Below are 288,358 nucleotides of genomic sequence, written 5' to 3' on the forward strand. Positions count from 1 at the left end.
AGAAGAGAGAATATCACGGGCAGAAGATACCATAGAAAACACAGACACAACTGTCAAAGATAATGTAAAATGCAAAAAGCTCCTAGCCTAAAACATACAGGAAATCTCATTTAATTTTCTAACCTTACAAATAAAGCCAAATAATGCAGTAGGTGTAGACTGTGTGTGTGTGTGTGTGTGTGTGTGTGTGTGTGTGTGTGTGTTGCTGATGACTGAATATAGAATGTCACTCATACTACTCAAGTGTTCCCCCACTGAGCTAAAGTATGAACAGTTTCAAAATCCAAATAATTTGAATTTTCTGTTCAGATCATACTTCGTGTTTAAAATAAAAAACATCTTCTGGCTTTTCTTCTTTAAATAGGCATCTCTGTTCTAGAGCAATAATCCATTTGTCAGTGTTATAGAAGTATTATTTAGAGCATTATTATAAGATAATGTAATGTAATATAATATAGGCATACAATAGTGAAACCAGGTATGATCTGTTAGAAAAGTCTATTGTCATTTGAGACATTTAAGTTTATATCCAAAGACGTTGGAATAAATAGAAGTAAATAAATAAGATAAAAACAAAATTCCATCTCAAAATGTTCCTAGGTAAAGCAGAATATCAAGCTGAGTCCAGAGCATCGAAGTGTGTCACTTAGCAATTGACTTCATCTCCTATAAAATTCAGCTATCATTAGTCCCTGCAATACAGTCACTACCAATCCTGACTATATTTTTTTTAAAAAGTTTCTTAAAAGAAAAAGTTTTGAAAGTTTCTCTCAATTTGCATTCAAAGTGCAGAAAGAAATCCTTCATAAAACAATTACCTGTGAACGAGTACTGTTGCCATTTCATTTTCTAGTTAAAATACAGACGTGTTTCTTATGTTTCTAAAGAGGAATTAAAGAACCATTTGTGCAGCCACCTACAGAAGTGCTTTGCACTGAAATATACCCAAAGGAAAGAGAATTGTAGAAGTTATAAAGTGAGATATTTTTCTTTTCCATCATTTCTGCCATCAGCAATAGCTTAGGGAGAAAGCCTTTAACTCATATTAAAAATATCAAGTGTTCTATTAGGTGACTTTAAGTGTAATGAAATCTGAAGGCTGAATTATACCATTGCCTACTTTATCATTCCGATGATTACTTCCCCAATTCATGGCATTAATACTCAATGTAAGAAGATGTAAGTAATCAGTGACCAATTGCGACAGGTGGATAACCTTACCCTTTCCAATCCTTGAAACATAGATATCGTACTGAGAAAAAATAAATAGTGAAATACAGTGCTACCTTAAGTCTAACTTGCCTGTTTACAAGGGTAGCTAACACTGCATTACAAATTTCTATTCTACTATGTTAGTAAGAACAGTTTTCCTGGAATGGTCATTTAAGAATGTTTTATGTCACTGAGAAGTAATTGATTTAACTACTTGTCAAACAACCTCATAAAATTCTCAGAGATAAGACTTCATAAAACTTGGCCAGCAGTAAGGGATAACAAAAAGTCATCTTAATAAAATTCCAAGATGGGCATTATATTTCTAAATGAACTAGTTTCCCATCAATGTTATTTCATATTAAAGAATCATAATTAAGATGCATACATCTTGGAACAGAAGTTCACCATAGGGGAGTGTTCAACAAATTTTATTCTCAAGATCATCCTGTGTGAAAATAAAAATGTTTGTACATCTATTTGATCAGTGTCAGACAGAGTGGAGGCCATCTGGCCATTTGAATCAGTGTAAATTGCCCAACAACTCTTGTCTAAAGAGAAAGCTCATCAAATCCAATGCTTATTTTGTTTTGGAGCTAAACAATTGTTCCAAACTGTAATCATAAAATCCACATTTGTAGTCTCAAATAAACAAAAGCAAATCAGTGAGGAAAACTTATTTTGTGGAGTAATTGCCATGGGGATTAGCATTTCAGTGGATCAGATTTCCTAAACCTCCTTATCATGATAACAGTTTCAGCAGTGAGGTGACACACCAGAAGCATAAATTATCTAAAGCTGGAGATAAGCAGAGGCCATTTGGGGACTGTGAGAGCAATATAAATAGATACAATCCTTAGGAGAGACAGCCCCTTCCAAACCTCCCAAGGATTAGCTGTGTGAGTGCTGACTCCTTTGCTCTGCTTAGCTGTGATTTATTATCAGACAGTAAGGGAGACTGTCTGATAATTCAGTGGCTTAATGGCTATACCTTTATCTGGAGGTCATAATTAAGCTTGCTTGTTCAGGCTGAGAACAAGCACCTAGCTGTGCTTTAGCCCTGGCTATCACATTTGATGTCAGGCATATAACAGAGCGAGAACATGGCTAAATATGGTGGTTAGTCATGTTGTTTCAATGAGTGGAGGTTACTTCTCCATAACCAGGATCTGTCAAATTGTGAAGAAACACAACATTCTTAGATTAGAAGCTTTTCATGTGATACACAGTTTAAAATGCCAGCTGACCGAAGTCTTAGGTACTTGGGCTTCAAATTAATTTGAACATAAACCAAAAAAAAAAAGGAAGAAATTCTGTTATACTACTTCCAAATAAAATTTTAAAATATGCCTATTAAAAGTAAAAATGAACCTTTTTGTTCATCTCATAATTGAAACATCTTACCAAATACCACTATCTCTTCAGAAGTAATGGAACTTATATGCCTTGATAGAAGTGGACCTAATAAACCTCATTAGTATGGAATTACTGATGGAAGTATGATTTGCTTTGAGAAATATCTGAACTATTCAACATTTTAATAAGGTATATTTTTTCACTTTAAAGTACTCAACATAATTTGAACTACCTTCCAAATATTTCCAAAAGGAGGTCATGCAAGATCCAATTTTGTGAAGTGAAATTGGTCTTAGTAGTTCTAGTTTAGATTAAATGGTGCACATGATAAAACAGTGGGCAAGTTGGGATCTCCACTCTGTAAAGGATACACTAATAGGGATTCATACATTTCTTAATTACATAAAATTACATGAAACTTTCTAGCCAGAAGTGTCACTAATTAGAAGTATAGTAAAAATACCATGTAGTATTTGACTTCAACTTTGTTACTTCAGATTAACTTTTTAAAGTTAAATAAGAGAACTCATTATTTAGTAGTAACATAAATCAAAAAATTAAAACGTAAAAATAAAAACTTCTATTAGTTAATGATTTCTTATAAATCAGATGCATCTATAGGCTAAGTCAGGCGATCTGGGTTCAAATCACAGTTCTCTACTGAGCTAAATGACCACATGTACATCCTCTCGTTCTGATAAAAGCTCAGTCTCTTTTATTGAAGGAAAGGCAATAAAAATACCATTGTTGTATTATGATGCTTTGGAAGAAAGCCTCATATACTCATTACTGTACACTTCACAATGAATGCTACCTCAGACAATTCTTCAACATCTCTCTTTATCGTCTTACCCAACCAAGATTTTGAGGTTGATTTCTAAAATGAGGAATGCTAGATATTAAGAATGACCCTATAGACACTATATTGAAGACAAGAGTTTGTAGTAACAGATAACTCAACTACAGTATCTATGCAAACTGTAGAATGGGAGTTTGCAAACCTTCTTTTGGTTGTATACAGCCTTCAATATTTTGGCCAAACACTCTGCCTGCAATCTTCCAGAAAAATTACAACAATAAAACATGTGTATATGTTAATATGTATTTATGTATATTAATATGTATGGATATTCATCTATTTCCAAGTGTAACCTTTTGCACTCAATATTATACAGAATTACTCATGTCTTTGGCATGGATAACATTATATAACCATTCACATAATATGCTGTGCTTTAAATTAAACAATTGTAAATCATGCAATGGAATTATCTGCGTGGTGATATATTAACTATTACCTTCAAAACCCAAACTCAATTGAGAATTTCAATATAAGAAAAGGTTTGTGTCATCTTTGTGAATACTAAACAACTGAAAATAAAGAGCTAGAGTCTCCATAGGTATACACAACCTCCTCCAATGTCCATAAGACTAACCTGAACATTCCAGACCTCTTAAGAACCAAGACTATCCTACAAGAAGTGGTCTGGATCTTGATAAGGAGCCAAGTGTCCATGGACTGACTCTTTGGGTTTCTCTAAAATGTGCATGCTGGAGGCTAGAATCCAATGCAATAGGACAAAAACTTCAGGGGTTTGATTGGGTCAAGAGGGCTCCATAGTTTTGAAGAGATTATTTTCACAACTTCTTGAAAGAGTCATGGATGGGGGTGGGATGGCAACCTTTTAATTCTCCATACATAAAAGGGCACAAAAGTTGTTTACATCTCAAGTAGAACACCCTTGACAGATGGCTAACCTTCTCATCTTGAACATAATTTTAAAAGGAAATATTGATTTTATTCTTTCTAACTACATGTATATGTATGTAACTATATGTATTGGCATGCTAATGTCATGGAAGCCAGAGACAATGGAACTCCTGGAGCTGAAGTTACAGGTATTAGTGAGCTGTCAGCTGGGTATTGAACTAGAGTCCTCTCTAAGAGCAGTGTATGATCTTAACCACTGAGCCATCTTTTCACTCCCTGGAACTTATCTTTATCTTGAATTTCCCAGCTATAAATCATTTCTGTTGCTTAAAAACACAAGTCTATAGCATTTTATTAAATGAATCTCAATGAACTAACATAAGCATCATAAGCATGCTAAACCTCTACTTTATTTGAAGACTAAAAATATTTTGTCATGTGCCTCTGTGGGTAAGATATTTTGGTAATCAGAGTCCAATGAAATGCTATAACTGAAACAGTATTTTGGGACTACCTGATTTTCTTTTCTGGTTACTATTACTTTAAGAAAAAAGAAAGAGCAAAGAAAAGAAGAGAGGAGGAAGAGGGAAGGAAGGAAGGAAAGAAAAAAGAAAGAAAGAAAAAAGAAAGAAAGAAAGAAAGAGAACTACTCTATCATTCTTTCTCCAACTAATGAGAATGTAAACCATCAAGAAAACAAAGGACAAAAAGAATGAAAGAAAAAAGAAAGAAAGAAAGAAAGAAAGAAAGAAAGAAAGAAAGAAAGAAAGAAAGAAAGAGATTGAATCAGGAGTACTTAGAAGCAAAAGGAAAAGGTATGGGAAAGTCAAAAGAAAGCAGAAAGCCTAGGTTTGAACTAAAACAAACATCACAGTCATAAGGTCATTTTAAGGTTATCTATTCAACTAAGAAGGAAATAACCTCATTTTCCCCCTTTTTTTGTGAACCCTACCATAATGTAATTCACCTTCTACTTGAGCATTTCCAGGGAATATAGTTTTCAAATAAAGCCTTCCTGGACAGCACTGCTAAGTCTCGTTCTTTTCTTTTCGGTTCCAATTTCCTAGTAATGCTACTCTGGTCATATTCATAAGATAACATATCTAAAATGTCTTTGAATACTTGAGTTTGTATAAAACATCTCACATGCTATTTCTCTGCTTAAGATTAAATCACAGGACTAGGTCTACAAACCGGTTAGGTAAGAATGGTGGGATAGGGCACTACTATTAAAAATATAAGGCTCTATGAGTGATTCTGGAGCACAGCAATGTTTGAAAATCAATGCTCAGCTTATCAATAAACTGTTCAATATCATTACTTTTCTTGATTTGATTAGCAAAAGTGTCGCTGGCCCTTATAAATGAATACTTCAGTCTTACATAGATATTAATTAATTATTCTATGTTATAAGTATATGCATTTAATTTTTACATTTTAATTGTCATTTTATTGCTTTTCTATTGCCCTTCAAGGTGGCTTTTTTTAAGCATCCCACCATATTCCTATTGAGATGCTTCCTATTACATATATATTAGAAGTAAAAGTTTATTGATGTTTCCATATATCATTTACAAACATTTAATAGCTGTCATTTACTTTATAAATTTAATTTTAAATGAAGTGTTTCCTTACATTATAAAATAAATCCAGATGGGAAGTTGTGGGATTAGGTTGGGGACATTATGAAAATAAAGATCTATAGTTTCCATAAGTATACACAACCTCCTCCAATGTCCATAAGACTAACCTGAACATAAGACTGTTGGTTTGGTCTACAAAGAGTCAAAATTTGCAGATGCAAGCAGAAGGCAGAATTCACACATGGACTAGGAGTAAGAACAGAGATAGAGCCTCTGGTCTTAAGTGCCAGTTCCACACAGGAAATGGCATCTACTATGAATCCTCTTCTGAAAGTTTCAAGCAACACCACTAGTGTGGAGGGGCAGTTTGGGTTTTAAAATCCAAAAAAAAAAAAAAAAAAAAAAAAAGGAAAGCCAGCTGACTCCTCTAGACTCACAAGTGGGCAGTGCAGAAAAAACAACATGAAAACCCAATGATAACCTATTTTCCCTACTAATCCTGTATTTGTTGTTTCTAGGAGAACAATTTGGAAAGACTTCCAAAGAACTTTAGAAGAACTATGTCTAAATGACTTCAAGAAGGTGTGAGTGTACTACAGGAGAACAAAACAAAGAACTGAATCAAATAAGGATATCACTTCAGATGATAAAAACTGAGTTCAAGGAAGAGGTAGAACTCCTGCAGAAAGACCAAACTGATGTGACACTGCAGGTGAAACACTCAACATTCAGATTAAAAGCTAAGTGGGAAGTCTCAGCAATAGAATAAATTTGTGTCAAACAGATTATCTGGACTTGAAGACAAGGTAGGAAAATTGGATTATACAGTGAACAATTTTTAAAATTATGAATAAAACATGATAGAGCTCTGGGGGTATCATGAAAAGACTGAATTATGAGCAGGAGCAGATATTTTCAATAAAATTATAGAAGAAAATAGCCAAAATTTGCCAAGAGAGATGTCCAGCCAGGTACAAGAAACTTGCATAACACCAAATAAACAAAATGAGAAAAGAAAAACACATAATATATTATAGTTAAAAGAGTAAAAAAATAGAGACAAAATAAAGGACATTGCAAGGTGCAGAAAGAAGGGTCAAGTCACCTACAAAGATAGATCTGTCAGAACAGTGCCTTATTGATTTAATAGAAACATTTAAAGGCAGGAGAATCCAGGAAGTTGAATTTCAAGTTCTGAAAGACTACAATTGCCAACCAAGAATATTATTCTCAGCAAAACTGTCTGTTGACAATGAGCATAGATAAAACGTTTTATGAAAAAGTTGTAAACATCCAATTTTACCGAAGATATTGTAAGTACTCTTTCAAGTTTGAAGAGAAAGATACACCCAACAAAGATATTACTGTAATATTAAGATAATTAATTAAATACCAGGAAAATACCCGGGTTAAGAAAACACCACAAAACCAACAAATGACAGGAATCAACACACATATTTTAATTATATCTGACTATTAGGCTTCTCAATTCCTCATTAAAAAATATAGATTAGCAATTAGATTTGAAATAGTATCTGTTGTTTTACTGTCTCCAAGGAATACACTTAACCACTAAAACCGAAGATTTTAAGGTAAATTGATATAAAAAGGTATTCTAAACAAATGGAACCAAGAAGCATGAGTGTGTAAGTACTTTAATATGTGACAAAGTAGATTTCAAATAAAAAATCATCAAAGAAATAAATGTGCATTAGTAAGGTTTCTAGAAAGAAACAGAATACACGTTATTCTTGGATTTATTAGATTCTCTTTCAGCGTAGGGTCTTGGTAGTCAAGCAATGGATATCTAGTGTTGGAGAGGTCATGAATCTGGTAACTCATTTCACAAGAATGATCACTTGGCAGTACCAATTTGGCACAGAGGGCCTGGGAATTCATATAGTTGATGATCTTCAGTCATGGTAGAAGCACAAAGCAGTTAGTTCTAATATCAGGGGAAAAAAGGTTTCAATAACAGAATAAATGAACTTGTAAGTGAAAATGAAGAGAAGCCGGAAAGAAAACCAAGTTTCCTTCTTCCAGGTTCTTTTGTCTAGACTGCCATTAAAAGGTGCTGCCCCTCATTTAGGTAAGGCCTTCTGCTTCCAGATAATCAATCAAGAAATCTACTGAAGTGCTCTAGGAATCCCAGATTCATTTGATTCCAGGAGGTTGTGCTTCTAATTGGGCAAGGACGATTGGCCGCACAGACAGTTACTTATGTTCATATCAAAGGAATAATAAGCAAAGAGATATTACAATTCAAGTGAGATACAATTAAATATAGCATGCCCAATTTCACATGATGGATTAGCACTGGTTGTAAAACCACATAAAACTCAACACAATAAGAGACTAAAGCAGGACTACAGCAGCCTAGTCAAATACAAGGATCATCAAGAGTCCTTCCAGAGAGAGAGAGAGAGAGAGAGAGAGAGAGAGAGAGAGAATCAGAGGAGAGAGAACATCAAATACACATCTACACATCAACAGAGAATTCCACACAAACACTAAAGACTAAATATTTTTCTCACGCCCTCCCCGGAGTATACAGAGTAACTATAAAAAAAAAACCCACACTGTTTATTATCTGATAAGAGTGTAATAAGACTAGATATCAAGAGCACATATTAAGGATGCATGAACAATAGTATTGGATGACATATGTGTCACTGAAGAAATCAAAATGAAAATACAAAACCTTCTCGAAATACATGAAAAGAAAGATACATATCTAAAAATAAATGAGACACAATGAAAGTTATTCTAAGAGAACGTTTAAAAGTATTATATCTAAAAAATTAAGAAACCATAAATAAATTAATTTTGCATGTCAAGGCCATGGCAAAATAAGGACAAACTAAATATAATATAAGTAGATGAGGAAAAATCAGAACAAAAAAATCATAGCAATAGAAATAAAAACAATATAAAAATATTAAAAGGAAGACTAGGGTTTTTGAAATAACAAAAAAATTTATGACAAATTCTTTGATAAATTAGCTAAAAGAGCAGGAAGAAGATATACATTTTTAAAAATAGAATTGAAAATGAAAATATTTCTACAGGTACCAGTGAAATTTATAAAATCATGAAGACAAACCTTAAGTTGAAACACTTGGAAAAATAGTGAATTATAAATGCATATTAATACCATAATTGAACCAAGAAGAAATAAATAATCTGAAAAATATTCGACAAGTAGCATTGAGATTGAAATAGTAATTTATAAAATCTCTACTAAAAGAAGCCTAGGCCAAGATGAATTCAATCCAGAATTCCACCAGAACTTCAAGGTAGAACCAATCTTTATATAACAAATTATACAACAACAACAACAACAACAACAACAAAAAAAAAACCAATATGAAGGATGCTTTCTAACTCACTTTTAAAAGCAAATACTATTCTGTTGGTAAATTAAGATAAAATATCATGTAAAAATGCAGACAAATCCCTCCAATGAACATAGATACAAGCAAAAACCTTATGTAAATACTTAAAGACTAAATTCAACATAACATCAAAAATTTAATTTACCATAGCTAAGTTCATCATAGTATAATCATGTAAGAATAGCTCAACATTTCCATTTTCTTGGAACTCAGGCTCCTATTACAGTATAAAGATCTGCATAATTCTCCCCATCCACAGTTACTAACCCAACTCCATTCTTCTTATGAGTTCCCTTAGACACATAGATTTTCTCTTTAACAGTAACCCCAGAGCTGAAACACTTGGCTAGAAATCCAATGAAACAAAGGCAAAACCAGACATCTACATTAAGAAACACTGCAAATGTCATAAATACAGATGGTGGATCCCAGCATAAAAGTACAAACATGACCAACCAAGACAATATGCCTCCTTCAGAATACATCAGCCAACTGTCAAAACAAAAGTTTTGGAGAAAGACCCATGAGATGCTAGGAAAAGCAAGTTAACTAAAGCATAAGACAAGAACTACAAAATATCAAATATAAATATATTCAAGGATCATAAAAAAGATATGAACACATGCCTCAATGAAGATCATTAAAACACACACAGATGAGTGAATTAAGGAAAACAAATTTAAGCAATTTCTGTCTAATTCAGCTTCACTGTAGGCTCTATAAGAAAATCTTCAGTATATAGAGGTTAATTATACCCAACAGTATACAGGAATAAGGATTCTTAGAACAGCTAATCAGAAGCAAGGGGAAACATCATAACAACAAATTTATAGAACTTGATAAATGTAGAAGTTAATAAAGTTCAAAATAAGACCAGACATTAATAGAAATTGTAAAAAAATATGCTTGAATTCATTGGCACATGAAAGAACTTTCTAAACAAGACAATAGCATAAGAATTAAGACTGACAATTAATAGCTAGGGCCTTTGGAAGCTAAAATGCTTCTGTACACTAAAGGACACTTTCATGCAAGCAATAAAGTAGTCTACAGAATTGGTAAAAAAATCACTCACCAATTATACATCTGATAAAACATTAAAGAATTAGCATCCTGATTACACAAAAGACTAATGAACGCAAAGAAAAAAACAATTAAAAATATGTTGCCCTAATATAGGGGGATGCTAGAGGAGTGAGTCAGGAGGGGATAAGTGGATAAGGGAGCACACTCTTTGAGGCAAACGAGAGGGAAGTGGGGGTGAAGAGTTTGCAGAGGGGAAACTGGGAAGGGGGGGACAACATTTGAAATGTAAATAAATATAAATAATAAAAAAGTAGATTACAGAAATTAAACAGAGAGTTCTCAAAATATGAAGCACAAATGACTGGAAAATGTCTTAAAAATGTCCAACATTGCTAACCATTGGAGAAATGAAATTCAAAGTACTTTCATATTTCATCTTACAACAGTCAGAATAGTCAAGATCAATAAAACAAAGGACAGATTATGCTTGTTGGGAAACTCTGCTACTCAGGATCCCAGTTTTATGCTTGTTGGGAAACTCTGCTACTCAGGATCCCAGTTTATCATGTCTGGATAGCTCATCTGAGCTCTGTGAAAAATGAAGGACTCCCTTTTCCAACAGGGCTTCCTGTTCTCTGACATATCTGGGGAACCTGATTTCCATACCCTATACTTGAGGAATGTTATGTGGTCTTTGGTAAACCTACAAGTTCGACTTATCCTTTCCCCAATAAGAACCCACCTGGGATTTATGGAATGCCTCTCCATGTAAATGAGTTATTCTCAGTATTTTAAACTCTAGCCAATGGTTTAAATTCACCCTGAGATCTCCTCTCACTCTCCAGGGTTCATATATTGTCTTCGTTCATCCCAATAAAGTATATGTGCACTAGTTGTTTCATTGAAGATAGTCCAAGAGAGCTGTCTAAAAGAACCATAACACTAGAATTATCAGAGAAGGTCTCCTCCACCCTTCACTCTCAGATTCACAGATATCTGCAGGCCCCATCTGTTCTGGGGTCCACTTCATCTTTCCAACCTGATGTGTAGCAGTACCTGGACACCCTGAGGGTAGAAACAGAGCATGAACATCCACAGCTTGTGCCCAATGGCCTAAAAACTGTGCATAGACAAAAATACAATATTGGCAAGGATGCAGAAGGGCAAGAATTATTCATTGTTGGTAAGTGAAAACTGGTATATTCATTGGGAAAATGAATGTAGATTGCCTCAAAGAGCTGAAAATAGATTTATCACATGATCTTGCTATACCTCTGTTAAACATATACCAAAAGCTCTCTCCAGCTACCTATAGAAATAGTTGTGCATTCATGTTCATTGCTGTTCTAATCAGATCAGTCAGAAATTGAAGGCAGTTTAGATGCCCATCAACTGATAAGTGCATAATGAAAATGTGATACATTTATACAACTGAATATTATTCCTGTTAAGAAAAAAATGAAATTTGCAGGTAAATTAATGAGACTAGAAATAATCATCTAAATAGAGGTAGAGTCACACTCATAAATATGAACATAAGTTTTTTCTTTGTACAGATGTTAGTTTTTAAGTTTTAGATGCATATGTTTCAATCATAATATAAACAGAGATAACTGAGACTAGCGAGGCACCAAGGAGATCCTCCAAGGAAGGAAAAATAGACCAAAGTGTTATAAAGGACTTAAGGGAAAATAAGAATAGACAGACTAATTGGAGGGACAGATGGAAAAGCAGAGTAGAGGACAGAATATTGGAATGGAGATGACTAATAATAAAAGGCTTTTAAAAACCATATGGAAACTTACTACTATAGAAGCTTTCTAAAAATATATGTATAAATTTCTATACTACATGTCTATATCTATATTCATATCTGTGAAAGGAATGTAATGGAGTTACATAATAGAGGAGTCAATGCCAAAGCAAGAAAACATATATTACAAATCCAACACCCTGTTACCAAGAGTGGGTGATATCTTTTTGAGTCATTCATCAAGTGGTCTCAATACCACCCCCAAAATATTACAGGCTTTTTCCCAATGCTATTTGTTACTCTCCACAACACGTCAGGAACATCCTATTGCTGAAGACAGCATGCACTTATGTAATCAAACATGGAGAAACTGAGTTTGTGCTCAACGAGAAGCTTGACCTCCTATTCACTAGTTCATAGAAGATACTGCTGTTGGATAATCATTCAATCTTAGCCACAAACCTTTGTGGGCTGTAATAGTGACCTGCCTAAAAGATATACTTGCTGGTGCAATAATGGCATAAATGACAATAACCAACTAGTTTTTTAAATGGATTTAAGGCTTATTACATGAGATAGAACTCAGTCTTGACACTGTTGATAAGGTTAAGAATCAGAGAGTATACAGGTGATAGGACTTAGCGTAATACCTACTATTACTCTGCTAAATGGATATACCCCTTAGGGCATATTGTTATTTCCCTGAATCAGTATTTTACTCAGCCCCAATTAGAGAAGTTCCTTGCAATAGCTGATAATTAAAACAGAAACTCACAACTGGACAATATGCAGTGAGTCAGACTTGGGGATACTCAAGTCTAAACGGTATATATCTTTATCATACACTGACCACCAATGCTCAGAGATCGCTATACATCAGGAGGTGAAAGACTGTAAAAATCAGAGGTGGTCGACAGATACTGCAAACACAAATCCCCATTAACAGGTCAACTGCACATAAGACCTCAGAAGAGCCTATGATGTCAGCAAAAGACCTGTTCAAGTTTAAGTCAAACAGAATTCCAGCACAGACAAGGGAATGTGTGAAGGAACTATCACCTCTAACGGAGAAGATATTCATTTGCAATTGATAATTACTGAGAATGGGGAAATCAGTTTTGTTCAAGGAAGTAATACTGAGTATACCAATGACATTTCAGGGCATGTCGCATGCTCAGGATGATATGGTCAATACAAACTTTATTGTGATTTTTTTGTGTGTGTTATTTTCTTTGGTTTGTGGTGATTTTTAAATTGTTTTTAAAAATATATTCTTTCTATTTATCCTGATTATAGTTTCCCCTCCCTGTCTCTTCTCAGTTCTTCCCTACATCCCCTCCTCTCAAGATCCACTCACTTTTTGTCTCTTACAAAAAAATAGACCTCCCCCCAAAATCAAAGAAACAAAAAACAGGCTTCTAAGAAACAACAGCTAAACATGACAAAAAATATAATAAGATGAAGCAAATACTATCATATCGAATAGACATGGCGACACAACAAAAGAGTTCCAAGAGCAGACATGAGAGTCCCACTCATTCTCACATTCAGTAGTTGCATAACAATACTAAGCATATCCATATACATTACATATATACATATACACGTACTTATACATCTACCCACACACAGATTCACACATACACTTATACATATATCTGCCTGGTGCACTCCTCTAATGACCCTGTGCTTGCTGCTTAAATCTTTGAGAAGTTATATGTGCCCTTGCTTACTTGATTTAGAGGTTCTTGCTTGTATCATCTATCCACTCTAACTCTTACACTCTTTCTGTCTTTTCTTCTGTGAGGTCCCCTGATCTGTGTGTGTGTGTGTGTGTGTGTGTGTGTGTGTGTGTGTATGTGTGTGTGTGTGTGTGTGTGATTCAGTGAAGACTTCTTATTTAGAACTGCTCTTCTCATAATGTTTGGCTGGTGTTCCTTGTACCTGTTTCCATCAGAATTATCAGTGAAGAAACTTCTCTGATAATGACTGGATAGGGCACTGGTCTATGAATATAATAGAATATCATTAGAAGTCATAAAATGTGAGGTTCTGTCTGGGGGAGCATCAGGGAATAGTTGGAGGAAAAATCATGATCAAAATACATTGGACATAAAAAGTTCCCAATTTTGATGGTACATTAAAAATAAAACAAAAATAATAAAACTAGACATTGATAAATTGAACAACACAACTGAAAAATGAGCTATAGAACTTGTCTTAGTTAGAGTTTCTATTCCTGCACCAAACATTATAACCAAGAGGCAAGTTGTGGAGCAAAGGGTTTCTTCAGCTCACACTTTCACATTGCTGTTCATCACCAAAGGAAATCAGGTCTGGAACTCACACAGGGTAGAAACCCAAAGACAGGAACTGATGCAGAAGTCATGGAGGAATGCTGCTTACTGGATTGCATCCCTGGCTTGCTCAGCTTGCTTTCTTACAGAACCCAGGACTACCAGCCCAGGAATGGCACCGCCCACAATGGGCTGAACCCTCCCACCTTGATCACTAATTTGAGAAAATGCCTTACGGCTGCATCTCATGGAAGCATTTCTTCAAGGAAAGCTCCTTTCTCTGTGATAACTCTAGCTTGTGTCAAGTTGATACACAAAACCAGCCAGTGTAGAAACTAAATGGAGATACAAAGATTTAAAGTTAGGATTCATTTACAGAGAGGACATGTATCACAGCCTTTGTGGGCCTGAGTTATCTCCTTCACTGTCTTAGTTGCTGTTTCAATTGCTGTGAGAAACCACCATGAGCAAAAATAATGTAAGAGGAAAAGAGTTCATTTCCTCTTATAACTGTCAGGTAGGGATGCAGAAGTCTCCAAACTAACACAGGCTACTGCTGCTGCTGTGGGTTACCCACAAATAACTACAGGGAAAAGACACCACACTGACTGCAGCACATAGAGAAAGCAATTTAAAACTGACCAAAAATTGTCCTCAATGCTGCTGGAAGGTGCTATGCAGGGTGCTAAGGTTAAGAAAAAAGAAGCCAGTTCCTGGATGTTATAACAGTGTAACAGTGACCTAAGCAAGATATACCCACAGTGCAACATTGCATGACTCATATGGAGTAACTAGCCACTTTCTGTTGGGAGGGAGATTTATGTCTGGTAATGTAATTTCAGTCAAAGACCCATACCTGGGTAGGGCATATGCTCAAGGGTAAGATTTGCCACTGAAATTCGCTACATGGTCATATTGCCAGTATGTCTTCTAACTATCCATGATTGTGCCGAACAAAGCTCAGCTACTCCAAATCTTTGTCAAAAAAAAAAACAACAAACAAACAAACAAACAAAAACAAAAAAACAAAACAAAAACAAAAACAAAAACATCTTTTGCCATGGACAGAATCTTACAGTATTGAGTGCCGCTCAGTCATAAGGGGACATCTATATCAAGGTTCAGGGGCCATCACTGAAGAGGAAACGGAAAGAATGCAAGTCGCATGGGGATTGGAAAGAGTCCTGTAAAATGCTGTCTTATGGACATGGCATGCACATTACATTCATAAAATGACAGCATTTGGATTATTTACACAAAACCTGCACATGATAAAACCTGCCGAAATTCTAGATTACATGTGGCATTTGACTTCCAGTCTTCGCCCCTTACTCAAGAGCTATAAGCAGTTGATATTTTCTTGGGGAGAGAGGATCATATTTTTTTTTAAGAAATGGCTATTTATAGGATTCACATGCCCTAGTGGATGGCCCTACACACATACACACATGGATAGCCTGAACTATACCAAGTATGAAGCATATATATGTGCTTATATGCCCATATTTCATTGCATACATATATGACTTTCTCAAGAAAAAAAATTAAGTTAAAAATCCAGATGTTCATTCTCTATGTGCTAATGCCTTATTTTAAAATTCTTTATTTCACTGTTAGCATTCACTTATGACATTCACTACTTATGGATATCATTTTTTGATAATGTATCCTTCAATAGAATTTCCTTTTCCATTATATTGTCTTTGCTTTCTGCTTATTGATGATACTGCCCTTGGACTACTTTGTTCGATCAAACAATCTTGTTGAAGCCTACTTCATTTCAATAACTGTTATTGCTTATTTTCTTTGGTTTTTTAGATGTATTATCAAGATATCTAGAAGCAATAGCAGGCAGGGCTTTCTTTTTGTACTTGCATAGGTTTTCTGATGACTTTGATAGCAAATTTTTGAATATAGGCAAGAATACATGTCTCTATCAAACTATAAAGAGAAACTTTCTAAAATTCCTTTTCTCTATTTTTCATTTTATTATAAATTTATTTTTTCTTGTATGCTTTTTATTAATCATTTTACATCCTGGTCATAGTCCATCTTACTCCTCTGCTCACAGTTCCACCATCAGGTACTCCTCCCCACATTAGCCCCTCCTCTTCTCCTCAGAGAAATGGAAGCCACAACCCAGTTAGGGGAAGGAGATCCAAAAGCAGACAATAGAGGCAAAGACAGCCCCTACTCCAGTTGTTAGAGGACACACATGAAGACAAAGCTTTATATGTGCTACAAACAGGTAGGTGGCCTATGTCCAATCCAGGCATGTCCTCTGGTTGGTGGTTTCGTATCTGTGAGCTTCCAAGGCTCCAGGTTACTTGACTGTATGTTTCATGCAGTGTTTTAAACCCTCCCACTCCCTCAAGGTCCCTATGCCCACACGCACACTCTTCAACAAGTCTCCCTGAACTCTACTTAGTGTGAGTCTCTGCATCTGTTTTCATCAGCTGCTGGATGAAGACAGTTGTGTTAGGTTCCTGTCTGCAGGCATAGCAGAGTATCATTAATAATAGTGTCAGATGTTGGCTCTATCCCATGGAATGGGTCTCTTACATGAGATGGAGCTCAAGTTAGGTCATTTATTGGTTGGCCATTCCCTCAATCTCTACTCTATCTGTATTTCTGAATATCTTGGAGGCAGGATTTGGTGTCAAAGGTTTTGTGAGTAGGTTGGTTCCCCTCCTTCCACTGGAAGTCCCTCCTTCCATTTCAGTTTCTATATTTAGAGTTACTAAGAGTCTCAGGTAGGGTTACCCCATAGACTCCTGTGAGTCTCTGCATCCCATGTCTCTAGCTCATCCCAGAGATGCCCCCTACACCCAAAGGATTTCTATTCGCTCTCCCAGCCCTCTGCCACATCCTCCCCACACTTGATCTCCATCCCCTTTCCCCCTTGCCCACCCAGTTCTCTCCTTCTATCCACCACTGATATATACTTTATATTCACTTCTGAGTGAGATTCAAGCATTCTTCCTTAGGTCCTCTCTTTTAATTAGCTTCTTTTGGTCTGTGGATTGTAGCATGGTTACCCTGTACTTTAAGACTAATATCTAAATGAATGAGTACATACCATGAATGAAATGTCTTTCTGTATTATATCACGCAGAATGATATTTTCTAGTTCCATCCATTTGCCTTCAAATTTCATAGTGTCTTTGTTAGGATGGTAATGCGTTGTGTAATTGTACCACATTTTCTTTATCCATTCTTTGGTTGAGAGACATCTAAGTTGTTTCCAGTTTCTGGCTATTCTGAATAAATTTGCTATGAACATAGTTGAGCAAATATCCTTATGGTATGGTGGATCTTTTGGGTATTATTCCCAGGAGTGGTAAAACTGGGTCTTGAGGTAGACTTATTCTCAGTTTTTTGAGAAACCACCAGACTGATTTCCAAAGTGGTTGTATAAGTTTGTACACACACCAGCAATGGAGGAGTGTTCCCCTTGCTCTACAACCTTACCTGCATGTGCTGTCAGGCAAACTTTAGATCTTTCTTATTCTGATGGATATCAGATAAAAATCTCAGAGTTGTTTACATTTCCAAGATGACTAACAATGTTCAACATTTATTTAAGTGTTTCTCTTTTCAGACATTAGAAATTCCTATGTTGAGAGTTCTATTTAATTCTGTACTGTATTTTTTTTTAAATTGGCTTACTTGATTTATTGGTGTTTAATTTCTTGACTTCTTTATGTATTTTGGATATTACTCCTCTCTTTGATGTAGGGTTGGTGAAGATCTCTTCCCTATCTCTAGGTTGACATTTTGTCCTATTGATGGTACCTTTTACCTTGCTTTTCAGTTTCATGAAATCCCATTTACAAAATTGTTGATCTTAGTGCCTGAGCTATGGCTGTACTGTTCAGGAACTTGTTAACAATGTGTTCAAGGCAGGTCTTTACTTTTTCTTCTATTAAACTTGGTGTGTAGGGTTTTATGTTGATGTCTTTGGTCCACTTGGATTTGAGTTTTCTGCTGGGTGATAAATAATGATCTGTGTTCATTTTTCTAAAGGCAGATATCCAGTTGGACCAGCATCAATCCTTTGTACATCTTCTTAGGGAGGTGATTGCTGTCAAAGGTAAGAAATTTTCTCTAGTAAATAAATGTTGAAGTTTTTAAATGATTATCACACATTTAGATTTAAAAACTGTTTTTTCTAACATTCATCTTTGCAGTGGAAAAGCTTGAGAGATACTCTGCTTAACTGTACCTGTACTTCCTTAGCAAATGTCTAGTAATTAAAGTTAATTATTTTAACACCCTGGAGTTCTTGATTTACTGCTATTAATTTAAATTTTGACATCTATATTTGAAACTCTCATATGACTAGATTCTTAGCCACTTTACAGATCAGAGCAAAACATAATTTGTTGTAGTAAATACTAAAAAAAAAAAAAATCTGGACACATGTACCCACACTGGCAGCACAGTCAGTGTAGGGCCACATGGCATCTGCAAGGTATTTTCATCTCAATCAGCAAAGCATCTCAATCTAACTCTTAAGTTTCCAATTCCATTCCAAGCTGTCACCGGCTACTCTCTGGCCCCAGCAGCAGCCACCCTCTTGCGACTACTGTCTGCTGTGAACTCTGTTCACAGTCTCAGCACCTGTGGTTATAGTCACAGTTCTCAGTATCCTGGTAAAATCAAAACTCTAGAAGCTTGTAATTTATCAATCAGATTTATATCAGTAAATTTTCACCCCACAAAATATCCACACAATAAACTCTGAAACAATTAATCTTGATATAAACTGCCCACCTAGATAAGATAAATTGTCCTATGAAATTCCATCCTTTATGAAATATTCATAACTACCTGTAGCCCCACAGATCTCAGTCATCCTTCTCTGCCTCAATCTTGGTTCTTTTCCTTTCTCTCCCTCTCTCTCTCTCTCTCTCTCTCTCTCTCTCTCTCTCTCTCTCTCTCTCAAAAAACTCTGTGCCCAATCACAGGCATTGCCTTATGTTCTGCCTGCCCTCACCTGCACATAGACAACAATGTACAATAATAAATGATTAAACTTATTCTATGGCTTAATTTTCAGAAATAATGTTGGAAAATAAAAGTAAATGCTGTCACTGACTATCTGCGAGTATTTGCTTGTAATAATAATTTCCAGGTCTAGGCATAGTTGAAGAGAATGTCTTTAACTATATTAACATTTGGGTATTGGTTATTAACCTATACAATTTTATTGTGTCTTCTCGTACCATAATGTGCATTTTACCGTATCTCCTAAATTTATTAATGTTTACAAGCATATTGACATATTGTAGATGATATTGTTATTGTTTTATATCTATCTCACATGTGGTTGTTTCTCCTTTTTATTCAATATTTGGTCTATTAAGTCTGTTTTATGAGGTGCTTAGTGTACTAAATCTGCTTCATGGGGCAGTCCATGGAATTTTTAATGTCCTTTTCACGACACCTACCTTTTTTGGGTGATGCTGATGTTTCTCACTTATAACTAATGTTCTGCAGCAGTTTTCTTACCTTGGCCTTTGGCCAGCACAAAAATGGCATAATCCAAAGTATCTTCACATACTAGAAATTCTTTGTTTTAGGAACCAGTTCTCAGGAATCTATGAATATAATTTATCTGTTTTCCAAAACTTTAGGGAGTATTAAGTAAAATTTCATCTTGTATGAATAATAGCACTGATTCTGTCTGACATGGCTCAACTTGATATTTGTCAAATAGCTTTAGTGTGAACCCACTGGTATGCAGACATGAGTAATCCCATCTCCCTGCTCCTATTCCTTTGATGGTTAAAATGTAGGTATATAAGAATGGTTGTCTCAGTGGTTAAGAACAATATTTTTCTTCCAGAGTATAGAAGAATTTTAATAGAGCAAGATAAAGGATCACAAGACCTTCCAGGTCTGAGTGATCTGGCTGGAATGCAGATGTGCCTCACATCTTTAATCCCTCTGGCTAAAATACTGACACACCCTTCATACCCTTCATACACACCTTTAATCCCAAACAATGAAGATAAAGTTGGTTTGCAGAAGGAAGCAGCCATGTTTAAAAAGGGCAGACAAAAGTGACAAATCAGAGAGAATTGACAAAATGAGTCAGAGATAGGATATGCCCAAATCATGAGAACGGCACATAAAAGAGAAGTTACTTAAGAGTATAGTACTTAAGAGCACTGGATAATGAGAGAGAGAGAGAGAGAGAGAGAGAGAGAGAGAGAGAGAGAGAGAGAGAGAGAGAGAGAGAGAGAGAGAGAGAGGCAGTTTATGAGGAGGAGGACAATTTTAGAGACAGGTTGCAGATGAACTTGGAACAAGCTAGAACATAAGAAGGAACCAGAAGATTAGGACAGATTGCTAGAGTTAGAGTTAGAGCAATTCAATGAGAACCCAAAAGAAGCCAGATTGAATCGATCAGTCTAGAAGTTTATATTGAACAGAGGCTAGAAGCTTCAAGGCCTAGGCCTAATGATACTTAGTAAAGAAACACTCTGGGCTCAGCCCAAGCTATGTATTCATATTCACACACATTCACACACAAGCTCTCATCTCATCCCTTCATTTGAGGAAATAAAAGCAACATTTACTTCTACACAGAGGACCCAGGTTCAACCTCAGCGCTCACATAGTATCTCAGAACTCTCTATAACTTCAGTTACAGACAATCTTATGTCCTCTTTACACCTATAGTGTACCAACCATGGATGGTACATAGGCATACATGCACTCGAAATATTCATACACATTTGTGATGGTTTAAATGAGAATGTCCCCTATAGGGTCATATATTCTTATGCTTTGTCTCCAGTTGATGAGCTGTCAGGAGAGGATTAGTCTTGTTAAAATAGGTATGGCTTTTTTGGACTAGAAGCATCACTAGGGTTGAGGTTTAAGATTTCAAAAGCCCATTTCAGGTCTAGTGTGTGTTTTCTCTTCACCGGCTTCCTGAGGATCAGCATGTAAATCTCTTAGGTCCTTCTCCAGAACTATGCCTGCCAATATGTTGCCATGCTTCTTGCCATGATGATAATGGACTCGCCCCATGAAACTTTAAGCAAATTCCCAACCAAATGCTTTTTCTAAGAGTTTTCTTGGATAGTGTCTCTTCACAATAGAACAGTGTCTTAGATACCACAAAAAAAAATGCTTAAAATACAAGCAGATGTATGGGAAACCTTTGCAGTAAACCAGAACTCATTGACATAGACCCTCTTGAGATTTTTAGAAACTAGATAGTACCAGACTGTTACATCCTGATTCCTTCCTCCAGAACATGTTTTTCAATTCAGGAAAAAACTTAGTACTTTATTGTCTCTCTCTCTCTTTTTGTTTCTTTTAACATAAGCCTTCTGCTAAATGTTTAAGGTGATATTTCCTAGAAAAATATTTTTTCTCATCTACATATAAATTTCATTTAAACACACAAATTATTCTTTCATAATGCTACATTATAGGTTATTTTCTGAGCAATTCCACTGACTATGAAGGCCAGTAATCATTGTGGTACTTGCCTTAGTTCAGTATCCCCACAATGCTGTGAACCTTCAATACATTTTCTTTCTGACAGAATTTTTCCTTCTAGAATATGGGCTTTATTTCCAAATTATACATGCATTATGGAATACTATGTCCAAGTCTGCTGTCTTTTGCTATAATAAGACACTGACCAAACCATCTTGGTGAAGTAAAGGGTTTATTTATCTTATACTTATATATTACAATATACCCTTGAGGGATCTCAGTGTAGGATCCCCAGAAGAAACCTGGAGGCAGAAACTGATGCAGAGACCATGGAGGAATCCTGCTTTATGGCTGGCTCTCAGGTTAGGCCTGTCTAGGTGTGGTTCCACACACAATGGTGTGGGTCCATTTCTTTTAATTGGCAAGCCAGAAAATGTCCCACACACTGTTACACAGGCTGAAGTGATAAAAGCAATTCTTCCATTGATGTCCCCTCTTCCCAAACATTTCTAGTTTGTCTCAAGTTGACAAAATCTAACCAGCAACAATTATTATTGCATATAGCTAGTCAAAACGTCAGTCTAAGAGAAGAGCTCTGTTTAGACAGTAATTCGTCTTAAGGCATTTCATTCACTTGTATGTCTATATCTCTAATTCATATAAGTATTCTCTTTCCAACATACATAATTACTCTGTTAACTTAATAATCTCTGCAGTGTCAGGAATGATATTTGGACATTAGCATAGGGGTGCATCCAAGAAGGATTGCTTGAGAATACCATGTATCTGACATGCATCCGCTAGACTTTCAGTGCACTACAATCATGCTCTGTGGGTCTTACAGGCTTGCTTGGTTCCCTCTTTACCTCTTAACTAGAACCGGGCCTAGCACAGTGCCATCATTCTGCAAATGCTTAGTCAACAAATTATCTGTTGCTCTCTTTCTCTTGGGATAACAGACAGATTTCTATTCACCCCAGATTAAAAAGCCACCATGAGGGCAAGGAAATGCTCCTACTGATGTCTAAGTGAGTGAACTAATCAATCATTTTAAGGGAGAGTGCTTACAGAAACATCTGTGAGGGGTTGTGTATAGAAGCATGAGTACCTTACAGGCAGCCACACAACTGCAACAGTCTCCTCCAGCACTCGTTAATGGTTTAAGTGGAACTGGGTGGGATGGGTCTTATGTGCTATGTCGTGCTTATCCCTTTTGAGCCCACCACACTGCCCACAACCACACTCATGTGTAAATACTGTTGGACTGAATCCTGTGACGATCTCCAGCTTGCATTCCCAGGTGACAATGTCATGAGACAATCAGATGTCAGAGTACTACAGCAGCACCAGTTTGTTAGTGGCCCTTCTGAATTCGGATTTTTTAGATGCAATGTCTGAAGAACTGAAACTGGTCACATTTAACAATTTTCTGCCACTGGATTTGTGTCAGAGGTGGGATCTTTCAGAGACAAAGTACGATTTTGTTTTTCATATTCCTAAATTAATGGAAGAATAAAATCTAGGACAAGCACCTTGCCACAGTGGCACACCGCAATATGCACCCAACCCATCTTTGGAAGACTCTCTTTCTTATCACTTTTATTTTATATCATTGCTGTATATGTATGAGTATTTTGCCCGTGTGCATGTCTGTGTACCATGTGTCTGCAATTCTTACAAAGGATATAAGAATGGGATGGATTCCATGTAACTAGAGTTATAAGTGCTGTGACCTAAGACGTAGGCATAGGGAATCAAATCGTGCTCCTTCAGGGGAGCCACCTACCTCCTTAACTGATGGTATATCTCTCTCTGGTCCCATTGATCTCCACCTTTGAAGCCAGGAGAAGAGTGTGTAAAATTAAGTTTCTCGGATGGAATTCAAATAGAGAGACAGTGCTGGTTCACACTAACTAGAAGAGGGGGGGAAGCTTTTCTGTGTTAAGCACTGGGGTTGGTTTCAGCAAAGCTCCAAGCACCAGGCTTATTACAGTTAGCCCCTTAACAGTTTTGAATAAATTTCACTTTCATAAAAGACAAGGTGAAGAAATCCACTAATACCTGAAGTTGGAAAGACAGTGTTGATTTTGCAAATATTGGAAGAGTTTTTATGATTAATTTATGATTTTAATTTCATTGCAGGGGTTGGGGATTTAGCTCTGTGGTTAGAGCGCTTGCCCTAGGAGGCGCAAGGCCCTGGGTTCGGTCCCCGGCTCTGAAAAAAAGAACCAAAAAAAAAAAATTTTATTGCAGAATTTAGAAAAAAATAACAAAAAAAGGTGCTCAGATATCTACACGAGAATAAAACATACACAGTTTACAAAATAGTTGTGTTAAAATGTCATCTACTGCCAAATTTACAGGCTTTTGACAGGAAGATGTAACTCAAGAAGGTAGACAGAGAAAGACTTAGCTGTTTCAGGCGATTCAGGTCCTGTTAGTAGGGGAGGGGATGGCACTTTTGACACCAGCAACATCAAAGACATTGCTCTGAGAAAAGATCAGTTCCTTCCTAGGGACACGTCTAAATTCAAGGAGTGATTGACTGACATAAGAATTTTCATTTTATACCCAGCAGCATCTGATATTTTACGGGTCAAAGCAGAAGGGGCAAAGGTGAGAAACGTGGTGGAGGTATTGCTGGCGACACTGAACTTGAGGCTGCTCTTTCCAAACCTTCCCTGAAAAGAATGTTTTAAAGTGTTCTGTGAGTGTCCTTTGAGTTAATCCCAGTAACAGAAGAACCCAGTCTAAGGCATCTCGATTTGGTAATTCAGTGAATGAAAGGAAAGGAGAGAAGTCGAGAGAGAGACAGGCAGCAGGACGCCTGGACACTTCTAGCCACCAAGCCTGCACTGAGCCCCTGTTGCAAATATCAAGAGGTGAGTTATCTCTTCCCCAATACTAAGAATCAACCCACACAAAGTAAGCTTAGTGATAATATTAAACAAAATTAATCTTCCTCCTTTATAATGTTTGTTGAAACCTTTTCTTGTGCAATTGTTACAAAAAAAGAGAAATTATAGTAATTACACTTTCTCTTATTGTTTAAAGAATAATTGCAAGAGGTAAAATACTTCGTTGTATAACCAAATTAAATTTTAGCAGAAAAATTTAATCTTGAGATTATTATTTTTATACATTTTAAGCAAATAATTCTCGGGCTAGGTTGTGGTTTTTTATTTATTTCCTGGTAACTGAGTATTATGCAAGGAAGCCTTAGGAAGACTCCTGATCTTGACCAATCATTCTACATGTTTCCATTTTTTAATTTAAATTTCTGTTATTCTTAGCAATGTTATTTTTAAATGATAATATATTCATGTAAGGAAAGATACATGTATTTTTATGTAGAAGACTTGATTAATGAACAGAAGTAACAAGATCAAAACATTAATGTTCCATTTACTTCTCATATGCTGGTTCCATTCTCTATCATCTATACTAACACACAACATAATACAAAGAATGCCTTCCTATGTATTGATTAGTGGACATGGGTACACATATTATTCATAGTAACTTTAATTAATTGATTTGATGGCTCTCTACTGTCAACTTCTTTTTTACTGCATATAATTCCATTGTGTTTATGTATTGTAATCTACAAAGTCGACCCCATGAATTCACACTCACTTAAATCAAACAACTTCTGGGTAAAGCATCCATCAGTGATATTTGATTCTGGTAGTCAACTTGACAGAATTTGGAGTCAATAAAAAGACAAATACCTGTGAGGGATTTTTTTTTTATTAACTTGAGTATTTATTTACATTTCGATTGTTATTCCCCTTCCTGGTTTCCAGGCCAACACCTCCTAACCCTTCTCCCTCCCCTTCTATATGGGCTTCCCCTCCCCATCCTTCCCCCATTACCACCCTCCCTCCAACAATCACGTTCACTGGGGGTTCAGTCTTGGCAGGACCCAGGGCTTCCCCTTCCACTGGTGCTCTTACTAGGCTATTCTTTGCTACCTATGAGGTTGGAGCCCAGGGTCAGTCCATGTATAGTCTTTGGGTAGTGGCTTAGTCTGTGGAAGCTCTGGTTGGTTGACATTGTTGTTCATATGGGGTCTCGAGCCCCTTCAAGCTCTTCTAGTCCTTTCTCTGATTTCCTCAACGGGGATCCCGTTCTCAGTTCAGTGGATTGCTGCTGGCATTCGCCTATGTATTTGCTGTATTCTGGGTGTGCCTCTCAGGAGGGATTATTTTTATCAGGCTTAACTGCAGTGGAAAGACAAGTGGAAGCCCAGGTAAAATGAGGGTCAAAGACAAAAGCTTGTTTTTGCCTGTTGCCTTTGCTTCCATTGAAAGTTATCTATGCTGTTGCTGCTATTGCTGCACGACATCTTTTTCCTGACATCAGAACCCGTAATCTTAGGGATTCCAATGTGGAGTGAAGACCAGTGGCTCTCAGGAATCCTGCAGGCCTTCAGCTCGAAACTAGGACTGCAGAGATACTCTAACTAATGAACTGAGAGCAGCTATCATGTTGTCAGCTTTTCCAGTAAGACTGTAACTTATATATGATTCTAGTAACCACCCTTTGAGTGTGTATTCATTCTGTCAGTTCTGTTACAATTGAGAACCCTGACTGGATACACCATACTTGTTCATATGCATTTATCAGGGCACCAGTCAGTTTCAAACCCTGAAATAAATATAAGCCATGGAATACGTTATGAATACAAATTTCTCTTCTATTTCCAAAGAAAACGCAGCTATTTAAAAATGTATGTTTTGTCCCACAGCTCCCTGCTCCCAAACCCCGTGGGCGAGAAAGCTGAACACCCAGAAGTACGGACAACCCTGAGACTGCAGGACAGTCTGCCACTGCTGCCCACCTTTGCCTACATCCCTGGCCCAAGAGGAAACTGCATAGTGCCTCTGGACACAGGAATATAAGGAGCAGTCAGCTGCAGGAGCCCCACGGTGCAGATCTACACCCAGATCTGAACTGAATGATCAAACAACTCCCTGCACTCAAATCTCGTGTGCACCCCAAATTCCTCAGAAGCATGGACACTCCTGAGAAACCAGAGGAGCCTGCACTCTGCCCACATTCCCAACTTAAGAGGAAAACGCCTAGTGCCATCTGTGCCCACTCTGCACAGGGACCTAGGAGCAGAAGGGGCAGGACCCTTTCGGTTGCTGCCCTTGCCGAGAGCTGAAAGCCAGCTGCCAGGAGCGACTTCATACCTGAGAGCGGAACACTCTGTTTCTGTTCCCATAAATGGCTGAAAGAAAACAGGAAAACAGGTCTACAGGAGTGCTGACACACAGGCCCAAAGGAGGGTCAAGCCACCATCAGAAACAGCAAAAAAAAAAAAAAAAAAAAAATCTAACACCAGAGACAAACTAACGGGGAGAGGCAACTGCAGGAACCCAAGCAACAGAAATCAAAACTACTTGGCATCATCAGAGCCTAGTTCTCCCACCAAAGCAAACACTGGATATCCAAACACACCAGAAAAGCAAGATCTAGATCTAAAATCACATTTGATCATGAAGATGGAGGACTTTAAGAAGGTCATAAATAACTCCCCTAAGAAAATACAGGACAACACAAGTAAACAAGTAGAAGCCCTTAAAGAGGAAACACAAAAATCCCTTAAACAATTACAGGAAAGCACAAGTAAACAGGAGAAGGAATTGAACAAAACCATCCAGGAGTTCAAAATGGAAATAGAAACAATAAAGAAAGCACAAAGGAAGACAACCCTGGAGATAGAAAACCTAGGGAAGATATCAGGAGTCAAAGATGTGAGTATCACCAACAAAATACAAGAGATTGAAGAGAAAATCTCAGGAGCAGAAGATTCCATAGAAAACATCGACACAACTGTCAACGACAATGGAAAATGGATCCTCTGTTGATCTTCCTCCCCTTATTTTAAATGAGAGCCCTGCCTTTGCCTAGTAGCGATTATTCAGACAACCTCCCACCTTGCCATATTTTGCAGTTATTCCCTTTGACACCTGTAGTTTAGTCCTAAAAAATAGACATGAAGTAGAAGTCTTTAATTCAAATGCCTTACAGATCAGTAAGTCTGAAAGAGAGCTTAGTAACCATGACACCAGAAGTGGACATGTTTTTTTATGTGTGTGATTAGAATAGTAATTAATTACAATTATTACTCTTGTAGATTAAAATATATGATAACTATGAGAAAATAAAAGTGTCTGTGTTTTATTAAAATATAAAATATTATTGGGCACATTTTGATCATACAGCACTTTTTGAGTTCATACTTTTTGACCTTTGTTTGAAACAGCACTATTTATTATGCATCGATGCTGTGGAAGAGCAACTTGAGACACAAGATGGAAAAACTGTATAAAATTTTCATTTTGTAAGGCAGACATATCACACTATTAATTTCTGTTAGAAAGGTACCTGTCTCAAACTATGAATAAAGAGATATACAACAGACAGAAAAGAGAAGGCCCACATAGCTGTGTAGGGATAGTCCCAGGGCAGAGTGGGCACTGGATCCTTTAACCTGTCATAAAGGAAGAATTCCAGTGAAGAAATTCATGTGTTATGAATGGAATTCCTGCACACCACATTCCACGTTTTTTGTTAAGTGTATAAAATGATTTAGAATTCTTTTTTAAACACTGGAAAATTGATGGCTTTGCATTTTGTTTGTTTGTTATACATATTTGTTTCTCTATATCCACCAGCGTTTTGCTTAGTCCAACAATATTCAGGTATTATTTTTATACTTATAAGGATAATTTCATGATACTTATACAGTCCAAATGTTATCAAGAACAGAAGACATTTATCTTTCTACCAAAGCATACAAAACTGTAAAAGGGGGAAGAAGGAGAGGACAATGAGGAGGAATAAACAACAGTGGACATTGAGCAACATCAACGACAACCATAACACCACACACATACATACATATATGCAGAGAGACAGAGAGAGAGAGAGAGAGAGAGAGAGAGAGAGAGAGAGAGAGAGAGAGAGAGAGAATAGTTGAGTTTTTCAATTGCCTTGATGCACTGCTTGAGTGTTGGTTAGGCTGTTGTTGAAGAATGACAACTGTGAGGATAGAAGGCCCTCAGAGTTGAAGAAACACAGCTGACAAACAGGAAAGACCAAGTGGCTAGAGATTTAGAAAAGAGTTAGCCAAGAAAATGATGCATTGGGCACCTCAACTTGTCCCATCTTGGTTGCACAATGCTGATGATCACATCCACGTGAGGAAAATGCATGGAAATTTCTACCCTCCCAAAACTAGAAAAAAACAAAAGAACACTTACTAATGCTTATTCCTGCCTGGACAATTTAGGATCAATGCTTCATGGAGTTAGTTACAGTGATCAAAATGTTAATTTTATTTCAAGACGTTTATAAGCATACACACACACACATACACACACACACACACACACACACACACACACACACACACTTGCATGCATGGGCACATGTTGTTTATTTTTATTTGTTTTGTTTCTGAGTCAGATTTTTTTTCTGTTTAGTCCTGGCTGTTTTGGAATTCACTCTGTAGACCATGTTGGCCTTAAACTCAGAGATCTCTCTGGTTCTGCCTCTCGAGTGCTGGTGTTAAAGGCAGGCATGACCACTACTGACTGGCCACAATGAAGTTTTAATAAATTGTTTTAAATGCACCATAGCAGTAATAGTAAGGAGAGATTAGTGATATACTAGGATAAAAATTCTCATGCTATGGTTAGGCAGAAATAGATTAAACTGACATAACATGTCACTTAGAAATGTACCCCAGGCTAGCCTCAAAATTGCTACATGACTACGTATCTTAATCTCATATTTTGTTGGGGTTTTTTTTTTGTTTTGTTTTTTTGTTTGTTTGTTTTTTGTTTTTTTGAAACAACTGATTTTCTTCTCTCTTCAAAGCTTATACATGGTACTAGTTCAAATAGCACTTTCTTCAACATAAAAATCAGTGGAATTTGAGGTTATAATCTAGAAGGACTTTTGATGAATATAGTTAGCTGATCTTGAAGCCTGGTTTCACTTTGTAGTCTGGCTGGGAGTCCTCCTTCCCCTCTCCCTCACACTGCTAGGATTAATGCCACCATGACGGGTGACACTTTTCAAAATGGGCTTTTTTTTTTTTTATTTTTATGTCCACAAACATGTAGGTGGCAGGTTGGAGAGGGAAATAGTGTAAACAAAGCTCGGGTCTAGGGGGCCCTGACAGAGCAGACCTGAATAGAAGCAGCAGAAAGCTTGTCAGTCCCTATTTGGACAGTTCTCTTTACAGGTAGCACCAGAAGCTACACCAGAAACATTGCTACCTGGGAGTGGGTAGGAAGAAATGGAGGCTGGCACTTCATGGTATGCAGATGGAGGTCAGAAACGCAGTACATGCTTCTTGCCAAAGGGGAGGGGATGTTAAAGCCACTGGTTGCTCTTACGGGTAGAATATTGTTATTTTCTCTCTGGAGGATGCGGCTGAGTTACTTGAAGATGGGGAGTTGTAGGGGGTTTTTGGTTTTTTGAGTATTGCGATGCCAAGCTGTCAATAGCCACGTTGCTATTTGAACCTCCTTTCCCTTTTGTCTTAGAAAATACATGATTCTGAATATCGAATCCATAGATTATACTTTTGTTCAAAGCCTAATTCACAGTGGTGTGATTGTACTAAACACTAGGAGGATCCCATATGCCTACCTGTTGCCATGCCAATGAAGCATGAACTGGCAACATCTGAGCATGCCCTGTGGCTGTAGGGCATCCCAGCTGTGCAGACACTTTGTATATTGGGTGAGGGGAGTTTTCTAGATTATGAGAGAGGATAAATTGATTGGGTTTTTTTTCCCTGTTTTAGGACTTTTTTTTTTTTGGTTTGGTTTTTTTTTTTTTTTTGGTTGTTTTTGGTCTTGCTTTTTATGGAGGGTTGGGGAATATAGTACTCAATTATGCCTTAAAAATAACATGTATAAAACCCTGAAGTGTGATATGGGTATGTGTGAGTGCGTGTCTGTAAATGTCTGGCTATTAAAACTTAGTCTTCTGGAAGCTAGGGAATTTTTTCCCTTCTTCTCTGAAATATTTGTTAGAAGAATTGTAAATAAGAACTCTTCATAGTCCGTGTACCATGAACATATTGCAGCAAACCTTACATGCTTTATTCCTTCAAGGCTTAAAGTTTCTAAAGGTTGCTCAGCCGCCACGATCAGCTTGCCCTGATTCATCTTTTAGACTTAATTTCCCAGTTCTAAAGACTCCTAGTCTTCCTCGGTTTTAGTCTTTAATCTTTCATGTTCTGAGCAGAAAGCTAGCCTGTCTGAGGCCATGGGCTGAGAGCCTGGCATTGTTTTCTTCGCACTGCAGTGTGGCTTGATACTTGGTTAGACAACAGAGGGTGGGGCGTTCTTGCAAACCCTTAGCAGTGCTGAAATCTGCAGCCTGGTACTGAGGGAGCTAAAGTTGGAAGGTAACCACTTTAAGTTTTTCTTTTTTTAATTTAAATGAAACCAAGTTGGACATGATTTGGTTGACCATGTTCATGATTTATAGAGGCAGCATGCATTGGTAGACTCATGTGACGGTCTGATGTGATGCTTCATTTCATACATTTACCTATCCCGGTCTGTACACATTTGCATAAACAGCAGCAACAACAAACTCCTGCCTTGCTCTGATTGAAGGATTCCCAGGGCTGCTGTTGGCTCCTGAACTCTGTTTTAAGTATGCGTATCCTTTGCTTGTATTTTACTAAGAAATAAGGAAAAGAACCCCTTATTGTTGAGCATGTTGGTATTGTCCCTTTTATTTTTATATTTTCTCTTGGGGACATATGAAGCAAGTTATTCTTTTTCTGTACCCTTTCTTTTGTAAACGTTTTGGCTTAGTTTGTTTAAAAATGACTTTATAATGGCTTTTGTAACCCCCCAATAAAAGAAATGCAAATTATCTATAATATTCAAGCAAATTTAAAAGCAAAGAACAACGTTAGAATATCACACTACCTGATTTTCTTTAGATATCATCAAAATAAAATTTCAGAAGGAAATGGCCCTAAATTATAAAAATTACAAAAGTAGCCACTATAAAATACAGTAAATGGCATCTGCTGTTTGGTGTTGGGGCTCATAGGAATGAATCCTAATTAACTTAAAGACAAAATATTTAAGAAATTCCCTCATCTTTTGATTGCTATCAAATATGATAAACATATTCAAATGTTAATTTTTTATTTGTGTAAATTTTATTGTAACATACACTTTAAGCTCCAAGTTGTGTTTTGTTTCTATGACAGGTTTATAACACCACTTAAGGAAATTATTTTTAAACTCCTGAATCAAGGAAATGAAGAATAGACAGAAAACCTAGAGTAATCTCTGTAGACAACAGCTAAATACTATCATTTTTCACCTTCCATGGCAACTGGATTGTTACTTTTTCTTGAGGACTAGAGACATGGCTCAGCAGCTAAGTGCTTCCAAAGGATCCGGGTTCAACTCCCAGCTCATACAGAGCAGCTCACAATCATCTGTAACTTTAGTTTTAGTAAATCCAATGCCATTTTCTGGCCTCTGCAGGTACTAGGTACAAATGTGGTAAACAGATGGCAAAGCACACGTCAAAAAATAAAATTAAAATAAGCACATAAAGTTTCTTTAGAAGTGCATGCATATGACTACACTAAAATTAAAAATCCTTTGCACAGGATCCTCCTAATGGAGAGAGGCTCAAAGGAGCTGAAGGGGTTTGCAACACCATAGGAAAAAAAACAGTATCAACCAAACAGACTCCACCAGAGCTCCCAGACACTAAGCCACCAATCAAAGAGTACACATGGACTGACCCATGGCTCCAGCTGCATATGTGCAGAGGATGGTATTGTCTGGCATCAATAGGAGCAAAAGCCCTTGGTTCTAGGAAGTCTCATTTCCCCAGTGTAGAGGAATGCAAGGGTGTTGAGGTAGGAGTGGGTGGGTGGGAGTGGAAGCATCCTCATAAAAGCAGGGAAAAGGGGAGGTGGGATAGGAGAGGAGGGAATGGGGGTAACATTTGAAATGTAAATACATAAACTATCCCAAATAAATTAATAAATATTTTAAAAAAAAAAACCTCTGCGCTATTTTACCATAGGAGCTTTCAAGTATCACCTTAATCTAGAACATCATAGACCATATTAAGTCAAGGAAAGACTGAATTTGTCTCATTTAATTTAGAGATCTCTATGTAATCCTAACGTTTCATCAAATGTGAGAGAAATTAGGGATGACGTTGCTTCAGAAGGAGTAGAGTGTGCTGTTAACATAAAAGTCTTCTTCATAAAACTAAGATTGTCTGAAGGAATAGAGTGTTCTTCATATTGAAGTCTCCTTCACTAAAATAAGAATGAAAGGATTAACAGTGTCCGGTTGAGATTAAAAGTGGATTTTGACATCCTAGAATTGGATACCATCAGTTGGACACATAGTGTTGAATGGATGGAAAGATAGAATTGTAGGGTTCTATGAAGCGAAAGTTTTGTCAGGACTCTCAGAAACAGGATTTTAGGCTTTACCACTAATACGTGCTACCAGTTTTCCTCCTAAGCTACATTATTTAATGTGACCAGGGAATACAGTCATCGCAAAAGGAGATTTAATTCTGCACTCTACAGGCTATAGTAAACTATGTGACTTCTTCGACTGATATGCAGATGGCAGCTCTGAAGATTGTTTCCATCTGGCGTGGAAAGTCCTGCTTGCTTTCTCCTCGAAGCACTGTGCAGTGTCATAAAGAGTATTACTGGTCACACCATGCTATAAAGTGCCTTCGAGGTTGGAAAGGAACAACGGTCCAGAAGCACTGGGATACCCAGATATGTGACTGAAGAGGTCCTCTTGGCTTTGTAGAACAGGGGCTGCACAAAATACCATGTGGGTCAATACTGAGCTTGCCAGCCAAGCTCTTGCCAGTTACATGAAACATCAAGCTGTAAGCAAAGAAGTCATTAAGCTTTCCAGCAATAAATCACTAGAAGTAAAACTATGTCTTTAAATGAAATGCTGCTGTAGGAAAGCTGAAACAGCACTTGCTTGGAATTGGAAGGTAGATGGGAGATAGGAGGGGCCGTGAGAGGATTAGTAATGAAAGAACATTGCTAAGAGCCAGGGAAGAAACACCATCTGTTGTGTAATGGAAGGAAGTTTGGTAACACTGTCTTCCATGATATTATAGAACAAAAAGAAACTAACTACTGTGTTTGGCTACGACCACAACATATATTCATTTCTGGCTTGAATAAAGAAAGTGACTTTTTTCTTTTTAAATGACAAATGAGAAGCAGAATGAGAAAGGGTTTTAACATGGAACTACAGACGGACAGACAGCTTTTCCAGATAGGGGATTTTTTTTTTCAGCAAAAGAAACTGTCTTAAGAGAAAGACGGACTAAAGGTAGTCAGTTCTAAGAGCTTTATTGATAAGTGACTTGTAAGGGCAGGCTTATCATCTCTCATCTAAATAACCCACTTGTTTCTAAGCATCTTATAGATAATAAACCTCTTCAGTAACCTGCTAGACACAACATAATGACCCAAAGGGTGTCCGGATGAAACTTGACTGAGAGGGACTAACTTGCATGTGAATCTTCTAATACAGTGAGCTGTCTGAGATTTACATGAACTCAGTAAGTTAACAAAGGAGCTTAATATAATAAATCCGATATTTTTAAGGCAGTTCGAAACTAAAATGATCTAAAATTAAAAAAAAAATTCTAGGACAGGAAAAAGGCTGAGGAAACTACAAAAATACAACTATAAGAATGAATCAAGAAACCCAGAGGTCAGAGTCTGAATCACAATATGACTGGCAGAGAAAGTCGACACCAGAGTCAAGGAGAAGTTATTGAAGGTATAAGTGGCTGCCTTTCAAAATGCTTCTCACACCCCCACGGAAACATTCATTATCCTTCCTTTGGTATTAGCATGGATCGAAGTGTGACAGAGCAGAGATCACATCTTTTGCTTGTCAGCCTGAGAGGAACACACCTGAGGGTCGTGTACCAAGCCTGAATCTGATTTACATGAGCACCTCAACTTTGGACCAGCATCAGACACAGTTGAGAACATGTGGTTCTCAGCATAAGAATGAGAGGACATTGCATGTGGGGCCATTGTGCATCTCAGCAGTCAGCCCACCAGTAGGTCCAATGGCTTACCTGACTCCAGAGCAGAGTGGAAGTGGAACTCCCAGACTATACAGTCAGATCATAATGTCTTCAGTTTTATTGCAGCTTTTCGACCCTTTGCTCTTTGGACAATTCCCCTTGAAAGACCAAGAGCATACTATCTGTCTTACTTAGGTTTCTGTTGCTGGGATGAGCACTGTAACCAAAAGCAACTTGGTGAGGAAAGGGTTCATGTGGTTACCCATCCATATCACAGTTCATCACTGAAAGCAGTAGTGGGCAGGAACCCCAAAAGGGCAAGAGCCTGGAGGCAGGAACTGATGGAGAGGGTTAGAGCTAGTGGTGCTCACTGACTTGCTTTTGATGGCTTGTTTAGTCTGCTTCCTTATAGCACCTTGGACTATCATCCAGGCATGGCAGGACCTAATGCGCTGGATCCTCTTACATCAATCACTAATTAAGAAAATGCCTTTCAGGCTTGTCTACAGTCTCATATTATGATGTTATTTCCTCAGTCAATGTTCGTCCCTCTCAGGTTACTCTAGCTTGTGTCCAGATGAAATCAAACTAGCCAGCATGCTGTCATAAGCTCAAAGGACAAAGAGAGAGCTTTGTCTTAGGCTTCAGGATTCCTTAAAGGAGTTTCCACCAACAACTAGGCTAATTCAAGCTGTGAGAGTGGGCTTCATGAGTTGTTTGGCCTGACTGAGGCTGAGGCTATCCCTAACCTCAGCTAACACTTGCTCCCAAGGCGAAATCCACAGTCATCAGAGAAAGAAGCCACTGGAGGTTGGTGTTATTTGTTGTTCAGCAGTAGATAATTCATAAACAAAACTTTAATTTTGAAAGATGTAGATCATCATTATTATTGCAGAAATATGACAGCTGGCACATCTTCATCCTACTTTAGAATAGATACTGGACATTTCTATGAATTTTCCATCCATTGTCTTAAACACTATTTATAAAGAGCCTTATTCTTTGAAGTTTTAAAGACAGTACTCTCAAGTCACAAAGAATGGTTAGTTATTTCAGTAACTGTTGTGTTCCTTATGTGAAAAATTGTACATCCAATACTCCTAAAAAATAACAGAATGTATTTAAGCTCGCTCTGTTAGTCAGGGTCCTCTAAAAGAATGAAAGAGATAAATTAGATAAAATAAACATATATTACAAAAGGGGCTTAATAGATTGTTTCTTATACCATGGGCTAGGTAGTCACCAAGTAGTTTATCTGCACGTTGTAGAGACTAAGAACCTTGCAAGTGTTCAGTCTACAATGATTGATGCCTATGCAGTCCCAACCTGAAAATGAAGGCCCAGAGCATAGTGAATGCCATTTATCCATAGTCTTTATTGAAAGCTAGAGAAGCTGGGTCCTGATGGCGAGAGCAGAGACTGGACCCAAGTAGTAGATCCATTCACCAGCAAGAATTGAAGGTGTGAAGGCAAAGCACCTTGCACAGCCCTCTTTACAGTTGCAATGGCCCTAGAAAGTGCTGCCCACTGTTAGGGAAACCCACCTAGAGGTGGGCTTCTTAGTTGATCCCAGATCCAACTCAGTTGACAATGAAGATTACTGTTACAGCCCTCTTATCTACTTTTAGGTTAACAGGAGATTTTTGAGGAGTTGTAGAGTAAAATATTTGCATGCAGTCTAAGGAACACATTTAAATGAAAACACCTTCTCCAATCTCTTTCTAAAGCATGACAGATAAAATATTTCAGAAGCAGCACACAGAGTTTCTGGTGAGGAAAGCAGGGTTTCAGGCACAATTTCAATCCAGTCTGGGGCCTTTTATGTGGGATTTGGGGGATTCTTCCTGTGCTCCAGGTCTGAATGTGTTCGATGTTGCCAGTGCTCCTTTACATGTTGTCTTTCCCTGAGTTAGTCTTGTTTGCCCAGTGGCATTCACTTTTCTAGTATTTCGCTGAGTAATGGAAGCTGGCTTCTGCATTCACACAGATACTGGCCTACTGTGCACCCAGAACAGCCGCTGAGATGATTGCTGAACGACAACACCACTTTTGAGGATGGACAGGAGAAAGCTGCACCGCTTTGTGTTGGTGGTGGCCAGGGTTCTCTTTCAATCTGTGCTCTTCCCAGGGAAACAGATCACACCAGCAAGTGCCATTCCTCTCAGACAAATGCCCCAGCCTAAAGAGCACAGAAGGCTATTAAAGAATTGATAGTAATTTGAAGGTGATTGTCTCACAAAAAATCTTTTGTTTATTCAACTGAAAGTTAAAATTTATAGTAAAAAGAGCCTGACAGGGCCTGAGGACTGAATGTATCAGAAGGAAGGCCAAAGTGTTAGGCAAAGGAAGGAATGAGAGCTAGAAAGATCCAGAAAAGAAAAAGAGTCCGCAGGATCAGTCAGAACCACAGAAGACATAAATAGGGGCTGTGAAGAACCAGGAGGAATATAAGGCAGGTGGTAAAAAGGAAATCGCATTACAGGCTGCACAGACACTACTACATAGGAGATTCCACATGTGCATGTGATGATAGCGGTAATATAAATCAAATTCAAGGGAAATTCAAAAGACAAGAATCCAAATGGAAAAAAAATCCCCAGTCACTGGCAAGAATCCTTACATGGATCTGCAGGGATTCTCTGACAGGTTTTGATGCAATGTTTTCATGTGAGTGATTCAACCATGCAAAAACGCACACAAATCAATTCCTTCCCACGCACTGATTCCTGTAAATATATTTGTAAAGCCTTTTGTGAGCTTAGTCCCAGAGTGCTGAGGAAATGTCCAATGTGAACCCCTTCATTCTCAGGCTTATTCTGGATGAAGCAGATGAGGGACTTCATATCGTTTGCCACACATTCATACAGCTTGTAAAATGGACCAGAAAACCTATCTGAGGAAGTGATACATTTTTCTTTGCTATCTACTTTGTCCAGGCTAGGACCGATTGTTCAGTAGAGCCCCCTGTGGTTAAACTGTCCAGCTCATTGATTGAGAGATGAGAACACTTGAGTTCAAGGCCGTCAAAAGTGTTTCCTTGGTAACTCTCATTACCAAATATAGGAGATCACATGTGTCTCATACAAGGACATCTCTATTATCTGCTGGTATGTCTGCTGGCACAGGCTGAGCTAGGTGGTAAGTCTTCTAAGTGGATTAAGCAGAACTCTGTTCACATGTGTATCCTGAGCACGCCTATGCAGCAACTGGAAGCAATTGGGAAGGAAGAAAAAGGGCAGGGCTGTTGCTCTCTAGAAGTAGTTAATGATGTCTTCCAACCAAATTGGAGGCTCTATTTGTGAATCTAGTGTGCCTCTCAAATATCTTCCACACTATCTATTTTAGTACCACCCAACCTAGACATTACCATGATCCACAGCATATTAACATGCAGGCAGAGGATGCTTCTGGTGAAGCATTCTCTTTTAAGAAAAAAAAATAAACGAGAAGAAAGGAAAAGAGGAGAACATGGAGGAAGGAAGAAGTGATGGAGGGAGGCGGAGAAAGAGAGACAGGGAGAGAAAGCGTGTGTGCAGTCACCTCCTGATATTTGTCAGTCTCACTTTATCAGCTGGCTTTACCTCTAGCATGTGCCTTGCTTGGTAGCTTCTCCTTGCTGTCACTACAATGCTAATGAGAATCCACATTGCTTTCGACATCGCAACCACAGTGAAAGAGCTGTTGAAGTGCAGAAGGGCATAAGGACACGAGTTGTCCGGTGTAGGCAGGATGTAAACTCACGAAGCAAGAAAAAGTTCACACAAAACTTTCCCCATGTAACCCACATAGCCTATGTATAGACGAAAGTACTACTTCCATTCTTCTTACTCCTCCTCCTCCTCTTCTTTTCCTTCTTCTCCTTCTTCTGTAAAAATATCATTTTGTAAAATATGTAAATTTTCATTTTTAGACATAATTAATGATTGACATTTGAAATGCAGAATTGAATCACATACCTGATATGTGCCAGCTTTGTGATTCAGTCACTCTGTGTTTTACAATTTTACCATCCATAAAGGGAGAAAACAATACTACCATTCATAGAACAAAATAATGTAAGAAGAGAATTTGGCACATATTGGACCTGCAATAAATAATTCTTAAGTTGCTGTGCTAAGAATTCCCAGTTTTCATAGTTAGAAAGTTACAAGTGATCAGTAATAAGACGGGGACTCTCACATGGCATTTGCCTTGTGCGACTTTCACAGAAGATACACCATTACACACACTGTTGAAACTTGATTTTTTTCCCCAAAAACAAAGTAGGTGTCACTAACACAATCCAATATGTAAATGTGCCGCTGGAGTTAGGAGTGAAGGTACCACCAACTGGATTGCTGGCATCTGCTAACATGAGCTCTGGAAGACAGAGTGAGCAAAGCCTTCACACAGCTGCGTTCCTAAGTTCTGCAGAGGTTTATGCTCCCATGCATTTCCTCCTTGTATGTCACAATTAATTCGTTTTGATTAGACACCAGGAATAACTATTAGAATCCCCAGTTGTATACACACATGAATTTATAAACATGGCAAAAACAAAGGAATTAGCTTGGGCTGTTTTATTAGGGACTTCCAGAGAGTGCTATTGTGTTAAGTATGCCGTGAAGTTTTAGAGACATTGGAGGAGTAGACAAAAGAAACAGAACAATCCTCTTGCAGCATTTATTCTCAGCAATTTCCAGTCGTTGCTGCGGGTCACAGACAACTACATAGAAATTTGAATTATATCAAACTTTAAATAAAATCGACATTTGCACACTACCAAGGCTTTTAAGATATATTTTGAAAATAAGTGTGGTTGTTGATAAAAACCAGTAACACCATCACAGAGGCCCATGAAGATAAGGGATACAAGGAGTCCTCTGCAAGGTTAGGTAGATGATCTTTGACCTCGGAGGAGGAGAAAAATGCTGTCAGGAGCAGCTCACGATCCCTGCGGCCTCTGGGTGTCGGGGCCGCAAGCAGAACTGAGCAGGTCTAACTGCTTTTGTGCAGTGGATCTTGCCTAAGAACAGCCAAATATATAGCAGAGGATGGCATTGTCTGGCATCGATAGGAGGAGAAGCACTTGGTCCTGTGAAGGCTAATTTCTCCAGGGTAGGGGAATGCCAAAGTGTTGAGGTGGGACTGAGTGGGTGGAAATGGGAGCGAGCATCTTCATAGAAACAGGGGGAGGGGGAAGGAGGAAGGGAGAGGGCAGAAAATGGATAGCATTTGAAGTGTAAATACATGAAATATCCAATAAAAAATGAAAAGTTTGGGTTGCTGCCCTCATGGAGAGCTGAAACCTAGGCCCAAGCAGCAAATTCAGGCACGAGACCAGAGGTAAGACCAACTTTTCTGCTCCAAGTGACCTGCCTGGTGGACTCAGGACACACAAAGGCAAAATTCTTCGGGGACTGGACACTTCCGGTTTCTAGCTGGCACCAGAACCTTGCTGATCCTAGCCTACAGCTCCCTGCTCCCAAACCCCGTGGGAGAGAGAGCTCATCGCCCAGAAGTGTGAGCACTCCTGAGACTGCAGGGCAGGAGAGACCACCACTCCTGCCCACATTTGCCCACATTCCTGGCCCAAGAGGAAACTGTATAGGGCCTCTGGGAACCAGAAGATAGGGGCACTCAAGCTGTAGGAGCGCTGTAGTCCAGACCTCACCTGGATCCGAAGGGACCTGGTCAAAGAGCTGCTTGAACCCAAATCCCGTGGAAGGGAGAGGTAGCCTTTCAGAGGGGCAGACATTCTTGGGAAGCCAGAGAAGACTACTCTCTGCTCACATTTCTGTCTCTAGAGAAAAATGCATAGCACCATCTGGGCCCCCTGTGCACAGGGACGCAGAAGTGGGGGCAGGACCTTCTGATTGCTGTGCTCACGGATAGCTGAAACCCAGCCCTGAGGAGCAACTTCAGGCCTGAGACCAGAGGTGAGACCAAAATTTCTGCTCCAACTGAACTGCCTGGTGGACTCAGGACACACACCCACAGGAACAGCTGAAAGCGATGGACAGGAACAACCACACACCTGAAAGCAGAAAACTCTGATCCCATAACTAGCTGAAAGAAAACAGGAAAACAGGTCTACAGCACTCCTGACACACAGGTCTATAGGACAGTCAGGCCACTGTAAGAAATAGCAGAAAAAGGTAACACCAGAGACAACCTGATGGCAAGAGGCAAGCAGAGGAACCCAAGCAACAGAAACCAAGACTACATGGCATCATCGGAGCCCAATTGTCGAACCAAAACAAACACTGAATATCCAAACACACCAGAAAAGCAAGATCTAGATTTAAAATCACATTTGATCATGATGATGGAGGACTTCAAGAAAGAACTCCCTTGGAGAAATGCAGGAAAACATAAATAAACAAGTAGAAACCTATAGAGAGGAATCACAAAAATCCCTGAAAGAATTCCAGGAAAACACAATCAAACAGGTGAAGCAATATAGAAATAATAGCAATAAAGAAAGCACAAAGGGAGACAACCCTGGATATAGAAAACTAAAGGAAAAGACAAGGAGCCATAGATACAAGCATCAACAACAGAATACAAGAGATAGAAGAGAGAATCTCAGGAGCAGAAGATTCCAAAGAAATCATCAACACAACTGTCAAAGATAATGGAAAATGGAAAAAGCAACTGGTCCAAAATACAGGAAATCCAGGACTCGATGAGAAGATCAAATCTAAGGATAATAGATATAGAAGAGAGTAAAGACTCCCAACTCAAAGGACCAGTAAATATCTTCAACAAAATCATACAACAAAACTTCCCTAATCTAAGAAAGAGATGCCCGGAAGCCTACAGAACTCCAAATAGATTGGACCAGAAAAGAAACTCCTCCTGTCACATAATAGTTAAAACAGCAAATGCACAAAATAAAGAAAGAATATTAAAAGCAGTAAGGGAAAAAGGTCAAGTAACATAAAAAGGCAGACTTATCAGAATCACACCAGATTTCTCACCAGAGACTATGAAAGCCAGAACATCCTGGACAGATGTCATACAGACCCTAAGAGAACACAAATGCCAGCCCAGGTTATTGTATCCTGCAAAACTCTCAATTAACATAGATGGAGAAACCAAGATATTCCATGACAAAACCAAATTTACACAATTTCTTTCTACAAATCAAGCCCTACGAAGGATAATAAATGGTATAGCCCAACATAAGGAGGCAAGCTATACCCTAGAAGAAGCAAGAAACTAATGGTCTTGGCAACAACAGAAAGAGAAGAAAAGCACAAAAACATAATCTCCCATCCAAATACGAATATAACAGGAAGCAACAATCATTATTCCTTAATATCTCTCAACATCAATGGACTCGACTCTCCAATAAAAAGACATAGATTAACAAATTAGATACGCAATGAGGAGCCTGCATTCTGCTGCCTACAGGAAACACACCTCAGAGACAAAGACAGACACTACCTCAGAGTGAAAGGCTGGAAAACAGCTTTCCAAGCAAATGGTCTGAAGAAGCAAGCTGGAGTAGCCATTCTAAAATCGAATAAAATTGATTTTCAACTAAAAGTCTTCAAAAAGATAAGGAAGGACACTTCCTTACCATCACTTCCTTATTCATCAAAGGAAAAATCCACCAAGATGTACTCTCAATCCTAAATATCTATGCTACAAATACAAGGGCACCTACGCACATAAAATAAACCTTACCAAAGCTCAAAGCATACATTGCACCTCACAAAAGAATAGTAGGAGGTTTCAACACCCCACTCACATCAATGGGCAGATCATGGAAACAGAAATTAAATAGAGACATAGACAGACAAAGAGAACTCAAGAACCAAACGGACTTAACAGATATTTATAGAACATTCTATCCTAAAACAAAAGGATATACCTTCTTCTCACCACCTCATGGTACTTTCTCCAAAATTGACCATATAATAGGTCATAAAACAGGCCTCAACAGATACAGAAAGATAGAAATAATCCCATGCGTCCCATCAAACCACCACGGGCTAAAACTGGTCTTTAATAACAATAAGGGAAGAACGCCCACATATACATGGAAGTTGAAAAATGCTCTACTCAATGATAACCTTGTCAAGGAAGAAATAAAGAAATAAATTAATGAATTTAGAATTCTAATGAATTCTTAGGATTTAATGAAAATGAAGGTACAACACACCCAAACTAATGGGACACAATGAAAGCTGTGCTAAAAGGAAAACTCATAGCTCTGAGTGCCTGCAGAAAGAAACAGGAGAGAGCATATATCAGCAGCTTGACAGCAAACCTAAAAGCTCTAGAACAAAAAGAAGCAAATACATGCAGGAAGAGTAGAAGGCAGGAAATAGTCAAACTCAGAGCTGAAATCAACAAGTAGAAACAAAAAGGACCATACAAAGAATCAACAGAACCAAAAGCTGGTTCTTTGAGAAAATCAACAAGATAAATAAACACTTAGCCAGACTAACCAGAAGACAAAGAGAGTGTGTCCAAACTAACAAAATCAGAAATGAAGAGGGAGACATAACAACAGAATCAGAGGAACTTCAAAAAATCATCAGATCCTACTACAAAAGCCTATATTCAACAAAATTTGAAAGTCTGGAGGAAATGGACAATTTCCTAGATAGATACCAGGTACCAAAGTTAAATCAGGAACAGATAAACCATGTAAACAACCCTATAACTCCTAAAGAAATAGAAGCAGGCATTAAAAGCCTCCCAACCAAAAAGAGCCCAGGTCCAGATGGGTTCAGTTCAGAATTCTTTCAGACATTCATAGAAGACCTCATACCAATACTATCCAAACTATTGCACAAAATGAAACAGACAGATCACTACCAAATTCCTTCTATGAAGGCACAATTACTCTTATACCTAAACCACACAAAGACCCAACAAAGAAAGTGAACTTCAGACCAATTTCCCGTAAGTATATCGACACAAAAATACTCAATAAAATTCTGGCAAACCGAATCCAAGAACACATGAAAACAATCATCCATCATGATCAAGTAGGCTTCATCCCAGATATACATGGATGACTTAATATACGGAAAACCATTAACGTAATCCACTATATAAACAAACTGAAAGATAAAAACCACATGATCATTTCATTAGATGCTGAGAAAGCATTTGACAAAATTCAACACCCCTTCATGATAAAAGTCCTGGAAAGAATAGAAATTCAAGGCCCATACCTAAACATAGTAAAAGCCATATACAGCAAACCAATCACTAACATTAAGCTAAATGGAGAGAAACTTGAAGCAATCCAACTAAAATCAGGGACTAGACAAGGCTGCCCACTCTCTCCCTACTTATTCAATATAGTTCTTGAAGTTCTAGCCAGAGCAATCAGACAACAAAAGGAGATCAAGGGGATACAGATTGGAAAAGAAGAAGTCAAAATATCACTATTTGCAGATGATATGATAGTTTATTTAAGCGATCCCAAAAGTTCCACTAGAGAACTACTAAACCTGATAAACACTTTCAGCAAAGTGGCTGGGTATAAAATTAACTCAAATAAATCAGTAGTCTTCCTCTACACAAAAGAGAAACAAGCCGAGAAAGAAATTAGGGAAACGACACCCTTCATACTAGTCCCAAATAATATAAAATACCTCGGTGTGACTTTAACCAAGCAAGTAAAAGATCTGTATGATAAGAATTTCAAGCCTCAGAAGAAAGAAATTGAAGAAGACCTCAGAAGATGGGAAGATCTCCCATGCTCATAGATTGGCAAGATTAACATAGTAAAAATGGCCATTTTACTAAAAGCGATCTACAGATGCAATGCAATCACCATTAAAATACCAATCCAATTCTTCAGAGAGTTAGACAGAACAATTTGCAAATTCATCTGGAATAACAAAAAACCCAGGACAGTTAAAACTATCCTCAACAATAAAAGGACTTCTGGGGGAATCACTATCCCTGAACTCAAGCAGTATTACAGAGCAATGGTGATAAAAAAAACTGTACAGAGACAGACTCATAGACCAGTGGAATAGAACTGAAGACCCAGAAAGGAACCCACACACCTATGGTCACTTGATTTTTGACAAAGGAGCCAAAACCATCCAATAGAAAAAAAGATAGCATTTTCAGCAAATGGTGCTTGTTTGACTGGAGGTCAGCATGTAGAATGCAGATCGATCCATGCTTATCACCCTGTACAAAGTTTAAGTGGATCAAGAACCTCCACATCAAACCAGATACACTCAAACTAATAGAAGAATAAGGGGGGAAGAATCTCAAACACATGGGCACTGGAGAAAGTGTCCTGAACAAAACACCAATAGCTTATGCTAAGATCAAGAATCGACAAATGGGATCTCATAAAACTGCAAAGCTTCTGTAAGGCAAAGGACACTCTTGTTAGGGCAAAATGGCAACCAACAGATTGGGAAAAGATCTCTACCAATCGTACAACTGCTAGAGGGCTTATATCCAAAATATACAAAGAACTCAAGAAGTTAGACCACAGGGAGACAAATAACCCTATTAAAAAATGGGGTTCAGAGCTAAACAAAGAATTCACAGCTGAGGAATGCTGTATGGCTGAGAAACACCTAAAGAAATGTTCAACATCTTTAGTCATAAGGAAATGCAAATCAAAAACAACCCTGAGATTTCACCTCACACCAGTGAGAATGGCTAAGATCAAAACTCAGGTGACAGCAAATGCTGGCGAGGATGCGGAGAAAGAGGAACACTCCTCCATTGTTGGTGGGATTGCAGACTGGTACAACCATTCTGAAATCAGTCTGGAGGTTCCTCAGAAAATTGGACATTGAACTACCTGAGGACCTCTCTTGGGCATATACCCAAATATGCCCCAACATATAACAAGACACATGCTCCACCATATTCATAGCAGCCTTATTTATAATAGCCAGAAGCTGGAGAAAACCCAGATGCCCTTCAACAGAGGAATGGATACAGGAAATGTGGTACATCTACACAATGGAATATTACTCAGCTATCAAAAACAATGACTTTATGAAATTTGTAGGCAAATGGATGGAACTGCAAAATATCATCCTGAGTGAGGTAACCCAATCACAGAAAAGCACACATGGTATGCACTCATTGATAAGTGGATATTAGCCCAAATGCTTGAATTACCCTAGATGTAGAGAACACATGAAACTCAAGAAGGATGATCAAAATGTGAATGCTTCACTCCTTTAAAAGGGGACAAGAATACCCTTGGCAGGGAATAGCGAGGCAAAGTTTAGAACAGAGGCAGAAGGAACACCCATTCACAGCCTGCCCCACATGTGGCCCATACATATACAGCCACCAACCTAGATAAGATGGATGAAGCAAAGAAGTGCAGGGTGACAGGAACCGGATGTAGATCTCTCCTGAGAGACACAGCCAGAATACAGCAAATACAGAGGCGAATGCCAGCAGCAAACCACTGAACTGAGAATAGGAACCCGTTGAAGGAATCAGAGAAAGAACTGGAAGAGCTTGAAGGGGCTCGAGACCCCATATGTACAACAATGCCAACCAACCAGAGCTTCCAGGGACTAAGCCACTACCTACAGACTATACATGGACTGATCCTGGACTCTGACCTCATAGGTAGCAATGAATCACCTAGTAAGAGCACCAGTGGAAGGGGAAGTCCTTGGTCCAGCCAAGGCTGAACCCCCAGTGAACGTGATTGTTGGGGGGAGTACAGTAATGGGAGGAGGATGGGGAGGGGAGCACCCATATAGAAGGGGTGGGGAGTGGTTATGGGGATGTTGGCCTGGAAACCAGGAAGGAGAATAACAATTGAAATGTAAATAAGAAATAGCCACGTTAATAAAGATGGGAAAGAAAAGTATGTAGACTGTATGGTGGGCGGGGGGAAGGAGGGGCAGATAAAGTCTGGTTTAAAAAAAGGAAAGAAAAGAAAAAGAAAATGCAGAAAAAAGTCCACACCCAAACAAAGAAGGAACATCTTGCTGAGCTGACAAAAAAAAATCTCCATTCACCAGCCTTGCCAGCACCTTACTCTTCTCATCTCTCTAAGTGTGAGAACAAATTTATTTTTCTGTATAAATCACCTTGCTTGATATATTTATTGTGACAATAAAAAATATACAACTAATGCAGGAGTTGTTTTTTTTCTTTCTATAGTATTTAGTATTTTCTTTGTTTATACATTCCATTATTAAGATTACACTGCTATAATCAGATGAATAAATTCTTGTAATATAATAATTACATATCCATTTAAATTATATGTGAAAGCAATGAGGTTATTAAGTAGTTTGAAGTTATACATTTTAAAAATGTCTTAAATTATAACCTTATGTGATGCTAAATTTATCTACTAATTGCCATAAGTAAAACAACAAAAAGGTCAATGCATAGACTCTTTGTGGGATCTTTTATATTAATATCTTTAAAATGTACCTGTTCTAAAGTTAAAACCAAGTTAGTTGCTATAAATGCATTTCCTAGAATAAATAACTAACATTCATTTTTCTGTCTGGTGATATTCTAGGTTCAGGGTTATGAATGCATGACTCAAAAATTGATCTACAATGGCTCAGCATTAGCCAGCACCCAGAGTGGGACACCTTGGATACTAGTGAAACAGAATTATTGCCAAAAGAATCGGATTCCTGGAAACAAAGAAAAAAGATTGAATTTTGCCCAACCTTGTATGACGAAAAGTCAGGAGATGTGTAACACAGCAAAGATTCTGCACTGGTAGATTTTAGCCAGAATTTAACACACACACACACACACACACACACACACACACACACACACACACACACACACACACACACACACATGGTTAGAAATGGTGCAGCAAAATTATTGGCAAATTCCTACATGGAAAGCAATTTACTACAAATAGAGATGAGCCAAGCTATATTGAATTAAAGTAAACCAGCTAAGTCATGTTCTTTATAGACAACCAATCCAAAGTATTGGTTGACGTTTTGGCTCAGAGATTAAGAGGTTATTTAATATTGTGAATCAGAAATTAGACTAGACTTAAAGAGGATAGCATTATTAAAATTTTTACTATGTACCATACATCTCAATCATCACAACAGACTAAATGGCTCAGCTGTTTTATTAGATGTTAAGAAGGAACTTATTAAATTAATTATCATGTAAGTCATACATTTAGTAAATGTCTTATAGCAAGTAAATCTTTCCAAAAGATTAAGATATGAATATCTTTGGTGAAAGATTAACCTCCATACTTGGCATTTTCAATTTTTCTCTTTCTTTCTTTCTTTCTTTCTTTCTTTCTTTCTTTCTTTCTTTCTTTCTTTCTTTCTTTCTTCCTTCCTTCCTTCCTTCCTCCCTCCCTCCCCCTTCTCTTTCTCTCTTTCTTTCTTTCTTTCTTTCTTTCTTTCTTTCTTTCTTTCTTTCTTTCTTTCTTCCTCTCTTTCCTTCCTTCTTTCTTTGCAGTTACTCTTTCTTGAAACTACTCCAATAGTTACCTCTCCGTTCTCAAAAATAAAACAACAACAACAAAATGTTCCCTTTTAGGACTAGGTCTCTTCTCACTTGTCTCAAGAGTGGTATTTGACAGGATTTGCCTTTCCATATCAATCCATGAAGTGCCTTGGCTCTTGTATTCAGAGACAACATTTTGCTCTGATGTTCTTCTCACCTCAGTAATTGTTCCTCCATATCATGGAACCTTGGTGGCTTCTTTTCACTCTGAATTCTGGAGCATTTCCATTTTCTTGTTGGTCCATTTTATTTCTCCTCTCATATATATTGTTTCATCTCAAAGTTATTTTGCATCCACGTTTTTGGCTAGTGGCTCCATCAAGTAATCATGTATACATAGAAACACACTGCAGTTTAGGATACTTCATGAGTGTAGTCAGGGCAAAGAGGCAATAAGTACTACCAAGACTAGATCATCACTTTAGGTTTCTCGCCATCACACTCAAATCTCAAGTCACAACTGCTACAGTGGGCTAGAAATTTCTATTTCAATTGTACCCCATCCTAATTCTCTTAATTTTACTTACTTCTTACTATTTATCAACTTTTTAAATTTTTCCTTCTCAGAGATGTGATCTCAATCTGTGTAAGACATTTCTGCATCAATGCTCTTGTCCTTCACCTCAAAAGGAGGTTGCTAAAGTTCTACTTTTGTGCTGAGGTCTTCTCCAACCACCTATTTAAAATGGACACACATGCCTAGGTACCAGTAAAGCCTGTAAAACTCTACCCTTTTTATTGTATTATTCTAAAACTGTTTGTTAAACTCTAACATATAGTGCACTATTCTGAATCATTTTGATTGATTTTTACATCATCCCAACCATATATAAAATATTAAATCTAATTAAAGTTTTTATTTATTTTTGTATTGCATCCTAGAACTGTGTCCTCTTGTACAGTCATCTTCCAGTCATTAGTTGTTATACAAATGCAGACATTTATAAGAATATGTAGCTGTAACTGTTATTATACTCAGTTATACTATGTAGAAACATGAGTTATACTAGAAAACTTTTAGAACTACATTTAAAAGAAAGGCATTAGTAGTTAGATATACTGATTACCAAATACGTTCCAATTCTACTTTAACTTTATTGTATAAGTTAACATATTTTATGCTTAAAGTCATCATAACTGAATGAGCAAATTTTCAGCATTAGTAGATGACCTATACAAGACAATTGTATGGAGAAGGTAGCAGGTGAAATCTGAATGAGACAAAAAATGAGAAAGAGTCAGAAGATTAAAACAGATTGCCAGTGTTAGTTTGAGGCTATGTAGAGCAAAATCCAAGAGAAACTAGATTGAATCAATCATCTTGGAGAAGATTTTGAGTCAGTATCTACGAGTATGACAAGAACTAGGAATCTAAACAGTTTAACTATATGCAGAGCTTAAAATTCTAGACATTAGTACTCCTCTATAGAGGAATTTTAATCCAGAAACATGGCTGGTCTAGAAAGGGATCACATCCAAAGCCCTTGGTCCTGCCAAGGCTACCCCCCCCCCCAGTGTAGGAGAATGTCAGGGCAGGAAGGCTGGAAGGGGTGGGTGGATGGGTGGGGGAGCACACTCATAGAATAGGGAGGGGGATGGGATGGGGGTTTATAGATGGGAAACGAGGAAAGGGGTAATATTTGAAATATAAGCTAAAAATCCAATTAAAAATAAATTAAGATAAAAGAAAAAAAGAAATTGTGGTTCATTTACATAATGGAATATTAATAAGAACGATGACATTCTGAGTTTTGCAGGGAAATGGGTAGAACTAGAAAATATCATCCTAAGTGAGGTTACTCAGACCCAAAAAGATATTCATGATATATACTCGCTAATAAGTGGATATTAGCCAAAAAAAAAAATAAGGTACAAAATACCCTAGATACAGTCCATAGAACTCAGAAAGGTTAAGGAGCCCAAAGGCCCAAGTGAGGATGCCTCAGTACCTCTTGGGAGGGAACACAAAGCAAGGACAAGGGGGAAAGGAGAGAGGGACATGGATGGGAAAGGGGACAGGGAGGAAAAGAAGGGAACTGGATCAGGTATTGGGTGGGGAAAGTGGAGTGAAGCCTCAAGAGCTATCAGAAAGAATGGAAACAGGCAACCTTGGAAGTTAGGAGGTAGAGGGACCCTCCAGAATGTACCAGATACCTGGGAGGTGAGAGACTTTCAGGACTCAAAGGGAGAAATCTTATATTAAATGCCCTAATGGGGAGAGGGAACTTGGAGAGCCCACATCCAGCAGAAAGACAGGGCATCATGTGAGAGATAGGGTTGCCATCCCTCAGTCAGAAACTCTGACCCTAATTGTTCCTGTCTGAAGGAACTGCAGGGACCAAAAGGAAGAAGAGCCTGAAGAAAAGAAGGCCCAGTGGCAGGTCCAAAGTGGGATCCAGCTCAAGGGAATGTCCCAAGGCCTGAACTATTACTGAGGCTATGGAGTGCTCACAAAAATGGACTTACCATGACTGCTCTCCAAAAGGTCCAATAAGCAGTTCAAAGAGTCAGATGCAGTTACTTTCACCCAACCAATGTTCAGAAGCTGCTGACCCCTGTAGCTGAATTAGGGAAAAGGTTGAAGAAGCTGAGGAGGAGGATGACTCTGTAGGAGGACCAGCAGTCTCAACTAACCTGGACTCCTGAGAACTCTCAGTGAACCACCAACCAGTCAGCATATACCAGCTGATATGAGACCCCCAACTACAGAGGACTGCCATGTCTGGGTTCAGTCAGAGATGATGCACTAACCGTCAAGAGTCTGGAGTGCCCAGGCAGTGGAGAAGTCTGGTGGAGAGGGGGATGAGGGATTGGTACACCCTTGTGGAGACCAGAGGTGGGGGGTGGTATTGGGGGTGGTAGGAGGTATAGGATATGGAACAGTTTGAGGGTGTACCGTGAGGGGGATAAAATCTGGAGTGTAAAGATTAAAGTTTAAATCATATTTTTTTTAAAAAAGATAATGTGACACATTGTAGATAACCGAAAATTAGAATAAAGGGCTAATTCAGTCTCTAGCAGCCAGGGTAGAACACCAATTTGTCAATCAAGGACAATGTAAAAACTGTTGGTACAGGACTGGTTTGTCACACTCAGCCTTCCTTGGAGACTAGAACCTGCTCTGTTGGCATGGGCGTTGTGCTCAGTCTCTCCTCTCAAGGTAACCTCAGACTGTCAGAGAGGAATAATAGACTCCTTCCTCCCTACGAGCATGTCAGCATTGTTCTTGTGCTGCAGATACAAGAAAAAAAATATTCTAATTCACACCAAAATTTTGTGTTTATTGAGGAGGAAAGAGGGGAGAATATGCACAATTTTCCCATCAATCTACCCACGTCAGGAATCTAATTTCGGTCTGCCATCAGGAAGATGATCAGCCTGTCCTGAGTTCCATAGATGTTAGGAGAGAATCGCCCTTTTGTGCATGTATCTGCCCTTGCATTCCTCCTCTGACTCTGGCTGACAATTATTTGCTAAGTATTACAGAAAGAGCTTGGTGACAGGAGAGCAGCGGAGATATCTGGCTACTCTATAACCTTGTCCCAGCCTCATGACTGCTAAAGAGCTCTTGTTGAACTTGTCTCTTTGAAAGGGAAAAAAATGCATTATAAAACTGATAAGTACACCCAGAACTCATATCAAAGCTGACACATCAGATACACATTCAAACTGCTGTGTGAGACTGTGATCATAATTATTCTGACTGTTGGTGTCATTCCGTTCACACTATTACCCAGAAAAATTGCACCTTGAGATTGTTGTGATGATTCAGATTTGAATCTATTCATGTCCAGAGAAGACATAGATACTAAAATGATTCCAAAATACTTCTTTATAACATAGACTATCAGGCTCATTTCAAAGAAGAGATTGAACTAAAGGATAATTTTGTGGCCCGAGAAAAGGATTTGAGTTGTTTGAAATTTCTCTTCATCACTTAGCTCTGAGGAGAAGTTGTTTAACTTTGATGTTTCTGTTTTGGTTATTGTGAATAACAAAACAATAAAAAAGAAGCAATAATAAAATCAATAGACAGCGGGCAGTAGGCTAGGCACTGGCTTTATTCTTCTGAATGGATTCTGGAAAATGAAAGTGTCTTTGCCTGTCTCTGGATACTTTATTCTCTGATGATAGATGGGTATGTTTGTTCTGCTACTCATGCAGTGAAAAAGCATAAAAATGCTATTAAAAGTTATAGTATGAGAGGACATATTAGGAAGTTACTTTGAGATCTCTACATATAACATGTCAAAACGCTCGATACCTTTATGAATTTCTGTTTCATCCTAATCAGTGGTACTTAGGGCGTGCACTCACACCAGCCCAGAGAATCCCTTGTGAACTTGTCCACTGCAGAAATTCCTGCCTCAAGTGCAGTAAAGCAGAGCTCTGGGGGTGGTGCCAGCTTTAGCAAACACTTGGCTGCTTGAAAGCCACAGGCCCAGTTAGAATCGTCTGTAGATAAACAGAGAAATTCAGGGGCACTGAAGTCAATAGTTACATCTTTCAAACTGATTTCAAATTGATATTAGAACTCATGGGGTGGGGGCGGGGGATTTTTCTGTTTTTATCCCCCAGAGTCTTGCCTGAATTCTTTTTCTTAAAAACTCTATTGATTTTTTGTGAGTTTCCAGTGCCACTCATCTCCCATCCCTTCGCATGCACCCTATTCCTGTGCAAACTCCCCACCCAAAGAAAAGAAAAAACAAAGACTAAAAAACAAAGCAAAACATAGAAAACATCTCGTCGTGGAAGCTGTAGTATGTCACATTGTATCCCCTAGTATACTCTTTTGGGCAATTGGATGGAAGAATCAGAAATTAACCTCCACTCCTATGGATACTTGATTTTTTTTTGACAAGGAAGCCAAAGCCATACAATGATAAAAGGAGAGCATCTTCACTCAATAAGTGGGGCTGATGTAACTGGATGTCTGCAAGTAGAAGACAGATAGATCCAAATTTTTCACCCTGAACAAAGCTCAAGTCTAAGTGGATCAAAGATCTCAAGGTAAAACTAGATACACTAAATCTAATAGGACAGAAAGTGGAGAATATTCTTGAACTCATTGGCACAGGAGACAACTCCTGGGCAGAACACCAATGGCCCAGGCACTAAGAACAACAATTAATAAATGGCACCTCATGAAACGGTAAAGCCTGTAAGGCAAAGGACACTGTCACTAAGACAAAATGAAAGCCTACAGAAAAGATCTTTGCCAAGCCTACATCTGCCAGAGGGCTAATATCTAAAATAACCCCAGAAGTTAGACACTAACAACCCAGATAACTCAAATAGAAATGGGGTACAGAGCTAAACAGAGAATTTTCACTAGAGAAGTCTCTAAAGGATGAGAGACACTTAAAGAAATATTCAACATCATTAGTCACCGGGCAAATGCAAATCAAAATGACTCTAAGAGCTCTTCTTATACCTGTGAGAATGGCTAAGATAAAAACCTCAAAGGACAGCACATGCTACCTGATTGCTTAAACCGTGAATCTGGAAATCATTTTCTCTGAAGGCTAGAGAACACATTTGAAGTCTGTAGGATGAAGTAAGACAGAGTGGCCAGCCTCAGCGTTCAGCAGTTGTATTGTCCCAGCCTTTGAGATCGTTGTCAGTTGAAGTCTACAAGATGAAGCAAGGCAGGGTGGCCAGCATCAGCATTCTGTGGTTGTAGCAGTCCAGCCTTCGAGATCACTGTCAGATGCAGGTATGGACTCAGGGGTTAGGTCACAAATCAAAAGCAACAACAAAAATAACTGTAGATGTTAGTAATTCGGGAGTATAACCTTACTGTTGTTCCTCAAGGTTCATTGTAAGTAATTTTCAATTTCCTCTGATTAATGCCATTTGTGTTCTTTATTAAATGATGTTTATTAAGCACTGGCACTTGAAAACTAGCTTTTGGAAATTTTTACTATTTTCATTTATTTCTTATTTTTTGTGTGTGCAGAGGGATTACATGCTTATCAAGGTACAAGTAGAGGAAGTCATTTCTTTCCCTTGAACATGGGGATCCTGGGATCCAAATCAAGTTATCAGGCTTGGATTCAAGCATCTCCATTTACTGAGACGTCTTTCTGGTTTGGAAACATTATGATATGTATTAAGAAAATAGAGTTATTTTATTTTTTATTTTTAAAATCTTCCCATGTTTCTTACTATATTTTATTGAGGTGTTCCTTTTGAATTTCTATTTCCTTATCTATTTATTTTCTGTTTTGTTTGGTTGGTTTTAGATAGGTTCTCATGTAACTCGGTTTAGGGCCAGAGATTTCTATCTAACCAAGGAAAGGACTTCTGATCCTCTAAGGAGAGAGAGAATGAGAGAGAGAAAGAGAGAGAGAGAGAGAGAGAGAGAGAGAGAGAGAGAGAGAGAGAGAGAGATTCTACTTTTTTGTTATTGTTTGTAAATACAATTTGTATTCACCTGATGCAATTATCTGGAGGCTTACTGCCTCTGTCCACTAAACTAGACTTAGTCCTGGAAGCTTTTAGTCTCCTCAGTACAATCTAATCTAGGCCCAGAATGTTTTCAGCCTCTGAGACTTACTGCTTAATAAGCTCAGTCCTTCCTAGTTCTTTCTCATCTCCTTTTTCTAATATTTATTTTTATTAATTATTTTATATATTTATATCCCAAACATTGCCTCTGCTCTGGGTTTCCCCTCCCGGAGCTCATATACTCATTCTTCCTCCCCACTTTACCTCCGAGAGGGTGCGCACCCCTCCTTCATCCCTCTTCTCTGGGGGATCAAGTCTCTAAAGAGTTAGGCACATTTTCTCCCACTGAGGCCAGACAAGGCAGTCTTCTGTTACTTATGTGTCAGGGTCTTTGGACCAGTCCAACTTTGCATCCATCCCATTGGCGGACACCGAACCCTGACACTATTACTGATGCTATGTTGTTCTTGCAGTCAGGACTAGCATGGACGTCCTCTGAGAGGCTCTATTTGATTATTTGCTGCTGACTGAGACAGGTGCTGATACTTACTGGCAAGCATTGGACTGAAGTTGGGGACCCCCATGGGAGAGTTAGGGAAAGGATTGAAGGACGTGAACGGGATGACAACCCCATAGGAAGATTAACAGTGTCAACTAACCTGGACCCCTGGGAGCTCCCAAAGACTAAGCCACCAACCAAAGATAATACTTTCTGGTTGATTCAAGTCAGCTATTCTGGCTCAAAACTCCTGTGCACATGAACTGATTCAATCTGGCTTTTCTTAGCTTCCCCTTATTTGCTCTGCCTGGCCTCATACTAACTTTGGCAATATGTTCTAATACTCATCTCCTTCTCATTGTCTGGTTCATTCTGCCTTGGCCTGTGTCTAGCCTTCTCTCTCTGCAGCCTCTATCTGTAAAATTCTCCACGTAAAACTGCCTGCTTCTCTCTCTCTCTGCACTGCTCCCTCAGGTCGCCTCTCCTTCCTGTCTGTTCTTGTGTGAGTCGGGCATATTGTATCTCTGACTCATTCTGTCAAATCTCATTTGCTAATTTTTCTGCACCTCAATTAGAAGTCACTTTCAAACAAGGCTGCTTCCATCCACAAACTAACTGTACTGTCACTGTGGTAGACTAAGGGCGTGTCTGTATTCCAGCCAGAGGGATTAAAGGTGTGTGCTAAGCCTGAGTCACACCACAACTAGAAACAAGTTTTCCCAATAAACAGCACAATCTTATTATTCACAGAGTGATCAAATATCCTGCAACAGTTGTTGTTGAAATTTTTAAATATTCTTCTAATGCAGGAACTGAAATACACTAGTTTGGGGAAACTTTTTCTAATTAGAATTTTTTAAGAAATGAAATTGTCACTAACAATTTAGAAATAAAGATTTTGAGTGAGTTTTCCACGTAAGCTGTTGGTTTATTTTAATAGAAAAGCAAGACATTCACACTTTATGGTATGGAAACATTATGAAATTCAAGGTTATAATACTTGTATTTCTCTACTTCTCAGAGGGGAGAACATTTAGAATCAGGAAGGTGCAATCTTAGTGTGAAATGCCAGTGGCTACATGACAGGTTTAGAGCCAGCTGTAGCTTCAAGGCTGTATGACCTTCAAAATGCTACTTAACTTCTCTAGAACTTGATTTTGTTGTCGTGGGGCTGAGTATAATAATATCTCCCTCCAAGAATTATCATAATAAATAAAACGAAGACTTCTATTCAGCATAGCAATTAACCTCTGTTGCAAATGGCTGTGATTTAATGTCTCACTAGTTAACTGCTCACTAAAGTTTAGCTATAGCATGTACACGTTCTTTTACTTTATCATCAGAAGGCTACCCTTTCTGTGCTGTGTACTTATAACAAGTATACGTACTTTGTTTTCTACACCATTTCTTTGCCCAGCATCCTTTCTGAGTTTCCTTCATTTTTTTTTATCCTTGTAACTCATTTCTGCCTATCAATACTCATGATACATTTTTTCCAGGCTCTATTGAGAACAGAGTTTACATTTTGAAGGATAACTCTTGTTTGAAATTATAGACACTTGGCTTGTTAAAATTCCATGCAAGAGGAATGCTAATTTCTTTCTGCAGTTGTAGAATGACAATAAGTTATGAAAGAGCATGCTGATTTGTAGGCATTGTCTCAGAACATTAGAATGCGTACCAGTATGTGAATCAAACTACTAGATTAAGAGTAACCTTAGGATGTCTTGAAGAGTATGATGGTAGGTGCTGAGCTGGTCTATTTGAGCTAGTGTGATTTTCAGATAATAAAGAGGATTCGAGGCATGTGAGGGTGGGAATTCTAAACATGACCATAACTATCCCACATTTGGGAAACTGTAGTTTCACCTATTTTTTTTAAAAGTTTTCATTAAAGTATGTCCCAATGGTTAATGGGAAGGGACTCTTTACTTTTGAAATATTGATTGGCCCACATCTTTGACTCCAGAGGAAAACACCAAACGCCATCTGGGACCCTGGTGCACGGGGGCTCCCGAAAAAGGCGGCGCAGGTCTTCCTGGTTGCTGCCCTCACAGAGAGCTCAAAAGCAACACCCACAAGCAAACTTGAGCCTCGGGACCGCAGGTAAGACCAACTTTTCTGCTCCAAGCGACCTGACTGGTGGTCTCAGGACATACAGAGGCAAAATTCATCTTGGACCGGACACTTCCGGTTTTTAGCTGGATTCCCGACCTCACTGATCCCCACCTGCAGCTCACTGCTCCCAAACCCCCATGGGAGAGAGAACTCACCGCCCAGACAGGTGGGCACTCCTGAGACTGCAGAGGAGAAGAGACCACCAATACTGCACACCCCTGCCACATCCTGGCCCAAGAGGAAACTGTATAGGGCCCCTGGGAACCGGAAGATAGGGGCACTGGAGCTGCAAGTCCCCTGCACCCCAGACACCTCCTGAACTTGAAGGGACTAGATCAACAGTTCTCTGCACCAAAATCCCGAGGGAGGGAGAGCTAAACCTTCAGAGAGGCAGACACACGCCTGGGAAGCCAGAAGAGACTACACTCTGCCCACATTTCTGACTCCAGAAGAAAACACCAAACACCATCTGGGACCCTGGTGCACGGGGTCTCCTGGAAAAAGAGGGCACAGATCAACTTGGTTGCAGGAGAGCTCATAAGCAACACTCCACGAGCAAACCTGAGCATGGGACCAGAGGTAAGACCAACTTTTCTGCTCCAAGTGATCTGCCTAGTGAACTCAGGACACAGGCCCACAGGAACAGCTGAAGACCTGTAGACAGGAAAAACTACACGCCCGAAAACAGAACACTCTGTTCCCATAATTGGCTGAAAGAAAACAGGAAAACAGGTCTACAGCACTCCTGACACACAGGCCTATAGGACAGTGTAGCCACAGTCAGAAATAGCAGAACAAAGTAACACTAGAGATAATCTGATGGCAAGAGGCAAGCACAGGAACCAAGCAACAGAAACCAAGACTACATGGCATCATCATTCTCCCACCAAAGCAAATACTGAATATCCAAACACCAGAAAAGCAAGATCTAGATTTAAAATCATATTTGATCATGATGCTGGAGGACATCAAGAAAGACATGAAGAACTCCCTTAGAGAAATGCAGGAAAACATAAATAAACAAGTAGGAGCATATAGAGAGAAATCACAAAAATCCCTGAAAGAATTCCAGGAAAACACAATCAAGCAGTAGAAAGAATTAAAAATGTAAACAGAAGCAATGAAGAAAGAACACAGGGAAACAACCCTGGATATAGAAAACCAAAGGAAGAGACAAGGAACCGTAGATATAAGCATCACCAACAGAATACAAGAGATAGAAGAGAGAATCTCAGGAGCAGAAGACTCCATAGAAATCATCGAAAAAACTGTCAAAGATAATGTAACACAGAAAAAGCTACTGGTCCAAAACATACAGGAAATCCAGGACTCAATGAGAAGATCAAACCTAAGGATAATAGGTATAGAAGAGAGTGAAGACACCCAGCTCAAAGGACCAGTAAATATCTTCAACAAAATCATAGAAGAAAACTTCCCTAACCTAAAAAAGGAGATAACCATAAGCATACAAGAAGCCTACAGAACTCCACATAGATTGGACCAGAAAAGAAACTCCTCCCGTCACATAATAGTCAACACACCAAATGCACAAAATAAAGAGAGAATATTAAAAGCAGTAAGGGAAAAAAGTCAAGTAACATATAAAGGCAGACCTATCAGAATCACACCAGACTTCTCACCAGAGACTATGAAAGCCAGAAGATCCAGGACAGATGTCATACAGACCCTAAGAGAACACAAATGCCAGCCCAGGTTACTGTATCCTGCAAAACTCTCAATTGACATAGATGGAGAAACCAAGATATTCCATGACAAAACCAAATTTACACAATATCTTTCTACAAATCCAGCCCTACAAAGGATAATAAATGGTAAAGCCCAACATAAGGAGGCAAGCTACACCCTAGAAAAAGCAAGAAACTAATCATCTTGGCAACAAAAGAAAGAGAAGAAAAGCACACAAACATAACCTCACATCCAAATATAAATATAACAGGAAGCAATAATCACTATTCCTTTTTTTTTTTTTGGAGCTGGGGACCGAACCCAGGGCCTTGTGCTTCCTAGGCAAGCGCTCTACCACTGAGCTAAATCCCCAACCCTCACTATTCCTTAATATCTCTCAACATCAATGGCCTCAACTCCCCAATAAAAAGACATAGATTAACAAACTGGATACGCAATGAGGACCCTGCATTTTGCTGCCTACAGGAAACACACCTCAGACACAAAGACAGACACTACCTCACAGTGAAAGGCTGGAAAACAACTTTCCAAGCAAATGGTCAGAAGAAGCAAGCTGGAGTAGCCATTCTAATATCAAATAAAATCAATTTTCAACTAAAAGTCATCAAAAAAGATAAGGAAGGACACTTCATATTCATCAAAGGAAAAATCAACCAAGATGAACTCTCAATCCTAAATATCTATGCCACAAATACAAGGGCACCTACATACATAAAAGAAACCTCACTAAAGCTCAAAACACACATTGCACCTCACACAATAATAGTAGGAGATTTCAACACCCCACTCTCATCAATGGACAGGTCATGGAAACAGAAATTAAACAGAGACGTAGACAGACTAAGAGAAGTCATGAACCAAATGTATTTAACAGATATTTATAGAACATTCTATCCTAAAGCAAAAGGATATACATTCTTCTCAGCACCTCAGGGTACTTTCTCCAAAATTGACCATATAATTGGTCAAAAAAACAGGCCTCAACAGATACAGAAAGATAGAAATAATCCCATGCGTTCTATCAGACCACCACGGGTTAAAGCTGGTCTTCAATAAAAATAAGGGAAGAACGCCCACATATACATGGAAGTTGAACAATGCTCTACTCAACGATAACATGGTCAAGGAAGAAATAAAGAAATTAAAGACTTCTTAGAATTTAATGAAAATGAAGGTAAAACATACCCAAACTTATGGGACACAATGGAAGCTGTGCTAAGAGGAAAACCCATAGCTCTGCGTGCCTGCAGAAAGAAACAGGAGAGAGCATATGTCAGCAGCTTGACAGCACACCTAAAAGCTCTAGAACAAAAAGAAGCAAATACACCCAAGAGGAGTAGAAGGCAGGAAATAATCAAACTCAGAGCTGAAATCAACCAAGTAGAAACAATTAGGACCATAGAAAGAATCAACAGAACAAAAAGTTGGTTCTTAGAGAAAATCAACAAGATAGATAAACCCCTAGCCAGACTAACGAGAGGACACAGAGAGTGTGTCCAAATTAACAAAATCAGAAATGAAAAGGGAGACATAACTACAGATTCAGAGGAAATTCAAAAAATCATCAGATCTTACTATAAAAGCCTATATTCAACAAAACTTGAAAATCTGCAGGAAATGGACAATTTCTAGACAGATACCAGGTACCGGTTAAATCAGGAACAGATAAACCATTTAAACAACCCCATAACTCCTAGAGAAATAGAAGCAGTCATTAAAGGTCTCCCAACCAAAAAGAGCCCAGGTCCAGACGGGTTTAGTGCAGAATTCTATCAGACCTTCATAGAAGACCTCGTACAATATTATCCAAACTATTCCACAAAATTGAAACAGATGGAGCACTACCGAATTCCTTCTATGAAGCCACAATTACTCTTATACCTAAACCACACAAAAGACCCAACAAAGAAAGAGAACTTCAGACCAATTTCCCTTTATGAATATCGACGCAAAATACTCAATAAAATTCTGGCAAACCGAATCCAAGAGCACATCAAAACAATCATCCACCATGATCAAGTAGGCTTCATCCCAGGCATGCAGGGATGGTTTAATATATCGGAAAACCATCAACGGATCCATTAAATAAACAAACTAAAAGAACAAAACCACATGATCATTTCATTAGATGCTGAGAAAGCATTTGACAAAATTCAACACCTCTTCATGATAAAAGTCCTGGAAAGAATAGGAATTCAAGGCCCATACCTAAACATAGTAAAAGCCATATACAGCAAACCAGTGGCTAACATTAAACTAAATGGAAAGAAACTTGAAGCAATCCCACTAAAATCAGGGACTAGACAAGGCTGCCCACTCTCTCCCTCCTTATTCAATATAGTTCTTGAAGTTCTAGCCAGAGCAATCAGACAACAAAAGGAGATCAAGGGGATACAGATTGGAAAAGAAGAAGTCAAAATATCACTATTTGCAGATGATATGATAGTATATTTAAGTGATCCCAAAAGTTTCACCAGAGAACTACTAAAGCCGATAAACAACTTCAGCAAAGTGGCTCGGTATAAAATTAACTCAAACAAATCAGTAGCCTTCCTCTACACAAAAAAGAAACAAGCCAAGAAAGAAATTAGGGAAACGACACCCTTCATACTAGTCCCAAATAATATAAAGTACCTCGGTGTGACTTTAACCAAGCAAGTAAAAGATCTGTATGATAAGAACTTCAAGCCTCTGAAGAAAGAAATTGAAGACCTCAGAAGATGGAAAGATTTCCCAGGCTCATGGATTGGCAGGATAAATATAGTAAAAATGGCCATTTTACCAAAAGTGATCTACAGATTCAATGCAATCCCCATCAAAATACCAATGCAATTCTTAAAGAATTAGACAGAACAATTTGCAAATTCATCTGGAATAACAAAAAACCCAGGATAGCTAAAACTATCCTCAACAATAAAAGGACTTCAGGGGGAATCACTATCCCTGAACTCAAGCAGTATTATAGAGCAATAATGATAAAAAGTACATGGTATTGGTACAGAGACAGACAGCTAGACCAATGGAATAGAATTGAAGACCCAGAAATGAACCCACACACCTATGGTCACTTGATTCTTGACAAAGGAGCCAAAACCATCCAATGGAAAAAGATAGCATTTTCAGAAAATGGTGCTGGTCCAATTGGAGGTCAACATGTAGAAGAATGCAGATAGATCCATGCTTATCACTCTGTACAAAGCTTAAGTCCAAGTAGATCAAGGACCTCCACATCAAACCAGATACACTCAAACTAGTAGAAGAAAAAGTGGGGAAGCAACTCGAGCACATGGGCACTGCAGAAAATTTCCTGAACAAAACACCAATGGCTTATGCTCTAAGATCAAGAATCGACAAATGTGATCTCATAAAACTGCAAAGTTTCTGTAAGGCAAAGGACACTGTGGTTAGGACAAAATGGCAACCAACAGATTGGGAAAATATCTTTACCAATCCTACAACAGATAGAGGCCTTATATCCAAAATATACAAAGAACTCAAGAAGTTAGACCACAGGGAGACAAATAACCCTATTAAAAAATGGGGTTCAGAGTTAAACAAAGAATTCACAGCTGAGGAATGCTGTATGGCTGAGAAACTCCTAAAGAAATGTTCAACATCTTTAGTCATAAGGGAAATGCAAGTCAAAACAACCCTGAGATTTCACCTCACACCAGTGAGAATGGCGAAGATCAAAAACTCAGGTGACAGCAAATGCTGGCAAGGATGTGGAGAAAGAGGAACACTCCTCCATTGTTGGTGGGATTGCAGACTGGTACAACCATTCTGGAAATCAGTCTGGAGGTTCCTCAGAAAATTGGACATTGAACTACCTGAGGACCCACCTATACCTCTGTTGGGCATATACCCAAAAGATGCCCCAACATATAACAAAGACACATGCTCCACTATGTTCATAGCAGCCTTATTTATAATAGCCAGAAGCTGGAAAGAATCCAGATGCCCTTCAACAGAGGAATGGATATAGAAAATGTGGTACATCTACACAATGGAACATTACTCAGCTATCAAAAACAATGACTTCATGAAATTTGTAGGCAAATGGTTGGAACTGGAAAATATCATCCTGAGTGAGGTAACCTAATCACAGAAAAACACACATCGTATGCACTCATTGATAAGTGTCTATTAGCCCAAATGCTTGAATTACCCTAGATGTATATAGAACACATGAAACTCAAGAAGGATCACCAAAATGCGAATGCTTCACTCCTTCTTTAAAAGGGGAACAAGAATACCCTTGGCAGGGAATAGGGAGGCAAAGTTTAAAACAGAGGCAGAAGGAACACCCATTCAGAGCCTGCTCCACATGTGGCCCATGCATATACAGCAGAGCCTGCCCCACATGTGGCCCATACATACACAGCCACCAAACTAGATAAGATGAATGAAGCAAATAAGTGCAGGCCGACAGGAACCGGATGTAGATCTCTCCTGAGTGACACAGTCAGAATACAGCAAATACATAGGCGAATGCCAGCAACTGAACTGAGAATGGGACCCCGGTTGAAGGAATCAGAGAAAGGACTGGAAGAGCTTGAAGGGGCTACAGACCCCATATGAACAACAATGCCAAGCAACCAGAGCTTCCAGGGACTAAGCCACTACCTAAAGACTATACATGGACTGACCCTGGACTCTGACCTCATAGGTAGCAATGAATATCCTAGTAAGAGCACCAGTGGAAGGGGAAGCCCTTGGTCCTGCCAAGACTGAACCACCAGTGAACGTGATTGTTGTGGGGAGGTCGGTAATTGGGGGAGGATGGGGAGGGGAACACCCATATAGAAGGGCAGGGGGGTGGTTAGGGGGAAGTGGGTCCAGAAACCGGGAAAGGGAATAACATTCCAAATGTAAATAAGAAATACTCAATAAAGAAAAAAAGGAAAAAATAGAAATATTGATTTATTCTGTTTAAAAATGTATTCCGTTTATTTCTAAGCCAAACTTTTACACATGAGTGACAGGAATGAACACAAACCAATATGCATTAATATTCTGAAATATATTGATAAAATACCACATTGGATTTCTAACTTTCAGGTCAGGGAACTATGCATTGTATTATATCAAACATAGATTCTGGAAATAGTCTGCTGTGAGTCAAATTCTAGCTTTAGTTTCTATGTAAGCTAGGCATGCCATGCAAGTGTTCAATTTCTATTTTTCCATCTTCTAATGTGGATAATAAAAATGTTCATTTTATTGAGCTTTAGAAGACATAGTTATGATTCATAAGTTATGCTAGCATAATCTTTGCAAAATATTATGATTCTGTTTGTATTATCATTAAGAATATTATTAACAGTAACTTTTACATATTTAATTATATTTTTAAAAGTTGTTTAATATTCAGCAAGAAAAGGAAACAGATAATCATCCACAATCTCTTATACATTGTTTATTATCTATCTAGAAACACATTACAATATTAAAATTTTTGGAATGTAGATCCTGGTAATAATTAAATCCTTCAGCTTACTTTAGGTCATGGAAATGAATTTCATTCTATTTCATGACCTCAAAAATCTCTGGGAGAAAACAATAAAACTTTAAGGTCATTTTCTATATTTCTCCTGAAAGATGTTTCAAAGCATTTTACTACATGTCCACAGTGTTTATTTTAAAATCTAACTGAAGAAATGTAATCAAATATAATTTTTATGAAAATCCAATAACTAATAGAGTTAAAGTGTGCATTTATAGGAACTTCCTTGAAATTTTGAGAATAATAACATTTGGAATGTTTTCTTCTTTTAGTCATACTCTCTAGTATTCTATGAAGTATCGATTGACCCATGGGGAAATGCACTGATTTTTTTTTTTTTGCATGAATTTTTCCAAGCCCAAAGGATGTCTTCAGATTACCCTGAACAGTTTTGTGGCAGTGATAAACATATCTCTGTTGATCCAGAGGGATGATCTCAACTTCCCATTTCTGGCTGAGCAGGATTAGCATAATCACGATGAACAGCCTAGAACATTCTTCCACTGTAGATGTGTCTAAAGTTTTACAAAAAATCATGAGGTAGAGAAACTGTTTCCTTTTTTTTTTTCTTCTTCTGAGGTTATATGGCTGGAGATAGAAAGGAGATTTGCAAGAAATAATCATTTCTGAACTGATTGAAGAAAGCTCTGGAAGAGAATTTGCTGAATTTTCTGGAAGACTGTAAATCTGTAGTCAAAGTCAGTACTTCCGAGATTTGGCTGCCTTATAAAATTATCTGGATTAAAAAAGTAAAATCCCGGTGTGGTGCTTATGTCCCAGACCCAGAAAATCAAACTGCTTATGGAAGAAGAAAGGCATCTGCTTTTCTGTGTGTGATTTTTATTTCTTCTTTTAAAAGATTCAGGCGTGTGCCAAATCTTGGGATCATTGGCTTACGTATTAACTTGAGATCATAGCTACAGACGGGGTGGAAGGGGGAGGCTTTCAAAGGGGAATGGGGAGGAGGGAAAATACAGAAGTTACAGGAAAAGAGAACAATAGTACTAAGGATGTCAGAAGAAGATACAGGAAATAATATTATTTTCTATTTACCTACATATACTACATATATGAGAGCATGCACACACACACACACACACACACACACACACACACACACACACACTACCCACTTGGGATGATAATTCTCCAGACGGTAGTTGTAGACTAACACAAAACTTTAGTTTCAGTTATATAAAAAGAAAATTCATTTGAGTTGTTGTTCAGAGGAGTTCTAGAAATTCTCTTTAAGCATTATAAGCTAATGCTTTTGCCCTTACTTGCCTCCTAGCTGACGCAAGTGAGACTCTATTGCAGAAGATACCACATAATTTGCAACCTAGAGACTCCCTGAGGCCTGGCTTTCATAGAACTGAAAAGTTTTAGGCAACCTATCAAGGGAGGAAATAAATCAATAGGTACACCCAACTGAGGAACCCATGATTCACAACAATGACCAGAATACCAAGATGTTTCTAAAAGTTCATTAGTGGCACTTACTTTGTGTGGATAGCCAATGACTGTCTAATGGATTTAAGGCTTATTCAGTAGGAAGAAAGTGTGTGTACTCAACTACCCATGGGCAGCTTGGTTGTGAATGTTGCCCAGAGCATTCCTTGTACAGGCAGAAGCATTTCTCCCAGGGGGGTAAAGAAGTTTTATGGGAACAGGATTCAGACAGCAATACAGTAAGGGAAACCTACCATATGGAAAAGATATATGACAGTCTAATGTATCTCATACTAATTAAAAATATTATTGAAGGGATAGCAGAACACATGTTTTATGAAGAAAGAGCGGGCAGTGTATACTAGGCATTAAATGATCACTTGGGAAAGTGATTGAGAAGGAGAGAGAGATAACAGAGTGGTAGAGTAGGTTATCTAAAATTTAGGATGCATGAAAAGTCTCTAGGGAAATTTATTATTTCAAAATAGAACTTTAAAGCATAAAGTGTCTGCATATTATTACTCTATATTGATAAACAAGGCTCCTGGAATTATGCAATGAAAACCATCGTTCAAGTCATTAGAGTCATTGGACAGAGGTTGCCCCACAGTTGTCCCAATCAACACAGGCTACTGCCATTGCTCTTGGTTATCCACCATAACTACGTTGTAAGACCCTACTGCTGAAGACATCACATAAGACATGGAAGACAAACAAACAAAAAACAATCTCAATCCAAACAAGAAACTTCTTCACGCAGGGCTAGCGTTCATAGTAATAGAGGATGTATGGGAGAAAGACATTAATTGTTTTACTTGAAGTCAGTTCCTGTATTCCGTATGACTGACCTTCCAGGTAAGATACACTTCTTCACTGCTTGAATAGTGGTACAACCCTTATGAGATAACAGCTTTCTGTTTGTATTTGGGCCTCCTTCTCAGGAGGGAATTCCATACCTTATACTGTGATCCAGGTGAGAAGTCCATGGGTGGGGTGGTCATAGAGCCTCCAGTAGAACCTGATATTGTTCTTTTGCCCAATGATCATGCTATCAAATTACCTATCCATTTGTGCCTACAGACCTGGTCTTCTCTCAGTTTTGGTAATAGAAGCTTCTTTTCGTAATGGAAAACAGTCAGTGAGTGCTAAGATGCTTAACAGGTCAAAATGCTGAGAAGAGAAGCCTGAATGCTCAGTGAGAAGCAATATACCTTTCTAAACCCCTACCTGGGTTACCACTACTACTAAGGCTCAAGGAATATCTGGGAAAGAAGGGAGAAAGAATGTAATAGTCTGAAGATGGGGAAAATGCTGCAAGATGCTGACATCTGGACATGACCCGGCTGTTACAGTCATGAATTCACATGAGCTATGTTTACATGCAAAAGACTTGCCCACAATCACTGCAGCCAAAATTCTGTCATAGGTGGGGAAGTTTTACTCCAGACTCCATCTCTTTCCAAGAAGCTACACAAAATTGATTACTGTTGGGGTACAGAGATTTTATTTTTGTTTTTATCCTTTAATGAGGCCACCAGTACTTATAGGGAATTGTACTTAGTTATAAACAACAAACAAAATAAAACATGAAATTGGAAGGAGGCCATGTGTGCAGTGTTTGAAAGGGGGAAACGGGAGGTGGATGTAATCATGCTTTGGTGTGTAGATATTTCAAATTCCCAAGAACATTGTAAAATTAGCTTTAAAAACAAGATTTCAGATTTTATGAGCAGCAGGAAGTCTTGGTCTCTAGTGCTTAATTGCAAGATTATTAGAAGATTGGGTTTAGATTGTTTCTGAGAAAGTTAGGGTTTACATTGATAGTCATATAAAATGTTTAACATAACTTATTAAACAAAGTGACTATAGCAGAGTTCAAAGAATTTCAGATAGGCCTCAATAGGCAGAAATTAGGGAGCTGATAGAGATATCAAATAGCCTGTGATGAGGTGGAGACCCATTATGGACTGCGTTCCACAGCCAAGTTTCAGAATTAGAGCTAAGCCAATCCCAAGGGTCAAGTTGGGCTGCAGAAGCCAAGTGAAGGACCATGGAGGCAACACTGGTAAAGGACACTTCAAAGTCCTCCCAGAAAAATGAGTAGACTACAACATAATTCTGGTAGACTGTTAGCCACTGAACTGAGTGTAGCTCCTAGTGCACAAGGAGTTTAACTTGTTGGTGTCTTGATGCACACTCTGTGTGGCCAGATGACAAGTCTCTGGTCCTATCACAAGGATAGGGTCCTTCTTTTAGGGTCTAGGTGGCTGCTAAGACATTTCCTCTGTATGATGCATATAGTAAGTTCTCAGGCCCAGGTTTTCTGACATCATTTTAATACACTCATGTGCTTAAATCTACCATCTCGATTTTGATCCTTTCTTTCTCTCTCTCTCTCTTTCTTTCTTTCTTTCTTTCACCACCAATCCCCACCCCACCAGACCTCTCCACTCCCTGGAGCCTCAAGTCTCTCAAGGGTTAGGTGCATCATCTCTCAGAGGCCAGACCAGGTGGTCCTCTGCTGTATATGTGTCAGGGGCTTCATATGCCTGGTTGGTGGCTCAGTGTCTGAGAGATCTAAGTGGTCCAAGTTAGTCGAGACTGCTGGTCTTCCTATGGGGTCGCCCTCCTCCTCAGCTTCTTCCACCTTTTCCCTAATTCAATCACAGGGGTCCCCATCTTCTGTCCATTGGTTGGGTATAAGTATTTGCATCTGACTCTTTCAGCTGCTTGTTGGGTCTTTCAGAGAACAGTCATATTGGGCCTCTTTTTGAGAGCTCTCCACAGTATCAATAATAGTGTCAGGCCTTGGGGCCTCCCCTTGAGCTTGATGCCACTTTGGGCCTGTCGTTAGACTTCCTTTTCTTCAGGCTTTTCTCAATTTTTGTAGCTGCAGTTCTTTCAGACAGGAACAAATCTGGGTCAGAGTTTTTGACTGTGGATGGCAACCCCATCCTTCCACTTGATGCCTTGATTTCTTTCTACTGGAGGAGGACTTTACAGTGGGGAGTTCCTCTCCCCACTGTAGGGCATATTACCTTAGTGTCCCTCCCTTTGATTCCTGACAGTCTTTTATCTCCCATGTTTCTGATATACTGTAGAGGATCCCCCCACCTCCTACCTTCCGGGGTTGCCTGTTTCCATTCTTTCTGCTGGCCCTCAGGGCTTCAGGCCTGTTTCCCCCACCCCAATACATGATCATAGTCCCCTTTCCCATGCAGGCTCCTGCCTCTGTCTGCCCCACCCCACCCCCATGAGTCCTCCGTTGTGACATTATACAGGGGCAAACTTCACTTGCTTGTGCCTTCTGGGTAGTAGCCACTGGATGGTCTTTCACACATCCACCAACAAAGAGGGTCATCCTACTTCTGTACTTAACTCACAATGGAGTCAAATACTGGTTGTGACAAGTCACAGCTCAGGGAGCCACACTATAGAGAAAGAGAAAAGGGCACAGTCTGATTTCAACAACGACAATATTTCAAGTTTCTTGTTAAAAGAAAAGAAGCCCAACTTCTACGAACAAAGAATCAGTTTAAAACGATTTTAAATGATTTCACATGTGGATTTCCCCCAGCACAGTATCAACCTGACTGGGATTTCTTAGTCTGGTGGGTACATCTTTTCCTACCAAACTCTCCAGTTTCCCATTTAAAAAGCATTTATGTAAAGCTTATTTTCGATCTCTCTCTCTCTCTCTCTCTCTCTCTCTCTCTCTCTCTCTCTCTCTCTCTCTCTCTCTCTCCAAGAGGATCAAGGTTGCATAATATAATTTGCATGATTTTTGCCTGGAGCTATTAACAATATAGCTAGGCTTAATAAGTCAATTCAACTTTAGAAAGACTGGTTGCTGGTACATTTTCTTGAAAATTAGCTGTCAGTGAGTCCTGACCCCCCCAAAAGAAAAGATATTTGAGCAAAAAAAAAATTATTTAAAAAAAAAAGCAAGATTCTGGGCTTAAATTTTCACTACTAAATTACAAATTACATTGAGATTTGAGACAGGGTTAAAATACTGTCCTTTTTAATACTATCTGTTTGCTATTAGATTATGTATGATTATAGATATCAGGCTATTTTAATACTAATAACCCATTTAGGTACTTGACTGTGTACATGTGTGAGGTGTATGTATGTAACTGTGTATGGGGTATGTAAGTACATGCATATTGTACATATATTTGGGGTGCATATTTATGTTCCATGAACACATTGGCATGTATATATTTGGAGTTATCTACATATAAACAGAGGTATATGTATATGTGTATGTTTTTGTGTGTATGTGCTTGTAGGCATGTAAATGTCTGTAGTAAGTGTATATAAATTCATGTGTGTATTATGTATACATATTCATGTATACATGTACTATGTATATATGTTATAATATGAATATATACATATATATTAGTGTGTGTGCATGTCTGTGATATGTATATGCATATGCTTCATTAACTTAGCTCTACCCATTCTTCTATCATATAACTCTCTGTTCAATGAACCGAAAGTCTTTTTTATCTTTTTTCCTTTTTCTATTTTGATTCTGTACATTTGTGATGTTAGTTGGATTTTAGCATATGCTTACTCTTGATTTCAGGGACTCTAAAGTTTTTGTTATAACTTCAAACATTCTGACATCCTAATGATCACCTGTTCTTCGTTGGGAAGCAGTGGTGGAGAGTGTGTAGAATAGAAATGTCACTCCCAGCATCTTGAGAAAAGATTATCTGATGTCTTGTGTGCCTCATTGAAACGCTGTTATTATGGCCCCTGCATCCATGGCCAGGAGTTCTTTTTCAAACCACTCAGAAAAGACCTTGATAGAGGAAGAAAAGGACACAATGTGCACTCTGTACATCTTGTAAAGACTTTGTTTCAACTGAGGAAAGTATCTGTTTTGTTGTCCGTAGCAGAGAGTGTGCTGGGGAAGCTCTGTCTTTTGTGGTTTGCTTTATCCTACTCACCCCCACCTGCCCCTTAAAGCAGCAGTGGAAGGCAACATAATTTAGTTGTTTGCTTGCTAATGAAAGATTTCAAAAGTTTGAGGTCTTTCTTGAACTAGTAGTTTGTGAATGACAGAGGCTTTAACAGAGCAAAATGTGCCTTTGTTCCCTGTGTCTGTGGAGTTAATCTTATTTACTTTGGGGCCCAAAGGCAGAAACAAAGGAGTCAAATTCTTTTTCTGGAAGCCACTCCTTACTCTAGAATTCTTCATGTTCGTATAGCTGAGGTACCGTAAGCATAAAGAAATTATGTCATTTGAAGTCAGTCTCAGCTTCTTCTTCCAAAAGGTCTCTCAAACCTTTTTTAGACTCTGGACTTGGTTTTGCTCAAACGTTTGTATTCACTGAGCTTTGAGCCAGGAAATGCTTTACTCTTACCCACTGCCAGAGAATCACTTGAGTGTTTGAAATGAAACACACCATCTTCACCTCAGATTAATACTGCTTCAATCTGAACATATGTATATCACAGGATCTTATCAATAGAGCTTACCAATTGCAATAGCACTAGTCATACACTCTTTCATTCTTCCAAGAATGAATATTGTGTATGTATATTCATATATACAAGGTAGAAATAAATATGCATACATGTACATATACATATGCATTACATATATTTAAATAACACACACATGTATATGTTCCTACTGGTGACCTCATGAAATATGTTACATTCATTCGTTCATTCTCATTTGCAGTGGAGAAGCATGATTCCCAGGATACTTCTGCAACTACTCCATGATTACAGGGCTAGAATTCAGCAGTATCATAGTGCAAAACAAACCAAGGCTTTCCAATACTAACAAATATTGCCACCCCTTCCACAGTGTTCAAGTAATTATGAAGACCAATCTTGTTCTTCTCCCTGAAGATATAAGAGTAAAAGAGACTTAATTCTTCTGTCTTGGGCTCTCTCAATGGTAAAGCTTTACATATATACTTTTGAAACAAAATAAGTGATTTTCCTGATTTTTTTTTTGTCATTGGGTTTTGTGACGTATAACTGAGAAGGAAAACTGTTGTGATATGATAAGCCTAACTGAGCGGTTCCGGTACCATGAAGACAGCCTGTTTTATAAAGTCCCATGGTGTGAATCAAGTCATTAAGTTTTATATAGAAACTGACATGGGCTTGTGCATGGCAAAGGTTGTGAATCATAACGCTTGAGAGACTGTGAGCCAACGAGTTTGTCTCAATGATACTTTGAAGTATTCCTCTTTAATCTCAATAGCATTTATAAACCCAGTTACTTATCTACTAGTCGCTTTGAAGTGGTTGGTTTTAAGGTACTGCTATTTGGACATCTACGTGTATATTTAGTATTTAAAAACAAAGCCATGACAGTGCTGCGTACTTTGTGAATTCGGTGTGCCAGATGACTAGTCAACAAATAACCACGTACCCAGTAGAAAGTCCATAAAATGCCAAGCACCCTACACGATGATCTTCTAATAAATAACTAAAGACACAGTGAGCAGAGCAAGCTGCGGCCTGTCACGGCAGGGTAAGATGAGAATGTCTGTATTTAAGTTCTAAACCACAGAAGTTTTCCAAAGCTTCAAAGCAATCCTGTCAGCCTTAGCTTTTCTGTTTCCGTGTAAGCATTATGCTCTAGTCCTGACACTGAAATTTCATAATGGGCAAGGCATCAGTTATGGCTTCACCTGCCTCTCTCCACACAGAGCTAGAATAAACAAGATGAACAGACCTATGTTTAAACACATTGAAACAGAAAAAATACAAAGATACCCACACCGGAGACCCACAGAGCAAGAAAACACACACACACACACACACACACACACACACACACACACACACACACACACACATTTTCATGCAGAAGATCCTACCTGTCTGTCATAGGCTAGGGGTTCTGCACACAGAATATTGATGGCCAAAAACCTCCAGGATGGGCTCTGGAGCAGGAAAATGACATGCCAATTGGGAAGCAGGAAGCCTGATATAGAGTTTATGAGCTTAATAGTATCGAAAGTGGCCCGCTGCAACATCACAGCAAGCTTCAGTAGCTAAGAGAGAAAAACTTTGCATTTGAACCTGGGCTTAATTGGAAGCCATCAAAATAAAATCAAAGCAAAAGTTCTGCTGAGACCTTTGGACTATTCACATCCAAGTCATTATGCTTCAAAATTCACAATGGAGATGAAAATCCCCACAAAATGCCAAGAAAATATACCAGCGCCATTAACAGGTAATTTTTTTATTGCTTCCTAATACTTCCTAATTTAGGAGGCTGAACTGATGTGTATGAGAAGTCAATTAGAAAGCAGGTAACATCTTCTCAAAATGATACTCATCATGCTATTTTAAATTTGCTCTATAATATTTAAAGCTTATATTTATCCTTTTAATTCCATGTATTCTTAATTAGAAACAAGCAAAGCAGTTCTCTCCAGTCTGATGAATGGGGAAATTGTGTTTAATGGAGTTAAATTGTTTGGCCAGATGTCAAGGAATCAGTGGGTGTTAGAACCAGAGTGGCTGCTTCTGCTGTAGAAAGCCTAAACATTTCTCCTCACCTTTGGTTCTTTTTATCCTGTCAACATATAAAGTTTCCTTTTTGATATCAATTTATATAGGTCTACACATGATAATTTTAGCTGATTAATCAAAACTGAGGTCCCTCTAAACTAGTGATTCACTGTATTTGTTCCATGTGAGGTGCGTTGTTTTAGTACCAAACGCAGCTACAAAATTGTTCTTTCAGTTAAAATTATTGATATGGAATGTACAGACATTGTTTAGCTTCTGCAGTAATTATGAATATATGGAACTGAGCATTAATGGAAGTGAAGCCATGATCATAAAGAAATGCAGATAAGCAGATAATCTTTGCTTTACTACAATGGAAATGTCCTATATATACATACATATATATATATATACGTGTGTGTGCGTGTGTGTGTGTGTGTGTGTGTGTGTGTGTGTGTGTGTGTAGAAAGCATAATGTAGAGTTCATGACCTTAAGAGCATGGAAAGTTATAAACTGCAACATCACAGTAAGCATCAGTAGCTAAGCAAGAAAATCTTTGAATTTGCACGTGCACACAGACTCCTATTCTATGAGAGGCAGACCAACTCTTACAAAATGTTTCCGAGTTTAACTACTGTAATTTCCGCAACTACTGTAACTTCCGCATGAATAAGTTATGTTGTCTTGCTCTGAGGGGCTTCAGGGTAGTTAACTTTCAATTTTTCTGTTTTAAACATGTTTAAAGACATGTCTGATATCTTGTACAGAGGTAAGGCCATAAACAAGCATGTACAGGCACACACACACACACACACACACACACACACACACACACACACACACACACCAATTAACCCTGGAAGACAAAAGCATCACGAAATCCATGCTTCTAGAGGATTCTAGAGGATTTGAGGTTTATCATTGATACTAACTGTGTAAAGGCTCTGCTTAGGTCTCCCGTGCAGGAAGGTTGCTGCTCGTTGGAAGCCAGAGAATACAGATGTACAATTACAGCAGCATATTTTTATAACTTAATTTAATCTACATAAATAAAATGAAATAATTTAATCACACATGTAAGAGTGTTAAACAGAAAAATGGAACTTTAATAATGTGACATTGCCTTAGGTTCAGCTACATGTGTGTCTTGTCGAAGGAAAGAAGTGGTCACAAGATAAGAAAATCATGATTTGTATAACTATTGGAGGAAGAAAAAAGAAAAAAAGGATAAGTGTGAATTACTTGCATACAAATTTTAATTCATATATGTAATGTATCATTAACTCTATATGCATATGTTATATATGCATATATCATATAAAATATTTTATATGAATATTATTTAAATACATATGCATGCATGTTTAATATACACATATATAATATATATTACCAACCCAAAAGTTTATGCGCAGTTAAATGGATATGAATATAATGTTTTTACATAAACATCAACTAACATATAACTCTGGAATGCTGAGGTTATTGGTTAATTAGGACACATGTTGAGCATTGTGATATTGCAGTCTAGAGTTTTAAGTCAGCTAAAATGAAGAATCATTGAAATTGGACATGGTATAGCCATTGAGAAACTTCTGTGACATGGCGTGGACATTGGTGTCAAGAGGATGAGTGGCTAAATCAGTTGTAGAGACCAGCTTATATATACTTAGTTTAGATATACTATTGAAGTGTAAATTTCCTGTTTTGGAAATTACAACCCAGATGTTTCTCAAGAGAGGAACGGATAGAGAAAATGTGGTACATTTACACAATGGAGTACCGCTCAGCCAATAAAAACAATCACTTCATGAAATTCTCAGGCAAATGGATGTAACTAGAAAATATCATCTTGAATAAGGTAATACAGTCACACATGGTATGCACTCACTGGTAAGTGGATATTAGGAAAAAAGCTCGGAATACCCGTGATACAAATTACAGACCACAAGAAGGTTAAGAGAAGGACAATCAAAGTGTGAATGCCTTGGTCCTACTTAGAAAGGAGAACAAAATAATCACAGGAGGGTGAGAGGGATTTGGGAGGAAGAGGGAGAGGGAGAGGAAAAAGGGGAACAAGATCAGGTGTCTCGAGGAGAAAAGGGTCACGAAATTTAACAGAGGTGGCTAGTGGTAATGGGGGATGGGCACCTGGGGGTAATCAACAGAGATTTCCAGACTCCAGGAAAGCAAGAGGCTCCCAGGACCCAGTGGGGATGACAATAGCTGAAATACTCAACAAAGGGGAGGGAGAACCTGTAGAGACCATATCCAGAGGTTAGGCATGGCGCTGGTTGAGGGATGGGACCACTCACCCTTCTCAAAATTCTAACCCAGAATTGTTCCTGTCTAACGGAAATACAGGGACAAAGAATGGAACAGAGACGGAAGGAAAGGCCATCCAGAGTCTGCCCCACCTGGAGATCCATCCCATATGCAGCCACCAAACCCCAGCCACTATTGCTGATGCCAAGAAGTGTTCTCTGACAGGAGCCTGATACTGCTGTCTTCTGAGAGGCTCTACTAGAACCATACCCATACAGAAGCAGATGCTTGCAACCAACCATCAGATTGAGCAGTGGGACCCCAGTGGAAGAGACCCCTGGTGCCAGCTGCATATGTAGCAGAGGATGGCCTTATCTGACATCATGGTGAGGGGAGGCCCTTGGTCCTGTGAAGGCTCAATGTCCCCAGTCCCCTGGTAGGGGACTGCTAGAGAGTAGGGCAGGAGTGGATGGATGGGTGGTGGAGCACCCTCTTGGGTGAGCACCCTCTTGGGTGAGCACCCTCTTGGGTGAGCACCCTCTTGGGTGAGCACCCTCTTGGAGGCAGGAAGACGGGTATGGGATAGGGGATTTTGGAGGGGAAACTGAGAAGGGGGATAACATTTGAAATGTTAATAAATAAAATAACCAATAAAAATAAAATCAATTAAAAAAAATAGAACATCTACCGAGTGTAAGAAAACACTGGCATTGGATTCCATTTGGTTTCTACATGCCAAGAGCACTTAATCTATTTAGTGCAGGAGAGAAACATCCCAATCATCTGGAGAACAGGATTGAGTGACCTCAATACTTGCAAGGTGGCAAAGCACAAAGAAGAGAACTAATTCTGACTCATAGTTTTAGAAAAAGTCTAGAGAAAATATTGTGGGAGAGGAGGATCCTTAAAAGAGAAGGTTGAAGTAGGAGAATTGCTATGAATTCAAGGCCAGCTTCATCTATACAGTAAAACTAAATTAAAAACAAAAACAAAAACAAAAACCCTGAGAGGTTCTACATTATTGAAGAACTAATGTTTAGATGTGTACCTTGTACAGCTCTCTCATAGCAAACCTATCTTGTAGGCCTTGGAAACAGCAGTAGTAAGCATTTGCATGTGTTCACTTCAAGTCTGGCTGAGACTGTGTAGCATTCAACTCCTGCTATTTCTGTTATGCTGAGTTCTAGTTAATGGATGGAGCTTGGCATGAGGCTGCTGAGGAGCTAAGCAAAAACCTGGCCTCACAGCAATGCTGGGCCAGCACATCAACAACATCCTGTGAGTGTTCAAGCTCAAGGTATGCGTTTCTTTTACCCCAAAGAATCCATTGGAGCCATACATTTCTATGTATTTAATGGAAGCAGTTTCTGTCGTCAGCATATTGCCCAAGGAATTTGACTTTAGGCTTTCTTCATAATTTGTGCAGAAGCCTACGGTATCCATGCAATGTGTTTATAAATTCATGTCACCCAGAAAAAAATGTTTTTGAGCTGTTTGTCTCATTTCAGAAATTATTAACAGTGACATAGAAATGTCAGCTCTGCATAGCCACTTTAATTCTCTGTCCGTTCTTCTAGTTTGTTATCCAGGCATGCACTTCATGTACTTTGGGTTATGTCGTACAGTGGTGAGACTTGAACATGTTCTTTACTTAACCTAAACTAGGATGAACAGCACTTTAAGCAAATGGGCCCCATTCTTCTCAGCAGCATCATTAAGTAAGTTCTGTAGTCACATCTGTTTATACCCATGCACTAATGTTTGCTTATCCTGGCCATACACAAAATCTATAACATATCCTATTACAGGTGGCGGATTTTAAAAGGAAAGCAAAAATAATCTTCAGAAACCTGGGGCATTTGAAGTAATCCGATATAAGTGCAGATCATGCTCATTGGAATTCAGTTATCCATGGAAGCTCATAATAAATCACACCTTATTATTTTGCCAAAGTATCAAATTTAGGATTGCTATAACTATCGTAAATCTTAGGAATTCCTTTGATTGTTACCAATCTATGAAATACTAGACAACTGCTTCTTATTCTTACCCACAAAGCATCTGAGCAATAGGACCAATTAAACTGAGTCAATTAACTATATTTATTTTAACCTCAAGGTCAATCAAAAGGGATCCTTTATTGTTTAATTATAGATTTAATTACATTCAATCACTGAACTTGGAAAAAAAACCCCTACAGCACTTAACTCTAATGCAACTTAAAGAATTTATACTGCAATGTTACTCTCCTGCCCATATTCATCAAAATATATTGAGATACACACAGCAAAGTGACCAGAGAAAAGGGCCTGAGGACAGGACATGTAGTTTTAAAATGTCCTAGTCACCTCGTGCTGGCTTTTATCATTAATGTAATTATGATCTCTGTATTTAGAAACATGATTCTCCCCCTTTTGCTTTTTGCTTTTCATGTCTTTCCTCAGAACTGATAACGAGGTTTTTTTTTTTTTTTTTTTTTTTGAGCTGGGGACCCAACCTTGGGCCTTAAACGCTTTTGCTAGGCAAGCGCTCTACCACTGAGCTAAATCCCCAACTGATAACGAGTTTTTAATTGAAGCAAAAAATAAATGTTATACCAAAAAAATGATGAATATTATAAATACTAAAATATTTTTTTTTGCTTCATAGTGGTCACATGCTTATGAATTATACCTTAAAAACTCTGGTGAAAGACAGTGGTGATAAAAAAAAGATGCTTTTATAGCACGTATAGACAGAGAACTTTAATAAATGTCTGCTTGTTTTAGAAATTTGCCTCTGTGTTCTCAAGTGTGTAATCATTTATATAGACAACTAATGATGGGGCTTTTCTCCCTGTCTTACTGCCTTACATCTTTGTCTGTTATATGGTTAGTGTTTTCAGGAGGAATGGGCAGGGTAGCCCTGAGTTTCAAAATTCTCCTTGCATTTTGGTTCAGACCAGCATCAGCGTCATCCCAGATAAGAGCGCCTTGAGTCAGCACTAGTCAGCACAATGACCATGTTCTTTATGTGTTTTCTATCCATTCTGTACCCTTAGATGCTGCTGCTGTAAGAGTCCTTGGTTTTCTCAGTTTCCTTTGCAAGTTCATCACCAAGCCAGGATCTGCGCTACACAGCTGGATCAGAGAGCTAGTTGGGCTACACTTTCTGTTTTGCTGGTTCCTGTTTGCATTACCCAGTAGTAAAAATGCAAATGCTCCCAGTGTCACTCTCCTCTGTCAGATGTTTAGCACGTCTGTCAAGGGCTAGCAACAACCTACTTCCTTTCGTATGCAAATAGTCTTGGTATTCTCATGTAGTTGCTTCAGGAACAAACAAAACCAGATTCTAACTCAAATGTTCAACAATCTGGCCCTTTGTAAACAGTCTTGTTATTCCATAATAAAGGATTAGAGCGAAATTAGGTCAGTATCCGAGAGGGGGGAATAGGAATAATCAGTTTTATTCATATTCTGATCAGCCCACAGAACTATTTTCACAAACTCTTCTTAGGTAGGAAAGGAAAGCATAAGGAATGTGAAGGAGCCCACCAATGACTGGAGACAGGATTTTCTTTACATTGTCTAATAGACTTGTTTATTATTTTAAGCTGGTAAAAAGAGACTTATGATTCGTGTTGAAGAAAGAGTTATTTGTGCTTGATACATTGAAGACACTGTTCAAAAGCATATTTTTGTCCTTATAAAAGGATGACCCCTGTAGTAATTCTTAGGCAAGGAGGGACAAAATTCAACCAACAAAAAGCATATTTCGCCCCGAGTTCCCCATGATTTCTCCACAGATAGCAAAAAAAAGGAAAAAAAAAATACACATCAGTAATTCATTGGAACATGCACATAGGGGAGCAGTACAGTTTTGGGCTGCTCAGGAAACAAAAGGGGAGGGATCAGCATTACCTAAATAAAAGAGAGGTGACTTACACCCTTTCCATTGTCTTAAAAACACCAAGAAGAAGAGCAATTAAAATATAGTCCTAAAGAGTACTAGCTAATGTAGATTACATAAGTATACAATATGATTCAACCAATAGTGCTCTGAGAAGCATGAGCCACCCGTCTAGAAAACGAGGCCCTGATCCATTGCTGAGAAAAGACTCGTTCCCAATGCAACAAGTTACTTGTAAGTATTTCAGAACTGAACGCAAACCAGGTGGTGTGGGTGGGCGGTGTTCTATAAAAAAAGGTGGCTGCATTAAAGCAAGGAGGCAACTTCCTGTTGTGTGTTCTGTCCTTTTGGAATTCTCTGTTGGGCGTTTGCTTTCTCTGCTTCCCTCCCCCTGAGCACTAATTATCAAAAAAGATTTCAAGGTGCAAGTTGTACATTCTCACTGCAATAGCGTCTCATCTCTTACTGGAAGAGAGGATTACAATCAGGTTCACAATGCTAATTCCTCATCTCTCCATGTTTGCTTCACGTTCGCGTACTTCAAAAATCATAGTGTTGATTAGAAAAAGAAACCTACAAACGAGAGAGCACGATGCAATCATCCACTTCCTATTGTGCTGTGTCTTTCCCATCCCTTCTCCCCTTTCCCTGTAAAGAGCTGTAAAAAATTTAAGGCAGATGAGGTATATTGCTGAAGGAAAAAGTTATTTTTGAAAAGAAAACTAAAAACAAAACAAAACAAAACAAAACACTTTTATTCTGCCCTTCTACTCAAGAAAGACTACTCAACTATAAATCTATTACTAGAAAAAGCAGGAAAGACTCTGTCTGCATGTACCATACTGCGTCTTCTATTTCTAGAATGGCTTTTTTGTTAATTTAATTTTTAATAGAAAAAATAAGCACCTTAAGCTATGAACACGAAAAGAACTTCATTATTAGTGAGTCCAGAATCCAAACGGAATTAGAGAACACTCGCTCAAGCTCGCACTCATTCGCACAAAGGCCAACGCTACTGATTAGAATTGTAAAGTGCTGTACTGAGTATAAACACTTTTGTATACACTGCAGACACTGAAAAATAACCCTCAAGCACATTGTGTTATAGTTCCAAAAATATATTTACAGTCTATTACAAAGATTACAAATGGAAGTGTCTAGGGTGACTGGATTACGCTAATTAAAACTATTTTTACAGATTATTGTTTTCCTTAGGGACAAAAACATTTTTAGAGAAATTAAAATGAGTTTTCTACTCAATCAAAAAAAATAAATTAAAATATCAAATAACACTGTACAGTGGTAAAAGAAAAAGAAAACGGATAGGGAGGGGTTTGGGAAGCAATCCATTTGAGTTTTCTATAGCCATCTTTGGTCCTAAATGTGGGAAAAACACATTATGTAGCACTGAAAATACCTGTTTCTTTGAGAAGCTCTGCAAGTAAAATAGAAAAATATAGTGCATTTTCATGTACTTGGAGCCACTACTGAGAAATGTGTATACAAAACAAGACGGTATAAATAAAATTTACAAGTTTTACAAAGGAACATTTACAGATTTCGCGTTACCTGTTTTTGTTTGTTTGTTTGTGGAGGCCCACATTACCAAACAACACCAATTAGGACCGATCCCTGGGATCTTTCTCTAGTAAAATCGTTATAAACAGCCCAATTTTCTTTGGAAGTACAACAGTTCGGTTTTGGGGTAGTTCATGATTTTTGTAACTTTTGAAAAACATTACTCAAATATGTATACATTCCTGAAATACCTATAAAGACACATTTAATTATTGCTTATGAAATTCTAACACAGTAACCAAATAATATGGTCTGATAAATAAAGTGGAAACAGAAAAGCCAGACCCTTTACTTCTTCCTTCTGGGGTAAATGAGTTTTGACCTAAAAGGTGTGTGTGTGTGTGTGTGTGTGTGTGTGTGTGTGTGTGTATGTGTGTGTGTCACTGTTCATAGATAAAATACCTCTGTTTTGCTTTCTTCTCACTGCAGTGGTAGAAGTATTTGCTGCACGTTTGTCTGTGAGTGGTGAGAAGTGAACTGCCCCCTGTGATCTCACTTCAGAGTAACAATAGAAAACTGAATTCGTTACTTTTTGTATTTGGACTGCATTCAACAAGAAAGAATACAAAATATAGGTCAACTATGTTCCTAAATTTCTTACTGTCACAAGACTGAAACTCTTGATGTGCTCCGACGGGGTTAGCCAACGCTGGAGAGCTTCTGCCTCCAGAAATACTTTCACCGGCCTCTTCAGGTAAAGCCTCAGCCTTTTTATCATATACACGTAAACCTAAAATTTGACTTTTTTTTTATTAAATTCTGCCTAGTAAATCACTCTATAAACAATCTGTTAAAAGTGCCTTATAGTATTTATGGATCATTATTGCTTTGTCTTTTTCATTGAAAAGTTAGTATGTTGTCTGATTTTTACAAAGAAAAAAAAATTCCCGTTAAAAAATATCAGAGCTCTTGGCAACTTGCAATTCTGAACTACCTGCCAATTCGCAAACAATAACAAAACATCACTGGTTTAACAGAACAAAATGACACAGCCAGGATACCAAAGCCAGGAAGGACAAAGTCATATCCTCAACGATGTGCCGTAGTTTTGTAGTTTTCCTTTAAGTTTGAGATTCCCTCAAAGGTACCCAGTGTAGTTACGTGTCGTAAATTGAACGCTAAAAAGGTCCGAAGCTACAAATAACTTTCTAAAACAAAGTCCTTATGCAGAATCAACACAGATGGTTCTGGAAAAAGAATAGTCTGAAATCACATATTTTAAGGAAAATATTTCATTGATTTTTTTTTAACAATAAGATCATGATTTTATTTGACAAATATATTCTTTCTTAAATTCTTTATGTACATTTTAAAAAGTCTATAAGATAAAAAGGAGGTTCGAGAGCTCAAGGTGTTGGGATGGTTTTTTTTCAGGTAGTACTTTGTTTATTGTCTCTGCTGTGTTCCTGGCCACCAGTGGTGGATCCTAAATTCCCTTTTTGTATATTCTGGTGGCACTTAGGAGTTCAAGTCTGTAGGTGCTTCTAAAATCTTCTCTTTATTGTAGGAAGGACCCAGTATATCAAACTGTCTTCTAGCAGCATTCTATGTGTATACTGAAGGCCGGAACTGTTCTCCTGCAGTCTGAAGCCTCATCTGAGGGAGGCGGATGTGTCACACTTGGATGCCGGTTCCGTGTAAGTGCAGCATCTGTGCCCGCATAGTCTGGATGCTGCTCATAATCTTCTTTTGATGGCCAACCAGTGTGATCCCTAAACTCATCACATCGCTGCAAAAGACAAGGGCATGCTTATCAGATATGTTACAAAGAACGGATGACGTCCACGTGCTCATTGACAGTCACTCACATTTTTTGTTACCTTTAGGCTGACATATACTAAGTAACAGTACTCTCAGGGGCTACAGTCTTACTCCTAAGAAAGTCATACACTGACTTGTTTGGACAGTCTCATTTGAAAAAAAAAAAAAAAACTGGATGGACGAGTCTCTCTCTTACTTTACCATACTGTTGCTTTTTAGTTCACCTGAAAGTTTATATGAAAATTGTTTCAACCTTAAAATGTTACTCCCGATTGAAAAAGATGACAGAATGTTACTTGAAATATTGGGCGTTTTAAATTGTGTAACTGGGAAAATGGGATGCTGTAACAATGGAAATAGGTTTTAGAGCCCAGGAGAAAGCTCAGGAAGTCCATGTCACAGAAAAGTGTGCAGTGGGCTGGATTCTGTGAGTAACGTTGACCACGTATACCTAGCTAGACTATTGCGTTTCTTCACTTCCATAGCAAGAGTAGAACTGCTACATATACGCACAATGCTACAGTCACAGCTCACACATTCAGTAAGTTAACTATAACTATTCCTATGTGCCTTTTCTGATAGCCACAAGAGTTGAGCTTAGATATTTCCAAGTTCCAGAAACACTGCAATGATATAATGCTATTGTATTACATGGCAGGTTCTTTCAAAAGCACAGGGTCACAGGGATAAAGATTACTTTGGGGATCCAGGTATAAGCACGCCAACTTCATGTATTGGAAAACATGTATGTCATTTCTCGGTGTATGCAGAAAGACTATGTAGTTGCTAGGCTGAGAGGGCTTCAAGAGAGTTTTAAAGACCATTTAATCAATGAACTAGAAAGGAAAACTTGAGTCTTTTGAGTTTAAATTCATAGTCATTTTAAAGCTGAGTGCAGAACTATTCTCAGTGAATAGAAACCTGAATGAGACAGTCGTCAATAAGAAGGAAGTCCCAAAGTGCAGGCTCCAGAATGCTGGCTATGGAGACAAATTAGATGTCAAACTCCCGTTGAGTCTACCGTAAAGGATTTTTACATTTTCTGAGTTGTAGCTTTATCGTTTACAAAATTAACATGTGACTATTGATTTCATAAAACAGCAGTCTCTTTAAGAAAACTTATTTAAAAGCACTGTTGTCACATAAGCATTTTTTAAAGAAATGCTTTCTCCCCCTCGAACTTGTGATCTACAGACTTTTATTCTAAATAGGATAATGAATCATGAATTGTACCCGAACAATTATTAAATACAATTTAGTAAGTATAGACTTACTCGATGGTCATCCGGGCCACCGACTCGAGTGAGTTATAACCTGCCGCCGTGAAGTTGTCTTTATACCTCTCCATTTTAATAGCCTGCAACCATTCTCCCACTGAACAGAAGGCAGTGAAGTCGGGAGTGCTCTGGTCCAGAAGAGGGCTTATGGGTCTAGGTGAGAGTAAAACACAGCACTAAAAACATATTCTCAGCAGTTACCAGAAAAGGCTGTCTGGATACATACAAGGCAAATGTTATAGGAAATAGAGTAAGATGTCTTAACTAAAACCCAAACAGAGTAAATTAACCGGAAACTACAAATACCTAAATGTACGTTTTCATTGTAAGAGTGTTTGCTGGCTTGTGTCTTCTACAAGCTCACAAACCCCACAAAGGTGATGATGCTTGGGGGAGTTTTAGACTCTCGTTGGCTTTTTTACTAGTAGTTGAGAGTAAAAGTATCTGGCGGTATCCTAACTCATGCAGGCCGCCAAGGTGCTATTCAGAGCATTAAACATTCTCTGTTTTGATGACATACTGGGAGCCCCATGGAGATAATAGACCCCATTGAGTGCAGCCCCCAGGGGCAAGCTTTTCTGCAGCTGGAGCTGAAAAACTACTGCTGTGTCCCATGCTAGGAGGGAGGGGACTGTTCTTAACACGCATCTTGCACAGCCTATGCCGAGTTACTTTTGATAATTTCTAACTCCACCGAAGCATGTATCAGATAACAAAGAAAAGCAGTAAGTTACATTCTACAGCAAAGCCAGCGCCGTATAGTAAGAGCTAGATAGCAACAATGCAGGCCTGAAGGCAACTGAGTGACTGAGAAACTGAGTTGGTCACAAAGACCCAGGTGGCACTTTCTGAGAAAGACATCCGATGTCCTCAGAAGTCCTAAGGAAAGCTAAGTCCAACAACAATGAAAGGATTTTGTTAAATACTGAGTAAGGTAAACCATCTAAAAAAAAAAAAAAAACCAATAAAGCTTTGTGAGCTTTGTGAACATAGCAGTCTGGTATAGATTTATGGCTGAACACAGAAGTCAGCTTGCTATTGGGGAAAGAGTGATGACGTAAATGGTTTATGTGGATATTTTAATTTCATTCAGTTCTATCTCACTGGAGATTTCTTACCTGCTACAAGTTCCCAGGGGTGTTTTCAGACTGCTTGGGTTTCGAATCATTTTGTCTAGAATTCCGACAATCTGCTCAAACTTTGGCCTCTCTGCCCGTTCTTTCTGCCAACAATCCAGCATTAGCTGGTGAAGACCAGCTGGGCAGTCCATGGGTGCTGGTAAGCGATAACCTTCTTCTATCGCTTTAATGACCTGATAGCCAAAAGAACATTAAAAAAGATTACCAACTGAGCCTCAATTACAATGAAATGAACTGCTTGGAAGGCAAAATGATTTATCCAGATAAGAGTGAGACATATTGCTTACAAATACTTCTTTTTTTTTCCAAAACATTCATGAATATATAACGCATGTTATTATGGGGTCCAGGAGGTGCAGGATATGATGACATTTCCTAGTTAATTCAGCAATAGGGAACAGCAATTAAGCTCACACAGGGAGCAAGAGATGGAAATATTTTTAATGCCACCCCAGAGGTTTTCAAAAGGGGATGTGTTATGGAACTCTCTCGGCCAAATATAGTTGTAAGAATACACATGTGCATAGAAGTTAAAGATAATGAAAGTGGAAAAGGTAATTGAGTTACTGAAAGTAAGTCAAAGAGTTGCACTTTTCGATGAGAGCAGATGACACTCTTCAAACAAGAGAGCTCGCGCTATGAATGCCATGCCAGAACCTACTATGGGACACACTGTTCTTTTAACTCCCGAGAAGGCTACTGCTCTGGGAAATGTGACGCAAGTGCTTGCTGGATACAGTTTGCTCTAGTGAGTCTCCACATTCACCTATCTGACAAGCATCGAGAATGTTTTATGGCAGAAAACTGAGATGGGTTTCCAGTCAAGGCTTAATGATTCATAGCCCTGGTTTTTTAAAAAAAATTTTTTTTTACCATAGACAATTTATAGATAAATAACTGCCAGGGAAATTATTTGTATCAATTTTGAATATTAATTACAAACATAGAATAGCTTTGCATAGACATTTCTTTAAAGAGATATGGAGAGCTTATGTTTCTTATCTTCAATATTCTTAGTTATAGGAAAAGGAAAAAGGGATCTTAAAAATCTGAAACTATTATTAATCTGAGCAGCACAGGGAACACAATAGGAAGGTAAGCAATACTTAGATAAGGGCTTAAAAAGAAACTAAGAATATTACTGAAGGAGAAATACAAACCCTTGACATTTACTGTCATGCTAGTACTAAAATTTTAAGAAAAGCCAGTGGGTATAAGGGCAAATGTTTATAGATCGTTGTTAGGAATTATGACGATTTAATAAACTGTGGCTATAAAACCATAACTTATTTGTGCAACAGAGACCACTATACAAAACTACAACCAATCAGAATGCACAGTTGTGGAGCCTAATCACAAAGGATACGTCTACAAGTCACTCCTCCCCCTAAAGCTCAGAGCTCATTGTAGAAGAAGGGTAAGAAAGATTGTGTGAGAGAGGAACAGGGAGTTTGTTCTAGGATTGTATCTCTTAGCAATGGCAGTGGTCATCCACATAAGGTTTCACCAATGTGACCACTGAGACATGAACTGAACAAGGATGATGAGTAAGCCACGGTAGATGAGAAAAAGCCATGAGTCCTCAACCCTAAGAACTATAGTCAACCAAGGAAAGATAAGAACAGGTGAAGTGGGCTTCCCTAGGGAAGCGCATTCCCATTGGCTGTCTAGTGCTAAACTGTCAGCGTGGAAATCATACATACAAGTAAAATTATATAGAATCAACAGATTATATTTGGGAACACACACAGACACACACACACGCACACACACACACACATGCTTGTAATAACAACTCATTAAAGAGCAGGGCATGAAATTAAAGGAGAGCTTGGATATATATTTGAAGGAAGAAAATGGAAGGGAGAAGATCTTATAAATATATTACAATCTCAAAATACTTTTTGAAAAGAAACTACATAAAACTAAGCTTGAGTTTTTAAAGAAAAAAGGCAGATAAAGTCAAAGAACTGACATTAATAAATATTAATAACTTTGGTATTATTAGGGACACATATCAATAAGATATATGTTCGCTTACAGGAATATCACACGGAAACATGTGTTAGAAGGAGGGTGACATGAATCAGACAACTAGCACTCACTCATTTAGGAGGAAAATCGATTATACACACAGAAAATAAAGGTGAGCCCATTTTGTCCTTTAAGAGAAACATGTGTGCATACAGTATAATGTGAAAAGGTAAATAAACTTAACAAAGTGTTAACCATAAAATCTTAGTGCCAAATCTTTTCAGATTGTACAGTTGTTTTGTACTGCATTACATTAGTTCAAATCTCAGCCCATCGGCTTCATGGGTTTATGACAATCTATACGTTTAAAATTGAATGTATCTTATTGCCTTCGATCTTTTTCTGTTTCATCCAACGTAACTTAGAGTTAACCTGGCCAGAAATCTGAGAATGGTACTGAGTTCTGTTTTGTATGCATAAGGCAACTAGATACCATGTTTCCATGGTTCTAGGTCCTGAAAAATATAATCCTGAAACAACTGCTCTACATCTTGTAGAATACTGTTTTGGTCTCAGGGTAAGTTTCTAAAAGTACTGCTTATTTTTGAACAATAAAAGGGAAACATTTAGTGGCGATGATTATGAGCATTAATAGAAGTTATATGAGCGCTGATGGTCCCCCAAACTGCAAGCATATAAAACTGAAAACATTCACCCCAAATACATCTTTGTCATGCTATTTATCCCATGGATAAATAAACATAAATGGGAACTTTATAAAGATTGCATGTATGTGTATGTATTACAAATATTTGTACATATACATATGGAATCATATTTTTAAAAAGTTTTATTTATTTTTTTATTTTATGTGTATAGGTGCTTTGCCTACATGTTTATATCAGTAGCATTGTATGTGCCTAATACCTACAGAGATGAGGAGAGGGTGTTGGATCCCCTGGGACTGAATATATACACGGTTGTGAGACTGTTTCTTGGAATTGAACCCAGGTCCTCTGCAAAGGTATTAAGTGCAAGTAACCATTGAGTTATAACAAAAACTTATCTCACATTCACGCAACAATGCTGTTCTTAGATTGAAGTGCAGTTCGCAAAGCACTTCCGAGAGAAGTAGGTGTACTTTTGAGTTATCCAGGCTAAGGTGATTTAAATAGAGGCTTAACCTGTGGAACGAAAATAATAAATAGCTCCCAAAACTTTATGCATTAAAATGACCACACAATAAACAAGTGGGAAGTTATTCCCCCCATTGGGAAGAGGGACTGTCTTTATACCCAAGGTTGCTTACACTGAACACACATAATATTTTTCTAATTTGACAAAATTCCACTTCAATATTGACAGCATTTGCTCAGTTCCCAGGATCTCCTCCATGCCCTATCCTGTCTGCACTGTTTTAGGTTACCTTAGAAGAATAATATAGGAAGAATTATCTTCCTATTTTTCCTTTTGTTCAAAATCATCTCTTAAAATATATTGATTTTTATGATCGTCTGGCATCGCATCATACACTTGAAGAGGGCTCTGAGCTTTCAAGATACCTTTTAGGATTCTTGATCTTAGAATCCCATGACTGTTTAGAACTTTGGGCCAATGAAGCAAGTACTACTAGTATGTTACAGGAAGGAGTTAGTGCACTTTTGTAGGCATTCCCATTGCCTTCTAGAAATTTATGAAGCCTCCTGATAAAAATTACTGACCTCTGTGGGAAACAAAATTCTTCTGACTGCTGAAAGCTTAGTGGGCTAGATAGTCACAGCATTGATATCAGAGTACAAACCTTCAACACATCCTAACATGAGGCCTCAGGTTGGACCCAGAAGTTTCCACTGACAATGTTGGCCTCCATCAGAGCAGTGCCAGAGACTCTCTGGTAATGCTTTTCCAAGTCATGTTTTATTCTTTGGTGATAAACTGGTCAACAAACTTGCACCTTGTTGGAAACTGATGTTCCACATTCTGGAGTTTGTTCTCGTTGTTTGCTCACCAGAAAAACAACCAACAGTTGAAGACACAACCATTTCTACAGAATGAGGAATATGGCTTTGAAGTGAAATTATCTTGATTGTTACAGAAACAATATTAAGCAAATACTATTAGTATCATGATGTTAGATAAAGGGTTTTCACCACCTAAAAAGTGCTCAAATCTCATAGTTATTAGGTGTGATGGTTTGTGTATGCTTGGGCCGTGTAGATTGCTGTCTGTAAGCGGTTGAGGGCAGGTAAAAGACAAGCTAGAGCCTGTGATTGGGCAGTGGATAAAGAAGGTGGGCCAAGAGTTTTAGACATGGGTACAGAGTGACAGAGACGGAGACGGAGATGAGGAGACAGGATGGAACCTGTAGGAGAGGAAGACAAACCGGATCCACGTGGCTTGAAACAGCCACAGGTAGCTATGGGTATCATTGAAGAGCATTAAATAATATGGGGCAATTTGTCCAATCTAGGTGTGCAGCTTGTAATGGTATCAATTAAGTTTTGAGTTCTTTGTGTGGGCGTTCTGTGGGTTGAGAATTTACTGTTATAAATCTGACTGATAAATTACTAGCCTCTGGAGTTTTGATTTTACTGGGTTACAGGGATTTGTGACAGCTTGCCACAGGGGGTGGATGGCTGGGCAGGTATGAGTTCACAGGCAGGTGATCAGCAGGAAATAGGGAAGGCTGTGGCTTGCAGCTCCCAATGGGGAAGGGGAGACTGCATTACTGGAGCATATCCAGCATTAGCCTGGATTGTTTTTATAATAATTACATGCAACAGGGTCAGGGCGTGGCACTATTAGGAGTTGTGGCCCTGTTGTAGGTGTGTTACTATGGGCGTGGGCTTAAGACCCTCACTCTAGCAGCCTTCAGATGAAGATGTAGCTTCTCAGCTTCATCTGCACCATGCCAGCCTGGATGCTGCCATGCTCTTGCCTTGATGATAATGGACTGAACCTCTGAACCTGTAAGCCAGCCCCAATGAAATGTTGTCCTTATAAGAGTTGCCTTGGTCATGGTGTCTGTTCACAGCAGTAAGATCCCAAGACATTAGGGAATTGGATGTAGGTGATTTGACCAGAGACCATGCAGCTATAAACTAATTTATATTTCCTATCAGGAGACTAAGAAGTGTTATTTTTTTCCCAAGTGTTTACACATTCTTGGAAACAAACAAAGCATACGTATTAAGTGACCTATGTATTCTGCGAATTTACTCTGAACGTATTTTCTGAACTTACCAGAAACATGTTGGTTTTGCCTGCACTGATCTATTGTCACTCCTGTCACAGAGACAACCTCTTTGGTCTACACTGTTAATATGATTTAGATATAAAATTTGCCACTATAGTGTCCCCTTATTACTACAGTAGGGGCACCAGAGTTAACAGAAGAAATAGCACAGGTCTGTTGGTGACAGGCCTAGATCAATTCAACATAGGACAAAGCATGATTGGCTCTAGAGTTTCTCGATGCTAAGTTTTACTTCTGATGACCTGACCCAGCCAGACTGCTGCCTGCTACTAGACATGCTGGGCTCCACTTGCGGGATTTCGTTAAAAATTACAGAAAATAATTGCAATTTTTGTTTCTATATTAATATAAATAAAAATAAAGCCATAAGATACGACTCAACTTTTAAAAGGTAAAAGTTGATGGCTCACAACTTACCTGGAAATAAATTTAGGCATAGGCATATTATCTCTTCAAAGTCCTCCCTATCCCTTCCCTCTTCTCCCCTCCCCTCTTCTCCCCTCCTCTTTCTTTCTTTCTTTCTTTCTTTCTTTCTTTCTTTCTTTCTTTCTTTCTTTCTTTCTTTCTTTCTTTCTTTTCCTTCCTTCCTTCTTTTCTCCCTCCCTCCCTCCCCTTCCTTCTATGTGTAGGAGTATGTATCTATATGCATTATGTGCAGATTTATCCATGGAAATCAGAAGAGGGTGTCAGCAGCCTGGGACTTCAGTAAGAAGTGTTTGTGAGTAGTTTCCCTAACTGATTGCAGGGAACTGAACCTGAGTTCCCTGAAAGAGCAGCAAAGCTCTGGTCCTCTGAGGCATCGCTGCAAGTTCGTGATTGACCTCCTAACTGATGAAATTAAGAAATCATCTTTATGGAAGCTCATTCTTTTTTTTTTTAAATCACACTTCCAACTACCTACAAGTAAAAGGAATGATTTATCTACCTTGTGCTTTGATTACTGTAAAAACAAAACAAACAAAGCAAGAAAATACTTTCTCAAGTACTACTAACAGAAAATGACTATGTAGTAATATTAAAATTTCGCCACTTGAAAATAAATATTTCATTTTGACCAATCCAGGATAAATCCAATTAAAAGGCAGTTGTTATGAAGGTCAAGAGAATATTTGCAAACTTTGCAATTATCCTAATGCTTGATTGCTTGTAAACACATAAAGATTTTTTCTTTGAAAGGCCATTAAATAAAACAGGTAACTATCCACACTTCTTTCTCAAAAATGAAAGCTATAAATGTATTGGAAAAACTTACCTTCTTGATTTCATATTACAAATTATACTGTTTTGATTGCAGTTGAAACTAAAGAAAGTTATAGCTAACGGAAAATAAAAAATGCCTATTCAAATGCTTATGAGGTGACAAGTTATTTGAATATATTTGGCCATTCATATTACTAATTTCTTGTCCCACATTCCTCCTTTCTTCTCTGTCCAGAGTGAAGACAAAGCACCAGTCAACTCTCAGCACCAGTGACCCCTTTGTCACCTCCCTGTTCTATATCTCCTTATTATGAGTGTGGGCACTTCACCTCATGCCATATTTGGACTAGATTTTTGAAGATTTGTGTAGGAACATAGCCATCAATTTACATCGCGTTTTCATAGTATCTTACGAAAAGTCTTCTAGATTCCAATGCATTTGGAATTTGAGGCCTTTCTAAAATACTCCACAGAAGCTGGGCAGCTAACTTTAGATAATGCAAATGAATCAGTTCACTTAATAACCTATCGCGACAGACAGTTGTGAATGTAGCTCAATGGCAGGCCACTTGCACATATGAAAAGATCTGATTAGAGCAACCATCTCCAAAAACGCAATGTGTTTCTTTACACGGTGAAGCCTTTAACGTAGCAGGGAATCCCCAGATCTCCCACTGGCTATAAACTCTGGCCAGACTCCAAAAGAGAACCTTTTCTCTTGAAAAATAAAATCAATTTTATCTCCATCTCAACACTGAAAATGAAGCATAATTTCTTAAGTTATATATTAATGCTCAACTATAAAACAAAGAATGCTTCAATAGGAATATTAATATACATTTCTCTTTATAAACTCAGTAAGTAGGTAACCTTTTGTACTAGAAAAACCCCAGGCCCAAACTGACTTCAGACCATCAGGATGAAAAAGTTAAAAGGTTGGTGCTAAACACTGAAGTCAGAACTCTCCCCACTCCGGATATAATGCTATTTGATCAACAAAAATATTTCTATCCTAACAAGTCTTTGTGATGTTCCTTTTAAAGAAAAGCAAGCAAGCAAACAAACAAATAATAAGGTAATTTCCGAACTTAAAAGTGTTTTTTTTTTCCTCCTCAACCATTTCTACCATGTTTAGAAGTTAAGTAAACTTTGAGTTTAAGTCATTTCACATTGCTGTCAATCCTTTCAGGCTTGAGACTAGTACAAGAGGAAAGGTGTCAGCAGAGATGAAACTCCGTGGAGTATCTGGGGATGTAAATATTCCCTTTCTCTACCCCAAGGATTTGTTTACCGCATTCTGACAGTCCATGAAATCTTTGACATTGAAACCTGTCAAATATTAGCAAGCCTGCCTCAGCCAAAAGGAAGCGTCATTTAGGTTTTTGTCTTCGAAACACTAAAGACAAAGCAAAGCCAGGAAAAGGTGTATCGCTCAATTCAAAAAACTATATAAATGATTAAGCACCTCCCTTTTCTCAAGCGCGTGCCTTTCGGTTAATGCGGAGATCTGAAGCATCGCAAAGCATCCTGTGGACAGCACAGGCCTTTAAAAGCCACAGGGACTCTGAACTACAAACAAAGATAGCCATCTATAACCTGGGTTTTAGCTGTAGCTGATCTCTCCTTGCCTATGTCTCTCTCAACTTAAGAAGTACAAATCTACTTCACTTACTGCTAGCATCCTTCTAAATGCCAGCGAAGACCAATGCTCTGCTACATTGGTTTTACCCAATTTTTTAAAGAGGTTCCCTTTGTACCATTATCATCAATAAGGAAAAAAAAATATCACTTTCAGCATCCTATTGTACCAACAGAATTAAAATGAAAAAAGAAAGTAAAAAAAATTCATATTCATGACTAAAAAACCCTCATATTCATTCTAAGTAAAAGAAACCGTCTTATTCGTGATAACTATTAAAATCATTGGCACTGGTAATGATGGGAAGCCAGCAAACTATATTTTTATAAATCTAAAATAAATAGGTGCTTAATGAACCACTTGACACTGTTACGTGAGAAGTGGGTGTGAATGTGTCAGTCTTGTCTGTACCACGAGTCACCTACATCTTGATTCGACATGTCCCAATAAGGTCGTTCTCCATAAGACATTACTTCCCACATGACAATCCCATAGCTCCACACATCACTGGCTGAGGTGAATTTCCGGTATTGGATGGCTTCAGGGGCAGTCCACCTTACTGGAATTTTTCCACCCTGGTATAAAAAAAAAAAAGAAAAGAAAAGACATTGACATTTTAAGTATGCACGATGGCTTATACATCATTCATGGGCAGACCATCAGCTATGTTAAATGTTTCGCCATGGGTTGGCAGCCCAGCAGCATCAGGTCTGTGAACCTTGAACTTCTCGGTATTCAAAGTTACCAATCTTTCTATTAGGCGCTCATTATGCGTTCATTTCTAAGGCAACTGTTCTTAATGGACCTTGCGTGTGTCAGGGCGAGAGTCTAATGAATAGATAATGACAAATCTGACCGCACTGCCAGTAAACTGGAGTGAAAAATGTGGCATTTAAGTAAAATTTCACATGCTATCCTTTCTAACTAATATCGTAAAAGTCGCACGTTAGCTTTTGGTGTCTGTACTTAAACACCTTTATAGTTACTTCTGTGACAATATGCCAGTAAGTAGATATTGTATTTAACTAAATAATATTTACACAGTATAAGCCCAGATAGTGAAACACCAGGGTAAGATGTAACGTTATTATTCATCTCCCTTACTTTGTGGTTTTATGTGTAGACTATAATAATAACACCAGCTTCCTCAAATGAAAGAAAAAGCTGAGGTCAATCTGCACGTCCCCTGGTGCTCAACTTCATTAAGCCATTGTGGGTGGCATGCTTGGGCGAGCTTACGTATAAGAAGCATACTGATAGGTGTTTCCTTACAGTAGTCGTGTAGACAGCTTCGGGGTCATCCTCTATAACCCGGGACAGGCCAAAATCGGACACTTTACAAACAAGATTGCTGTTCACAAGAATGTTGCGAGCCGCAAGGTCCCTGTGAACGTATCCCATGTCAGCCAAGTAGCGCATGCCAGCAGCAATTCCTCTCAGCATTCCTACTAACTGAATGACCGTAAATTGCCCGTCATGTTTCTGTAGGAAGACGAAATAAGATCCAGTTAATGGGACTCTAAAGGGAACAAAAAGTCACCAGAAAAAAAATGTATGCGCACTTGCAATTTACCATTTTAAAATAGAAAGTGTTAATTAATTTTCTGTATCATGTCAATGGTTAGTGGGAAAAAATAGCACACGTTGGTTTAGTTGATAGTCAACATGAAAGGTCTGCGATAATACCTAGTTGTGTACAAGTATTTGCTATTTTCCTGATAACTGAACATAATTGGCTATTATAAAAATCTACTTGTTTATATGCTAAAATTCCAACGAAAGCCAGGAAATAGGATTTCCAAAGATAAACTTGGATGCATGTTTCCTATACGCTAAAACATTGTATGTCAATAAGAGCGAATCAGGCCAGGATGCACATGTATTGTTTATTGTCCAAATAGTAAAAAAGGAAACAGGTCAACTTGGATTTAGAATATTGAAAAATTAAAGACAGAAGATGATTAACAGTGGCTGATTTTACTTTGTTTTTGTCCCTTTGGTTGTATTGCCACAGGGCTTGCATCGACACAACACCCACAACTGTGTGGAGAGACCTTTAAAACCAAAAGGGGCACCACTCAGTTCTGAAAGGATACAGACATGCTCCTGGGAGGATGTTGGTATGAAAATGTCTATATTCCTGTGTGTTACTTCAGGAAAGTGTGTACCATTCACAGCACAGTGATCAACAAGTGAGATCTGTTAATGAATCTAAGTTAAATATGTCATTGTAGATCACAAACAAAAGACATTATAAGAAAGAAGGTCACCCTACCTACTTTGTCTTTCCATTCAGAAAAAATCTTAATATGTTCCTATCTTGAACAGACAAGTTTTCTATAGTAAAATTATGCTTGCTAATAATTAAAGATGTATGAAAACATCCATACCATTCATTGAAAACTGTTCGCTGCACTGCGATAGACATTTAAATCACACAGCTTTGGTATATCTCTCCTTAACACTTCAAGTAACAATATTAATAAGACATTTTCTTAAATATTCTCAGTAGCTCAATCTAAAATTTATGGTTGCTCTCAAAGATAATTTTCCGACTTCATACAGTTTCCATGTTTATATGTCACACTTTGAGACAGTTCACACACACACACACACACACACACACACACACACACACACACACACACACACTTGCGCCCCTCTTAGGCCCAGTCCACGTGCACGGCAGAATGCAGTGAGAGCTCACCCTGAGAAATGCATCCAGGGCGCCGTTCTCCATGAACTCTATCACGATCATGACGGGCTTCCCTAATGATAAGATAAACAAAAGGAGAAAATGCTATTTCACAAGCTAGGCCCTACGCTTGACAATTTCTCATTCTTTCACCCCGAAACCCCATGGTGCTCTTTGGAGGAGCCGAGGGGCTCAGAAGTGATAGTTTCTAATAGTAGGGCTAAGGTTTGGCAGACATGCAAGGCTGTGAAAGGTTTTTACCCATGGCCACTCCCTGCCCTTCGCCTTTGTAGTTTGTGAGCAACAACAATAAAACAACACAAGTGAAACTTTATATACAATGTGGAGGAGCTACAAAACTTTTAAGGCTTTTGAAGATAAATACAGACATTAATCAGTCATCCTAGCCATGAGACTCATTCTTCAAATCTAATCCTTTGTTTTCCTTGATTATATTCTGAAGTAGCAGCAAAAATAATTGTTTTTTTTTGTTAGTTACACACCAGTAAAAAATCAGTTAGAAATGTAATGTACTCGGAATTTGATTTTTAATCGTATAAGCAACGCTACTAATTTCCAGCATATTAGAAAGTGAAGGATATCACCGGTGTCTACCTCTTGTAACAACCCCTTCCAAATGGACGACATTTGGGTGGTCAAATTGCCCCATGATGCTTGCTTCGCATAAAAAGTCCCTCCTTTGTTTTTCTGTGTAACCAACTTTCAGGGTTTTTATAGCCACTGCAACATCTCTTTTCCCTGGAAGTTTCAAACGACCACTGCAAACTTCTCCAAATTCTCCTGAAGTAAAAGAACAAGCAGGCACGTTTTAATTGCTGAACTAGTGCAGGTTTTCAAAGAAAATGAAGCAAAAATATTTAAAATAAGTTTTAATAGATAGATTTTTTCTAAAATGAAAACAAATGCATTCAAATTGATGGCAGATTTTTATTTTTCATATGCAATGAAGGGCAAAAAAAATTGAAATTGAAGACACACTTTTGTTCATTCATAGAAGTTAAGCCTCACTAAACTATCTGTTACATAGGCTTTTCAGTTGGATTAACAAACATACTTTCTGAGTCAGCCTTTTGAATCAAAATATCTAATCACTAAAGCATTAGGGAACATTACCGAATTGTAACATTGCTGTTGTTTTTACAGTATAAGGAACGGTATGTATTAAAGATTTTTAAAGTATGAAATTTATATGCATTACATTACTAGGCATAAGCACCTTTGGCTGAAAAAAATTAAATTTACAATGTTCCATGTAATTAATTTATATACACATTTCTACATAAATGTATATGCTCAATGGTTAATTGTTACAGATAAGAGAGAAAAAAAGGCAGTTTTAAAGACAGAAATGTATCAAGATTCAATATATGAAGATTCAAGAAAACTCTGATGTTTAAAATTCTAGGCTATTCTTGAAAGACAGCAAAAGGTAACTACAAGTTAGCGAATAACACAGCATCTTAAGACCCCAGTTGAAATCACATATATTCAGACTACACATTCCCATTCCGGTTCTTTTTTTTTTTTTTTTTTTAAGATTTCATAAACAAGTACAGCCTCATTGCTTCCAATAGTTCAGGTAAATGCAAGAGTTCTATACTTGAAGTATAATTATTTGGCTGTCATTATGATATATGACTTTCGATCTTGGCTAAATAGAACAGCTGAATAAGGAAGCGACAACAGCCTTACCTGCACCAATCACACGCTCAATTTTAATACAGGAGGCATCTAGCTCCTTGGCGAATTGATGGACAGCTCTATTTGGGTCCTCATAGGTTTCAGGGTCAATGTAGGTTTTGGTGCCTGGAAATTTAACTGTAATGATGTAAGAAAGCATGACTGTGACGAAGCAAAGCACTTATTGTGCAGTCAGCCCAGGAATGTCATTATGCAGAGTGCTCCTTGGAACAGTGACCTTGCTTCCACATCACCTCATTCACAGCAGTTTTAACAGACTACTCCAGTCTGCTGGCGTCTAGGTATTATCTGCAAGCTTCTATAGGTAGCATAGGATCCAACTCATAGGTTACTAACTGAATTGCTTTTCCAGTAAATCAACAAAAGACATCCACCGAAATTTCTGACGTGCCTGTGCCTATCGGACCGGAGGGTTTGATTAAACTCAGAGCCATCACAGCTTACTTCAAGCCATACCGAGGGTGGGAATGGACTTGTAGACACATTGATAAATCTATCAGCCAGTCAATCCATCAAATTAATACACCAGGGAAATAAGACATTTCGTTTACAGGTAGACCACTACACTGACAGCAATATTAAAAACATTTAGACATCTTACTTATTCTTTGATTTATTTTTAAAGACCAACCACTGTTGACATATACATAAAATTAGTACAAGATATGAGGGGCTGCTATCACAAAATCAAAGAGAAATATTCAAAAGACATAGATTTATATTCACCTTGAGGGTAAGAGAGGCTGGATATACAAAGTGCAGAGTAAATTAGAAAATTTACAATATTCCTGGGATCCGTTACCAAGTATGACAGTGATTTGAAAGAGAAATGGTTTATATAAACTTTTCATTATAAGGCTTTGGAAGATCTCAGCTAATAGGAGGAGGTAGCCAGTATGCCTCACAAAAGGTAGTCAAAATTTCAACAACATAGTATCATCTTAAAAGTTAAAATCTTTCAATGCACCCAGAAGCATGCAGGTAACAGATAAATGCTAAGTAAACTTTATATCAAATTCAATTACAATAGAGTATTCCAAATCTACTCATTTGGTTCAAGACAAAGATAGGTAGGCATAGTTGGTTATATTAATGCAATGAAGAAAATTACACTATATCCTTAAAAATTCTTTATTATTTTTAACAAAGCCACCAAACAAACTTTCCATTAAATCGTACTACTCTCAGAACAATGTCTTTATATATTACACTGCAGCCTAACTGTGCTTATGGCATCACATTCAATCAAGATCAGATTTTAAAAAATAAACATATAACAACATAAGCAGAATGTATAAAGGAAAGTGGGACTTAAAAATCTTGATTTATTCTGCTGTAGTTGATTGTTTATCCAAAATTGATTGTCTTAAACAGTTATTGTTGCAGTTTATAAAACTGACAGATGCTCATTTGTTACTAAAGCTGAACACGGAAAAAAAAAACACAAGAAGGGAAGAGAAAGAGGGGATAGAAAGAGAAAAAAGAGGAGTACAGGGAGGAGGGGAAAGAGAAAGAAGGGAAGAAAACAATAGGTTAACCTCCTAGGTTGTCAGGCAGTTGGAGAAAGAGCCATCTTCTCCCTGTTTAGTCTCTCTCTCTCTTTCATTTTTTTTTTTTGTTTCCTTTTGTGTTTGATAAGGAAGCTAGATTGGGAGTAGCCTTCTGCATCTCAAACGGGTCTCTCATGGTTCTTTATTCAAGTTGTCATAAAACATTTTGACAGGACAAAGCTGTTTTGGCATAAAAACATGAAATACTACCCAGCTTGGATTCTAAGACATTGTTACAAGAAATGGTGGGAGGAAACGAAATGCAAATTGGGATTGCTTCCCTAAGCTCCTCCATTGCATTTATATCTTAAAACGTGATACTAGGGGCTCTCGGGAGCCCAGGGCACCTGGTACAAATGGGGTCTTCTGTTAAACTTGGGGCTTTCAAATTCCTGTAAAAATCAAATCTGGTTTCTCTGCATCTCCAATGTCCTGAGGGACTAACAGGACCCCAGCATGTAGAGTAAATCGCTAGGTCTTTTAGATAAAGCCATAACGTGGGCTACAGTGCGTGGTTCACACCGAGTGACAGGCTAGCTACGTAAAAAGAATGAGTCAAAAATGCACAGGATTCAATAGGACAGAGCAATCAAGCACACTTCACTTTTCCAGTATCCATTTAAAAGTCTATGTTTTAAATTAAAGGAAATATTGAAATAACTTCTGATTATTCCCATCTATTGCTTGGTCCAACATAAAAGTGTGTGTGTGTGTGTGTGTGTGTGTGTGTGTGTTCATATCTCATTTACATTTCTATTAAGTGTTAAATATTTCAAAACCACACAGATATTTTGCCAAGGAGTTGGAAACTACTTATATACAGCAACTTCACCCTGTCTAGATTAACAAATAAAAACATTCATTCTGAATGGCTCTGGTTAAAAGTTAGATGTAAAGCCTGAAAAAAGTGAATGACTTTGAAATATTAAAACTGAACGATGACTCTTAAACATAAACCTATACCATGAATTTTACTTAAATTGTGGTTCCGTTTAAATTCTGCATCATTTTACAAGCTAAAAGCAAATGACCTAGAGTATATTTGATGATTTGAGAATGTCTTATATAAATCCCTTAGATGACAGAAAAGTGACATATTGATGGCGGGATATTAAACAACTGTACCAATAAGTTATCCACCTGTGGCATGATGAATGATTCCAGCAATCCTATCCAGGTCTTAGATTTTTATTCTGAAGATGTTTTTCAATGCAAATACAAACTTAGGCACTCATATCCCACTGGTTTCTTCCTCGTTTTGGGAAGTGCTGATTTTTTGTTTGTTTTTCTGTCACAAAGGAGGCAAAAACAGCTGTACCATCCTTCTCTCTACCTATAAACTGGTTATGGGATTCTCATTAATGATGCTTTCTTAGGGAACTCACTGGCAAATTAGTCAATGGTCCTAAGTGAGGAACAGAATCACATGGAGGCAGGGAGACTCAGAGCATGTAAGGTTTGAACTGTATATGATCTGGGATGTCAACTTAAAGAGAATAAATATACAATTACATAGAGAGAGGCTTGGACCTCCCAGAGCGTAGTAAGTGCTCAATAAAAGAATACTTGAAGCCTAGGTTTTATGATAAAGTCATCTCTCCTTTGACTTGTGCAATTGTGACATGCCCTCCTGCTTATGTGTTAAGATTCTACAGAACTTCCCATTCAGTTTGGACCATTGTTACACAACACCATCTCTTTCAAAAAGCAGAAGTTGAAATGACTGCTGCTTCAACAGATGCAAAGGAGTAAAATTTTGTGACAAGTATTTTTAATTTGATTCACACCCTCAGTATGAGCGCCATTTTTAAGAATTATGAGGATACTCTTATGATTTGACATTCCTGAATGCCATTTAGACATTCACCACTTTAGAATAGGGGCATTATAATAAACTCTTAGGTACCATCAGAATAATGTGACCAATTGGATAATAATTACTCATTATATAATTTTAGGAATTTATGGAGAATAAATGTCATAAGGGGTATAGCAATTAAAAATAATAAATACACTCAGATTTTTATATTTTCATGGCTTAAAACTAGGAATAAGATGCTTGGTTTTGAATGTCATTGATTACAGAACTGAAATAATTTGATTCTGAGGCTTTTATTTCATCTATAAAAGTATCAATATTTATTCTCAAAGCCCTTATTTCAACTTGCCATTCACTCTGCAAGAAAAGTAACGCAGATGCACTGCTCTTTTCTTTGGATTGATAGAATTGGTTTCTAGCATGAGCTTTTAAGAACCAGCTAGCTCACACTCCCAGGGAAGCCTGAGAGGATTGGAGACTAACATTATACTATTTATGTCCCACAACACCTCTCTCCATAGTAATTCATACTAGTTTCCTGTGCTCCGTGATTCTTGAGAGCATCACTCACTGGGTGGGACATCGGGCTTATCGTAAGTTACAAGGACACCTCTTACTAGAAAAGAGGGATGTGCTGCATTTAATGGCTCACTACTGTAGCGATGAGAACGCTTGGGCAGGGTTTGCAAAAGGCAAGATCTGTGATGTGAAAGCAGTTGAATATTCTGAAGTAATGTGACTGTTACATTTTGAGCTTGTTGCAGAATTTCAAGTATGATGCATGAGGGATCCATTCATGCCAATAGGAACAATCATTATTCTGTTCAAATCTGGGTATACTGATAGAAAGAAAAGCCAAACACTTACAATGAAAGTAGAGTTCTTCATCCCCTTCTTGGTCAGCCTTGCTGTAACCACAGTGCCTGGAGGGACAAAAGTAAATTTGTGGAAAGTTTGCAGGATGATCTTGTCTCACAGAATAGACTGCCACATCATCAGGACCACTGCTAGTTAGAGTTACAAATAAACACAGATACATTATAGCCACAGTTATGAACTACTTGATAGAATGTGTCAATATACATGATTTCACAGAAAATGGAGACTATGTGTGAAACTAGACAACAGGAAAGTTTTGTGGTATTAGATTTATCGATTAGTATTCATTTTCATATTTTAACTGGAAAAGTTTATGAATCTTAAATGGTTTTCACAAAGGTTGATAAAACACAGCTAAAAGAGTAAATCATTTTCTAGGTTTCTTCTGTATTTATTATGAAAATAATGGAAGGTAACCGATATAAATTCGCCTAATATTAATTGTCACAATCATTCACTTTATACGGAAGGCAGTGATCAAATTCATAATGCATGTTGATTTGGGGGAAATAAAAGCAACGAACTGACCTTTAATATTTATGTCAGAAAAGAGTGCTACATCTGTTAATGGCATTCTAATAGGATGAATGGTTGGCAGTTTTGGGAATTCAACATATTTTATGTCAAAGACTAGAAGATCCTTTGCTTTACCTTCTTCCAATGATGAAGCCGAACACCATGAACACCAAGATTATGGTCCCTGCTACAGCCACCACAGCGATTATGATGACAGGATTCTGTTCACTGGACACTGCTGTTGCTACAAACAGAAGACAGAGGTTCAGACCCACTCACTGTTAGGAGGAACAGGAAAGGCTGTCTATGAAGCACTTCAGATCATTTGCTTCATCTTGAATTTCAAATTCATTTTAAGTAACAATATACATTTAAATACATGGTTATCTGTGGATTTTAAGGAAGTGGCAAGGTTAGACAGGCAAATAATATATTTATGATAAGCAAACTTTTCCAACTAGTTAAAAATATCTTACAATTATTGAATTGTAGTCTTTCCTATACACACTAATGATTCTCCTAGCCAAGATCATTAACGGAAGTTCAGTTGGTCTCTAAGGTCTCCATGAGGATAAGCCCATGAGTCATCCCCTCTAAAGCAGCTCGTGACTCAGGATGTTCCAAGAAACAGGAGCCTATCACTTCCAGCTCTGTAACAATTGTTATGTTTTATTTATAGCATTGCATTTTTGTTACCAAGTTAGGTGATAAGACAGATAGATACAATTATGACAGACAATATACAATGAAAATTTACATCCAAAAATTACCCAGTTACAAATGTGTAACATATAAACTCAAATCAATATAATTTACCTACTTCTAAAATAGTCAACAACTATAATCTTTCATACAAGGCATGATGGAAAACATTACTCTTTCTTGTTGGTGGCAAGGGACCGGGTCTCTAGAGCAGAAAATATTATGTATGCAGAAATGCCTTGCCTCAGCCAATAGCACCAACCCCTCAAAAGATTTTGTCTGTTTTATCCATGCTGTCTCCATTTGAGAATGTATCTTTTACTTCCCTAAAGAGATAGCTCATATATTATACAGGAAACCTATAGAGATATCTAGACATACAGTTTCTGAATGTGCGTATTAAACACTCTCCTTAATTTGTCACCTGGTGACCTGCCTCTAGAGAGAACTAAACAAAGGAAAGTTTATTTCTTTAGTAAATCACCTTTAAGTTCTAAATGCTGTTACAGTCTAATAGGCAAATGACTTAGAGAGCATAACTTTTCAGTTTAGTTGTTTTCCTTCTCATTTATGTTTGCTTCTTTGTTTATCTATCTGGCTTTTTTCTGCATATACAGAGTGAAACGATTCTCACTGGAAAGGAAACAATTATACACCCAAGTGTAGAAATGCTTTGTGTTCAGCGATCCCAAGGGGTCAATTCTCTGCTTGCCTAAGGCTCAGTTCTTCCCTTAGCTTTTCAGGCAGGACTCCAACGGAAACACTGAGCTCAGCTGAACAGTAAATCAACATTTATGAATGTTTATTCACACGTGCTTACTTAGTGTTGAACCTTAGCCTTTCAATAGTTGACTTGTATTATTAATATTTTCATCCATGTCAAGGGTAGACAATTTCAGATGGAATTAGTGAGGCCGTAATCAGAAGACCATCTTGTAGCAACTGCAAAAACAGTAAGTTGACTAAGGAGAAGGGAAACTAGGAATGCATGCGCAATGGGATAGTCTGGTAATTTCATTTTGAACAGTGTCTAAGTGACCTCTTCCAGGGAGAATCGTCCCTTCTGTCTTGCTTCTGAGTATAGCATATCACCATTTTTTTTTGAGCGGTAATAGTGCATTGTGACTTTTGCTTGAGTTAAACACATGGCCAGAATTCATAAATTTGGCACACCTTTTCACTATGCTTAGATTAGGGACACTAAAAGTTCCTCACATCTTAGTGGGAACTTAAGTCTTAGAGTAGCACATTCGCTGAGTCAGCGGGCCTCAAAGGGACTAGACTAGGCATCCCTGTGAGTCCTCGAGAGCTTTCCAGGAAATCTGAAAGACCAGCATTATTTTCCCAGAATATGAATATACTGCTGTTTCTCTACACTTTCATTTGCTTATAAATGCAGTATCAGGAGCTCCATGACCTAATGACATCACATTAATGGCTAAAGGAGGTGAGGTGAATATGGCATGTTTTATCATAAACACAACCTCTTTATTGAGGGCTCCTCAATAAAGAGTAAAAGTGCTCCTGAGAAAAAGAAATTGTTGAGAATAGTTTGGCTAACTAATGAGACCTTTAGATATTTCAAACTATGCACTATCCACACTATTTTATACGTATACATTTAATTTGGATACTACTAGCCCAGCACTCAGGGAAGGAGGCGTGCATCTGGAACAACACATGGATAAAGCAAGGAGAGATTTCTAACGCCTATGTCAGAGCACTGAACCTGATAACCTAGCCCATGTTGGTGTGATCTGAGCAGTTCTCACTCATTGAGTGATTTCTATGCAACAAATTACAGTGGGCACTGACAAGGCAAATTCTTCAATTTTACATTTTAATGGAAGAGGATATCTTGATAATAAAAATTACCATATGGTTCCAAATGCAACATATCACTTTTAACATTAATTTCACACGACTACTCTGTATCTGACATTTCACCTTAATTTTGAAGTCTTAGTTACTTCCTTTTAAGTAGTTAAAATGGTATTAATGAATGTCCAAATTCAATAAATAAAGACTTTGTCTAAATTTACAAAGTCAGGAAAGGATATAAATTCATTTTCAAGCTTTCATAGCTAAAGAAGAAATATCAAAACTTGAAGTATCTCATTAGACATTAGAAAGCATAAGGTGATATTAGGAAAATGTCAGTTAAAAATTATGGCAATACACTTCAATACTAAGCAACTTTTTTGTTTCAGGGCTAAAATATCTACTTCAATTGCTTCAATAGATGTTTGGGAGCTAGTAAATGTAGACAGTCTTAATTTTGCTATTATATATTCCATAAAAAATGATACTGATAAAACTTAATGGCATTTAATACATTGTACCACAGTATGGCAACTTTTTCACCTGATACTTTTGCATGTACGATTCGTTACACATGATTGATAGTACATATTCATTTAATACATACTTTTTGATATTTATTTTAAAAGATAATAATATTTAAAAGAAGATATTACGGCTAGTAAATTTACCAAGCCTCAATTTAGACAAAGCATATTTATCAGTTTTATTCTATCATTTAAAAATTATAATTTTTTTCTGAGTTCAAAATAATTCTGATCAAAGCTTTGACACTTTAAAAGCTTTTTTAAAACTAAAGAAAAAAAGAAATATCATGGTCTTCATTCACATTTGTGTAAAGTTTTAGAGGAATACTAGAAGGAGAAGGGGCAACAGGAAAGAACCATGGGTAAGCTTGGTGTCTAAGAAGTAACAGCAGCGGGCATCAAGAGCCTCCCAAATGTGGAAATACAGCAAGGTTTGAGGTTAGGTGAAGAATCACCAGGAGCTGTACTCACAGTTCTCTCAGAACAGTCTGAAATGAAATGTACACCTTAAGCTGTCACTGTTTCTATGTGACATGTAACATAGTCATTGTGAAACAGGAACAATTGATAAAGGGGCTTAAAACTCATTGACTATGTTCTACCTCCAGGATGAGTGCTGGGTTCCAGGATATTCATTTGTATTTCATATACACTTCATATTCTCTAGTAAAACTGAAATAATTCATAACAAAAGTAGAAAAAAAAAAGAGAGTCGAAATAAAAGAGCCACGCGTTTTTGAGATCTTTCTAAACCCTCAGTGTTGGAGACCATTGCTAGAAGCATAGAGCTTGAATAACAAAATCATGAGTAGGGTACTCTCATGACACCCTTTTGGGGTCTTTATGTAAAGGTGTCTATTTGATGCACATAATTCAAGTAACAACAAGGCCTTATGTCAACTCACAAATTGAATGACACTTAAATGTGTTTCCTATTTCATTTTTAATAAATAAATACAGTGTCCATTTAAAGGACTGATATAAATTTTGAACATTGTTGAAGAGATATTTAATAATTATTTTAAGGAGTGGTCTTTATAAGGTAAACAATTATGTTAAATATATTCATTTTTTTAGATATAAAAATGATTTTCGATGCCAAATCATCACCCTCAATCCAAATGGAAAAAGAAATCCTAACCCAAGAAGCAGTGAAACATTTACAATGTGAAGAATCTGAACCAAATATGGTAATTACCTTCAAACATTTTACCTGAAGCTTCCTCTAGTGTTGCAACATCCAGCCTAGGGCTGTAATTTCCATAACCGGCAGCAGTGAACGCCCGGATCTGAAAAACATACACTGTTCCCGGTTTCAGATTATTAATGGAGGCTGAGGTGGACTTGGTTTTCAGTGTTGAGTACGTCCTTTCTCTTTGATCCTGCAATGATGTTTATGGAGAAAATTTACTCAGCAGTTGATTCTGGTAATTGACTTTAACATACTGCTTTGCTTTTGTTTAGCTGAGGCTACATGGAACCTTCTGGAATACTCTAAGACTGAGTCTGAGGTAAAATAGAATGCAATGAGAATGTGCCTTTGTTGTGTACATTTCAAAAAGAAGTAATTTCATTAGAATGATCACAGTGTTTGGGCTTTTACTGTGTTGGGACAGGACATAATAGCCACAACTTTTTCGCCACATTTCTCTATTGACTAAAATGCAGGTACATCCAGGAAACCTCTGGTTTAGTACAGGACTTCATAGAGCAATCTGGTTCTTTGAACATTTTTCTGAGTGATATTTTCATGTACTAAAGAAATTAAGCAACCTATCAAATCAAGAAATTCAGCTAACCTCTGCAACCATAGTGACATACCAGTTGCTCTCAATAAAAAGGAAGAAAACTACATCCACAGAATAGTATTTAGTAAAAATTTTAAATCATAAATTTCGGTCTGAGAGTAAATGTGAATCATGGTTGTGGTTTGATATTATCTTAAATTTAACTTTATTTACTCACTTACCAAATGTAAACACCAAGACTTTTAAAGTTCATTAAAGATATATATATATATATGCTTTTGATAAATATCAAAATATATATAATATATTATTATAATATATAATGATATCATAATGATATAATATATAGTAGCTTTTGGAATCTCATAAGTATTAAGAACATTTTATATACATATATGAAATTTTCTACACATTTATGAGATAAGCTTAAGAATTAAATATGAAAATTCAAGCACATAAAAACTCTTGAAAACTATTTCAAAAGAGTTATAGTTGAATTTTCATTTGATGTGAATTTCTTAAGCTATTTATGAAGACAAGTTGAAAAAGTAATATGTTTTTAAATACATGTATTTTTTGTATAAGTTTTAAATGTATGTATGTAGTTTACGACTTCTTCTGTAAGTACCAGTGTTAAAATTATTTACTAAAATCTGAAAATATCACCCTGATTTATTTACCATTACACTGATACTTCCAAAAGTGGAAATAAAACTCGGACTAACTTTATCGAGATGATTCATGATAGCCATCCGCATAACCATTAATAGAGATGATCCTGGATATTATATATGTGTAATTACAGACAGTTGAGGCATATCTGAGCAGAGGTAGAGGGACTCACAGCCGGTGAGCAGTGATGCCCAGGTCCTGCGCCTTCACACGGCACCGTTTTGCCACTCCAATACTGCACTCCAATAACTGCCTATTTTACACATTACTGGCTGTAAATATATTCTGTTTCTTTCATGCAAATAAACCCCAGCAATTTGAATGTACTTATTTCAGAGTAAAGATTTGCAAAAGATCGCAGAGTCCCTGTGAGAAACTCTGCCACATTGTACTGTAAAATGTGCTTTATTGACTTTAAAATCTGCCAATTTCTGGAAGGACCATAACTATTAGGGATTACGGTGTAACCAATATAACAAAAGCAGCGTTAAAAACAATGATCCCCTTTATGCACATTTGATGGGACAAGAAGTGTACTTTTTCCTACAAAGCTGAGGCATAAAAATGCAGCTGGGGCCAAGAAGAAACCAAATCGGAATGAAAATAGTAAGCCAAAGTATTTTAATGTGAACATTGACACTTCCCATATTTAAAACTGTCATTGGTTTCCCTTTCCTGGTGTGGAGTGTCACTTCCTTCAGTTAGACACATTTCAATGAAGTGTATCATTCCACAAAATTTGCCAAAATGTTAGCATTTATTTTACAGTCACATCGAAATGGTGAAGTGGTTCGATGTATTGGGGCACTCGCCTAACTCCATTAAATGGGTATAGCATCGCTTATCACAATTAAAGTCACACTGTTCAACAGTGGTTGGTTCTGCATTTTAAATTTTGAGCGATGTGCTTCGGTGTGGTAAAACTCACGTAAATGTTTGTAAATAAAGTTGATGGTTTTATCCTTTCTAAACAAGCCATGGATGAATAGACAGGTCCTTCCATATTAATACCTGGCCATTGTATCTTCATAGAGAAAGGAGCAGCATGTGAGTTTTAGACTTTCTATAGAAGGAGAGGCATGTGACATCATAATTCAGTACGTATGTTAGAGAACGTAAAGGAACGGAATAATATCACAATCTCAGTGTTGGAGGACGCACAATATCATCAGCTATTACAACAGTACTTGAAAACATCGGTCCTATGAAAGCCCTAAAGTGACGTTAAGTGCACAAATCAACTGAAAGGGGACACTTTCCCAAACGTATCGGATTGATTACTTTCTGTGTCATTAAAGCATTCTTTATTGAATCATTAAAAAACATCTCAAGAAATCCACTACAAATATAATATCCTCACTTATGTGACACCAAAAGCTGACAGATAGAGATCTTGGACTCAGTCATAAACCAGAGACAGTAGAGATGGTTACTAATTGTAAGTCCGGATCCCAAAGTAGCTCCGAACGCAGGGCAATGACCAGCACTGGTGTGCAGTGCAGTTAGCTGGCATCGGGCATGGCACTGCCCACACCACGGCTCTCTCACACTTACTTTCTCATAATACTTGATTTCATATTCCGTGATGACTCCGTTGGGATGTTCTGGTTCCTGCCAGGAAAGCTCCACACTCCGCTGCAGCACTCTCTCCTTCATCACTCCGCTCACTTGCGAGGGAGCTGTTTGGACAAGATGTGTCAATAAACAATGAGAAAATTCACCGGGTGCCTCGAATCAAATGTCACAACTGATCAGTCCCATGCTGCGCCAGCTTCATTAAGGTAAAAGAAAGCACCTTTTCAGAGCTCACAATTCAAAAGCTAATGAATATTCAAACAGGACCTTATTACTGTTCATAAACCTTAATAGAAATTTAAATTAAAGTGCAAACAGCAGAAGATAGCATTGTTCAAGTTACTGAAAATCGAAAAACGATGGGGCTGAGGATGACAATTAAGCAAATGAATGCTAATTATGGCTAGAAAATATGATTTCAGATTAATCTCCAGTGATAAACTGAGTCCAAATATTTATTTCACACAAAACAAAAATACACTTTTCAAATGAAATAAAAATCGGAATATGGTAGAGGAAAAAAAAAGTTCACGAAGTAGAATCTTCACTTAAAGGGAACATACTTTAAAATGTTTTTATATTTATCTGTGTATGTGAATCTATCTATATATTTCTATATCTATCTATATCTATATCTATCTATCTATCTCTATCTATCTCTATCTATATGTATATCTATATGTATATCTATATCTATATCTATCTATATCTATCTATATCTATATCTATCTATGTTTATGTCTATCTATATCTATCTATCTATCTATCTATCTATCTATCTATCTATCTATCTATCTATCTATCTATTTATCTATATCTGTTCCTGTATATGTATTCTGAACAAATAGCAACTAACTTTGGGGAAAAGTTTTACACTTCATTAGGTGAACATGCTAGAAAGTGTGGAGCTTCTCCCATGTCAAGCAGGGCATGGTGTACCATCGGTTTTGTACCCTGACATATGTAATGCACCCCTGTAATCCAGACTCGCGAGCTTCCGTGGAGGCAGTTCAAAGCTAAAGTCTTGCTCTCTCTTTCTTTGCCGATAATAGTATGCACTGAGCGCCTTCGTTCTAATTAGTGGCGTATCCTCTTTCTGGTAGCTAAGGCTTTGGAATTCAGTAAGTTAATTTGCTCTGTCCAATTTGCTTGGTGATGATTTACTAGTCGTCTACTCTGCCTAAGTGAGTGGCTGCGCTGACTTGGCTGAGTTTCAGTGGGGTCATTATGTTTCATGGATCATGCTCTATCTCATTCTGTAAAATATTTTCAGGCTGTTAATTTAATTTTTCAGATGTCCGAAATTGTTAATAATCCTGCTGACAGAAAAGCAATTATACGGGACCAAAGCCGTTTAAGCAAATTTCTGATGTTTATCCCTGTGGCTTTTTGTTTCTTCTGCTTCGTAATACTTTCTTGCATCGATGTCTGGAAAACACATTTGGTGCATCTTCCATGTTTTGCGGTTTGGAAGGAAGGGCAGGGAAGATTCAAGACAGCTATTTCTGTCCACATTACTAATAAAAAATACCTAGGCAGATCAAGTGGAACGGCTTCCGCTTGAAGAGAACTCAGGTGAGGTTCTCCGAATACTGTATTTACAGGTAAATGCATATCTGATACATTTGCAATGAAGCAAATTTGCAACGAGAAACCCGTTTTTCTGCAACGTTTCTGCCTTTGCAGCAGCTGTGTAAGCCTATCTCTAAACTGACGAATACCATGCTTAGACCAGCTCACAGTGAGATGTGTGAGTGGTCTCCATAGCCTCGGGAAGCGCCAAGACCAACCAAGGATAAGACGATGTTGCACTTGACAGTTTCCTAAAGTCTCATTTGTTCTGAAGCCTACAACGCAGCCCAGGTGGAAATACTGGAAAGAGCTGCACAGGGAGTGATCACCAGGACTGCTGTTCTCTGATTACTGCATATAATTTAGGCGTGCCACGTTAAAGCAAGTTGGGAAGGAATGGGTGATGTGGTTGAACACATTTAAGACTTCGGGCTACTTTCACATACTGATAGCATACGCCATATACTGGAGTTTTCCATGACTGTTCAAGCTCTGCTCAGTTTCCTTCTCGAAACTGAAAGACACAGGAAGCCTTGGATTCTCAGTGTTACGGAGAAAATGCGGGCTATAAATACACCTTGCTTAGTTTCTGCCACGTAGAGCAAGCTCTACTGTAAAACAAGACTTGAGTTTTGAAAGTTACACTAAAATTACGCTCACTACGTGAAACCGTAAAAGAAATTTTGCAGATATAATTATGGTAATTGAGGATATGGGGGAAGAGGGTGCCAAAAGCCATTTGAAATGTGTAATATTTTGAAATCCATCCTATTGCTCTAATGGTGCACTACGCCACAACAGACTTCTCTCTTCCATAGGAAGCCATGCCTATATGGGACACGCTGATCTTTTTGAATACTTATTTGACTTTTAAACTCCTGCTGACAGTATATCCCGGCACATGCTTTCAGAGGGCACAGACAGAAGTGTTAGCAACTACGCTTGAGAATACTGGGCCATGTGACAGAAAGGTCCTTCAAATACAAGGTTTGGGTTCAGAAAAACTGACAATATTTTCCCAGAGTTTTAATGTTTTAGGCATGGAATATATGCGTCTCCAAAGTATGCCATCTATAAACACAGATCACTCTGAACTAGTCGGATTCCGAGAAGGGAGAAGTCATTGATGTAAGAGCGTGTCATAGGTGGGCTGATATTAAAACACAATACCCTGTGGTTACTTTCCCATATCTGATCTACTGTCTGCAACACAGTATAACAGTTCCACCAATAATCCACTCAGGCCGAGGGCTCAGTCAATTATAACCCATGGTTTGTTTCTGAAAATGAAATCTAATACTAAATCACATAACGTTTAACAACCAATTGCATGGTATGACACTAATTTATAATGTCCATACTTATTAAAATGGAATCAATATATAATTCGATGGGAACTAATGTGAGACTAATAAGCAGTAAGCGATAATATGAACTTGGAAATATTTGTTAAAAAAATATTACCACGGCAGAGCCACCCACAACCTTTGCTAGAGTTCCTGTTGAATGACTGACAGACACATTTCCCACCTATATGTACAGAAATAGTCAAAGAGGAGAACTTCAACTAGAGAAATAGATAAGATTTCCTCGGTTTTTGAAAATTCTTCTGAACCATGGGAGGGATATAAAATGCACCATGCAACACCAAGCCATGTAGTAGACTTGTTAATTGTATTTGGAATCTATACTACATGATAGCTAAAATACGATCTTACGAAATGAAGGCATGGATTCCACAGATGAAAATAGTAAATCTCAGTAGCATGATAACCAGGTTGGTAACTTTTTTTTTTCTTTTTTTCGGAGCTGGGGACTGAACTCAGGGCCTTGCGCTTGCTAGGCAAGCGCTCTACCACTGAGCTAAATCCCCAACCCCCAGGTTGGTAACTTTTATGAGGCCAGAAATTCAAAGTGAAATAAGAGGCAGAAAAGTTATGGTTTTGGTTTTGATCTGGTAAGATCGAGCTTTGGATTTATAATCCCTCACCAGGACGGATGATTGTGATGTAGAAAGGTATTTTATACAGTTTGAGCTTCTAGGCAGCCATATACAATGTTTTATCTTAATTCCTGTTTCAATGTCAAAGTTATATTTAGATCACAGATCAAGGCTTTCATTTTGTTTTGCTAAAATGTTAAGCATGCCTCTCTGTGTGTGTGTGTGTGTGTGTGTGTGTGTGTGTGTGTGTGTGTGTGTGTGTAAAGTTATTTGAAATGTCCTGGTGACACCACACAGGACACTGCAGATGAGAGACAATCTATAGACTTTAATATGGAAAGACGGTCCAGCGAGGGTCAGTGACTTGTGTTGAGAGAAGGCAGTGCAGCACTGGTGGGAGGTACTGTGCAAAACAGGAAAACAGATTTTCAGGACCCTGGGTGACAGCAGACAGATGCGTACTTCTTCAGTCCTTTATGAAGCTCCAAAGAACTGAATGATCATGGATGTGTTTTTCCCTAAAGCTTCCCGAATTGCAAAAAAAAAACCCCTAAGAACAGAAAATAAAAAGAAAGGGAAGAAGAAAAAGGAAAGGAAGGGTGGCACAGAGGCGGGCAGGAAGGCAGGCACGCGAGCAGGCGAGGCCAGACCAGCTCAGAGCCTGACGAAACGTTGCGAAAGGACTGACATGAAGATTCTTTAGAACCTGGTGCACTATAATATTCTAGAACAGCACAACAATTTTCTTTCACTAAACACTTGCCAGCATGCATTATAAATACAGGATTCAGTTTTCAGCATCGTTTGAAGTGAAAGGTACGTGCGTCATTAGTACCTTAGTATTTCATTGTATTATATTTAGCCTTCTTCTAGTCCCTAACGGCATTTGTTTTTACATCTTAAAATAAACAAAAATACATATAATTTATTTCACTTACAGAGGACTAGTTCTAATTGTTCCAGTGTTGTATTGTGTGTATAGCAAATTGATTTCTAGGACAAGTAGGAGTATGTGAACAATGCCAACACCAGATTTTACTAAGCACTGGCCTTTAAGTACCTCTGAAGGGTTAATAGCATATTATAGATAGTAACTGAAACATTCTAGCTCATAAAAAAGACTAAAGGGAGTTGAGTTCGCAGCCATCAAGAACACGCTGTGTAATACAGTTGGTCCACAAATCATCTGGGTTGAGGGAAGGGTGCTTTTAGGCTAAAATAAACCAATGTCATTCTATAACAAGCAGTTGAAGAAAATCAGTATGAAATGGGCAGATATTTTTCACAGGAGCTGTAATTACAATGTGAAGGTCTATGAGAAAGTGAGCACGATGTTTACTTGACAAAGCTGGGGAGAATTGTGCTCTGGTCAGACAGCTCCTCAGGCGCATGCAGGAGCTACGCCAGCGTATTTTCAGACCTGGCCAATGTCTGCCGCACGGTTTGATCAGAACACCATATCTTAAAACAACAGTTACAGAAAGGATCCGTCAATATATCAACGAGAATCAAATTTTCTTCTCTAGAATCACTAGGTAATCGCTAACTATTGTTTTGATGTGAAATTAGTCTAAGCGTTTGACCTTTGTAGCAAAATCTCTCAGAAAAGTGGCCAGGGCTAGTGTGAGAGAGAGTGGGGGGAGAGGAGCAAAAGAACAAGAGGAAACAAGAGAGAGCAAGCACTTCTTTTTTCTCAAGATTTATTTACTTTATGTATGAATGTACTGTAGCTGTCTTCAGACAGCACCAGAAGAGGGCATCAGATCCCACTACAGATGGTTATGAGTCACTATGTGTCTGTTGGGAGTTGAACTCAGGACCTCTGGAAGAGCAGTCAGAGTTCTTAACCACTGAGCCATCATCCCTCCCGCCTTAAACTTCCAAATATAGCAAGTACCAATCAGGCAACTTCCGTTAGTGAGATTTCCTCCTCCTGTAGTGTTATTCCCAGAGGAACTAGGGAACAGTCTCACAGGACAATGGGGGAAGGTTAAGGAACCCTATAAGCGGAGGTATCTAGCTTTTTAATCAGTATTCAGGAGCCATTTGTTTTTATTAGTCTAGTTGCTCTCAACCAACATTTGTTTGGCATTGACTAGTTTAGAAATTATTTTGATCCTTAGGAACTTGGAAAAAATCTTTGCTCATATGTCACCCACATCCATATAATTCTAGGGTTTTCATTTTGAATTATCTTTTCTATCTTATAACTCTACAAGGTGGATAGATATTGTGATTTCTATTTCACCGTGAAGCAGTGGAGTAATATAGACACCGGGAAGGTTATGAGAAAGAGCCAGGCTCCAGGTAAGCCTAGACTTTCACATCCTATTTCTCATTTTTGCCCCGACCTGACTAATAATTCCAGGTACTTCGTCTCCTGAAAGTAGGCAGCGGAAGCATAATTAGAGGCCCCGCGTGAGATTCTGCTCTGGGAGGGGCTGGAAACTGTATATACTGGGGAATCTCTGGAAGAACTAGGTCACTGGGACATGCATTTGAAGGAGCACATGGTCCTCATCCTCTCATGCTCCCTCCCTCCCTCTCTCTCTTCTTTCTTCCCTCCCTCTCTCTTCTTTCTTCCCTCCCCCCCTTCCATCCTCCCTCTCTTTCTCTCTTTGCTTCCTGTCTGCAATGGTGTCAAAAGCCTCAACCACATGTTCTAGCCTCCATAATTCTGTGCCTCTCCACTGGCCCGGAATCAACAGATATGATCATATTGGGGCTAGAACCCCCGAAACAATGAGCCAAAATACCCTTTTTCCTATTAACTCATTTATAACAGAGGCTCTGCCTTGGTGGTAGGAAGCTAAGAAGGGCACGTGGAAACACCGTGGGTGTCTGTTATACAAAAAGAAAAATAATACTTGTACCACCTGCTAGTACCTGAAGAGATTAGACCAAGTAGAGATTAAAAACAAAAAAAACAAACAAACAATCAAACGAAAACAAAACAAAACAAACAAAGCATCCCTTTAAAAATGGCAAAGAATATATATATATATATATTACATCACTTTAAAAGCACAAAAGTAAAAGTGAAACTCTCTCCCTCACATATTTTCTGTTTCAAAGACATTTTGGTTAAAGTAACCACGCTTAACAGTTTTCTGAAATAGTCAAAGTAGAGCCCAAATATATGGAGTTTTTCATCCGAAGGGCATCATTTCAACGACTGAGTTGTGTTTTTGAATCTTGATGTTTCTTTCTGCAGCACATCAGGAGCTGATCCATTTATCATGTGTAGACCTGCAGTATCTGTTATCAGCTGCTGTGGTTCATACAGAAAGATACCGTGTTTACTGGACCATGTCCTCACTAACGTGAACATGGGAATTTCTGACCACTTTCTGTAATAGATTAATATGAATAAAACTGCCCATGCACCAGTTAGTTAATACAAATATTCTAAGGAGAAAGAAATGTTTTAGACTCTTCTCTTTACGGATGGAAAGTGGAGGATAAGGCTCTATGATCGAGGGACAAGATGAGTCAAGTGTAAAGATTCACTTAGAATAACTGTTGTAAAAGGAAACAAAGACTGAAGTCATTGTTATTCAAAGCATTCTAGAGCAGGCGCCCTCTAAGGCACAGACTGACTACTCAAGGACAGTTTCCATACTTTGCTGAGAAGGCCTGTGTCAGATATACACTGACCGTACCATAAGGCCAGCTTTTGTGTGTTGCTTAACTGGTATTTTTTTCAAGCAAGGTTTCTTAGTGAAAGAAGCAGTTATTTTTCTATACAGCTTCCTTGAATGCTTTCCTTCTGAGAAAAGCTACTTATCTCTTCTATACTGACATTCTGAGTAGCAGCGTCTTTTCAGAGAACTACAGTATTAGTCAAGTACCCTTCACTGCTACACTAAAATGCCCCAAAGCAGATCGCCATTAACATTCCTATTGATTTTTGGATGTGAGCTCTGCTCATTCAGAACTTCAGCACATAGTTTTTCAACGAGCGATTATAGTATAATGGTATAGTATAGTATAAAGAATTCTATGGACTACAGAGATGATGGATAATGAAGTCTGACCTCCTGCCTTCTAAAAAATCAGTTGCCTTTCTGTGACAGGGTCCCAGGTAATTTAAGTTGGTCTAAACCTTCTACATAGCTGAGGATGACCTTGAACTCCTCATCCTTCAGTACCTGCTTCATGAATCCCGAGGGCACACATAGGCAATACCATGTCGAGGCTCTGTAGTGCTGAGCATTGAACCCAGAGCTAAATACATGATCGAAAAACACTCCATCAACTAAGCTACATAGTAAATAACCATTAAGGAATTCTTAACTCACGAAAAGGTCAAAGGAGGTGCGTACACATAGTTAGAAGGCAAAACACAGTGGACACAATGCAAGCCAGGGGCCAGCAAATCTTTTGGGGACAGTGTAGAGGCAAACAACAAAACATTTGATTTTAGTCTTATAAATTATAACTGCATGTTTAGGTAGTGGAATATGCATCCAAATTAGTTATCAAAGATCTGGTGACATTGTATGTATAATATATCTCTCTATCTTTCTATCTCTATCTATCTATCTATCTATCTATCTATCTATCTATCTATCTATCTGTCTATCTGTCTATCTGTCTATCTGTCTATCTGTCTATCTGTCTATCTGTCTATCTGTCTATCTGTCTATCTGTCTATCTGTCTATCTGACTGTCTGTCTGTCTGTCTGTCTATCTACCTGTCTGTCTGTCTATCTATCTATCTATCTATCTATCTATCTATCTATCTATCTATCTATCTATCTATCTATCTATCTATCTACCTATCTACATACCCATCTATCTATGCTAATGTGGAGGCAGTATCAAACCAGGTCAAGGATTGGGCTCATGATTTTCTGGTCAGCAGCCTTAAGTAACAACTGGTTAAAACTCCATTTCCCCCTATGCCAGCTAATCTATAATTTTTGTTGCTAGGATCACACATGAGTTCATATTTTATTTCCCCAGTTCATCTGATTTCCCTGAAATGTTGATATACAGTTGCAGAAGGGTTGAGACAGACTGCTGGCTTTGCAGTGGGATTCACTGCTTCTTTGCTGTGTGACCTTGAGCAATAAAATGATCTGCATGGTGCTGGGGAATTCTGAGATCCAAAGAGAAATATCCATAGTTTACAAATAGGTTATAGTAGAAATATATGTCTAAATTACTATTAAATATTGAAAATCAGTTCTGGCATGTAGCAAAAAAAATATCTATTTATATTTTCTGTATTAAGATAACTGTTGTGTGGGACCCATTCCAGAATAATTCTCTTCTAAAATCAGACACTCTAAATTCCAATCCTGGCACAGTTGTCTTTCTCGTGCATAGATGAATGCACGTGTACGGTGATAAGCAGCTGGGCTTAGGAATGATTCCTTTGAAGTTTGGTCAGGAACTTACACTGCCATTTTAAGGTGTGAGTCCACTGCCTTTCATAACAAATGCTGACTTTGTTAGATACGTAAATAATACATTTATAGCTTTATCAAATAAATGACCCAGTTTTATAATATGATCTATTTTATCACTAACAGCAAGATCGAAAACAAAAACCTAAGTTTTAAGTCATTTCAAAAGGATACTTTATAGTAAAAATGAAATAAAATTACTCTAGTGGGGAGAACGCTATCAAGACATGCCCCTTTAAAAAAAATGCCATACTCTATGTGGTATAGAAAATAAAGACCCAGCCATTTCACTGTTCAGTGCTGAGGAAACTTGAGACATATTCCGAACCACTTCTTTGCTTGGTCTGTCAGAAAACCTGGTTCCGTTTCTAACTTTCTGTGAGTTTAAATCCATCCGCTGCCTTATTTAAACTACCAACAACTATTAAAAGTTTGCCTTGCTTTAAAGACAGGATATTTACAGAATGGATTTTATCAGTCAGGATATAAAGCCTTGGCTCTCAACCTTCTAAAAATACAAATGGTCTTTATACTCTTGTAGAAGCACACTGACAATGACCTCTTACAGGCCAGAGTAACGTTTTCACTTGAGGATGTTGTCTTTTACTTGAACGAGGGATTTTTTTTTTATAAGGGATAGAAGATTCTATTATATTCCAACAATAAAATATAACATTTCAGTATTGTTCCCTTCTGCTTATTAGTTTTTTTTTTTTAATTTCAAAAGCATCACAGGATTCATCTGATTGAAATTTCACACCCCAGTCTATGTTGATCAGTCAGTCATGAGAATGAGAAGAAAGAAAGGCTGAGAATGGAAGAAGGAGGCAGAGGAAAAGCAAGGGGCTCAGAAGAGATACAGCATCACCATTTTAATGTCAATTAGAAAGACGAGTTGAAAAGTCACCATATCATCTGGTCTATCTGTCCATAGAAATATAAACATCTATGCCGCTCAATAGTTAGCTACCAGTTCAGATTTAAGACTTATCATGAAAACCGAGTACAAAAGAGGCAGTTTGCTACAGTCTGGCAGACATGCCATGCTCACTCTTGTAGCTTTATAACGATGGTGTCACAAGGCATAAGCTTCTACCAAGAAAGCCATAGCCAAAAACTGCATCAGATTTCCTCCCACACGCGATACCACCAGTGGGACATGGCATTAATTGTATATACAATATTTTAGTTTCAGATGACATTAATACATTTTTTTTCTCAAGTGGATGTTTATATACCCAGGAGTCACTGTTTTGTGTGCCTGGAAAATACAGCTTGCGACAAATACGTATAGGTAGGGAAAATTATCAATTTTGATTAAACTTTGCTTCAGATTTTAATCCATCACTTATTGTTTTTTTATCTTGGACATCTCTTTTCTAAAGAAAGAATCACTTAAGTAGCTGATTGCTTAACTGGCTGAGCAATTACTCATTTTAGAAAACTAACTATCATACATGTACAAAATAAGAATGTTGAAAACTAAAGTGTCTTAACACCAGCATCAGTTATGCCAAACAAACAAACAAACAAACAAACAGGAAGAGACAATGACTAAAAACTAATTATTACTGGTGCATACAGATGTTCCCAAACAGAAATTAGGGTCTCACAGGTTACTTCTCAGTGCACACTCCTCATTGGCTCCTCCTCGCCTCTCCCCCCTCTTCTTGCCCCTCTAATGCTCCTCCCCAGTGTATCCTCCTCTAGCTCCTTCTCTCAGGTTGCTCCTCACTAGATCCTCCCAACAGCCTGATGTCTCCAGCCCCAAACCTACAGAGATCGGCTTTTACTGTTGCTTGGCCTGCTCCACTATTTCTATTGTGCAAGGAATGTTTTCTTTATTCAAAACTAGTTTCGGCCAGCAAAGTACCATCATCTTAATAGCTAATAGTTTCTGGAGAGACTGGTGAGAAGACTAACGTGGAGGACTTGAGGACCTGAGTTCAAATTTCCAGAAGCTTGACTAAAAGCCAGTTGTGTCCACATAGGCTTGTAAGCCCAGGACTGTCAGAGTCAGAGACCGCAGGTCACTAGGACTTGCCAAAAATCAGCCTAGCTGCAGGTTCAGTGAACGACCCTCTGACAGAGGCACAAAGCAGGGAGTGAAAGAACAGTATACCAAAGATTCTCCTCTGGCCTCCTGCACGCACTGGTATACATACACGTGTATATACCATATATGCCATTCGAGCATGGTACAGACATTCACCCACAAAAGAAATGCCAGAAAAAAATCAATGAGAAGATAAGTACAGGGAAGATAATATCTCTAGTCTCACCTTCTATTAGATAATCGGTAGCTGGCCCATAGACCTACTGTCTATGTCTTTGTAACTCTTGTCTATGATGCAACAGTGTTAACACATGACACTGCAGAACTGTAACACAGAAATGTGGGCTGTGAAGTGGAACATATATATTACCTTGTGTTGTCTGTCTGTGTCTTTCTCTGTCTCTGACTCTGTCTCTGTCTGTCTCTGTCTCTGTCTATGTCTCTCTGTCTCTGTCTGTCTCTCTGTCTGTCTGTCTGTCTGTCTGTCTGTCTGTCTCTCTCTCACACACACACACACAATGTGATTTTCTATGATGTATATAATTTGACTCTAAGAAAACAAAAACAAATGGTAGTTTAAAGTTTGGGTCTTCTAATAAAAATGTATTCTGATGACAGTTGATTTATTTGAACAAGGACACAATGCAACTCTAATTACCTTTCTCTTGCAGTTGTAATATGGCAGCTCCTAGTAGCCATCACATACACGCCTGTGTAGGAAATGGTAAGGCAACGTGGAGTACTTTGGTCTTACGACAGAAAAGCCAATGTTTTCGGTAGACTTGGAAATCTGTTTACTGCTCATTTATACATTCACCAGGCTGGGTAATATATTTTTAACATAAAGCTGAGTGAGTGACTCTAAAAATTCAGGATAGGTGTAATTAAGAAAAGACTGTAGAGCAAGAAGGAAGCTAGCATTGTCTGTCACTGCTAGGAAAGAGGGAGGTGATGCACTTCACCTAACGACCTCCTCCTGTATTTCTAGAGTCAAATTCTGGTCCTATAGAACCAACATAGTTGTGTAAGACTCAGGTAGGTAAAGACCACGGGTTGTGGATGATTCACAAACTAGGACTTGGAGAAAGATTTAAACCACACTAGATTTTCCTATAGATAAAAAAACAACCCTTTCGCATTCTCTCATTTCAGTGTTAATTTTAGGTTAACCATTCTTTTTAGAGATCCTTTCCCTTAAACTGGCAGACTATTCACAAACTGTGACCAAGCTTTGGCAACGTCTGTTTCCTGAGATGTGAAGCTGATGTGTTCCTTACAAGCTCGCTTCTAAGATCTCGCTTGCTGCTGCAACAGCCCGCTGGGCTCCTCACGAAGACAAATGTCCTTGTATTTTAAGACTCAGGGGTTAGCAGAAAGAAACCTGAGTATTAGGCAATTCATATTATAGATCTGATCTTTATTTCCTTATTAGTAGAGAAATAAAAACACAAGTTCACAATGACACATTTTGACTCCGCTCCCGACACATCCCAATAACTGATGTTGCAAATATTACTCTGCAGATGCTCACCTAATCTGTTCAGTTTAGTGACCAACATGCTCAATTTCTTTTTCAAGTGAGTACATATTCCGTTTTGTCTAGTAATAAATATTTTCCAGTGGTACCCCTCTCTGAAAAATTCTGTAATACTTATGAAAACATCTCTCATTCCTGTTTTAATGTGTCACAGATGGCAAACAAAGCAATCGTGAAACATACTTTATTTAGAAACTGCTCATATCAATGAAAAATGAAAGTCATATTTTCTGTGGTTGGTACTTATTAAGAATTTATTTTGAATAGCCAGTTCTTTATACTATATTTTATAAGTAAGTTCTTCTGAATTTAAAGGACTTCTCATATATACTTATATATGTAATTCATTTGTGTATGCATTGCATGATTCATACATGCTTACATCATATATGTATGCATATTATATTACTTATATAACATGTATTATGTATACATGCATATGTGTATATATATGTATATGGTAAAAGACAGTTAATATTAGGCACATAATCATATAGCTAAAATAAATATTTAACAAATGTTGAGTAATATATTATAATTCCACCACTAAAAAGAAACATAAGGAATGCTAACTTTGGTGCCAGGTTACTACTGTTTTGAAAGAACTAATCACCTATGTGACTATTGATAACAGTACATAACTCAAAATGATAAAAGGATTATGAAACTTCAAAAATATAGGCAGTTTATGGACTGGAAACCAGGAAAGGGAATAACATTTGAAATGTAAATTAAAAAATATCCAATAAAAATAATAAAAAGATAATTGTTGAATATATAGAATGCATAAAACTGTACAACGTATAGATTTTTCAAAATATTGCATAAATATGTTTGTATTAATGCATCAAATATTTTTGGAAGCTACTAAGGATTCCTGTTACTCTGCATCATACTAGCCAGTTTGAAGAATTGTGTTATGCCTTATTCCTCACATAAAGACAACACGGAGTACGGAGTCACCAACATGCACATAAACATGTGGCTGCATACACATGAGCACCATACATAATGAACATCAAGTTGAATAATTGCATAGAATCCCAGAGTGGAAAGATCACATTTTTAAGTCAGTCTACTGTGGCTTGAAAGCCATGGGACTTGAAGCCATGAACAAAATGCTCAGTGACTGCGCTCTCACTTATTAGTGATGACATCTTACCACAACTGCTAAGCTGCCAGGAACCACATGTCTTAGTGCGAAATATAGAAATGACGACGATGATTTTTGAAAAATGAGCAATGTTTGGCAATAATGTGAATAATTAGGAAAGGAAGAAAGTAAAGTGTAACTCTGACTTCACAATACAGAACAGAAAATTAATCCATTCCCGTTATTGCATCTGAATGCTAGCTAAAACTTTATAATGATGCCAATTTCTACCTTATCTGTTAACAGAAAATATGACTACCGTTTCTATATTTATTTATGCACGTCATGCACATGTGTGCCATGAGGTGTGGACGTCAGAGGGTAACTCGAAGAATCAGTTTCCTTCATCTACTACGTGGGTTCCTTGGAAGTAAACCTTAGGATGTCAGACTCAGTTGCCGGGTTCCCTACTCGCTGGAACAACTCACTGCTTTTAGCACGTGATTTGGTAGAAGCTATCCAAACTTACACATCCCTCATAAACACACATTTTCATGTAAGAATAATATTGACTGCATAATGTATTGTATTGTAAATGCTGAATATTTATTACAGCCTGATATTTTCAGATTATAGTGAATCTTCCTTTCAAAGACTTCCTATGCTAAGTGATAAAAATTGTGACTCAAAAATCATTATTATAATTCTTACAATAACTTTTCTAAAGTGAAGCCAATTTTCTTTCTGTTACTTGGATGCTTTAAAGTGCTTTAATTCAACTCTTGTATTGCATTATTATATTATATATAGCTTATAATATATAAGATATATTATATACTTTATAGATGTTATAGATTTATAATACACACACACATATGTTAAGAACTAAGCATGACTATCACATATAGGATGTAGAGTGAGGATGATGAGAGTTTCAAGACAAGCTGACCTTGACTGCTGATCTCTACATTATTCTGTGAATACATGTTATTTTATCATTCTACAAGAATGTCTCTGGTGTCATTCCAGCATCTATACATCAGCTGTTACATAGCCACCGCATGGAGAAGTGGCTTACCTCTTAGACAATAACATATTGGTTCCTCTGACATATAAATATAACCACGCTTCACTTCTGCAAGCATTACCTAGTTCAACAGAAATCTCACTGAGCCAGCGCTGAAGGGGAGGAAGAACTGTGATGGGGTTGTGTCACATAAATAATCCTCCCCCCAATGCTTCATTTCTAATGCTCTGCTCTCATTTTGGAGAAGATGCAAATTTTATATTCACGCTGATTGTTGGAAGCAAAAGGGGTAAAGAAAATGTTACGCTTTCAAGTTATAAAAATGACAATGGTTTGGACGTGAAATGTTCACAGCAATTTAAAAACTGTTTTCATAAAAAATTAAACATTTTAAAATAAAAGGGGCACACTTAAAGAACCGAGTTGTTGATAAGCTGGGTATGTAGAGAAGAGAGTGTAAAATCATGTTGTATGGCTAATGATTTGAAACCGTAATTCAGCTTGCTAATTTAGTTTGCAAAGTGCTCAATCTGTTATCACTTACATTTATGCATTTATATTTTCATTATACTTTGGGTGATAGTTTAAAAATGATTTTTTATAATCAAAAGATTATTAATGCATTTTCAAAATAACTTTGCTCGTTTAAAATTGAGTGCTTCAAAATTTAAGATAAACGTGGGAAGAAGAAGATGTGGAGTTAAATAAGCCAGGTAGGCACTGCAACCTGAAGGCTTTTCTGTCATGTGTATGTGGTTAGTGTTTGCTCCCAAGATTGTCTTTATGAAACCCTGCTTCTTTGAGATTTGAAAGAAAATATCATCGTTTTTATGTCTTTTTTAAAACCAATCTGTCAACACTGGTATCAAACAACTTTGAACTGATGCTGAATTGTGTAATAAGTGACAATATCAACTCCCTAGACAGGCAAAATGCTTGCCTCATGAATGCATTCTGACAGGTCAGACACCAAACCCGGTACTTAGAAATGTGCAGCAGCGTTCGGCTTCAACACAGGAAGGGAGCCCTTGTTTTCCTGGATGTAATATTTATATCCTCTGGAAAAATGCTGAGTGAGTGTTAATTGCCATTACTGCGTTCTGTCTTCATTAGGATTCAGCCCTGGACTGCACTTCTGACGAAGAAAATGCTGGCCACCTGCTTGCGGACGCACACTCCGGTCCCTGGGTACTGCTGTTTGTAAATGACTCCCACGGGCAGCAAGACATCGTTTTCCCAGGTGGGCCACTCATTTACTTTCTGTTTTCTTTCTCCCACTATTCATCTATGTTGACAAGTGTCAATTATGGACAGCAGATTTATGGGATGGGAAAGATAAAGCCCAATTTACAAATCATTTTCCGTGCAAGCCGACAGGTGCAATGACAGAGCTGACTTGCCGTAATTGAATTTCTTGCTGCTATCTACTCAGTCACAGGACGATGTCAACTTCAAGGATGTCAGCTGAGGAGAGTCTTAATACGCTAAGATTTTGAAAGCAGAGATGAAAATATATAGCCTAGGTTTCAACGATGGACTCTGAGTCATAAGTGTATAGGGGGTGATATATCTGAGAAAACTAAAGTAGCTAAATTTGAATCTTCTCTTCCTTGTTAGGGAATAAATGTTCTAAAGGAATAAATATTAATTTAAATATAAGTTTTAACGTTCTAAAACTGAAGAATATGTTTCCATCATATATATTCTAAAACTTTATTTATCTATATATTATATATAAACATACATATTTAAAAAATAAACTGGGTTTTACTATGTATATCAGGCTGATGGTGGACTCATGTAATACTATTGTTATAGCATATATCACCATATCTAACTAACGATTTCTATTTTTTGAAGAAAAACTAATTGGATATTTATTAAAGGGAGTTTTCCAAAGTGCAGAGATTTTAACAAAAATGTCACATTGGTATGCATTTGTATTAGAGAGTTTCATTACAAATATATTATATATAATTATAAATATAAAATGCATTTCAGTGTAGTAAACTATATTATATTTTTTAATATTAATTCATTCCTACACATTTTCATTTTATTATATAGTTTTATATAATTAAAATTATAATTCATATGAGGAATTGGTGAAAATCAAATGTGAGGGCTACAGAACATGGAGTAAATAGAATATTAATCCATACATGGCTTTGTTTGGACACAACTTATTGAAGTCACATGGAACATGAGAACTCTTTCTCAAGCTAGATGAGATTGTCTGCTGGGTATTTTATTCTTAAAGGTTGTTATTTAAAGGTTATGATCTCCCTTTTATTCTGTGGAACCAAGAACAACGTTGCAAATCCTACAATCTTGATTACATTTTGAAATTGAGAAGAAAAGGAAGGGGACGGGGAAAGCTGTGAGAAGATGAGATGGCAGAGGGAGGGAGGGGGGAGAGGGAGGAGGGAAGAGGGAGGGAGGAGGCAGGAGGAGGGAGGAGGGAGGACAGGAATGAGGATGGGGAGAGGTTCTCGATGAACCTGACATTTGCTGACTTGGCTAACCTGGGAGGCTAGCAAGCTCTAGACCTCCCAGTGCTGAGATGACAAGCATAGGCTGTGCTACAGAGCCATCTCGCCACACCCTCAGTGTGGGCCATTGTTTCTCATTTATTAAATTATTACCCATTCTTCTTGGTTCGGTTTTTCACATTTGATAATATTTTCTTCATAATTTTGTTTTAAGATTTTTGTTACTTCTAAGAATATATAAATAATATGATTCCATATGTTTCACATATTTGATATTTTCTCCCAGTAAGTGGCTTATATTAATATTTTTATTTTATAGTCATCTGTATCAAAACTTTTATCATAGAGAGGGTTTCCTTGATAATTATTTATTGAATCAAGTGTCAGAAAGACACTTTGGTTTTAACAATGTTTTCCATGAAATTGATTTTTATTTACTATGTGTAAACTAGTGAGTTAACTGAATATGTTTCCTCTAATTGTAGGGAATTTCTATCCCTTTATGTTATTTAGCTTTCACTCTCATCAGAATAAATTTTCTGAATTGGATAACTCTCACATACATCTTCACATGATTTCCTCCAAAGCTGGTTTAGCTCTCCCTAGTCATTTTCCTTTTCCAATTAATTCAGAAAATCAACCAATTATGTCATAAACATACACATTAAAGCAGACATGAATACAATAATGTAAACATTATATTCACACACACATATATATATACATATGTATGTGTATTTGTATGTATGTGTATGTCTATGTATATTATAGGTGGGGTAGAAGTGACATGTAGATGAGTGACACAGATCCCAAGTGCAATGGATACATGACATAAAACGTAGATCCTGAGGATAGAAATTTGAAGCTGTAGTGTACTGGAGACGTCTCATAAAAAAGATTTTATCTTCCTCTGCCATAAAAAAATGAGAGGAAACAGTAAGGACTGGATAGGTCAAATTGCTTCACAATACTAATGGCCATATTTTTTATATCTCATAACGTTTTATAAATTTAGTACACAAAATCTATCTATTCTAAAATTTTAAATTTATTCCAAAATATGTTTTTGATGGATTTCTATTGATTTTCCAACTTCCCTATGCTACACACTGATAAAGTCCAAAAACATTCTCCTAATTGATTAATATAAGTCATCTTTAGGAAAGGCACTCTCGCCAGTTTGTCACTAAGAGATGGGTAAAAATAATTTCTAAGCTCACAAAACACATGGCTCTAACAGCTGACAGCTACACCACCACTTCTTCATGGGCTGGGCACACTTGATTTTTCACTGAGACAGATGAGCTAGCTTCTTTCCAGGTTATTGTAGAGTGGTCTTAAATAAAACATTTTGAAATATAACTTCTCTTTGTTCAATCTTAGGCACACAAACCTTAAGCCTCATTCACGAATGCGTTCTGGTTCCTGTCTCTGGAACTGAGACATACAGACCCCAAGGCTCATTTCAAGGATCCATTTTGCTCCCTGACTCTGGTATTACAAACTCCTATTCTTTGATGTCCCATTTGGTCCTTGGTTAATAACTGGTTTAGGTCTACTCTCCCAGAGGTGACTGCAATTCTCTTCAGTGGGTTTGAACCAAAGAAGTATTTTGAGAAATGAAAGGTTTTTTTTTATAAGTGCAAGTTGCCACTGGTTATTAAAATAAAAGCTTTTTCATATACAGCCTGTCAGCCATAGCACTTAGCAACCTACAGGGCAGCTATTTACTGAAAACAGGAACTCAGTAATTGAAGCTCAGATATACTGCATCTCCAAGCCTGCGTGAAGCCACACTACAAAAGCCTGAGCTAATTGCTTTGTAAGCTACTAAGTCTCTACCTCAGCATACATCTCTGTCAAGAACATTCAAGACATCCCTGTTGCTACACTAATATGCTGCACGCGATTCTGCACAGGTTTAGAAAGGAATCATCTCAGGATTCTGTGAGGATGAGCAACATTGCTCCTCGGCTGAGCAAAGGTTACCTTTAGATATTCACCACCCAACAGGGTACGTCTCAAAGAAACGTGTGGTATCCGATGACTCTGTTAGCCAGGGATTCCTTCTGTGACTTCCTTTCATCTCCTCTGTTTTCGGCCTATTGACAATTTTGAGTTAAGATAAGCACACTATATAATACACAGATGAAGAAAATTCAGGGTATAATGGACATGGACAAAACTGACAAGATTTGAAGAAAACAGTGATATAGTCAAGAGACTTTTTATGCAAGGGTGTTTGAAAGTCCACAAAGATAAGGTATTTACTTATGTCACACAGAAGTAGGTTGGGGTACAGTTTTACATGTGTAAGACATATATATATATATTTATATGCCTTTTTACATTATGTTTACCTCAGCTTCTTGGTTTATGAAATATCACAGGTTTGCCTGGGACTGAATTTCAGTGCTTATAATACTTGCCATGATTATAACTCACGGCTGAGTTCTTCTCAACTTTTACTAATGTCACAGAAAAACTTAAGATTCTGCTGACTCTTTATCCAGTAGAGTTTAGTTCAGTTTTCTTATTGAGGAAATCAGAAAATTACACACAGACCCCGAGTTTCAAGAAGTAAAATAACTGTGAGAATACGTCTCCTAGAAAGAACAGGGAATTTACAACAATACTCCTCCCCAAACATTATCCAAACAATAGCACTAGTAGATATACTAATATTGCGAGTGGGAAATCACATGGTGCTTCACCCCTAGACAAAGAACCACAGACAACTAAGGGTTGCTGAGAGAGGTAAGAATTCCACTTCCCCTGGGATTAGTCTCTAATTTGTGTCACCTAATTACAGTTACCTTAGTTTTATAAACTCTTATGAACAGTTCAGTTTTTACATCTGAATTTTAACTTGCATTGTGTTGAAGATTTTTTTAACCCGAGCCTTGAAATCACACACACACACACACACACACACACACACACACACACACACACCACTAAATATACTCAGCTGGTTTACTTATATATTTATGCATTCATATCTGTAGCTACATCTATACTTGTATCTATCTGACAACAATAATCGAAGACGAAAGACCATGGAGTTGAGAGAATAAAGGTGTGGGAGAAATTGAAAGGAGTGGGGTTGGAGAGAGCATTAGGGAAGGAGCAGTGATGTAATTAAACTTTAGTTAAAGTTAAAAATCATTAGGAAAAAGGAGGAAAGGGTGAAAGGAAGATAGAATTTTGGTACAAGTTCCCTAGAATTCAGATTTTCTTGTATTTTGGGCATTGATTTTTCTGTTTTGCCACACTGTGGTTCCTGGGTTGGAACCAGCGAGATTTCTTTTCCTTGTAGAGTTTGAAAGGCTACATACATCTCTAGGTATAGCATGAAACACTTGATGTGGTGTAGACACTGCTAGTGAAAAAATTCACTGGGCAAGACTGTATGAGTGATTATTTATTTTGTGATTTGTGAAATATTTCACCCCTAAACACTCCTATTTTATTTTTAAAATAAAGCAAATATTTATAATTTTTATCAATGGAAAATTTTAGCCTTTATATTATATACGTCAGCCTTTATTTGTCTTTAATCATTTAGGTCTTATATAAAGAATATGATATTTATGGGACTATAAAAAGATCTATCTAATTAAACATAGTGATGTCCTATGTTCTTTGATGGGAAATTTGGTGTTGGACTGATATCAATTGTAACCAAATTAATTCATAACTTCAATGAGATCATAACTAAACAATGTCCTCAGGGTAAGAAAAAAATAAATCAACACAAAAAAAGTTAAAATTCAGATGTAAAAAAAAACGAACGGTTCATGAAAGTTTATAAACCTGAGATAACTGTAATTAGGTGACACAAATTATAAAATATAAACATCTAAATCTTTGATAAGTAAAACAATGTCATTTGGCAAACGAGACAAATAATGAAGAATTAAATAAGATCAGAAAGTCTGGAAATTGGCCTCATCTCTATATAGCCTTGGGAAAAAATTAGCATTTCAAAAGGCTGTGGGGAGGAGGCACTTTACAGTAAATAGCATCAAAGAGCTTGGAGAGATTAGTGGGGAAGGAGTCAGGAACAGTTCCACATTAGACACATCTTGATAAGTTAAAATTTTAACATAAAACTTAAGCCATTTAAGAAATGAAGAACACAGGAGTCAGGATTTCCTAACTTATTTATGAATAAGGTTTTCCCAGCACATCACAGCCATCAACCAGTAAGTCTGAAACACACGCGCACAGATTTAAAATTGATCCCAACTGAACTTCCTATTTTAGTAGTATATTATGCAAACACGGCAAATTCATGTAAAGTACTTTAGTTAGAAAATATGAGAAAATTCTTAAATTGGTTAAATTATTCTCTCAGTTTCTCTGATTGTATGAAACGAACATATTCACAAGTTACTGACGCGAATCCCATAGTGTAGAGAGCGGGCCAGGAATTTTCAGAGGCTAAAACATATTTCCTAACATGAAAATCTATTCTACAAATGCATAACTATATGTGACATTCAAGGAGCAAAATTTTAGGAATAAATGTCTATTGTTAATAACTTTATAATCTTCATTAAATAAATCAGACATCTATAAAATGTATCAGTCTACAATTAGTATTATATTTTATTCTGTATTATTATTATTATTATTATTATTATTATTATTATTAGTTTTGGTTTGTTTTTTTGGGGGGATGAGGTTTTTCTGTGTAACACTGGCTGCCGCAGGGACTTGCTTTGTACACCACACTGGCCGAGAACTCAAGTGATCCCCTTGCCTCTGTCTCCTGAGTGCTGTGATTGAAGGTGTGCACTAGCAACGCTAAGCTTGGTCAGTACTTCTTAAACTCTCACCTCCATATAGAAAGCTTGCTTATTTTTCAGCTTGCAGTCTGTTTAGCAGAGCACCGAACTTGCCAGTTGGATAATTCTGTTCTTTGAGTATTTTATTCGCAAGGTCTGAATCAGGATTAATGTTTACGTAGCAGCTGATAGGCTGATAGGCATACTGAGGTCACACGCTTTCTATCCGAAGTTGACATCATCTACACACTCCAGGGCTCGTGCTCGTCCTGTTACAATGCACGCCGACATTAACTACCATGGAAGCGGTGCGTTAGTGGTTATGATCCCTTATTTTTTTCATCTCTGGTTCTCCACTGGCCACTTCTCTAAGTATCACATGGCTCAGCCTAGGCTTCAGCCTTCCTTACCAAACCACAATTTACATTCCCGCTCTGGCTTCCCTTCCTAAGATTCCATTACCCTCACTCGCGTATGCTGGTGGTGGCCACTGACATAGGACTCTCTGAGTTAGACTGATTTATGTATTAGCGTTTCCTGTAAATTGAATACAACTGGATCCAATATAGAAAATCCAGTATTTGAAACAAGTAGCTCTGATTCTTATTATGGGTGCTAAAAAAGCTTTATAAATGAAGTTATCCTTGCTTTTGTGACCTTCGTTGGGAAGAGCTGGAGAAAAACAGAGTTACTGGAAGAGAGTACTGCACTGAGGGACATGTAGTCATGAAGAGATGTAGCCCTATGGAGAGCGCATCTAAAATAGAAAGAAAGGGAGAAGATGCTCCCCGACTTTAGCCATATCTTACTGGTTAACATCATTACGTATACGCAGCCAGGTGCCAGCAGACTGTCTAGCCTCGAAGCCATTTCCTGGAGTGTGGCTACATATTTCACACAGAGCAAGGAAACCACATGTCGAATCAGAGATCACAAGGCCATAAACTCCATACATGTCACACCTTATTCTCAGAGTTAGGACTTTCCCAACACAACTGCCCTGCCTTGAAGCTCGATCTGATTTGCTTACAGCTCGGGCTGCTTCCGTCGGAACCCTGCTTGCAGCCACACTGATCAGAAACGAGGAGTTGTATTCCACACCATGCTTTTTATTTTATCTCAAGGAGTCTGTCCAGCTTTCCCACGCTCTCTTCCAACAAGTACACTGTTTTGTTTTGTAGTTCTTTATGTATTCTAAGACATAGATCCAGAAAAATATATGGAAAATATTATATATGTATTGACATATCCATATATATGTAATATATTAAAATATATTTTAAAATCATTTGAAAGAGAGCAAGTAGGGGTTATATGGGAGAGTTGGGGGAAAGAAAGGAATGGGAACAAAAACGAAAGAGGCAGACTCTCCTGAAACCATAGGCGACAGCACTATACTCTCTCATTGCTCTAGCTATGTCTTGCTGTTACCAAATCATCTCACTTAGTCTCTTCTAATGAAAGTACCCAGGCTTATATACTCATAAAATTCAGAGAGGATGCCAGGAATAAGTACAAGACATGCTATGTTAGTAGAGGGTCATGCTAATATGAAGGCTGAACAGAGAGGCAGGAATTATTAGCAATGTCTACCATTTTAGATCTAGCCCACTAAAGACTTGACGGCAGGGGTTCTCAACCTTCCTAATGCTGCATCCCTTTAACACAGTTCCTCATGTTGTGGTGACCCACAACCATTAAAATGCCTCATTGCAACTTCATATCTGAAATTTTGCTATGGTTATAAATAATAATATAAGTATCTGATATCCTGGATATTTGACATGGGAGCCCCAAAGGGGTCATGAACCAGAAATGGAAATCCACTGTGAAGATATATAAAACTAGGTATAGTATATTCCATTTTAAAGCAACAGGAAAAAAGAATACCTACATGACCAATACATTATTAAAAATAGACATTATTTGTACTAGATTTTAAAATAGAAATTAAGTAGGCTTTCCACGGCCTTTTAAATACTCCAAGCTCACCTGTATGTAGGTGATTTATGCAGCTGTTGAATTTTTATACTGTAACAAGCAAGGAAGGGGCTGCTCTTTATTCTGTAAATGTCCTCAGGAATGCCAACGGTAAGCCACCCTTTTCCATAAATCGTTCCCCTTGATTTTCTTTGATTGAATTGTCAAGCACTATCTGTGGAAACCTTACTTCTATTACCTGAAGGCCACTTAATATGCTCCTCACATGCTGCAAGACATAAATGTCTGAGAAGAGAACAGGAGAGAGATGGTTTGCATCTGTTGTTTAAGACAGCCCTTCACAGCATTCAAATGAAGGAGACAATGGAAACGTTCTGATAAAATCACAGAATCCGGAGAATGAGGGCATCGAGGAAGCATTTTAATTGATTTGAACAGGCATTTTGGGAGGGAGGCGTGGAGGTGCCTAAATCCGCCTACATTTTGCATACTTGCTTGATATTCATATTTTGAAAGACAATAGAGGGACTCTGAGACTTTGAAAATTTAAGGATTTTTTCTTAGTTCTAGACTGGAGACACAAACGGTGCAAACAGTTTTATTGGATTATTTGCATTTATTGGCAAACTAACACATCTGTGAAGATTTACCTCGAGATATGCCAGTGCCGAGACCAGGGCTTATTTTCACTTTCCCAAGGCAAATCAATCATTTTTTTTTTAAACCAATGTTGTTACCTTTTAGTCCTAGATTCTATGGTACGCTGTGGGGGATAGAGTAGGATTTTATATCTCCTTTCCTTGAATAAAAGGGACATCTAGCCATGATATGAAAGTAAGAGACTGGGCCAAGGAATACGATTACAGTTGTCACAGTGTCTTGGCTCTAGAGTCGGATTACATCACAGCTCTCCAAAACCAGCCCAAGGCTTTCCAGCAACCTAAGTGAAAAGGCACAAGTCCACTGAGTGTGACTTTCTCTGTTGCCTGCCTAGCAGTGGGTACAGTTTCTATTTACAAGAACTCACGAAGCAGCGTACAGTCTTTTGGATGCATACACAGGCCGCTTCTGTTGCTTAAAATTCTCATTGAATTTCTATGGTTCACTGCTCCGGTCCAACCCCTGTTCTTACTCATCATTCTCAAAATACAGTGCAACTTATTAATGTATTTAAATGGTCAGATAACTGACTAACTTCAATAGAATATCAGTTCTTGGAGGAAAGTTTCTCTGCCACAATTGCGTCTGTAATGTATACATTCGGTGCAGGACAGAGTTCATAGAAGAAAAGCGTGAAAAGATTGGATTGTAAAACAGAGAAGTGCAAGACAAGAAAAGAGAGGTGGTAGAATTGAGAAAAGGCAGTAGTTAAGGAAAGCTGGTGGCATGCAATGACACACAAGCAGCCGTGGGGTACAGAAATCGCAGAGATTTCCAAAACGCTAATAAAGGTCACTGGTAATCACATTTAAGACCTGACACCGTTACTGAAGCGATGGCGTTCACAAAAAGGGACCTATCATGACTGCTCTCTGAAAGACCCAACAGGCAGCTGAGTCAGACACAGATCTGTGCACCCAACCAATGACCGGAAGCTGCGGACCCTCTGGTTGAATTAGGGAAAAGCTCGAGGAATCTGAGGAGGAGGGCAACCCTGTAGAAGTCTCAATTAAGCTGGACCGCTGAGATCTCTCAGAAACTCGATTACCAACCAGGCAGCATATACCAGCTTATATGAGATTCCCAACACATATATAGTAGAGGACTTCCGGCTCTGGGTTCAGTCCGAGACGATGCACCCAACCCTAAAGAGACTAGAAGCCCCAGGGAGTTTAGAGGTCTGGTTGGGTGGGGACATCCTTGTGGAGACACCGGGGGCAGGAATGTGGGTGGCAAGGAAGAGGTATGGCATGTGGAACAATCAGGGGGTGGATCGGAAAGGGAATAAAATCTGTAGTGTAAAAATAAATTAAAAAAGTTAAAAAAGCAAAGCATCGTTATAACTCCATTTTTGTTTGTCTACAATAAACTTTAAGAGATACTTGAGCAACTTGAATCTAAAAGTGCCAATCTGAGAAAAAAATTCTGGAGTGTGTGCACGCGCGCGTGTACACACACACACACACACACACACACACACACACACTGAAAAATTAAGTTTTCACAAAGATAGTTTCTCTCTTGTTCTCTAATAAATTTTAATGCTACTTTAGAGTTACCTGACGAATTGAGGCATTGTGAAAGTTTATCTATCTATCTATCTATCTATCTATCTATCTATCTATCTATCTATCTATCTATCTATCTATCTATCTCATTTCCAAGAAGATGGAAATCTCAGACAATTAGTTTATTCTATTACCAATGAGAATAGAATTGGTTTGCCTTTGTCAATACCATTAAGTGACATATTTGTAAACAATTTCCACAGCAAGCAGAAAAATGAAAACAATATTTCCTCTTATGTAACCAGAACGCTTGCACATACGTTTCAATATTTGATAGAGTCATTATTCTAATGACTGACACACAGTTATGATCCAGAATTGTGTTGCTTAAAAATAGGTTGACCTGTGTGGTATCATATTAACATAGTGGAACATAATCTGTTTTTATCTAAGAAAATAGAATACATGTCACTATATCTATATTAATGATCAAAATTCATGTGGAAATTACTATATAAAAATGCATCTGTTTGAACTAAATGAGTCCACATATGTCTCTAAAAGAAGAAATATGGGGAAGAATACATAAAACTAAAGATCTTTTAAAAGGCATATGTAAACATATATTAAACAGAGCTACCCTATAATGGAAAAACATTGCTCTCAGGAGCCATTGGAGGCTAAACAATAAGAGGACCAGTACCAGGAATGTGTTACTTCTTTTGGAATTATTAGATAATGAAGCCCCACAGATGCCCAAAGACAGGCTATTGTGAGTGCATTTTTTTCACCCTCTAGAACTTGATGCTAACTTCAATTGCAGAAGACAGCAAATACTTGAGTCATTGTCCATGGGAAGTAAAGCTGCTACTGACCCTGAATCTCTATTTCTACTTAGAAAACTGGAAGGCGCTATGCAAGCTCTCCAAGAAGAAATGTAAACATCAGTCATGCCCACTCTGAAGCATGCATTACACATCAATAACCTGGGGAAGCCATGCCCATAGGCACAATAGTAGCATGAATATCATGGGAGCAGCAAGTCCAGGTCCACAAGAAGAAACTCATACATAGCATGATTATCAGGCCAAGAACCTATGCCTAGACATGTTGTAGGTCCCAGGGGAGAACATTACTACTATTATTGCTAAATGGGCATAGTATTAAACTGACTTCTAGTGATTTATTATTATCTCCATAAAGAAACTCATCTCTCAAGTTTCATCTGAGATGACTGTATTTGTAGTAGCCAGTGAGTTACAGCCCCACCACTGGCCAAGATGCAGTAAGAGACTATAAAATGTTTATCTGTAAAGGGAACAGATATTCTACATCTTCCTTTCCAAGGTTCAAAGCTCCTTGCCTATTATGGAAGAGGAGGTGGGGAGAGTATAAAAGCCAGAGAAGGTTGAGGATGACAAGAAAATAAGGAGACATCTCTGGTCACAACGAAGCGGCTGAATTCGTGAAATCAAAGGTTCTGACAGCATGTTCAAAACTGGTTCAAACTGAAATCAGGCTAAATTTCAGCATGGAGAGAATCTGGACATACAGTCTCATCCCTAAGACACGGAGTAAGTGGAAATTGTTAGCTGCTGGGAGAGAAGCCCCCAAGGGTGTATCCACATATCCAAGAGTATATGAGCAGAATAAACAGATTTTCAAGAATTTGTAAAAAAAAAAAAAAAAAAAAAAAAAAAAAAAGAAGAAACAAAATATTGAAAGGATAGGGAAAGAGGTGATTCTGGGAAATTCAGGGTAAATATGATAAAAACATGTTTTTATAAAACCCAAAACTCACAAAAAACTCATAGCAAGTATAAGAATAAAATAACTATAAAGTAATATAAATAGGTCTTAGATCTTGAATTCCATAACAAGCTTATACTTGTGTTTTCTAGAATAAATTTTCATGAGAATCTAATTTGAAGGTTTCATTTTATGGGTCAGAGATTCTATTGAAATGTCCACATCTTATTTAATTCATTAAGAGAGTTGCGACACTGAGTATGGGTTTTTTCCCATTAAAAACATATTCTTAGCTAAACTTCATGCGCAGTTCAAAACAATTTATGAATAAATATGCAAATACACGTCCTTTAAGCACACAGCAATTCTCATTTGCTCATCTACTACCTTTCCATTAGGATAAAAGTTGCATGGAATTCTGTCACTGACTATAGGAGCACTAAGTTCTTATGATTCTAGTGACCGAAATGAAATTTTCCTTGAATTATAACAAAAATAAGAAAAGACTTAAAAAATATCTTTCTATGAAGAAACGCTAAATATATATAACACATATAATATAAAAATACATATATATAAATATATAGAGATGTTTATATAATTAGTGTTAACAAATATATCATAATGGATAGGCATACTCACAGTTAGCCATAGCTTAATTTAATCTTGAGAGAACACTATTTTGTATGAAAACATTCTAGTAAAATAATATCATATCTGAAAATAGGATCTAAACATAATTAGCATATATTAAATTTATTTTTAATTAGCAAGTTTATATAAGGTGTACCTATTATGAACATAAATTTAAATCATGACAACATTGCAATGAAATTATAAGTATTTTTGGTAAGAAAATAATCTAGCAATGTGAAAATATGTGCTATCAGAAATAAAATATTCCCCCTTATGGTGAACATTATTACAAATTTCTCATTAATGATATGCTGTCCATTCTACTTAGCCTCAGTAAAAAATAGCATTTAAAACAATCTTGGACAATTCTTTGAGAGTTTTCTGACTCTGGTAAACACAAAAGTTTGGGGCTATGATAACATATTGCATAAAATTTTACAATAATATTCAGATATTTCTGGACTAAATTACCAAATATGTCTACAGAAGATTTATTGTTCTTTTAGGAAAACGTGTCATGAAAACAACGGTATACTCAGGCCCACACTTATTTTTCTTCTCAAAAGAGGTTTTTGAGAGCTCTCATCTTTCAATAAAAAAAATAAAACGTGAATCTAATGCTTATATTTTAAAGCATACGATTTTGAGCCATTTATTCATAGTCAGCACACACTGGCTAATAAAGTAAGTGTCATGGCTTCAAGATTAGGCAGTGTGCAAACAATGGACGGAGCAGTGAAAGAGAGCGGGGAGCAGTCATCATTGTAGGCCAGTTGGGTTCTGTGTCACCTGGTGACCCTTCGGACATGGTCTGTCCTTTTCATTTGGGGAAAGGTACTTGTCATATATGTTTGGAGCCTGCATGAAACAAGATTTTGCACTGGCTAAGTCTTGTCTTCACTTAACAACAGTGAAGATAGCGAATCACCATTATTCAGTTCTCCGATGGCAAGACATTTTCCCAGCGAATTTGAATCGGTTCATTTTGGTTGAGATGCCGTCATCCCAAGAATAAAGACAATATGGTCCTGAAGTGCCTCATTTAGTAGAGGCTGTGGGGTGGGAGAAATGGTTGTCAGAGGAATGAGTTAACCGTATCAAAATAGCAGCGTCAGTCAGCAGCCTGATGCATAGACCAAATGGAAGGCATAGACCTCTAACAAGAGATAGAACCTTTTTCTGCTTTTACATTTTTAAAAGAAAAATGCAGAAAGCGGTGATGGAAGCATGGACCATTACTTTTTTTTTTTTTTTTTGGACAATTACTTTTTAAGGAGTGGATTTTTACAGTTTACTTATTTTATAACGGAGCCACGTTCTTAAAATTCTCGATTGCCTTGTTGCTATATCAGTCGTCTCTCAAATACATTTAAAAAGACAGAGCCTAAAATAGGTTATGAATTTTATATTCTTCAATAAACATGAATTATTTAATTGAATTTAATTTACATGATGATGTCAAATTTGAGACGAAACTGCATGTGCTGTATCACAAGTGAATTTCACATAAATTCAGTTTATGGTCTCAATGGTAATAACTCTCAACTAAAACCAATTTTTCACCTTCCTTGTGACAGCTTACGAAAATAAGTGGCGAGAAAAAAAATCCTCGAAACGAATGGGACTTTCAAAAACAGTGTCTAACTTTATTGTCTCAACTTAAAAGAAAACACGAGAAGCCTTTTAGAAGGTTCTTCTACACACTCTTCACCAAGATATGCAGAGAGCCACTTTCATGGTTAAGTCAATTAGCACTATTCACCAAGTCTCAACCGAGCCCCTGGCTTCTTAAAGCGTCCTGAACGAAAAACTGCCTTATACAGATTTTAATTTTAAGACTGAAGCTGAAGGGGCTTGCAGCCCCATTAGAACAACAATACCAACCAACCAACCAATCAGAGCTCCCAGGGACTAAACCACCATCCAAAGTATACACATGGACAGACCCATGGCTCTAGCTGCATATGTAGCAGAGGATGGCCTTGTTGGGCACCAGTGGGAGGAAAAGCCCTTGGTTCTGCCAAGGTTGGACACCCCCAACCCCCATAGGGGAATGTCAGAGCAGGGAGGCGGGAAGGGGTGGGTGAATGGGTGGGGGAACACCCTCATAGAAGAAGGGGGAGTGGGATGGGGTAGGGAATTAAGGGGGGAAATGTAAATAAAAAAATATCCAATATCCATCAAAAAAAGGAAAAGAAAAAAGAGAGAGAGAGAGACTGAAGCAGTTATCTGCCGTAGTGGAATGTAGAAAACAGGTTAAAAATCCTACCCCTTGACTATTATGAAAACACTGCAAGTTATATTTTAAAGAACTATTTTAGTCCCATAAAAAAATAATACTATATAGTCCCGAAAAAAATAATGAGTTCAATCGAATACGTCAAATCTGATGCAAACTTCTGAGTACGTAGCAGCTGGCAATGCTCTTCCATGTTTTCAAACAGTACATATCTGAATGTGCTATATTCACTACCAAATTAATTTTATCTTCATCCTCTGAAACCAGATACTCTAACGTAAGAGAACTCCAGATAGTAAAACACCCTTATTTTGCATAATCTGACATGACATTCATCTGGCAAACAATTACCAAGTAAGACATGCTTTTACATTGCTATGCTAGGTTGAAGACACTTTCCATGGGATTTCTGATTTTAAGGACACAAACAAATTGAGAGTTGTAATCATCAAGGGTAAGGAGTCCTTAAAGAGACAGCGCCGGTGTGGAAGGATTCAAAGTCCTTGTTAGGAAGTCCGCGCCAGAAGGGAGGTCTCAATTCTCCAAGGAAGAAAGTGAGACAACAGGAAGATGTCTCGTCACCCACTCTCAGCCAGCTTCAAATGGCCTTAAATACAGTGGAAAGCACATTGACTGCCTTGAGTGAAGTCCAGCATGGGGTGATGGGCATTTCCTTTCACTGTATTTTGTTCACACCTTGCAATTTACTCCTTTTCCCCCATTACATACTCCCCGCCCTGTTCCTCACACATTTATTTCCAGCATCTTCCGTTTTATTTTTTTTAACACATGTATTGCTTAGACACTGAAACTAGAATAAAACTAGCTTAATTTCTTTGAATCTGATTATCAAATATCTCAAATTTATATACCTAACGTTAGAATAAAAGCTTATCAAGACTGTGTTCAGCACATTTTGGGATCTGTCCCTGTCTCAGGGGCCTATTTTATGCAAATTAAAAACATGTTTAAAGAAAAAAAATACTAAATATTTAACAATCCAAAATGGTGCACAAAATTTCCCGTCTTTCTTTCAAACAACGGCCTACTCTAGTATCATCTGATTTCTCTGGTAGCTATAACAAAGGGCAGTCTATCTCTTTGTTTCAAAATGTAACTTGGAAAGGGGAATACATTTGAAATGTAAGCAGATAAAATGATTAATAAATAAAAAGATTAGGAAATTGTAACTCTAATTTTCCTCCTATAATTGATGTGGCTCCTGTGTGTCCACCCTTGATTTCCAAATCAACACACTGACTCTTTTTCCTTATTCAAGTTCCTGCCCATGAAACGCCATGTTCTGTGATACAAATTTCAGAATATGAAGATGTTTAATTTTACTTGCAATTCAGAGACTATTTGTTCCATCTCAGTTTCCGATCACCTTTGGAGAACTTCACCTGTGGCCGGAAACATACCTGGTTAGGAAATGTTCTTGGTGTTGCTGTAGAGATGGAATTGCTTAAAGTGAAATGAACAATGTCCAGGTTTTGGAAGTAATAAGAGGTACAACGAGGATGCACGGCTTGAAAGGAAGCAATTGTTTCACTATGCTAACACAGAAAGGTCCAGCCTAAGTCCTGACACGTCAACAATAGCATGAAGAAGACAAGGCAAGCCAGTTTCCCCAAAACTGGTAAGGCCCCAAATCTGAGCACCACATGCAATGATTCCCTTTCCCATGTAAGGACCCTAGATTCAGGCTACTAACTCCACCATCCCAGAGGCCTGGCCTCTAACCTTTCCACTACAGCAGAGGTCTCTGTGGTTCATTGAAGACGTCCATCACCAACTCCAACAGTCTCTGTTTCCTAAGGAGAAGTCCTGAGTAACCACAAAGACTACAATTCTATCAAACATGTACTCTTGGTCTTATAAACCTCACTTAGCATGTGCTTAGCCTGGACTATTGCTGATACCCTCTTGTGTATTAAACATCTATACACGATTTGTCCCTAGCCCCAGGTCCTAGTCAGCTTGTCTCAATCATGACAAGTTTGGGTAGTAGAAAGCAGAGATTCAAACATCCACTCTTCCTATCCCAAGAGACACTCCAAACAATCCAACTCCATATGCTTAGGCCTCCTCATAACAACATAAACACAAATAAGAAAATAAAACATTTTGTTATAAAACGATATTCCCATAGTAACAGGCCCCAAAGAAACTTAAAAGACATATAAGACAAAGCTTTCAAAATAACAATAACAGTAATAGATACGATGAAGCAATTTAGAATGGATGAATGAATATCAGAATAAAAATCAGATCCAATTGGAAACAGACACAACCACGCGTGCATGAACACACACACACACACACACACACACACACACCAACTAATTAAATGAAAAGAAAAAAAACAATATTTGAAAAGATAATTTAATAAAGAGACTCTTGGAAGAAAAGTGCAAATGAAATAAAACTTACAGAAAAAATTAAAAAGAAACTGGAGGAAAGCTTCACTAATGGTTGTTATCAAATGTAAGATAGATTATTAGGTCTTGAAGCCAAAAGAGAGGAACTGGATTACTCCGTCAAATAAACTATTATCCCCACAAGCCAAAACAAATTAATAGAATATGCAAGAACTCTGAGATAGTACAAGAAGACCAAACATCTAAATAATAGGTATAAAAGAAAGAGATGAGATACCAGTCAAGGAAACAAAATATTTTCAATAAAATCATAGAAGATAGATTTCTTAGATCTCATCTAAGGGAAACGATGCTTATAATATCTGAAGAGGCAAACAAAATCAACCCATAAACGGGACCAGAGAAGACGCTCCCCATACCCTATCGCAGTCAAATCATTAGGCACACAAAACAACAACAGCGACAGAAAGGGTATTGAAAGCAGGAAGACAGAAAGATTTGGTCACTTAAAGCAACAGTCCCATAATACTAACGTGATTTCTCAATGAAGACCATAAAAGCCACAGAGGTTGGGGTCAGAGTCCTACAAGTTATTAAAGAGCACAGTTGCAAGCCCAAACGACTATACCTAGCAAAACAGTAAGTAGTCATTTGAGGAATCAGGAGAACCTCTCACGATTAAATAATATAACATTTTTGTATTTTGTTAGGTATAATTTTATACATTATGGAGGAGTGTCTATAGGACAATAGGACAATGTCTATAGCACATGCCTACACTGTAAAGGCTATTATTTTACATGTCTTCCTATCATATCCAAATTATGTCAATAATTATATATAATACATATGAATTAATATATTAATTATATATAATACATATGATTACATAAGTATAAATAATATGCATATAAAATACAAATGATGCAATTATATACTAGTATGTGAAACTAGATAAACCAAGGCATTAATTTATATCATGTATGATTATTTCCTTGGGGAATTATATATTTTCCTGATTATCTGATTGACAACTTTGTAAACTGAAAATATTTATTTAAAGCACTTACAATGCCCTCTCTATACATACAGCCTCTATACATACAGTACAAGAGATATAACTGCACAAACAAACATGAAATTCACTTAAAAACTCGAAGAGAAATAATGATTATTTTTGACCAGTAGAAGACCCAACCACAGAACAGTGTAATGCAGTGACTTTGTTCGGGGATCTCCCTTCTCTTTCCTCACCACCCCTAATCCTCTGTGTTCTAGAGTAAGAGCAGCAACTGCTTTAAAGTGGTTTTGCTTTTGGTTTATTTTTGGTTAGATAGAAAATAATTTGAGAGGACCTTCCCAATTTGCTGTCTTTGGGATTCAAAATGGTAAATGAAAGTACACTCATAGCTTAAGTATCTAGAATAAATAACTTAAGGGGCCAAATGTGTTCATAAAGTAAAGGCACTCATTTGGGGAGCACCTTTTATAGGGTCTACTATTATAGACCTTAGTCCCTTTGAATGCATGAATTAATTATCTGACACATATTTCAGGCTTTCCTTTTACTATTAGCCAAGTGATTAATTCAGCTACAAACTTTCGCTTAATGAGGCTTTGCCATAGATTTAATCTTAAGCTGCATTTAAACGTGGTCACAGGATTATACATAATCACACGATTAAGTATGAACTCCTTGAGTAGATCCATTTTAGCAGAATTAAAGCGCAGCTAAAGTGTATTCTCTTTCCAGTTCAACTCATCCACCTGCCCTCCTCCTCAGTCTCCTCAGCTGTTGTTGGGCAGAAATCTTTGACCTTGCCCACCACTTGCATGGTGTGAGCCTGGCTCCTGCTGCCATCACAGCTGCCCAAGGAATCCCTTGGTGAAACACAGGCTCTAAAAGGGAAAGCATCGGATCTTAGAAAGATACATAGCAGTTGCAGCTCTCAATCTTCCTGCAAACCGCTCTTCTAGTTTCAACGTCCATCCTTTCTCTGTCACCATATTGTATGTCTGAAATCCACCCTTTCGATAAGATTGAAAGATCATACAGCAGGACGTCGGAACAATAATGATGGTTATGCAGTTTTTAAAATTGGACTCACCAGACTCTCCGTACCCTTCCTGCGTGTTAACATATGGCCCTGGCTAATGCAAATATTTCTTGAAAAAAAATATGTGTATGAAAACAGCAACGTAGTGCCTGGTTTGTAATATGGCTCTCAAAAGTGTTAGTTCCCTTCTCTTGTTTTTATTTTGCCCACAAAATCTAGCACAGTTTCCAGTGTGTGGCAGAGTAAATTGGCCTGCGTGCCTGCGTAGCTTGCCATTCTGCCGCCATCTGCTTGGTGAGAAAGTGAAAGGTGTGTACAGACAGAGGCTCCTTGGAAACAAGCATTGAGCTCAGAAGTACACTAACTTAGAGCAGCTAAGTTCAGTTGCCTCTGAACCTCATCTAAGGACTGTGACTCCTTTCATGCTTCACCAGAAAGTGAAAAGAGGACAAGGTGAGTCAGTATGTTACAAAGGAGTGAAAGTATGTAACATGAAACATGTCTGTGACTTTACAGTCCTGCTTACACTTGTAAACATGATTGCTTTTGGGAAACTCTGGTAATGTAAGTTCTCTGTCACTTTTTTAAACTTTGTTTGTCTTTATTATTCACACCCGTAGAGTTGGTTCTCAAAGTTTCCTGTAATTTTCATGGAAACATTAAAAGGCTGGCCACTCATTACCTCGTCTGTTTTTTAAAATGTTTTTTCTTAGTTTTACAATTAGGTAAAAACAACAGAATAGGGAAAACATGACCAAAGGTGTGGGCTTTTGTCTTAAGCACAATTAGTTTTTCTAATCTTTCAGCCTCCCACTCTGCTGTTACATAAGTGAGATTGGAATTGCAGGTCTGTCTTGTATACACTTAATAATCTTTCTTCTCAGTGATGACACAATCTAAAATTAAGTTCAATACTTACTGTGAGCCTCATATGCTCATAGCGACCTTGCAGTGTTAAGAAAGTGAGATCGGGGAAAGAAACACCTTTGGAATGATGCTCATAAGGCTCCTTAAGGAAGGAGCGTGAGAGAGCTGACTAGCTTTGCCAACTCTCACTTACGACGTGCACATTAAGAAAGGTTGACAGGAGACAGCTTTGGAGAAGGGAGGATCTGAACAATTACTCGAAGAAAGGACATGAAATAGCCAAGCAGATAACCAGTGGAAGATGGCTGCACCACAGTGGAGAGAGAGAGAGAGCCAAGGTCCAAAAGTGCTGCATGTTTTTCACGTTTTTAAGATCAACAAAGAGACCGCCATTGTTAGAATGCTTGAGTGGACAGGCAGTGAGCCTAGATGGGTAGGACATAGGGCAACACATGTGGCTGACCCTGATGCTTACTCAGAGATGGGAATTCCGGCAGGTGCCCTCCACAGCTGCAGAGTGTCTATTCTTCATAAAATTATTCCGAATTGGAAGTAAGATACTAAGTTCTAGAATGGAGATCTACCATAATCTAAGTAAGAAATTCTAGCAGTAGATGGGTGGTCATGGAAGGAAAGAAAACATTTGGGTTATAGGTGTATCAATATCATCTATACCTGTCCACATCAATGTCACAAGTAGGTTGACAGTAGATGTCAGACTCTGACAGGAGTGGAGATTGGCAATGCAACAGTGTAGTAGGCGTTACTGACTGGGTAGTTGGCCTATTCCGTAAAACAGTGGCTATGCAAGCAGGAGGATCTTAAGCTGATCCCCAGAATGGAAGTAAAGAAGTTGGGAATGATGTGCAAACTGGCGCTGGTGACACAGTCACACCAGTACCTATGGCTTGCTGCTGAGTAGGCTGTGACGGCTTGGCAAGCATCAGGACAGTGAGAGACTATTCTACAAAATAAGAGTTAGCATGTAAGGAACAACACTTGAGTCTGTCCTTTGACTTCAACACACATGTATGGATATATACTTGCCTACCTATATACAAGGGAACATACACATATATGACTGTGTATGTATAACAAAATAGCAACCAATAAATGAGTATTGCAAATATACACGTGACTTTATAAACCACAGGAGTTTATGTCTTTCATTCTGGGGGCCCTAAAAAAATCAACTTTTAACACATCTAATAACTTTATTGAACATATATAATGAGCAATGGAGATATATGCAATTAGTAGACAGCTTATATAGCATGTGCAAAGCCCTGGGGTTGATCCATAGCAAAAAAGAAATCAGATTATGGTTACTTGCATATATTTAAATAAGGTGACATGTTGCAATAAGAAAAAACCCATAAGATAAAAATTGGCTTCATGGCAAAATCTCTAGAATGAATTTTGTAGTCTTAGTGAAAACTTCATTTAAAAGAGAAATCATGGACCCATTTCTCCGATTAGCTACTTTTCTTGCAAAACTATAGAAAGTGCACCTGATAGGATATGTTTGTGGCAGTTTCATTTCACTCAAACACGCTTTAATGAAGGTTGTGCTCTAACCACGAGAAGCTGTGCCGGGTTGGAATATTATCCAGACTTAATAAAAGCTTAGAAAAACATTTCTATACACTATTAAAATTCAAATAAAGACTTAATATATGGAGTGTGCAGCGGTGCATGCCTGAGGTCCCAGGGTTTGGGAAGCACAGAGAGAATGGTCAATCATGAGTTCTCTGTCATTGTGAGCCATGCAGAGTGCTTGTTTCACATTCAACAAAACTTTAGCAATGGACTCAGGACTGAATTCCTAAAAGAATTCTTTCATAGTAATATAACACGATGCATAGGCAATGTGCTCAGAACCAGACATGACTGCCTATTTTAAAAGAAGAGAGTCATCAGCCCAAAACAATTTGTGCCACAAGTGTACTTCGTTTGGAGAGCAAGCAAATCATTTTTATATTTAACAATTACGTAAGGGATGGAGCTAGCAAAACACAGCCCATAGAAGGACAATATTAATTATCATTTTTCATTAAAATACTACTAGATACATGTTAGATGCACAGTCAAAGAAGGAAAAATAGATTTTATACTAAATAAATTTGTCGTATTTTATAATAAGCTAAATTTCATGAGAATCCATTTAGAATATAACTTGGAAAAGCATACTTACAGCTCACATAGGTTTGCTATTATTCAGTGTCTTAGGGACCAAGGTTATCTAACCTAATTAGCTAAGTCCTGAGGCAGAATTAAAGTGTGAAATATGGGGTTTTAGGAGCTCATCCAATTGTCGGTTTTAAAACTGATTTAGATTAATTCAAAAAGAACCATCCTTAAAACGCTCTATGATTTAGAAAATAATCTGTGTACATTTTGTTCTCATGCAGGAACTGCTGCGTAACGCAGGCATCCAGTCTCAAAACGTCTTAAAATGGGCATTTTAATTCTTTGTAAAGTCTTCAAAACACACTGTGACATGAAGGGAATATGAATTTATATTTTGTGGGTCAGTAATTCCGTTTATCAAATTGCCACTAAATATCTGATATGCATACTGAATAATTCGAAAACTAGCAATACATGTAAACTTGACATAATTGGTTCTCGCCCATTGCACCAGCAAAATCAGAATTTCCATGTTTGTAACAAGTAACTAACACGAAATTTTGGGATAAAATTTTGATAGTAAAGTAATTAAATAATGGGGAAGACTAAAAGATTAATTGTTGTTCACAGCCACAGAACCAATATGGAAAGGCATTAATTCTACAACCAAAAAAATAAAATTTGCGTCTACTTCTCTGCCTGCTAGAGCTCTCAGGTTGTCATTATGCAAGGAATTCAGCCATCAATGTCTGCCTGTAGCTGATCTCACTAATGAAAATACTTTTTTAGATCAGTCGTTTGACACAATAAGGATGCTGTTTGTAGTAAAATTTATACATCAAAACTGGAAAACCTGGGATTTGAATGAAAAAAAAATCCACTTTGTCTTCTAGAATTTGTATATCTGGCTCCAATGGGCAAGAAAGCATCTTCAGAGAGAACACAGAGAAACCCAGTTCTTTCACAGCAGCACAATCTACACAGCTCTCCCTTCGCTCCAACATACTCAGTGAGCTGTTCACAAAGTCGTTAAACTAATCAGTCAGTTCCTCAGGTAAACATGTAGACATACCCTTTAGAAACCTGGGTTTTCAAATTCCCTATGTCTTTATGTTCCCATCTCTAAACTTAATCAAATGAACATTAATTAATGAGGATAAAAATATAACACAGACTCTAACACCAGGCTTGGCATGGTATAAATTAAGCACACAAGTTTGCATACCTTATAGATGCATGTATTCAAAAGTATATGCATATAGATAAATTTATACAAATATATAACTTAGATTGCATGTAATTCATATCACATATGTTTAACTTATATTATACAAAATTTGTACTGTAAGAAAGTATTATAAACTAAGTATAGTTTAAGATGATATTTGAGAAGGGGAAATATGGTATTAATATTCCTTTTAAGTATAAGAGAAGATATTCCAATAAAGACTTCCAGGAATTTTATTGCAAAAATAAGCATTTTATTTTTACCCTACTCTGTAAGATATGAGTCTTCCTAGGGACTCCTAAAATTTATTATTTCTAGAGGGATGCTTCTCTGATAAATATTTGTGGGTTCAGATATATACTTTTGATGATTAATAAGTCCTAATTCATTCAGGTATGCTAATAAGAATGTGTCTCAGTGCTCAAGAGTTTGATAAGGTGAGATTTTAGAGCTGTGCTCAGAGTTCTTGCTAATGTCAGTGACTGACTCAGAGACACCTTGTTTTTCTTTTATTTTTTATTACACCTTAAATATGTAGAACCTGTCTTCATGAGGTCATTAGATAATATAAGTATTAAAAATTCCGATGGACTCAGTAATTTAAATAGACTCCTGAGACAAGGCTCGTAAAAACACTCCACAGATACCTTTGATCACTGCTCTAAAGAGTCTCAAGATTCAGCGTGGTGCACAATATCATCACAGGAGTGTATAGGATTCAGACAGCAGCAGCCAGTAAGATTGTAGTAAAGATTCAATGGTGGAGCATCTGCTGGCCTTGAACACGAACCTGGGTGTGAACCCCCGTACTAAGTAAAAATTAAATCCAACAACAGTAAAACAAATTGGCAAATTGTCCCCCTGTGGTGAATATAATTTAAGGGTATGAATCACTGTTTTATTAATATAAAAAAATGGAAAACAAAACAAAAATATGAGGGAAATCTTTCATCAAGTGGAATTATTTCTTTTGTCCAAATGTTCTAAATTTAAACAATTTCAATGTTGTATGTCTGACACATTATGAACACACACACACACACACACACACACAGTTGTGTGTCTTAGTACTCAGTAATGAGCACATTATTTTCTAATTAGTCGGACCCTCCATTTCCTACAGTAATGGTTAAACACTAGCTTCCTGTTGGGTAGAATATTTGAAAACACATTTGGGCTGCTCACCTTGCTTTCCTCATTATCTTATTGATTATCTTCTCCTACTTCTTACAGTTAAGCCCAAGAAGCCAAAATGATGATTTTCAATGTGCCGAATGCAAAGTCCTGTGAAGTGCACATGTTTACTGTACGCTCAGAGAGGCAGACAATTCGTTAAACACTACATTTCAACACAGGGTAGCGTGCTTTTCCTCGCCTACAAAAATCAAGAGTTGGAAAAGGCAGCTGCTTGACAATTTTGTTTACATTTTCTCGGAGTTTATTTTTAAAGTTGAAAGTTCCACGCGTGTTAAAATGTATCCCTACAAGGTTAGGAATCGGAGACGAAGGAACTCTACCCCTGGCTGATCACATTGGCTTCCACACAGCGCTGCTCTTTAGCGTCTTTCAGTTTGATAGCATTTTTGGATGTAGCTAAATGCCAGATACCCTGACAAACATATATTCTACCAGCTGGATCTCCATCTGCTCCACTAAACATTTTCACACCAAATCCGTACAAAGAGCTATGTTTTCAAAGAGAGCTCCCTACAACTGAAATATTAAAATCTGAACTCCAGGAGTCCTTCCACTCACATCTTTCTCATGTGTTTCATCATGAAACAAAACTACCTCCAAGTATCCTCAGGTGGTCTGCTTTAAGTCGATGACTTTATCTGAGATCATGAATAAGGGGAAAGATGACCAGAGCATGAGAAACAGTTTTGAGAGATTTCACCCTAGCAAAACTAATACTGACAAATGTATCAACATGTATCAAATGGAAAATACAAAATTAATGTGATAGGTGGAGTAGTAGAAAGCATCTATGTTGTTTGTCCTGATGTAACTTCCTTTACAAAAGATGAAGGTGTCAACAGTCTCAGTGTGTTTTAATAAGTTCTTATCATCTTAATCAAGGTCTTTGTAATTAGGGTCCATCTATTCAGACAGAGCAAGGAAATCTCAAGAAATAAAATAATCTTCTAGTTCAAAATAAAATTAGTCTAGGTAGTTCCAAGGACTAGTCCCTAAATCAGTGGCTACTAGACTTTCTCATGTGGAGAAGAATCATTTAAAAAAAAACCTGTCATCAGAACAGATGAGGGTGAAGTATAATGATACGGGGGAAGTGACATGCACACAGACTCCAGAACTCATAACAGTCCTGTGGAAAAGTGAACTCATGCAAGAGACATAGGGAACTGGAGTCTATTAAAGTGGCACATTGTATCTCCAAAGAACATTGGTGACCAGATTTCTTTTTTAATGCACATAGATTTCATTCTTGTTCTAGTCAAAGCACATGCACAACACCTGGGCACCCGGAATTCATTCACCAGACTTGTTAAACAAACAAACAAACAAACAGAAAAAAAATCACATCATGTACATAGAGCAAGTCACTGTGCTGGTCATTCTTGTAGACTGGGCGTTAGTCAGAAAAGAAATAATCAATAATGATTCCAAGATACACACAAGGATGCATAGAGCCTTACTTCCTGACTGCCAAACAGTCAAGACATTCCAAACTATGTCAGATACCCTAAGCTATATGGTGATATAAGGAAAGCCGACCAGGGGAAAGGACATGAAAGAACTATTTCTAGGATCAATTATGTCAAATTTTGTTCAATTACAAAACTGTCCAAAGCAGTGGAAAGCAGAATAGTTCCTGACTATTTTTTTCTTTCCACTCTCCATACTTAGTCCTGCCCTTACCACACTACTTAAGAGTCCCCAGGTAAAAACAGATGGAGAGGAAAAGGAAGAGAATCTTTGGAAGATTCTAACAAAACAAGCTACCACTTATTCGAATATTGTGAAGTATGTATTTAGTCAATATTTAATTTGTTAGTAAAACTTTTTTAACTGCCGTATTTAATTTTACATTTTTATTTAAACATTGTTAAATCCAAACCTAAATCTATATCTATCCATCTCTCTTTCTCATATATATATAAATATATATATATATGTAAACAAAAAAGCTTAATCAAGAAAACATCAATGAGAAAAATTGCATTAAATATTTGCCAAGAAAAGTAGTTGTTATCAAATACATGAAATTAAATAATGTTTTCTTTTCTAGCTCAAGAGAGATATAGTTATAATGCCTATATTCACTGAGTCAATGATTCAATAACGTATTTTCCCATCGGTAAGTTCTACAAATGGCTCAGGAATAATATTTCTAGGTTTATAAAACAATTTAGATCATCACCCTCTGCAATCTTATAAAAGATTGTATTAATAAGCTTAGATTCATCCCAGAGAAATCTCATAGGACACTTAAAATATTATTAATAGACATGAAAAGAATAGAAAATGGTATCTCTATCCCCCATTAGTCAGAGCACCTCGGAATCCATGTTTGGTTCCCTCAGAGGTTCCCTGTACACCATGAGATGATAGTTAACATCATTCAAATGGGTCAAACCAAATTCCCCTCCTGTATATAACCCTGAAAGCAATTCAGTGGGATCTTAAACTTGTGCAGTGCCCATGGGGACCAGAAGAGAGCTTCACGGTCTTGCCGAGATACGTGTGAACAACCATGTGGTGCTGAGAACTCAATCCTATTCTTCTGGAGAAGCAGGCAGAGCCACTAAGCCATTTCTCCTGTCATCAATTACTACTTTAAATGAATTTTCTATTAATAGAAACTATATGGCTACAACTTCTTATGCTAACCTTAGACATAAAACTAAACACACAGCTAGAATTTACATAGAACAAAGTTTGAGTAGCGTGACATAAATCAGCCACAAATAATGATCAAGGAATTTACTGAAAATGTCAAGGGGACGGAATGTAAAGCAATATTTAAACTAAGAAATTATTTTCTTCTTCAAAATTTTAAGGCTGTATTCCTTCGTACCTGCCAGGAAACCCTCCAGAGAAACAAAAACAGATTCCGTGGAACCTACACTACGGAGAGATGCAAAAAACAATGTCTTTCCTTTTACTCCTTTTACAATCATTTTTCTGGAGTGGCCCGTGAATTGCGTGCTCAAGTTTATGAACAGACTCACGTTCCATGGCTGCTACTTGGTATATAAGGTGCAGAAGAAATTGTATATTTAATTCCAGAGATTAAAGAAAAGTTAGGGGACCCAGGAAATCATAACAGTACATCATTATTTAGTACATTACACGGAAACCTTGTTTTCCTTCATATGTTTTCATCACCACCGCTTAGGAGAGTGTGCGACTCATCCAAAGTACCCAAGAGCTATTAAATCGATGAGACAAACTGTCACTGCGTGTCAGAGTTTCTAAGACAGGAGGCTGCAGACTTTTTGGAAGATCACTATTACTCCTTCCTCTTTCTTCCAAGTTAGTCAAAACAATCTAAAGGGTCTTAAATTAGATAACTGTCAATTGCTTCGTATAGCGTATGACATTAGGATCTATTTGTCTGTAACAGTTAAATGTGCTGCGTCTATTAACTGTCCAGGTTTGCAGGGATGACTCTGACACGCAGGTGTCAGCTGCATTTACTAGCTGGATTTGTACAGACAAATGAGACACGAGACATTCTGATAACCTTCAGAATTCCACGCTCCTTCCCCTGTGCGATTCCCTCACTATCATTGGACGTATCTTCTCTTTGTAATACCAATGCTTTGCTTTGGGGCATCAAATTCCAAATTTCCTTCCTGTTTCACTGGTCATCACTGCTCTGGCTCTTTTCTGAGCGTTCTCCACCAGCCTGGGCATTCTCCCTTGATTTTTCTTATTTATGTATTTATTTATTTGTTTTTTGTTTATATTTATGTTTTTAATCTCTTCCCTTTATCTTTCTTTCTTTATGTATATTTATAATTTTAATCTCTTCTTATGTCCCTTAGTTTTATGATTTGAACTAAAGGCAATGTTACTCCTCTGACTAGATTATATATTTGCCTTTCAGACTGCTTTACCAATCAGGAGGCAACTACTGCCTTGTAGACTAAATATACTCCCATTGGAGTCTCTAAAATCCTTCAACCTCTGCCTCGGTCCAGCTTCAGTTCCTATCTCCAGGTTCTAGCCTTGAACTCCTGAATCAGTGTGAAGTGAGACCTGCGAGTTTTAAGTTGAGCAAACCCTTTCCACCCCAAGTTGCTCTGGACTATGTTGTTTGATCACAGCAAGAGAAACACTAGCTCTTCACCCACATAGCTGAAGGAACTACTCGAATACATGTTTTACTACATTAAACTTTTAGCTATGTTAAATTAAGTGAGGGTTTCTTTTTCTCTTCTGCAGATCTGCTGCGAGATCATAGAAGACATATAAGTAACATAAATAACTGAAGAGATTGCTCCACAAAGTCAGAGCACGTTGATCTCGCTTCTTTTTAAACAGCAGTAATGAGCCTTCTGATTGTCAGAGTCGTTCACAGTGTTTACGTCAAGCATGCTTGGAAGGCTTCGTCATTATTTTCTAAACCAGAGTACAAGTAACATCAATGAAAATATGGAAAGATGCACATTCTTTTTATACAAGCTAGCAGAGCAGCAACACATACTCTAAAAGCCTTCCAAAAATCATACTCCCCAACTAATAAATAGAGAGCTATAAGAAATATTGATATGCATACATTTGTCATTCAACTGACTTTTTAAAACTGGCTATTTGTTGTACAACTTTAAAAAAAAGTCTCTTAAATAATGCATTCTATCTACTGAACAGTATCAATGAATTTATATGAGCTTTTGAACACTTTTGGATTTTTCTCAAATAATAGACATAAACATAAAACATAAACATAAAACATAAACATAAAATATAAACATTTTGATAATATGTAAAATGTTTTTCTATGTATAGCATCCTTCATATAATAAAGATGTGACACAACTGGAAAATGAAACTTGGTGTGTTGTTAAATGTACCGTCTTCTTCCTAGTGCGGAACAGCTTAAATGTGATTTAGAAACAATGAAGAGATGCTTGGATCTGAAGATACTGAGCCACAACGCTAATGACTACTTTTAGCAACAAAAACTCACTCAAGTATGGGCAGATCCTCAGTTCCACTACGTTCAAGGGAAACTGAAGGGGTGTGAACGTTTGGAATGAAGGGACATGATTATGGGTAAAATGAATTAACAATTTACATTAAGTATGGCAAGTCTATTCTTTTTGAAATAAAAAACGACATTGAAAGTTTTAAATGGTACTAGAGATGCTACAATGTTAAGTTAGTATCATGGGAGTCCGGTGAGCCTGTAACACCTTGGATATAACTTTTCAAAGGATGTACAAATCAACCAGACAGAATGAATGTCACCACTATGTTTAGGAAAAGCAATGAGATGACATAGCCTAACAGATGTCCTCTTGTTTCACACATATACAAGAACACTCTATAAGTAAACTGTATATAACACTCAGGAGACCCAAGGGAGTTAGAGGTATGGCGGGGTGGCTGGGGTGGGGACATCCTTATGAAGACAGGGAGGTGGGGAGGAGGTATGGGGTGTGAAACAGTAGGAGAGTGGACTGGGAGGGGAATAAAATCTTCAGTGTAAAAAAAAAACCTAAATTAAAAAAAAGAAAACTGTACATTCAACGATCTTCACTGATAGATACTTTCTGTGAAATCCAAAGGATTTTCCTTTAGTCGGCTTCATCCTTAAGCCCTTTCAAAATTCTGCAACTTTTAACAACCTATCTTCCTAAAAATACACTTTATATAGTTAGAAGAAGATAAAGAAATCAAGGGCTGAAGTTCCTCGTATTAAATGCAATCATGAGCCTTTTAAGAAAGACGTAGAAAAAGATACCTTTTTACAGAAGAGATTACAAACATATTTCATATGCACAGATAATGTTTCCTTTGTTCTGAAAATGATTGTGGAGAGTTAACGAAATGATGAGAACAGCCAAGGGTAAGAACTACTTCAAATAAAATGTGCGAAGAAGCAACATTCCCTTCTAATCCAAGACATTCTGCACTGTAAGCTTTACCCGCATAGAAAACAATTCTATGCAGTACACCCTGTTAATCAATAATTATTTCTTCAAAGGTGCTGTTTTATTATTTGGTGGCTATCATAAACCATTCTGTCATTTTCAGCATCCTGAAGCTAGGACTGACTGAACAAGCTTTGATTATACAACTTTGCCTGAAGGGAAACAGACAACAGTGTGCTTCATTTCTTCACATAATTCAAGAGAAATAATTTATCAACCAAGGAATACATAACACACAACTGCTTCCCAGCTACTCTGTTAGGGCCCTGACTCGGAAGGCATTTTACTATGTGCACATGTTTAAGAATAACTCGTTTCAACCTAAGAAAACTGCCCTGACTCCCTTACTTCAGGTTAATATCAACGGACCAGAGAAGAAGGCCTTGGCCTCGTGGGAGCTGAGTAGAACTAAACTAAACAGGTCCAAATAACCAATATGTCTGAAGAAATAGTGAGTGAATAATATTAGTGGAATAAAATGTGCACATTAATGGAAAACTCTCTCTTTCTGTTATGGTGCTGGTGTTATACGTGCCGTGAGCCACGATCATTACACCTGAACTCCACAATCCAACTTCTATTAGCTATCACAGTGAAGAGAACACACCGTGAACAGTAAACCTGCAAAACCAGCGCTTTCTATCTTTGAGGCCTTTAATCAGGTATGAAGTTAAAGAACACCAGAGCATGCCATTTCCCTTGCTACGTCGCTTACTTTTTAATTCCTTTCAGTTGCTATACAGAGGCACAATTGTGCTTAAATAAAGCTTTATTGTAGGATATAGTATGACACATTTATCTACAGCAAAAATAAACTAGTTTATGTAAACATTACTACTTTGTGTCCATACTGCCAAGAGAGCTTAAATTATGAAGGCAAACGTAAAATATACTTTACAACATACTTGAATATTAGCAGATTCGAATACAACATTATGTGGGATATTTTTGAGATCCAAATTAAAAAAATTTGTATGATCATCACTGTGTTACAAAAAAGATTTAAGGCAATGAAATTAAATATAAAAATAGTAATCAAATTGCTGTTTTTATTTCATTCACAAAATGTAGTTTTCATTAACAGAACAATTAAAAACTCTGTACAATTAATAGCAGGTGGAGCTAATATGTATCACCCAAAACAGCACATTGAGATGTCATTCCTGTTACTCTGTACAGAGAGCTTTTGGCTTTTCTAGGCATTAGAACAAGGATGCTCTGAATCAAATCACAAATATCAAGGTTAAAAGTCTGACGCAAATTCATTTCCTTCCCTGATAACCATGAATACATTTGCATGTTTCACCTTTCGTCTTAATACTACACAAAACTAGTGTGAATTGTGATGTGTGCCCTCATTCAAATGCTTTCCACAATGACTAGCATTCGTATTTATCACAATGGTTTGCAGACTGAGGACGGTCATGAAATACAAGGACAGGAAAAGATAAATAACCAGGAACGTTGAACGGGGCCAGAGGCTCATGGCCCCTCCTGTTCAGTGTCCTCTTCGGGGTTCATGGCCCCTCTCATCTTGGACAAGTACTTCCCTTCCACCTGCATTTTGAACAATATATTTCCTACAAAAAAAATGCTGTAGGTTTGACTGTTAATTAGTCATTAAAGTGTTAACAACAGGAAGGACTGATCTCTCTTGAAACCTTTTTATGTAAGGCTTAATTTCTCTGCCTTCAAGAACATATGGGGATACTCAAGATATACTGAAAAAAAGGAAGAAAGAAAATACCTTCCTTCTGGTTTTACTATTAGAATAACATGAGGTTTGCAGCTAATGTGTGGCACAATCATCTACACATGTGCTGTATTATCTGTCTACAGCTGTAACATAATCTTTCTTTCTATGATCATTCCTGAGACACGAGGTCTATTTAAAATTTAACAGTTTCTTTGGTATTTACATTATAATTCCCAAGGATTTATTAAGGTTCTGGGCACCATGAAGAAGATAAAGAATTCCATCTTTTTGTTTTGTTTTTTAAAGAGAAAAAAACAATGATTTGTTACTACTACTATTACTACTACTACTACTATTACTACTTCTCCTACTCCTACTTCTACTACTACTAAAAAGCACCTGTGATTTGCAAGAGATACTAGCAGATTAGTTATAGAACGGTAAGAGAAAGAAAGTCACAGAAGGGAAAGAGTATTGACCCTGAAATGAACCAGGCAAAATGATAATGATAGCATACACAGTACCCAGAGTTGGAATTTCCTTTAAAAAATATTATTCATAGGCCCTTCTAAAATGGAGACTAGGAAACTATCATATTTTCTATATTTTTAATAAAACTATAAGACCCAATGTTTAATCAAGACCTAGAGAACTAAGGATTGACATATTTTCCTTGATGCTTTGTGAAATATAAAAAGAAATCGTACTTCTATTCTTCAATGAAATTGAGATTATTTACGCTCAAGTCATAGAGAGTAAAATCCCATGATTTCTCATTGATAGTCTACAGAGAAGGCTGGCTGACAGCTGTCCATAGGATGTGATTGAAACACAATGTATGTTTGTTACTACAATACATATAGAGACATAGATACTATCCTTGCTATTCAACACAAACTGCATGAGTTTCAATTGTAAAATGTGTCTTTTTAAAATTCTTAGAATGGTAGACCATGGGGTAAAATGTTTTCCTTATAGGCATTAGTACCTGAGTCAACCCTAAAACACACCTAAAAGTGGTATAGTCTCTCATTCCAGGATTAATATGGAGGAAATAGGTAGCTCCTCAGGGTTCACTGACCAGTCCCGCTAACCTACTAGGTGAGCTCCAGTTCAAAGAGACTATGCCCCGCCCCCCTCAAACAAAACAAAGTGAATGTTTTCCAAGGAGACCTCTGGCCTCCAAACACATGTGCACACACATGTATGCATATTCACATACACAGACACACAAAATATACTGAAAAAAAAATAAAGCCACCTAGTAAAACGAGAAAACCATCTCAAGTGTTGAATGAAACTATCAAGTTTTTCTCCTCCTACAACCTTTAAAATATACGAGAGAAAATAATGAACAACGGTTACACAATTTACGTACAACTCCACACTTGACAGCATATATGAACATTCTGGGTTCTACTCACAAGCTGTACGTTACAGTGGCCTGAACATTAGGTGTCATCATGCTGAAAGCCACAGGGGCAGCTAAATGTGCAGCTTTCAGAAAACACAGGCACCTCATAAGAACAGAATGGAAAGCTTCACCCTAACAACAGGTTCCCAGTATGCTCCAGCACACAATAGCAACTTCTTCCTTTGTATGATATTCTTCTCCCAATTCAGTACTGTTAGCCTATACCTGAAGGATGTTCAGAGCAATAGAGACAGCATAAAAAAGACAGAACGAAGAGACCAAAATCTGCTCATTTGTCCTTTGGTTTGCCATTTAGAGTAGTGTGGGTTTGGAGTATTTAGAGAAAAAAATGAGTGAAGTATAAATAATCACTTAAAGGAACCCATGCTATCATTCACTGTATTTGTATAGGACCCAATGATTATTGTCAAAATCATCATAGAAAGTCTCTTTAAATCACGAGTTTGTAATGCTACTGCTATCAAATGTACAATTCAAAGCCTCACTTTTCTCTTATGAGAAAGGCAGAACAATAGAGGATGATGTTCACAGATAAGGTCGCTCAGTGGTCAAAAGCGAGGTTCTAGGGACTGCACAGCATTTCCCACAGGTCAGAATCACAGGTCTTACAGCAAGTGAATGTATCTGCACACGGACTTAACTGGGAAGTAAGAAAAGAACATTTCTATTCTTTGGAATACAGATTAGAAGCTAGACCTATTTCTCCATACATTTTTGACCAATTCTAGCCATAAAAATAGTGCCTTTTCCAAATATAAAAGCGGTTTGGCCATTCTGTTGCATTGAATTTTTTTATAAGTGGGAAGATACGAAATCTGTTTCAAAGAGTCTCAAACAGCTATTTTAAAATTTTTTCTTGAGGTTTATATAATTGTGTTCAGTGGGTGAGAGATTTCTCTCATAGGGAACTGGTAAAAAAAAGAAAATACTCCATTTTTCTCCTATCAACTAATAGAGAGTAGCACAGACAGCCTTGCTGTTATTCTTAGCTCTGGTCTCAAAAACTGCAGCTCTGAGCTGGAAGCAGCTCAGAAGGAGAAGTAAACATCACAGGACAAGGCAGCGGTCACAAATCAATAAACTCTGGCCAGCAAGCAGGCTCAGAACATCAAAGTACTTGGGACCCAGGTCTAGTAGTCAGTTCAGTCTCTGGAACTCACAAGCTGCAAGAGGAAAGAAAAGACTCCACGAAGTTCTTCTCTTACTTGCACACATGTGCAGTGGCATGTAGCCCCTCTGTCTCTCTTGTCTCTGTATCTCTCCTCTTTCAACAATAGTCATCATCATCATCATCATCATCATCATCATAATGGATTTTAAAAATATAATTAGAGAAAAAATAAAACAGGTAATGCAGGCTCTGCATTCATCATCCACAGGACCTCTGTGGTTCTAAAAATACTGACTGTGTTATAAACTTATAAGTGTCTTTCCCTTTGCACTTAGTGACCCTCCATGAAATTACCCAGCAAGAAAGGAAAGGAGGAAGAGGGCAGGTGGGGCAGAAGAAAGAAGAGATTTGATTGATGAGGAGAGCTGGTAAAATAACAAAGAAGCAGAGACTGGGTAGCCTAAGAAATATGTGGAGAAATCCTACTAACAAGGCAGGCCATGCCATGGGATATAAATCTAAAGCCAGAGAGAGCAATTTTCTATGTAGAGGAAGGGCTGAATCCACTGCCTTTGTTATGCCCTGCAAATCCAAAGAGCATGTGGAATCCCATTATAAGGTTCCAGCTTCCCTAGTAAGTGTTGCACACTTTAGTATACTAATTCCCACTTAAGGCTCTGAAAGTGTAAGAACGTTGCATATGGGTAAGCAACCTGCAAACAGAAGGCTCATTTTGGTCAATGGGTAATGAGTAATTTGAGTAGAAACAAATCAAATACATTAAATGAAAGAAGAGTGTTTAGGTACCTTGTAAATTTAGTTGGAACTAGGAAAGTGAATACTTGGCTTCTGAGAACGTGACTCATGTCATTCAATATCCAGTTCTCTCCAGACTAGCACTGTACCAAATAAGAGCTCTGAGTCTCTGGACGAGTGGCATTTAAACTTAAATATAAAGGTTTACAAATATGGAAAACTCCACAAAGATGCTAACTGTCTGAATAGCAATAAAAACGAAACTAGGCTACTTTGGATGTTCATACTGCTTGAAGGAGAGAGATAAAGGATAGTTCTTTAAAAACATAAACAAGTTAAAATTACTAATCATCAGAAATTTTTAACTGTCAATTCTATAATATCATTATCATTAAATATTATTTATCTGTCTTTTAAAATATAATACAACTTGTTTAGAAAGGTAGACTATTTCTTGTATTCTGTTGACAAATTATATATATTATATTATACATATTAGTATTATAATATATTATTATATTATAATATATTATTATATTATAATATATAACTATATATTATAAATTTATATAAAAAGAGATTGATCATCTTTGTATTAAATTGCATAAATATTAAAATCTATACATATATATGATGTGCATTTTGATACAGTATTATAAAGACTATATCTGTCACACAATTTAACCATCAAGTACATTAAAATAAAATTCATGCATACTTAGAATCTTAAAAATATCATCAGAGAAACCACTTTATTGAGAAATAATGCCATCTTTCAAATGAACTATAATTAATAAACTTCTATTATTTCATGGCAGTATGGACTATGAAAGATTTATTTAGATACCAAACACATGGTAGTACTGTTTGCTCCAAGAAGGGTCAATAATTTATAATTCCTTTACAGTCCAGGTCTTCAAAAGTGTTATGTGTTAGAACAGTGGAGGCAACTTTAACAATAAATAAAATTATCCACATTGTTTTATTAATTTTAACAAGATTCTGCTGTGCTATAGGTGTATTATACTACAACTTTTCAAAAATTTACCTGGACTCATTATTGCCACCAATGCACAACTGCTTACATAACATGGTGATTAACTAAAGTTATAAATTAGAATATTTGCCCAAGCACCAAAAGCAAGTGATTACTTTGAAATGCAAACTTAAAACTCTAAATCCAGTGGTCACGCCGTCTTCATTGTCTCATGGTTGTAGTACTATTTAGAAACCGAGATTATTTTCCTATAGAAATATAATCTCAGCTCAAGATATTTATTGCCTCAATAACCAAAGTAATGCATGTTTTCAGATATATATATGTATTATATATATGTATATATATTTAAAAGCATGTCTAAAGGATATGTAGTGAGAAAGAAAAGAACTCAGAAAAAAATTCCTGCCTCTTAAATCATTCACAAATGCTAGTCAAGAGCCCGTGGACTCATTATATAAAGTCTCTGTTACTTAACATCAATTCCTTTATCTCTAACTATCAAAGAAATGTCCATATTCTCATTTAAATAGGGTTCTAGAGAATAAAACCAAAACTATTTAAGATACACACTTTCATGATTCAGATGTTCCAAAATGGATCAATATAACAACCCAAGTTTAAAAAAATATAAAATTATATATTTATATCTGATTATTAGGATAAGTATAGGGTAATGATACCTTTTATCAAAATGTATAACACGTGTGTGCGTGAGTGTGAATGTTTCTCGAGAAATATTTGGGGTGGCAAAAATGCAATTAAACTAAAATAAAAAAAGAGAAAAAGTGTTTGCAAATATAAAAAGACAAACAATGCTTGGATTAAAAAGAAATTGGACTTTTATAGAGAGATATCAAGTGTTTGCATAATACATAACTATATATTACAATGTATTCAATTATTGTAATCAAAATGCTCAAATTAAAGCTACACACAAGTTAAAAGATTAAAATAAAATCATATTTTAATGGTGTTGTATTTGATCTTATAAATTTAACCATAATCTGTGGACTTGTGGAGATACATAAGAGGGTGTCTTGAGGGGGCTTAGAACTGCAGATAGACACATGGAGTCATTAAACTCCAACAAGTTCTAATTGTACCCTACATATAAATTGCACGTAATAGGAGTCCAACCAACACAGTCAAGGCAGCAGCTTAATTTTCTGTTTTTAAATAAGTTCACACCTGATTAAAGATTCCAAATACACAAAGCCCACACTCTGTAGATAGCTCTGTATGTGATGAGAGAGCACTGATTTTTTTTCTCCACTATCATAATCCCTGTCTTCCAAGATATTTTCCTGAGTGACACATTAACCTCTCCAGTGCACTGATCACATGGCCTTCACTTCTGCACAGCAGCCAAATCCGCCCTTAAAATTGTGTCATGGATTTAGAGCACTTTCAAAGAGCCAATGTGATGTTTCCGTCCTGATTTATTCCCAAGAAGTTCTCCACATTTTTGAAGTGTACTCAATAGAGAAATAAAATACTGCATAATTCTCAGGTCTGGAAACCATCAGTGTCCAACCGTTTTTGGGGGGAGAAAAAAGGACAATTAAATATTTCAGAGTATTTGTGCATAACTGCACATGTAAACTAAAACAGCAAAAGCCATCTTTGGCATTAGTCAGTGGGGAAATTAAGCAATTAAAAGTTCAAAGTTAGGCTGTAGGTAAAATACCTAAACTCAGAAAGGGGAAAATTATAGAAAATGGAGTTTGGCAATATAAAATATAAAGGTAATTTTAAGTCCTTTTGATTTTGATTTATCTTCAACCCAGTTGTTTACATTAATTCAGAAAAAACAAACTCTGAAAATAAAACAACCCATTGAAGTTTAAGATGGTTATTATCTAACTTACATCAGCAGAGGGACACAAGTGTTCACTGAATTTACTAACTTAGCACACTTCTTCTCCTGGCAAATGACAAACATATGGGTACCCCAAGGTACCTACGACCTAGTTTTATATCATAATTAAATATAATACAAAATTTTAAGTTATGGAAGTATATGTGTGACACCAAATATAATTTGTTCACAGTATCTCTTAGGGAAAAAAATCTAAGACATAGTTTTGGGATTTGGAGAGTCTCAGATCTCTTTCAGGGGCGGCTTGGTGAAAAGACCCAAGATCCATTCAAGCACACATAATTCAGAAGGTCTGCCTGCCAGCAATAAAGGCCGAAATTGGATACTTGGTGAGATTAATTACCTAGATAGGGGTTGATAATGCAAGTCAAATGGGAGTGTAATTAAAGTGCACCTTCCATGAAAATTATTCATTGCTGATGGATCAAGTGACAGATAAATCAAAAGGCATTTAAAAAAAAAAAGCCTACAGGTTAACTTGAAGCAGGTCCTTCCTCTTTTTCAAGCTCTGTAATTGCAGGTGTGCAATTCACTCTTGCTGTTCTGTCCCCATCAAGATACCATAAGACAAAAGGGTAGATTGTAATGTAATCTATGAGAACCAGAAGCCAATAGGAAAACCATTAGGATCATGGTTACAAACAAAAGGTCAGCTAGACTGGAACCAGTTGGCTGGCAGCTTTCAGAAAAGAGTGTCACTCTGTGCTCATACTATAATAGGACTTCCAACCATAAAGAAAGACAAGTGATGAATTAATAAGTGGACTACTCCCTAGGGTGCAATTCTTACAGATGAAAGGCATGCTGTGGCAATCAAACAGAGTTATAAATTAGATAAATCGAATGGCATAAAAACTATTTGCATCATTATTATTAAGTAAAGTCTTCCTGGACGTGCTATTAATTCTTTACCGTCAATACATTTATTTACACCCTAAGAACAATAAAAAACAGAAAAACAATGTTTTGTAACAGTGGCAAGGGTAATTTCAGCTACCCAGAGGAACACTAAATCTAATTTCTGTGTTCAAGTCTCCTAGATATATTTATTATAGACCTAAGAGTAGACAGACAAAACAAAAGGTCCAATTAAATGATGGTTTTATACGTTACTCATTTGCCTGCTTCAAATAATAAACACACTTTTCTTTTACTGACTTCTGTTACGAATGCATATAACAGTTTCCTTCTCTCCAAAAACAAGCTTGATACTGTACACGCACCCTACCTATTTGATAGATAGCATAACTGTGCTTAGTAAAAAATACATATTTATCCTGGATATGGTAAAAAAAGAAAAAGCCAACAAACCCCCCCCAAATTACTATTGATTCCCTTTTAAAAACATATAATTGTCTGACTTTCTAAACGTTTATAATTTAAATCACATCTTGAAAAACTCTGAGTACAAATACATTAAAAACTCCATCTTCTCAAAAATACAAAATAAAACTATTTCAAGTTTCTAAAAGATAATGCAATCAAAATAGATTTTACACTGGTCCATAAGAGATTTAAAAGGTTATATATAAATATTTAATTTAGTCCTAATGAAGATATATTCTAAGCTGTTTTATAGAAAAATACATTTCATAGGGTTCTAGTTTCAGGAGTAGGAAAACTCAGAGGCAAACAACAAACAAAAGGAGATTTCAACATAGAAACTCAGGCAGAGTGCTTAGTTCTGTATAGTACTGAAGGAAGAAACATAAACACACCCTCGGAATCCCCTTCATTCATAAAGTTACAGATTAAAGTTTAAATGGGCTCAGCAAACACCCAATGTATTTTTTTTTAAAAGACGATGTTCTTCAAATCCACTGAGGTCCCTCATTAGTAACTTAATACCAAATAAAATATAACATCAACTCTTCTTGCTTCCGCAGATTAGCTGAGGTCTGTCCAGAAGACAGACTGAAGAGTTACCAGGTTACAATAATTACAATCCACTCACCCATTTCCACCTTAGGTCCAATAAAAAATGTAACTTCCAAACAGTTGGACAGCAGTTTAAAGGAAGGCAGTCAGTATCTTGTCTGACCTGACAGCATTTGGTGTAGCAGGTTTACTGGGAAAATGACATTAAAACCCAAGGGTTCTTGAAATGTCTTCCTGGCATTCTGTTTATAAAATTTTAAAACTTGAAATTAAATTAAAAGGATGACTAAATGAGAAAACGAAGTTTGTTCAGTGGTAACAGATGTTGAAAATAGCAAGAATCATTTCAAAACTTTAAGGCAATTTTCTGGTTTAGTGTATACGTGTCTGTGTATGCGTGTGCGTGTATGTGTATGTGTGTGTGTTGATGTGTTTGTATTTATTAGTGTGTTTGTGTGTGTATTTGTGTGTGTGTTGGTGTGTATGTTTGTATTTATTAGTATTTTGTGTGTGTTTGTATGTGTGTGTGTGTGTTGGTGTGTTTGTATTTACTACTGTGTTTGTGTGTGTATTGGTGTGTGTGTGTGTATGTGGTGTGTATGTTTGTATTTATTAGTGTTTTGTGTGTGTGTTTGTGTATCTTCCTAAAGAGTAAGATGAGAGAGTGTGTCAGGTAATCACTGCCACTCAGAGTTTTAACCAATCCTATCTTTGTCACCCCAGCATGCACCCATCAAACTCCGTCCATGTTTAAACCATGTGAACAGGCACTGCGGTGCACAGGTTAGGATGCATGGGAAAGAAAAGAAAACAAAGATACGGGAAACACAAACTATACAGTAAAACAGCATTATGTCACTATAAGCTATATTAATATCCATGGCAATATATGCACAGACACAAGGCTCTCCATGTGACGGGTACTGAATTTAGAGTGTTCAACACTAACAATGGTAACGTGTAACAGGAGAGATGGTTCTGAGTGTACAGGTTTTCTTGATAGACTTAACTGCTCTCCTCTTTCGACCTCTCTTTGTGCTGTTGTATGGTTCTCAACAGTAAAATTTATGTGAGGCCAAATGTGGGTTCTTAGTGATGTCAGGCATGTAAGAAAATAGAATGAAATGTCAAAACAAGGAGAAAACAAGGTTATGGTAATGCATTAGAGAAGAACGACGGCAGCCATTTCTTCCCGAACCAAACCCAGACTCATTTTCTGTCTCAGTCTTTAGCGGTTTGATAAATGCTGTATGAAATCAGCATAAAAAGCAATCTATTACAATTCAGCCCAGCCAACCCCGAGCAGGCCTGCTGCATATGCCACACTGTATTTGTTTCTGACCATGGAAATAGGATTATGATATTTTCTACCTCAAATTTCTCAGCCTAACTGTTTTTTCATAGCTCCAAATGTTTGACTGCAAAGGACTTACGTCCGTCTTCATTCGGGTGACCTCCTAAGACATTTGAATCTGGCAGTGCCTGGCTGGAAGAGAGAAAGCATCCCTTTCTGTCTGTGCAGTGCCCACCTTGCTATCTACCTCAGATGCTACTCCATTTGCATCCTGTAAGCTTGGTGCTCTACCAGCTTGAAACAGTGGGAGCTCTAGAAGCATTTTTTTTGGTCACATATATAGAGCCATTACCATTTATATTCATATCCGTGCAATAAAATACACACATCAGAGTTGATAGTCGTCATTAAAAGTATTAAAACTCTTGAATAAACCACTGGTGCTAATGACTAAACCAGTGTTTGTTTTCTATCATATATAATTGCCTTGCTGCATGCTATGCTCAATGTTCTTCCTCTCTCTATACATTGAATTTCATGACTAGATACTATCAAAGCTTGAGATGCTAATTAAAAGATGTCAAATGCAACGCGTAATTTAGAACCGCATGCGACTTAAACCTACGGCGACTGTTTGGACACACCCCTTCTAGGACACACCCCTAGTCTGCAGCAGGACAAGAATCTACAGGTTTGCACGTGCGTCTCCGTCACTTATTTTGTCACAGAGCATACATCATCTGCTCTGGGTGTCCCAGATTAATTTTGTTAGGATGGAGCAATTATCTCTTCCTTTCTGATTGACCTCTTTGTAAATGAAGTGCAGTAAAGTTGGATAATTTTTCATGGATCTTTCACCTCTTAATTGATTCTGCCTATTGCTTCTAAAAGAACAAAGTCATAAAAGAGATTTAAACAAGTAAAGATCGGCCCATTGCAGTTCCAATTGACAGGCCCCGAGAAGCAAGATCTTGATAGTGTTCTCCCCTTTACCCTATTACTTGGATCAGTTGGTTAGAACTGTTAATGATTCTCGTGAATCAATGTCGTTTCTAGGTACGTCTAATTTACTGCATTGGTAGATAAATACAGATGTTTTCTGGATAGCTCTGCCTTATTCCACCGGATTGCTTGTCTGAATCAAATTTGCTTCAATTCGTCACCAACAAAGCAAGAAATAAAATAATCAACATTTACTCTCTCTTTCAGTAGGAAAGAGAATGGTTCTTTCCGTTGCAGAAACGGAACAACCAAACGCTAATCAATGTAAAGACCATCTTCTCCTGCTGTCAAGGTGCTGCCAGGACGTACGTTCAAGAACTCAACGGGCATGCATGGGTGAGATGGAAAGTGCATAGAAACTGGAGCTGGCAAGAACTGTGCTCCACTAATACCCGGGTCAGTGTGCTTATTAGCATCCTGGTTACCCGTTTGTACAATTTGTTCACACACAAACAGGTTATGGGGGTCTCTACTCTTGGGCTTTTCATTGTCTGAAATCCGGTGCGTCTCCAGAAAGCTTTTATTTTAGTAACAGTAATGGTTTGGCCATTGGCTCCACAAGAACAGATTAATGACTCACACAGCAAAGCTGTCTGTACATCGGAAAGTAATCACAAAGATAACTGGTTTGGACAAAATAAAGATTAACAAAAGGCACCTTCTGAATTAATTCATATTAAAAACCCTTGGTGCATTTCAATTACTAGAATAGTAATGAACTTGTTATTTTAATTACTTTTAATTGTTTGGAAACTTCAGAAACAGATTACCAATTCAACAGATATCTACCAAAGATTATATCCTGAAATTTTGTTTTCTTGCACATTTCATTTAGGTCCTTAAGTGAACATGGTTTTTGTATCTTTTCTTCTTAGAAGAAAGAAGAGGTAGGCATATTTTAGTGAAGGCAACTTTCTATTTATCACTTAACTGATTTATTATTATTACTACCAAAAATGGAGTGATTATTTCTTTGTAAATATTCTTTTAGGGAATTTAGTTCAGTTGGTTAGTGCCTGGACTCAAGAAAATTTCAACAGCAAATTGAAAGAGCTTTCATGAAGGGCCATACGTAGCATAAGAATTCCTGTACATAATGCTGTCATTATAGTCTGTTTACGGGTATCGATCCAAGATTTATTTAAAGGAAGTGGTTCAAAGTTAAATAAGTCACAAATTTAATTCTCTAAAACATAGTTATAAAAATATTGCATGAGAATGTATGTACAGCACTTACTTCTTAATCGTGTGCAAATTACTAGATTAAAATCGCCAAGAATATGACAAACGTTTTAAGCTTAGAAACAGAAACAAAAATTCCTAACTATTCATATAGAGTTATATAGCAGCATCACAGAACAGCCTGCATAGCTCATTAGGCTTGTCTTGAGTATAGAACACACACAGCATGACTACAGGTCAGTTGGCCTTGTACCACAGCTCTCACTAAACAAGTTCAAAAATTTTAGAGAAGGAATATCACAAAAACATGCAAATATCTACAACTCTCACATTTTGCCTGGTACCCAAAGGACCAGATGCCTTATTTAACCTCATGTTCATAGAAAAAATATTTTCTTTCAAAATAATGTGAAATCCAATTATTTCACATACGAATAGTTATATTAATGAGCATGGTCTGCTAAAACATTCCATAGGCTTACTTAAAGAATCTATTTTCCTACAGTTGAAGGGACTAAAAAATTCCCCAGTAAAGCCCAATAGGGCTCAGTTTTGCCAAGATTTCACTTTTGGGCTTAGAGATCACGGTTTTTCATTTACGTATTCTTATAGCCTGTCCTCATGTGAGTGGAAGGAGGGGGGAGGGGTGAAAGGGCACTTACTAGGGTCACTTATTATGTCATGGATTGTGAGGAACCAGATTACTGGAAGACATCATTTCCTTTCTCCTCCACGTGCAGCCCATCACCTGATATGGACACATTGGGGGTCAAAGAGTCAACATACGCACATAGAAAGGGTAGAGATCCCAGCTCTTCTGCTGTAGATAACATAGGTTTGCTTATGCGTGTATGCTTTAAGAAATTAACATACTTTCTAAATGATTTTATTGGTCTTTTGTAGTTGTAAATTTTCATACTTAGTGGTGAACTAATTATATTTTATGAAGATTGCTGAATTTAATGTTACTCTGACCAGTTAAGGGTCTAGAAACAGAAGATGTATTTTCTTAATAGCATGTTTCCTTTAAATCTAAACCAAGGTTTAGATTTCCAGGAAATAATAAAATGTATCAACTTAAACGGAACAAATTCATTTTATGTATCAGCCATGTAAGTTGATTTGTGTCCGTTTTAAATCATAGAAAAGACGATTTGGGTTGATTTTTGAGAAAATTATTCCTAGTTGAATCATATTAATTCATGTGAATAAGGCTATTTCTGAAAGTTAAAAATAAAGGCTCGTGCTAGCATCTTTTTAGTATAGCTTTGCTTATGTATTATGCTGTATCATATGATGTTACCAATGTACTTAATTTGGAACATTACATTAAAAAAACCCGCAAATCAAACTAAAGGGATCCATGAAATAAATCTTAGACTAAGAATTCAGATCTGGGAATTGAGAAACATAAGATCAATTAAAATAAAATATGTAATTCTATTTTTCCTTAAAGAGAGAGAATGAAATGGCAACCCGAGATAATACTGTTTTTCATAATTAACTCTCAAAGGTATTTTGTCATTAATGTCCACCAGACATTAATAGATCCCCTTCTTGTGAATAGTTCATACTTTACTTAACCATGAGAATTCCCATGCAGTGGATTCTACAACTAAGAGACTTAAGAAACAAACTTTAATATAATCATATGCACCCTATTGAAAGTTCTCAGGTAGTCAGTATAATAAGTTGCAACAATATAGGTCAAACAATTTACTGGTCATCCTTTAAAGTCACATTCTTAAATTCAATGTTTTATCTGTAAAGGTTCACAAAATCATTCAAACTTTGAATGGTACGATATGAGTTCTAAGGAAGCCATTCACCAATATACAATCAAACTCATAATATATGAGAGAAAAGACACTTAAGATACCAATGGAAGTTATTATGTCTGCCAGACGCCGACTGATGCCCAGATATGTCCTCCTGCCCTCAGAAATAATCTGCTTCATAGTCTTTTGCTTTTTCAGAATTAATTTAGAGCGGTATTTATGGCACTCTATCTGGAGTTGCCAGATAATGACAAAAAGAGATAAAGCTCAAACTGGCCGTCTCTTGTTACCAAAGGAAGCATCCAGTCCTGGGTTTAGGTCACGCCTAATATACCCGTTAGCCAAAGGGGTTCCATGGGAACCCCCAAACAACCCAGGCAATTGCCAAGACTAAAAGGTAATCTCCACAGTCTTACGGCAAGGACCACAGCTGAACTCAATATCCAAAGAACTTGTTGAACATGGAGCTGTAGCGCTGGCGACCCCTGAGTGTTCACGGGGGCGGGGGGAGGGGTCTCTGCTCCCTGTGCCTTCTTGGGGCACTTTTACTTCCCATTGTTCCTTTTGTCCAGTTCCAGTGTGTTAGCTCTTATTTTATCTTATATTTTATTATTTTATTATAATCCCTTAGAAGCCTAAGGGATAATAATGAATGAGAGACAGAAATGAATGCTCGGGGAGGTGGAGAGAAAAATGGGTAGAGTACAGGGAAGAGAAACTGTGAGTAGGATATATTATGTGAGGGCGCGAGTCTATTTTCAATAAAAGGGGCAAATCAACTACAAATAATATGTAAACGTGTTATGAAAAATACACAAAAATTTACATTCCATCAACAAGAACATCAACATGTTTACTCCTAAGCCTAGCACTTCTTGCTACATGAGGTCTGATTTCCCAACACAAGGCTCCACGAAGCCCATCAGGGAAATCTTTACCGACCCAGCCCAGATCATCTTTTCTCTAAACACAGCCTGAACTTTGCTCCCTTATATATTTTTTTTACCATGATTTAATTTTATGTAATGGATGTTGTGATGTGGTGGTCACAGTCCCCTTGGTGAAGGACAAAAGAAATTATTTTACCAGATGCTGAGATAGCTGCCAAGAAGCAGAACTCACTTTCCTGCTTCCATCAGAATTTTTTTTTTTTTTGGTCTGAAAAATGATATTCCTTCCTAGTGAAACTTACAGTCACTATCTGGGAGAAACTGAAGTGTAAAATTCATTTCAATAAAGGATAACGTGGAAGCTCATTAAACGGGGACCATCCCCCGGAGACTGAAGAAGATTCCAACATGACTGCATCACAGTTCAATTTCCCAGCTGCCCACTTTTGTTTGCTCTCCTCTTCCGGGGCTGTCTAATCTGAAGGCCACCCCTAATCAAGCTCCTAACACTGAACACCACCAAGCTGCCTGCTTCTTAGTAAACCCGATTAGGGAAATAATCCATTACTTCTTCATAAAGTTTCAGTTTTTTATCTGAACTCCTTCCCATTGCTTTCCAGAACACTACAGCAGTCCGTGGACTATATTTTTTAAAAGTATGGTGTATATACACACATTCCACACCACAGGTCTCTAGGCAGTTGTCATTTAAACAGGTACTAGGGCATGAAAATTAGCAAAGAAAGGAGGGTTAGAGCAAGCTCTTAGCATGCTGATTGCTTTCAGATTCGGCTGAAGATCACAAAGAACTTCTTATAAGCCTACTGCAATGTTCGCCAAACTTCATCATCTGGTGCAGGGCCACTTTTAGGACTGTTGATAACCTAGTCCTTAGCGACATCTACTAAATATCGACTGCACAGCATCTTTCAACAGAGTCAGTTGAGAAAAGCTCCAATTTCTGAAACTCCTTCCAGTAATAAGATTTTTTTCTGGTGGTTTTAGAAATGCCTGGCGTCTCCAACTGACTTCCTGACACGCATTTTTCAGAACATATTAACTGTAACAAAAGCTGACTAAGGAAGGTATTTCAATTATCAGTTTAAAAAAAATTGAAAGCTTGTATTAGGCTAAGCTACAAGTTCATAATTATCATTTTTTCTGAAATACTCATTAAATTGGCCAAATATGTGTTACAAAATATGGACAGTTGCAGGATCCCACATCTACTGATCAACTTAAAATATAGCAGTGCAAAATTTAAAAAGCAAAATTAAGACATTTCAAACATCTTTGTGGTGGTTTGAATAAAAATGCCTCCCCAGTAAGCCCACAGGGAATGGTACTACTAAGGTGGTGTGGCCTTGTTGGAGTAGGTGTGGTTTCCTTGGAAGAGGTATATCACTAAGGGGTGGGTTTTGAGGTCTCAGAAGCTCAAACCAGTTCATTTCCTGAAGGTCTAGACGTAGAACTCGCAGCTTCTTCTCCACCACCATGCCTGCCTGTGTGCTGCCAGGCTTCCCAATATGACTGTAATGGACTAAAACTCTGCGATTGTAAGCCACCCCTAATCAGTTTCATTTATAGGACTTGCCACGGTCATGGTCTCAGAAATAAAAACCCTAACTAAGACAATCGAATTCTATGCAGTAAAAAAAAAAATTGCTTAAGCAACGTACAACGGTACAACAACCACATTCACTATCTTTAACATCATAAGAAAAAATATCCAGTATCTCGACAGTAGTTTCGCACTCCTCCTTCAGAGCTTTCGACAAAACGGTTCGAAGAACGGCGGTTTAAAACGGGCTTAGAATGCAGCCACTGCCAGAACTGTGGGGCTATTATATTAATAACTAGAAATGTCATTTAACAGGTAGCAATAGAAGTAAGCAAAAGTTAAATAATCAAAATGCTGGCAAAATAAAAACCTGTGTCGTGGCGTCAACTAAATGCTCAAGCAAAACCACTAACTAATACCGTCCAACATTCTGAAGTCAGTTAAGAACACAGGGCACATACCTGCTTGACCAGTGGTGATGCTAACGGCTGCAAAAAGCCTCTGGGATCTGCTTAAGTCTGAAACTCCATTTACAGCTTCAACTTCGAACGTGTAATTTGCATGGGCAAGCAGGTCCATGACAGTGACATAGTTATCCTCTAATCCCGTCTGCTGGGGCATGTATCCAATGTTACTTCCGCATGGCACACATTCTCCCTGCTCCCAGCTGCACCGCTTACACAATATTCTGTAGGTGACATCGTTTCTTCCTCCGTTGTCAGCCGGAGGACTCCACTCCAAACTTACAGTCGTTTGATTGATGTTGAAAATAAGGTTCTGTGGTGCAGAGGGAGGCCCTTTGGAAGCCAAAAATAAATAAACAAGTAGGCAAAAAGGAAGAAGAAAAATAAATGCAGACAAAATGAACACTAGCATCTATGCAGAATATGAAAGTAGAATATGGCTAACATGATTTCTTTCACATAAGCACTGAATTGTAGTTACTAGAGAAGTTACAGGAGCCCTCCCCCCCCCCGCCCCGATGACTTCACTTGAGAATAGGTTTTATTTATTTTCTGTTTAATGAGCAGGGTAAGGACAGCCTTGCTATTTTTGCCACAGTGATTCACAGCGTTTCTTCTAAGAAATTAAGAAAGTTAAAAAGGAAAAACGTTATATGATTGTTTAAATAGTTTTTCCTTTAGCCATATTACAGTAAACACACTGATTTCACTCATAATATGCTCAAGAGTTATTGACAGCAATGACTGGGTCTGTTTTCTATTTGAGCCTCTCAAATAATCAGTAATTTTGAGGCACCAACATGTAAGACTGGTCATTGTTTATCACCAAGATTTCAATTCAGAAAACACTACTCCGTTTGACTTACAGTATGACAAATAATTTACAATGATTTCTGAGAAATAGCCTCTGTAAAATGTTAGTGAATGCCTCTTAAATGTGGCGAGATAAAGTTATCCTAACATTATTACCTAACTGAATCTATTTATGGAAAAATTTACAAGTTTCAAACGTAAGGCCTGCTTGGATGATGCTCCCTTGAGTGCTACCAATGAACGGCAAGGAGATCTAGGCCGTTCTTCCTGTGGCTTGAACTTACTTGTGCATGCGACGTATGGTGGGTCAGAAGGAGCTCTGTAGTACCCGTCTTCACATTCACACCTCGATGATCCTTCTCGGTCAGAGAAACTGTGGGTTGGACAACGAGAACACTGAAGATCCTGAGAGGAAGATTTGTAGAACCTGCGGCCACAGGCTGGAGGAGAGAGAGGGAGCACAGAGTAAGAAGTGGGCCAGTACTGCTACGTCGGGGGATATTCAGGAAAAAGGAGAGATTGTATTTCTTTTGTAAAAAAAAAAATGCACAGGGGGAAAGCCATGATACATTTTACAACAGAATAATACAAACACGCAATAGAGAAAACTTGCGCTTGCAGCTGGGCTCAGCACAATGCTAATTAGAACACCGAAGAGTCGGTTGATGGACTCAAGTCAAAACGGAGCACCTTTACGCCAACATCTGAACTGCACATCAGAACTGAATAATGATACACAAACTTTCATCTGCATATGGCCGAAAAGCTTTGCTCCCAATTTCCAAGGACTCCAAGCTCCAAGGAGAACACATGACAGTTACACAGCAGGCTCCTCTCCATGATACAACCATTTTTATTAAAAGGAATACTTAAATACTAAGTGAAGGAGAGGGCCGATCATTACAGAGAAAGTCCGATATGACCCGGAGCGGAGGGTGTTCCAGGTCTGGGCTGAGGGAAGTTGAATGCTCTAGGCAGTGAGCAGAGAGTCAAAGATGCTTCAGTTACTTCCCAAGGTGGTTACTGCAACTCACTCAGAACCCACTGCGAGAGGATCCCACGCCTCAACTAATATTCTCAGATATTTTATATGCTCATATTTATCTTTAATTCAAATTTTGCAACTTGAATTTTTTTTATTATTTCAGCATTGTTACTATTATTTAAGAGTACTCTAAACATATTAAACACCATTACTTATATTTATTAAAATAAAACATAAGTACTTTACGTTCTATTGAAAAACAGCTCTCTCTCTAAAGAAGAGTTAATGATTATATTGTATTCAAACCTATTTTAAAATTTTAAATTTTTTTGTGGTATTTTAAAGGGGGGGGGTCTGTCATTCTGTGTAGTCCTGTATACCTCTGAACTCACGATGTAGACCAGAGTGGCCTTGAATTTATAGATATCATCCTGACTTCCAAGTGTTGGGACAAAAGGCATGTGCCACCACACCCAGCTCTAAAGTTTTAATCTCTTACTTGAAGGTTTAGTTCGCTCTCCTCGTGTACTATTCAGAAAAAAAAAAATTCAAATTTAACTCCATGGATAGTGGCAAGTGGGAAGTATAGTACTGGGTTGTCATATTTCCAAAAAGTTGGAGTCATTTTTTGCTTCTGTTTACATGCTCGGTATTTTATATATAGCTTTCAATTTTTGGAAGGCTCATTATTATTTAGCTTTCAAGAAATTAAGACAGTTTACAAACTAGGCGTATAACATAACACGCACTTAATTTGTACCTGCACTACCTTATGACAGACAATCAAGCACGCCATGATCTCATAAATGTAACACTGCTGACCTCAGAAGCTGACCCTTTAAACTTTGTTATCCATTTTACACAAGTGGAAAATGGGGACAATCATATGAGACAAAGACACACAATTGCAGCCTTACGTATTCTCGGCAGCAATTACGGCCCACGAGGTACAGGGAAAACAGGCAGCTCCAATACAATGTCACAGCAAAATTAGCGACACGTGCAGATTTGATCTTGCCCTAGCAAAGACATTCACCGGTATGATAGAGTCTAGTTTAAACTTCTCAGCCCCCCCTCACACAAAATCGCTACTTTATCCATATCCGCTGTATCTTGTTCCTTCTGTACACAAGGATAAAAGAATTCATGAGAGAGGGCAAAGAAGGGCTTGCTTCTTGAAACAGCAAGGCTTAGATTTGTCAGAGGGAGCCTCTTCATGTCACTGATATCATTTATTTTTAACAGACAGTAGTGGAGGGCGAAAGCAGGAGGGTAACCACAACAGCACTGCGATTTGATATTTAGCAGGTACAGAGTTCAGGTAGCAAGCTAAGGCTAACGACTGGAATCCCTCTGGGTTTTTCTCTCATGTTGCTAACCCCATCAGCCTCCAAATTAGAAAGCGAGCCTCCTAATGAACGCGCACGGTGCTGGGAATGCATCTATCATATGTAATGTCGAGAAATTTCAGCCTTTCTGCTCATCTCTCACATTGCATTAAATTGTGTTTCCCTTTTAACAGATGGGAAAACAGATTTGAAGCAAAAGTAACCTGAATTCTTCAAATAATTCCACTTGCCTAAGTTAAAACTGGATTTAGAATACAGGTCTGCACACATAAAACCGTATGCTGTTCACTCCAGGAGTCCCTTTTTCCGGGCTGGCTCTCAAGAATTTTACTTCCTCTAAGTAATTTTGCAATTTTCAGTAGATATTTATTATCTTCTTATGCACTGCTACTAAGTTACTACCTATTGTTTTGGTTTAGAACTCTGTGTAACAATACTCCAATACATTTTAATGAAAGATATTAAGTAGACCATCTCAATTTCACTAAGAATTCTGGCACACAATTATGGAATGCATTCATGGCTATAATTAAATAAGGGTGATACAAGAAAAATGTTCGTAATTTTTTTCCTTTGAAGTAATATTTGGTTGTAGCGCAGGTAACATTGAAAATTATAAGTTGTAACAAGCAAGTTTATTTAACCTCAAAGGAAACTAGCAATTTAGAGTTATTAAAAGTTAAGTACCAATTCTTTAGAAGATGGATATTAAAATAAAAGCAGGAGCATGTAAAAAGCAGAACCTTTATATCTTGAGATAACAGTGAGCAAGTGGGTGGTAAAATCCTTGGGAAGGAAGTAACAGATGTTCTTAAAATTAGAAACTGAGATAAGCTATCTATGCAAAATAGCTAAAGTCAAATACTCGATGAGATAAACTTATAAAGTGGCCTAATCTAGAATGAACATGAAACAGAATTTAGTCCCCCAACTACTACAAAATGTCTGCACAGGGACTCTGGCAACTTTTCGCTCTGAAAATACAGGTGGTTTTCTAAAATGCACTAGGAGAAGACTTGGGAGGTAAACACATGCAAATGCACAAAGGTACATTTTCTGTACATGGAAGTATGGATTCTGTAAGAAAAACTTCATAGGAACTGTGGAATAACCACTGCAAATTTTCTTCTTTTGTTTTATCTCTAAATTTGACCCATGAAGCTTGAACTCAAAGCAACCATTAATGGCATTCTATCCTATGGAAAAATAAATTGCAATAAGCAACATCAAAATTTTAAGTCCTTCCTGTTTAAGCGGTCACATTTTGTAGTTGAACATTGGTTTAAAAGGAGCATAGTGTTGCACTCATGGAGAATGGTTATGTATTTAATTGTCTATATAAAAATAAATTCTCACCTATGACTTTAACAATAGTTTTCTGTGTTATATCGCAAAGCCCTGAATTTGATTCTTTTGACTGGTCTTTCCATCCTCGAGACCTTAATGGAAAAATAAATTTACTATCCTAATTCAACTTTTTTTTGCTAAGTGAGTTTTGCTTATTTTGTCTGTTCCTTAAACAGAAAACCAGATGAAGAAAGAGTCTAGGAGTGTTCCCTATACTAGACTACAAGAATTTTCTGTAATATCGACAACATTTCATGATAGCATACAATAAGAGCTGTTGTTTGCTGCTGTGAAATAACTGGACTTTAACATTCAATTATTTTTAATGACAATGTATCCTTCTATATAGTAGGCTTATTCAAATTATATTTACAAATCAAATTCATTAACAAAGCACAAAAAGGCAGTCCGGTTTATCACTTATAAAATAATTATACAAGAAAAGCATTAATGGACCTAACCTTCAAACACAAAAATAGTCAGGACAGTTGATTCTGAAGCCCTGTATTTGGTTCTACTTCTGCATTCCTACAAATCACATTACCACAGTTGCCGTCCCTGGATTCCAGGTGTTAGAGCAATGAGGGCCCTGGCCTCTGAGTTGATTTCTGTCTAATGCAGACAGCAGACAATCGGAGCTCTGTTTGAAAGAGTGCATGCTCTAAATGAACATTCCTTAAGTCCGCATGAAACCACTAAGCATCGTTCACTCTGCTCCAGCTAAGCAAGAAGCTAAAATGGCTCCTCTCCCTTCTTCACCAGTGTCCAAACACCAAGGCTGGATTTGGTTCTTTAGTTTATAACCCATAGAGGTAAACCTGGGGAATGGCCTATCTAATTATTTAGTGCATAAGCCAGACTGGAACAATGGAAGTACAAATGGACATGTCAAAGTGGATAGGGGAAAATTCCTGGTATCCCACCCATAGACAAGGAACTACGAGAAGGTAAAAGACGGCTGCTAGGAGAAAGATCAGCCTTTCCCAGGGATGAGCATCCTTATTGATTATCCACGCCTAGTTATCAGCCTTGAACATACCACCAACAGAACTAGATTTGACAGGTTATATTTAGATAAAGCTCTCTCTCTCTCTCTCTCTCTCTCTCTCTCTCTCTCTCTCTCTCTCTCTGTGCGTGTGTGTGTGTGTGTGTGTGTGTGTGTGTGTGAATAAAAAATAAAATCAAAGAAAGTTACTAACTTGAGGGTTTAGTGGGAGGAACTGAGGTAGGGTACATGAGAGAAAGGGAAGGAAGAAATGGGAAGAAATGCAATTCTATTTTATAAGACATATTGAAATAAATAAATGAACAAACACACAAAGATCCTCTTTATACAATCCACCGAACTTAAGGATCCTCTGTAGACAGGAAAGACTTCCTGCTTGAGAGTGGGGACAGCCACCTATATCAGGCACACTTGACATTTTCCTTGACATTTTGAGTAGAAATCCATATCTTGTTTGGAGACTCATGCTGACTGTACATTAGGAGAGTTTTGAAAAGACTTGGTTGCCTTGAATAACAGTTATTAAATCATGATTGGGTCCTAGATATTTTTTTCTAAAAGTGGAGAGTAATTTAGCACGATGCTACCTATTGACTTCAGGCTTCTATGCACATATCTGCACACACACATGTATATACCACAAAGAAAATTGAAAATCATAATGGATTTCATGTATGGCAGTTTCACGTACATCACAATCTTTGCTCATACTGGACATTTATGCGTTTGAAAGTAAATCGCATACTCATGGCCAGTATTCTGAAGGTCCTAAGTTGTTCCTTAAATTATAGATGTCCATGTAAGATGAACAACAAAAAAGTAACCTTATCTCAAATTGTAAGATCATGTTTTGAAATAAGAAGATACACAAGCCATGAGGCTTTAAAAACTATTACAAAATTAAAACACACCTATTAGCCAATCAAAACCGGAAATAAATAACTACTGTAAAATTAAAACACATTTAAGGAAATCACAAAAAATATTTCTTTACAGAAGATAAACAAAGGTTCATAGGCTCACAAAAGGATGTAGAAAAGCATTAGCCATTATAGAAGACAATATCAAAGGCATACGAGACACATCGACATTGAAGAAGATGGCTACAGTTGAAAAAGCTATTTAAAAGAAGAGCTGGAAAAAGGCATGAGGGTGGGAAAATCACATGGGAGGGGCATCTGGAGGAGCTGAAGGGGGTCTGGGGTAGATATAATAGGGTATAACATTACCACAGGATAAATAAAAGCAAAACGAAGTATTTCAAAACCACCAGGAGCAAATTAGCAATAAAACAGAGAAAGGGGAACTAGAGTGAGTGGCTCTACTGTGGCCATGAGGATGTGACAGCTCTTCAAGTGGGTAAACATTGTTGCCTTGAAATGTAATGGGATATAACGTATTTATCAAAAAAAAAACAAAAACAAAAACAAAAAAACAAACAAACAAAAAAACCCCAAAAACCTAAATACTGACACAGGACAATACGAATAACAGGACATGTGTAGGAACAAAGTAACTGACTATAACATATGTGAATCCATTTATATGAAATATCCAAAGCAGAACGCATCTATTCACAGATGCAGATTTATGGTCACCAGGAGGAGCAATAGGCAGAAGCAAGTGCTGCTCGTGGGAAGGGCTTCCTGGTGATGGTGATGCAACCACCTAAAAGCAATGTGCAGTGACTATGACTATTCTGCAAACTGAAATCCTAACCTTCTACAGTTACTCTATACGACCTACGAACTGAATTGCATTATAGCTTTAACAATAAAATCCAACACTAATATAACTTCATATCTAAATGTTCCAGCAGGCAAACTTCAGGAAAAATACAAAGATTTAACTGGTCATATAAATTCTTTTTTCAACAAATAGACTCTGTATGCAAACATTTATAGAGAATTTATATGTAAGGAATTACTAGCAAACCACTAAAAACTTCCATTTTCGACATCTTTCCCCACATGCTCATTCATTGTGCAGTCTACAGTGGCATAGCATAGGTCTTATGTGTACAGAAACTGATGGTGTAAAAGAAATGATTAACAGTCCAAATTCAGAGTTATGATTTTATATTTTTAATTCAATTTTTGCTTATTTGTTCTGCTACGGTGTCTTATATAGGCCAAACTTGTCTCAAACACACGAAATAGCAGAGGCTGGCGCAGCGTCAAACTTCCAGTCGTCTGTGTCTACTTTTGCTGGCCTCAATCATGAGCTACAATGTCTGACTGCAGGAGCAACCTTAGATACGTCAGGTATCAGGTTCTGAGTGAGGAACTGACCTCATCATGCACAGTCTCCCTGTTTCCCTTGTTACTTTGTGAGGCAGAGGTCGTTTGCTTCCCCTGCACCATCCACACCCCAACTCCCTGTGTGCTAATTGAATAAAACTGGATTCTTCTTCCTCAGGTCCTACTCCATTTCTAGACCTGTGATTTTTAAGCACAATTGAACTTTTTCTAAAGGAATTGTGTGTGTCTGTGTGCTAAATGTGAGGCTTCGCAGATGTTTCCGGCCACAGTAACACAGCTGCAAAGAGTTTATTAATTATGAACTAAAGGATTGTTCTGTAATTGAAACTTTCTGGCCTTTAATATTATTTCAGAATCCATGTACATACATGGCCGGCCCTCTAATGAATGCCATCATTTTATTTATTGCAGATGGATATGCTTGCTTAATTCAGGACAGGGAGTTTGTTTCCATAGGAGCTTTCAAATATTTGTGTCACGTTAATATCTCTGCTTCCACAAGGCAGAGAGGGAGCACAGCTTGCAGAAATAGTACTCCCCCTGCTCAATGTGCTGACCTCATCTGGAAGAGACAGGTCCAGAATCTGTATTTTAATCCTATTGACAGGCCCGCGGTGGGAATAATTACAAAAGTCAGCCTTGAATCCAGACCTCCTGTCACTGATAGGCTACGGTTTTTCACATTGAGAATGAACAGCGGGCAGGGAGGATAAGAGCAACATGATGTAATGAGTGCATTACGGTCTGTGAAGCACCATCCACAGTACCCTATAACTAACTTGCAAAAATGTAGAAAAGAGACCATGAAGGATATTCTGTTCGAGGAGAGCAGGTACTTAAGTGCCTGGAAACAATTTCAGAGTTTTAAGACTGAAAAGAATTATTCATTGCGGGGAATTTAGTGAGTGCACGAATGTCTGTTATTTATTTTGGCTATTTAATTGAGTATTTAATGTATGTATGTTATAAGGTGGAAATGAAAACAATAAAGCTTTGGAAGCTTTATTTTTAAAATACATAATGTGAAATGAAACAGACCTGCATGCAAAGTAGTTTTAACTGAATTATCGATTTGGATGTGATTCGTTTGCTAAGTTGAGATGTTTAAGCGCTCTTTTTCACCAGAATCCCATTGTGATTAGCATGTCATTATCAAAATGGTAGAAAAATAGAATTAAAAAGTATGGTGGAAATGTTTTAGTCCCTTTTTGTCTTCTTTATTTTCCTCTCTAAATGCTAGACCATAACAGAGAGGTAATGTGATGCAGAGAAAGAGAATTCGATTTTAAACACCTGTGTTCAAGTCTTACTTGACCATGAAAGAATGTTCTTGAGGGGAAGCCATTTAGCAGTAGGTTTCAATTTCCTCTGTTGCTTCGTTATTAACTCTAAAACACTAAGTACAAAATATTTGTGGGTTCTGTTGTCCTGTTTAATTCATTTTTATGATGTCACATATCTCTTTGGAAAGGTATAAGGATAGACCAGCGCTAGTTTGTCTAGCTGCCAAGTGACCTAAAAACTGATTAATTGAAATGGTTTCTTCAAAGCCATGAATATTTCTATTACATCCTCCCCGAGCATCACAGAAAGTGGTATGCAAATGCAGGGCATTTGCTCAGTCTTTCAGCAAGAACATGGAAGAGAAAGGCTGTCTCGCATGTACACATCAATTTCCCTTACAGTCCCTGGCTGCCTATCACGTTTTCTAGTCTATCACGTCTAGCTCTCCGGAGCCACTATTTAAAATTCTTTTCCAAGATCTGAATGATCTTGGAACTCTTGTACATAAAAATGCAGAAATATCTCATTAAAAATCATAACAAACAACAACAACAGTCAGCTCCAATAAGGAGAAATATTGAAAGTAGCATAGCCTACCCTTTCGAGTCTCACTCAGTTCTATCCATATGTCAGTCTAGGACTGCAGCTCTCTCTCTCCCTCTCTCTCTCTGCGTGAACATGCATATATGTGTTTAAAATTAGTTACTATCAAGATTTGGTAACTGCACTAAAAAGTAATTCAAAATCCAGGAATGTTACCTTTACTCACAGTCTATAGTAAAGTGCACTATTATTATTGTTGTTGTTGTTGTTGTTGTTTTCTTATTGGCAAAACCCTTAAATTAGGGCAGCTAGGTTAGCACACTCAAATGTATTAATCTGTAGTAACTATGCAGTATGTCTTATTTGAGACACAACTTTTTTGTTATTCACTAAATGACCTTTTTCTAAGTATGGGTGAACAATAGGCTGGACCAGAGAGGTTCCGTACAGCAGGGAGGATTCTAGTCACCGACACAATTGACTGTGCTATAGCATTCCTGACACTGCCAAGGGTACTTTCAAGTATTTTTCTTACATTCATTACAATATCTACCATATAACTTATGAATTCAGTTATATTATTCACTCCTTTTATTACAAAATACTGAGAAAGGTCAGGCAACATAGACCATACACAAAAATATCTAACTTTTCTGAGTGAGAATTCCTCCTTTTAAAGAGCAGGGCACATTATGTAATAACTTTTATAGAAGTATTTCTCAAAGCCTTCTCTTTGTATTTTAGGGCCAGCAAAAGATCTCAGCAGGTAGAGGCACTTGCTGCTAAGCTTAAAGAGCTGAGTTCGAGCCCCCAGAGCCCACATGATGGGACAAAAATGAATCGTACGAGTTGACCTCTGATGTCTACGCATGTGGCACAAAACACACACAAACATACACACACACACACACACACACACACACACATATACACACACACAGTAAATAAATAAATAATAAAACTTTGAAAAAGTCTAAAGGACTAACATTTTAGATTTTACATTATCTGTTGTTTGCATGGCTAAAAGGCAGTATGCCTGTCAGTTTAAGCTAGGTGTTTGACACAGGGTCAAATACATGCTAGGCACATGCTAGGCTCTAGGGTGAGTATTCAGGATGCCCCATCCCTACAACATGATGTTTTCTGTTGCATTTATTCTTTACATGAGCTTTACAAACATGTTTAAGTTCATAGAGCCCATTCTTCTGGTCTACAGTATAGGAATTAAGCTTGAACAAGATTTCTGTGGTTCAGTAGAGACTAGTAAAATAAAAGACAAGCCACGGGGCTCGATGTGGCATTGTGGGATAAGCCCACAATAAATAGGTAACAAGTATTACTTTGCGGGGTCAGTTTCTGCACAAGTGTTCGATCCCACCCAATTTTCTATATTTGATGAGTATCATGTATGTCTGCTAACAGGATGCACTATGTACAGCAAGAAATCCAAATGGTTAGCCAAATGCAGCCAACTGTTTGGTTCCCTGACTGAATAATTACAGTGAGCCAATGTGTGTCCACCACTGTGCTAAGCAATGGACCCGAAGGCTATCTCAAAAAGCAGGTATGATAACCTCAAAAAATAACAACGCGTCACCATACCTGCTTTATATGATATTGACAATTCAGCAATAAGCCCATGTGCACTGAATTTCTAATAATTATAGGAAGTGACTTCTATAAATTATATATTTTGTGCCTTAGTACGTCTACTTTACAACTGCCTGACTATCTCTGACTTCCGGTTGAGAACAGAGAAAACAGAGTTGTCCTGGCTGCCAGAGTCATAGTGCTGCATCCGTGTGAGGTGAGAAAATTACGCCGTGCAGATAGTCAAGCAGAAGGCGCATGTAAAGACTATTATTGACCACTTATATTGAAACCGGAGTGCTATTTCTGACGGCTATTGGTTTGGTTTTCAAGGATGCTTTTGGTGACTCTGGGAATAACACAATAATCTACAGGGGCTGATGACCTCAAGTTTACACATATTTGCACTCAACAAGAAATACACACGAACACAAACATCTGTAATGGGCTTAACTTTAAGGAAACAAATATTTTTAACTCCATGGAAAAATCATCAACATAAACAGTGTATTCTCTCATGGTGTATTTAGATCATACATATTTACAGAACGTACTGGCAGAACACAAAACCAAAAGGAAAGAGACTCCTTAATTTCTCAATGAACACCAGAAAATGATGAAAAGCAGTCCGACATGGGATTTTCATAATAAGTTTGCTAGAATAATTTCAAAAACGAATGCAACAAAACATATTAGAAAGCAATCTTCACAGCTATTTTTTGGAGTCTGTGTTTGCCTTATTTAGTTGGTTATAAAATGTGAACCAACGCTAAGCCTCGTGAAGCAAATAACCCCAGAGCAGTCTAAGGCCGTTTGAACATGTGGAGAGATAAATAATCACTTCTGTTACGTCAGGGGAAAATTTTCCGGAGATCATAAAGAAATCCGTTTACCCTGAAGCAGGACATTTTAAAAAGATGCATCAGGATGGTGAAGAGGCTCACTCATCCTTAATTCCTGAAAATAGAAGCAGAATAAATCTTTACAAAAAAAAATGAATGGTATTTCTGGGCTCAATACTTCTTTCCTCAAAAAAGAAAAAAAGAGGGAGCTACAAACTTTAAAAAAATAAGAAAAGGAGGGAGGGAAGGACAGGAGGAGGGAGGGAAGGAAGGAGAGAGCCACACACTCCTGCACGTGTAGATTTGTGAGATCAGTGAAATGAGAGACAGTCAGTGCTCTCTGCCTGCATCTGTCTGAGGTGCTCTCTGCCTGCATCCCACAGTTGTGACACTGTCATAGCAGACTAGCTAATCAATAGCTGGTTTTATCTTCACACCTAGCAAATACATGGCCCATTGGTTTTCAGTTCCCTCGTACTCTGTATCCACAGTAATCCGCAAGCACAAAATACAGGTACATGAAGGACGTCCTTCCAACTTGCTTTTAAAAAGTACGTATGTGAGATACATAAAGAAGCACTCGCCACTGGTTCATTCCTTTTGAAAGTAATAACCACTAAGGATGTGAGACTTGCCTATCACTTAAAAGCAACTTGTCTTTGGTTGTTTTTGGTGTTGCTGTTGTTGTTCCTGGCTTCCTGAGACTTCACTGTATAACTTAACCAAAGTCACAGAATTCACTGTACCATAAGTAGCTCTTCACGTGTGTGTCATCTACTTCACTGTGAGTGCTGATGTTGGGATGATGCCATTGGTACCCCTGCACCCTTGGAGCACAGACTGGATAACCTACCCTCAGTAATGAATCTGCGTTCTTACCAGCAATAGAAATGCCGAGCACCTTCAAAGACTACTTTACTGACTCCTTTTACCCAAATATTTCATAAAAGTCCAACCAATAGGACTGGCAGGTGACATTCTATGGTCAGGGAGACATCAACTACCTCAGGCCACTGATTCTGCTTCTAATGAAACTCCCTGATACACTGCCTAGGCCAATGACAGCGCAGCAGCAGCCGAGCATGTGTTTCACATGATTGCTACCTAACATGACTCTATAAGCACATTTAATAGAACAGCATAAATAAATGTGGGAAGGACAAGGAAAATATTTTATGAATGTAATTGGAACATCTTCCTTAAACATGAAAGAGAGAAATCAAGAAAGGAAAACAATTCAGTTGTAAATCATAGGTGGGAAGGAAAATGTTACTGGCTCAGGGCTCTATCAAAAGCCAAAGTGTAGGGGTGGGGAGGCAGGAAGGGGAGGTGGTTAGGGAGAGGGGACACACTTATAGAAGAAGGGTGAAAGGGATGGGGGCTTATGGACAGGAAACTGGGAAAGGGAATAACAATCGAAGTGTAAATAAAAAATGTCCAATAAAAAAAGAGAATAAAAGTAAAACAGTAAAAGAGTAACGGTTTTCCAGGGCTCTGGGCTTTTTTTTTTTTTTTTAAAAAAAGACTATTTTTCCCACAAATATAATACACCCAAATATGAGGGGAAAAAATCTAGTTTTAGATTACCCAACATTGTCACATGGTAAGTATATAAAAATTTCATTTTTGTATAGAAACTTGGAACAAGACAGGCCACTATTAAAATAAATTCGTATAATTAAGGTTTCTTTTAGTAACTACAAAATATCACTAAAGCCCTTTGTTATGGAAACCCTTTTGATTTATTCCTTACTGGCTCTCTTCAAAATAATTATTGTAGAGTGAACAAAGGCTAACTTAAATACAATGGGACATTACATCTTTTGTTACCATTGATTATAGGCACAAAAGCATGCATATACATCAATTTGTCCTTTTACATATACTTGCATTTTTACCATTATGTCTCTGGAGTCAAATGATTAATTTGATCTTTGGCCTACAATATACATAGGACAAAACGCGGGTAGTCTAAGTCTACTGGCATGTCCCCACACTAGTTCATCTTTTGTAGGTTTCCACTGGAGCCAAGATAGCATAAAACCATTGAGTTCTTCTGACCCCACTAAAGGCAATGGCTAGCTCTGCCAAGCAATGTGCTCAACACTAATACAGAGATGTAGAAAACCTGAGTAACTGACAGGTCTTCTCATGGGAATAATGTAGACTGTATATATCCGAATAAAAAAAATGATCAATCATTATTATAATTAAAAGGAAAAATGGTTAGAATGACGCGCTTTATCTCTAGGCTAATGGTGCCATAAAACAGTGTTATGGATGGAGGGCTGAGAGTGTATTAAATTATCTTAATATTGGAATATGAAAGCAATCCAAAAGCTGACTGCAAATACGGAAATGCCCATCGGTGCCAACTAGAAGAGAGAAGACAGCTAAAGGCCGTTGAGACAGTACACGCCTGTGAAGAGCTGAAGAGAAAAAGGCCGTGATAGAATATAAAAGAAGAAAATTGTCACAGGCAGATGCTGTGCAATGGCGGCATAAGCCTAATAAAAATTTTAGGATAGACTTTATTAAACACAAGCTGGATTACCCTTTCGAGTCAATGTTCATCCAACTATAGCCAGAAATTAATAAATATATCTCAATAAACAGAATATACATAGGCTGAAGGGTAAATCATTTGGTACTATGTAATTTTAGGAAAAAAAGAACAGAGCATTATGTACTTTCTGAAATAAGCACTCTGTGATGGAACGGACATTACAGGGGGATGAAGATTTTATAGTAGGCATTTTTCCATGATTGCTTTGATCTCTCTAGAGTGAACAGAACACCAGTGGCAAAGACAAAGAGAAAACCAGCTTGAAAAAGGAGGGAAGACATTCTAAACCTAAGAGAATACAGACATTCGCTCTGCCATTTCTGACATGATTATTTTGTAGTTTAAATTAGTATATTTTAAATAAAGTTCTTAAGAAATAGGGTAGAGGGTGAGTCCTTTCAAGCTATAGACGTTAAAGGACTATGTCTAGACATGATGTCAATAAAGGTTGCTTAGGTCTTTGATTTCCAGACTTAAATTCTTCTTTTTATATAAACAGTGTTGAGTGTCATAAAGTATTTCACAAAGCTAGAGTTCAAAGAAAATAATGTCATACAAATAAGACATATTGTTTTTGTTATCAGTATGAAACACTGGCCTTATAAGATGTCCATCTAAGTTATTAAGTTACTCAGTTTTCTGGTTACTCACGAAAGTATCCATGCAGCTAACTGCATGGCCCTGTGCTTTAAGCTTTAATAACCTAAGTGTTATAATATGGTTAGTTTAACATTCTTCTTCCCATAAAGAAAGTTTAATATTTACATATGCTTATGTAGTAACCACATCCTTATACCTATAATGCAAATCCATTAATTTTTATTAGATCTAGAACCCATTTAAATAAAGTTATAAGCCCAAGACAACTGCAAATTTCTCAAAACTGGTCTCTTCTGAATACTGTATACATCTTACTGTGCTAATGCATAAATTAAAACAACAGCCAAAGTAGCTGAAGAGGTAACATATAATATTTTCTACTAAAATAGCTGTGATATATAAACATATGATATAGATATATAGAGGAACAATCTTTGACATTCATTTTCTGTAGTATATATTATACTTAATTTTATTATTATATTGAAAATTACTACATTTTACTTCGATACCAAAAGGCAAAAATTAAAGTTAACAGAGAACTTTATGAGCAATCATTATCAACTTTTTCTTTACATCAAAATTTTGATGCAAGAAATCTATTTAAAGAATGGGCCAGCCAGGCTTGGTGGCACACATTGTTCAACTTCCACACTCAGGAAAAAGAGTAAAGAATCAAAAGAAAGAATAAGGCCATGTCTGAGAGAGAGAGGGGGGGGAGGGGCAGAGAGACAGAGACAGAGATGAGTTAGAGACAGAGGGAGAGAAAAAGAACCTAAAACTACAAATCGGTCAAATGAGAAGATCACCTGTCAGGTATGGAATAGAACACTTGACTTTTTCAACCACTCCTGAGAGACTAGGAAGCCTCGCCTTACTAAACTTCATTTAATCATGCTTCTCTCACTCAGCATTATTTTAGAAACAGGTTGGAACATGTTCTCCTTCTCACCACCACCTATGTTCTGAAATTCAATATTACTGGTTTGCAGGTGGCTTAACACATAGAACTGACATAGCATTATGTGAAATAATATGACATTTTAATAATAATGTGAAGTTTATGTTCCTGGCTTAGGATTCATCATGTTCTCCAAAGGTATTTTTTAATGTATAAAATAAAACTAAATACTGTATAATAATGTATAACATATACATATATTCCCAGTCTTATAAAAATTCTGTTTAATTAGGTATATAAATCATGTACCTAGCTGAATGTACACCTGAAGTCTCTTGAGTAGTTTCAATATATATTGGATCCTTTCAATAACAGCAAACTAATTTTTTTAAGTTTATGAAATTTCACCCACTATCCCTTCTGTTTTCATTAGACTTTATTTGTCCTGACCAAAATTTCTTGGCCTAATACATTGTTATATTGACAGTGGAACAATTCTATCAATTATTCCACAGTGGATAAAATATGCTAAACACATGTTTAAATTAATGTAACTTGCCACACATTGCTGAAACAATTAACATAACAAAGTGTGAACAATTTTAGAGATTTGAAACTCTTAAGATACTCTAGTATCATGTAGACAACTAGTAGAAAGAAAACAGTCAATGATTTTTGGTGAGAACACAACTTGTATTTCAACCAGCTCAGCTTCTTCCCTGGGGCCGGGACAGGGAATGTGGAGGGCGAGGGAAGGAGTTACGGGATATGGAACTCTCCAGGTGGGGTGGAGGGACTAGGAGGGGAATAAAATCTGGAGTGTAAAAACTAATTAATTAATTAATTAATTAATTACAAAGAATGATGGATAACAGCAACAGATGAGAGCATATGAAGAAACCCACAGAAGAGATTGGAAGGGTTCCTTAGGAGAGGGGAGGAAGGATTGTAGGAGAAGGAAGGACACCAGAAAAACATGGCAGACAAAATCAACTAAGCTGAATTGCCAAAATCAGAACTTGTATGTGTCTGACCTAGCTTCTCTGCCTATGTTATGATGGTGTAGCTTGGTGTTCCTGTGGCATTCCTAACAGTGGGAGTTAGGGTGTCTCTGATTTGTTTGACTGTGCTTGGGACCCTTTTCCTCCAACTGGGTTGCCCTGTCCAGTTGTGATACGAGGGTTTGTGTCCAGTCTTATTGCTTATTGTGTATCAGTTGATATCCAATATCCCTAGGAGGCCTGTGCGCTCTCTCTCTCTCTCTCTCTCTCTCTCTCTCTCTCTCTCTCTCTCTCTCTCTCTCTCTCTCTCCTCTCTCTCCTCTCTCCCTCTCCCTCTCTCCTCTCCCTCTCCCTCCCCTCCCCCCCTCTCTCTCTCTCTTATTTCTGTTTGATTGTTTTGCTTTGTTTTTTAATAGAAAAAAAGAAGTTCACTTGGGTGAGAAGGGAGGTGGGGGAAGGGACACTGGCAAGAGAGAAAGGAGTAGAAACTGTGGTCCCTTAGTTTAATGTATGAGAGAAGAATAAGAGTTTATTTTTTAGAGAATGAGGAATAAAAATTTGGATCATTCTATTTTCCATACATTCTTGGGGAACATCATTTTTTTTTCTCAAAACACTAGGGAAAATAAAGGCTTGCATTATTGTCTTTCAAAGATACAAAAGACAAACAAATAGATAAATATTTTAGGGTTTTAGCCATTGTTGTCTGTCTTGCCAGTATGCTCACAGATGTCTTAATAGAGATGATTTAGTATAAATAGATGTGGTGGAGATTAGACAAAAATAGGAGGAGGGCATTTTCTTGTGATAAATAGTGAAATTAAGACAGGACTTTCAGAGAGAGGCCACATTGAAGAGAATAAGCACACTGTCACTACCAGGAACCAGGCAGCACGGTCTCCTTTGAGTCTCAATATTAAATATTAATTCAGAACTGGTATCTTACAACTAAACATCTATTATAAATCATTTGAAAAGACACCTTATAATAATTCTTGAGAACATAAACTGTAAGATGATTCCCCTATTTACGGTGTATTTTCTAGAAAGCTGTATTGTTTAATTAAAAAAATAAATATAAAGGGACACTAAGACCCATAGATTTGAGAAATTCAATCAGATCATATGTCGAAAGGAGCACTGGCAACAGGAGTTCCATATTTTAGAAGACACATGGGCTCCTTAACCCTCCTATCCTAATCTAGCCTGAACCAAATACCCAGGCATATTCTCTAACTCTTCCTTGCATTCTTGAAGTAGACTACAGTGGTTCTCAACATGTGGGTCATGACCCCTATACATAATGATTCATAACAGTAGCAAAATTGCAGTAATGAAGCAGCAATGAAGTCATTTTATGGCTGGGGTCCCCAACCATGAGGAACCGTATTAAAGATCTCAGATTAGAAAACTTGAGACCCTTGCTCTAAAATAATCTACAAACTCATTACCTTCCTTTTTAAGTTTTCTTCACCTCCTCCATTTCTAAGATGTGTTTGCATTTTACCTAAGACAAGCTGTCCATGATCGATCCTTAACAACTCTCCATTCCTGACAATACTTGAGAGTAATTATGCTTCACATTCTAATTACCGTGAAGGAAGATGGCAGAGATCTCTTCTGCTGATGTAGTTTCAATGTGGGGGTAATTCTAACAGTGCCTTGAAACTTCTGTAACTGCATTTAGTTTTGGCAATGGGGCATAAAGGGGGTATTGTTCCTCAAACTAAGGGAAAAAAAACTTTGCACGACAATGAATTGTCTATCATACATGGTATCCCAATATACCACTGTTTAGAAATCCATCTTTACTGTCACTGGGCAATAGTTTTACTTCAGATACTATGTTATCTGCATGTACATGAAGTGACTAACAAAGCAAATGAGGGCTTTGATTGAATTCTCAAAAATAGTAGATCAACAAGAACAACAGAATATTCTTGGAAAAGGTAAGTTTATCTTCTAAGTATCTAGATTAACTGCTTAAAAAATAAATCCTGCTCGAAATGCAGGTAGATGACAGAGAATAATCCCCAGTGTCATTCTGTTTTTAAATTAATTTTTAAATGTATTTATTTTATTTATTTACATCCCAAATGTTGCTCTGTCAGGTGCCCCCTCCCAAAGTTCTTCAGCCCATTCCTCCTCCCGTCCACCTCTGAGAGGGTGCTACACCCCACCCCACCCCGGGCATCCAGCAGCTGACTGAAACAGGTGCAGATACTTTTAGTCAACCATTGGACTGAGGTTGGGGACCCCTATGGAAGAGTAGGGAAGGACTAATGGAGCTGAAGGGGAAGGGTACCCCACAGAAAGACCAACAGTGTCAACTGACCCGGACCTTGGGAGTTCCTAGAGACTGAGATACCAAGCAGTTACATTCTTCAGTGATTTCTACCATTTTGTGGTGGCGAGAGGGAGGTCTGGTTTGAAGCTGGTCAACTGATAATCAGGCTACACTCTCTGAGCCCCAAGGCCCAGGGTCCAGCTGTCTCTGCCTTCCAAGCCTGGAATTACAGGCTAGCACATCTGGCTTCTATCTATGTGGGTTCTTGTAGTTGAATTCACGTTCTTATATTTGCTAGGCAAGCACTGAGGTAACGTAGCCATTTTTCAGTCCACAGACATTTATATTACCACTTTCCTTACTTTATAGCTCTATCGTCTGTTTCAAAATATGAAAGGAATTTAATATTTCTTCAATAGAAAACAATGAACTCTCTACTCCATTTCCAATATTGGGTTAAATAATTTCTTTCCATTGTTCCTTCGAAATCCATATCACATACATTCATGCAGTGTAACAGCAGTGCAGTTATTTTCCTATATTCCTAATTAATGTAACAATTTGCTAATTGTTTAAAATACAATAAAGCTTCTCTTTTAGTCTTTAGACCAAGAACAAGGCTCAGGGTAGGAAGACAGAGTGAGAGCTGTTAAGCGTCCTCCATCTGCAGACATTCACCAATCAAACAAGCAGTTCTAATAAGGTGTTATGCTCTATGAAGGAACACGATAGTTGGCATTGTTCTGGTGTAAGTGAAATCATAAAGTAAGTAAAAGATATTCAAGAAAATAAAAACAACTATCAGGCAAGCAAACCACAGGCAGTGTAAAGACCAGCCCAGCAAAGCCCATGGTGCCTGCCATGACAGAGGTGATAATAAAAGTACAGGTGAAACCAGACGAAAAGGGGGCCAGAGGAGTCGGGGACTGTGTTTTACTCTAATAGAAGTAGGAAGCAATCTGTGACTTTAAAGACATTGTTAGCAGAAAAAAGAAAATGGGGAAAGGAGAAAAACATTGCAAACATTTATGCGGGCAGATGATGGCAAAGACCCCAAGATACAGTGGCTATTCTAAGAGCGGAGGACACTAAGAGTGCTCTGAGAGAGAACACCACAATTCTGACTACGTTCATCTCAGTCTTCAGCAGGTAAGCTTTTCAAGTGCACATCACATAACTGTGGATTCAAATTAAAAACGCAGAAACTTAGAGTGTAGCTGGACTTAACCGTAAACTGGATCTCGTAGCATCCAGCAACATATAAATGGCACGGTGAGAGCTCGGACTCAGAGAGATGAAGGAACCACACAATTTGGAGATAAAATTCGGTTTGGAAGCCGGTCATCTATTTCTACAGCCATTTACGATTCCGGGAGAGTTTCGGGCTTCACGATCTTGAATACTGGATTCTGGATCCTGCTTCTGGACTGTGCCCAGAGTTCTACCTTTCTTTCTGTTTATTATACAATCCAGTATCTACTTACTGAGGTGCAGTTTTCTAGAAGTTGCACAGACACATTTGCTTACTGACAAGTCATTTCGTAGAGCAATGCAGATAAAGTATCAACATATATACCTAACAGAAAACCATACGCAAATATTTAACCACTCTAAATAACACGAGAAAAGATAGGATGGACGTAGCTGAGAGGAGGGCTTGCCTAGCCCGGGAAAGATCCTACATTAAACCATCAGTGCTATAAAATGTGTAAATAATATAATCAACAGAGGGACGTGATATTTCAAAGTACTATCAGATTAAAATGACCTGGTACAACATTCTGAATATAAATACATAATGTGTAAGCTGTCTGTGTGTGTCAATATACCTGCGTTCTAAATGTGGGTCAATTCCAGAGGGTTAAAGGTCACATAAAACAAATAAGTTGTGTTTTCCTCTATAACCTATTTCATTTTGCACATTCAGTATCCTCTGCCAAATAGCTCTACAATCTTTACATTCTCAGCCCTAAGTTAGACCAAAATATTATATTCACTTTCCCATCGAGAAGTATGAACACTTGGCCCCAGTTTAAGAACTTAACTGGGATCTTGAGGTTAACTTTTGTTACTGGGTACAGTTACCCATTACATGCATGTAACTAGGATTGTAGATACAATAGGTAGACGAAATGATTTTATTAAAAAAAAATAACAAACCAGAAGTTCACAAGAATATATTTTGAAAGTAATTATTTTAAGTAATATTTTAACTATAATTATTCTGGAAAGAAAAATCTTTGGAGAGAAGTCAAATGGTGTATATGAGAGGTCATTATATATTTTGTAAGAACTTTCAAGGGCAAAGGAATGGGTAGCTATTAATAGGTTCACTCATGTGTTACTTCATACACTGCAATGAGATAACAGCCAGAGGACGGGGCTTCATAAAGGTTGTCTAAGTTACTTTAGTAAGTCTGTCAGTAACCCAACTTTATTGTATGTACCTACATTGGTGATTCGGGACCTTCTGTTAACTCTTAGCAGGCAGGTGATGTAGTCCTGCGGTGGGAATTAGAATCAGTACACTCCACAGTAACACTTCCAAGGAAACTCAGTTTAGAACTGTGCATGGTTTGTTAGTTGGACCATATCCTTATACTGACGAAAGCTGTCCTTTACGGCTGAGAGTCTGAGTTGCTCGCCAAAGTTATTAATTTTTTTTTCAGTTTCCAGCAACATTTACAGAGATCAATTCTGCTTAATTGCTCCTTAACTTTGACTTAGGGAAGTAAAGAATGAAGGGAAAACAAATCCAATCCAATTAGATACCCCACGATACCTGTGCAGCACTTCTAAACTGTTGGAAGACAAAGTCAATATTTTGATAGAGAAAGAACATCCTTTTAAGTAAAGTAAGAAAATTGAGTTGTGAATAACAACTACCAGCAAAACAAACGCAACACGCTCCTATAAGCCACCTTGCAGGTTAGCAGACGCTCTATAAACTATTTTGGTAAGCAATGAGAGGCACTAAAGGGTCGAAACTCTATAACTGGATTCTTTAAGATGCCCCGGGAAAGAAATATCCATTAGTAAGTGGCATTCTCACTGGGATTGCATTTCTTGAATATTCTGCACCAAGTAGACGTGAATATCAATTCTTACACTTTACTCCAAGAAAGTGATAGTCTGAAATGAGAGCTGCTAAGAATATGCAGGCACTGTGAAATTCAAGGAAACGCGCATCAAGGAGCTAAGGGAACAAAACGCGGATACGATTCTCTTCATCCCTACAAAATTGGCACATTCTTCCAAGTGAGGTAACAGTCAGAACCCCAGAGCAGATTAAAAGGAACTTGAGGACAAATGTTTCATTCAGTGGGCCTTTCTGTATAGCAGATAACTTTCACCCAGTAAAGAAGCGCCTTGTCTTTAAACTCCATTTGAAGGTCCGTGTTACTTTATAAAGCCCCTCTTTTTCATGAATGTACTGGCAAGCATTTCTGCATCACTCATAACTATAAAATTCAACATAGCAGGTGCTCCTTAATTTTTCCTGAAACTATTAAAGTTTCTGAAGAAGGCCACTGAATGCCCTCACGTTCCTTACATTTATTTTAGCTGTTGTCAGGCAATGCTCCCTAAACATTTTTTTTGTTTGTTTGTTTCGTTTTTTGGAAAGTCTCTAGAAGCACAATGATGTCCTGTTTGGAAATGATATGTGGAAGGGGTTTCTAAGATTTTAGTGCAGGTATGTGTCCATTTCAAAGGATCACAACTGCTAGTTTGACATTCATGCATGGTCTTTGTTCCACGGACACCTGGCCTTGGCAGCACAGTTCCAAGCATAGAAAACTGCAATGTTATAAAAAAATAAAAATATTTACTGTAAATTATTAGATATTCCAGGAATAACTTAACCTAAAATCGAGAAGAAGAGGTGGGCAACTTGCACGATCAAATTCAATGGCTTTAAAAGAATGTAATTTGTATGGATACTTTCTGTGACATTTCGAATCACTACTTTCTCTGATATTTTACATCACTGTTTCTGTGCTATTTTCTGTCGTCGCTTTTCTGTGATGTTTTGTGCTACTACTTTCTCTGAAAATAGTGACTTCAGAAAACTGTTATCACTTTAAAATATGTCCTGAGAGCATTTTCTACCAAACAAAAAACTCTTCTGTCAGTATTGTTACTGTTAACACATGTATTTTAGGATAATGAACTAGATAGTTAAAAATTAGCAAGTTCGTTGCAAATTAAATTAGCCAACATTTGTTTCAATGTAGATACACAGAAACTCTCTCTCTCTCTCTCTCTCTCTCTCTCTCTCTCTCTCTCTCTCTCTCTGTCTTTCTCTGTTTGTGTGTGTATTGAAAATTGAAAATTGAAACCATTGACCTAATACATGACAGAAGAGAATCTTTTGGGAAAGTGCTCTTTGAGTGTCTTTGTTTGTTTGGTTGGTTTGGTTGGTTTTGGTTTGAGATTTTGGGTGTTGTTTTTATACCTGTCATCCTCAGAGCAGTGTACCTCTGTTTAATGTTTTGCCAAGATAAACTGGTAGCCTACCCATCTGTTAACAAACAAAACATATTTAAGCTAACATGAGGAATCAGAATTTTCATTTCCCAGTTAGAAATTAAAATCCTTTCTTTTGATTTCAGTTGGAAGTTTGCTTTCTTCCCATTTAAATAGTATTCCCTAACCTTTTCTCCTTTGAGAGCACCAGGAATATTCAGAGGTATTAAAAAACTCTATTCCAAACCCTTAGTAGCAATTTAAAAAGCACATGTTTAACTCTTTACGGTCTTAATCAGTGTATCGCTTGGCAAACTAGTAAGATAACTTGAAACTGATCTTTCTCAAACCTTTGTCTCATACTTTATACCCCACAAAGAAAGAACAACGTCTTTATTTCATGGATTATGCAAATGACTAAGCTTCACTAACTCAACTTTCTCTTCAGGACAAGTATGAACTCTCTGCTCCCAGCCCTCTGCCTTATCACTCAAGCCTTGCTTCCTGTAAACATTCTCTTGCCTTCAGCACATGATAGGTGATGGGATGAGGCTTTCCTTATACCACACCACATGCGTGTGGAAAAAGTGTGCTGGGATTTAATTTTAATCATCTCTTCCCATTCGTTTTTCTCTACTTACATTATTTTCAAACACACCTCTGAAAATCCACAGCATGCTCAAGTCACAGCTAAGTGGCATCACCAATACTGTACATGGTCACCGTGACTTCTAAGTCAGAAGTAAGAACACCTAATCATCAACAGTGAGATCTTGTAGAAAATGGAAATTTGAATTTAGAACTTTCATCTTTCTTTATCCAGTGAGACGTCTGAGTCCTAAACTAGAAAGCCACCATGAAGATTTCTTGGTTTGAATGGGCCATCAATTGACAGGGGAGTTTCACCCTTCACAGTTTCCCTCCCTTTATGGAACTCAAATATCAGCTTACAAACAGCCTGATACTTAAACTAACTTTTACTTATTTTGGACAGGAGTGTCACTGATATATTTTTGTTATTAGACTTCATATTAATAATCATATTGAGCATCTCTCAGACTGGAGTTTATCTTAATGCTTCAATTTAAGGCAAAGAACTTAAGTCATGGAATGAGGTAATCCGAGGTCAGGACTAGGACGTGCTACAGTAAGAGTTTAATTTTTTGGAGGGGTGGAGGGCTTAGGTTTCAGCTCCTATTTAGAGAACTGTAACCTACAACGTGCATTAATATAATAAAATGAAATATTCAGAGACTTCTAGGTAGCGAGATATCAGTGACAACGCTGACAGTCAAAGAAAGAGCCTTGGAAAGTGAACACATGAACTTTCAAAAAAAAAAAAAGATAAAATCTAAGCATTGCACTTGGAAAACCCGGTCTGAATCAGAAGCATCATTGGCTAAAGCAGTTTGGCTGAAGGAGGAAGCTTAAAAAGAACAAGCTTTAGAAACAGTGGAATACTCCAAATCCCAGGATTCTGCGAAACCCTCACTGTCCCACCATTTTCCTAAGCACTAGTTCTGTCTCCAAAATGTGTGTCAAATGTATCCCTTCCCTTCTATTTTCAGCCAGTCTCGTCCTCCGTGTCTTTGCCTCACAATTTGGATGTACTAGATCTCGCCGGAACTAATCATGTCTTCCCCTCTTCTTAATGTCTGCAGCTCAGACTAAAAGCCATTGTGATGAATTCTCAACGAGTCTTCCAAGGCAAACCCACCGGAACTTAATCTAGCTATTTTTTGTGCTTCGTTCTTAACAGAAATAAAATTTAATAATGTAAAACAAAACCTGGCATATCGAAGTTAGACAAGGCAAATCAAGAGAAGCATAAAGGGGTTGGGGATTTAGCTCAGATGTAGAGCGCTTGCCTAGCAAGCGCAAGGCCCTGGGTTTGGTCCTCAGCTCCGGGGGGGTGGGGGGAGAAGCATAAAAAGAGCCTCAAGAGAAGGCACTAGAGTCAGAGAACCACACATCCACATACTCGGGAGACCCCTAAAAACCACTAAACTGAAAGCTATGATATACGTGCAGAGCACCTGGTACAGTCCTGGGTACATCATGCAATTGCTACTTCAGGCTCTGTGAGCTCATGCAAGCCTTGCTGGGTTGAATCAGAGAGCCCCGTTCTGATTCTTATACCCTTCAGCTTTCTTGCCTGTGGGGTTCACTGAGTTCTGATGGAAGGTGACTTGATGGTGATCATTCATTTAGAACTCTCTCTCTCTCTCTCTCTCTCTCTCTCTCTCTCTCTGTGTGTGTGTGTGTGTGTGTGTGTGTGTGTGTGTGTGTGTGTCTGTCTCTGTCTCTGTCTCTCTGGGTGTGGGTCTTTGTATTAGTTTCCTCTGCTGCAAAAGGAACTCTTTTAGATAACGGCTGGATAAAACATTGTTTTTCTTAGTATTACCAGTATATTTTTTGTCTCATACAAACCCATCTATCTGGTCTACCACCATCCATTTCACTCTTAATAGGCACTATGGCTGAAATGTCATGAGAGTCTCTCACACTTGTCTACTGAAACATTATAGTATGCTCTGAAAGCCTTTACTTTCCTCAGGTTGAAATGTTGCTTCCAAATGAAATTAAAAATTCATAGTCAGTTTATAATTTTCTAACACATGTTATGTTTTGTTATTTATACACGCATCCTCTCCTGAAAATACAAATTCTAGCAAGGTGTACAGAATACATACACTGTATATTTTCTGGTCATAAATATTTTCCATGTCATAAATAAAGAGATAACTTTGTGAAGATTATCAACAGGAACCCACGTTTTCCTGATGGAAGTTTCCTGTTGGGCAACAGCTGCAGTGATGGGAAAACGCAAACCGTGGCCAGATTTCTCCATCATTCCCACTAATCACAGGATTCTTATGCTGCAGAAACTGCTAGTATTCGAATCCTGAAATAACATTTATGTCATGAATATCTGGATAGAAAGAGCTGATTGGCCAAAAAGCAAAGACCTAAGCAGGACCAGGGGCGACAGACGTGATCTTTAAACTGCTGCAGCATATTAGATTCTAATGTATAATTCAAAGATGATATTTTACCTAAAGTATTTTCTGTAGACTAATAGGAAACCCTGAGTTAATTTCTTAGAGTAAAAAAATTAAACCTTGTATTTTTGAAAAAATAAGAAGAATGACAAGAGATTGTGATGTACAATATCTGACAGGCAAAGCTCATTTCTGTCATAGAGTTGAATACATATGTGATACACCAAATATGGTAATATCAAGGGCACAGTGAGGATTTTAACCTTGCACTTACTCCTGTGTATACCTACGGCGTGATTTACTAATTCTTCTATTTAGAAGTCATGTGAAATAATATACCAATTTCTTCCTTAAGAAAAGTATCTTTGAGGAATGATTACATAAAAGCTGTTAAAACATCTATAACTCATTGTGGCTTACCCTAGATATTATATTAACTGAGTAAAAAACACTGTAACTGATATCAAAATTGTAATGGCATGTCACTAATAGCTATAGCTGAAAGAACACTATTACAAAAACTCTCATGTATTTATATGGATGTACATATAGGATAGTAATGTGCTTAAATAATACACTTCTCCCTATGCCATCAGGAAGCTGAAAATGTATCATGAATAATTAAATGCTTCTTACATTTAACTCTGCGGAGCTCATTCTCTCTGTATCAATAGTGTAGTTACTAAATTTCTCAGAACTGCAATTTAAATGTAGAATAAAATATTTCTGCAAATAAAGACCATTGCATGTATCAACACCAATAGTTATCCAGTACAAACAGTATCCCACATTTGCTCAAAATTAGCAAAAATGTCCATTTAATTTATATGCTAACGGGACTGAAAAACAAGGAAAAGATGTGGTTGTTGGTATCATACTTGGTTTTCATGATCTTATTTTCCACTTAAAGTTATGAGTAGGAGGCTGGCTATATAGAGATGTACATGGCATATGTTTTTTTTTTTTTGCATTGTCCACAAAGGAATCAAAGAGAATATATGGAAATCCATATGGCCCACTAGCTACCCACGAACCACATTAACACATTCGGTATGTTTCCATCTTTGCCATAAAATACCACAGAACTTTGTAAATTGCTTCTTGAATTACTTTAGTATTTTGACCATATTCTAGTGGAAATAAATATAACTTAATAACAAGATCTAAAAGTCCAGAACATCCCATCGAGATTCACAGTCTTCGCAGACCCTCATTCTCGTACATTTATTTGAAATGTTCTTTAAGAATCAACAGGCTTTTTTTTTTTTTTTTTTTTTTTTTTTTGGAGCTGGGGACCGAACCCAGGGCCTTTGCGCTCGCTAGGCAGGCGCTCTTCCGCTGAGCTAAATCCCCCCAACCCATCAACAGGCTTTTTAAAATTACCATCTGAATTAATATCATCAAAATTTCACATAGTCATGGCATTTGGGATAAGAAAATGTAACCTCATTTCCCTGCCTTAGCTAAATAACGTCACTGATGTCTTTAACTGTTCCATTTCCGATAGGCAAGACTAGAAGAATGTCAAGGGCAAGGGCCCTAGAGAAATAGCGTTGTTCTCTAGAAACCTATGATCTCATGAAGCTAACTGCAATCCTATCTGACTGGCAAAACTGTGGCCTTGTTGGAAAGGGACCAGAGAAGAACACAGCGAGGCGAGAAAAATCTCGGGAGAAATGACATCTTCCAAGAGAAAACTCCAACATGTGATGGTAAAAGGGGAAATAAACCACTGGGGATTCTCAGGGTCAGTGGATAGCATGTAAAATGTAGACACTGGAAAGTTAAAATGGATATTCAGTTACATATTAAGAAATACCTTGGGTATTACATAAAGAAATGGTGCACTTAAAGTACGTGACTATTTAACTTTAAAAATATAAGCATTTAATATTCATAAACATAAACATTTAACATCTTTTAAAAAGCACGGGACTGACAAGATGGCTCAGTAGGCTTGGGACACAAGTTCCGTCCCTGCGGATGTAAAACACTGACACCTGAGAGTAGCACACACATTTCCACAGATACACGCCATGCAACATACACATAAGTCAATGAATAAATGCAGAACAAAGGGGAAGGAGAAAAACTTGGTGAGAAACAAGGCACGTGCAGATCCGTAACTAAGAAGTCACGGATATCTCTAAGCTAGAACAGAGACTGGAACTAAATAGCAGCAACAGAGAGAAACTGATTACAGAAGATTGGAGAAATTTTGCAGGGATAAAAAAAAATCGGAAAAAAAAATCGGTAAGAGTTACAGATCATTTCCGGACAAATTTGTTAAAATACAAACCCACAAAGCAACTTTCAGAAAAATAACAATTATAGTTCACCCTCATTAATAGCACTACATGAGTTCAAGAATCCTTAAATGTTTCACAAACACAATTCATTTCCGTGCATATTTATTGGTCACTTCCCATATGCTACTGTCACATGTATGTTAGATCATGCGGTCCACATTCAAAGTCTAGAAAAGGCTACTGTCAGTGTAAAAAATGAAAGCTGTCAGCGACTAAAGTCACTTACTCATTCACATGGCTAATTAGGCAGGAAATTCTTGACTGGTTCCTCTATTTCTACTTTTTTTTTGGAGGGGGGGGAGTGGATGTCACTTCCCTAAGACAATATAAATCTAAAAGCCATCTCAAAAACTTTTCTGAAAATCAAGTCCCTTCTTATTACAGAGCTTTCAGAGAAAATAAAATTGTATTCAAGATCTCTCCAGAGGAGAGGCAGACAAGAAACAAACAAAAAAAGGGTGAAGTGAACTACAGTGTATTAGGGTCAAATTATGAAATTAAAAAATAAAAAAGGAAAGAAAGTTAATACTCAATTCATTCGTCTCCAAATGGAAATTAAGATTTCTTTTTTGAAACTTGCATGTAAATGTAGTTCTTAACCTCTCATCAGGGAAGCGTCTTTTTGCAGCAGACGCTATTTCAGTGAGGCGATCTACAATTGCTCAACGCACTAATAATAAGTATCTGTGGGTGCAGAGCCCCAGCTGGTACAACTCCTATACATAAGGCTCAGGGAGATTCACAGTAATAGCCAGAGGACCTGGAGGACGACTGCAAAGGAGTACATTCTAGACATGAAAGAGAGGCTGCCCCCAAGCAAAAGTAGCATGGTTTTCTAAAAAAGACCTGAGCAATGGCTGCAGTTGTCATGTCAACATCGATATGGGAGATTTCTCACGGCCTCATCCCTACATGAAGACCTACTAGAAATCAATAGCCTGTGAGAGTAAGGGTCAGCTTTCTTCATGGACCAATCCCCTGATAGGTTATCTACGTCAGCTGTAAAGACATGTCCATATGAGTACTCATATATTGACTTCATCTAAAATCAATACAGAAGAAGTCAACGGGTCAAGAGGGAGCATTGGAGAATCAGACGTTGGTCTCATGGGAAAATTTGGAGGCAGGAAAAGTGGGAAGGGTGGTGGGTGGGCGGGTGTGAGTTCTCTCTTCCAAAAACTGTCATCTGGACCTAATCATGAAAAACTTAGGAAATATTGAACAAATATAGAATGTGGAATATCTTAAGAGGTGACTTTTCCTTAAAAAAATAAAATTAAAAAAAATTAAAAATAAAAATAAAAATAAAAAAAAGAAATGTTCAACATCCTTAGTCATCAGGGGAATGCAAATCAAAACAACCCTGAGATTTCACCTCACACCAGTGAGAATGGCTAAGATCAAAAACTCAGGTGACAGCAGATGCTGGCGAGGATGTGGAGAAAGAGGAACACTCCTCCATTGTTGGAGGGATTGCAGACTGGTACAACCATTCTGGAAATCAGTCTGGAGGTTCCTCAGAAAATTGGACATTGAACTGCCTGAGGATCCAGCTATACCTCTCTTGGGCATATACCCAAAAGATGCCCCAACATATAACAAAGACACATGCTCCACTATGTTCATATGACCTTATTTATAATAGCCAGAAGCTGGAAAGAACCCAGATGCCCTTCAACAGAGGAATGGATACAGAAAATGTGGTACATCTACACAATGGAGTACTACTCAGCTATCAAAAACAATGACTTCATGACCCCTCCCCCCCGTAGGGGAATGTCAGGGCGGGGAGGCGGGAAGGGGTTGGTGATTGGAGAGTGGGAACACTCTCACAGAAGAAGGGGGAGGGGAAATGGGATAGGGGTTTATAGACAGGAAACTGGGAAAGGGAATAACATTTGAAATGTAAATGAAAAATCTAATAAAAATAATTAAAAAAAAAAAGCAGACCCAACGTTTCAGGGTCTCCATGACTTAGGGCAAGAACAGGCTGTCTAAGAGAGTCCCCATAAGGAGCTAGTATTGATAGCGTACCAGAATCCTTGAACTCACAATTTTAAGTAAAACTGTTTGGACACTGAAGAAAGTTCCATGGTGACTGTGTGTGCGTGTGTGTGTTTGTACACACACACACACACACACACACACACACACACGTGTGTGTATGTATATGTATATGTATATGTATATGTGTATTCTTTTTTGTTTCCTTTTGGTGGAGAGGATACAAGAGTAAAGAGATGATATGGAGGAATGGGGAGAGGTGAGAGATGAGTAGGATTTGGGTACCTGATATGAAGTTTATACAGAATAAATAAAAAGTTTTTATAAAAAAACCACTGTGACAAAAAAAAAATAAAACACAGGTTTTAAAATGTGAGGCCCAACTGTGTGATCCCCAACTGGATGTTGTAAATTTAGAGGGAGCCGCAAACTGAATGTGCTGTGGATAATAGAGTATTAAATTGTTGGTGCTTAAAATACAGCTTTGTGTTTGTACAGGAGCCGTATTTAGGAACTAATTGTCATTATGTGTGTAATTTGCCAGCCTCTACTTCAGTCACACGTAGTCATAGAGGATGGACAGGTTTGATTACAGTGAGTCAAAACTTAAGAACTAGGATGTTTGACGATATTAGGGTATACAGAATATTATTCTTTCTATGTTTTACATTTGATTATGTAAGCTAAAATTCATGGTAAACTTGATTACCCAAAGTTAAAATACATGGCTACAGTGTTAACATTAAATTTAGAGATGCATATGCAAGTTTATCAACCATCAATACCTTTATACTGTTCAACAGACAAAGCGCTCTGAAGATATGCTTCTTAAGCTGGTCTGGATTGGTTTAGTCCCAAGCATCTTTCCCCAACAGCCTTTTTAGTCTAATGCTTGCTAATGTCTGTGTCTTTGTTGCGTTTGGTCTTTAACTCTCCCTGCTGCAAGGAAGAATCCCTAACACCTGCATATATTATACTCTTGTCACTTTCAGCATTTGTCCTCAGTAAAATCCATTAAATTCTGATAATAATTTAAATTGTCACCAACTATTTCAATGTAGCCAGGATCATCCTTGCAAACGTGTTATGAGTGTATCTAACGAGAGCAATCTCTCCAGAATTTTTCACCAGGCCTTATCTCCCTGGAGGTTCAAACAGATTCCGAAACATGTGTTTCTACCTTGAGAGAAAGAAAGGTCATTCTAACTCTAAAAGTGTGAATGGAAACCATTCTGGAAAAGTTTCTATGATATCACTGTGTAGAAACAAGAAAAGCCCAGCTACAGAAAAACCTGGAAAAGGTTCTGTGGCAATCATAAGAGGAAATATAACCTGGTTCTACTCAGAACAAGCCACACCATGGTGACCATTCTTACTCTTGCAATGTGCTTTCAGGGGGGAGGTGGGAGGAGGGAGGACGGCTTACGGAAGGTGGCTCGGGCAGGCAGTACGTAAAGGATAATTTTCTCAAACAGGGAAATGACACAGATAAAATGGGACAACTGCAGCACCAACAGATCTCAGATATGCTCTGCATATTTATGAATGTGCCAGTATGCATATGAGCTACCTGCTTCCATTTATAAGTTTAAATGACAGAAAGGAAGGAGAAAGGATGTGAGGAGGAAGAAATGGAGGGGAAGAGAGGTATTCAGTCAATTAGCCAGAAATTAAGAGCATAGACTACAACCATTGGCTTTCTTTTAAACATACCCCTTGCCAACTTATCTTCTAGCTACTTAAAAATTAAAATCCTGGTCGTTCCAGAGATAGAGCAGACATAGCAGAAAATATCTAGGACTGAAGTAAAGTTGATTTTCATTCATTCTATGCTCATACTTTGGAGCACAGCAGACAGCGTTAAGAGCTGATTTCTTTAAATATAAAATGGCATGAACTAAATTTAAATATGTATGTGGTATAATGCAATATCCACACATACATCACGGTCCCCTGATCTCTCTATAGCTGGCAGTTTAGAATTCCTTCATCACAGGATTCTCTTACCACTGTCAAAAAAAAAAAAAAAAAAAAAAAAAAAAGCCAGAGCTGTACTGACAAAGGAATGCAGAATAAACTCTGGTCTCCACATCACCTTGGAGATCTGCGGGTTGGAACGAGGAAGTCACTCCTTTTTCCCTACAGCAAACACTGGTTAAACTTCTCCAGAAATCCTTGACCCCAATAGCACAGTGAGAATCAGAAGTGAAATCAACTCTGCCCTAAAGGAATGGTCACCTTTCCGTCAGCCTGTGCACTTCTGCCTGGCTGTCTGAGCAGGAAAGGGGGGCCACATTGCTTCAGTTCTTTGGGAACTGCTGCTCTTCGTCCCTCACCACTGTCACCAAAGGAGAGACAGCCACTTCTGAGGCTCTGAGTGAGGGAAGTCACTGTTGGCTTCATTATTATTCTCCAGGTGATTATGCTACTGAAAGCTATCTCACATTCACCTCTGTGTTCTAAATAGGAAACGCAGAAATACTTAAGACAGAATGCTATCCATTCACCTTGTTTTCCCATAAATATTCCTTGAAGATATGAAGTCACTGACAGAAAAATTCTCACCAAAGAATATTTCACTAATTTTTTTCCTTTCTACTTAAATGAAAAATGACATTTTTTTTCTATTTAACAATACAAAAAGCCAACCCTGATACACAGTATAGCACTGTTTGCTATTGTAAAAACAATAAACACAAAGTTGCACTCCCTGTCTTTCTCCCTTTCCCTCTCCATCCCCCTCTCTCCATGCCCTCCCTACCTTTCTAGTACTAGGTATTGGTCTAGGATATCATTAAGCCAAATCTCTACCACAAGCTGTCTCCCTAGCCCTGTACTGTCTATTTGATAACATAAATTTTCTAGGTAAGAACTTAAAAATATAACCTTAACAGATAAATTAAAGTTTAATTTACTTCGATAATTTTATCATGATTTATTTTAAAGATAAATGAAAACTGTTGGAAATATTTAACAGATTCATTTAACAAGTAAATTTTAATAGTCTTACTATTCAGAACCATGAAATTAATATCAGATAGAATAAAATGTCATTTCTTAATAGATAATAATTACAATTAACTACGAATAAAATGCTTTGTTTCTTGTCTGACCAAGTTTGAAGATCTGTGAAGCACATTTTAGGACTGGCGCAGGAGGCTATAATTCATGTGGGAAGTTGCAAGACTTGGAAGGCATCTTTAAGAATCTTCTATTGACTCTTCTTCTGCAAATCACAGCCGTCATCTACTAAGGCAGTGTGGCCAAAGCCTAAAGGCCTAACAGGTGCTTTGTAAGCCCAGGACACTGTAGTGCAAAAGCTGTTATTGCAAGACGTGAATGACACTTTGACTCGGACGTCTTTTTCCGAGAAACCAAGTCGTCCCATGATATGGTAACACTAGCTCAAAAGAATAATTTTGGAGATCTATCAGAAGCCTTTCTGTACTGATTTTTCAATTTAGAAAACAAATCAATCGACCAAAGATTAAAAACCAGCCCTATAGTCGGCTAGCAGTACAGGTACAGACTGGAGGCAGTACAAGCTGAGGGGAGGAGCTGCAACTTTCTTTAACACAGTATAAAATGGCACTTTTTAACCTACAGTGTTAGTCATCTAAGAGGACTTCATGAAGGAGAGGTGGTCTGTCACTTTCACAAAACACCTGCTAAATCGATGAACTACGACCTCCACGAAGCACTAAGAGCTTAACCAACAGTGCTGCCTCCTCTCTTTTTCTTTTTTTTTTTTTTCTATTATGGAAGTCTTTCTATGACATTTCTGAAGAAATAGAGAAAATCCACGTGAAATACATAATATATAAATGTATGTATTTATGGTGAATACACACACACACACACACACACACACACACACACACACACACACACACACACACACACACACACTGGCTTTGACACAGTTTTTATGAGGTAAGCTGGATAGCATTATTTCTGTCACCCGAGCACAACACCAAAGGAGGAGGTGCTTTTCATTTCTGCACTGTTGCATTTACATCTGAGACGTTATACAAACTGACTACTGTCATTCAAGACGTTTGAATATCAGTGATAGTTACCGCATAACCACCACTGCTGACACTAACAAAAACATTTGTCCTGATATGACTTCAAAAATAATGACTTCGTTGACTGAATTTGCTGTTTATGTGCAGACATTGACAAATACAGCAGGCTGCATTTCTGAATATATATGTACACACATACACAAATACGTATGTGACAATCAGTGAAAAAAGAGGCTATAGGTCTGAAAGGAGGAAAGAGTGCTGTGTGGGAGGGTCTGGAGGAAGGGTAGGGAAGAGAGAGTGGTGATTATATCATAATCTCTGAATTAAAAGACATGCTGAAAAAGAGGACCACTGGTCAAAATATTTTTAAAACAGGTCTGTAAAATTCTTATACTCCTACACAAATGTAGGCCTACGCAGACATACAAAAACACAGTTGGCAAATTCTTCACAGCGTAAGAAACTAGTGAGAGGAATGTCAGAACTCAGTGAAACTTCATTTACTTTGAAGGATGCTTTAACTGAGACAAATATTGAGCGTGAAAAAGAAAAGAACTAAGGAGTTGGTGCCCTCATGGTTGGCGTCTTTGTGTGAGGAGGTTGAGGGCGCTAGAAGTGCTGCCGGGAGCACAATGCAGGATCGCATCTGATTTCAGTTACTTGTTGAGAGAGAGCAGAGAGAAAATTATCTGACTGATTCAGTGGTGCCTTTTAAGTTGGTAGGAAAAAAAAAAACAAAATGCGTTCACTTCTTTAATAAGTACAAATAAACAAGACTGATGAGGTGAACCAGAATCCATCCACAGATTGCAAAATTTTACAATTGTTTATTTTCAGTTCCAACGTGGTTGATGTCAATTAGACGCAGGTCTCTCCTGGTGATCCTCACAGAATCTACTATGGCAGAAAATCACCTTCCCCGAATCAGAAACTCAGGATGATGATTTAATTGATTTTTTTTCTGCAAATCCCCAAATTCTACTCATTCTTGGAAATCATTGTTTTATTTTTATAAAGTTATCTTTCCATTTCTGCTGGTGGTGGTGTTATCTAAAAACTTTTTTTTTTTTTTTTGATTTTTTATCATAAAGTTACATAGGAGTAAATTTTTTTTTTTTTTTTTTTTTTTTATTAACTTTGAGTATTTCTTATATACATTTGAATGTTATTCTACCGTTTTTCCTTATGGGTTCCTCCACCTCCCCCCATTGCGTTCACAGTTATTTAACCCCAGGGGTGCTGCTGCATCTTAACCGTCATTTTATGAGAACTTTTTAAGATACTGATGGGAATTCTTTCAGTAGAAGAGCCCAAAATATATTATTAGAATATAATCTTCAAGGAGGAAAATATGACAAAAATCTTGATTCAATGGAAAACAAGAATAATTGACAATTCCAACTAGAAGATAAAGAACTTATTGACTGCTTAAAAACCAATCAACAAAATAATGCCTTTCCATCTCCTCTAAGGAGAGCAGCCCACATTTGTAATGATAAAAATTCTGTCTTGTCTTGTTTTCAATGTGACCTAGCAAATCAGAATTATCTTCAAAGTCTCGAGTTTCTGCTAGCAAAAAGTGAATCCTGTCTCCGTGACTAGGTATTGGATGCAGAGACAGAGGAAAACAAGTGAAGCCTTACATTACAGCATGATCTGGCTCTGTGTGGAACGTCGTGATACGACAATAAAAACACAACAGCCAAAATCATGTCCAAAAAGTCACCTAGAGACATAGAGTAGCTGAAGGGTACATCAGTATTTGATCAAAACAACCAATCAATCATCAATCTTTCTCATCATCTTTATCCCTTTTCCTTCCTTCTGAATGCCACTCACTTACTGAAGTGTCATATAACATTATTTTCCAAGTGACATACAGGCCTTCATTTGCTGTGCATAAGGTCAGTGAATATTAGCTTCATTTACACTTGGGTGACAATTGGTTGGTATCAAAAGTAGAGTCTTGGTTCATCCACTGAACAGAGCAAGAATCTGAGAGAAACCTGCCAGGAAAGAGAGTAGATGATTTTCTTCCTGGCCTACCCCCCAAGTATCATAGTTTGCCTCTTTTTTTTTCTATCTCCAAAGCAAAGTACCTTCCCTGAGCTTCCCAGTGGCCTTCAGCTTCATTGGTGCTAACGAGTCCAGACATTTCCATCAAGTGGGTCCTCTACGCTTTAAACACAAGATCTTGCCCTTCTTGGCTAACTAAATCTGGGCACAGATGTCTTTTTTTTGTTGTTGTTTTTCATCGTATCCTCGCTCTCTTTAGAAAGGATGCAATCAGACAGGCAAAGATCAGGTCAACCAAAAAAATGCTGAACTCTGTATCTGTTTCCCCATGTCAATGTAATGAAGATCAGTGTCATTTATCTGCAGCCCTTGTATGATCCCTCAGCACATTTCTAAATGACTATTCAAATTCAGTGTCACCTGGTAACTAATACGAAAACTTTTATAAAGAATCATTAGGTATATGGAGAAAGTTCTTCAGACTCCTTTCATAGTAGTACGCAACATTTATAATTTAAAATGCATGTACTTGAAAAAATTCTACACAATTTCGAGAATTAATTTTTTTTGCTTTCTCTCACTAAGTAAATCATCCCAGATGGAACAAAAAAGACCAAACAAAATATAAAAATATTTAATTCCTAGGGAAGATAGCTTAAGAGGGTCATAAAGATTGCGTGGTCGATGACTGTGATCCGGCCATGAACAATTTTAGTACATTGGCATTTGTTACTAAAAGTTGAATAATATGAAGAAAATTACATAACTACAACCCAATATTCAAAAATTCCGTTATAAAGATGATAAAGAATTTTTGGCTCATAGATATCTGCATTGCACTATTTGAAGAAATTACTATTTTAAATCATACATGTGGTTAGAACTCCAATGTTCCAGAATGTTAAATTTTTGGTAATTAGTAAGTATAGTCATATTTAAATTTACTGATATGCAGTAAAAAAATGGAGTAGGAAATAGGATAATAAAGTTAGATTTTTGTTAAAAATGATGAAAACAATGTTACTAATTCCAAGCCGTGACAGCCCTTTTTAGGTTGAAAAAAATTACTAAAAACCAAATTCCATTATTAGAAATGAAGATATTAAGCCTAGATTAAAAGATCCTAAAATTCTGTATGTTTCAGTCGTGTTCACAAAATTATTATAGAAAATTACCAACTAAATTTCTTAAAGACATTTAGTCTATATCAAGTGTAGCTACAGACTAAATTATACGTATTTTCATTTGAACAAGTCTGTCCATTCAAAAGAATACTGGCAGTTATCCTAAGAGCAATGCATGAGTATAATTCTTTTCAAAGCCACAGAGTATATAGACTTTCTATTTTTATTTTTCAATTAAGTTGTATTTCCTCAAAAATTGTAAGAGTTTTATGTAAAAAAGAACTGTAAAACTTATTCTGAATAGCCTTTCTTTAACCTATAGTGAACAAATGAAATGCAGGTCACACACTAGGGACCTGTTTCCCATGGAAAATCACAGTCACTTCTCTGATTTATAAGTTGTGTTAAAGATCAAAAATTAATCGTGTGGATCAAGTGTGGTATTGATAATTTAATATCAATTTGACTGATACTATTTAAAGAAAAGTCAGCGAGATGATTAAATCCTCATCTCCAAATTTGAGCCGGGGTGCTTGTCTGATTTCAAGTGACCTACACACTTTGCCAATATATATTCCCATGAATATGCCCATCAGTCAATGGCAGCAATCTATCAGATCCCATGGTGACTGGCAAGTGACAGTCATTTCTTAACTGACATTAATGAATAATAAATATAGGTGCCCTGCAGATTTATACATTTTGTTCTGTGCAGATTCCCCACGTCCAAAAGTTGACCTGACATTTTTTTTTATACATTAGGAAATGAACGTTAAGAAAAAGAAGAGGAAGAGAAGAATGAGGATGAGAAGGAAAACAGGGAACAGAAGTGAAAATGAAATGGCTACAATAGAGAAAAAAATCACACTTAATATGAGTGCTGGTTTACTCTATTTCATTTCTCAACAAGTGATCGAGTCCCAGTTTATATGAATTTAAATGAGCTATTTTTACAAGCTCTTGAATATTTATGCTCTATTAAAGAAATAACACTGCTGGCTGTCTGTGAAAAGGTGTATGATGACAGGGACACCTTAAAATGAAAGATCAAAAGAAATCGTGCCAGAGTTCCAACCTTGCCCCTTTAGTGTCCTCATTACCATTATTATTATTATTATTATTATTATTATTATCATCATCATTATTATTATTACAGAAGAAAAAAGCCCTCTCAATTCATCACTACATTCTTCTTTATTGTTAGCATCAATTCGCTTTCTCAAATTTCAACAAATGGCGGTTTGATGATACAGCTTTTGAAGACATAAGGCTCAGAGGGTTGCTTGTAAGGCGCTCATCTGCACATCTTGATGGAGTACTCATCCTGAGATGTCGATTCTGAGCTTACACAGAGCAGCCAAACGCCCCTACTGTTACATCAGGGACAAAAACCTACAGTGCAGAGCACAGCTCCGTGAGCATCTTACTGTTATAAAACAGGTTAGAAGACGAGAGATAGAAAGTTTACCTTGTGCTGACTTAATGGGTAATTTTCACTTTCCTTTATCACACTGCTTTCCTAAGTTTGATATCATGAAGCTTTGTAAATAACGAGTAATGTCGATGATTTAAAGAATGCATGGATTTTTATAAGAGACCCCAAGGAAGTGAGCTACTTTTCACAGCACAAAGGCACAGTGCCTTGCATGATTGTAGGAGCCTGTAATCCCAGCATTCAGGGAACAGAATCACTTCTATTTTCAAGTCAGCCTCACTGGCATGAAAAGACTCCATCTCAAAATAAAGATCAGTGATTATCCTCATCTCTGCAGAGGTGCATGTGTCTAGCACATACAGACCTCTGAGTTCAGCCTCTCACACTTTCAATAAAACATAAAAAAACACCCTAAAAAACAGATCACCAGTAGAGGAGACCTGTGTAAATCTCATAAGCAATGTGAGATAACAGAGTCCAGTTCTTTTATTTAAATACTAGTATGTTCAGAACTGGGCTATGACAAGCAAAATTATTGGCATAGAAGGAAAGCAAAATTTAAAATTCTTCCATTTCTTTACAAAGCCATATATTAAAATTCTCTTTACATATACTTACATTCTAATGAATGAGGACACAATTAGAAAAGGAAAGTGTACTTTTACTATTCAATTCATTTAATAGACAGGAGAGGCCAGGTCTGGTAATGTACAGCTAAAAATCCAAGTACTTGGAAGGGTAAGGCAGGAAAAATCTCAGGTTTGAAGCAAGGCTGAGCTACATTCCAGGTCAAACTCAGCTCTATAGTGAGACCCTGCCCCTCAAAAATAAGAGACTACCTTTCTCTGTATATGTATGGTTAGATGCACACACACACACACACACACACACACACACACACACATACATTTAAGATGATTGAGTGTATTTTTTGAAGTTTTAAACCATGTGATAGTGTAAGGAAATGAAAGTAACTGATAAAGTCTAAAACATTGTAAAGGAGCATGCATGAACAAAAGAAAGAAAAATCAGACTGAGGGGAGACATCAAGGAGCATTTACTTTTTCTTAATGAGGAGTGGGGGACACTGATGATGAAGAATGATGTCCCATGCACAGTCAACAGGGAATGGTTCTGTCATCCTGTCCGGGGATAATGCTACACGTGAAATTAGAAACCAGATAAGTGCAGAGTTCCTGTACTTAACTTTACACAAAATAAATGCTAGGCATCCTAATGTATTTAATTAACTATAACTAAGTAAAAACATTAAGGGAGGGCTGGGCCATGTAAGCACATAGGTTACCTTTTCATTGCAAACTGAAATAACACTTGTCTAGTTGGTCAGTTTTGGGAAATAGATTCTGATAGTTTTGGGATAGAGATTTTTCAAATGTCAAATTGCCATTCTGCCCTGAAAGTGCTGACCGGTCAAGTCTGAAGACTTTGCAGAGGAAGTGCATGTAGAGGGATAAATATCACAGCATCTCCCTCTCCCAAAGCCTAGGTGACTGACATTGTATGCGATACCCACTGATTTTACTTCAAAGAGCTTTTACATCCAATGGTCAAAATAATCAACTTGTGCGAATTGCTAATGGTGGCCTTCTTCTGCTAATCAAAACGCTAGCGGAATTTGTGGAACGCATAAGCATGAAATTCACTTTCTTCCTTAGCCGATACTTAAGCAGCTCCGATTTGTTACATATATCCTAGGAAACAATAAATATCTGCTAGAAAATGAGGGAAACGCGAATTTTGTAAACTTTCAGCTTGGCAGTTTACATTACCGAAGTAGTTTTATTTTGTTTTGTTTTTAAAGCGTGCAATACTTTAAACATACCTTAGAGGAATGTTTTGTTTGTTTTGTTTTGCTTTTTTTTTCAATTTATTTTGTGATTTGTAAGTGTGATTTCTACAGAGGAAAAAATAGAACTATTTGGTACTGATAGATTCAGGAATTAGTGCATAACAACTCAGACATCTAAAAATGAGACAATAAAGAGAAAAAATCTTATTTTTATGTTGAGTTATGCTTTTATTTTATTTTGTTGCTATATATATATGTATATATATATATAAAACAACACACACATATTCAACACATACACATACATACACACATGCACATATGGTTGTGTTTATTTGTGATGTGTGTGTATACACATGTATGTGTATATTTATGGAAGTACACATTTATGGACTGTGCAATTCTGAGATAAGTTTAAACAGAAAAAAAAGACCCTCAACAGTAAACTGTGACTTTACCTTTGAAATAGTCTTCAAAAAATGTTACATTATGAATGACGAAGCTACTTGTACTGTACATTTATTTTGACCTTTTCCTAATTTATAGTTCATGATCTTCAGGACACATTTGCATCCCATGAATTTATCAACCTAATTGTCTTGTAAAACATTATGTATTAAAGTACAAAATATCCATAAAAACTTCATGCTACAAATGTATTTTACTTGGGTGATTAAAGGGTATATATGTGTGTGTGTGTGTGTGTGTGTGTGTGTGTGTGTGTATATGTATGTATGTATGCATGTATGTATGTATACCTCCTCCCTCATATTACTTTTCCAGGAGACAGACGACCTAAGCAAAATAACATCTAACTTAGACAAGCTATGAAACGTTAGTTATTCCATCCTGTTAAAAGTAGGAGATACAAAGAAATATTTAAAGAATCCATTTGGTTTATTTGTTTAACCTAGCTATTAGTTTAAATTAACGTCATTAACATCATTAGGTGTAATTGTCTACATGGGAAGTGGTTCAGTTAATAACAGTAAACTACTATTTAAATAAACACAGAACATTTAAAGAACTGAAAATTTAGTGAGCCTCCCTAATATTTCATCTTTTTTTCAAAACAAGCATTTATTTTGTCCCAAAACTAACAGGACTATAATCTTTCAAAAACACTCTGCATAGCCACTTCTAAACCAAATACTCTCCTATGCTTTTCTTACAAAGAATGATTCTACAAAATAGAGAAATTTATAATAACAGATTTTTGTTAACCAACTTCAATAATAAATGGAAATACATAGTTAAATATTGTATCTCATCAATTCTTGTACATTATTAAAGTAAAAAAAAATCATCACAGGTTCTCCTCTCCAGATTTAGATTTTTCATAAAAGCTGAACAAACTCTTGCGATATGTTCTTTATGGCTTCACTCCAGCAGTTCAGGAGTGAGGGTCAGACCCCTAGAGGTGAGGGCAAAGAATTAAGTCCTAATTAGATGATACATTAAGTAGAATGCAGCATACTCTGGGTCCTTTCATGACTTCTATAATTTTTAAGATATCAGCACTGATATACAATATCGTTATTCAAAGTACATCATTTAAATGCACAAGCAAAATTTTTGTTCCTAGAAAATGCTGATATTTTAGATTTAGTCTATAGCATATTGATTCACATTTAATAAGTCTTAACAGTTTGTATTGTAGCTAAAACATAAAATGCCTGTAGATCATTAATTTGAACTAAACTCAAGGTCAAATTATTTTTACTGGATTTAGAAAAATCTATATGCATGGAACTGAAGAAACATCTCAGAAGAGCCTCAACTGTTCTTCCAGGGGACCTGAGTTCAGTTCCCAACACTTATGTCAAGAACTACCTATATGTCCAATTTCTACTTATCTAAAGGCCGTAGACCCTGCCAGCAACTGCATGCATGAAAACACACACACACACACACACACACACACACACACACACACACACACACACACACACAGAGAGAGAGAGAGAGAGAGAGAGAGAGAGAGAGAGAGAGAGTTAAATGAATATAAGCCTCACTTTTTAAATTCTGCATGTGAAAAAAAAAAATCTGTCTTTACCGTATTAACTTACAGAAATGCCCTAGGACACAAGTCCAACCCCAAATGTGTCAGATACCTTGCAGTTGATAGGCTATTTTAAATATTTTTTTCTGAAATTTTCCTCTCTTATTTATGCACTATAACCAGAAAGAACACTATACATTATATATCAGTGTGCAATTTTTCATAAAGTATTATTGCCCTAGAATAATTATCACACAGAAATCAGCAGTAGCAAATTATTTTATAGGTTATAATTATCTTAGAGAAAAGGGCTAGGAGTTGTATGGGGAAGTCATCTTAAACAGATCACTGATTTATATCAGGACTGCATGCCAGAAATTCAAGCCAATTTAAATTTCTACTAGATATATAAAAAGGCACCACAAATTTACTAAAGCTAGGTTAATCAAAAACGTTTGAAAATTATATGCTAATGCACAAATCATCAAAACCCGAATCGGATATCAACCTCACATTCCTGACTTCCTTTCATTATATCCCCTTTTCCTTGCTATTATATTTATTAAAAAAAATAACATTTCAATGAACAATTCATACATAGAGAGATGGCCAAAGGTCATAAAAAGCTGTATAATTTTAAATAACGCCTACAGGTGTTCTAATTGTAAACTGTGACATGAGTCAAATTTTAAGTATTATCATGTTTATCTATGCACAAAATAGCTTGATCAAGTATCTCTGGAAAGCACAGATAACAATTGATTGTTACGAGAGTAGCTAAAGACCTTGCAGATATTTATTCCATATCTGTGTATTGTTTATTGAAACATGTATTCAATAAGTAAAGGCTTTTATATGTTGAGAATTTGAAAATGTGAAAAGTATGGGGTAGTTAGAGGTATAAAATCCAAAATGAGAAATACTTTGATATAATACGGACTATAGATGTGTCTCCAATGACAGGGGTCAGAAAATTCATTTTATATTTTTAAATCTCTTTTGTCTGCATTCCATTAAAACAAATATTTTAAAGGTATAAATTGCAAGCAGGGAGATGTACCTGTACGTTTCTTAGTGCATAGTGACTATAAACACGGTTCAGACCTCAGTTTAGAAAATGTCCTTCGGGCTCTTAGCACCCCTCCCTTCTCAAGAGGCTGACCAGAGAGAAGAGGAGGCCAGGCCTCTATTTCATCAGAAGAAAGAAATGAGAAAGCTGAAAAGGAAGACACAAAAAGGGGGACAGGGAATGTGAAAGAGGAAAGGGACAAATGAACAGCGGTTCGCTAAGAACTACTTCCTCAGTCACGGAGCAGATCCCCCCTGTTTTCTAAGCATGTCCCCACCAGAAAAAAAGAAGCAACCCACTGGTAAAAAGCAGGTTACTGTAATTAGTGAGGTATAAACTCCTGTCAGAAGTCATGAAAGAGGCCACAGAAGGAGTCCCAGACGCTTTTCACGGAGAAGCAGGACTTCAGAAACTAACAGTGAGGTCACAGAGGTAGTGATGAGAACTAGGTTTGTTTTTAAGGTCAAACATTAAATCATGGGACATAGGGGCAGGGTGGGGGGAACAACCAGTTTTTAAGGCGGTGAGTGGGGAGTATCAGGAAAAAGGCAGCAATGCTTTCAGTGATAAATATGCACTGAAATTACAAACAAGCAAACAACCAAAAATGGGCATCCTTAAGGTGAATCGATATAAGTGCCAGTCTTAAAATAGGGGATTTCGGTAGGCAGCGAGCAGCACGAAGCTTCTAAGTAATAACAGAGCACTGCATATCAGTGTCTCACACACCACATTCTCGCTGCCACTTGAAGAACCGGGACAAAAGAAAGGTGAAAAGGACTTGGAATGTAAATATAGTGTGCTTAGGAAAACAGGAACAAATACTTTGAAATAGTCATAATGGGGGAAAATATTGCGGTTTAGATCAGCTTCCCAAATATTCTGAAATTCAATTAACATGATTTTTGCAACTGATGGAACTGATGTGGTCCTCCATAATTACTCAGGTACTCTGGGGACCCTGAAGACAGAGCAGCCTGATTAAAGAGCAGCCTCCCACTCTCTGGGATGGTGGGTCCTTATCCCAGCCTCTTCCTGATCCTGCTTCTCTACAGTAAAAAGTCAATGCGCATGAGCGAGAAAGACTGGCCAGCAGGCAAGGATACTCGCTTCCCAGGCTAAGAGTTTTAGTTCAGTTTCCTAACCTACATGGTAGAAGGAGAGATCTGACACCTCTAAGTTGTCCTCCGATCCCACATGTACTGTCGCACAGACAGGAACACACACACACAGAGGTGCGCAAAACAAAGAAATAATAAAATGTACACGCACATGACGCACATGCCTGAGACAAAGCATTGATATTGAAGCCAATTGTTATTACTTCAATTATAACGGTTTTGTTCTTCACATCAGGTAACAGTGCCTTTTGGGCTGAATGATACAGTGAAATCTCTAGCTACTAAAATAGTACCTGGGAGTGGCTGGCTATCTGTTAGCAACCAAAATTTAAACAAATAAAATCTATGAGCTGTTTTACCAAGAAACCCCAAATCACGCTCCTTTTGAATATTGTATAGTTTATGCAGAAACTAATGCCACTTGAGGAATATATATTCTGAAGACACACTCCTATTTAATCTCGTGTGAATTATATGATTACCTATAATTAATAATTGTGATTAGTTATGGTATAATTAATTATACTAATTATAATAAAGTTAATATTCTAGATATTTTTAATGCAGAGAGAACAAGATATCACCTCAAATCACTACACTCTATCAGAATTATAGTTATAGTTATAATTCTAGCTATTTCTCCCTAAATATGTTATACAGATTTTTACTTGAGATTTCATTCAAAAATCTTTAAAAGAAAATTCAAAATTTATATATAGGAACAGTGATATTTTAAGAACTAAGTTCGGTTGTGGTGTAAAACCTTAACGTTGGACATTTGAGTTATTTCTAATATTTCAGACACATACATTGTTTAAAATGAGAATGGATGAGTAAATGCTATTTTATTTTATTTAAATGCCCTTTGGTGTGTTGTCAGAGTTAGAATGCTATGTTAAAAGATAATATGCTGGCTGCAGCCTGAACAATACATGTTCACTTATTTATTGCCATAATATTTCTTTACCTAGTATTATATATAATACTGTATTATTAATACTATATATGATATATTATATATTATATATAATACTGTATTATTAATAATGATAACATTATAACTTCATTGATTATTTTTTATGTCCCAGATACTATTTCTAGGGTTTAACATTTATTATTCCATTCAATTCCTACAAGACCCCTATGAGGGAAGTACTATTTTTATTAGCCCCAATTTAAACTTAAGAAAATTAAAGTTTAGAATGTCCTACTTTAATCACCTGGCAAGGTGTGGATCCAGAAAATGAGGCTTCTATAATTTCTGCATCACAGCAATTTAACTTGTAATAGAGATTACACTTTTTTTCATAGTCATTTAGCAATGCAGTATATTTCAAAGACTCACTGGCTATCATGGAAATTGATGGTACAATTCATACTTGTGAAATTCAAGCATGGCCAAGGTTTTCAGAGTGTAAACAAGAAGTAATTTTAAATATTGCTAATATTTTTTATTCAAATGAAGTTCTACAATGGTATATGTTACAACTTTATATGCATATTACTAAAATGATAATTTTACTACCTTATCAAATGAAAAAAATAAGACACAACTGAAGAAAGTCCTCATAATAAAAACTATGTCTATACTTTTTGAATTTGTTTTTCAAATAATCACAAAAAAATTCCAAATTTTTCTTTCCAAAGAATGGAATTTGGCAATATAAACACACACACACAAAAATCAAATCTCTATAATAGTACCATGTTTTATAATTTTTATGGTATAAATTCTATGCTTAAGTCAGAAAGAACATTTTAAAAGCAAAGATCAGACGTCTGAGACAGATAATTACTTAGACGTTCTCCATAAACTAAGACGTGATCCTTTCTGCAGTCACTCAAACCTACACACTGCAGTCCAGAATGTATCTCTTGGAAGCATGTAGCAGAGTTGAGCAAAGACAGAAGTAAAATGAAGATCAGATCTGCTCATCTAACTGCACCGACTTAATAATCTCTCTGAGATCCAGCTTCTTGGTGGAGCTTCAGCATTAAATGAGAAATTGAAGGCCCAGTATTGTTTAACGTCTACTGCAAATTACCTAGAGCAATCCAGAAGAAATCTCAGCTCCAGATGTGCATAGTGAAAATCAGGCAAAAAAAAAAAAAAAACTTAAAATGCAAATATACTTCACAAAACAATTTTATAACCTTCCCATATTGCAAAATGTAATTTAAAAATGTAATTCTTTTAAAAATTGCTGTCCTTTCTTAGAAAAATATATTGGCTAGTTTTCTTTCACTCGAGTTTCAGTTTAAAGACAATTTTTCAAAAAGGATATTTGACAAGAAAAATCTTAAAATTGGAATTATGTATTTTAAAGTAATTGTAAGTGTCTGCTTTTAAAAGCCACAGTATCTGATTATTAAATAGAAATTCTTCATGTATTCAGGGATTTAAGAAACATGTGGCTTTAGGAACAGATTTACTTTTTTAAGCTCACAAAATAAACTGATATCAAGTAACAAAAAATGTGATCAGTTTTCACAGTTATTGACCTTTCCATTATCCTGCAACACACATTAGAATGACCCGCTAGACAGCCCCCCAGATAAACTAGGCTTTAAAGTGGCTAATCAGTCACATTTGGCTGGGGACATACCAGCATCCCCTCTCAAAACACCAGTGTCCCTCAGTACGGGACTGGATTTGTTTTCCAACTCTTAACAGGATCATTGAGAGGGAACAGAAGGAATATTAGAAAGGCAGGCCTGGATCAAATCCAGAGGCAAGCACCCTCACAGCCATGCACTGGAAACTTGCCAAGGAGCAGGGTTTCCACAAATGAGCAGAGTTCCTTCCTCATGTATCACCAACGCTTAAAACCCAAGAACATTTTTGTCACAGTTAATATCACTGATTTATAATAAGACAAACATAAGGGCAGATAGAGGCACTGTATTTCTTTATGCTTGTAAAAGCTGAATGCCTGATGCCATCTAATACATGGCAAAGTTTCAGATAGATGACTATGAAGAATTATCACTTTCGTTTCAGGTACCGAGACGTAGTTCACAGGTGATAGTAATTTTGGTCATCAAATGCAGTATTAACTCCTTAAGCCAAAAATAATTATTGGTGATTGTACCATGTTTAAACAAAACGGTTTGCATAGTTAGGGCAAGTTGGGGCCTTTACTTCATAGCAAATGGATCTTTAAACTATGGTGAAAGGTATTTGTGTTAAGTTTTCTATTAATATGGGTACAACTCAAACATTTCCTATTAAATAAAATAGAACAAAATGCATTGTACATTTCATTAAATATTTAAATCTTCAAAAAAGAACTGGAATCTTTAATATTATTTATCAGATAAATTTAATTGTGAAGTTTTATATATATATTTATTTATTTATAAAACTGATTTGTTTCTTTTTCCACATTTATAATTGTGCAGAATCTAAATTTTTCTTTCACACTAATTAAAATATTAGCATTATCTTGTGCTTTACAGAAAAAAAATGGACTGTTGCTATTGAAATCTTTAAATAATTTTGACAGTTGGACTCGACCTTACTTTTCCAGTGATTGTTAATGTCTACTAGGTAAAAACTCCCTCTTACATCTGATTAGCTCATTACAGAAACGATTCTGTTTATCCAGTAAGACTTCATTCCGCCAAAGGATGGTGGTCCCTCCTTGTATCACTTTTGTGGTTCTCATCGACGGAAATCTTAAGATTTTCTAATTGAGTGCTCTCCTGAGGAATGACAGCGGGGTCTGGATGGTGGGGCCCTAAGAGAATGTTGTGCTTGTTCACCGACCTAAGCCAGCAGAAGCTCCACGTGTTGGTTCTGAGTTCACTTTACAGCGTTATCTGCCCTGCAGATAATAACTAAGTGCTGGGGAGGAAACACTTTATATCTGTCCTAATCCATTGCATGCATTCAGCAGTTCAAACACGGGTGAAACCCGTAAGAGCTCAGCTTTTATGTTTATGTCAAAAGAGGAGATATTAAATAAATATTTAAAGGGTTTCTAAAAAGCAAAACAAACAACCAAACAAAACAACAGGTCTCCTTGTACATACAGCCTTGTGTCCTGATGTACTCCATGGCAGCCTCAGGCTTGTCCCAGCTTGCTTAGGATACACCTTTCTTACAGTCCGTATAGTTTTGATGCAATATTAAATTTAAGCCAACACAACTAAATTATTATTCCAGGTTATATTGAATACTGATAATTTCAATTGTACATGTTTTCTTTTATTTCTTGGAAACTCAGTATGTAATTTCTAATTATAATGGGTCTCAATTTAGAATTGCTATTTTAAAAAAAATCCAAAGAATCATATGTACTTAAATAAATGTTCAGAATCATAACTTAGTTTTGTTTCTTCTGTTTGTTTTGAGACAGGATTTCACCATGTAGCTCTGACTGGCCTTGAACTGACTATGTAGACTGAGCTGTGCTTGAATTTGGAAATACAACTGCCTCTGTCTTCAGAGCCCTGGGATTAAAGAGGGACACCACGACTCTTGGTTTCTGAAATCTAAATAGTTTTAGATTATTATTTATTCTTTTAAAAGTCTTCTAAGTTTTTTGGGGGGAGGAATAAATGTGCTTGACATATACCAGGGGCAGCCTGTTACTTTGTGGGAAACATGTAAGTCTAACAATGAAAAATTGTTTTGTTAGGATGATCCTTCCTTTGTGAGCAAAACTACAATAGTAATGTTGCTTAAAAAAACGCAGGTTCGAGATTTAGAAAATGTCAAGTTTGAATATTAGACTAACACAAAGTTATTAACATAACAGCAAGCTATCTATTTGCTTTTCCTAGGTTCCTCTTTCCATTGTATAAAGCAGATAGGACAAGGTCACCTACTTCATCAAGCAAGCTAATATAGGGGAAACACAAGGATGAGTACCCAGAGTAGCTAATGGAAATGTATTTAGTTAGAACAATTATTAGCTATAGTCATCTCTAAACTAACCACTCATTGCAAATAGTTAAATGATGTTGCCACCCCAGCAGTACAAGAAATACATAAAAGTCATTTTCATAGTGTATATTATATTTGTAAGTTAATAGTAACATAAGTCCTATAACTGCATAACCATATAACTTTATATATATATATATATATATCTAGATTGAAAACTATGGTACACATGATTTTATTTTAAATAAAAAATAATGGCCTATAGTTAATCACATAATGCTACTTAATAGAAAATTGTTTTAAAATAAAAGGCTTACTGAAAATATATGCTATTACTTCCAAAACCAAATATGAACAACTCAATTGTTATATCGTCATAGTTCAAACTTTACTTCAGACCCCTTCTACAGTATGATCCACCACTCCAGCATGACATATCAGGAGAGCACCCATTTTTCTTCTTCACTCCAGAAAAGCATGACATCATTGGCAAATGTAAGTAATTAAGGAGATGAAACGGTGCTGTCACATTAAAAATCCCCTTATTTATAAGTGACAATTCTAAATATGTGTGCTATATTTGCTAAGACTTTGAGAATAGAGCTCATCTTTTTAAGCTCTTGTTCCTTCTATTTTTGTGCTAATCAAAGGCTCAGAGGATCAGGGTTAAGAAACAGGAGGAATCATATCTCATAGAATCCCCACTGACATTCCCTCAGTCTTTCCTCTGGAAAGCCCACTTGCCTGATGGCCTCTTGAAAACCTCACAGTTCACTGCGAAACTTCCATCCATGCTAGCAAATGTGTTAAATGTTACAAATAAAATTTACTAACAATGCCTAGTAACACCAATATCTGTTGCATACCAGCAGGGAAGATACAACTATAGGTAGTCATCGTGTTTAGTAGTGACTTTTAGAATGAACTGGGCGAGTGGCATAAAAGATTTACTTATTTGAACAGTCATTATTGCATAAAATATCTAATAACTAAAAATTCAAAGAATTTTAATAGCAAATATTACTTACGTTCACAAGTGTCCCCTTTTTGCTGATAGCCTGCTTTGCAGATACATTTTCCAATGGGTACTAACCACTCTCCTTCTGCACTGCAATGCATCCTGGGTGAATTTTCTGCCTCTTCCTCGGCACTGCTGACACATGTCCCACGGACCTCAACTAAGGAGGAAAATTCTGAACCAGTCACTGTATCTGGAAAGACAGCTAAGTTCTCAATAATGGACCAGCACTTCTTGTAGTATACTTTGACAGAAACCAATGCTATGCAAGCCCCTACATCCTGAAAGGCAAGATAGAATCCCTTTTTGGACAAAGGTCCAATCTCTCTCACCTCAGTGTTCAGCTTCATCTTTCTTTCACCAAGGTCACCTTGTGTAAAACTTTCATCTGCAGCAATGGTGTCTATTTTAACGTAAAGGTTTTCTCGTATATTCCTGCCGGTGTCGTAGTCTGTTTCATAATAGTACAAATTAAAGGTTTCCTTGCAAGTTCCCAGGACTCCGGGAAGACTATTACAATCCCTCAAGGTGAATTTCAATTCTACAAAAATCCTTTGTGCGTTGCCTTTAGAAATCCAGTTAGTCCGAAGCCAGTTGTTCTGGTTGGGCTCCATGACCTGGCATACCTGGTATGTTCTTATTGGTGTGTAGTTCTCATCCAAACCACTAATTTCTTCCCACTGTAAATTTTTTGAAAAAGAGGGAAAAGGGGGTTCATCAGTCTTTCATTTTAAAAAAAAAAGATACATTGTATTTTCCAAATAAGATGAATAAACAGGGAACCCCAAGTATGGATCCCTGGAAGTCACCGATGGTAGAGTTCCAACTCTGCAGTACCTTGGTGAGCATCGCCGGTGTTTCAACATACAAAGAACATTTCATTTTGTTTTAAATCTGCTATGAGAGCACTAATATCTCTTTTTCATGTTTTGAAGTCTGCAGTCTCTAGTGAGACGACAACATGCTAAGGCTAATGATTATTAAAATTACCCCTCAAAGCACACAGATGCAGAGGAGAAGGACTGATAACTCAATTGACATTCTAAGTGGCAGTAGCATTCTCAAATTCAGAGACGCCTGCAAGCATTTAGAACAAGATTCCAAACGCACTGAAATGTAGAAACATTGAACAATGTGCTGCAATTCACAGTGTGGCATATTTTGCAATTTTTTTTTTTGAAAACGAGATGTAAGTAAGAAACATTTAAATCTTTTACAGAGGTACTTATTTTTTCCAGCATCATTTTAAAATTGTACATAAAACCATATATAATTATCAAGTGGTTCTGAAAGGAAAATTCACTCGTACAAACAAATTGTTTTCAGCGGACAGCCAAAGATGCATGGCAAATTAGCAAGCTATGCATGAATGGTTTTAAAACGCCCATTTATCTTGTGATGCAATACATTCTACAAGTGAATTGATTTATACTCATTCACAAAAACATGGGGCAGATAGTTCAGCAACAAATTTAAAGATGACCAAGTCATGTTTATTATTTACTGCTCATAGCAAATAAGGTCCACATGTCCAAGAGTTTTAAAGGCTTCAGCAATAATTATTCACACCAATAGTTATTCTTATCTTCTCTTACTAGGATTGAAAATTTTCCCAACTCACAGTATGATATCTGAATAATGAAACTGTTATAGACTTACACTCCTTTCCTCACTTAGAAATACTAGGTACAAAATATTGTGTATTTTAAGTCTGAAGCCTCCCGGCATCTGATTATCTAATCTATTAACTCAAAGAATGTAGATGAAAACCATGCAAAATACACATTTGGAAATGATTTTCATTTGTAAAACCTGATCAAAGTATCCATTAATTCAAACCCACTTCATCAACTTACTGTGTATTTCTAAAATCATTTTTATAAAATTAACAAAAATGAAGAATATGGCAAATCAGAAATGTCTCAAGGAGGAGAGAGCTATGTAGTATTTAGTACATTTTTATTTTAACAGCTTAATGCTGCCAAAGGTCCTCAAAGGGGGAAGAATTGATTTTCATGCTATGCTTCTTGGCACAGTTTTTTCACTGCATAACACTGTGCATAGTTTCCATTTATTTCCTGAGTTATCTGCTTATAGTCTACTTGTATGTAACTAAGAAATAATCTCAAATTCCTCCAGTGATAGATAGATTTATGTCTCCTAAGCTGACTGAAGTTATTAAAAGACAGAAAAGAACAGTTATGCTGTCTACCAAAGCACCCAAGTTAAATGTGCTCTCTGACCATCCCTCAGCTTAGCAATATCAAGACTGATTATTCGAAGGACTAATCTCAAGTATTCACTCATTTAATTTTGAGAGCAATTACATTATTACAGATATGAGAGATCAATGCTGTTGCCCATGAATTAGTGTATTTTCAAGAAATCCATGACAGGAAACTCTCACTATTTGATATTTATGTCATGGTTTCATTGCAACAGCTTTTCAGAGTCAAAGCGTTCAACAAATGACACACTACTGGGATAGATGTCTCAATTCGCACTGGATTTTATAAATATTGCACAATATTTTTTATAAAATTATAAAAATATTTTCTCCTTGCTCAGCAAAAATATTGCTTTATGTAAGAACATGTGAATAAATCTGTCATATAAGGAAAATGCTTGGGATCATATTTTTTTACACATATTATTGATTCTTAGACACACACACACACACACACACACACACACACACACACACACGGTTAAAGTTTAACTCAAGATTCTCTGGACTGATAAACTGCTCATTTGAGTCCAAGATAACAGTGACAGTCATAATTCATCATGTTGTGGATTACATGGATGAAGTACTGCAATCATTTATCAGTTTACTTCTTCTCAGAGATAAAAACCATCTTCTGAATCTATTTACTTTAATTGATGGATTGTAGAAAATGGACTGCATCTGTCATTGGCAAGAAAGGTATTTATTTGTTTTTTAACCACGAACCTCTTTCTACAATAATATCTTCTAGTGAAAAAAGGAATTCACACCCAAGGAAGTACCTCAAATTCATTCGACTTTTGGATTACGTTGGTAAATTATCTGTCACTTTACCATAACATCCTATGACCAATACAGATAATTAGAATATGATCTCAGGGAAAATTTCTCAGACTTTAATGTAACAGAAACTCTGAATATTTTAAGCACGCTTAAAACTTCTCATTTTTGTATTAAACTGGAAGTTCTCCCAGTGATTTTTCAGCTAATGTTATACTGATTCTATTATTTTGTTTCTGGACTTTCATTTTTATTGTAAAATCAGTTGAAAGTGTTTATATCTTCATTGATATCCCGTGCCCCCATTAATCCCAGATTTCCTTGTGTGTTAAAGAAAAACTTAAGTAATTAGGGAGGTTCTTTCTCATAGTCCACTGGCTTTATCAGAATTGAACAATTTGTTCTAGCTCACCATCAGAAATAACTCATAAAGATGATGTTGAACTACATTTAAGTAAGATATCTGTATGAATATATTAAAAATGGTTAAAAATTAATGTTCTATGTCAGTTTAGACAGACTTATTTAATGTTAAGTCCTGCTCACTCCAGCTGGATTTTGCTGTAATGTGGATACATTTCTGCCATTAGTTTTGGTTAATAACTGCAGATAGTACAACACAAATATTAAGAAACTAATATTTTATGGCAAATCTTATGTCTCAATATTCTCTTATAGGTCTTTTTTTGTTACACACTGGAGTCTACTTTGGACAATGTCAAGGTTATTTTTAGAAGATGAAAACAGGTTTCATACTGTTTTAAAGAATTACACAGATTCTACCTGGCGATTATGACACAGGAGCATAAGGCAACTGCAGAGGCTTAAGTGAGTTAGGGAAAAGAATAGTCCCTGTAATTAGCAAGCATTTAGAACCTGAATGTACAGGCATGATTGATACGACTCAAAAAAAAAAATAATAAACCTCAAAGACCCTGGGCTTGGATTATTTTCCCATTTCTCAAAGTTCAAAGTATACGTTCTCTACTTTGAGAATCCAGTATCTCAAGTAGAAAATAAAACACTGAACAAATAATATTAACTTTTCAGCATTTTAAATGTATGGGCGTGACTAGCTCCTCTGGGGAAAGGTTTCTTATCTTCCTCTGAACAGATACGATCATACTGTATGAGGTCTGTACTTACCCCACTGGGTGGAGAGGAAATCCATTCCAATTCTGTTTGTTGTGCTTTCGAGTCCAGTAACAGTACTGAAAAAGAAAAGGTTTATTTCCAATGTTACCAAAAAATTAAACACATTTCTAAACACCTCACGATAATCTATTTTTTTTTTGATAAAATCGCTACTTGATGGCTTAAGCCATTTATATGAATGATTTGAGCAGTGAACAGCCACATAATATAGGCATAGTAAACATTCTGGAGGGGGGAATATATTAAATTATACATGCACTTGGCAGCCTCTAATTAAAATATAAAAGCAAATTTTCAGTGAAACACTAACACGAAAATGAGTGTAGAAAGCTAAAATCAGATACAGTGGATGTGCAGTAATAACACCCAATAGCTTTGGAAGTCAGTGAGTTCTCTGTTTCAAGACACAAACCTACTAAGATATAACCCCTTCACTACTATTCAGCCAGGTTCTACTTTTCAATATTCTACCAGCAATATTTCCTATCATTTCTTGACAACTGGAGTTTAATGTTTAAAGGGGAAAAAATCTTATAGCAATTTGTTTTCAATCAATATGAATACAGAAATGTTAAATCCATGTTAAGCAATGTTACCATGAGAAACAAGTCTCTGTTATCTATAAGTTGTGCTTTTGAACTAGTCAAGCTTCCATTCATATATATATATGTACATATATATACATACATATATAGATATACATACATATATGAAATTTTAAATTGGATACATTTCAACATAGTCACTACTCTCTAAGTGGCTTAATCTCCAAGCTGACTTCTACAAGCAATTGTATTCCATCTTTAGACTACCAAAAACATAATTAATATTTATGAAAATTGTGATTAAAGTATTATTTGTATTAATGGAATAATTCATTAGAATGTTACCTGTAATAACACATTATGCTTTCAGTTGCTTATGATGTTGCTCTAAGATAATTACTCTTATCAAATACTTACCGACCGAATTGATTTTAGAGTTACATGGCTTGGGTGTTTTAAAACAATATACCTGACTCTCAGAATCATCACAAATGACCCACTGGTACAGAAATCATCGTGAATATTCTTTACATATGCTTAATATCACCTCAAGGAAACTGTTCACATTTTGACTTGAAAATATGTACTCATATAAACTTCTTAATATTGAAACATTTCCAGACTCCGATTTTAAAATGTGTGTGCTTTGTAAGGTAAAGAAAACGACAGTGTTAGGAGACCAAAGATGAGTAGACTTTAACTCTGTCTCTTCACCAGGAGTTAAAGTTCTCCCCAGTAAAAGAAAACAGATACAAAGACATGAGGTTGGTTTTAGTGTAGTACATTTGAAATTATCAGGGAGGGGGGATCGACTCCCTTTCAATTAAAAATACAAATCACTTAAAAAATTTCAATTTCTGTTCTAACTTGGAACACCAGTAAGTCGTTGGAATAGTGTATTTAGAAGCACAGTAATTGTGAAAGGATTGTTTTACCTTGAGGAGGATGAAGGCTAAGGAAACAAATTCAAGTCACAGAACTCTCTTTTGGAATTTATTGTGGGGGATGGGGAGCTTTTATATTGACAACACCCAGTGGATTGTAAACCTACGTGACCTTCTGGGGTTAGTTTTAAGAATGAAATAAACCCTGCGATTATCCTTTCCTGCTACTCCTTTACCCCTCAGCTACCTGCTGGCCAGCAAGTTAGCAGAGAAATTGGCAAATCAAGAGGAAGTGGAAGGTGGCCACCGAGCTGGTGATGCTTTCGGAGGCTCTGGAATGCTGAATGCAATCGCCCCGAGAGCGGCTTCCTTTTCGACTCCATCACCGAGCCTGCCTTACCGCGCGCCCCGGAGAAGGCGCAGGGCAACTGGCCGCTATTAGGGGGTCCAGGGCCGCGGCAAATGCCGCGAGCCGGGTGGCTCCGGTGCTGCCCGAGCATCGGGGCGGGGCGGGGCGGGGCGGGGCAGCCAGACCGTTGCGCCCGCCAACCTAGCGTCCATTACACTTCCAGACCTGGGACTCCAGGGAGCGGGTGGCGCCCAGCCTGGGCTGGAGTCGCCAGGAACAGACGGGCTTTCGGGAAGCGCCTCCTCTGAGGGCGCGGCGGCGGTCGTACTGTCGGGATGGAAAGCAGCAGCGGCAATTAGCCTCTACGTTCCCGGGCCACTCCAGTGGCGCTAGGGAACCGGGAAAGGGGACCCGGGAGGTCAGTCACCACCCTAGCTGCCCTAGAGGCCGCGCACCTGCTCACGGCGCTGCCGGCCAAGCTCTTTGGTTGCCGTGATGCCGCGGGCCACCTTCGGGTAGCAGCGCTCAGGGAACGCCACTGCCTGATTGCGCGCCCGAGCGCCCCGAGCGTCGCCACCGAGAAGTCGGGCGCGTTCCCACCACCTGCCTCTTAAACATCTCGTCTGCATCTAAAGAACTCGGGCTCCGAGCATCAGAACCCTCTCCACGTAGCACCGGAGGAGGAGAGCAAGAGAGGCCTGCTGGCTGCAGGCACCTCTCCCCCTAGTGATGCAGTTATTTATAGCTCAAACTCCTGCTGGAGTCTGCCAGAGCTCGCGCGCGCCGCTTCGCCGTGCGGGGCAAACTTTTCCTCAGATCCCGCTATTCCGGAGGAATCGGGACAAGGTGGCAGGGTGTCTGTTTCTGGTCGCCAAAGTCAAGAGGCCTGAAATGTGTTTGGTGTTTGCTGTGTGTGTGTGTGTGTGTGTGTGTGTGTGTGTGTAGCAGACGCTGGTCCACCTGCATACATAACCATCAGCTCAGAGGCACGTTTTTCTCTGAATGGATTCAGCGTCAACACAGACTGCAGATGTGCAAAGTGGGGTCAGAAGGTCAGGCTGTTCCAAAGTAGGATACTGCACCGGGTTGGGGACGTTGAGTGACCGAAGAAGGGTGGACGAAGAGAATAAAAAAGAACCGCGTGAAATCCTAAGTTTTAGGAATAAAAGAATCGAGGACCAATATGCCCCCTCCCTTTGGTACTGCCATGACCTAAATCTAACAGATCTCTCTTCCTCCACACCCCCGAACAGGCTTCTAAAGTATCCAAGAAAATCCACCTTGGAAACGCAAGCGTGTCAGATGAGGTACCGGTATTGTGACACCGCTTTAGCAGCAAGACACTTCCTTTGACAGGATTTATTTTTCCCCAGCTCCAACTACAGGCACCGAAAGGTATTTTACCTTTTGCCAATGGTTCAAAGGAGACGCAGGGAAAAATACCCACGTACAGGCGTATCCTGTGGTCAAAAGAAGCCTCCCCTCGCGTACCAGAACTCGTCCCCAGAGGCCAGGACTGGCTACTCGGACTCCCAGAGTACCGGACCTGGGCCAAGTGACTGGAGACTTCTTACTCTGTGGCCTCTCAGTGCAGACTGCCGGCTGCGGCCAGTCCTCCCGGCGGCGGGTCGAGCTCCGGCCCCGCGCGCGCTGCCTCCCCTCGCGGCCGCATTGTTTCGAGCGGCAGCCGAGCGCCCACCGCAGGCCCGCGCCGCCGCCGCCGCCGCCGCCGCCGTCGCCGCCGCCGCCGCCGCAGTGAGCGAGTCGGCAGGAGCCCGAGCGCTCGCAAGCTACCGAAGTCACGGTCCCTCCGGGGGAGGCTGGGGGCGACGCGGAGCTCCACTCCCCAGGTTTCGAACCAACTCTCCCTGTGGCGTCCACCGCAGGCCGACAGCAAGAGAAGGACCAGACGCGGCGGTTGGAGCCGAAGACCCGAGACGCCGGATGCCAAGGAGCTCGCTCGCCCGTCAGCCTCGCCACCACGGCCCCCCGGGCTGCCCCGGCTGCAGAGCGCGCGCCCGTCCCTGGCCACCCCTTGGAGCTCGGGGCCCCGACTAATCCCGGCTCGTCGCCGCCGGTCGCTCGGAACTGAGGGCGGGGAGGGGGCGGGGGTCGAGGGAGGGTCGCCCGGCGCCGGAGGCGCGGCGGCCAGCGCCGCGGACCCGTCGGCTCGTGCAGGTAGACAGCGAAATAAATAAGTCAGAACAAACTTTGCTTTCCTCTGGCCTTACCTTCCTTCGCAGCCTGCGCCTCCCCCGTGTGTGCAAAGCCAAGCAGCCAGATGTAACACAAAATAATCCACGAAGGGTACCGAGTTTGAACAACCATGGTGCATGAGCAGGTTTGATTTTTTTTTTTTAGGCTGCAGTTGGGTCGCAGCTCTTTAGATGCTGTTTGCTCCGAAGTGGGTTATTATTGTTGTTATTATTGCGCTCCTCGCATCGATCCCCTTCTGGGTCCCAGGCCGGCTGCTCCTCGTTTAATTTCTCTTTCACCCCCTCCGGTTCGTTCGCACCGTGTTTGCTGCCTGCAAGTCTCCGACTGCAGACCGGCCGCTTGCTCCACACTCCAATAATATCAATTAGGGGGGGAGGGGGCGGGGCTCCGAACCCAGAGCCTCCGCCACTCCGACTGAGTGGCAGACGCAGCCCGCCTGCCAGGCGGCGATTCCCAGGGCCTGGGGGGCGGGTCCCTACGAAGTGGCCGCCTCTAGCTTGGAGGCGGGGTCCTGAGCAGGAACCAATCAGCGCCGAGCGGAGTCGGGTTGCGAGTCCAGGATTCCCTCCCAAATCGGTTGCGGGGAAAGCGGGGATTGAGCCGCTTTAGGCCAGCGGCGTGCAGTCGGGAGCACTTAGCTTTTAGCTACTGCAGCTTCACTGAGCTGGATAAACCCGAGAATAACTCTCCCGACTCACACTCCTGTATATAGCAGTGCTGCTCAACGTCTTCTAAGAAGGCAGAGGCGAAGCAACCTTCCCTCAACTACCAATCACCGACCTCACCCCGAACAGTGAAATTGAGCTATGCTTTTAGAACGCCTTTACTTTTTTGTTAGCTACCTCTGCGGGTCGCATAACTTTGGTTTTCTGCATTTTTTTTTTTTTTTGCAAAGTTTGAACTTCTCCTGTTCTGTAACTCGAGACACACTTTTAGTTAAGACTCCCCTCAAACTCTTGAGGTATAAAATGAATCAAAAGTATTTTCCCCCCCAAACAATGCTTGCCAGAGTTTGTAACAACCCATGACAAAAGAAACAAGGAAAGTGGGGCTGGAGAAAGGAAGTCTTTTGTTTTATGCTCGGCTCTTCTCTTGCTCTATCTTCAGTTTCTCCCCGGGCAAGTAGGACCTTAGAAAATGTTTCCTGTCGATTTTTCTTATATGCTTCTCATTTTCTGCGGTCCTTCGTAGATTGCCCCACTTGAATTGTTTTCCATTTCGCTGTGTAAATAATTTTCAGTTTTAAAGAAAGCCGCCAGGTACTAAATTCTCATAGTCATTCCTTCTACTTGGGCAAACATTTACTATTTTCTGTAGTTAGTCCATAATTATTCTGTAATTATCTTTCTTTAAAAAAAAAAGCTAAGAATAAAAATGTAACCAACATTTCCACTTGAATTCATCCAACCCGAGCTTCAAGGATAAGTGGGTAGAGAAATCTGTTTTCTATTAGGCAGTCTTGCATACTTAGCAAGCAAGAGGTGGTTGGCATTGTAAAATGAAAACCTTAAAGATGTAATGGCCAAATCATCTATGTCAAGGTAGATAAGTACGTCATATTTTAAGACGATTTTGCCTCTTTATTGTTCTATATTTCTTTCTTAAGGAAAGAAAAATGAAAAAAAAAAACATTCATTGATGATCAGCCTTTATTCCTGATGGACAAAAAGTTCAACCTCGACTTACTGATTGACCTCTGGAAATGTGTGCTGGATCCTCTCTGACATGTGCAGTAGGGATATTGTAAATAGCAAGAGATAAGAGCCCCCAGACACTGCTCTTTTTATGCTTTTCTTCTGTTGCTTGACTTGATTAATATAATTACACCAAAAAAGGAAATGAACTTTTGCTTCATTTCTAATCACATTGCTTCTATCGTTTATATATTAAATTTTGCGTATTGCTAGCCATTAGGTCTATTGAATATTTTAGAAATTATGCTTAAAAGCATCTTAAGTGCCCTTTAAAAGATGCATAGAAAATGAAAAAGGCTTAATAGATTAATCTTGGAAGGAGACAAAGCACTGTAGGCAAGGCACACTGGTTACAGAGAAGACGAAGCCTTATTGACCAAAACAGATGCAATCAGGATAAAATTGGAAGCTCACAGTCAGAATTAAAGATGTAACTCTCTACACTTTAACCTTTGAAAACTCACAAAATCACAAGATCACATGTGTTAAACACTTCCTCATAGTCAAAATAAATTTTCCAAGATTTCAACATTTTCTCTGAGGTCTCGTCGTCCTACATTGCCACCAAGACAGATAGCTTCGACAGTTTAAAATACCCCTTTCAGAAGATGACTGCAACTCAGGGATAGGAATACAAATTCTTCCCCATTAAACCAGGAAGCTGAGAAGGAATGTATTGTTTCCCCTGAGGAGTATAAGTAGTGGAGAGACTCCTGTTTGCATACCACTCTTCCCAGCAGACACAGGTACAATTAGAGCCACACCCTTATTTTTAAAGATGAAAGTTCCAGATTAACTGCTCTTGTGCTGGGCTGCTAACATTCTCCCTGCAGAGCAAGGCAATGATGTTCATTTCTAGGACCACCAACCTTCTTTCTTTTGTGGTATGTAGATATATTGATAAAGAAAGAAAGGATACTGAAATGAGAATGCGTGACAGTGAAGAAGAGAATGTTCAATGTATAATGTTTTATAGCATGCCTTAATATTTAAATTTATATAATATTAAAGCATAATTTATAAATAGCATAGCATATATGACTCTATTTTTATGTAAAGCTAATAAAATTAAACAGTCACAAAAGATTCCATGTTTTAAAAAGATGACATAATAAATGTTCTTACATCTTTTAAAAATAGTTTAGTTGGATACCTGTTTTATACATACTATTTCTTTAGTAAATTTTAGGAATTAATGTTGTGCATACACAAAGTGAATTAAAAACAAATTCATTTTATTGAGCAACACCAATGATGTACAAAACTAACATGTTTGACAAAAACTAGAAATTTTGAAAATTCTTGTATTTTTACTCATTGTCTTTATTTACTCATTCTGAATTGCTGTTGCTAAAATCGTCTATCTCAAGTTCTAAATTTTAAATCCATAGGAATGAACAATAAGATCTTGTTTTTGTGTATCTTCTTTTTGAAACATTTACCATAAAGGCAAAATAGAAAGAATTTTAAAAATATGCCTGTCTTCAAATACAAAAGCAGTGTGGAATTTTATTCAGTTTGCATCATTTCTCTAATACTTTACTAGTAATCACACATAATTATAAATACATAAAAATTAACATAACTTAAGTCATCTATTATTCCATTATTCTATTATTCCAGGTGAGAAAGACAACTGTTATTTTCTTTTAACTTTCTGCAATACTGATATTTCCTTTAGCATTTATGCCTTTAAAATAGCTTAGGGTCTTAAGAAGAGAAATAGTTAGGATTTCCCTTCTTAAATACTGCAATGTATTATAGTACATTCAGGGGGTAAGGTTTATGAATTTTCTAATAGCGAAAGTGGTTCAGTGAGTTCATCTGTGCATGTTTAGTAACTACATCTGTAGAGGTGCAGGAACACCTGGACCTCTGGCATCTTACCACGCTAAGGCTGACAAGCTAAATACTGACCACCAACAATGGATCGCTGAGCTGCCTCTAGAACCATTTCCGTCCAAATGCAAGTTCCTCAGAGAAGAGGGACTCCTTAAATGAATTGGAAAGGCTACCCTGGAGAAGAAAACCATAAAGAAAAAGAAACCTTGTATCCGAGTTAATAGATACTGAAAACTGCATTTTCAATTTGTAAATTCAATCAAAATGTAAACATTTCCACTGCATAACAAAATCATTTATATATTTGCATTAACATGATTTATGTACTGTATACAAAACATTTACAAGTGTGCAGCCTAATGAAAATATAAAACACACACACACACACAAAAATAATTTCACCTTGTTCTCTCAGCAGCAGACTTAACTGGCAACTAGCCAAGAGTATACTTTGCGTCTTTATGAGACTGTATTCACTTGGGTGGGCATAAGATAAGTGGCAAAGCTCAAAATATTTCAATCATAATTTTCAATTGCAGTCATTAAATTAGTTTAATACAGATTAACTAGGAAGAGTTTCCTGGACTACTGCTAATGTGTTACTGTATTGCTTGGGTCATACAAAGAATTCAAAAGTGTTTTGAATATACCATTATTTGAATAATATTAAGAGATCTGATTGTTACAAGAAAAATGTGTCACATGTTACTCAAGATCACTTTATACCTGGTTAATATTTTCAAGAATAAGACTTTTTTAAAAAGTAATTTTGTGTGAGGAGGCTCTTCCTATGCAGTATTCAACCTTATTTTTTCACAAATTATCAGTGTGGATATGAAAACACAATTCAAGTTATGTGGAATGTTTCTTTTTAATTTCATGGTTTACCATCTTAAAATTTAGCATCTCTTTATCCAGATATTTAGCTGTCAAGGAAAGCAGTGATAACTTAGTGACCACCAGGGGGCATCAGGTCCTCTGGGTGTCCTGACCAATCAAGTTTATCCTAAGAAATATATATATATATATATATATATATATATATATATATATATATATTCTTATTGATAATTTTAGACTTCTTTATATTTATATCCACCTACCAAAAGCCTTCATAAAAATATTGTGATGTAACCAACTTCATTTTACAGAGGCCAAGTTAACAGAACAGGTATAAGGAAACCTTAAAAGGTAAAACATGTTTCACTGAAATCTCTCAATGATTTTTTAAATGTAAGTGTCTGAGCACACCTGTAGCCTCAGGTTGAAGTCATGGTAGCATTTCTCTTCCTTAGTGCCCACCTAGTTCTCTGCAAAGCTTTTAACCTAGAAATAGAGCCCACTTTCCTCCCTCGAAAGAGTGTTCTGGGCCTGGACCCCGCAGTAGAGCTCAACTTAAGAAACTTGTAACTCTCTAAATTGAAGAATGTATCAGAGACTCCTTTCTCAACCTTTGCTTATGCCACATTTAATACTACAACTGTGATTGTAAAGAATGTCTGGCTGACATTAAGGGCCCTGTGAAAAGATCTAAATAATAAGGAACTTCCCTGTCTCCTCTTAGTTCACAGAAGTTTCTGTTATGAAGAATGAAATGCATGCATGGTGCCCCCTAGTTGCAAAATTGAAAATCTATTGGCTTGCTCTCCTCTGTTCTGCTGAAGGCTGGGCCTCAGAGTATGCACTGTTTGTCCTTTGAGAAGAAACAGTCACATCTCTACAACACAAAAACAGTCCTGGAAGGAGAGGACTCTCACTCAGATTTGTCTGAATATCAACAATGTTGGAAGGGCCAGCAGATCAGAAGAGTCTGGCTGAGAATAAAATGGTCCCAAGTACCTGAGAAATGTATTCGTGCAAGGAAAAATCCAGGACTGGGCTTGAAATTTGTTGGCTAAAGGCCTGAATTTTGGATTCAAGGCCTCAGAACCTAGCAACTTGTCTGTTCCCCCTCTTCACATAGAGGTGTTCCTTGTTGCCAGAAATCAGAGGCCAGAGAATTGTTATTCTTCATGTTTAGAAACTGCATTCTGTAGTTACCATAATATAACAAAGAAGTCTGTTCTTGGAGTCACTAATCCATTCTTTCTTTTTTTTTTTTCTTCTTTACAATCTTTCCTTTTTTTAGTCTTCCTTTTAAAAATTTATTTGGCAAGAAAAATCATGACAAAACACTTCAGAAGTCTTTATATAATAAAATAGACACTAATAACATACATTTTAAGGCATGAGTACTCAAGTATATGAACAGCAAACCCATGAATACAACAATGATGACCTTATAAAGTGCGTTCATACAGAAGTAAATCAAAGAGTAAAAATTGTCAATGCATTTCTATAAAACAATCTTTTATTAGTGTGATATAATTGTTCTGAGGCTTACTGCCTCCATCTGCCAACCTAGGCCTTGTCCTGGAAGTTTCTAGCCTCTGTAAAATCTTATCAAGCCCTAGAATGCTTTTAGCCTCTGAAACTTACTGTTGAATAAGCTCACCCTTTCTGGCCCTTTCTGACTTCAGGCTAGTTAGTCAAGTCAGTTGTTCTGACCCAAAACTCCTCTCCACATTAACTGACTCAAACTGACTTCCTTCAGCTTCTGCCTGAATCGTCGCTCAGTCACATTCTAACTTTGACAATCTGTTCAATATGGCTCATTCTGTCTCTACCTTTCATTCTCTATTCATCTTGTCTCTGTAAAATTCTCCAGCTAAAACTGTCTTCTCTCCCTCTGTACTTCTCCCTCTTATGTTGCCTCTCTTTCGTCACAAGGAGTTGGGCATATCCGATCTTGTCCAATCTTTCTCTGATTCGTCATTTTGTCTACCTCTCCATTAGACATCACTTTCAAACATGGGTGCTTCCTTCTACCTTCCTGGTTTGGGGTTAAAGGTGTGGAATAAGGATGGGTCTCATAGCAGCCGGATCACACAGACCTAGAAGGTCTTTGAATGTGATCGGAGCAGCCATGTTGCTGGATTAAAGCTCCTCTACACATTTCAGGTCGTGAACTCTATTCATCAACTGAATAACAACCACAAGCCTGAGCAATACTGTATGAGATATTCCAAGCCTTTTGACCAAATCCATCAAGAAATGGCATTGGATCACTGCCTCATTCATAGATGTGTAAGGATCAGAGACCCTGAGAATGAAAATGTACAACCAAAACATATTCTTTTCTGAAGTTTCAACATTTTCATCTAAATTCACAGTTTTTCACACCAAACCAGTGTTGTACACAGCAAGACAATGCATGAGGTGAATTAAAACATCTAAGACTTCACACAGTTCATTTCGCAACTATTTAAAAAGGCGTAATGAAGAAAGTAATAGCAATGTGAATGGTAAAAGATGGGGCTGTCCATAATTTGGGGGCAAAACTTCAAAGTAAATTCAACTCACATAAAAGATTATTATAATGAAACACCATAGGGACAGATACAGTTTGAAGACATGGCCCTCTTCAGGACAGCTAAGTTTTGAAGTCTTGTACTATGTCAAATAAATGCACCCCTCTCTATATGACTCACTTCAGATAATATATTCATATTTTTGTTCTATCCAATAAACCTTTCCCACCTAGATTGCTCTTATACACTAATCTCATCTGGAAACACGCATGCATGCACGCACGCATGCACGCAACCAAAAACTTAAGGGCAGGCGCCACCATCCCTGCCACCACCAAAATACCCCCCCAAAACAAAATAAAACAAAACAAAACAACAACAACAACAACAACAACAACAAAAAGCAGTGCCTTAACAGTTTCTAAGTATTCGTTCTGCTTAGTGTGAATCAACCACTGTACCCACAATTGAAATCATATTATTTGTTTCTGGAGATTCCTTATAATCCTCTTCTAGAGCCTTTCGTTGGTTTCTTCCAGGAGGAATTACACAGTTTGGGAAATTTCAGCTTTCAGGATTTCAGCATTTGAGGTGTTAATCATTTGAATTGTAGTGTTGGGTAGTTCTTGGAGAATTTGATGCTAGGCATTTTGATCTTTGAGGATTTGCCACTGTCTTTCGAGATTATGATTGGCGCCTCTGTCCTTCACCTACTGAGGTCTATCAGTTGCCTCTGCTTGCTCAAGTTTGCCTTGGGCTCTTCTTTTCCTTTTGTTCTTAACCACAGTTTTCACAGCCAAAGAGTATACTTATTACTTACGCTGTTCTCGTGTCTCTAACCTGAAGGTCTGACATGAAGACAGAGGAATTTTAATTTAAGTTCCGTGGTACCTACATCACTGCTTGAATATGCACTAAATACTAAGTTGTTGAATAAATTAATAAATAATTTTCAATTAGTTTTCCCACACAATTTATCATTATCTCTTAAAGGTTACTTCTACCGAAATGTTTGGCAAAGATGTTTCCTCCCATCTAGATTGTCTAGAGGCAAGAGTTTAGGCAGCGCCATTAGTAATAACAATTCAGATCTACAGATTGCTAGGGTCTCTAATATGTAACATTCAAAGGAGGAAAAATATATCCGAGGATGTATATTCATTTTTAAAGAGAGCTATAAATATTAAAACAGGGAAGATAATTATTAGGGAAATGGGAGAATTAAACAGGATAAGTTCTCATTATAAATGCTTAGTGCATTAATTAAAAAAAAATCCCTGGCAGTATGAAGCCCAGCAGCTCATCCAGCTTGAGCTGGTCTACTTAGAAGTGAGGGATGATAACAAAGGCATAGATCTTAGTTCATAAAAACTATCCTGTATAACCCAATTGCCTAAAAATAAGTCTCATAAAAGCACTAGAGCAGGGGCTCTTAGGAAACCTCTAGAATAAGCATAAGTATTGTTCTGGTGCATTTCCCAAACCCAACCCTCAGGAACATCCCAGTTGAAAGCAATCAGATCTATCCCTGATTCTCATACAGACAGCATATTGAAATCCTCCAGGAAGCTTTGTAGGGCTTCATCATCAGTCATGTGATTTACTTATTCATTTAATCATCGTACCGTGTACTCCTAATAGGGGAGCTAGCTATTGAGCATCATTCTTCAATATATACACGGCGTGAACTTTACACACAGCTAAAAATTTAACGGCCACATTAAGATAGAAATTATTAGGTATATTTATTTTAAGAATTATTTTTGTCTAGACTAATCTATGAAAACTGTAGCTTCAATGCATGTAAATAGTCAAGTTTCTAATTCTCTGGATCACACGTGGTTAATGCTTTCCTCTGTGGGAGAATATGTGTCAGAGTATCCCCAAATCTTCTCAAAACACATCTTGCATAAAGAGAGGAGAAAGTACTTGTGCATAACTAACCTATTTCAAAGTGATGGGAAAACTTCTGATCCAGGGCTCAGATCCAGGGAACTTCATTGAGAAGCACTTCCTTTCAAGTGTGACGTGTTCAACACCAACATGATAAGTTCTCCCATGAAGATGATGGGAGTCCACAGAAGATTCTTATTTAATTCATCTGAGGTGAGGCCTGGGCTTGTGCTCTTAACATGATTATAAAATTCTGAAACTTAAGAAAGAATAAATAAAGATAATACCTTTTATTTTGAAAGAATTTTGGAATGGCAAAAATTCCACAATTTCCACAGGAATTGCAAAATACAATGTGCATTGAATAAATGATATTTTTCTGATATTTTGGCTTGCAAATCAAATGATAGAATAGGCAACATTTAAGGTTATCTGGTTTTATTTCTCAAATATTCTTCAGGTTCCAACAAGTTGCTGAATGTTCTGAGAGCTCATTCAAGGAAGGACCACAAGTAACTGACCGACTTATACTCTGAAAAACACTTGGCTAGTCATTTACTCATTAAAGACATTAAAACAGTTTCCTTTAAAATTTTTATTCCTTATTACTATTTTGGTGTTTGGGATTTAAGCAAGGTCTCAAATATTCCAGGCAGCTGTTATAACTCTGCGTTGCATCCCAGTGTGTCATGCTTTGACTATTACACACAATGCTTCTGCAATGTTCATACACAGAGACTTTGGTAGGATTATATATTTTTATTTCTGTGGAATAGATGCCTATTCTGGCTGTTTTCTATTGCTGTCATTAAAACGCTCTGGCCAGAGGAAATTTAACAAAAGAAAGGGTTTTAGCCTTATACTTCCAGGTCACGGTCCATCAGGGGCTGAAATCAGGGCAAGAACTGAAGCAGGAACATAAAGCTGAAACAACTGGGGAATCTGGATAACACATTACCAACCCCTGTTTAGCTTGTTCTCTTATACAGCTCAGGACCATATGCCTGGAGAATAAAGCCTCTCACAGACCCTCCTACATCAGTTAACAACCAAGACAATTCCCTATAGACATAGTCACAGGTCATCCTAGGTAATCCTTCAGGTGAGACTTTTTTCACAAGTGATCCTAAGCAATGTGAAATTGATACATAAACCTTACTACAGTGGCAATCAAAATAATATTTTATGATATGATTGTGAAAATGTGAAAATATTCCAAAGAAGTGTTTGCATGTGTTTCGCTCTGTCCAGTAAGTATAGCTACTTTGTATCTTTGCTGAGATGGTCTATCACTACTGTTTATTTTTCGCTACTAACTTTAGGTATTAAATGATTTCTTACTACAGTTTTAATTTTCATGTTACCAATGTATCATGATGCTCATAACGTTCAGTTTGATAATTTGCCATCTGTATGTACTCTTCGGTGAGATGTCTCTGTCTTTCTTGCCCTATTTTCCTATTGGATGTCTTAAATAATTAAGCTGTTGAGATTTCTGGATGTACGATAGATATGCGTGCTTTACAAAGATATCCTGGTTTCTAGTTTTTCAATCTTTTCACTGGATCACAAGAAATTGGGTGAAGCTCAATTTAATATGTTGTTTATGCTTTTGTTGCCTGTCAACTCTTCACCTTACAGTTGCTCCTTAGGTCTTTACTAAATTTTCATAGTTCCACATTTGCAATGTAAGTCTCTTATCCACTTTCTATAAATATAATATTTAGGTATGGGTTCCCCTATCAGCCTAGACACCTGCCCATCCAAGATCATTGTTTAAAACACTGCAAACTCAATCACAAACTCATGTTCTGGTAAACTATACTAATTCACATTTCAAGAGTTTTGGGATCTATCTGGAGATAACAGAGTTGAAGTTTAGATATACAAATATGTTCCTTATTTTCTTTTCCACTTTTGAGTGCACGATTATGTCTGCTTTTAATTATTATTTTTTTCTTTTCTTCTCACAATGGCTATAGATACTAGAGAAATGGCAATGAGTGAATGAAATTTGTTTTCATAGTTCATAAATTCTGCATACTTGACCAATTTGTGAGAAAAACAGGATAACGTAAGTTCAAAGAATCATGCTTGGAAATAATAAATGTTGTTAATATAAAATTGATTGGAAAATGTTTAAATCAAGGTACAATAAAATCATTTTAGGAAATCGTATGCATTGTTAAATTGAATAATGAGATGAAGGAAGAAACTAGGCTAAAATCCGAAGAAAGGTTGTCCAAGGTCAATAGTACTATTCCTACCAAGTCCCTAAGTTGTCACTGAAGTTGATATTCTTTAACTAATACATTGAAAGTCAGTGCAACTAAAGTTGAAAAGGAGAGTTTAATACTAATTGGGGGTTAATTGCATGAGGCCAGGTTAGGTGAATCTTGTAAGCCCAGGCAAGAAGTTTTCGATTAAATGGTAAGGCTTCTTAATTTGAAGCTCTAAATAAGGAAGTAATGTGTCTCTCATTTTAAGATGTGACTTTGGGTAATGGATTAAACATGTGGAAAACAGGTAGTGAATGTTTGAAGACATCTCGATGACAGATAATGGAAATAGGGATGAAAATAATATCAGCAGAAATAAGGCGAGCATCTTGTGTTTCTACCAATATTTTGCAATACAGTGCAGGACTTGTAGTAAAATGTAGGGGGGGGCACTGAGCTATATAAAGATAAAGATGAATTATTGTGATTAATTGATCCAATTAACTAAGAACAGCAAAATTGTTACAAACTAGGTTAGGTGAGGTGATGAGAATCCAGTGTCTATTTCGGGTTTATTAACTTTATATGCTTACTGTACACATTACCAAGTACTCAGAGATAGAAGTCTTAGGATCAGAGAGGAAGCTCCTTGTACAACCATAAATGATAACAGTTAGAGGCTAGACCTAGACCTAGACAATCAAGAAGGAAGCGAGTACATGGAATTTCACTACTCGGAGTTGGTTAAGAAATCAAGGAAGGAAATATCAAAGAGGAGAAAACATGGTGTTCAGAATAGAACAAGTCTCAAGAAAAAAGTGCTCAGCTCTGCCAAAGGCTCTCCAGTGATCAGGCAAGAGAATCTGAAGCAGGCATACAAGGGAAGAGCTTTACACTGAAAATTAGTAAAGGCAACTTGAATAATTATCCCCATGTTACCTAGGCAGAAAAAAAAATAAGTTTGTTGAATTTTTTTTTCTATATCTCTTCCATTTTGGACTGAAAATCCAGTCCAGATCTTTGCACGTACTAAGCACACTCTACAACTCACCCCACCATAGGATCTACTACCTAAGAGAAGGCATGGAAACAAGATAAATCATTATGTGTGATTACGTGTGATGGTTCATGGTATTGTAGAATATGTAAGATTAGAAAGTAACGGGTGAAACTAGTTTAAAAATAAGTTTTCCTTATGGAATGAATTTAAAGATCAGGGTTGCCTTGTGAATAAACTGGAGCTAAGGAATCAGTCACTGGGAGGCTCTTGAAACTGAGCCTAAAATCTTAACTTCCCACTTACTAAAATCTATTCAAGATTTGTTTCAGGACAAAGGTTCTGAGCCTTAGGACCTTATGCAAAATGATCTCAAGACAGGGAGGAATTAAAATTTTCCCAAGAAGAGGATCTGGAAAATGAGAAGAACAGTGTGGACATGAGAAGGACTTCAGACAACAGTTATCAAATAGGGTTATCTACAAAGTTCTACCTATACCAGATTATTCCACACAACTCCTTATTGTAACCAACTAGACCCATATTTCTATTTGAATTCTTTTGCTTCTGGCCTATGATAACACTTGATTTAAGCTAATTTCTTGTTGATAAAACTACAATGAAGTCTATCTTCTCCCAAAGGCTGATGCTCTCTTAGCTTCTATGCAAGTCAGGAGGTGAGCAATTGCTAGATTACTGTGTAATCATGGCAACATAATCTGTCCTTGCCTTTCTACCCCTGCTTCATTGGATGGCGCATGTGTCTGAGGTTAATAGAATGCCTGCCTGCTCTAGGACCCAGCTGTGAGGAGGCAGCTGCATGATGATAGATGTTCCACAGGTATAGATGCAGACAAAATCAGGGTGCCGTGCTTGCAATCAAACTTATGTTATATATATATATACACACACATAAAATGAGCATACTTAGGCACAAATGCTATGTACCTCCTAGGTTTACTATCAGTGTAAGTTTTTGTGGGTTTCTATAAGAGACAGAGAATTTGAATTTGAGGGGTTTTTAAAATGAAAATATATAATGTTTCAGAAAGAGGTCTCCATATTGTTTAAGTAAGTGCCTAGATATTGTTTAAGTACTTATTGTTAAGTAAGTTATTTACTTTTCTGTTGCTGTGGTAAAACACCATAACCAAACACAACTTCTAAAAACAATTTGTTTTGGCTGTATGGTCAGAGGGGTAAGGAGGCCATCGTGGTAGGTAGAAAGCATAGCAACAAGTGTCAGGTTTAACAGCAGAAGCAGGAAGCCTAGAGGTCACTGTTCAACTGCTAACACAAGGCAGAATGGGTAAACTGGATGTGGGTTGAAGCTATGAAATGTGGAAACTGGCCCCCAGTGATATATTCCAGTGAGAAGGTTGAACCAAATCACCAAACAGCAACATCAGTTGGTGAGGAGATGTTCAAACACACAAACCTTTGGGGTGACATTTCTCGTCCAAACTACCACAGCACCTACTTGCCTTTTAAAAGATTGGGTATTATTATCATTTTAAAATATAAAGCTATTGCAGGAACACATTCAAGACCAAAATCAGAGACCTGTTTCAAGTCGATGCTTTCTTACTCATGGAAATCTAACTTTAACATTCTTTGGTTAAATTGGTCTCAGTAATAAAACATCTTATGTATGAGTTCCTTGCTAACTATTATCAATATACAGTAGGAAAAACTAAGAAACAAACAAAAAAATAAATAAACCACTAATTAGAAACAAATTCTTATTTAAAGATGTGGTAAGCCCAATTCTTTTTTTTTTTTTTAATTAACTTGAGTATTTCTTATTTACATTTCAAGTGTTATTCCTTTCCCGGTTTACGGGCAAACATCCCCCTAATCCCTCCCCCTTCCCTTCTTTATGGGTGTTCCCCTCCCCATCCTTCCCAAATTACTGCCCTCCTCCCAACAATCCCATTCACTAGGGGTCCAGCCTTGGCATGGCCAAGGGCTTCCCCTTCTACTGGTGATCTTACTAGGATATTCATTGCTACCTATGAGGTCAGAGTCCAGGGTCAGTCCATGTATAGTCTTTAGGTAGTGGCTTAGTCCCTGGAAGCTCTGGTTGCTTGGCATTGCTGTTCATAAGGGGTCTTGAGCCCCTTCTTAGGTCTTTGCTTAAGCCCTTCTCTACTTATGGTCAAATGACACTGGCAAACACTTCCACTTGTGCCATGAAATTTTGAGGTCCCTTGTAAAGAAAAACTCAAAACTGATGATGTTCCCATGAGAGCAGCCTGCCAATACTTGATAAAACAATGTCTTCTTAGCTTATCACAGTGACATTACCTAGAAGAAATCATGTAACTTCATGCAATATACATATGTGTACATTATAGTTTATAAGCATAGGCAAACACACACATACATAAACACACACATACACACACATGTACACACACGTACACATACACACACACACACACACACACATACACTCACACATACTTTTAATGTTTCTGTAGTTGAACAGAGAAATATTTTCAACATATATACAATAGGTTGCTGGTTCTTTACTCTCGAAGAGCTAACTGATGAATACTTTCTCTTTGCATATTGCTTGTCAGCTAAAACCAGCTGAGTAATTTTAACCTACTTGGTTGCACATAGTAAGTTGATGGAATATAGTCATAATGTGTTAAAGCTCTATTTCTTTAGTAATATATTATCAAATATTATTTATTAATATATAAAAATATTTATTTACTTAAAAGTCCTATTAAAAATCCTATTTGTTTCTCTTTAAAGGCAAAGAAAATTGGAAGCCATTTTAATTTTGGGAGCATTAAATCATGAAATCTCTGTGATCTGTCATGTGCAGATCACATGCATATGAATCTCTCATATAGAGAAACATTATTTATTACAATGTTTTCCCCATCAGCAGGGCTTATGGCATTTTATATAAATTTTGTGTTAGTATGTATGACATTGTTCTCAAGATAAAAATGTATTTTCATTATTAGGTCTCATTTCTGTCTATTCAGGTATAAGTTGCATTATAACATAGCCCAAGACACTGCTGCATTAAATTCTATTTTCCTAGTTTCTATTGCTGCCACATGTAGACATTCCCAATATATGTTGTCTATTATCTCACCATTAGCCTTCATCTACTTTTTAAAAAGGCTTTAACAACTGTAGTTTCAATATCTTGAATCAGACTAAGTTCTAATACTTTGCTATTAGAAAAAAATGTATGAAAGGGACAGAATTAATGGTGCCTGCTCATTAACTGCTGTGACTTTTGCATTAACAAAATGCAAGTCAAGCTTTAACAGACATAAATCTTTGGGAAATATTCCATAGTTTTTTCCCCAGTACTTTTGGTCATCAAGACCTAGACAGTAAGATGGTTTGATGGTTTGTATATGCCCAGCCCAAGGAGTAGCATTATTAGGAAGTGTGGCCTTGTTGCAGCAGGTGTGTCACTGTGGATTTATGCTTTAAGACCCTCATCCTAGCTGCCTGGAGGTTAGTACTCTTCTAGCAGCCTTCAGAAGAAGAGGTAGAACTCTCAGCTCCTTCTGCACCATGACTGTCTGGATACTTCTATGTTCCCGCCTTGATGATACTGGACTGAACCTCTGAACCTGTAAGCCAGCCCCAGTTAAATGTTGTCCTGTCTTTCTGACTTGCCTTGGTAATGGTGTCTGTTCAAAGCAGTAAAACCCTAACTAAGACAGATGGTATTGCTAAAGACACCACCACATGTCTTGTCTATTGGGCATAGAAAAATCAAGCTGGAACTAACCTAGAGAACAGAAGGCTCTGCAAAGGATAACCCTGACCCTTCTAGAATGACAAGACACAGCTGTTTCCCATAGCGTCTTCACGCCTTCAAACCAGGACCATGTGGGAGACCCCTATACATTGTAGGCCAAGTCATGCTGTGCAGTCACTCTATTTGCACCACAGCTTCTATGTGCTGGGGATGAGGTAATTCTCAAAAGGTTTCACCTCAATTAATTACAGCTGACATTTCTGCAATACTAAACAGCATTCATTGTCCCACAAAAGCAAAAAAATTCAATTGAATGATGTTACCTTTTTAAAATAAAAGCTGATTGGTAAGCCCCAGCCACCAAAACCCAAAAATTTTCTATTCAGTGCATCACGTGACTCTTTGAGGAACTCTCAAACTTCCTTGGGAAATTTCCCAAGCCAGGACTGAGTTGTCTGAATTCCTCTTAACTTCCTTTGAAGCACCTAAGAACAGCCCATTAAGTTCATAGCACTCAGTGACTCTTTCGGTTCCAAATGCGTCTACAGTCTTCCCCCAAACAGTATGCTCAGGATCATTAGATCAACTAACTACTCACTGGTACCGACTTCTGTTCTAGTTTGCTTTTGTTTCTGTGGAAAACACCACAATCAAAACCAACATGGGGAGAAGGGTTTATTCTAACTTAAAGGATACAGTCTATCATCAAATGAAGCCAAGGCAGGAATCTAGGAGCAGGAATTGAGGCTGAGGCCATAAAGGAATGCTACTTACTAGCATGCTCCCCTTAGCTTCTTCAGCTGCCTTTCTTATATGACTCAGGTCCGGTTGCCCAAGGGATAACACATTTCACAGAGTGGCTCCCCCCAACCCCTAAATATCAATTAGCACTCAAGAAAATGACAGACTGACATGCCAACAGACCAATTGACAGAGGCAAGTCTTCAGAACTCCTTTGTGCTAGGTATGTCTAGATTTGTGTGCAACTTGTCAAAATCCTCATGATGACAACTATCAAATTAGTAGTCATTGAGCTATTTACTTTAATCACGTATTGCTACTCTTGTAAATGACTCTCCTCAGGCTAGTTCAATGCAAGCAACAGTATCTACATGATCTCATTCTGTTCCTTAGATTTCTGACTCATCCATTAATTTCTTTTTAGTGCTTTCTTTATCAAAACTTCCTGTATGATTGAAGAGTTTCAATTCTTATAATAGGTTTTCTTATGACATTTTATGCATTCTTCTATTTCTAAGCCACAATGCTGATTTGGAAGAAATCTAAATTCTTTGTTGTAATTTATTTCAAATAATATGAAACGCAGTGTGTACTGATTTACAACTGAGTAATATACGTAATGAAGACATTAAAAAACCGTTTTGCCCCCTTTTCTGACATAGCGACTTACTATGTTATAACCTAGACTGGTCCCAGACTTAAAGCATCCCTCCTGCATCATCTACCTGTGTACTGAGGTTACAGGAGGATGCCACCATTCTTTTCTGACATTTACAAAATAGTTTAATAGTCACCGTAACATCTTCCTGATTTATACCTAATAATTCATCTCTTCAAATATGAATTACTTGTGTAAAATATGTGCCAATTTTTAGTTATTTTTATGATTCAAACATTTGCTCCACTTAAAAATAAATATATACAGTGATTAATTGGACTTAATGTTCATATTTTCTTTTAATTCAACTACATAAACAGTTATACGCTACTGTGAGTTTTCCAATTTATCTACTTTTGAATTCTTTTTTATTTCACTGACTTATTTTTCCCCTGTAATATCAAGACTAGATTTCTATCAGAAATGATTTCTTCTCAGCAATTTTTAAAGAGAACCTCATACGTGTTATAAGTTTTATTTTGTAGATTATCAGTCATAATCTTAATTTTGTTATTGACAAACTATGTAAATGTGTAGATTTTTTTCACTTTAAGGTTGTGTTGAAGAACTGAAAAGACAGTTTGCAGCAAGTATGCCACGGTATCAACAAATTCGCTCATTGGATTGGGCTTTTATGAATGCCCCTTGTACAAATGACAAACCAAGGAGGCTTCAATCAGAACTCTGGGTTTGTTGGGGACTTAATTTCATACTTTCCAGCCTCCAGTACAGTAAAAAATAATAAACATTTGTTCTTTATAATTCATATAGTTGCTGACATTTTGATACAGGAGCAGACACATAAGATTAAGAGAGAAAATCTGTGGCCTTTTCAATTAAGCACATGCTCTGCTCTTTTTTGCCATCTTTTCTGAAAATCAATAAATTTGTCTGTGAATTTTAATATTTTGACTCTTCTTTTTATGTTTATACCAAGGATAAATTTAGAAATATAAAATTAATTACTATATGTATGTAATTCAATTTAAATGAAAGTGACAGATTTCACCCATAGCCTATCAAATGGGACATAGTAAATCCTTAGTTACACTTCACGATTCACTTCTTACAACAGCCTAAAATCACATTCAGAACACAAAAGGTTTTTAGTGTGTCCTATAGCACCTATTCTGAAATTGTAGCCACGTGTCTTAGTTATATTTTGCATTGCTGTGAAGAGACACCATAATGTCTAAAAAAGGCAACTCTTTATTATTATTATTATTATTATTATTATTATTATTAATTTCATTCATTTTCATTTGAATGATATTTCCCTTCTCGGTTACCCCTCTACAATACTCCATCTTCTCCCTCTGCTTTGCCTCTGTGAGGGTGTTCCTTCACCCACTCATCCACTCTTGCTTTACTGCTCTAGAATTCCCCTTCTATGGAGCATCAAGCCTCCATAGAACCAAGGGCCTCTTTCCCATTGATGTCAGATAGGGCTATTCTCTATTACATATGTATCTGGAGCCATTGACCCCTCAATGTATACTTTTTGGTTGGTAGTTTAGTCTCTGGGAGCTCTGTAGGGGGTCTGGTTAGTTGATATTGCTCATCCTATGGGGTTGCAAACCCCTTTAGCTCCTTCAGTCCTTCCCTAGCTCTTCAACTGGGGTCCCCAGCTCAGTCTGATAATTGGATGCATCTCTATCTTTATTAGTCAGGTGTTGGTAGAACCTCTCAGAGAACAGCCATACCAGGCTCCTATCAGCAAGCACTTCTTGGCATCGGCAATAGTATGGGAGTTTGGTTTCTGATGGGATGGATCCCTATGTGGGTTTGTCTCTGGATGGCCTTTCCTTCAGTCTCTGTTCCATTTTTTGTCTCTGGCTTTCCTTTAGACAGGGACATTTCTTGGTTAACAATTTTGAGATGGGTCAGTGGGCCCATCCTTCAACTGGAGGCCATGCCCTATCTACTAGATATTGTCTCTACAGGTTCTGTGTCACATTTATTGTGTATTTGTATTAAGTCATTCATGTTGGGTCTTGGGAGCTTCTCAGTTCCCCAGCTTATGGGACTTTCTAATGACTACTCCAAGTTCTCTATCCTCCATTGCTATGTATTTCTATTCAATTTCCTGACCCTCTGTATTTCTTTCCTGTCCCTTCCAATACCTGATCCTGCCCCATTTTTTTCCTCCCCCTCTTCTTTCCTTCTCAGGTTCTTCCCTCCCTTTAGCTCATATGATTATTTTGTTCCCCCTTCTATGTAGGATTGAAGCATCCACACTTTGGTTTTCCTTCTTTTTAATCTCCATATGGTTTACGGGTCATATCATACGTATTCTGAGCTTCTGGGCTAGCAACTCTTATGAAAAAGGACAACATTTAATTGGGTCTAGCTTACAGGTTCTATGGTTCAGTCCATTCTCAGCATTAGGTACATAGCAGTGTCTCGGAGGCATGGCACTGGAGGAACTACGAGTTCTGCATCTTGTTTCAAAGGCAAACAGGAGAACACTGGCTCCCATGTGGCTAGGAGGAGGGTCTCAAACTTCAAAAGTGCTCACAGTCTATAGCAATCACAACAATGTCAAAAGTCCAAAGTTCAAGTTTTTTTCCTGAGATTCATTCCGTGACTTAACTGCAATGCTCTATAAAATCAGAATCAGAATTCAGATAACATACTTCCAACATTACAGGATATATATTACCATTCCAAAGCATCATAGTGAGGAAATATTGGACCAAAACAAAAGGTTTGGGCAAGGTCCAAACTCTGCATTTCAATGTCTAATGTCAAAGCACCCTTCAGATCACTAACTACTTTTATCTCCATTGACTGCAATATACTTCTTTTTCCTGGGTTGGTTCCACACCCTGTTAGCACCTTCCCTCAGGAGATATCTCATGGCTCTAGCTTCTCTAACATCTTGTGGGCTCCATGGCAATTCAACTTTACAGATTCTTACTCCAATGTCTGTGATCCACACATGATCTTCTGGGCTTCTCATATAGCCTTGGGTCACTCGTCCAGCTCTGCCCTCTGTAGCATTCTATGTTCTCGGTGACTCCACACCGCTGGTGCTGCTGTTCTTGGTGATCATCCCATGGCACTGGCATCTCTAATAAGTTGGGGTGTTCTGCTGCAACTACACCCTATCAATAGTCTCCCGTAGGCTCGCCTCACGGTAATAAACTTCAATTTCTTTGCATGACCCCTTCAGTCCTGGCTGTCAACTGAATCTGTACCTTTCCCAGTGGCTTTCCATGGCCTCTCCCAGTGCCAAGGCTCAGCTGCTCTCCACTACCTCTTCATGCCTTCAAAACCAGTACCACCCGGGTGATTCTTACACACTACTGAGTACAGGTGCAGCGCAAGGTGTGACCTTATCTATCTTTGGAACACAGCTTCTTTATGCTCTCAGAAAACAGTTCCCATCAGATTTTATCTTAGTGTCGCTGGTTTCTTCTTAGTCACTGCTAACTTCTTAGCTCCAGCAAATTAACATCAGTTATCCCAGTAGTCCTTTCTATTGTTGACTCTAAAAGCAGACACACAGCCAAAGCTGCCGAATTCTGCTACTCAAACTTCTTCGCATCAGCAACGGTGTTTGGGCTTGGTGTCTTACAAACCTCCAAAGAGACATTGCTCTTTTGTTGAAGACCATTCTTTTGCTGGCATGTTTTTCTCAATCCACTCAAACCTAGAAATACCTAGAAGGAGGAACCCTCAGTGAAGGAACTGTTGTCTCTATCAAAGTGGCCTGTGGGCATGATTATTGAACATTTTCTTGATTAAGTTTTGTTGTGAAAGTGCCTAGCTTAGTGTGCACAGTGCCTGGGCTGGTCCTCCTAGATTGTATAACAGAACAAAGTGGTAAGCAGTATTCTTTTGTTAGAGCTGCTTCAGTTCCTGTCTCAAAATCTAGCTCTGGCTTCCTTAATCCTACAAGCTAAAATAAGCCCTTCTCCCCACAAATTGCTTTTGTTCATGGCATTGTATAGTAACAGTAGAAAAGCAAACATGGGATTCCTGCACTATCAGCTTAGAAGCTACTATTGTAGCTGTTACACAGGTAAAATGATTGCACAATATATGTGCCTCTAATCTATCTGGTGAAACAGGTCTGGAATCCCAGCTATTCCAAAGGTTAACACGGGGAGCTCCAGGTCTAACTGGGTACAAAATGTGTCTGCATCAGAGTGGGTAACTTAATGAGATCATATATCAAAGATATAGCAGGGAAAAAGAGGGCAGGGGGTATAACCCAGCAGGAAAGCAGTTCCTTAACCTTCATGAGGGTCTAGGTTCAATCAGCACTCAGAGACACTCACTCCAGACAGAGAGTACCTAACAAGTTTTAAATGAAGCAAAACATAAGGCATGCAAGTGGAATATGCTGGTTATCCCAGAGGGACAAATCACAAGAAAAATCTGACATAGTATCTTTCCAAATTCCTGGTTAGCCATGCCAGGAAAACGTCAAAATTTGTGCCCTCGTTGTTATTAAAAAAAGAAAAAAATGTGAAAAAGTGGAATACTTTTTATACTGTGAGTCAGTAATGTCCTAAGATAAAACGACTTAACTTTCTCCCCTCCCCCATTTCCCCTCAAACACATCTGTATTTCAGGACAATTTTGACACTAAACATCTTCATAGGTTAATTTCTACAATATTGAAAAATCTTATTTTCTTCTAGTTCCTTTGATTCTTGCCTCTTACATGGAAGAGAAGCCTTCCTTTCACAGAAGGCCAGATGAGCAACAGGATAAGACGACAGCCTGAGAACTAGTTCCATATAGGTACAGACAGCGACCATTGTGACTCTGAGGGCCCTATGAAAAATTCTATAATTTACGTTTTCTCATCAGAGGAGAATAATTTTCTTGCTCAGTTCATTTCCACCTGAGCGAGAAATTACTGTAAGTTTCATTTGCTACAGTTCTTATCTACTGATGTCTAGCCTACACTCCTTCCTGATACCTGAAGGGAGGTATAACTTCTTTTCAGAATGTAAACCTTACAATGCAGTTCAGCAAATATGTATGGATTTGAGATTTCCACCAAATCACATATTCAGAAAGTGTGTGATAACACGGACTTCTATTTTCTTTGAGAGCAAGTTTCATTTCTAATTTAAAAAACTTAGATTTAGGCTGCACTTTAACCTTTAACACAAAATTAAAGTAACACAACAACTATATATTCTCATGCCTATGAACATCATGGGGTAAAAATTTATATTCAAACAGCTAAACATCATAGAATTTTAAAAGTACACTACTATTTAAAATATTCATAAAGCATACTTTAATCTTGTGCAATGCTTCTGTATAGACATATGTATATATGTGTGTATAATGTATATAATATGTGATCAATATATCCATGTAGCAATACATTTCATTCATTTCCACTTTTGAGGATGTTTGTGATAACATAGGCATTTTGATTCAATATGCAAGATCACGGCTAATCCCACAGTAGCTTACAGAGCTGGACACAGGGCTGTTCTCAATGTCAGGGATTCAATTCATTGAAATCATATTTATGCTGCATTGACTGCTAGATAAAATTAATATATAACAATGAAAGCTGGATCGATGTAAACTTGAAAATAATAGAAGAGACCGAGACTCAGATGAACTATTTAACACAGTCCAAAAAGGCAAATCCCAACTCATTATCAAACACGAAGAGAACGAAATGAGGGAAAACCGAATGATTAAATGCTTTCATCTGGAAATTTGATTTCAGCATTCAGAAAGCCAGCAATTCTCCTACTTCATCATGGTCTTTGTTTATTACTAATAAATTAATGTGCTGATGGAAGGATTCATTACCCTCCCTGCACACTTCACTAGTTGCAGGTCATTTATTAATCTCTGTTATCTGGTGAGACTAAAACAGCTGTAATTACATTGTTAAACATTGATTAATAAGCAACTCTCGAAACTAATAAAAGAAACATGTAAAATGTGTATTCTTTAAAGTATTTAGTTTAAAGTTTTTGCTCTCCTCACGGGAATGAGGAATTTCAGAATACTATTAATATTCTTTCTGAGCAAACTCCATTTGCTTTTGCAGCTGCTTCTAGTCACACCTATGAAACCTGATTACCAAAAAGAATTCAATTACATCAGGGAAACTCATCTTGCTCACGAGACAATATTAATTCCCCCAAATTAACATCTAAAATTGAAGCATATTTTTATGATTCTCAGTTATTTTCCTTTAATTTAATGTTAAAAGCCAATGCAGTCAAAGCTGTGTTTTTATTTCCTCTATTTTGATTATACAATTGAATACATATCCATTTGTGGTTTGGAATTCAAATATTTTACAGATTGGCAGCACTTCAACAGCCAGAAGCATATTAAAAATGCCGTCGTTACCCTTTATTAGATTTCCAGTATAATCAGTTTGATTTAAGTGTTACCAGAACATTATTAAACGTCAGCTATTTTGATTATCATTAGCAGTAAACAAGCAGCCTACCTCTGACACACGAGCAAATTATACAATTTCCCTTCTATCAGTACCATAAAAAGTAAAACGGCAATTTAAAAGAGAGGGGTTCTAGTAGATGTTTCATGCATAATCCAATCAGAGTCATGGCTTCTTAATAAAGCACCTCTCATACTGTCAAAGCCTCATCCTGAAACCTGAGGTGCCATGTAGTGTCTTGTACCTTTGTCACTGAAATGACTGCTGCCACTAATTTTCTCACGTTCCTATCTGAGTGTCGAGATCTGTAAGGAGGTAGCTGTCACTGTCAGATAGTGTGGTGGAGCAGGAGCTGAGGGTAGAAGTTTCCCGTTCAGTCCCAACTTTGTCACTGAGTAACCACGACTTGGCGAAGCTGACTGAACTCTCTTTGTGTCCAAACCAAAGGAGATAATGTCTTCAAAAATAGGCATGCACAGAGCTGTTGTTTTGTGGTTGGCAAGTGTAAAATGTAATTACCCCACCTATCCTAGCATGAAGACTGGCGGGCAAAGCAGTCAGTCACTCAACTGCTAAGAATCTTGGGATCGAGTATCCATGTGTTCTGAACAGCACAGAGAATACCTCGGTACTTGAAGACGGATTTGTCTTCATATCAAGCTTCTATCAGTTACATGCTCAACAATTTATTAAAACACTCCCCAGAAGGAAATTGGGATGTTAGAGTTGCTGCCAATCGATTAAACAAGAAAGAGAAGCCAAAATGAAGAAAACGGCAGAGGACAGTGTCCAAGTAAGGGAAGATGGAGGCAAATGGGTGTCAAATGAGGAAGCGTCCAGTTCACCAGTTTCACAGCAACACTTCACTGAGTGTCATCCAGATTGTGGCTGAATCCTGCAAACAGTCACTGCATGTACGATTCTCTCCAGGAAAGGAAACAAAATGCAGAAGAACATTCTGTGGGAGGACTTGCGATGCTTGTATAAGTTCAGAGAAACCTCAAAACCTAGCTTGGAGGCATTAAAAGTACTAGAAGGAGTTAAATATTTTTTCCTGGGATTATATGGCCAGGCTGAGACAAAAAGGTGTGTGTGTAGGGGAGGCACTCTCTTTAGAATAAATCTGGGCTCTATAGTTAATTTTGTTCGCATACTGTATATTAAGAGGACTGGAATGGATTCTTAAATTCAGCTCATTTAAATAATTAGTTAATTAAATAATGCATCGATCTTTGCTACAGGAACTTTGTAGCCCAGGCTAGCTTGGAACTCAATTTAACCAGAACTAACCTTGAACTTCTCATCCTTTTTCCTCCACCTCCATAGGGCATGGCTTAGGTGTAGGCTACACTATCTGATTCTGCGAAGGTTCATCTTCATACCCTTATGAATTCATTTAAATCTGGACAGCAGAGCAAGTGGTAGAAAGAGAAGTTTATTACTCCTCTCTGAACAATCAGAGGAAGGATGGAACCTTTCCTTACCTGTAACTGTCAAGAGGGGTGAGATCTTTGAATTTAAAAAGCTAAATTCCGACAAAACAGACAAAACCAGTATAGCAAGCAGCTACAAACGTAGCAGAACAGTGACAATCTTCTAGACAGCAAGGAAAAAAATGGTAGGACTGCCATCTGAGTGGGGATACATAGACATCCCATCTTAGTTAGAAAAAGTGGCTTTAACGTAGGCCCTGGATTACTGACTGATGGGAAATGCATTTATTTTTGTATTGGAGAATATTTTTCTTCCCTTTCCTACCTTTCTGGATGCTCAGTCTTTTATGGTGACACAATTTTGTGCCCTTTTATATTTTAGAGGGGCTTACAAGTGGGAGATAAAGTCCAGATGACATCATGAAGGCACTGAGTCTGAGCGATCTGTCTTTCTGCCTCCCTGGTTGGGTTCAGCCTTCAGGTCATGGAACGCTCACTTCCACCCTGTTCTTTTCCTCATTCCTTATTGTTTGCCCAGGATTTGGTCCTGCTACCATCACCATTCCTTCACATTGTCACTGCTGGGTACTTCCCTTCACCTAGTTTTACAAAATGCCCTCATGTAGGCAGTTGGGCAAGGAAGGGAGGTACCAGGGTAAGCAGCCCAGCCTTCTCTTCATAGGTGGCCCATTTGTAATGGCATGATCTGGCCCGTGTTTGCCCAAACATTAGAAAAAGTTCAAGTCAGCCTCCATATCTCTAGGTGTTAGTGCATAAGGATTCTTAACATTCTGAAGACTGCACAAGACCAGATTGAGTTTAAGGATTTCTAAATTTGACTGTAAATGTAAGCCTTTCCTATGAGAACTTGATTTACTATCAGTCCTGCAGAAGCTGTACTTGCAGTGTGACTTTTCCTTCATTGCACTCAGTATGCTCTGCACTATGCACTGTTTATTTCTAATTCCTACTCTTTCCCCGTATACACCACCAACAATTTTCTATGCTAGCAACACTGAAAACATCATCCTCTCTCCTTTTCCCTCTTTTCCCCCTTTTCCAGACACTAGATATTACATTTTAAGAAATGCTTTGACTTTTACACTGTTTCTATTATGAACCTAATATTGTAAAGTGATTTCAGGCAGCCTTCCTTTCATTGAACTATTTATTTCTGAAAAGTTTTATTGGCTGTATCTATTTGGATATTTAAACTTCAATTGGTCCTCCTCTGCCTCTTACACAATTTAACTAATGTGCTTTGCCAAAGCTCTGGTGAGAGAATACTTAGGCTATTCAAGGGGCTTTTAGAATCCTTTAACTGGGTGTGGTGAAGTTTTCCTTCACATCTATTTTACTCCTTTCTAAATAGATCAAAGGATCTGTATTCATGTTATCACATAGAAAAATATAGAATACAAATTCTTCATTAGTTTTGCAACAAAGTATATGACTTGAACTTTTTCTTTTGATTTGGAGCAGAATTCTGAGGCAGGTGTTGTGGAAAGACCCAAAAGGTCAATAACCTGCTTTAGTTTCTGCATTAATGTTTTGGCAAAAGTTTCAAAGGAGTTTCTCTCAGGACAAAGCATCCGCTGCACTCATCACAAGCAGCCTGGGCTGTTTGGTCCGACAGCATCTTTTGCCACATCTGTGTCTTTGTTTCTCACTCACAGCACTGTGCTCTTTGTGGTTTCCTAAGCATATCAGACCCTCTCTTTGCTTTGCAAAAGTTCTCCTCTTTTCTAGAGTAAGGCTTTCATAGAGCCTCAGGTCAAAAGTTAGCTTTTTGTAAAGGTTTCCCAGTTTTGAGGTCTTTAACTACTTTTCACTTACATTGTATTCTAATTACTTGCTAAATTTGTCTCCTTTATCACACTCTGACTTTCCCTCCATTTAAATCCCTAGTGTCTAGCAGAGTGCATGTTAATGATCGAAAGAATGAATGATGAAACTAGCTGTTGAATAAATTAATTTTTAAAGTCTGTGTGTGTGTGAGCGTGTGTGTGCGCGCGCCTGCATGTGAGTGCACGTGCACATGTAATTATCTTTCGTGATTATGATCTAGTGATAAGAAAGATTTCTCTTAAACCAAACCATGGACTCAATTAACCATGACAGGGAAGGAGAAAGAATTCAATCAAAGTAGTTATTGTCCACAATTAGTTACCCAGTTGAATGTTTTTGATGATGCAAACACCTTACAGATGACTTCAGAGGAAAAGTTCAGGAGAAAAATTTTACCCATATCCCTTGCATTTTACCCTTTTAAACCCTTTGCTTACCCTTCCAGCTCAGTTATGTGTCTGAAGAAATGAACAAGTACCATCCCCACAAACTGGATGCCTGTGCCTGGCCCGAGAAGATCTCCAGGAGGGAAAGGTGTGTGCTCAGGGTTAATCTCGCTCAGCTCTCTCCCTGTAGTGCTCCCTCCATCTCTTTAGGTTGAATTCTGCAGGCAGCTTTAGGACTCTTGGGTCAGGGGCTTCCCTCTGCCCTGCGTCTGTAAACGGCCCCTTGCCTGTGTACTTTGCCTGAGTACTCCGATTTGACTGAGCATCTGTTTCTTGTTAAGATTCTGACTCATAACGTTCTCGTCTACCTTCATGATTTCTCATTCTACTTAAGAAATTTAGTCATGATGGCCTTTGCTGTTTTTTCTCCCCCACCCCCACCCCCCGACATGATGAAAAGTTTAGTTTTCCGAGGCAAGGGTGTGCAAAACAAAAGGAATAAAGTGCTTTTTATAAAATATAAGCTTATTTCTGAATTACAGACTATAATAATGTAGATGGAGGTTTTAGGAAAATCTGTTAGGTAAGATCATTTATTCAAGAATGATAGTCAATTAAAATACGTTAGAATGTTTCCGAGGGTAAATAAGCTTGCTGAGGTGGGATGTAGTGAATGCAGTGATTGACACAATGCCAACACCATGAGAGCTTCAGGCAGTCTGGGCTACACAGAGAGGTCCAGCCACAAAGCATCAAATATTTTTCTACAAAATTTTTTTACAAAGTCTTTGTACCCAGAATACATAAAGTATAAATTTAAAACTTCCTGCAAATAGTAATCAATATCAATAGGGAGAAAGATATGAATAGCCTATAAATTTTTTTTTCTCTTCTTTTTTTCGGAGCTGGGGATCGAACCCAGGGCCTTGCAGTTGCTAGGCAAGCGCTCTACCACTGAGTTAAATCCCCAACCCAATTTTTGAACATTTCTATATAGACTACAATAAAATTTAAAAACATAAGGTATCACAAAAGTAGCTATAAAGCATTAATCTGCGAGGACAACGAACTGAAAAATAAAATAAGTTGTGAGTTCTTATCCAAGGTAAAATAAATGCACATTCAATTTTCTATACTCAGAGTTAATGATGAGGTACCACACAGGTGTAAAAACAAAATTGCCACTTTCCTAAATAATCCTTCTTAAAATGATGCTCAATTAGATTTAAGTAGCTTCCCATGCTCTTTATAACAGTGGACTTTGTAGCGAAATTTTCATGTGCAATCTCTTTATAGTAAACGCAATGCAAAAACTATGTCAAGAAAATCGTAACTTTAACCCCTTTGTTTTGGGTATTTCTCTACAATTTTTGAGTTTCACTCTTTTCACTTCTCATATCCTTCACATGCACTGCCCCCCCGCCCCCCCTTTAACCATTCTAAGTGACTGACCATGTTCCTCTATTTCAAGGTTAGCAATTTGGTCTTGCAAGCATTTGCTTCACCATGCTTTTAGATGAAATTGATTTGAGACGTGTTGTTGTTGTTGTTGTTGGTGGTGGTGGTGGTGGTGGTGGTGTTGTCGTCTAATTTTGCTTTTGTTGTTCGTGAATATGTCACCTTCATTTGTAATAGTATACTTATTTTCAATTTTATTTTATATGTATGTTTTTCTTCATTTTATTTTATATATATATGTTTTTTCTTCATTTTATTTTATATGTATGCTTTTTTTCTGCGTGTGTGTGTTTGTGTGTGTGTGTATGTGAACTAAGCACATGCCTGGCATCCACAGAGTCCAGAAGAGGGCATCAGCTCACCCTGGAACTGGAGTTACCGATGACTGTGAGCCACCATGTGGGTATTTGAAATGGCTTTAATTTCAATGCAAGAAAAGCAAGTGCTCTTCACTACTGAGTCATTTTTCTAGTTCGATGACAGTATGACTTTGGAAATGCTTCTATGAATCATTGTGCAAGCCTTTGAAAAGAGACGTGACAGATAGTCTGATGAATGTGGTAGGGAAGTATGTCCTGAAAGAAATATAAAGAAAGCGATGTCTACAAAGCATTTGGTACCGCTTTGGTAGAGACACAGACTAACAACAACTTACAAGACGACCAACGGTGAGAATCAGTCACAGCCAGAGAACCTCATCGGTTGGTGGTCCTGAAATCTAAGTGGACTAGACCTGATGCTGACGCAGACACTCCTCACAGAACCTAATTTTATTTTCTAACACTAGTGTTGCAGTTCATATGCGTACTCTGTGTGGTCAGCCTACTTTTGCACCACTGTCAACCATGCAAGAGCTACTGAGCTACTCAAGACCTTAGTCCCGAGACTTTAGCCTGAGCTACCCATATACCTAGAAGCTCTGCAATAGCTTCCTTGGAGTCAAAGAGACTGTTGTCTCTGCAATTCGTTTCCAGAAGAACTAAATAGTTCCACTCCTTTTAACTGAGTGCAAATGTGTTACTTCTAAACACCCACCTACTAACTGAACTCCTCCCCGCCTACAGACCTGTTTCTGAATAGTTACCTTATCTTCTTCTTTTTTTTTTTCTGCTAAATTTCCTGGCCCATTAACCAGATTATGACCATGCCCAGCCTTCCTGCTGGGATCTAACACCTGCTCTGAAAAACTCCCTTTTGACTTTTTGTCTGAATCTAAACAGAGCTTCTCACATCCTTTTGTCCACTCTGCAGGGCTCGTCCTACACCCTTCTTTCCATTGTCCTTTGGAGTTTGTCTCACAGTCAATATAACTATTGCATTTAAGCATATTCTCCACACCTGTTCTTTCCTGGTGAGATCAGATTAAGGTCCAAGCTGCTTCATTCATTTCCATTGCTTTGTTTCCTTGACTGGAATTTATCCCACCCATTTAAATGTGACACATCTCAACACACCATTTCTTGGCTCTCAGACCACTCACTCCAGAGCATACGCTGTTCTCTGCCCATGTAGTTTGCTGCTTCTATCAGACTGCTGTCAATGCTAAAAGAACTCAACAAAGCACAATCATGAGCTTTCGAATGCACTCGGGGTTTGATTCCTTGCTTCTTCTGTGGTAGACTTGGGTAGTGATTTCTGATTCCATTAGAGGCTATTCCAACTTTTCTCATTTCCTCTCAGTTTGTAAGAGTGTTTCTGCTTCATTTGGACCTACTCTCTGAGTTCTCTGCCATGCCACACTGTTACTTTCTTAAAAAATGAAATATACGTTTTATTTTTATAAAAGGACTGTGAACACTGTAAGGGGTCTTGAAATGCATGTGTAATATTTCTCACAATTACTTTTTGCTAACTAGGTATGTGTTTGAAGTTATTCATTTGAGTATAGAAAGAAATTTATTACAGTTAGCTTTTTGATGTACACACATATAAATTTGCATTATATGTATATATTGCAAGCTGGAACAACCACTCTGGAAATCAGTCTGGCAGTTCCTCTGAAAATTGGAAATAGTTTTACCTGAGGACCCAGCTGTAACACTCCTGAGCATATACACAGAAGATGCTCAAACATATAACAAGAACACATGCTCTACTATATTCATAGTGGCCTTATTTAGAATAGCCAGAAGCTGGAAACAACCCAGATGTCCCCCAGTAGAGGAATGGATACAGAAATGTGATGCATTTACACAACAGAGTACTACTCCACTATTACAAACAATGACTTCTTGAAACTCTTAGGCAAATGGATGGAACTTGAAAATATGATCCTGAGTGAAGTAACCCAGTCACAAAAGAATACACATGGTATGTATTCACCGAAAGTGGATATTAGCCAAAAAGCAATTTGGAATACCCATGATACAACTCACAGATCATATAAAACCCAAGAAGAAAGAAGACTACACCAAAGTGTGGATGCTACAGTCCTACACAGAAGCAGGAAGAACATAATACCGGGAAATAGAAAGAGAAGGATCTGGGAGAGAGAGAGGAAGAAGAGAGAAAATGGGGTGCCAGTTCAGATACAGGAGGAGATGGGGGTGAAGTACAGAGGGTCAGGAATTTGAAAGGAGAGTAACAGTGGGGGAGGGGGAACTGGTGGTAGCCATTAGAAAGTCCCAGGGACCCAAGATGGAAGACATTAGCTGAAATACCCAACGAAGGGGAGAGAGAACCTGTAGAGACCATATCCAGTGGATAGGTACAGTCCTTGGTTGAGGTATGTAGCCACCCAGCCACCTCAAAAATATTAATCCAGAATTCCCCCTGTCAAAAGAATTGCAGGGACAAACAGTGGAGCAGAGACTGAAGGAAAGGCCATCTAGAAACTGACCCACCTAGGGATCCATCCCATCTGCAGACACCAAACCCAGACATTATCGCTGATGTAAATAAGTGCTTCCTATCAGGAGCCTGGTATAGCTGTCCCCTGAGAGGCTCTGCCAGAACCTGACCAATACTGGTGCAGATATACGCAGCCAACCATTGGACTGAGCGTGGGGACCCCAGAGGAGAAGTTAGGGCAAGGACTGAAGGAGCTGAAGGGGTTCGCAACCCTTTATGAAAACAATACCAACCAACCAAACACCCTAAAGCTCCCACGGACTAAACCACCAACCAAAGGGTACACGTTGGTGGACACATGGCTCCAGCTTGAAATGTAGCAAAGAACTTCTTTATGGGGCATTACTGGGTGGGGATCCCCTTCGTCCTGTGGAGGTTCAATGACCCACGGTCCGGTCCGGAATGCTAGAGCGCTGTGGCAGGAGTCGGGGGATGGTGAAGGAGCAACCCTTATAGAGGCAGGGAGGAGGGAGGAGAGAATAGGGAGTTGTGGAGGGGAAAATGGGAAGGGGGATAACATTTGAAATGTCAATAAATAAAATAACCAATAAAAAAGAAAAAAAGAAAAAAATGCCTGCCATGATTGTCTAAGAACATTTTTATTTTGTAGTGCCTATAAGTGCACTTACTATTGTTATTAACCTTTAACTTTCCCAGTTTTATCCCAGTCAAGTCATAAGTTGTTTACTTCTTTATGTCATAGACTCACTGAAATCTTTTTAAAATGTTGTACTACTAAGAGAGAGTAGAGTTTTCACTCATTTTTTCCTAATTCTTTTAACAATATTATTAATCCACTGAAAAGTTAGGCACTTTGATCATATTCTCTGTATTCTGTGGACGTTCTTTAGGGCAGTGCTTTTCACCCTTCCTAATGCTGCGACCCTTTGATATAGTTCCTCATGTTATGGTAAGCCCCAACCATAAAATTATTTTGTTGCTACTTCTTAACTGTCATTTTGCTACTGTCATGAATCGTAACATAAAAACATCTGTTTTTAAATAGACTTAGGTAACTCCTGGGTAAAGGTTCTTTGATTCCTCCCACCCCCCAAAGGAGTTGGAACCTACAGATTAAGAACCACTGATGTAGGGCTTATAAAATTCCCTTAGATATATTCCAAGATAGGCTTTCGGCTATTATGGACATTTTTGGTTCTCTAGTTTCCTTCACAGTTTATTTGATGGCTGTATATAGAAAGGCTACTTACTTTTGTGTTTCTTTGGTTTCCTGTTATTTACTAAGTGAATTATCAGCTGCAAAAGCTTTCTGGTTGCATATTTTTGTTCTTTTTGTATAGAATATTGTATACAGCTAAGATTTCAAGTACTACTTTGAACAGATAGAGTCAAATGCACATCCTTGTCCTGTTAGAGATTTTAGCAGAAATGTTCTGAATTTTTTTCTGAGTTTAGCATGATGCTTGTTGTGAGCTTGTATCCCATTGCCTTAATTATCTTGAAATATGACCACAATATTGCTGAAGTCTACAGGACTTTTATCATGAAAGGTTGTTGGAATAGGCCTAAGGCCTTTTCCATATCTAATGAGATGTCCCCATGGCTTTTGTATTTCATTCTGCTTATACGGTGGATTCCATTTATTGAATCCTATATCTTGAACCATTCCAGCATCTCTGAGATAAAGCTGACTTGACCATGATAGAAATTATTTTTTAAATATTCTTGAATTTGGTTTGACAGTTTTCGTTTGTTTTCAGCAGAGAGATTAACCTATAATTTTCTTTTTCTGTTGTGTCTTCCTCTGTTTTTTGGGTATTGTGGTAATACTGGATTCATAAAAAGAATTTGAAGGTGTTCATTCCTTTTTACTTTCCTGAATAACTTTAGGAGTATTGATGTTAATCTTTAATTGAATGTTCTCTTAGAATTCTGCTCTGTATCCAACTGGCCCCATGGTACTTTCATTGTGAGATATTTAATTACTGGTACTGTCTCATAGGTGGGGCATCTATACTACCTTTACAAGGTTCAAAAATATTGTGGAAGAAGTGGTAGAAATAAAAAGAAATTGGAATATAGAGATGGGTTGTGAAATGACTTATGGTCAAGGGATATCCAATGACGTTGTGACTTATAGCAGCTATTGTTTCTTTCAATGATCATGCACAAGACTGAGCCCGCCAACATTCAATCATTGATCAGGGAGACTATTGTGAGCCTATTCTGAACTGGTTGTTTATTGATGGATTCTGGAGAAAGCTAAACGTTGTCCTTATTTACATGACAAAAAATGAGGCCACAAACTTCTAATGCATAAGTTCGAATCCTTAGTCCTACAGATGGCCCTAGTTAAATAAGCAAGTCATAAAACAAAACAAAAAGAACATCCTTGGGGGGGGACTCATAGGATGAGGGGATAAGTATAGGAGATGCAAGATTCAGACAGTGTGCAGAGAAGAGTGATTTGAATTACTATGTGCACAAAACTGATAAAGAACAAATTTCATAAAACTTTATTTCTAAATAATTACCCCTGTAACTTTTGCAAATTGCCAGCCCCCCTTTTTTTGGTCTTAGAGGTAAATGTCCACCTATATTTTACAACAATCATTTCCTTACTTTTCTTTCTGCCATGCATTAATTAATTGATAGTATTAAGTTGCTAATTATTTTACAATACGGGGAATTAAAGCTAGAGCATGACACATGGTAGGCCCATGCCAAATTCATCCAGTGCCTTCAGACCTCTTTTTATTCTGTTGCCTGTGCCCTGGACAGCTCTCTGCCTGACCCTACCTGCACTTGAGGACTGAAAGTGAGTTGGCACAGAGTCAAGGCACAGACTCCAGGAACAGGTGAGAAATGCTACAGCAAGTTCTTCTGAGCACTGCGGCAAGCTCCTTAATACCCTCCACCCACGCCCTCGTTGTCTCAAGGAAGCATCTCTTCTAAACAGCAGTTCCAGATTGGCTAGCATTGTGTGCATTAGCCGTCCTTGGTCTCTCAGGCAGTCCTTACTTAGGTCCTCCTGCAGGAGATGCTTTTGCAGCTGCTTGGCCCCAGCCTTTACATAGAGGCAGCCCTGCCTTTCTGCTATAGAGTATCACTAAATTGCTCAAGAAGGCTTTGAACTCAGAATCTTCCTGCCTTAGCTTCCCAAGTACTTGGAATCTTAGGTGTCTGTCATTAGGCTATTCTTCTTTTCCTTATGGAGTCACTGTGTCTCTGCCCCTTCTGCCTTATATGTTTTTAATGTCTTAAAAACATCATTTTCCTCTGCATTAGTTTCCCCTTTCAATCGGTATCGGGGCTCATGAAGCACAAGGGGTTATCACATTTTCTCTCTGCTATTCCTTTAGATTACGACATACTTTTATATTTTATTTCATTATGACCAAAACTTATTCAATGCCCAGAACAAAACACATATTCAATAAGTGAATAGGAAAAAACGAAAATAGAGACAAGGCATCATCATTATTTCTGAGTTCCTGTGATGTTATGTTTTGTTGTTTCTGTAGTTCTGGTCGTTGAACTGTGTTCCACCTGCTAGGCAAGCACTCTAGTAATGAATTGTCCAAGTTCCTGTATTTTCATATTAAGATATGTTCATAGCTGAATCCATTTTGGCAGAGATTTCAGTCATAGGCATTCGGGACTGAAGGAATGCTATATTTAAATTTCTTTTAAGAAATCCCAGTTCTGTCACCAATTGCCTGCCAACCTGAGCCATTTCCTTGACCTCTGGGTTCTCTGTTACTTAATCTTGAGAAGGAGGTTGAACAGAAATGATCTCCGAGGCGCTTTCCAGCTCTGAAGTTCTATGATTGTCATCAACGATTGCATAAATAAAAAATTCAATTAACATGAACATCTTAATCCCTAAGCATTATCACTAAATTGAGCTTTTCCTTTCTGTGAGAAGCAATTATTTTATATACACAGTAGGCAAAGAAAGTGTTCGGATATCCTTAGTTCTAGCTACAATTCAACTTTGTTAGAAAAAAGTATCATTTTTTACATAATGTGGATTTTTTTCTTAAATGAGGAGAATTTTCTACAGTTATAGGAGCATCTTGACGGTCTCCGTTAATCACTGGATCCATTACAAAGCTCACATACAAGCATCTTTGTCTTGTCCAAGCCTAATAAGAGGTGGCAGATTTTCCTCAAATCTAACAAGGCATTCCAGACTCTATTTGGCAGAGGACCTCTGCCTCTGCCTGGCACAGGCGAGTTCCTTATGTTTCAGTGACTAAGCATGGTTTTCATGTCCATATGGTTTTTCCATGGGTATTTGTCCTAATTTTTACTATGATACTCAGATGCTCTTAAACTTAGCTTCCACAGAAAGATTTTTTTCCTTTTTTTTTCTGTTTTTATTACAGTTTTGGTGGCCAAGGTAGAACTTGCCTCTGAGCAGTCGTCACCAGGAAAATGATTTACCAGCTGTGTTACTGAGACAGACAAGGATCTGGGCGCATGTCTAATCAGAATCAAGAAAAGTCATTTCAAAAGACAAGGACACTGTAAGTTTTAAATTTTAATTGCTTTATTGTGGTATCTCATTCCCTTTCTTAGCTTGATGAGATCTAGAAGTTCCAGTCACACAGTCTTTGGGCATGATAGGGGGAGACTGTGCTGAATAGGTTAACTGAATGATGAAGAACTGCCTTTTGTGAATGGCAGGCACAGTTCTCTGAGATGAAATAGAGGGTTGCAGGAAAGAAGAAGTAAGCTGAGCTAAATGTTGATTTTCAACTGCTTCCTGACTGGGTATAACGTGACCAACTTCCTCAAGGTCCCAGGCCAGGATCCCTCTGCTGTGGTAGACTGTATCCTTGAACTATGAGCCAAGATTAACTCTTTCCCATTTGTTTGTTTCTGTCAGGGTATCATCACAGTAACAGGAATCACAATAAGCTTGAAATACGCCCAACGTACATAATAAATTTGGGTATGTGTGCATGCACTTGTAAATCTATCAATAGGATGAGCAGAATGCATGTAACTTTCATCCCCTAATCTAGTCAAATGATCCTTTAAAATCGTATTTTCCAGCCTTGCACATTCCTCTTATGTTCATCTTATCCCACACATTCCCCATCTGCTTTCTAAATCTGTAAATGATCTCGCCTTTTAAAGAATTTCACAATAATGGAATCATAAAATGTGCTTTGTTTAAATCTCAGGATATTTTGACAGTCGCTTGCATTGCTGCATGTGTTAGTAAATAGTGCATTTCTGTTTTTTACTGAATAATATATGGATTGCATGAAATTAGCACAATTGGCTTATACATTTATCTCTTGGAGGCCATTTGAATTGTTTTCATGTTTTTCCTACGAAATGTTGTGTGTCTAAGAATTAGTGTTCAAGCCTTTGTACATACATAGTTTTATTCCTTTGAATAGAAACTAGAAAATGTGGCTGGAAAATATTGTAATCACTTTAAGAAACTGTCCAACTATTTTTAAAAGTAGTTGTACTATTTTACCAACAACAGCTTGTAATAATCTTGGCTCTTCTGTATTTTTTAATTATGGATATTTTTATTCCTTTTGAAGATAGGCATTTTTAGAGATATGTGGTAGTACCTAACTCAGTACCTACTCCAGCTTATATAAAGAACTTTAAAAAAACTTCAGCCATAATAAAAATAAATTCAGTAAAAATGAGAGAAATATACACTCCAATAAAGAATCAATGCAGATGAAAATGTCCACAATAATGTATTAGAACAATGAAATTTGTTTTATAGGTATTTCGCTTCATGTAAGAATCACTATTTGGGGATGCCAAGAGCTGCATGCTGACAGGAGCCTGATATAGCTGTCTCCTCAGAGCCTCTGTCAGAGCCTGAGAAATACAGTAGCAGATGCTCGCAGCCAACCATTGGACTGAGAATGGGGTCCCCAATGGAGGAGTTAGAGAGAGAACTGAGGTAGCTGAGGGAGTTTGCAACCCCATAGGAAGAACATCATCAACCAACCAGACCCCTTGAGCTCCCAGGGACTACACTATCATTCAAAGAGTACACATGGAGCGACCCATGGCTCCAGTCACATACTGGGCATCAATGGGAGGAAAGGCACTTGGTCTTGTGAAGGCTTGATGCCCCAGTGTAGGGAAATGCCAGGGCAGGTAGGCAGGAGACAGTGGGTGGGGGAGCTCCCTCTCGGAGGCAGTGGGTTGGGGATGGGATGCGGGTTCCAGAGGGGAAACTGGGAAAGGGGATAACATTTGAAATGTAAATAAAATACCAAATAAAAAAGAAAATATATATAAAAAGAATCACTTAACATGAAGTACTATTTATAAAATCTCCAACTGTTTTCCTGACAAGTTGTTCACATTGAGTATGACATTACATATATAATTTAATTTGTGTTTTGTTCTTTACTAGAATTTAAGACATAACTACTCGTGTATATTATCATATCCTTGTTGGGAATGATCATGAATGAAACATAAACTGCAGTATGTAGTGAATTTGAATTATTTTTGATTTGTCATAAATTGTTACACATGAATTTAACATACTTTGTGAACAAACACTATATTTACAATTTCAATCAATAAACTTTGTATTAACATTTAAATTTGCAAATCCACCTGTTAGAAACTTAATTTTAATTTGAAGCAAGATATATTATTATTCTTGGTAGTCATCATTTCTATACAAGTACTACACAAAATTCCTTTTTAAGAATTTGCTCTCATGTTTTATTAGTATCTAGGCTTTTCTTTAAATGCTTGAATTGTATCTGTGCATGAAAGTCATGGCTCTTTTGCAAAGATAGTATAACTTTAGTTTATCTTTTGGTAATGTTTAGAAAACTTGACATTAAATGACTTCATGTTGTCAGTCTATTAACTGCATGTGCTATGGTTTCTTATAATGACTCTTAATCTTAGAAACTTCAAGATGCATGTTTTTAGTACCTAAGTCTTGATCTTTTATTTTTACTTTCTAATTTTCCTATATCCTATTTTAACACATGATATTTTATGAACTGTCAATTTGTTCCAGCTTGTTTTTAGATCTATTGTCTGTTATTATTTTTCCTATTTATTAATCCTTTGTTTTTGTGAATTATTTTATATTGAGTTTTTAATGATAATTACTCTATCAATTATACAATAATATTTCATATGAATTACAGTATTTTCAACAACATTTTAAACGCTCAAACATATATATCATCACTACTTTAAAATTATAAAAATTTAAAACTGTGGTTGTCTGTTTAACTTTATTTTTTTTGTTGTTGAAATTAAGGTTTTCTTTAAAGTTATAATGCAAGTTAAAAGTAGTTTAAAATTATTTTTACATTGCGTATTTTGTATTCTTTCATTACAATTATTTAGTTATTTATTTTTTTATTTAGTGTGTGTGTGTGTGTGTGTGTGTGTGTGTGTGTGTGTGTGTGTGTGTAGCATATGCCACATCAAGGAGCAACTTATGGAATCATGTTTTCTTTTGGGGTCTCACGGAGGGAACTTAGGTCATCAGGATCAGCAGCAGACATCTTCTTTACTCACTGAGTAAAATCTCTGGTTCTTATTTTGTAGTCTTATATAGAAATAGTTTGGGTGTTACATTAATCTTTATATATCCAAGAGAGTAAAGTGAAATTTTAGGTTTTGGATTCACATAGTCTTGATCAAAACTCTCAAAAATAATTCTTCTATGCATATTTGTTTGAGCCTTATACCCATTTATTGGTAGATATTGGCCAGTCCTTCGTGGTTATAATGAAGATGCAGCTACAATCATGCCTGTACCATGTTGGATTTCTATCTGCTAAGAAGTTCATCAGGAAATAAAGTTTAATTCTGGCGCAGTTATTTATAGAGGTGCTGATTATAAGGGTGAAGGTGTATATCAACCACACAGCGTGACTCAGCGATCTAAAGCTTGCCAGCCTCCAGATGATTGTCACATTTAAGCCTAGAGGGAGGGATTCATGAACATTAGGGGGCCTGAAAATGCAGAGCCACATAAATTTGTTCTTGGGGGAAATCAATGGCCATATATAGAAGGATGAAATCTCTCCAGAGCACAGAAAATAGATATTATTCTATTTACATATACCATTTTGGATAGTGTAATGTATGTTTGCTGTTTCTTTTAACTTAAACTGGACTCCAAAATAACTATAATAGGATCCATACTTCCAAGGCACTTTCATACACCTGTATTCAGAGAAGGGCGATCTGTTTCACAATTTAAGTTATGTGTTTCATTCCCATTATTATCAGAGCTTGTAAATAGCAATAAGATTGCTTATGCTTTGCAGTATAGGGTGAATCTCTCCTGCCTGAGAATCCAAAATCTTCACAATCTGACATCTGAGTGACCTCATAATGCCACAGGTAGAAAATCCCCAACTTGATCATGTGACAGGTTGTAATAAAGAGATCACGAAATTGCTATCGGTGTAGTCTTTCAAGTATACATGAAACAAAGTTGTGTTGAGATTCCAGTCACACCCTGTTATATCTTATTATTACATGCACAAATTTCAAGAACTAATACAGTTTACCACATGCTTCCTCAATCTGTGCAATCGAGATAATGGACAATGAGGTTGGACTAAGATATGTCCCTGTCTGAGTCTTCTCACTTAAAACTCATTAAAGCATTGACAGTACAATCGTACAGTGTGTATTTTGATCTTTCTGATTTACATGTTTCTTGCCCAAATCTGCCACAGCAAACTAATCTCTTCCTCACACAAAGCCTTGTTCTTTCTCAGTAGTTTTGGGTTTTACCCGCCTTCTAATTGTGTAATCTTAAGTAGTGCTTTCTCCAGGAAGTTGTACTTCACGTTCATACTTTCTGGAAAATGCTGTCTTGGGGGAGACTCCAGCTGCTCTTTGCTCTTTTATTTTGAGAGTCTGTGTCTACTGGCAGCTGCTCTCCCTTTACAGAATTAGCAATTTCTTTTTCATTCTGATGATGAAAGAGTGGTTTGCATTATCCTCAGTGAAGAGTCACTTCCTGCTTTGGATGTCAGTTTTGTCTGCTGTTACAGTGAGCAGTGGATATCACGATGCTTCCTTGGGCAGCAGTCATGCAAGCTGCCGTTCTTTCATTGTTTCATATTACCCCTGAAAGGTGATCCGCAGAAGTGGACCGTACCATGACACAACGGTAGGAATAGGAATTTGAAGCCTAGGTTAGAGTCTGTGTCTATTTTCCGACATACAACTGGGAAGCTACATCTATAAAGCCCAGATTTATCCTCACTCAGGGAAAGCAAACAATAGATTAAGACTCTGTTGAACTCTCATAGCTGTTACAGAGCTCGAGTGAGGCAACATATATAGTGTGACTTGCAAAGCATAAAGGGCAAGGGAGAGCTCTGTGCAAGTTACTACTGAACTGTTTTCATATTTTCCTACCTGATGAGCCAAACGCAGAAGACATTTTACTTCTAATGGAAATCCCAAAGGATACTGATTGATCCTTTAAAAGCATATTTAACATAATTCTAAGAATTAATAGGAAGCATTTAGCATATTCATAAATGCAAGACTTTGCAAATAAAATCATAACCACGCTTATTTTACCCTGATACATTTTCCAAAACTACTGTGTATCTTTTCATTTTACCACTTACTTGAACAGTTTCAAGCATCCCCCCAGCTTTTTTTTTTGAGCAATAAAGTGCCACAACATTATTATATTGACTCAAAGAAAGTTGTATGACCCTCATTAAAGGCAATGACTATTATTAATATATTAATGTTAGAATTTCTTTAAACGGCTCAAAAATGAATCAGCCTACACAATGGCTATTAGGATCTTTAAATGTTTATGTGAGTTAAAATTTTATTAGAGCCTGGTATTTTCCTTATATTTCTCTTATAAATTGAATCATAATAAGTACATTACTGTTGCTTAATATTATATCTTTATTATTAGCAATTATATCTTGTAGTATTTTCTGAGTGCAGCAAAGCGGGTTTTAAAAAGGGAAATAAAGGCATTAAATCAGTACTTCAAAATTACTAAGTTTTTCCCTCATTTTCAGTTTTAAAGTACCTGTTTCATCATATTTACCTTTTTCAATCAAAGCATCTAAATATATCCAGTAACATTTGAGAATCTTTTTGCAGTTTTTATATTTCTATGGCTTTATTGCCGTATTCTATTTTGGAGTGTTTAATGGAATTCACGAGCAGTTATTAGGTATGTTATGGAAGATACTGAATGTTGTGGGAGGAAAGGAACAATAAGGGGTTTTTCTCAAGAATATTACCTTTCTACAGAGAGAGAAGAAATAAATGGTATATTCAAATAATCAAGACATTTTGAAATGGTAGCAAGCTCTGCTCCAGTACACAGGCCTATAGGATTAGAAGCCTCCAAACCATAGCTAACGAGCTGCATCACCTGGTAAAGGCAATTGATGCCAAGACTGTTGACTGGAGGTCAATACTCTAGTCCTATTGGGTGAAAGAAGAACACTGACTCCCACAAGTTTTCCTCTGAAAACTACACATACATTAAATAAATATTTGCGATACAAATTCTGAGAAAAAAAGTGAGTGAAGTGGAAAGGAAAAGCTGCTATAAAATAGTCTGGCTACCGTCTCTGGTGGGCGGTTGCAAGCATTGAAAACTAAATTATGACAACGGGACAGGATTTTGAAGCACTAGAGCAAGGAATGGAGTGTGGCTTTGGGAAGGATTTGGAAATAGCCAGGTTGCTTGGCTGAAGTGTACAAACGATAGCATAGATGGGAAAAACCTAATGTGACAGCATGCTGGCTAAGGTCATCACTTTAAGTTTCGTTCTATCCCCAATGAGAAACTTTTGGAATTATTTAATCAGAGGAACAGCATCCATTCTGCAATTTACAATGGAGACAAGCCCCGTGAAACTACTGACAGGGACTATGAAAAACGTAAGAAGGCTGCCTCAATACGGCAGAAAGAAAAGTTGTGCATGACCAATGAGTCTGTATTCTTGGATCAACTATCTCAACAAATCTTTAGAAAGCTAAGTAACATCTCTAGCAACTGCCGATACTCAGACCATCAATGCAATAATTTAGTTCCCACTGTGATGTGAGACTCCAAAATGTAAAATAAAAGAGTTCTTCTTCTTAGCAAACTTTCATAATAAACAGGACTTAAAGTTTCATATGGATACGTCTAATTCCAAGCTGCATGTTACATTACCTCCAGGTATCATTTGGTCTTTCATCTATTCTTATCATTTGTATAAGAGAAACTTGAAAACATTAACTGGAGTAACTTGGTGGAATGGGTTTAGAATGCCAGCACAGTGACTTGCAAAGGTTTGCAGACTTTCTTTGTTATTTTTGCATCGTGTGGTTATTATGTTGCATGGTAATAGCATTGCCTCAGATAAATTCAACTCATGCAAAGCAGAGCTAATTCCTGAGCCTTGACGTTTAAGAATCAATGACAGAACATAATATTGTACTTAGAACATACTTGACCTTTAGTTTTCATCTTTAGGATTTTTCCCACGGTATTTTTAGATTATTTTATTATTTATATGACTGTTTTGTCTGCATATATGTATGTCCATCATATACATGCCTAGTGCTCTCAGAGGTTAGAAGAAAGCACCAGCTTCTCTGGAATTCGAGTTACAAATAATTGAGAATTGCTGTGTGGGTGCTGGGAACAGAACCTGGGTTCAATGGAAGAGCAGCAAGTGCTCTTAACTGCCGATCTGTATCTCTAACCCCCTGTTCTGCAATATTTTTAAACAAATAAGTAGGGGCTAGAAAGTAAACTCCACGGTTGAATATTTGCCAAGCATATAGGATGTGCTGGGTTTAATTCTCAATAAGAACAAAAACAAAATCACTAACAAGAAGTAAACATTAAGAATTAAACATGAACTAAAAGTCTGTAGGTGAGAAATGAGTAAATTAGAATATACGTTTCTATGATATTTTCAACATTTCAGTTCATTAGCTTAATTACTAGATAGATAAGTTTATCACAATGAGCTTCTTGACAGCTCAGTTCAAAACCTTGATAAATTAATGATGTGTTTAATATTTGTCTTCACTAGTAATTTAGAAGCTTCATGTGTGAAGACTGGCACACTCCTGCTTTGTTTTGACGTGTGTGTGTGTGTGTGTGTGTGTGTGTGTGTGTGTGTGTGTCTTTGTGTGTGTGTGTGTCTTGTGTGTATGGCTCTGTATCTCTCTCTCTCTCTCTCTCTCTCTCTCTCTCTCTCTCACTCTCTCTGTGTGTGTGTTCATTCCTAGCATTTCCTTTCCTAGTTGTATTCTTGGCAAAGTATAGGTTTTCAGTAAGAACTTTCTGAATTGTTTAACAAGAAGAAAGCTATGTAATTTCCTTCTGTCTTCTTGTTAATGTTCTATCTTTTATATGTTTGTCTTCGAATACTCCATGAATGCCTGTTTAAAACTGTAGTGGGTGGACCAATATTTATACTCTTCAATCTGTGGGAGATGTGAATGTGATCTGGTTTGGAAAATGGTCCAAGATAGAAGCCAAAATAAAGTCAACCTGAATTTTACAGGGTCTTCAGGATAGTACCATAGAAGAAAATATTCTGAGATTTAAAATAAGGTCCTTCGAAGGCATAGTGTGTGACTGAAATTATACAATTACAAGTCATAAAAATTCATGAAACCACTAGGATCTAGAAGAAGCAACAAAGGGATCATGCTTATGACTCTCTGTAGGTATATAAGACCTTGAGCTCCTGCTTCTCAGATCTGTAAGTTTCTATCTTTAGGTACCCAGTTTGCAACACTTGTTACAGCCGTTTTGGAAAATGAGATTACACAGACAGAGCAAGAAATTGAAAGTTGGAAGATGTGGATTTTGCTGACATTTGGGAAATACAACTATCTTGGAGACAAATATCCAGGCATGTCTGTGAGGAACTTTGGAGATTTGGTGGATGGAGTGGAATGTCCCGCCTTACACACCGACATCATCCCAGGGGCTCTGGGACTGGGCCCGGTCAGGTGAGTGAGGATCTGAGCACAGAGTTCACTGTTGTTTCCTTACCTACAGATGGAATGAGACTGATTTTCTGCTGCCTCACAGTCCTTGTACCCTGGCCTCTCCACTTTGATGGACTTCGGGTCCAAATAATACTGTTCTGCCTTCCTTATGCTATTTCTGTAAGGTATTTTGTTGTAGCAGTTGGCAAAGCAACCAATATAAGCCATTTATTTTCTTTGGTTTTATACGTAAATATAATAGCTCATTTAACATCCATGGTGAGAGAAAATAAAACCTCTTCCATGAGATTCCCGAGATCCAATGAAAATTATGCATACAATACATAAAAGCAAGCTGAGAACGTAGAGGTTTTATTTGAAACATGCTTTCATCGTCTCCTTTCAAAGCTAAATTTCTTAACATTTTAATTTTTTCTCCTGTAGATAGCGTTCAAGTTCTTGATCAAAGCGGTATCTTTTTAGTGAGGGATGTTTGTTCTCAGTGTAGATTTTAAACATTGAAACATATGTGATGAATCATTTTGAAGAAGAGAATAATTAGGAACTTTATTTGAATCCTTAGCATAGAGATTGCTAACATGTATAGTATAAATCATTAATTAATAAGTCATAAATATTGTGTTCAATTTATATAAAATATCCAGAGCAAAACTATGAGTTAGAGCCTGGGCTCCAAGCCTCACTCTTCTGTTTTGATGATGTAGCCCATACTGGCTGATTCATTTGTCCTGGTTCTGTTACATTCTTTTCCTTCATTAAATAAAGTCTGCCCTACTTCATAGGATCATACTATTTTCGATAGGAGGTACTTTTACCTTTTCCAAATAATTTGGAAGCGAGCTAAAACTGATTTTACATTTTATAAGTTCTGGCTGGCAGTGCTAGGCATTTAGCTGGATGCAGTTCAGCCTTGTTGCAACTGTCCCTGTGGGTGGGATAGAGTACACTCTTTCTCACTGGTAACTTACCATATGTCTGTTTAGATTAAATTGTATTTTTCTTCCAGAGGAATATGTTCCTGTTAAGTATCAAGGAGTTAGATGGGCTGTGGAAGATGAAAGCCCTCTTGTCCAGAGATAGGTTTATGTGAAATGCAATGGACAATTGCACGTGCCATTTTTTATATTCATTGTTGGAATATGAAGATGAAGGTCATTTTGTGGCACTAAACTAATCATAAAGGAGATAAAAAGCCCATGCAATCTGTTAATGATGAAAGAAAGCATGAAGTTCCTATACATTTCTTTCAGTTAGAAACCTTAAGATTAGAAAAATGAGTTCTTCTTCAGTTAATTTTAGGTAGTGATGGCACCGAAAGGATTTGCATGCACGTTAATGCACTGTCCTTTGATTTACTTCACTTTCGCACTGTGTTTCTTTATGTTTGTGAGAAATTTCACAAGAGACAGTTGTTTGCTTGGAGTGAACAAGATAGCTAATTGATATGCCTAATGGAAGTCCTAGCTTCTGCCCCACAAGTCTGAGTCTTTTGACCATGACAGAATGCCATTGACTCCATTCTTCAGGATCTATTTCCTTCAAGGAAACTTAGAGTAAAACAATGCAAACAAGCAGACGCGCACACACACACACGCATGCGCGCACACACACTCACCAGCCGTAGATTCACTCGCCTAATAAATATGTTTGTTGAAAAACTCCCCGGCAATTCATGAAAGAACAGACTGTAGGGACCCTTGCCAATCATCTAATAGTTTACATTGCCGTCCTTCTCTAAAGTTGCTGCCTTAGAAAGTGTAAACTAGGAACACTTTTGCTTTCAAACAAGCCATGCCATCAAGCCGGGTCCCCAACAAAAGCCACTGATCCCTTTCAAGCAGTTTCTGCCTCAGCCGTGTCTTTGGCTGGGCTCCTGGGTCTGTGAAAGGGGGACACTATTTGTTTAACTGTGCTTCCCAATGCAAACAAGCTGAGAAAATACTGCTCCTCGGTGCTCTTCTGTGCGTCTCCTGGTAGCAATGTGCTTTTGCCATTAGCAATTGCAAAAAATACTTTGCAAACAGATGTTCGGCTTCTCTTTTTAAAGTTCGTAAAAAATTTCTTTAAATATTGTACTCAGATAACATAGTTGATTTAAATTATGAGACTAAAGAAAAGGTTTCACAGGTTACACAAATAGTAATTTGTCAATAGTTTGTACAGTGACTTCCAATTTAGGGAATACATAGCAGTGACTAAAACTGGAAATTTAACAATGGTAAGAACATTTTTTTGATTAGACTTCAATATGTTTTCTTTTACAATTATGTTCAGCAATCATCTTTCATATGACTGTTACCTCTACAGAGTATTCTTCTTTAAAATGAGATGTCAAAAATTGCTCTCAGAATGTGAAAGAATTTCGTGACATAGAATTTTACTTAAGATATTAATATAATGCTGATTTATAAAAGAGAAACTCATAGGACTCATCTGGAATAAAGATTCACTTTGTTCAGCCTGTACACAGGCACAAAGCTGGTGATTATTTTTGCTAAAATCTCTTTAGAGAGAATATCAGGTTACAGCAAATAATTATTTCTCTTGATCAGTTACTTTAATATAAAACATTACTTGGTAGTAATGCATAAGCAGAAATTTACACCTGCACATGCATATCTCCATAAAATTTGATATTTCAAAATTTAAACGTAGAATTTAAGGGTCTATAAAGGAGGCACTCAGAAGACAATTATCCTTGAGAAAGTGGTCTTTTGCAGTGTACATGCTAATGGTGATTTATATATATATATATATATATATATACATATATGTGTGTGTGTGTGTGTGTGTCCTATGAAAAATTCCTATGAAAGAATTATGCACTTAAAAAAATAGAAGTTCAAATTGTTGGATTTGGTTTAAAATACTTGTGAATAGCAGACACAGTATTGTGGATTTCAAATATTGTCTCTCAAATACCAATATCAACATCCACAGGACATTTCTCAAAGTCGCAAATTCTTGGGTCTCATTTGAGCATTTCTAATCAGAAACTCTGGGCTGTGGGATCTCTGCTGAGCAGTTCTAAACAAACCTCCTCATATCGGGTGTGCATTAATATTTGCTTTGTGTAGTATGCAAGATGAAATCAATTTTTTTAAATATAAACCAGTGTTCTGCTCCAATGTTTTAAAGATGGATTTGTAAGCTGATTTGCTTACTGGATAAAGCGAAGATAAGGGGTTTTGCTTTAGTATTTTCCAACCAAAATAATGTTCATGTTACATGTTAAAATGTTTAATCTTAGAATGCAAAATTGAGACACCTCTATAACAAGAGATGGTCTAACAACGACACTGACTGTAGTCTTTCCTGATGGCCTAGCAATGCTTATGGGGAGCTCAGTGAAAAATCACATTTGGACCAGTGATTTTTATCTTCTCTTCTTATCATTTCTCACTATCCTGCCTTGCTCATAACAAGGCATCACTGTATATGTAAACCTGCCTCCTCCAACCTTTGCACTCTGCTTTCAAGACAAGTGCCTATGACAGAAGTACACAATTAAATCTCAGTAATCAAGTTCTGGGGACCTTGGTGGGGGTACGTTGAGTGAGTGGTATATTCTGAAGAGACTCGACGATTACTTTTTTCTGGAAGAAAAGTGTATTGTAGTCTAGTCATAAATATGTTCAAAACCAACTATCAACTTTCCTGGTTAGACATATATTTAAATGTTTCCTATTCTGCTCGTGATTAAATATTAATTGCCGTTGAGTGGGATGTCATTCAAATACTTCAGAAGCTTTATCTCTGCTTTCGTTCTGCTACCTATGAACTGGTGATAAGTGTACTCCTAATCTATTATTTCTTGAAATTAGGAACATTTAATGAAAGTACATTTAAGATATATAACACATGAAACAGTATTTAACTACATGTGTAATGACTGTGCTATTAAAACTTCAGCTACAACATTTCAAACTGTTTTAAAAATATACCATTCGAGTTGTATAAGACCAACTCCATTCAAGCATGTTCTTTGGACATATTCTGCTCCATACTCGACACCCCTCCCCTATAATCCCATCATCCTCTTTCACTTGCCTACTTTGTTTGCCTATGTACTTTGACTTCAACATTACCGTCATCTACACAGAAATAATTTTACATATTTATATGACCCACAATTAAGAGGAAACATCATTATTAGTTTTTCTCAGTCTGACTTAATTTGATTCATGTGATAATCCGCATTTACATCCTGTTGCAGCAAATGGCAAATCTTTATTGATTTTGGCTTTAAAATGTAATTGTGTATATCCATCATCTTTTCTCTATCCATTTCTGTATTTGATACTTAAGTTTTTTCCATAGCTTATGTGTGGTGAAAACGGTTGTAGTTAAACACGGTTGTCACATCTATAATTAGCAAAGGTTTTTCTCCCCATCCAAAGGACTTAATTAATTATTTTCATGTGATCTCACTTACAATCACTGCTCTTCCCTAAGCGGATGGAATCATATTCAGAAAATGATGATCTTTGGTAACACGTTAAAGTGTTCTCTCCTCCACACTCAACTTTAGAGTTTCAAGTCTTAAGTTGAAGTCTTTGATCCATTTATAGTTGATTTTTAGTACCTCAGGCAAGATATGTACCTAGTTTCAGTCTCCTAAATGTGGATATCTTTTGTTCTACCAACATTATTTGATGATAAGACTGTATTTTCTCTCATAAATATTTTTGGCATCATTGTCACAGTCAGGTGGTTGTAACTCTGTGAGTTTATATCAGATTCATTATTTGTTCCATTGAGTCCTGTTTTCGTTACTTTGGCTCAGCATTATGGTTGAAATCATTTTTGACTCATGCAGTATTCTCTCTCTTTTGCTTTCCCTACACACAATCCCTCTTCCCTGCCTCAGCCCCTTCCACATCCTCTTTCCCACCCAGTTCCTTCCCTCCCTCCCTCCCTCCCTCCACCTCCGACATCCATTTTATTTTCCCTTCTTAGAAAGAATCAACTATTCTTCCTTGGGTCCTTCTTGTTATTTGGCTTGTTTTTTTTTCATGTGTGTGTGTGTGTGTGTGAAAGTACCTGTGGATTATAGGTGGTTATTCTGTACTTCATAACTAACATCCACTTACAAGGGAGTACATACTATGCATGGTTTCGTGTGTGTGTGTGTGTGTGTGTGTGTGTGCGTGTTTGAGTGTGTATATGTCTCAGTTATCTCACTCAGGATGATGTTTTCTAGTTCTATCATTTGCCTACAAAATTAATGATGTCCTTGTCTGTAATAGCTGATTAGTATTCCATTGTGTAAATGAACCACTTTTATTTATCCATTCTTCCGTTGAGGGACATCTGATCTGGGTTATTTCTAGTTACTGGCTAATAAGAAAAATGCTGCTATGAGCACAGTTGAGAAAGTGTCCTTGTGGGACAGTGGAACATCTTTTGGATATATGTCCAGGAGTGGTTTAACTGTTCTTAAGGTAGAACTATTTCTGGTTTTCTGAGGAAATCCCAAATGGATTTCCAGAATGGTTGTACAAATTTGCACTCCAAGCAGCCGTGGAGGAATGTTCCCCTTGCTCTACAACCTTTCCAGTATGTGCTATCACTGGAATATTTTTATCTTAGCCATTCTGATCGATGTGAGTTAGAATCTGAATCATTTTGATTTGAAATTCCTTCATGACTAAGGACCTTGAACACTTCTTTAAGTGTTTCTCAGTCATTTGAGATTCCATTGTTGATAATTCTCTTTTTTAGCTCTGTATCCCATTTTTAATTGGGTTAAATTTTGGATAGTTGGTGTTTAAGTTCTTGAGTGGTTATATATTTTGGATATTAGCTCTCTGTTAGATACAGTGTTGGTGAATAATTTTTTTCCATTCTGTAGGAAGCTGTTTTGTTCTATGGACACTGTGTCATTTGCCTTACAGATTCTTTTCAGCTTCATAAGGTCTCATTAATTAATTGTTTATCTTAGTTCCTGAGTTATTTGTGTACTGTTTAGGAAGTCATTTGTCTCCAGTATCAATAAGTTCAGGACTACTAACTAATTCCTCTGCTATTAGATTTAATGTTGTGGTCTTTCATCCACTTGAACTTAGGTGTTGTACAGGGTGATAAATATTTGTATTCTTCTACATGCAGACATACAGTTTGACCAGCACCAGTTGTTGAAGATGTTATTCTTTTGCCATCATATGGTTTTAACTTCTATCTCAAAAATTAGTTGTCCTTAGGTGTGTGAGCTTATTTCCATGTCTTTGTATCAATTCCATTGATCAAACTGTCTGTTTCTACACCAATACCATGTGGTTTTTAAAGCTGAATTTCAGCAACAGAAACAATAGAAAGCCTATGAACTCATGCAACCTGAACAATTTTTCTATTCAATGACCTCTGGGTCAAGACAGAAATAAAAAATAAAATTAAAGATTTCCTCAAATTCAATGAAAATGAATGCAAAACATACCTACACTTATGGTACATGATAAAAGTGGTGCTAATTGGAAAATTCATGTCACTAAGTACCTTCATAAGTCTTGGAGACATCACAGATACAAGGGACATATTTGACCATAGTAAATGCAATACATATCAAGCTTATAGCCAACATCAAATTGAATGGATATAAACTAAAGCCAATCAGAATAAACTCAGGAAAAATAAAATTTGTCCACTCTCTCAGTATCTATATTAAATATAGTACTTGAAGTTCTAGCTAGACAAGTAAAGGAGATTGAGATAATATAAATTGGGGGAAAAAGTCAAAGAATCTCTCTTTGCTTATGGTATGATAGTATATGTAAATGACCCTAAATATACTACCAGGGAACCCCTACAGCTGATAAACACCTTTAGCAAAAGGAATGGATACAAGAGTAACAACAAAAACAGAAGTCATTTGCCTTCCTATATATAATTGAAAGACTTCATGGACACAATAGGCTTCACAATAGCTACAAATAATATAAAATATATTAAGGCAATTCTAACCAAGTAATTGAAAGGCCCATAGGAAAAGAACTTCAAGACTTTGAAGAAATAAATTGAAGAAATCAACAGATGGGACATTCTTTCATGTTCATGGATGGGTAGGATGAACAGTACAAATGAACATCTGACCAAAAGGAATCTAAAAATTTATCTAGTACCCATGAGAGCTCTGACATGATTTAGTATAGACCCTGAAAAAACAGTATTTGCCTCATATGAAAAAATAAAAACCCAGGATAGGCTGAAAAAAGTGCTGTACAATAAAAATCTTCCAAAATTATCACCATCCCTGGTTTCAAGCTCTATTGCAAAGTGATAGTAGCAAAACCCACATAGTATTGGCATGGAAACAGACAGGTCAAGCCATGACATTGAATTAGAGCCCAAGTTGTAAGTCTATCCATCTGTGTATACCTTATTTTTGGCAAAGAAGCAAAATTTACACAATGGATAAAAGAAAAAAAATTCAACAAATGTTTCTGCTCTAACATGTCAGCATGTATAATAACGCAAATAGATCCATACCTACCACTCTGTACAAAAGCTCAAGTACATGTGGATCAAATGTCTCATCACAAATGCAGGCACACTGAATCTGATAGAAGAGAAATTGGATAACTAACTTGAACATATTGGCACAGGCGACAACTTCCTAGGCAGAACACCAATATCACAGGCAGTACGATCGAATATTCATAAATGGGACCTTATGAAAGAGTATGGAAGGCAAAGGATACTGTCAGTAGGATAAACACCACCTACTGAATGGGAAAAGATTTTCACCAATTCCATACCTGACAGAGAGCTAATTACTGAAATTTAGAAAGAACTCATAAAACTATATATCAACAACCCAAACAACCCAATTAAAAATGGGGTACAGCTGTAAACAGAAAATTCTCAACAGAGGAAATATTCAATATCCTCAGTTTTTATGGAATGCAAATAATAATGTTTCTGAGATTCCATCTTGCATATATTAGAATGACTAAGATCAAAATCATAAGTGACTACTCATGCTAGGAAGAATGTGGAGAAAGGGGAGTGTTCCTCCATTTCTGTAGGCTGCAAACTTTTACAGCTACTTTTGAAATAAGCATTGTGGTTTGTAAGACAATTTGAGAACTAACCTACCTCAACACCCAGCTATATCACTTTTGGGCCTGTGATCAAAGGATGTTCCCTCCTATTCCAAGGACACTTACTCAATTATGTTTATAGTGGTTTTATTTATAATAGCCAGAACCTACTTAGAACAACCTAGCTATCCTTCAGCTGTATAAGGAAAATGTGATGCATTTACATAATGAAGTATTACTCAGTTGTTTAAAGATGACAGCATTAGATTTGTAGGAAAAAAATCATCCTGAATGAATTAACTCAGATCCAGAAAGATAAACATGGCACATTTGTACTTGGTTATAAATGGAACTTAGCTATAAGGTATAGGGTAATCATGCTAGAATCCAGAGACCCAAAGAGGCTAAGTGCCAAGGTGAGTTCAAGGAAGGACCAAGCATCACCCTGAAATAGAAAAATAGAATTGATATAGTGGGTAGACTGTGGAGAGTGAGAAAGGGAAGAGAAAGGATTAGGTAGTGAGATAGATGACAATAGAGAGTATTGGGAAAGGCAACTAGAATTGGTGGGCATCTCAATGATAAGCTAGAAACTGAATGCAACAGAAATTCCCAGGATTATATTATGGTGATTATAGCTAAGACTTCCAATGAAGGGCATGGGTCACCAACCCAACCATAAAACCTTAGACCTACAATTGGTCAAATATTACAGGTTAAGATCCATGCCAGGATAGGGAATCAAACCAATAACACTGCTTGAAGGGCCAAGAGACCAGGGGGCAGGGTAGCCCAGAGACCTACCACAGAACCAAACACAACTAGTAAGTAAAACAACAACAGCAACAACAATGAATTAATTCCTAATGATATTCTGCCACAATCCTAGACAAGACCCTAGCATAATAGACATTAGAGAGACTTCATTCAGCAGCCGACAAAAATAGATACAGAGACCCACAGCCAAACATTAGGGGAACTTAGGAAAATTTTTGGAAGAAGCCCAGGAAGGAGCCAGCATGGTCAAAGATATCACAATAAAACACTCACAATCAGCTAACCTTGGCTTCTACAGACTCACAGAGACACAATTGGCAATCAGGGAGTTTGTATGGATTGACATAGGCCCTCTTCATATATGTTATGTTTCTATAGCTGAGGCTAGTTTTGGGAATTTTAACATTGAGAATGAGGTCTGTCTCTGACTCTTTTGTCTGTTTTTGGGTCCCTTTCCCTCCTACTGTATTGCCTCTCCCAGACTTAATATATATCATATGAAACTCTCAGAGAACTAATAGAAATACTATTAATAAGTAACATTTGAGAAGTTAAAAAGAAAAGATGTATGTCTGAAGTGAATAATTATTGAGAACTAATAATAATTACTGAGGTTCAACTAAAATCTCCCTCTTTTCACCTAACTTTCATTTCCTGGGGACTCTACATTTTGGTGTGAACTTGGCTTTGATCTTTCCCACCTTCCTCTCTAGTCCACCTCCATTTCTTGTATTGGCCACCAATCTGCAAAAAACACTTTTTTCTTGGGATCCCAGTAGCCACATCAGGTTCAACTTAAGTAGGCGACTTTTAAATATTGTTCCTGTAATTCATTGTGCTCTCCAGACTTTTAGTTCTATAGGAACCTGCTTTCAGGAACCTTGTTTTCTACCTCGCCTCTATTCCATGAGGATTTTACCACCTGTTGCAGACCCAGATTTGTTCTAACATTTACTGGTGGTTCCTAACAGTCTCTCTTCCAAGCCATTACTTTCTGTTACACACTATTTTTTTTTATCTCACAAGATACAGCAGAGAAAGACCTTTAACAAAGTCCAAATAGC

General features: G+C 37.6%; 1 protein-coding gene across 4 annotated transcripts; it reads right to left on the reverse strand.

The window, feature by feature from the left end:
- Positions 1–79,292: 79,292 nt before the first annotated feature.
- Positions 79,293–234,385, reverse strand: Epha7 (EPH receptor A7). 4 transcript variants are annotated; one of them, XM_032904956.1, is made up of 17 exons: positions 234,019–234,385; positions 230,001–230,065; positions 225,858–226,527; positions 175,271–175,426; positions 174,171–174,506; positions 109,781–109,905; positions 107,005–107,188; positions 102,892–103,000; positions 102,229–102,284; positions 97,984–98,097; positions 96,886–97,071; positions 96,283–96,344; positions 94,848–95,057; positions 94,001–94,150; positions 85,486–85,679; positions 84,365–84,520; positions 79,293–83,058 (listed from the first exon to the last, which is right to left on the reverse strand). In XM_032904956.1, the coding sequence occupies exons 1-17, from the start codon at positions 234,113–234,115 to the stop codon at positions 82,944–82,946; spliced, it is 2,985 nt and encodes a 994-aa protein (XP_032760847.1). In that variant the 5' UTR covers positions 234,116–234,385; the 3' UTR covers positions 79,293–82,943. The 4 variants fall into 4 exon arrangements, with proteins under 4 accessions (XP_032760847.1, XP_032760840.1, XP_032760863.1 ...); XM_032904949.1 differs by having other exon boundaries at positions 97,984–98,109; XM_032904972.1 differs by lacking the exons at positions 84,365–84,520; positions 85,486–85,679; positions 94,001–94,150; ... (2 more) ...; positions 96,886–97,071; positions 97,984–98,097 and having other exon boundaries at positions 79,293–80,409; positions 234,019–234,371.
- Positions 234,386–288,358: the final 53,973 nt, after the last annotated feature.

Source organism: Rattus rattus, chromosome 1 (assembly GCF_011064425.1).
Source record: "Rattus rattus isolate New Zealand chromosome 1, Rrattus_CSIRO_v1, whole genome shotgun sequence".
Lineage (NCBI taxonomy): Eukaryota > Metazoa > Chordata > Mammalia > Rodentia > Muridae > Rattus > Rattus rattus.

What these genes read in the sequence shown, in the direction of transcription:
- Epha7 (XM_032904949.1), bottom strand. Translation starts at nt 234,115, where the DNA reads ATGGTTGTTCAAACTCGGTACCCTTCGTGGATTATTTTGTGTTACATC. An exon ending in GGCTTCATCATTGGAAGAAG is followed by an intron (nt 102,285 to 102,891) that starts GTAAAGCAAAGG and finishes TTGTCCCTCCAG; the next exon opens with GCACTGTGGTTACAGCAAGG. An exon ending in GGGACATGTCGAATCAAGAT is followed by an intron (nt 85,680 to 94,000) that starts GTAGGTGACTCG and finishes TTTGGCTATCAG; the next exon opens with GTCATTAAAGCGATAGAAGA.